The 210,517-nt window shown below is 41.8% G+C and overlaps 1 protein-coding gene and 1 long non-coding RNA gene across 4 annotated transcripts; one reads left to right on the forward strand and one right to left on the reverse strand.

Moving 5' to 3' along the window:
- The first annotated feature begins 24,250 nt into the window (after positions 1-24,250).
- Dock8 (dedicator of cytokinesis 8) lies at positions 24,251-205,455 on the forward strand. Of its 3 annotated transcripts, none has more exons than XM_048332994.1 (48): positions 24,251-24,612; positions 64,480-64,582; positions 74,790-74,965; positions 77,393-77,464; positions 87,571-87,694; positions 89,705-89,917; positions 96,716-96,801; positions 98,858-98,924; positions 101,478-101,627; positions 104,975-105,055; positions 106,313-106,472; positions 109,406-109,542; positions 110,549-110,642; positions 111,807-111,969; positions 121,897-122,014; positions 123,846-123,916; positions 124,870-125,008; positions 125,893-125,994; positions 128,550-128,645; positions 129,363-129,597; positions 132,019-132,183; positions 133,646-133,815; positions 136,409-136,504; positions 140,271-140,366; positions 151,811-151,960; positions 154,121-154,234; positions 155,512-155,667; positions 158,053-158,192; positions 162,022-162,191; positions 166,034-166,179; positions 168,271-168,453; positions 168,746-168,878; positions 169,591-169,678; positions 174,885-174,981; positions 176,261-176,395; positions 177,780-177,932; positions 179,631-179,789; positions 180,783-180,883; positions 181,881-182,073; positions 187,479-187,622; positions 188,998-189,129; positions 189,788-189,922; positions 191,617-191,706; positions 196,348-196,584; positions 199,582-199,725; positions 201,104-201,210; positions 203,594-203,764; positions 204,379-205,455. In XM_048332994.1, exons 1-48 carry the CDS (start codon positions 24,560-24,562, stop codon positions 204,437-204,439), a joined length of 6,306 nt encoding a protein of 2,101 aa, XP_048188951.1. In that variant the 5' UTR covers positions 24,251-24,559; the 3' UTR covers positions 204,440-205,455. The 3 variants fall into 3 exon arrangements, with proteins under 3 accessions (XP_048188951.1, XP_048188960.1, XP_048188969.1); XM_048333003.1 differs by having other exon boundaries at positions 133,646-133,791; XM_048333012.1 differs by lacking the exon at positions 24,251-24,612 and adding an exon at positions 65,576-65,664.
- LOC125341069 lies at positions 27,460-28,284 on the reverse strand. The gene is made up of 2 exons (XR_007208871.1): positions 27,904-28,284; positions 27,460-27,863 (listed from the first exon to the last, which is right to left on the reverse strand). It is a non-coding gene; the product is annotated as an uncharacterized LOC125341069 (long non-coding RNA).
- Positions 205,456-210,517: the final 5,062 nt, after the last annotated feature.

Raw genomic sequence — 210,517 nt, forward strand, 5'->3', positions numbered from 1 at the left:
GAGCGGAGCCTTGAGGAGAGCGGAGACCCACAGAGAGCCACGTGGAAAGTGGAGTTCCTCAGAGAGGGGAGAGGTCTATAAAGAACAGAGGCCTGTGGAGAACTGGAGGCCTGCAGAGAAGCCTGTGGAAAGGAAGAAAGGAAAGAAACTCTCCCCCTGGAGGCTGCAACTGCTCCTAGCTCTGGGGTAGCCCGGGCCAAGGCAGTTTGCAAACTAATAAAACTCATTTGTCACCTTTAACAGTGCTCCGTGGATTTTCTCGCTGCCCACCCTAGAATCCAACAATATTTGTTTATGATGAGCCCATTGACCTCATCCCTAACTCAAGAGCGTTATGTGCCTCTTATTTATTTCAGTATACAACTTTTGCCCTAAGTTACTAACTATAATCATGAATCGGTTTGATATTGCTGATCTTTCCCTGTCACACCTCTTTCTTCTCCTCCTCTTCCTTCTCCTCCTATCTTCCTCTTCCTCCTCTTCCTCTTTCTTTTCCATTGAGACAAGCTCTTGCTCTGTAGCCTAGGCTGACCTGGAACTGATGTTCCTCCTGCCTCAGCCTTCCTCATGCTTTCATTACATATATATCACTATACCTTACCAGGTCTTGCTTTTATAAACTGAGCAGCTATGATTTTTTTCTTGATCTATGTGTGCTTAAGTTCTCCTTTGAGGTCTATGTGAGAGTAGAATTGCTGGTGCTCAAGTAATGCAAATCTTACAGTTTTCAAGAAGAGTCACAATTATTTTTTCAAAATGTTTGTACAATTTCAAACATTTCCCCTCACAATATAAAATGTCCTATTGGTTTAGATGTTAATACTAGCAGATATCAACTTTTTTAACCAATAAACTAATTAGAAAATAATACTTCATTATGGTCTTCATTTGTATTCCCTCAATTATAAACAAGGTTGAGCACCTCTTTGTGTGTACTGGTGATATTTAATTCTTAGAACAGTCCTAAGAAGTATTATTATTATTCCCCCTTTCCACATAAAGCACAGAGAGGTTAAATTACTGGGTCAAGATAGGTCATACAACCTATCTGATGCAAATACTGTATTGTTTCCAACTACTAAATGATTAGTGATTGATATCTTCCTACCTTCTCTAAATTTCTACATGAAGTATACTATTCATTCCATCTTTCCTACTGGTGTGAATATATATCTTGAAACTAATCCTTAGCATAACACACCTATCATCAGACACAAAAAATAAGCTTACAAATAAATTTATTGTTAAACTCATATATGCATTTGGCCTGAAAAGTTACGATGGGAAGGCTTTACTAGCTGTGACAACATAATAATCTAGCTAAGTAAAAATAAGGCAAATACATTGTGCTTGATGATCAAGGTCACTTTACCATAGGAGAGAAGCTGGATGGAAACCCTGAAGTAGGCAGATTGAAGTCCTCGGAGATTCCATGGGAGGCAAGTAAATTTTTTTTTTTTTTTTTTTTTGGTATCAGTCCTGGGCCTTGGACTCCCAGCCTGAGCACTGTCCCTGGCTTCTTTTTGCTCAAGGATAGCACTCTGCCACTTGAGCCACAGCACCACTTCTGGCCATTTTCTATATATGTGGTGCTGGGGAATCGAACCCAGGGCTTCATGTATACAAGGCAAGCACTCTTACCACTAGGCCATATTCCCAGCCCCTCGGAGATTCCATGGAATACCGGACATTGTGGAGTGGCATTACACTCACTCACAATGCATTATTCACAAGTGACACTTCTACACTGTTACTGACTAAGAGAATTACAGACCTGACACCCTCCTTCACATTGTTTTCAAGTACATTCTTGTAGATTCCATCACCTAGCTCTGCCCCAAACAACCTTACATAATACTGAATTAAAAAAAATTCACAAAGATCATGTACTATATGATCCCATTTATATAAAATGTCTAGAATAAGAAGATCTGTAGACAAAATATAGGTTAATGGTTCTCAGTGGTTGAGGGTTCAGGAATGACTAATAACAGGTGCAAAGATGGCTTGGGGGAGGACAGCAATGAGAATATACTAAAATTGACTACATTAATGATAGAACAATTTAGTGACTACACTAAAAAATCATCAGTTGTAAGCATTAAATTTCCATGATGTGTTATAAGTGAATTTTATCTCAATGAAACTATTTTTAGGTTAAAGGCCCATCTGTGCATTCAAATGTTGAGATGCCAGTAAGCTTTGTACAGAATTGCTGAAGGAATCTACACTTAAAAAAGCCAGATAGTAAATATTTAATGTTTTACAGGCCCAAAAGGCAAATTTGAGGCCATTGTGTCCATCAATAATAAGAGAGAAAAGAAGTTCCTACAAAGTTTTCAATTTGAGGGATTTGGGATATAGCTCAGTGGCAGAGCACTTACCTACCATATGAAAGGTTCGAGATTCAATCCCAGAACTACAAATCAATAAATTGAAAACACAAGTTTGAATTTTAAAATTTAAATTTTATATGTCTTCATATATCAAGAAATGATTATCACCCAGGCACTGGTGGATCACACCCATAATTCTAACTACTCAAGAGGCTGAAGTTTTGAGGATCTGTTTGAAGCCAGTTGAGCACTCAAGCAGAAAACTCCATGAGACTCTTATCTCCAATTATGCACCAAAAATCTGAAGTGGCTCTGTGACTCCAGTATTAGAGTGCTAGTCTCGAGCACAAAAGCTCAGGGACAACCCCCAGGCCCCAGACCAGCACACACACACACACACACACACACACACACACACACACACACACACACACAGTCAAAATTTTTGTCTACTGGAAATGTAAAAATGATTCTTAGCTTGCGGGTTATTGGGGGAAAAAGATAGCAGACTATAGTTTCTATAGTTTACTGGTTCCTAATATAACCTAATGTGATATTTTCTTAAACTTGAACTAAAACAAATATTGTAAACATGGATTCTCACTATACCAGATTGTAAAGTATTTATCAGTGAAGCAATCTTTTGCTCATGAAGTTTTAGGCACTATAATTGCTGTAACATTAGTAATATTCAAAGGGGGGTTCTGATGCTCTAAAGCTTAAACTAGTCTTCTAAGTGCACTGATACCAAGCCTGGGTGAGACCTGTATTAACCCACACTTGGTATTTGCATTGTAGTGGGAGCCCAGCAGGGCAGTAAGCTCTCAAGTTGTCTAGATTCCTATAACTCAGTCCTGGGTCTTGGACCTGCTGTCCTTGGGTGTAATTCCCCACAGCTCCTTATTTCCTTCTTTTCTTCCTTGAATGTTAGATGTTTGAAGAAAAAGTAAGGACTGTAGCTATATTTAAATCAGTGAAAAACCAAAATGAATGTCAACTTGCTTTTGTTTTCTTCTCTCACTCTTGCAACTTCCTACAAAGTCAAGAAGCATCAGTGGGCAGCAATAGCTGCAGGCTTAGAGAAAAAGGAAACTGAGGGTTTTGAAATTAACCCAGTTCCTCTTGTCTAGCTGGAGCAAAGAAACAAAGTACTTTTTAAACACCAATGTTCATAAACTTGGTGATTTTCACTGCGTTTAAACACATTGGGAACATATCTGAAAGTTCTGAGATGAATGGCTTTAATTATTATGACTGCTTTAAGGTAGAATATCAATATTGTAGTCCTACATTAAGATACACAACCTCGGTAAGGATGTAAAATAATACTTCCTAGATTGAAGGTGTGGCTGAAATGGTAGAGTGCTTCCCTAACAAGCATGAGGCCCTGTGTACAGTCTCTTTTTTTCAACGGGAGGAGTGGCTCAAGTGGTAAAGCATTTGCCTACCAAGAGCAAATCTTTGAGTTTCAAACCCTAGAACCTCCAAAGAAGAAATGAAAAGAAATGAGAAGAAATTATTGAAAGCCATAAGCTGATGAAATCGTGTTACATTATTGTCTCTAAAATACAGTATGAGGCAAGGAATAGGGGTTGAGCAAACCAAAAAAATATGATGCAACCAATTATGTTGTAATTCTTTAAGAGACCAAATAGTATCTTCTGTTGTGAATAGAAAATTTAAACTGACATTTGTGCTTTAAGTTTTACTTCCTAATTTTCATAGTTTCAGAGAAAATCCACAAGCTCATGATTTCTTAAACTAAATAATATAAGAAACAAATGAAATATCTCTATTCTTTTTTCCTCTTACTATTTCCCAAAATTTCCTTAAAGGATGTTTATTGAGGGCTAGAGACAAGACATGGCTCAGAGGTATTGCACCAGCCTGGCAAGCAAGAGTCTCTGAGTCCAAACCACAATACCACAGGGAAAAAAAAAGTTGGTTGCATTTAACCAGAATATATACTGTAAGCAAAGCAAAGTCTTCCTGACTATAAAACCAGAGTTTTTGAGAACTATAGTTTGTCAGTCACTTTGTTGTTACTGTTTAGTCCTTCCGTGTAGCTGAGTGCAGATAACTTACAAAGATTAGAAATGAATCCCTCAGTTCTAGAGACCAAGGCATCCAATAATCAAGTCATTGGCAGGTTTAGTGTTTAGGGAGAGCTAATCTCTGCTTCCAAGATGTTACCTTCAAGGTTGTGTGCTCCAAGAGATGGTAAATATGCCATTACCCCACAGAAAGAAAAAGTGCAGCTCCATACACATCTTTTCAGAAGTCATTCCATCCACCAGAGCTCAATCTCAAAGACTTTATCTCTTATTGTGACCACATTGATGAGTACATGGCAACATAAAAATTTGGAAGACTCATTCAGACCTTAGCAGTCACCAAACTTTTACTGACAGAGAAAGTTTCATGGATCCTCTCCTGGCATTTCCTTTCTTCTTTTTTCCTTTTATTTATTTATGTATTTAATTTATTTATTTTGGCATTGGGGCTTCAATTCGGGAATTCAGGGCTTTGCATTCTCACTTGGCTTTTTTTGCTCAAGAAGAACACTCTACCATTTGAGCCATAGCTCAACTTCTGGCTTTTTCCTGTTTGATTGGAGTGAAGAGTCTCATGGACTTTTCTGCCTGGGCCAACTTTGAACCACAATACTCAGATCTTAATCTCTTGCACAGCTAACATTACAGGTGCAAGCCATCAGCAGCTGGCAATCTAACATATTTTAACAGAGACAGATATGATGTTTACAATTAACACATTATAGTAGCAACAAATTCACCTGGACCTTTGCCCAACTGGCTATTGTGTTTTGATGGTGGTGATTTTGAGGGCACAAACGTGTAGACACTCCACTGTACTTTGAATGTAAAATCTCTGGGGTTAATAAGATTCAACCTTTCCAAGGTTTGAATGAAGCATCATTATAACCCAGAATTTGCCTTTAAGTATTAAGACAAGCTGAATCAAAACACAAAACAGAGCTGGACATTTGTGGCTCATGCCTGTAATTCTAGCTTCTCAGGAGGCTGAGAGTTGGAGGATCTCAATTTGAATGAACCCAACTCAGGCAGAAAAGTCTCTGAGATTCCATCTCCAAAAGAACTAGTAAAAAGTCAGTCTGGTGGTGTGGCTCAAGTGGTAGAGTGCCAGCCAAGAGAGCAAGAGGCCCTGCTCTCTCTCTCTCTCTCCCTCTCTAATATTGTATGATATTAATATGCTAATACATTAATATATGATATATGATTTATTATACATGATATACATATTATATATGTAATATATTTACAGATATATAATAAATATAATTTTACTTTTCATTTTACAACTATTTCAATTTACAAAAGTTACAAAGATAATTGAAATTTCCACACTTCTTCAATGTTAATACCTCACAATTAACTGCACTATTATTAAAGGCACATGACACTGTTAATCTGTAGACTTTTTTTTAATTGCCAGTTGTCTCACTAAAGTCCTATTTCTCAATGAGGAACCAGCCATACTTTATTCAGGGACCATACTTTATTCAGTTATCACAGCTCTATCAGCTTTAATCAAGGACATTGCTCAGTCTTTTCCTTTTTTTTTTCTTTTTACTCATCCTGGAGCTTGAACTCAGGGCCTGGGTGTGGCCCCTGAGCCTCTTTGTGCTCAAGGCTAGTGCTCTACTACTTGAGCCACAAAGCCACTTCCAGTCTTTGCCTTTTATGACCTTAATTCTCATGACTCTTGAAGAGTAATTTGTTGACTCTCACCACCTGAGTCTGTCTTATTAAATTTCCTCATGATTAGATTTGGATTACACATTTTTTGAAAGGATATCATAAAATAATGCTGCCCCCCTCTCTTGTGTTACCTTTGCAGGGACCTGAAATCCATTTACTGACTCACATGATTAAAGTAGTGTTTGCCAATGTCTCCACCATAAAGTGTTTCTCCATTGTAGTTAATAAGTGTCTAAGAGGAGAGACACTTTGAACCTATGCAAATATCTTGCTTTCCCCATCCCCTGCTGTCAATTGAACCCAAGGCCTCTTGCATGCTAAGCCAGCCCTCTACCTCTGGGCAGCATCCAGAGCCCTTGGAGTTTTTTGTTTTAAAGAAAGAAAAATTGATTCAGATGTTACAATGACCATGGTACCCTTAGGCCTAATGGACCTTTTCCTTTCCTGAGTGGTATAACAGACACGACAAAACACTAGTTGCTTTTGACACTTTTACACTATTTCTTCCACTTAAGATAACCCAAAGGAGAAAAGAGATTCTTAAATGCCAAGAAAAAAAATGGAACAATAAAATCAATAAAGCCTTTTCCTCTGTTTACAGCCATTTTACATCTTAGTTTCTTTAGAATATCCATCTGAAACTTAACAGTCAAAACAATCACACGTTCTTGAAATCTTATAGTAAGGACTGAACATAATTGTGAACACATTCCCTTCTCCGAAACTTTTTTCTTATTATACTTTAGGCTACTAATTTGATCACTTATTATGCTTTTATTGGGGGGGGAGTGGGGAAGAGGTGAACTTGAGGCTTTGAAGTTGGTAGGCTGATGCTCTACCACTCAAGCCACTTATTCTCTTTTTAAAACTATGCCTTATAACGAGGCATCTGTTGTTCGTGCCTGTCATCCTAGCTATTCAGGAAGCTGAGATCTAAGGATCTACATTCTAAGATATCCCAGGTAGACAAGTTCATCTCCAATTCATCTGCAATTAACCAGCAAAATGCCAGAAGTAGCGGCATGGTTCAAATAATAGAACACCAGCCTTAAGCAAAAAAGCCAAGTGAAAGCCCAGACCCTAGGTTCAAGTCCCTATATTGGCACACACGCGCGTGCACACAGACACAGACAGAAAATACAGCTTTATTAAGGCAAAATTTACATACTGTAAATGTACAGCTCAATGAGTTTTAATACATATACACAGTTGTGCAACAATTCCCCCAGTCTAGTTTTAAAACACTTCCTTAATTTCTAAAAGTTGCTTGGTGTTCATATTGTTTTTTGTGCCAGTCGTGGGGCTTCAACTCAGGATGTGGGTACTATCCCTGAGCTTTTTTTTGCTCAAAGCTAGTGCTCTACCTCTTGAAGCACAGATTCCCTTCTGTTTGTTTGGGTTTAGTTTAGTTTAGTTTAGTTTTGGGTGGTAACTGGAGATAAGGGTCTCTTGGACTTTCCTGCCCAGGCTGGCTTTGAATTGTGATCTTCAGATCTCAGCCTCCTGAGTACATAGGATTGCAGGCATAAGCCATTGGCACCCACTGTTGTTATTTTCTTTTTCTTTTCTTTTTTTCATGTCTCCATTCTTCCTCAGGCTCCAGGGAACCATTCACCTGTCTTTTGTCTTTATTTACATGGCTACTCTTTTGTTTTTCATTATTTATTTGCTTGACTGTTTTGCCTTTATTTATCTGGACATAAACATATTGTCATTAATGAATGAATGGTTTTATTTCTAACTCATTGTTTGGGTTATGACATATGATCCTGACCATCCTGTAAGTCAAGAGAAATGAGTCATTCATTGGCCCCAGACTAAACATAAACTAGATATTAGCACTGAGTTCTCTACTTGCCGTAGATTTTCAGTTACTTCACAAAGATCATTCCAGTTCCATTCTTTCTTTCTTTCTTTTTTCATTTTATTTCTTTATTCTTTTATTATTATTATTAAATAAAATATGGGGCTTGATGTTTGGGCCTGGGCACTGTCCCTGAGCTCTTCAGCTCAAGGCAAGTTCTCTACCACCTTTGAGCCACACTGCCACTTCTGGTTTTCTGGTGTTTAATTGGAGATAAGAGTCTCATTGACTTTCCTGCCCTTCTGGCTTTGAACCACGATCCTCAGATCACAGCCTCCTGAGTAGCTAGGATTACAGGAGTGAGCCACCAGCACATGGTCAATTCCATTCTTTCTATGGATTGATACAGTCAAACATATAGCCTTTGAAATCTATTGGAGATAGGATCACTGAAGAGGTAATTAAAGTAAAGCAAGGTCATGTGATCAGCTCTTTTTTTTTTTTTGGCCAGTCCTGGGCCTTAGACTCAGGGCCTGAGCACTGTCCCTGGCTTCTTCCCGCTCAAGGCTAGCACTCTGCCACTTGAGCCACAGCGCCACTTCTGGCCGTTTTCTGTATATGTGGTGCTGGGGAATCGAACCTAGGGCCTCGTGTATCCAAGGCAGGCACTCTTGCCACTAGGCTATATCCCCAGCCCCTTGTGATCAGCTCTTAATCCAATATGATGAGTGTTCCTACTTTAAAAAAAAATTAGAACACAGACAGTTTTGTTCAAGGGAAGGCCAGGTGAGGATACTGTGAGAAGACACCCATTTGCAAGCTAAGGAGGGAGGCCTCAGAAGAAATCTAACTTGCTAACACCTTGATCTTAGACTTCTAGACTCCAGAACCATACAAATATTAAAGACCTTTGTCTAAGCCACCCAACCCATGACGTTTTCTTATGGTAGCCCTAGAATCCTAACTAACCAGTATTATGAAAATATCCAGTAATATTCCTTGAGACAAGTCTAATTCCATTCATTACCTGGACACAGGTAAGCTCATGCAGTCTGTAATACATGTTGGATTTCTTGAATTACTCTATTGATGGCCAGCTTCTTTTGTTTAAGGCTAGCCCCGTACCACAGGAGCCACAGCAGCACTTCTGCCTTTGTTCTGTTTATGTGGTACTGAGGAATCAAAGCTAAGGATTCATATATGCTAGGCAAGCACTCTACCACTAAGCCACCTTCCCAGCCCACTCTTTTATCTTTTTTAATAGAACTCTTGTTAGGCAGATGCTGAACATCTGAGTCTGGTCCTCTAATGCTCCTTTATCCCTTGTAACTCTTCAACTTTGTCTTTTTTGGTTTTTTGTGTGTTTTTTTTCTCTGCTCTTTGGAAGATTGACTCAAAAGTAGTATCCAAACTGTACTTTTTATCCTCTTGTATTAAAATCTTCCTTTGATCCCTTTTGATATTTTTAAAAGTTCCTTTTTAAAATAACTTAATACTGTTTCATGGGTGCAATATCACATTTTATCCCCTAAAGGTATTAGTTCTTTTCTCCTGCCCATCAGAGTCAAAACTTTCTTGGAAGTTCTGTCTCCATTGGTATGGATTTGTTGACTGCAGGCATCTGATGAGGTTATCTGACTGGGTCATTTTATTAGGGATCTTTGCTATCAGTATCTTTATGTTTTTTCCTCTGCACATGATCAGATATCAGAAAATAAAATTTTTAATTTCCAGGACCTGAGATTTAAACTGAGATAAAAGTTTTGTAAAATTACTGGGTAATGACTGTTACCATAGCTATTTCCTCACTCCTGCCCCTCTCACCCCACCACATTTATAGTACTGAACTCAAATATTCCCCACAAAAGGACTTTCTTTATTGAATCGTATCCAGCCTCAGCCAGGTTAGGAGAGGAGCTGTTATCTTGGCCATAAGGGGTTGAAGAGGGGACCTAGGGATTTGATCACCTCTTAAACACACTTATAAGTCTTTACTGTCTTTTCATTTTGGAATCACTTTCTTCAGATCTGTTGTTAGCTCTGTGTGTGTGTGTGTGTGTGTGTGTGTGTGTGTGTGTGTGTGTGTGTGTGTTTCAGTACTGGGACTAGAACACAGGGCCTTGTGCTCTCACTTGCTTTTTCACTCAAAGCGTGTGCTACCACTTAAGCCACTGCTCTACTTCTGACATTTTTCTGGTTAATTGGAAATAAAAATCTCTTGCATTTGTCTTGCTCCAGGCTACTAGGATTATAGGCTTGAGCTACCAGTACCCAGCATTATTTTAGAAAATTTAGAAGAAGGAAGGAAAGGGAGAAAGGGAAGGAAGGAAGGAAGGAAGGAAGGAAGGAAGGAAGGAAGGAAGGAACGAAGGAAGGAAGGAAGGAAGGAAGGAAGGAAGGAAGGAAGGAACGAAGGAACGAAGGAAGGAACGAAGGAAGGAACGGGAACGAAGGAAGGAAGGAAGGAGAGGGAGCAAGGTAGGGAGGAAGGAAGGAAGAGGAGTCTATCTGACTCCCAACCTCTTTCATACCACCATACATCTGAAAAACAACTTTCCTCCACTTTGAGAGTGTTTATTTTCATATCTCAGTTCAATTCAATATGATTCCTTGCTTTTCAATCTAGCTCCTTACACTATGTGCCTTGTATTAGTGAATGACATCCAGTTGCTTCCTTTACAAATGTCTGGTCTGTCTCCCCTTCTAACCTGTGCCCAGCTACATTCTTACCCATCACACACATTATTTTTTGGAAAAAGATTCCACAATCTCACATGGATCAACTTGGTGCAACTGGTTGCCTCCACACATAAAGTATCTTCTTTCCTCTCTCAAAGCAGCCATTACTGCATGTGGAAATACCTGTGGGTTGGTCTACCACCAAGTTATACTAGACTATAGACTCCTCAGGCCTGTCACCGTCTTCATGGGACAGAAGTTGTCTCTTGCTGAGTACAATGTCTGACATTTGTTGGTGCTCACTACATATTTTGTTGTATGAACAGAGGAGGTTATACATATTCCTCTAATGTTAGGACTTGGGGTATTTGTTAAAGAGGATTTCGTAATTGTTTTTTTTTTTTTTGTTTTTTGTTTTTTGCCAGTCCTGGGCCTTGGACTCAGGGCCTGAGCACTGTCCCTGGCTTCTTCCCGCTCAAGGCTAGCACTCTGCCACTTGAGCCACAGCGCCGCTTCTGGCGGTTTTCTGTATATGTGGTGCTGGGGAATCGAACCTAGGGCCTCGTGTATCCGAGGCAGGCACTCTTGCCACTAGGCTATATCCCCAGCCCTCGTAATTGTTTTTAAAGTCTTTCATTTGTTATTCAAACCTTCCATAGTATTTTAAATACTACTTTATTTTGGTAGTACTGAGGATCAAACTCAGCCTTCCACATGCTAAGCAAGATCTGTATCACTGACTGTATATCTCTGGCCCTTAATCTTTTGAGACAGGGTCTAATTGCATTGGCTAGGTTGGCCTCAAATTTACAATTTTAGCTGGGTGCTGGTGGCCATGTCTGTTATCCTAGCTACTCAGAGGACTGAGATCTAAGCATTGTGGTTCATAGCCAGCCCAGACAGGAAAGTCTGTGAAACTTGTATCTCCAATTAACCACCCAAAAAGCTGGAAGTGGAGCTGTGGCTCAAGTGGTAGAGTGCCAGTCTTAAGCAAAAAAAAAAAAAAAAAAAAAAAAAGCTAAAACAGTGACTTGAACCCGAGTTTAAGCCTCAGTACCAGAACAATATAAAACAAAACTTACAATCCTATTGCCTCAGCCTTCCAAGTGCTGGGATCTCAGAAATGAGCCACTACAAGCAGCTCCCACATTTTACATTATAATGAGGACATTAATCCATGAGGAAAAATATGACATGTTTTCAAAATGAAAAAGCCCCAACATCGTCTCTGTTCAAATCTTTTCTGTTAAATTTTAAAAGGCAAATTCTCATTTAAGTATAAACTAATAAGGTTGTCTTATTCACAGATGAATATGCTTTGAAGCCTCTTGGGTTAATTGAAAATAATTTCATTCATAGTTATACATTGCAATGCAAGAAATATTCAGAAGAGTATTTCAGATCTCCAGTTGTTACTGTAAAATAGATTTGGCTGCAATTTTTCTTGGGGCTTATCTTAATTCCCAAGGAAATGCAACAATTATCAGAAGTCATGCAGACTGTTTATCAGAAGATAGTTCCTCCAGCTCAGGCATTCTATGACTCTAAGTCAGCCAAATTAAAATAGAAGACTGATGGGATGAAATAGGAAGAATGTGGGAGAAATAAACTCCCAGAAGTAATGATAAAGAGTTCAACTGCTTTGTTCTCACAACCAATGCCTGTCCCTGGACTGCTCTAAGAGCCTCCAGCAGATACACTAGTCAGAGCTAGGCAGGAATCAGCCTTTGCATTATGCTTGAGAACAGATCACAGGCTGTAGAGGTGTAATGAGAAGAGATTGTACTCATTTAATCGATAAAGTAACTTTAAAAAAATCTAGTATGAACAGTCTATCACTTTCCAAAATCTGTTCCTCTCTCCAAGAGGCTCTGAATCTATAGAAATGAATATCCCAAACCATGCCTTTCCTAAATATGATTTGTTAGCTTGGTATACAAAACTATAAAGAGAGGATATTAAAGTATAAATTTCATTGGAATGTCTAAGTTTAAAAAATACAATATCCCTATATATTATATTATTGTATAATATTATATAATATATAATCCCAATAGAATATATATAGATATTCCCAAACATACATAACCGGATCACCATATGCAGAATTTTTACTAAAAAAATCTAAGAATTATTCCCAGGACCTTGAGACCTATACAGTTTTTTTTTGTCTTTTTTCCTTTGGTAGTGCTGGAGTTTGAATTCAGGGCCTCACACTTGCTTGGCAAGTACTCTACCACTTAAGCCATGCCTCCAGCCCTTTTTGCTTTTAATTATTTTTCAGGTAGGGTTTCATATTTATGCCTGGGCAGCTTTAGATTATGATCCTCCTCCCTACAGCCTCACACACAGATGTGATCTCAGGCATGCGCCACATAGCACCTGTACCCCTCCCCTTAGGATTTTGGAAGAAGATGCTACTAAGAAGAGTTCTACTCCTGATTTTGAGGGGCATCGATGAGGGACTAGCACAACTTCTTTGAGACTTCTAAGACATTATTCAGATAGCTTGAAATTACCATTTTGCTACAGCTGGAAAACCCAGCAGGGGCTGCCTCACTGTAGCCCAAAAAGTTTCATACAGCCTGGGGCACCAGGATAGGGGCTGTACTTTGTCAGCCAGGATGTTCAGGCCAAGGAATTTATGAGCATTTTCCATGTATCAGATTCAGAACACATCTGAGTGATCGAGTCAAAAATCACCTGGGGGGGCTGGGGATATAGCCTAGTGGCAAGAGTGCCTGCCTCAAATACACGAGGCCCTAGGTTCGATTCCCCAGCACCACATATACAGAAAACGGCCAGAAGTGGCGCTGTGGCTCAGGTGGCAGAGTGTTAGCCTTGAGCGGGAAGAAGCCAGGGACAGTGCTCAAGCCCTGAGTCCAAGGCCCAGGACTGGCCAATATATATATATATATATCACCTGGGGCTTTGTCCAGCCGGATTTGTTTACAGAGTAGAGCTAGTGTTTGGAGGGGATTCCAAAGAAGCCTCAGGAATAGAAGTGTGTGAACCAAGTCAAATGATCTATAGGACAGAAGTCTTCAGGAAAACCAACGTCCACAGAACCAAGAAAGCCCCAAGAAAAGCCAGCTTTGAATAGGCATGAGTCCCAGCATAGAGTATAAAGCTATCAACTTTCATTTCTATGACACTGTCTTATTTCTTGCCATTCCTGCAACCTCAAGGGCTCAGACAGCAGCTAGTGGGGAGAAAGAAAAAAAAAAGAAGTGGCATATATTGGAGAAAAGCCAGATATTCATTGCTTCTGCATTTCATGCCTGCTATAGACCAACAAACGGCCAGGAGCACAATCTGTGGTGGGTGGAGGGGTATTTGCCACTAAAGATACAGTGATGGCTCTTACCAGTAAGCCAACTACTCAAGAGATAGATTATCTAGAGCATAACAATTTGATGTCAGCACAGGCAAAGATTTACAGAGATCCTGTTTTGATCAGTAAGCCAGATATGGTGGTCCACAATTGTGGTCCCACATACATGGGGGTCACATGTAGGAGAATAACAATCTCAAGGTCTTCTGTTGGCCTAGGAGAGAGCAAAACAGAGGGAAGACAAAGAGGGGAAGGGGATGGAAAGAGAAGGAGGAGAAAGTGCAGGAGGGGAGATGAGGGGAGAAGAGAAGAGAGGTAGGGAGGGAGAAGAGAGGGAGAGGAAAAAGGGAGAGAGTCCTCACCCACCCTTAGTAGCACAAAAACAAATCTTATAATATCTCTTACAAGTTGGAGCAAACCAAAAAATGTCTAATTAGAAATTCAGTTGTTGGTAATATTTAATTTTCAACTTTCTATTTTGAAATAGTATGCAGTACAAACTTCTATTTACATTTTAATCCACATTCAGAAATTTAAATTACTTTATTATTTATAGACTTATATTTTAATATTATCAATATTAATATTACATCATCACTGATGACCATCTAAGAGTAATTTACTGAAATCATATCCTGCTTCTGCTTTTGCTCTAAATAATTCAAATAAAGATATTCTACTATTTAATATTCTACTATTCAATATTTCTACTATTCAATATTCTACTATTCTATAATTCAAATAAAGATATTCTACTATTACACTATTATGGTATAAGTGTCATGTCCAGGAAATATAATTTTCATGTAATATTATCAAATGCACAAATGTGACTATTGGTATGCAGATTTGACTGATTATTTCAACAATATTCTTAGCATTTTTACTGGGGAGGGGGTGGGTATGGGTATTGATCTGGGGCTTGAGCTCATGGCCTGGATGCTGTCCTTGAGATGTTTTTTTTTGCCCAAGACTAGCACTCTATCACTTGAGCCAAAGCTTCTCTTCTGGCTTTTAGGTGATTAATTGGAGATAAGAATCACAGACTTACAGATGCTGGGAATATGGCCTAGTGGGTAGAGTGCTTGTCTCGGATACAAGAATCACAGACTTATCTGTCTGGGCTGGTTTGAATTTCAGTCCTCAGATCTCAGTCTCCTGAGGAATCAGGATTATAGGCATGAGCCACCAGTACCTAGCCTTATTTTTAGCACTTTTATTCCTGATCCAAGATCTACTACAGAATCCTTGATTGCCTTTAGTCACCTGTCTCTTTGGTATCTATTAATCTGTACCAGTTCCTCAGCTTTCTTTGTCTCTCATGACAATGACATTAAAAACATAAATATAAGTGTTTGTTCAGTAGAGTGTTCCTTAATTTAAGTTTGTTTACTATTTCTTCATGATTAGATTAAGAGGCTTCTGGCAAGAACTTAAAACTTTTGGTCTAATTAAATTCTACTTCTGGGAATCTGTTATGAGGAAATAATAATAAGCATGTAAAAGGCCATTTCCATGGCTTTGAAACAAGACACATGTCAAATAATAATCAAAACCTTAGCCAACATGTTTGGAGAGCATACTCAATATTCCATAGTATATTATCTCACAGAATCTGAAGGAAGCGGATATGATGGCTCTGCTCAATGCCTTCACAACTGTTCTCCCTTCTGTCCTTTCCTTTGGTAGCTCAAGAGAGTAAAGCAGAGTGGCTCTGAACATCCATGGTTTCCACTCCTCTTAAGAACAAACAGTACAAGAAATGTATCCAACGCCCAACGTATGATACTGTAACCTCTCTGTACGTCAGTTTGAAAATAAAAATTTGAGAAAAAAAAAAATAAATAAAAGGAACAGCAAAAAAAAAAAAAAAAAAAAAGAGCAAAAAAAAAAAAAAAAAAAAAAAGAAGAAGATGCTTTTTCTCCCCAGTGTCCTCTTCAGCTAAGAAAAAGCGTCTGGCCTACTTGGGCCAGTGAGCACTCCACATAAAATTCCTAAAGGACTTCTGGGGAAACATAGAGCAGAGCTTTCTGTAGAGAAAGCCTTGGCCACCTACTCTCTTTCTTTCTGTGAAGCCTAGAGTCATGGCTGTTCTGAGTCATGGAAGCCATCTTGTAGCCATGACATTATAATGTTCATGAAAGGTCCACAGGCTAAGGATGATGGATTGAAAGGACAGGAAGAACCTCAGCTTGATGGCATTGTTGAGTTGCATATCCAGCTCTGGACCATGTTCTTCTGCTTCACTTGGATAATAAACTTGTATATTTAAGCCACTTGCACTGGAGGTGTGTATCTTACTGTTCTAGATAGTGCTAATAATACAAGTAATGGTAAGAAGAGAAATAATGATGTCACTTGCCACAGTGCTTCATATTTTATAATCAATTTTATGAAAAAAGTTATTATCACAGCATTTTACAGATGAAGAAGCAAAATTATTAAAAAACATGTAATGTACCAAAAGTCAGACAGCTGGTGGTAAGGTTAAGTCTTAAGTGATTCCAAAGGCTCATGTGTTAAAGCTTAGTGCCTGAGTACTATTGGGAGAGGATGGAGTGGTTATAAGGTGGAGCCTAGCAGAAGAAAGTGAAGCCACTAGAGAGCATGCCCTACATTTCTCACTTTCCATCTTCCCTTTTCTCTCTTTCTTTTTCCTCAACTTTCTCCATCCTCCTCCCTCAATCTTGTATGTCATAACCACTATGCAGCAAGCAGATTTGCTTCATGCTTTCTCCTTGCCATAATATCCTACCTTGCCACAGCCAAAAGCAATGGAGCCAGCTAACCATGAAGGAAAATTTCTGAAATTGTGAGCCACATAAACTTTCCTCCTTTTACATTGCTTTATTTTGCAGGTATGTTGTTACAGCAATGAAAATCTGACTAATAAGGCTAGTGATAAAAAAGTTAGGATATGAAGTTTAAGAGATTTGACTTCCGAATTCAGATTCTCTACAACTACATCATCTTGCCTTGTCCCAAACAAGAGTATCATTTAGATAATCATGGCATATGTCATCAATAGGAAATTATTCAATACATGATGAGAAAGAGTAAGTTGACACATTTTTTTAAAATTACTACAGTTATTTACTCTTCCTGCATTACACTTTATTAATTCATTATATCCAATTTAAATAAGGAACTTTCCCCCCACAACGACAACAACAACAACTAATCAGAGTAGTCTAATGTAGTTGTCATCTATAGAACAGCCTTTACAGGAAGATCTGTATTTTCATTTTGTTGCCTTTAATTACAAGCTATATAACCTCAAGCCAGCTGCTTAGTCTGTCCCTCAGCTTCCTCTTGTATAAAGGAGGTGATGATAGCATATATTTTTTAAGACCAGGATTGACTAAAATAATACAATACTGGGCATACAATATTACCCTTTATTATTGTCAAATGTGGCCAATAGAATTGATCATAGAAATCTCCCTCCCCTAGACTCTAGGCCTAATCTACATCTTCTCCTATGTCATTCTTGGTGGAATGAGAAAGATTATTCTACATGGTTCTAGCAAAAGCCCTGGACTTTCACCCTGACTTTCACTGATCCTAAACCTAATAAGGGGAACAGAGAGATTGTGCTCCAGGCTTGGACTGATACTCACCTTTGATGTCCAAATTGGAGGCAACTTCATCAAAACCACAGAGGAAACATGGTTCTCCATGGAAAATGAAGATGATTTTCCAGGAAATATGGAGATGAATGGAGGCCAGATTAACATGGATATATGTCGGCTTTCCCTACCACTTTATTGCTCAGGGCTGGTGGTGATATGCAAACTCATACAAAAGATATGGAATGGCATTAAGATAAAGACAAAGGGTACAAAGTAAAAACAGAAGACTAACAAAAGTAAAATGCAAAAAAGCACTTACAGCCTGCTTCCTAACAATGTGGGTGTAGCAGAAAGCAGCATATTTACTGTGTGTAGAAAAACACTAGAAGAAAATGTTTCAGCATATCCACCCCGGAAGTGAGAGATGGTGAAAAAATGTTTCTCTCCTCCCATAGAGAGGCCACTACTACTAACTGACAAGAAGTCAGGTCTTGATACATGAATGAGAAGAATGATTTCTTCTACTGGAGGTCTTCAGAAGGAAATACATTCTTTCCTTAGAAGAATATCACCTATGGGGTTGAAATGAAAGCTTATCCCTGAATCTGCTCCCTGCAGGGACACAGCAACTGGGAAAGAGGAGCGAGCGATCAGTCACATAGTTAGTTCATATAGTCTAGACATAAGGGCCAATCAAAAGGTGTCTACTGTTATGGAGAGAAGACTGCTATGGACTGATGGGAAGATAGAAGCTTGGAGTCAGGATCAAGCTGTGATCATGTGGCCACCCTAGTGAAGAGCAGAAGTAGATAGACTAGACTAGATTCATAGCTAGACTAGATAAACTGACTTCTTGACCTCCACAAATTCCCCCTTTCTCTGTGAGATAGGACTTTGGGAGCATTGCCTAAATGATTGTGTGCAAAGAAGGAGTTATGTCTTCATGAGCACCCAGTGGTGTGTGTGAGATGAAGATTGGGAATAGCAGTGCCTGTTCTGGAGGCGTACTACCCACCAGCCTCTGCTGATATTCTCAAGGGCATCTTCACATCCCCATTGCAGACTGACAGTGGGTGATAAGTCCCCAAACAATGGCCTAGTGGCCTATGGGATCAACTCCCAAATCCTTTGATGGGACCCTCACACTCAGGCTCTGCCCATGTGAAGGCTTCAGTTTTCACTGCTGCATTTCTCATTTGCTGGGTCATCCTTGCCTTGGCAGATAGTATTTCCTTCCATCTGGAATATCTGGGATACACAGTTCTCTGCATGGTAAAATTGTCTTTTAAGACCCAGCTCCAACCTCACTGTGTCAGCAAAGTCATTCTTGCTCAGTGTCAAGAATAAGTCATTTCCTCTCTGAGCTTCCTTACCCTCCCAGAGCTTTCTACAGCAAATAATTCCTGCACTCTGTCCCACAGAGCCCAGCATTCTCTTTCCTTTTTTATGTGCCTCATTCCCAGACCATGAGTTTTGGGAAGTCAGCGAACAAGTATTGTTAATTGTTTTCCCCCCACTGCCACCTAGAACTGTGCCTCTGCACTTGGTGAGTGATTGGAGAATGGATAGAAGGCATGTGAATGATAATGAGTGAACTCACCCTAGTGAGCTATTAGTTATAAAATGCTATCACATGAATAGACCTATGAAAAATGAAATGGCATGGTATATTAGAATGTAATATAAATCCAAACCAGCCTGCCCACCCCCCAAATAGTTGTGAGACTTCGTCTTCAATTAACCAGCAAAATTCCAGGTTCAAGGCTCTGAATTCATACCCTGGTACCAGTATTTTTTGAAATGTGTGGAGATGATATTTTTAATTTTTTGTTTTTATGATGTTGGAGAATGCTAAAACTTTTAAAGAAAAGTTTCTCAACATTTATTCTTTTCATATTTATAGATTTCTTGGACCAAACAAAAAATGAAACGGAGAGAGTTAGAATTCTGAATTATTTTTTTTCCTTTGGTGCCATACCTGGGGCTTGAACTCAGGGCCTGAGAACTATCACTGAGCTTTTTTGCTCAAGGCTAGCACTCTACCATTTGAGCCATAGCTCAAGTTCCTTTAGACAACTATTCATGGAACCTCTGCATTCACTACTCTATCAGTTATTCATCTATTTATTGAATAAGTATTTGTTGAATATTAACTTTGCATCAGGATTTGTTCTAGACATTAGATGTAGGATAGTGAACCAACAAAAATATCTATACTCATAGGGTATAGATGCTACAAGCATGCAAAATAATTAAGAAGTAAATAAATATAATGTATACTTTTTCTGGTCACAGTCAGAGCTAAGGAGAAAAGCAAAACTAAAAAGATGTTAGGTAGGAAATGCCAAATACCTGATCATGCAGGGCACTAGTGGCTCACACCTGAAATCCTAGCTACTCAGGAGGCTAAGATCTGAGGATCACAGCTCAAAGTCCACCTGGGCAGCAAAGTCCCTATGAGACTCTAATCTCCAATAACCACTCAAAAACCAGAAGTGGCACTGTAGCTCAAAGTAGTACAGCACTAGCCTTCAGCAAAAGAGCTCAGGGATAGTGCCTGGGCCCTGAATTCAAGCCCCAGAAATGACAAAACAAAACAAACAACCAAAAAAACCCAAAAACCTAATCATGGAACGTGACAGTTGAAATCTACAGAGGTCCTGAGTGGGGTTTGGAAGAAGGGCAACGATATGCAAATGCTTACACTGTTCTCAATAGTTTTGTGCTGGAGGACCTATCACACACTGTCTGTAGTCTGTCCTCACAGGTCTTGCATTCCACTTGGCTGTGATTAGTACTGATGACCTATACTTTTGAACCAATACTGATAAACTGGAAGAAGGTCTCCTTCAGGGAGTAGTGCAACCAGTCAACTTGTCTCAGTCCTGAAGAACAGAGGACAACTGGAGGTGATATAGGATGAGGACAATGTGAAGATTAGCCTGAGCAGAAGTGGCCCAAGGCAGAGAACATTTCCTATTCTAGGATCAGATTGGAGATCTGGCCTGCTCTATCTGACAGGTAAGGAGCAGGGCTGACTGCAGCATGTTGTGGACCTATAAGAAAATAAGAGAAGATTACACTGCCCACAGAGGCTGTGAAAACCACCAAAGCTAACTGAGTAGATGATCAAGTATTTTGGTAAACTTAACCCACTAGTAGAGGACTATTAAATCAGAATAAGTAGATCCTTCAACTAAAAGCAATTTCAATCTTACCTCAGTTATGCACACATTAATTAATGGGACAGAATGGAAGAGGGAAGGACTGATATTTACAAAGGGTTGACATTTATGAAGATTAAATGGCAGGCTTGGAAGGTGATGAGATCAGAAGGGCAAAGAAGAGGAAGAAGGTAGAGCTGACACTCATAAAGTTCACAGAGGGGAAAACACATGGTGTCATTCCAAGAATTAGGACTCTGATCCAAAGGGAGTGTGACTCACTCAGATTCACAAAGTTAGCCAAAAGCTGAAGCCATGCCCAGATTTCCTGCTCTCCCACCCAGTAGATGAATCCAAAATTTTAAACCTGGGAAACAGGAAAGTAGTGCCACCAACAGAATGAGTGATTATAGACAGGCATCTAAGTTCCCAGCTGGGCAAAGGAGATGGGGTGTTTTAGTTTTGTGCTGTGTGAACATGTTCAGAGGAAATATCCAGGTGATAGGTAGGACTAAAGAACTGGGAATGATTCTGCCCTTGTTACTTTGTGCCCTTGGAGAAGTCACAATCCCTCTGAGCCTCAGTTTCCCCAGATGCAAAGTGGAGATAATGTTATGACAGTGAAAGTTATGACTTAGTGATGAAGTAACAGATTAAAATTTACATGTTAAAGATTTAAACAGTGTCTAGCATGAAGTGTTAGTGGTTGTTCAATAAAATAGGGTAAGATGCAATATAGAGAAAGATTAGCTTTGAAAGGGGAGGAGAAGAGAAAATATGGGGAAACTTTAGAGGGGAATTTATGATTATTGAAGTCTCATAGAAGTAAAGAGAGGGACCTTATAATGGTGGAAAACAAAAGTGAATGATGTAAAAGTACAGAGAAAGAGGAAGGCCAGGAGAGGCCACCAAGTGAGGAGGGGAGGCCTGCCAAACAGCCTTCCAGAAAGGATGATGAGAAGAGAATCTCAACTATAGGGAACTAGTTGAAAAGGCAGAGAAAATGAGGAAGGGGGCCACTCAAATGACTTTTATGTGAATGTATCTAAGAGAAGAGAAAAATGGATCAAATAACTATTGGGCTAAATTAACACCTTCATGATGGTTTGTGGAAATGACTGTTGAGGACGTTTGGAGTGATATCTAAGTATTAAGGTATTGTCTGCATGGAAGTTCTGTACATGCTAGTCTAACCTCTAGTCTTAGGTACCGGATGTAAAGTTAAACATGGTGTAAAGTGAGATAAGATGGAAGATTTTATGGCTCTCTTTACCTATGGAAAATAAGCTACCTGAACTGCAAGTTCCAAAGGTTTCATGTTTTCATTCTATTATATGTGTTTCTGTGGAAACCAGCATATGTCTGATGGAAAGTGTATTTTATCAACATTCAAGGAAGTCATCTGAAATCTTAGTACACAGTGCATTGAAGACTCAAATGTAAGTTTTTAATGAGTTACTCATTTGTTTCCAGACCCAGGAAGTACTTACAGAATCACTACTTACAACATTTTTTTTATTGTTATTAAGTAGTTGTACAAAGTGTTTACAGTTCCATAAGTCAGGTTATAAGTACAATGGTTCTTAGTCAATGTCATTCCCTTACTTCATTCTCTGCTATTTCCCCCCCTCTTATCCCTCTCCATGAGTGACATAGCTCATTTTTACATACTGTACATTGAATACAATGATTTTTCTATCCACGTTTGCTCACAAAGTTCAGTCCAGTGAATATTCTGAGAATATTCTTGAGAATTTCAAATGGCAGAAACATTAAATTTCAACAAAAGAGCCTCCTAATTCTTTCATCTGCTCTTGTAGTCTATGTAATGTTACGTTTCAGAGCTCTGTCATATCTGCTTAAAGGCATTGGTAATAGGGGCTGGGAGTGGGGGAGAGTTATCTAGCCAGCTCTGAAGTTTTACTCAACTATCTGACTCAGCTAAACCAGAGAAACAGGCCTTTGAAAGGAGTCAACTTCCAGTCCACAGGCATTTGAGCAGTAGGTTACAAATCAGCTTGTATTGGACCAGCTCCTTCCAAAAATCCCATAATGTGGCCCACAAATGTAAACAACACATGTATTTTCTTTTTAGCTTTTCTTTAGTGCAAGCCACATTTTACAAAGGGAAAAACAAACAGGTTTTAGTTATTAGTTTTAATAATGTGTTTTATTGACTTAAATATATCCCAAACTATCATTTTAACCTGCCATGGACAGGAAAATCATTAACAAGGTATTTTTGCATTATTTTTTTCCATGCTATTTTGGAAATCTAACATGTATTTTCCAGCCCATCTCAGTTCAGATGAACCATAATTTCTAGTGGTCAATAGCCACATGTAGCTTGTGGCTACCATATCTGAATATTTCAGCTTGGAACCAAAAAATACATCCAGGTAGCATTTTTGAAGGACAAGTGACAAATGAGACATTCACTATATAGGAAGTATACTCATACAGACAAAACCGGAGCCGGCAGCAACTCAAAACAAACACAAGCTTCTCCACTGAAGTCAGTGTGGGCACTTTTGTGATTTTTTTCCTTGAATTGAGCTGGGCTTCTGAGAAGATAGGTCTGTCTGAAAGTGAAATAAACAGAGACTCAGTGTGGTATTATGGAATCATAATAATGCCACATGGAGTTGCCCACAGAGAAAAGCTTTTTATCACAGGCTATGAAAAGAATACACACACACACAATGTATATGTATTATATAATGTTAATATAATATATAATAGTAATATATCAGAGCAACATGTCAATATATTATATATTATGTATTAATATACCATATAGTTTTATAAACATCTATTAATAAATCATATAATTTATAAATACATAATATATGTTATATAATTGATGTGCAAATTATATGTATTATATAATGTACATAAGTGTTATAACTTATATAACACATATAATTATATATGATATTCACTCCTTGGATGGATCCATTATATTAGTTTAAAATGTTCCAGAAGGATAAGCATATGGCTTGCAAAAGTTTATTAGTATTCTAAGAGATCCCACCAACTGTGTGTGTGTGTGTTTGCACACTTGGGTGAATTCTTGGGCTAGAATTCAGGGCCTGGGTGCTGTCCCTAAGCTTTTTAGCTCAAGGCTAGCTACTCTACCCCTTGAGCCACAGCTCCACTTCCGGCTTTTTCGCTGGTTAATTGTAGGTAAGAGTTGGAGATAAGAGCATCCTGGTCTTTCCAGCCCGGGCTGGCTTCTAATCGGGATCCTCAGATCTCAGCCTCTCCTAAATCGCTAGGATTACAGGGTTGAGCCTCAGGTGCGCCCCATCTCCATTTAAAAAACCAAACCAAAACAAAACAAAACAAAACGTGTGCTCCTTTAAGCTTTAGGCTGCCTTCTCCCAGGATGGTGTCAGCCCTGAGCCAGTCCTGTCCTAAAGAATCCCCGGGGCTGGTTTCAGGACCTCGCCAACTCCGGGCGGCGAGCGGAAGGCGCGGCTCCCCCCGCATGCCCACATTCCCTGGCCGTTCCGTAGCTCCGGGCAGATGGAGTTTCCGGCCTGCGCTCCGTGGTCGCCGGGTCATCCGCCCGCGGTCCTCTCCGCCTGGGGTCAGCCCCCTCCCGGACCGAGCGCGCGCGGGCGATCGGCTGGCCGGAGGGTCGGCGCATTGGGCGGCGCGCAGTTCCGCGCGGGGTGTCCACACCCGGTCGCGCGCCGCTGCCTCAGTGCCAGGCCGAGGGGGTGGCTGCGCGGCGGGGCGGCGGAGCTGGGCCCTCCCCCCGGGGTGATTCCAACGCCGAAGGTGGAAATGCGGAAGTTTCCCTGCCCGGCTGACAGATGAGGCTCACGGCCGGCTCGGCATGCGCTCTGGCGGTGGGGAGCCGCGCTGGACCCCTTCTCTCGGCACCCGACCAACCCTAGAAGTCGCGGAACCGCTGGCGGGTCATGGCCACGCTGCCCAGCGCCGAGCGCCGCGCCTTTGCGCTCAAGATCAACAGGTAAGACGCGCCGGCGGCGGGGGGGGGAGGCGGGGGGAGATCGTCCGGCGCTTCCTTCTCACCATCCCGGACCTGGGTGCGTCCCTAAGACTTGGGGACTTGGGGGGACGTCGTGTCCTCAATGCTGCCGGGGAGTGGGAAGTAGCGTCTGGGCGCGCGCTGGGCTCAGCTGCGCCCTCCTGCAGAATCCTCACTCTTTACCCACCTGGAATCTTTCTTCTTGCTCCACTTGCCCACCCCCGCCTGCTGGTGCCGGGTTCTGACAGGTGCGGGGTGGGGCGTGGGGGTGCAGTGTGATGGGCACAGAGATCGCCTCCGTGGGCACCCCACTAATCCTTATACATTGCTCCTTTTCCCCAGTTCAGAGAAGGGGGAAGAAACCAAATGCTGGGGAGTAAGTTTTGTTTTCAAATAGCTACTTAAAGACTTCTGTGGTCCTGAGTAAGGCTTTTTCTCCTGTCGTTTTATGATACCAGGGAGGGAAAAAAAAAGTTTGGCTAGTGATGACATCTCTATTTTTATTCCCTAGTCCAAAGGAAGCCAGCCATGAAATGGGAAAAGGTGACTTAAAAAATCTTAATTTAAATAAAAAGGAATGGCCTGCAGCTGACAGTTTTAGGTTTATTACTCCTTGATGGACCCAGAGATCCCGACTCACTCACCAATTTATAATTAAAAACTGACTGCACCAAATGTAAACACATTTATGGTCCCAATTTCTTAGAGAGCTGCTTTGCAGGTAGTTTTTCCTCCACTGAAAATTGCTGACAAGTATTTGGGGGAGGGGGCGGGGGAAGCATTTTTGCCTTGACCTGAGAAATCTAGAGTATCTGGTTAAAAGATAATATGAAATTTGGCCTGAAGGGTCAACTTAACTCATTTGCCATTCTCCCAGCTCCAAGAGTTTTCATTTTTTATCTTGAGCCTGGGAATGGCTGTGTGCTGCTCATGTGTGCAGTTTGAGCACCAGGAATTAGAAAGCCCAAATAATGAGTCTGTCAGGACTTCCAGAGGGCATACTGAGCTTTATTGGAGATTTTATTTCCTCATGTTGTGTAGCTGTGAGCAAACAATTTCTCTTTACTGCTCTTCCTCTGTAAAAATGAATTTTACTGTTCTTCCCCTGTAAAAATGAATTTAATTATCAATATGGTCTCTGTTAAGGCGGAAGGCTAAAGGATATGGGTCTAAAGCCTTCAATTCTATCAGGGATCCTTTGGGAATTTTTCCCGCTCTGAAGTATCTTGGCTTGTACAGCAAGGGCTTTTCACTTAGGGGGAAAAGGAATCAAGCTGAAGTAATTGATGGATGCACTGTATACCTACTTCTCTGTGCCTTGTCTCAGCATATTTTATGTCAGGAAGTATGACTTGGGCAGAAGGAAGTTAGAGACTGTAAGGTTGTGTAAGGTTGACCAGAAATGAGTAAGTACGACTTAGATTAGTCCTCTAGGCAATCTTGGGAACAGCTGTGAAGTTGTTATAGCCCAAGTATTAGAATAAAGGTCTTGAGCCAGGTAAGGTAGTTCATGCTTGTAATCCCAGCACTCTGAAGGCTGAAGTAGGAGGAGGATCTAGAGTTTGAGGCTACATTGTGAGACTCCTGTTTAAAAAAAAAAAAAAAAAAAAAAAAAAAGAAAGCCAGGTGCCAGTGGCTCATGCCTGTCATCCTAGCTATTCAAGAAGCTGTGATCTGAGGATGGAGGTTCAAAACCAGGCCAGGCAAGAAAACCTATGAGACTCTTTTCTCTGACTAAAGCCAGAAGTGGTGCTGTGGTTCAAGTGTAAGAGTGCTCACTTTGAGCAAAAGAAACTCAAAGCCCAGAGATCTTGAACCCCAGGATCAGCCAAAAACAAAAACAAAAAAGCACAAAAAACAAACCAAAAGAATAAAAGGCTCTAGCTGGAATCTGATTTACTTATGAGTTGTCTGTCACTAACTGTGTTGTTTAGCCTCTCTAAACTTTGATTTGTTTCTATGTCAAATGGGAATAATGACAATACCTGCCTTGCTGTACCTGTTGGGAGGATTAAACATAACGATAGATATGAAGTGCCATCACCAGCAGCTTCATCTTAGTCACAGTCATCTTCAGCGTTTTCATCTGTGAGATTCTAAGTGGGAATGGCAGTGGGAAAGCTGAAGTTGGAAGTTTCCAGTGGAAACTAATTTGAGTTGCGTGTAGTAACACCTGTAGCCAACTGAAGCTTTCTTGGGGCTGTTCAGTCTCATGTGCCCTTGTCCCCAAACACACTCAGTTGGACAGAATGTATAATGGAATCTGACTGAAAAATGGCCACTCAAATAAAGCACAAAATGTTTCTAATCCTCAGGCAACAATATGGATTGCATATTTCTATTATTAGACTTTTCTTTTCCCTTCTAAAAGAATTAGACCAGTTATGTTAAAGAGTTTGGCAGGTATTACAGTTCAAAGAAATGGATTAATAAGGATATATCTGTTATCAATATGATATTAAAATTCACCCTTCTTGATCACTTACTATATCTTAGATATTATGTTGTTCATTTAATGGATTACACCACTAAATTCTCAACAGAAACCCTGCGAGACTTAGGGAAGGTCTCTGACAAAGTAGAAAATGATGCTTGGAGATGTAGCTACACATTGCCATGTTCAAGGCCCTGCAACCGATGATAGCACAGTTAGGCTTGCTGACTTCTAAAGAAGGCTTTTAGCTAGCTTATGCTACTTGGACACTATGTACTTTAAGAATTGCCTTATAAAGCATTGCCTTATAAATCATTTTAAATCACCATTTTTAAATCATTTCAGAAGCAGCATTGGCAAATTGTTCTATTGCTGAACATTGCTTCTAATGTTAAAAAAAAAACCAACCTAACAATGTGGAATGTTGGAAGTGGAACAGAAAAATGCTTTCCATTGCACGTGTGCCTCTTATTATTAAAAATAGTTCAAATTACAAGATCCTACTGAAATACAGGCACTAGTACATTTAGCATGTGTTCAGATTTTTTTCATCTTTTCACCTATCCTATTTATTTGGGTAAAGTTCACTTAATTTAATGAAATAATCAAGTCTGAGATATTAAAAGTTATCTTTGCAAATAACCAGTGCTATGTGCGCTAACCTCAACAAGGAGCAAGCAGACAGTGTGGCTCAGTCTCTAAAGAATGTCCCCTGCGGGTTTTAAGTCTGTGGCTTCCTGCAAGCAGTATTGCCCAGTCCCGGGGGCAGGGCCAAGAAGAACCTGAACACCACACCTGCCTGCAGCCATCCTTCTATCACAGACTGCATACCTGCCCACAGCCATCCTTCTATCACAGTCCTGGCTCGTTCCTAAACCCATGTGTTGGAAATCCTCATCCAGGACTTGTTTGGAACAACAAGTGCCACTGTTTAACTTGTTGTAGTTAAGCATTTCACTGGAACCCACAGCTCAGGGAAGGTATAAAAGAAAGGTCAACCACTGAAATTTTTCTGAATTGGAAGGGTGAAGTTCAATTTCCTGTCTTACATGTTTGCGTTCGTTCATTGTCACTGACTTCTTATGTGCAGAGGAAAGACTAGATGTGAATAGGCAGTGCCTGATAATGCTTGCATCAGGCACTCTAGTCCTTAAAGGATCCTCTGGTCTTATTATTTGCATTTTTTTTTCTTACTGGAATTAAGCACCTTTTTAGACCATAAAAATTTTTTAACTAGGTGTTGATAGCTCATGCCTGTAATCCTAGATACTCAGGAGTCTGAGATCTGAGGATCATGGTTTGAAGCTATCTGAGACAATAAAGTCCTTGAGACTCTTATTTCCAGTCAACCATCCAAAAAGCTAGAAGTGGATCTCTGGCTTAAGTGGTAGAGCACCATCCTTGAGCACAAAAGCTTAGGACAGCACTCAGTCCCTGACTTCAAGCCCCAGTACTAATGCCGTGGAAATTTTTTTTTAATCTTTGTCTCCTTTTCTTTTTGTGTGATGCTGGGGATTAAAATCGGGGCCTCATGTGTCCTAGACAAGAGCTTTTCCACTGAGCTACACTCCAGCCTACTTAGTTTCTTTCAAACACAGAATAGAAGTACAACTTGATCAAATGTTAGTGTAAAATAAGACCTTTTGGAGGCTGGGAATATGGCCTAGAGGTAGAGGGCTTGCCTCCCATATGTGAAGCCCTGGGTTAAATTCCTGAGTACCACATATATAGAAAAGCCAGAAGTGGCACTGTGGCTCAACTGGTAAAGTGCTAGCCTTGAGCAAAAAGAAGCCAGGGAAAGTGCTCAGGCCCTGGGTTAAAGGTCCAGGACTGGCAAAAAAAAAAAAAAGACCTTTAGATTAAGACAGTAAAAGTATAGAATATGGAAAAAACTAATGATAGGATATTCAAGATTGAAAAGGAAAATAATGGCTCCGACTTGTATATAATGCATACTGCGTGGCAGATATGAGGCTATGTCTTTATGTATCATATGTGACTCACCTCTATAAAACAGGAACAATTACTGCCTTTACTTTACAGATGGACTATCTGAGCACTGGGAAGTTATTCATGCAGGTTACCCAGAGTCACAGCCAATTAAGGGCAAAGCTAGGATTCAGATGCAGAAGTCTGGCTCCAGAATCCTGTATCCTAACCATGATATCCTAATTGAATTGTAAGATAAAACAAGTGACATTTACTGATTAATTTCTATCTACAAAGTATTGAGCTTTAGTACTTTTTTGAGGATATTATGTATCAATTAAAATATAATTGTATATGAAAAGAAAGAACAACTTCAATAATTTTGAGCATAAAAAGCTAAACTAGGTAAGTTAGAAGAATTTGGTCTTTTTTTTTTTTTTTTTTTTTTTTTGGCCTGAGCACTGTCCCTGGCTTCTTTTTTTTTTTTTTTTTTTTTTGCTCAAGGCTAGCACTCTGCCACTTGAGCCACAGGGCCACTTTTGGCCATTTTCTGTATATGTGGTGCTGAGGAATCGAACCCAGGGCCTCATGTATACGAGGCAAGCACTCTTGCCACTAGGCCATATTCCCAGCCCGAATTTGGTCATTTTTAAATTTTTTTATTTTTTGGCCAGTCCTGGGCCTTGGACTCAGGGCCTGAGCACTGTCCCTGGCCTTTTCTTGCTCAAGGCTAGCACTCTGCCACTTGAGCCACAGTGCCCCCTCTGGCCGTTTTCCATATATGTGGTGCTGGGGAATCGAACTGAGAGCTTCATGTGTAGGAGGCAAGCACTCTTGCCACTAGGCCATACTCCCAGCCCTCGAATTTGGTCATTTTTAAAAGCAAAAATAATCCAGCCATTAAAATGTATGTACTCACTCTCATGTCTAAATGTGTATCTGAGGAGAAAACAGCTGTTCTCCTGCTTGGCATTGTGCTGCTTTTATTCACCTGATATGTTCTAGGCTAAAAATTAATAGAGGATCTCACACTATGGACTCAGAATCTTTGGGCTTTCATGTTTCAAATCATTTCCTTCCAGATTCTTGGAAAAGAATTATAGCTAGGATTATAGGTGTGAGCCATTTTAATTTGGTCACCTAGTGCGTTCCCGAAGGTGCCTGATAAGATCTATTCTGCAAGAACCCTTTACCAGGGTGAGGTTTCTTCTGTAGGAGTTCTTGGAGCTGCAACAGTTCTCATGAAGCTGTTTACTTTTTCCTGGGCCTATGGAAACAAAATATAATAATACCGTGTGGCTCCCCAGAGAGAGAGAGAGAGCTCCAGGGACAAGGTCCCTATCTCCACTCCTCACACAGAGCTAGCAAGGGAATGGGATGATGTCAGAAACACCTAAAGTTTCCTTACTCTTCTGTAGTAGTGCACAGAGACCATGAGAGGCAAGGGGGTATGCATCCTAGGCTTCTTTGCTGCAGAGTTCTAAGGAACAACTTGGTTCTTTTCAGGGGGAGCAACAAGGTGCTTATTAATTTGATAAAAGGCTAAAGCAGTGGGGATGTGCTAATCTTGTTCCCACACATATAGTCTAATTTATGACCTGTCAGTTACCAGAAGGGTTCTGTAGGCTGTAAAGACATGATATTTATATGGTGTGGTTAAGTGTGGTTCCTGTGCTTCTGGAGTTAGCACATTATTGGTATGGTTTGCTCTACCCACTTACCAGGCCGCATCACATAAAAATAGGTGGACATCTCAGAATATGAGCACATTCATTGCTGGATTCTGGTGAAATCAAACCAATTGGCAACGTTGAACTAGAGCATAAGACATTATATTGTCTTCCCCTGCATGCATTCATTCTTCAGGGAATTAATGAAGTTATTATGGATTAGGATGTCCTAAGTAATGGGCTGGACCCTGGAAACACAAAGGCAAAGAAAAGGAGAAATGGCACCTGCCCACAAGTCTGGAGTTTCTTCGGCATCCCATACTTTTCTTCCACATCCATCATCACAAAATAGGAAAGTACAGTAAGCAAAACAGCAAAATATTACCCACATCTCTCCCATACATACATGAATAGCTGTTAACATTTGGATGAACATCCTTCTATTTTTATTTTACAAAAATGAAATCAGGTCATACATCTTTCATTATAATTTGAATGTTAATTTCAAATAACATGAAGAATAACTCTTCCATGGCGAGTTAAATAGATTTACATTATAAGTCTCCTGTGTCTATGATGATTTGTTGAATGAATTCTGCTATTAGGCATAAAGATGAGCTCCAGATTTTCACAATAATGTGCAGAGCTTGATGGATAGAACAGTTTGCTCACCTTCTGTGCTAGTGCAAATGCTTCCTTGGAAATGTCTAACAGTGGATTTGGTTTGGTGAAAAGAAAAAAGATGTTTCTAACTTTGGCTTGCCATGTTAACTTCTAGAAAAGTTATAGTTATTTACGCTCTGACCAGTTGTCCTAAAACCGCTTACGCCCCCCCCTACCATCACCCCCAATTCTATCATTCTTTCTAATCCTTTATTCACCAACCAATCATGAACTATTTCCTTAATGTTTCTGTCCTCTTCCTCTTTAGCTTCTCTCCTGGGTTCTGCATGGCCTGTGAAGTCATTCTTTAGTTATGAAAATAGTCACACATTCCTCCTTTATTCTTTGCTTTCCATGCAAGTAAATATGGTGATTGATAGCTTCTTTTCCAGTGTTCTTTCCCCTCATTCCTTGAATAGGTGGATTCATGATGTGTACTAGTCAAGAAGGTTTCTTCCCTGTGGAAATGCTGGTTACCAGGCCTTAAGCTGTGCTTTTTTTTTCTTTGTTTTCACATGTAATCTAATCCATGGCCCTTTTCTCTTTAGAATGTATAAACCCTAGCTTCTTTTACCTAAGCCAGTAGAAGGAAAATCACAAAGTAAGATTCTAGATTGCATTCTTTACATGGACAAGAGCATGGGGAATATAGACTCCTTTCAGACTCTTGTTTCTTTCCTTTTGATGTTGGCTTCCTAGTGATAACATAGCACATTAGTTGGTATCACTGCTTTGGAACTCATAAAGCTTCTCGCCTTTCTCTACCATTCCCATCATTCAGAGGAGAAAACCCACTGTTTTTCTGTCATAGAAGCCCGAACTGAAAGTAGCCTAAATGGAATTAGATGAAGAAATGAAGACCCATAAATCAACCCCATCCCCTTCCTCTACCTCCTGGTAAATTAGTAAAATTGTAAATCTTTGTTTGATATTTTATTTGTTCATTCACTCATTCTAGTTTGGGGGGGGTGTTATTCTAGTCAAACACTGTGGTAGCCATTGGAAATATGAAAACAAGCAAGCTCTTTGTGGTCAAGGAGCAGGAGGACTAACCCCAAATTATGATCTGGAAAGAGAGTCAGCTCTTCCTTGCCTCCAGCCCTCTGTGCCTACAGAGAAGTCATTTTTGGGGCCATGCCCCTGGGGATAATACAGGGCATTATTAAAAACATTTTTGGAAACTCAGAACTACTCTCAGAAGCAGAGTACATTTATTTTTATTTTTAAAAATATTCTTGGCAGAATGAAATCTTTTTTTTCTCCGTTGAAGGAGAAGCTTCCCTTTAAAATAAAGGCTTTTAAATTTTGGGGAAAAAATGCTTGGAACTTTTTCAAAGTATAGAAAATACAGAGGACAAGTGACAAGAATCTGAGGCTCCCCAGTCCAGACTGTACAAGTGCAAGCATCTTGTTACTTTTGCTCTAGATATATTTAACTAAAAACAGTACTACAGATGAGTATGAATCCCTTAGTTCTGCTTGTATTCATGTTCTCCCTTCTGCTTCCTCACGTGTATATGGTGGTCTTTGTGTTCTGTGTTCTGTGTGTCGGTGTGTATGCATACATGCAGATCTTTAAGCCTTACATTATGCAGTCTGGAAAGAGCCAAAGCTTCTAAATTCAGGCAAGCTTGTTACATTCAGTGATGTTTCACTTAAAGCAGAAAAATAACTGTAAAGTTTAAGAGCTAGGTTCTAGCTACCTCTTCAAATAGCTCTGACAGCAATTGCAGGAAAAGTTTCACAAGTGATTTCAGAATTCATCTTCTTTTATCCCTCTAGGACCAGGGCTGGAACTCAAGACCTTCTTGCTCAGCTGGCACTATACTACTTGAACCATGACTCTAGCCTTGATGTTTTTGCTGTGTTTTTTTTTGAAGATAAGAAACTTTTGGATCTTTCTGCCCAAGCTGGCTTTGAACCAGGATCCTGTAGGTTTCAGCTTCCTGAGTAACTAGGATTACAGACATCCATCAGAAAGACAGCTTGTCAGAATAAGTTGCATAGCACTACTCAAATGGGAATATGAAGAACGACAGTTGTTAAGATGTGTCCATGCTGATAACATTTCCTGATCACTCCTTAACATTCTGGTCGTGTTGCTCATTTCCTGGAATGGACAGACATTTTTTCAAGAAATTTTTTCCTCCTTCAGATGAATGTACCCATGATTTGTGTTTGACTCGAGATAAACAACTGAGTTTGTAATGTATTTGTTTTAAAATATACAGTTTTAAAGACACAGAGGCTGGGAATATGGCCTAGTGGTAAAGTGCTCGCCTCGTAAAGACACAGAATAGCCAGGTACCATGAGGCTCACCACTGTAATCCTAGCTATTCTGGGAGGCTGAGATTTAAAGATCACAGTTCAAGGTCACCCCAGGCAGGGAAGTTGGTGAGACTCTTAACTCCAGTTAGCCAGTAAAAAAAACTGGAAGGAGAGCTGTGGCTCAAGGAGTGATAGAGAAAAAATAGTCTTAGGCAAAAAGTTCAGCCCTGAGTTCAAGCCCCAAGACTGACATGCACACACACACACACACACACACACACACACACACACACACACACACACACACACCAGAAAAAAAGATTTTTGTCTCATCTTCTGGAGACTTAAGGAAAGCATGTGTATTAACAAAGGAGGGTGCCAGTATTTGTTCTTCCTGTGGGTAATTTAGCCTTGGTCCAATGGCTTGTGTGGCCCTCTTCTATGAGGGGCAGTTTCTGTGCTGCATCAGAGCTCATAAGACACAGTGGGAAGAGTGGCTACAGGTAGAAATGCTTTCCTGTAAGTTGCTTCCTTACTTTGGTGCCATACAGGGTTTATCACTCAGCACCCATCTTGTGTGGTGGAACCAACTTTTCTGTTCTTGGGTCCCTGCTGTGTAACATGCACACCCAAGAGAAGCAAGCCTTCATTAGAAATCAATCTGCTGGAGTCTGTGGTTCACAAAGGCAAACTGGAGTTTTCTGGAAGTGCTAGGATGATGGTCCACTTTCATTTCTGCCTGTGGAAAATCTCAGGTTCCAAGACTCCCAGCAATGCTGGAGTCCCTAATGCTGCCAGTTAATGTAAATGTTTCAAGTCTGGGCTGCCCATTTGTTCTGCTTGGAAACATGACTGTTGCCTCCCTGCTGACATTCTGGCTACTTTGCTTCTTCTAATATCTTCCTCTTTTCTTCTAACATCTTACTCTTCCATTCCAAAACCACTATCTGTTCTCATATGCTTTACCTTTAGAAAAGGGATCCAATTTACTTACTGTAACTTGTTCTTTAACAATTTGCTTCAAACCAGCAAGTTTCTTTTTCTTCGTTGCCTATGAATTTTCTCTAGGCAAACAGCATTTGCCCTGCAGGATTCTGCTGGAGTTCGGTAATGAAACAGCTGAAAGTTAGATAATGTAACCACCAGGGCTGGATTGAGTGACTGGGTACAGATTTTAGGCAGGAACGATAGAACTCAGAGAGGAAGAAGCCTGTGGCACTGGGGACTAGGAAAATACCTGTAAAGAGTTGAAACTTCAGCCAGGCCTTGAGGAACAGGGAGTGAGGTACTCAAGAAATTGATAGGATAGGAAAAATAGGGACTAGAGTGCAGAACAGACAGGGCTGAATGAGAAGCGTAAGGAGGAAGCTGGTGTGAGATGAAGGCCAGGATTAAGCTAGGGTAATGAGAATGGTAGAAAAGTATGCTTTTGCAAACATTGTAAAAGGGAACCAGCTAGTTGGGTGCTAGTGGCTTGCGCCTGTAATCTTAACTACTCAGGAGGCTGAAATCTGAAGATTGTGGTTCGAAGCCAGCCTGGGCAGGAAAATCCATGAGACTCTGACCCCCAATTAACCACCAGAAAACTAGAAGTGGCTCTCTGGTTCAAAGTGATAGAGTGCTAGCCTTGAGCAGAAAAAAACTCAGAGACAGTGCCTGGGCCCTGAGTTGAAGACCCATAACTGATTTTTTTTTTAAAGGTGGGGGTATACACCAGCTGGACTTGGTAAAGTGTGAAATAATTATTCACTCATTTCTACATGTGGATAAGAACTTGCTATATACCTGATGCAAGGCTGCTGAGTATAAGAATGGAGTTGTGGATAAGACAGGCAGCCATTTGTTCTAGAAGGAGAACTATTTTAATGCTGAGACAGTTAAAAATAAGCCAATAAATAAACAAGAACATATCAGATATGATAAAGGTTATTTGAAGAATGTAAGGGGTGTGGATATTTTAGATTGAATACTCCAGAAAAGCATCCTGAGAAAATCCAGGCAAAGAACTCACAGGAATCAGCCTGCTGTGTAGAAGTCAAACAGGAGCTAATGTGTTGGGTGGAGTTAATTACAGGAGGAGAACACAGATCAAAACACAGATTGGCCAGGTGATTTGGCCAAGCTCAAATTGTGTGAAGGCCTTAGAGGCAATAGAGAAAGCTCAAATATTTTGAGGTATAAGAGAAGGCTTTTGGAACATAGGTGTGTGATGAGTTGTGTTTAAAAGATCATTCTGGCTCTTGTGGGTGACAGTGGGAGTATGGAGACCAGGTGGGAGGCAGTACAGTGCCAGGGAAAGCTGGTGTGGCACAACTGGAAGCCAAGTGGATGGAGAACAGATGCAGCCCTGGGAGACAGTTTGGAGCTAGGTCTGAACTAGGTCTGATAGAGTTAATATAGGATAGCCAATGAGAGAAAGGGAGAAATCAAAATACTTATGTGGCTGCAGTTAAAGTTGGATATAAATGCTGTTAACAGAAGTGGAAAGGACTGAAGGAAAAGTAGATATTTAAGATGAATCAAAGAGTTGAAATGGGGACATATGAGGTTTAAGATTCGTATTGATGTTCAAAAAAGAATTACCTTGGGCTGGAAATGTGGCTTAGTGGTAGAGTGCTTGCCTTGTATACATGAAACCCTGGATTCGATTACTCAGCATCACATATACAGAAAACGGCCAGGAGCGGCGCTGTGGCTCAAGTGGCAGAGTGCTAGCCTTGAGCAAAAAGAAGCCAGGAGCAGTGCTCAGGCCCTGAGGTCAAGCCCTATGACTGGCAAAAAAAGAAAAAGAAACAAAAGAAAAAAGAATTACCTAGTATGTGGCCTTATTAGCAATCTGAAACTCAAAGGGGCAAGTGAAGGCTGGATATTTAAATTTGTAAGTCTATATATCATAGAGATTTAAACTAAGAAATGAAATAAAAATATTTTTTAAAGATCCTGTTAAGTTTGTTAATTGCTAGAAAATTGCATGCATAGCATGATGATTATTTTATTTAAAAGCATGTTTATCTCTTATAGATCAATAAATATGATAAAAATGAGAAGGACTTTTATCAATATGTCAAGATCATGAGAATTATTTCTGGGTGGGTGGTAGAATTATTAATGATATTAACTTTGTGGAATATTTGTGTTTGTGTGTGTTTCCAAATTACCTGGGAAGAGTTTTCTTATAAATTGGGAAAAGTAACATTTATAAAAGTAATAACACCAAGATTTCCATTTTGGACAAATAAAAATAAAGATAGTACCAGTGAAGAATTATAAAAATTGATCCTTAAAATGAGTTTTAAGACGATGGCTTTATATTTTTTTGGGGGGGGGTAGAGTTTTTAAGAGGATGTACTAGAATGATCAGTTACCTACACTCACTACCCCTCTTCAGAGAGCAATTTAATTTTACCTTGTTGAAGGTGCTGTGGTCCCTTGAGAAAAAGTGGTAAGATGTCCCTGGGCTTTGTGACATTGCCATTTCTCTGGTTTATACAGCTTGGCAACATTCCAGGTAGAGGCTGACCTTCATCCTGGAATCAATACAGTAGACCAGAGCCATGATTGCCTTCTGCAGATCTTGTTTTTTATAAACTACTGTGACTTGGGATTATTTATATCACAGCCTAATATAGTCTACCTTGGATATGTGTATAAAATGCACAACATTCCTACTGGGATTCTTGAGACCTAGGCTTGGGGCCTGAGAAATAGGAATTAGGAAGTCATCACTGAGGTAGGGATGAAGAATGAAGCAGGACAGATTTTCTAAGTGAGGAAGTACAGTAGGGGAAAAAAAGGAATAGGTCCAGGCCAAGAGTCACTAGGACAAAAGAGAAGAGTTACAGAGAAAGAAGAGGAAGAAGTGGATCAAGATGTGACAGGCGGGTGTAGCTTTAGAAAAGGGAGCTAGCAGGGCAATTAAAAGGATCAGATGCCAAATTATGGGGGTGAAGAAAGAGCCACTGGGTTTGCCTTGAAATAGCACTTTTCGTGGAACTGTGGGGAAGGAAGATTTCACTGGTCTATGGAGGGAGTCAGTGCAGAGGAAATAGAGGAAACTGGCAGAGGCCACTCATTTCAAACATCTGCAAGAGGAAGAGAAGTGGGGCAACAGTAACCAGAGGCTCCTGCATGCCTGTGGATTCATATGGACCAAACATGCCATGTTGAATGGAGAGAAGATGCTCAACTCTTAGAGACAAGAGTGGGTTGTATCCCCATGAAATAACTCAATCCCTGATGAGGTGTGATGCATAATCAATTTGACTTTGGTCCTAAAATCAAATCTTCTCTGACTAAGATTCTGTTCAGATACACAGAAGGTTTTGAATTTTTTTTTACTGGCATTGTCATGCAGAATATTCTCTTAAGGAATATGGTCATCCTTTTTTTTTTCTTTGAGTTTCTATATGTTCTATGTAGACATGTTGCAATCCTTTTGTATTGTGTTGCTTAGCAAAGCACTTGCTACAGGGTGAAGTGTGTAGTTGGCCCCCAAGGAATTCTAAGCCCTGACATCTGTGAGAGTGACTTTAGTTGGGGAAATGGCCTTTTGAGAAGTAAACAAATTAAGATGATGTCATTATTGGATTGGGATGGGCCCTACATCCAGTCACAGAGAAGGTACATCTCACTACAAGGCAATGAATATAAAAAAACAACCAAAACCTACCAGAAGCCAAAGAAAGTTAGAAAAGGCAAGAATAATTTTCGCCTAGCCCCCTTCTGGGGAAGTAGGCCTGTTGATACTTCATTTGCTGAATCAGGCCTCGGAGACCTCTCTGTGAGAGAATGAATTTCTATTATGTTAGATACCCAGAGGGAAACTAATAGGACAGGCCATGGAAGCCAATATACCACCCTAAATTTGGGGGACTGAAAACAGCTGTTGGCTCTCTGTCATAATTCTGTGTGTTGGGCTCAGCTGCGCGGTTCTCCTAGCAATCTTAGTGAAAGCATTTATGTGCCCAAAGTTACCTATGATGACTCAGATGAGGAAGGGAGATGGCCTCCTTCACAAACCCAAGAGCTTGATGGTGACTGTCAGCAGGGCCTGGCATTTTCACATGATTTCTCAGCTTCAGTAGCCAAGCCCAGTGAGACTATTCCTTGCTTGGTTGAAGGAATATTCTAACAGGATGATGATGGGAGCCATGAGGTTTCTTGTAGCCTAAATCTGGAACTTTCGGTCACTTCTACTACATTCTTTTGTCAACACGAGTCATCAAGCAACCCAGCTTTAAGTGGTAGGAAAGGTAGAAGGCATAGACTATCAGCACCCCACAGACAAAGTCAGCCTGGGCTTGTCAGATTGCAGAATATTTAAGCCTATTTTACTGGCAGAGAAATGGAGAACTGGTTCCATTAGCTCCGTTAAAGAGAGCAAATGAGTCATGCTTTGTGAGAGATATTTTGACCTGGGAAAGGCAAGTGTGTGTCTAGGAGACGTAAAGACAGTCATGTCTGGAGGCAGGTGAATAAGTTTAATGACTTGGTTTTCTCTTAACTCCCATAATTACATTTATGGAGCCCAGATTGCAAAGCTGTCTGAGTGAGAAATGAAGTGGTAGTTTGAGGGCATCGGAGAACTGAGGTGCCTGAGCATTGGGATGTGTCTCACCAGAGAAGGGTTCGATGCTAGACTAGATGACTTAGAGTTGGCAAGCTCTTTATCCACCAGTGAACAAATAAGTTTTGAAAGGTAATGTCTGCCACCTACCTGGTGAGTTACAGCATGGAAGGCATTAAAAATGAGTTGTAGATGGAAATGTAACAAAAAGACAAACATAGAGGAAGGTGTTATGGACAGTTTTAGAAGAACCACTCCCACATCCATTAAGATGATATCCAGCTGATACAGGTAACAGTCACACAGAGCCTTGAACACATGTGTGGTTGACTTTGTGTGTGTCCATTCTGGGGTTTGGACTGAGGGCCTGAGCATTGTGCCTGAGCTTTTGTGCTCAAGGCTAGTGCTCTACCACTTGAGCGACAGCTCCTGAAACTACAATGACTAGACGTTGGAGTAAGAAGCTGAGGGAAGGCAATTAAGGCATGCCAGCTAGCATTTCTTGTTTTTAAGAAACTTTCCCAGAAGCTCCCATAATGACATTTATATATCTCTTATTCAGAACTGTGTGACTTTTATGTACAAGTGAGGTTTGCAAATACAATTTTGTTATTAATTTTTTTGTGTCCATACTGGGGCCTGAATGCTCCTTTAGATTTTTTTCCCCTCAAGGCTTGTCCTTTACCACTTGAACAACAGTTCTAATTCTGGCTTTTTTGCTACTTAACTGACGATAAAAGTCTCACAGACTCCTGCCTGGACTGGCTTTAAACTGTGAGTCTTAGAGCTGAGCCTCTTCAGTAGCTAGGATATAGTAATGAGCCATACTGGGGCTTGAACTCAGGGCCTCGGTGCTATCTCTGAGTTTTTATTTTCCCCCACTCAAGGCTAAGCTCAATCACTTTGAGCCACAACTCTACTTCCAGTTTTCCAGTGGTTAATTGGAAATAAGAGTCTCACAGACCTTTCTGCCTAGGCTGGCTTTGAACCGTGATCCTCACATCTCAGCATCCTGAGTAGCTAGGATTACGGGCATGAGCCGGGCACAAATTCTTTTTTTTTTTTGCCAGTCTTGGGGCTTGGACTCAGGGCCTGAGCACTGTCCCTGGCTTCTTTTTTTGCTTAAGGCTAGCACTCTGCCACTTGAGCCACAGCGCCACCTCTGGCCATTTTCTATATATGTGGTGCTGGGGAATCGAACCTAGGGCTTCATATATACGAGGCAAGCACTCTTGCCACTAGGCCATATTCCCAGTCCCCACAAATTCTTTTTTTTTGGGGGGGGGCAATCCTGGGCCTTGGACTCTGGGCCTGAGCACTGTCCCTGGCTTCTTCCTGCTCAAATCTAACACTCTGCCACCTGAGCCACAGCACCCCTTCTGGCCGTTTTCCATACATGTGGTGCTGGGGAATCGAACCGAGAGCTTCATGTGTAGGAGGCAAGCACTCTTGCCACTAGGCCATATTCCCAGCCCCACAAATTCTTAATAATGGTAAAGATGTTAATAACAAACAGTGCTCCTTGAATTATCATAGTTACCTTTAACTATTTACTTTAAAGCTGTTCTTTTGAAAAGATTCCAAACTCACAGAAAAGATGCAAGAGCGATGCAAAGAACTCCTGTGTATTCCCTAACCAGGTCCATCAATGCTGGACATTTTGTTACATTTGCATCATTATCATTCAAACCCACTAAGGTGTGCCTGCTGTGGTTATTATCCCTGTTTTGGAAGTCATCATGGAATAGCAAAAGACACCATCCTGGTGATCAGACTTGGATTCTAGCTTCTTCTCTGCTACCAATCTGAATTTCAGATACAAAGAAGGAAAAGATTGTCCCTGGACAGTCCCATATTTGCCGATTTACCTGGGTTTGCTCTCCTCATTTTCAGGGAGCTCCAATTTGAGGTACTACTGGGTCCTCAGCTCCCAAGCTATATCTTTCCTTTTCCTTCTAGTTACAGTTCAAGGGCTCCTGGTGGGATGGGGTGTGTCTTATGGGCGCTAGAGGATCACTGCCAAATGAGCATGCCTTAACACTCACACTCTTCCTCACCATGCCCTCTAGAAGCAGGAGTCAGTGAAAGGGACTCATTGCCACAGGAGTCCTTTCTCTCCACAACTCCATCAGCCCAGTCCTGAGATAAAATCAGTCCCATGCTGAGACACAATCTTTGGTACCTCTAACACCAAACTTTTTAATAACTTAGTCTTTACTACTAGCTTTCCTGCCAGGTACTGGTGGCTCTTGTGTATACCCTGATTACTCAGGGGGCTGAACTCTGAAGATCATGATTCACAGCTGGCCTGGGCAGGAAAGTCTATGAGACTCTTTATCTCCAGTCAATCAGAAAACCAGAAGTGGAGCTATGTCTGAAAGTGGTAGAGTGCTAGCCTTGAGCACAAAAGCTAGGCCCTGAACATCTAAGCTCTGAGTTCAAGCTTCACCATCGACAAAAATAAAAGGAAAGAAGAGCTTTCCCAAGTTTTCAACACAGTAAACACCTTTTACCACCTATTACTTTTTTTCTCTCTCACTTGATTTTTTTTTTCACTCCCATCTAGTGCTCTACCACTTGAGCCATGCTTCTAGTTCCAGCTTTTGCTGGTTATATAGAGCTCAGAGTCACAGGATTTGTCTGCCCAGGTCTGACCTCATACCTCCAGCCTCAGATCTTAGCCTCCAGAGCAGCTACAATTCTAGGCATGAGTCACCAGCAACCCTGTGGGCAGTGCCTCATGAGGGCAGCCTACTGTCTCACCATGTCCTCAGGGTAGTTGCCTCTCTTCAGGGCAGCTCCTCCAAGGGCCAACTTCTAGAAAAACAAAACAAAACAAAACAGGACATCTGGGGTTGCTGACCACTGACCTTGTGTTGTCCCCACACCAGGTGAGTTAATTGCTCTGGCTCATCCACCTTCTGACCTTGCTTTGCTGGTTCCTGATGTCCAGTCGCAGGCCCAGAAGCCTCACACTTCCTCTCTGAGCTGTCGGTAGGGTTTTGTGCTCTCAGGCAGCCCCTGAGTTTTTTGTTGTTGTTTTACCTTTCCAGCTCTTTCCTTATTTGGTAGGTGGCCTTTAAGACATCAGCATACATGCGTCATGATGAAATCAGCATCTTGACAAACGCTGAAGAAAGAGAAAAGTCTCTCAATAGCACCTCAGTGAGGTGGGTCCTTACTGTGGCTCTCTACCCTAGGTTGTATTCATCTGCTGTATTGGCAAGAATATGGGGGGAAAGTAATCGCCAGAAGCATCTACTCGTTTTGGGGTACCAGGTACCTTTCTACCTCTTATCTTCATACAACTCCAGGTTGTGGGAAAAGTAGGGAAGCACACCAAGTTTCTGGGTAGCCCCAAGCTGGAGAGGCTGGAACATCACCCTGGCTATGCCAAGTGAACCCGGTTCCCAGGTAAGCATGCAGGCAACTCAGATCAGGAAGCCAAATGGCATGCAAAAGAGTTCCCTTTGACCTCCTGTGTATCTGAGGAAGGCAGGAGGGGTACAGAAATGGAAGGCCCTGGAAGGATTCAAAGGACAGGGGCGTGTGTGTGTGTGTGTGTGTGTGTGTGTGTGTGTGTGTGTGTGTGTGTGTGTGTATGTGTGTGTGTAGAGAGAGGGAGAGGGGGAGAGAGAGAGAGAGAAAGAGAGAACTTTCAAATTTACCTATAAATTCATTCCAGTGTTTATGTGATCTTTGTGTTAGAACCAGATATTGTGGGCAAGGAGTTCACAAGCCATATACAAATTGCAAGTAAAATCTTCAAGAAGCTAAGGAAAGCTAAAGGGAAAAAAATGAGATTTACATGATTTTTTTTCCTTTTGAAAATGAATATTGGAATTAAAATTCCTTAGTTAACACTGAAAATCACATGTAAATTACAGATATTGATTTTATTTGGGGAGAGGAGGGAGAGCAGTCCTGGGGCTTGAACTCTGGGTGTAGGCCCTGTCCCCGAGCTTTTTTGCTCAAAGCTAGCACTCTACCATTTTGAACCACATTACTAAGTATGGTTTTCTGGTGATTAATTGGAGATAAAAATCTCACATTCTTTTCTGCCTGGGTTGGCTCTTTGGACCTTACTCCTCAAATCTCAGCCTCCTGAGAAGCTAAGATTATAGGCGTGAGCCACAGGTGCCCAGCCATATATAAAATATTGAATATTTATTTATGTATGTATGTGTGTATGTATGTATGTGTCTATTTATAAAGTTTAGGGCATGGTCTCACTTGGTACCTCAGGCTGGCCTCAACCACTCAATCCTCCTGCTTAGCCCACTTGTTTAATGGGATTATAGGTATGTGCCCTCACTCCTGGCCTAAAAGTTTTTAAATGATCTGAATAGTTTCCTTTTGACACTTAGTACAATATATATTGTCACACAGCAGAAATAGAATGTCATTCTTTATATGTTGCTATTCACATCTGATTTATAGAAAGTAGTCATGTTGCTGTAGTCATGTTGCTATTAATTTGAGTTTGCCAGTTGTTTTTGACTTTGCTTTAAAATTAGCTGGAGAAGTAGGGAATGAATTGCTATTTTCTATCTTCATTGCGTCCACATTTTATAAGATAATCAAATATGACAAGGTAATGATCTGGTAGAATTTACTTGAATTTGTTCATCTTTTAACTGAAAAAAATGACAACAAATCTTTTGTGGTGCCTATTTCTAATCTTTAAAAATTTGAAACTAGTTTGATGGCAGAGAAAGCTCTGTTTCAAAGATGTGGCAGCCATTAAGCATAAAAGTATGTGTTTGTGATCCCAGCTACTTGCCCAGATACTCAGGAGGATGAGATCCAAAGTGTCATAGCTAGGAGGTCAGCCTGGGGTAGAAGGGAAGGTAGTAAGACCCCATCTCAACCAACAAGCTGGGCCTAGTGGTACACATCTGTGATCCTAGCTATACTGGAGGCACAAGTAGGAAGATCACAGTTGTAGCCTGGCCTGAGCAAAAATACAAGACCCTATCCAAATATAATGAAAGCAAAAAGGATGGTAGGTATGGCTTAAGTGGTACAGCAACTGAGTAGCAGCAAGGGTAAGGCTCTGAGTTCAAACCCCAGTTCTGGGGGAAGGAGGGAAACATACTAGTCTCTGGGGAAATAAATATTTCCAGTGCAAATTCTATTGATAGTATGGCTGTTTATAAATCCACCAACTCTAATTCTATTTCATTGCTTCTAGTGTGTTTTGTATTGCAAGGTTCTTTTCTCATCATTTACAAGTTAAACATAAGTTGCAAAATCTTTGTATTGAAACTTAAGTACTTCCAAGACAAAGAACGTGTCTCAAGCCTTGAGTACAGTCTAGGGGTTTGGATAATGTGGAGGGGAGCCCCACTGGAGATGACTCTTCCTGTGAACACTGGATTTGGATTTAGGGCAGAAGAGTTCTTCAAAGGCTGGGTAGCCAAGAGGGAAGCTGTGTGGATACAGTAGCGTTTCACAAATCAAACCCATAGACTTTGTTGACAGATGGATACAAAATGGGCATGGAGAAGACAAAAGTAGATTAATATCACCCTTCAACGTCCAACCCCGAACTTTGTCATAATGGCCTGAGTCATTACCAATTTTATTGGACCAATTTTATCTTTCCTCCTTTTGAAGAAATACCATTCAATTGTGTCATGTGCTGTTTTTTTTTCTTTTCTTCTATCTATTTGATTCAACTATCAGGACAAGAAGAAACTTGTGGTGTAAGAAACTTGTGGTTGCCTTTATTTAGATTCTCAACCTTCCTATTCACATCTACTCACTTCCAGAACATTCTGGCCTTGCCATCCATATGTGATCTGCAAAAGTTCACCTGTACCTTTTGTCTTTTCTTGCAAATACCTTTAAAACCAGCCTTCCACTGACTCAGCCTTGAATTAGTTCATGGCTGCTTTTCAAATTTAGTGACAAAGGGGTTACCGTTCAATGTGTCATTTTATGAGTACCAGGCATATTGATCAATGTGACCCCTTGAACCATTCTACTCCATCTTTGGGAGAAGAGCATTTGTGTCTAGGAGAGCCATTCATTCTAGGCAAGAGGAAAGACAAAAGTGAATGATGCAGATGGAATGTGGATTGGCTTTACCAAGGTCACTTTCTCCCTCTTGGGATCCACCATTCCTCCTGCCCATTCCTCTCTTGGCACCTGTTACCTTTGTACCTGATGTTGCCACAGCAAACACTTTCCTTACCTTGGAGGCCACAAGCCTACAGTTGGAGGTATTAGGCTGCTGGGGGAGTTTCTCAAGTTTTGGGGAATATCAAGGATTGGCAAATTTTTAGGTTCCAAGCTTCATGATATGACTCTGGGGAACAAAACTGCCTGCACCCCAGCATCCACCTTACCCCCAAGGAGTCCTCCCAGCCCAGCAATAAACTCTGTGAAGTAGTTTTAAAGCCAAGCCGCCACCCAAAGCTGAGCCTGCCTCTGGCCACAGGCTATTACTTCACAGAGGCTTATGAAGAGAGAGAAGGCAGTGATGGTTTATATGTTGTCAGCACCACTCCTGACAGCCTCAATAAATTTCCTTTCAAACATTTAATATATGGTATAGAGCCTTTCTTCTCTATTCCTACTTAACTTAGAGTGCATCCCAACTGCCAAACCAGATTTGGAACTTTCAGAGGTTGTATTATTGCTTTTAATGTTGGCTTCTGAACAATTCATAGCAGTCTGAAAGCTCTATAAAGCTGCACTTGGCCCCCAGGCCCTCCCTTACTTAAGAACACATGTTGGTAAGGAGGAAGCCTGTCCTGGAGCCATACTAACTCCTTGTCTGTATTCCATCTACCAAGGGTCTTTTAAAATCCTCATTCTGTCCTGGCCCAGGCACTCACCATATCTGTAGGAGTATGTGGGGCTCAAGATGCAAGGCCAAAAGAGGACTAGGCTCTCTATTAAGCTGACAGGAAATGGCCTAGGCCCATGAACTTTTTTTCTTTGGCAGAAGAGGATAGATGCATTGCTTTATAGAAATTCCTTCCTGCATTCTTTAGGGAACATTTTTCCATCTGAACTAAATGACCAAGAGATGGGTAGTTTGGGCTCAATAGCTTTGACATTGTCCCTTAGAGGAATGAAACAATTAAAGAAACTGATTTCCTCTGAGAGAAGACTTATTTATAGAAAACATTCCCAGTAGAGACCCTCTAATACCACATAATATTTGATTTTTTTCCTTGCTTGGATTCCCACCCACTTTAATTTTCTTTAATGCCTCCCCATGTTTTAGGAACCAGGCTTACTTAACCTTGTACCAGCACTTCCAAATTTGCACAAGTACCATCAATTGGGGAAAACACAACATTTAAGAGGTCTAAAGTGGGGGAGGGAAGGCAGCTTAAGAAACTGAGGACAGTCAAAAGGCATAGTTAATAGTATGTCTCTGTTCCCAGGAAGGAGTTTACAGGGGGCTGGGCCAGGTCAAAAGGACCTGATGTGAGAGATCAAATTAGAGCAAGACTGGCAAGGGGTCACCAGCTAGCCAGGGAAAGGTCATCTGTATCTATCAAGATCATCTTCTGTAGAATTGGGAGCGTGGAATCCTGGGGACTTGGACCAGGAGTGACAGAGAGTGTGAAGGTGATCAGGGAAAGGCTGAGACCCAAGGCTTGAGGCAGACTGCCATGAAGAGAAGTGAGAGCTTCACAGAAAGCAGGTAGGAGTCTGAGGTAGGAAGAGATTGTCCAGATGCTGTATGAAACTCTGGATAAAGAAAGATCTCATGTAAAGACAGATGAAATTTCTGTCCCAGGCACCTGTTCTACCTTCCTCATTCCACATTCTGGAAAAATATGTGTGCATTAATAGATTTCAGACATCCAAGGGCTTCTCTTAGTGCTTGAGATTTATTCTTCGTTGAAATATGAAGAGACAAAGATGTCTACAGAAAGAATATCTTAGCTGAGCTAAATCAAGCCTCCATCATTCTCTTTGAATCTGCTCACTCAGTGCTAATATAGGTACCTGGGCTGTGTTTGGAACACATTCCATGACTGCTTATCCATGAAAGGATTAATGATACTGGAGCTGGGTTCAAAGTCTTAGCACCAAGTTGAAACCTGTTGGTCTCAGGAGTCAGGGTGAAGTTAATATTCTTCCTTGGGAAAGCTCTCTCATGTGAGCTTTCCATCGCTAAAGGTCTGGAGAAGGAAAATCTCAGAAGTCTCACTCCTGTGCCAGCTTTTCTGAGAAGTTTTACCCAGTGGTAAAGTTTTCCAACATGACTATCTTCTCTTTCTTTTCTGGGCCTAACTATTATATCTCGGGCAAATCTTAGTTCTTAGTTTGTAAAATGGAGATAATGCTGGCTCCGGAGGGTTATTGTAAAGACTAAATCAGCTAATTAGAATAGTCCCAGTTAAACAGAGGACACTTATTAAATATGACTAGCAAATAGTAATGGCAGGGACACTAACAGGATTTTTCAGGTTGTCAGGATTAGAAGTACTTGAAGGTTAACTCAGGCAGCAGTGCATTACTATTACTTATTTTGTGCCAGTTCTTGGGCTTAAACTCAGGGCTTGAGTTCTGTCCTTGAGCATTTTTTGCTAGAGACTAGCACTCTACCACTTGAGCCACAGCTCTACCTCCAACTTTTTTTTGGTAGTTAATTGGAGACAAGACTCTTACCAGCTTTCCTGCCCAGACTGGTTTTGAACCAGAATCCTCATATCTCAGGCTCCTGAGTAGCTAGTATTACAGGTGTGAGTCACCAGTGCCTGACTAGCAGTGCATTATTTTTAAGAGTATATCAGAAACTAGGGAGCTTTGTAGCCAGCACACAGGGTCTGCAGTGACCAGGGCCAATGCAGTTTGGTAGGTTTGTAGTGCCGGCAGGGTTTGTCTGTCCTTCTTCCCTTACCTGTAGGCTCTTCTGTTGTTTTGCCACCTCAAGGCCCTGCTGGCTCTTCATTTATTCTGCTTTCTATTCTCTGCTTTCTGTGTCTCTAGGCCTCTGTCCCTCCTCCTCACCCTGTGGTGTGTTTAGTTGGGCCCACTCCCTTGCCCAAGATCACAGAATCAGTAGGTGAGGAAGCAGGATGCCATCCACAATCATCCTTCTTTAGAAAATGAATGTTAATGTGGCGAAGTTGAAGATAATTTCTTGTTAGATTTCCTATGTTAAAAATAAACAATCCCAGTCAGGCACTGAGACTCATACCTGTAATGCTAACTACTCAGGAGATCTAAGAGCTAAGGATGGTGTTTGGAGCTAGCTAGGGCAGGAAAGTCTGTGAGACTGTTATCTCCAATTAACCACCAAAAAGCTGGAAGCGGAGCTATGGTTCAAGTGATAGTGTGCTAGCTTTGAGCAACAAAAATCAAGAATATTGCCTAGGCCCTGAGTTCAAGCCCTAGGACCAGCACTCCCCACTCCACCCTGCATTACAAACAACCTTGTGTACTTCTATGCATAAATGGAAACAGGTTTTATTATTAACTTTATTAGGAGCCAATATTTCTGTGTGCATGTGCACACATGCATACATGTGAGCACGCTGCTACTGGGGCTTGAACTCAGGACCTGGGTACTCTCCTTATAGTTTTTGTATTTTGTTTTTTGTTTTTTGGTGTTTTTTTTTTGGCCAGTCCTAGGCCGTGAACTCAGGGCCTGAGCACTGTCCCTGGCTTCTTTTTTGCTCAAGGCTAGCAGTCTGCCACTTGAGCCACAGCGCCACTTCTGGCCATTTTCTGTATATGTGGTGTTAAGGACTCGAACCCAGGGCCTCATGTATATGAGGCAAGTACTCTTGCCACTAGGCCATATTCCCAGCCCCTTATAGTTGTTTTTTTTTGTTTGTTTCAGTAAAGGCTGGCAGTGAGTCACACCTCTACTTCTGGCTTTTCTGTCTGGGCTGACGTTTGAAATATTGGCAGATCTCAGCCTCCTATGAAGCTAGCATTAAGAGGAAATCCTGATTTTTGTCCTTTTGAATTCTTCACCCCTTTTCAAAGACTGGACCCTTGATGTTACCATAGGTTTCCTTGCGCCTATTTTCTTCTGCAGTTTCTGGGTCCCTCAGTACCGCCTGAGCTACTTTCCCTCTGGATCCTCGTGTATGGTTAGGTGGCTGTAGATGAATCTGGTATAGTGACTTGACACTGTAATAGGGTTTACTTTGTGTATTCTTTTTGTGTGACTAATCATTAACACTTCCCGTATGCTTTAGAGCAGTTATAAGTGCAGCAAATTAAAGCAGGTCAGAGAGTAAGTAATTAATCCATTTATTTATTGTGGTGCTAGGCCTTTTTCATGCTAGCCAAGCATTCTGTTATTGAGCTATATCCTCAGCCCTTGGTTTTTTGAAACAGAGACTCACTTTGTCTCTCAACGTTAGCTTGGAACATACAATCCCCATGCCTCCACCTCTGCCTCCTGTTCCTGATTGCAGGCTTGTGCTGCCATACCTGGTGCTAATTAGGCTTTTCTTAACTTTTCCAGATATAACTCATAGATTTCTGTCCATTCTTCCTACTTGAAGCATCTTTTTCAAGGACAAAGGCTACAGTTGGCTTTCTTGAGCACTGTTTTACCACCTACAGTGTTTAACCTGCTACAGGCCATCCTTATCTCTGTAGTATGTGCTGCTTTTTCTTGTAAACAGATAGCCAGTAAGGCTCTAGAATGAGAAGCTTAGTCTTAAGAGGATCTAAAACATTATGTTAATTAAAGAGACTGGCCAAACTGGGATCATTTCCAGCTTCCTTGGATATCACAGGAAGAACAGTGAAGATGTAAACTCTTACATACTTATAAATAATTTTTTTGAGATGTGGGGTAATTTTACTATGTGGCTCAGGGTGACCTTGAACTTGAGTTCCTTCTGCCTCAATCTACTGAGTACTGAGACAGGATGTACAATACGCCGCCCTAAAGTTGTAGATCCTTAGTGTGCCTTCTAATGATGAGAAATTGAGCAAAAAAGATCTCATCAAGAGATATAAGTATGTGCTACAGTTTGTTAGGAATTAAGATCTCTGAAAAATTCTGAGTGTTGGTGGCTCATACATGTGATCCTTGCTATTCAGGAGGCTGAGACCTGCAGGGTTGAAGTCCAACCCAGGTAGAAAAGTCTGAGATTTCATTTCTAATTGACTAGTAAAAAAGCTGGGTTGAAGGCATAGCCCAAGAGTAGAGTGCCATCTGCTAGCAAGAAAGCCAAGTAAGAGCATGAGGCACTGAGCTCTAGACCCAGTACCATCACAGACAACAAAAAACAAAATCAAGATTTCCTTAAAAAGACCATTCCTTCTAACTCTCGTGATTCTTCAGAGATTGCGAGGTCAGAAAAGAAATAATTCTCACTGTTAACAATTTGATTACTGGCCCATGTGTCTGGTTGAGCTGAGTATATGTTTTCTGAAGCAAAGCCTGTAATTAGCCACCATTTCTAGTCCAGTTCATCCCATTTGAGTGTATAATATTACCTGTCCTTTATTTTCCCTGCAAAAAGAAAACCCTTTTCTTCCTTATTCCCCTCTACATCTTTCCTCATTCTTAACTTTTCTAACCTTAAGTGCCTTGAATAACTTGTTTACATAGAAGCAAGGGAGAAAACATTTGCTTAGGCCATCCTGGGAACTTGACCTTGCTGCATAATATGGCAACCATTTCTCTGCTGAGAGAACTGGGAGGTTATAGACAGAACCATATTGACTCCAGTTGTCCTCCTCCTTCCTTCCCTGTTGATCATCAAGGTTCGTGTAATGGTTATAGAGAGGTTTGTCACTGGCTTTGAGTTCACAGGCAACTTGTGCTTATTCTCCCAGTGTGCTGGGCTACACCTGGACCTCCAGGGTGGTTTCAATTCATGTCTGGCTGTGCTCAGATCCTGAATCACAATGTCTGGATGTGAGGCCCAAAATCTTCATGGTTTAGCTGACTCTTACTGACGCTGAAGTTTCAGGATCATCGCAGGAAGGAAAATTCTTCCAAGACAGGCTTCAAGGCAGTGTTAGAAGTCTACTAAAGTTAGCTTTGTTGATAAACTTAGCTTGAGTATCAGAAGATTTTGCATTAAAACTTTTTTTAATGCAGCAACCTCAGTATATGAAAGATTGCATCTCCGTTCTCAATTATATGCATCTTGTTTCAGGACTCTATATAGAATATTTTCAGATCATCCTTATGATTCTGAAACTCTTTGGCCTGTTTTGGATTTAGTAGGGACTAAATCATTGCAGAAGGGAATAAATTTCTTTATATTCTATTCATAAAGTTCAGCTGGGCACCAGTAGCTCACATCTATCATCCTAGTTGCTCAGGAAGCTGAGACCTGGAGGATTGAGTTTCAAAGCCAGCCTGCACAGATAAGTCTTCAAAACTTTCTTTAATTAATCAGCAAAATTCCAGCTGGAGGCATAATTCAAGTGATAAAATGACAGCATAAGCTAAGAAATTGAGCAAAGTTCATGTAACTTTGGCATTCATGCCCTAAAATCACTTATTTTTCAGTACTAAGAATGATTTATAAACCAAATGCTGACTAGCTCATCGTGCCTATAATCTTAGCTACTGAGGAAGTTGAGATCTGAGGATCATGGTTCAAAGCCAGCCCAAGCAGGATATTCTTACCTCCAATAAACTACCAAAAAGCCAGAAGTGGAGCTGTGGTTCAGGTGGTAGAGCTCTAGTCTTGAACAAAAAATGCTCAGGGATAGTTCCCAGGTCCTGAATTCAAACCTTACGACAACACACATGTGTGCATACACATACACAATAATAATTTATATCCATTAGTATAAACTTCTCTATGATTTTATAAAATAAATGTTATTACTATAGTTTTGCACATAGAGAAAATATACTGCCTCTTTCTGAAAACATTTGGAGAGTTGGTGTTTGTACCAGGATTCTTGACTTAAAATAACTTCTTGGCCCATAAATCAGGCTTCACAACTTTACCAAAACAAATACCTTCGCAACTGGCATCTGGCATAGATGTCTAGTGCACAGAATGTATTCTCATTAAACAATCAAAGGGCTTTTACTTCTGTGTATTTTACACTAGCATGACCAACATGTAAATAAGGGACTAGTAAAAGAACTTGTTTTTCTACTGAGACACTTTGTTAAGGACACAGCATTAAAAGAGTTTTGTGGCAGGTGGTAGAAGACAAGAATGAGGCTTTTTTTTTTTGAGACCAGAAAGAATGAATATTTGCAGAAATGATAGACATGGAGGCTTCATGGAAACCATTGGCAAAGACTGGGCCTTGCTCTTGGAAAACGGGTGAGTATAAAATACATCTGTCCCGGGCTGGGGATATAGCCTAGTGGCAAGAGTGCCTGCCTCGGATACACGAGGCCCTAGGTTCGATTCCCCAGCACCACATATACAGAAAACGGCCAGAAGTAGCGCTGTGGCTCAAGTGGCAGAGTGCTAGCCTTGAGCGGGAAGAAGCCAGGGACAGTGCTCAGGCCCTGAGTCCAAGCCCCAGGACTGGCCAAAAAAAAAAAAAAAAAATACATCTGTCCCAGCCAAAAACCCAGGAGGAGAATATTTAGTTTCTTAAGCCAGACCAGGTTCTGTTTCAGAACCTGATCCAGCCAGTCTCCAGTGTGTTGCCACTGTAGCTCCTTCTTCTGTAAAATGGGGACATTAGTTGTCCCATGGGAGGGCTGTTCTAAGGATGAAAGTGGCTTCATGTTATATGCACACTTCCTAGAATCCATCAAGATGTCAAACTGAGCTTCTGGATGATGTCCTTGGGTCTGTGAATGACCTTGGTTAGTTGGAGTGGTGTCTGAGTACCTTTCATTTTTGAACAGTTTCCCTACATTTCAGCCATCCCTTTCTCCAGTATAAAGGGATCCAAGATTTCTCCTTCTCCAGAACCCACTGTCATGTAATACCATGAAATGTAAGGACAGCTGGGTGAGACAATGCTTAAGACAAAATAATGGCAGAAGTTTCAACACCAGTGCTCATTGGGATATGAGATTCATGAGGATAGTTCAGTGTTTCCAGGACCTTCAATAGATTCTCTCACCCTCTCCCTCTCTCTTCTCCTCCCCTTCCCATCCCTCTCCTCCTTTCTTTCCCCTCCTTCCCTTTCTGTGTAATAGTACTAGAGTTTGAATTTAGAGCCTTGTGCTATTCTGCAAGCATTCTACCACTTGAGGCATACTTCCTGCCTCTTTTGCTTTAATTGTTTTTAGATAGATTCTTGCTTTTCTTTGCCTGGACTGGATTGGACTCCAATCCTCCTACCTACACCTCCCCTGTATCTCTGGGAGGTGGGTACCGCCACACCCAGCTTTTTCATGGAGATGGTAAGTCTCATTCGTTTTGGCCTAGGCTGGCCTTGAATCACAGTCATCCTAATCTATACTTCCCAAGTACCCGAATATATGCTTTTTGAAATTAACACCAGGTGTGGGTTTCTTTCATATTTTTTCCTTTCTACTGTTGCCAACAAGGAATCTTCCTCATTCTGCAACTCCCCCTTCTTTTTCAAAATATTTACCTTCCTAGGCTCTGACTCTCCCTCACATCAGAGCTTGTTCTTAAAGCAAACAGTAGTTAACCATTAATCACTTAAAAATTTAGGGAGGGGTCAGCTTGTTTGTTTCCATCCTCCAAGATAAAATAAATTTTGAGAAGAGAGAGAGAGATAATTTGGGACTAGGGAAAGAGGAAATGGGAGGTTAGTTATTTTGGGGGAACCTTACCTTTTTTGCATACAGTAGTATGGTTTAGTGAAATAAAATACAATTTGCTTTTAAAGCAAATATGACTTATTTTGTTTATAAAATAAAATATGTAATTTCCTGGAGGAGGGAATATAGGCATTATTAGATGGCTGTCTTGAGAACCTAGATTGTTAGCCAGGCTGAGAAAAGATATTTGGATGCAAGGCCCAACTCACAGAGGGAGGATGGGGAAAGGACAAGTGGCTGAGTTAGAATTGTCTACTGGCAGTAAACCAGTGATTCTCCAACTGCAGCTCCATCATCTGGCAGATGTAGTAGAATAGATTCTGGACCCTTATCTCCAGAGTTTAGGAAGCAATAGATTTGGGGAGTAAGGCCCAATAGTTTGCATGTCTAACTGGAGTTAAATGTTGGGGCTAACCCTAGGTGCTGTTTTGAGAACTGTTACAAGTGAGAGTGTGTATGCAGATCCAACAAGTATTTTTGGCTCTTCAACTTAAAAGGTTGAAATATAATTGCCTACCTAGAGTTAGGTAGGCAGTTCATGGGTAAACCGAAACTTTCTCAATCACCTCGGTAAGTCCCACACTTTAACAAAGCAAACTGGTAAAAAAAAAAAAAAAAAAAAAGGAAGGATGTAAAACTGCCCCACTTCCTCTTAGAGGAAAAGGCATTTGTTCTTCACAACTGCCATCAGGTTGAGTAGTTGGGGCTAGGGCACTCTTTTGATCTTCACAGACCCTTCTTCACTAAGTCCGCTAAAGCCTGTCCCCAAATCCCTGCCCTGCCAACACCTCTGAAAACCACTAGCACTGTTGCTGTGTGTTGCAGACACATGGAGGGAAGCTGACCATGCTCAGACATGGAACTTGGTTAGGTAAGTCATATTGCAGTGAAGAACTGAGCAGTTCATAACCCCTGGCACCCCACCATGTCTGTCAGGTTTGAATGAATCCAGGTGGTCTGAGAAGTGGACAGAAGGCTTGAAGTATAAGGAAAGAACAACTTTATTCTCAAATTCTAAGAGACTGGGAATACAGTGATAATGACAAAAAGGAGCTCTCAAAGGGACTGTTAAAATGCTCTTGTGCTAAATTAACCATGTATAGGAATGTGGTGTGCAACTACTGCCCTATCATGGCAAGCTTTGCATCTTTTGGGCAAAAGAACAGAAAATCATTCTATCTTGCTAACTGCAAATACCATTATCTCCCATAGGCTTTTAAAGAGTAGGCTCAAATTTAAATAAATTTTAAAAGCTAGTGACTAGGAGAATGGGGTTTGGAGTTAGACTTGTGTTGAAGTCTTTTTTTTAAATTTTTTTGGCCTGTCCTGTCCTTGAACTCAGGGCCAGGCACTATCCCTGAGACTTTTCAGCTTAAAGCTGGTGCTCTACTACTTGAGCCACAGCTTTGCTTCCAGCTCTCTCTCTCTCTCTCTGTCTCTCTCTGTCTCTCTCTGTCTCTCTCTCTCTCTCTCTCTCTCTCTCTCTCTCTCTCTCTCTCTGTGTGTGTGTGTGTGTGTGTGATTAATTAGAGATAAGAGTTTCATGGACTTTCCTGCCTGGGCTGGCTTTGAATTGTGGTGCTTAACTCTGGACCTCCTGAGTAGTTAGGATTATAGGTGTGAGCCACTGGTACCCATCTTGTGTTAAATTCTTGCATGTAGACATCTCCAGTTTTGTATTTGTTGAATGGAGATGATATGGCTGATTTGTAGCACTGTTGTGAAGATTCAGTGATGTGCTTAGCTGTGGGACAGTGGTTCAGCAGAAAGTAAGTGCTCAGTAAAGAGTGACACAATTTTCTCTTGTCATGTGAAGATAATATTAACCTTCCATGGTCCTAATATCTGGGAAGTTCTTCTTAATGGTCAGAAGTAGGCTTTTTTTTTTTTTTAACCTTCCATGCCTCTGGCAAAATGTCATTCATGTATCTGGTAGAATTTCATCCCACAATGCTTTAGTAGTTCAGGAGCTGCTTTCCAGATCTGTAACAAGCTCATAGAAAGATTTTTGTTACCTGGGTTTTCCTCAGAGGTGAATCATTAAAAAAGGAGCTTTGGACTGGAGCAAGAGGCTAGTTGAGTTGTTTTCAGCCAGGCCATGTGGCTTTATTTCAGGACCTCACCACTGTCGCAACCCATAAAGCTCGTGAGTAAACTAGGTGGTGGGTTGCTGGGGAGACATGTGCAAAACAGATTCTCAATCAGCATAGTTACAGATGGATAACTCTAGGCAGGATAGCCAGTTACCTCAACAACTCTTTCAAATTGATAAGACCACTTTGTACATTCTCTTATATGGCTAGAGTGTTAATTCCTAAAAGCAAAAACCAAACAAAAACAACCCCATAAGGACAAATATAGGGAGCCGTTTGCCCCACCAGTTCTTTACAGGTTGTCATTTATAGATGTATAAATTATATAAATATGTACCCTTTTCTGAACATTATTTGTGTTGACAAAAATTTGGAAACAGAAAATAACATGTGAAGGAGACAAGTTTAATCCTCAGTACCACCAAAGAAAGGAATTATTTATGTTGTAAAGTTGCATGCAATTTTAAAAATCTTATTTGAGGATCTTTTGAAGAGTTTAACCTGTTTGTATTTAATGTAATCACTGATACATTTAGGTTTAGATGTAAAATGCTGCCATTTTCCTTATTGTTTTAGCCTGCGTCTTGTTTCCACAAAAATTACAATATATATTTGATCAACTAAGAATCTAATTTTTTAATTTATTTTTCATCATTGCATGGGTGACAGAAATATAATATTAATTAGTATTTTACCCATTACCAAACAAGTCAAGGATTTTACAACATGTGATATCCATTTACCTCTCCTATCTTTTGGTGATATTGTATATATTCTAAATTCATGTATAATAAACATATATATCAAACTATACATTATTATCATTATATTTATATTGTGCAGTCTTTATTATTTAGGCTTACTTCCTGGCGAATTTGTTTCTTTCGCCATTGCTGCCTTTCTATCTGGGATTGTTTGTCTTTAGTCCAAAAAGTCCTCTTTACTATTTATTTATTTATTTATTTATTTATTTTTGCCAATCCTGGGGCTTGAACTCTGGGCCTGGGTCTGCCTCTGAGCTCCTTTTGCTCAAGGTTAGCACTCTACTAGTTGATCCACAGTGCCGCTTCAAGCTTTTTCTATGATTAATTGGATAGAGTAGAGTCTCGTGAAGTTTTCTGCTGTGGCTGGCTTTGAACCTCAATCCTCAGATCTCAGCCTCCTGAGTAGCTAGGATTACAGGTGTGAGCTACCAGTGCCTAGCTTTACTATTTCTTTTTATTATGGCTCTGTTGATTATAAATTCTCTCCATATTTATTACATGGCAGCTTATATTTCTCTTTTATTTACAAAGGGTATTTTCACTAGGTAGAAAATTCTATGTGGGTGGCTGGATTTGTGTTTCCAGCACTTTGGAAATGTTCTTGCATTGGTTGTTGGATCTCACTTTTCAATTGAGAAGTCATCTGTTACATTTTGAAATTAATATATTTTCTCTAAATGTTTTTCAATGCTTTCTCCTTTGATTTTCAGTAATTTTATTATAATGTTTCTAGGTTTCACTGTAATTTATCTTTATTTCCCACATCGATTCTCTCTCTCTCTCTCTCTCTCTCTCTCTTTCTTTAGAACTTTATCAGTCATCATCTTTAGTGTTTTATCAACAACGTTTTTTTAAAAGTTATTTCTGTTCCAGTTTTGTCCCTCCTCTTTTGGGAGTTCAGTTCACATGTGTTAAATCTACATCTTTATATCCTAGCATACTTTTCAGCATACTTTTTTTATTAGCACAGTTCTGAACAAAGCACCAACATTTATGGGTATCCTTTCAGAAGACTCTGCTGCTTCATCAGGACATGATAATTATGCCAGAAGGGAATTGATATTTTATGAGGAGCCAAATACAGGAACATGGTAATCAGAGAGAAGAACTATCTTACGAAGACACTGATGGCATTGAGTTGCTCTTCTCTAGGCTTGCCGCTGGAACCCTCCGGCATTGAAGGCATATGATAAACACTGCTCTGTTTCCAGAGGAATTTTCTAAGTGAAAGGGATTTGTAACTCTTCTGTGAGGAGGAAACTGAATTTCCACAGCCTGGTAATAAGAAGGAGTCTGTAGTCCTATTTCTACCTGTTGAGTCAGCTTTACAGAAATGGTACATTTATGGGATGTGTGTATGAGAAAAAAATGGAAACTATGAGAAACATCAAACCTCAAATAATCCATTACGAAGCCCCAGAGTGAAGAACTGAAAAATGCATGCCAGACTTTCTTGCTGAGCTCCACCCCCCAAAATATGTGCATTGGTATATCCATTCGTTTGTTATAGAATTCATTTTGTAGCTTTTAAAATGTTTTAAGTATACCAGGAAGTCACCAGATGCCAGTGACTCATCTACAATCCTAGTTAATCTCAGGAGGCTGAGATCTGAGGATTACAGCTCAAAACCAGCCTCAGCAGAGAAGTTTGAATGGCTCCATCTCTAATTAACCAGCAGAAAGCTGAACTGGAGGTGTGACGCAAGTGGTAGGGTGGCAGACATGAGAAAGCAAAGAGTGCCAACTATGAGAAGCAAACCAAGTGAGCATAAATTTTGAGTTCCAGCCCTGAGTTTAAGCCCAGTACTGGCATGATGATGATGACGACAACGACGACATACTAGAAGTATTTGAAAAGGCAGCTCTGGAGATGCCTAAGCTCACTTTTATGTGCTTACTGCAGGAATTCTTGAGCAAGCTTTATGTTTGCAGACCTTATCTGTGCCATGCACTATGATCCAACCCTTTGATAACCACAGAACCAGCTTTTCTACCTATAAAAAATTTAAACCTTGATGGTTTTATGTTGCATTTCTCTGTACTTGTAATTCAGGATCTTTGGGTAACATTCTTTCACTGTTTGCTTGGAGAATATCAATACCTATTTGCGAGGTGTCATTGTACCCTATTTGTAGGTGGGCACAGCCATCAGTGTCTATAATTATTACTTATTACTAGTGTTGTAACTTACTCTCCCTGTCTTTGTTGAGTGTTTTACAGTTAGTTGCTTGTTACTTAAGAGTAAATTATGTTTGCTTTTTTAAAACCTCTCTCCCTTTTACTGTTGTTTAAAACATGTCAAGTTAAAGAGAAATTCAAATATTCAAGTGTCTTCCAAATTAATTTAAATACTTATGGCTGAGGTTGTTTTTAATCTGTTTTAAAATCCTTCCCACCATTTTGGCTGCTGCATGTGGCATCAAGGAGTGAAACAATTGTCTTTGAGGGATGGGGGACCAAAAAGAAGTCCTTCCCCCCCGCCCCGGCCAATTGTGCCATTTCCCAGCACCCCTGCTGGAGGAGGCTCTGGTCACCCCACTTGAAGATTCTTGCATGTCTTAGGCAGTTCATGCTGACTGGAAAGAAATCCAGGAGCTCCAGTCTGGCCCTTCTTGTTATTCGTAATCTAAGATCCAGCCTGGAACTCAAAGGGCTAACAATTGGCAAACCTCGGGACTGGGTCCCTGAGCTTTCCATTTGTTCTTCTAAACACACATGCAGTGCAAAGAAACAGGGAAGGATGACAGTTAAAATGTTCGAAATAGGAATAAGGAAACCAATCTAGATGTCATTGGTAGAGGAGGGGGGGTGGTTCAGAACTGTCAGACACCAGTGGCTCACACCTATAATCTTAGCTACTCAGGAGGCTGAAATCTAGAGGATCATGATTCAAAGCTAGCCTGGGCAGAAAAATCCCATGAGACTCCTATCTCCAAGTAACCAACAAAAAGCCAGAAGTGGAGCTGTAGTTCAAATGGTAGACTGCTAGCTATTAGCAAAAGAAGCTAAGAGACAACCCCCAGGCCCCAAGTTCAAGCAAGCGTGTGTGTGTGTGTGTGTGTGTGCGTGTGTGTGCGTGCACGCGCACGCATACACATACACATTATTTGACACAGTTTTCTTTTCCCTCAGGACTCTTCTCACTGTTGTTGTTTTTTTGTTTTTGTTTTTGTTTTCCCAAAAAATCAGGTTCAAGTTTCCTCATCCGGAAGCTTCCTAAGCAGTCTCAGGCAGACATAGTCACTCTCTCCAGTTACTTGCCCAGGACGGCATACTTACTTGTATTATTTAGCATATTATAATGAACCAGACATCCCTCCACCTCCCACCCTCCCGCTCATTGTCCTAAGCTTTCTAAAAGCAGAAACTTGTCACTTCCTTCCCTTTCAGTCCCTATGCTCAGCTGAGGGCTGGTGTTTTGTATCCTTCAGTGTTTGATGAATGAATGGTGAGCCAACCATTTTTTGGTGTGTGGGGAGAGAAAGGAGTCATAAAAATTGCCTGAAGTTGTTGACTTACACCCCAACTCAAGAGAGGTTAATCTAGAAGCAGCTAGGTGGTAGGTACTGGAGTCTGCATTTTTACTAAGTAGCTGATAATTTGCTGCAGCTATACTGAGTGTGCACTGAGCAAGTTCTATTCTATGTTAGTTCTGCTGGGTCTTAATCCTAAATAGCTGATAATTTGCTGCAGATATCCTGAGTGTGCACTGAGCAAGTTCTATTCTATGTTAGTTCTGCTGGGTCTTAATCCTAGTGCGCATTGCAATTACCCATTGAAAACCAAAGTTGTTCCCCTCACGGTTCCTCACCACACTGATTCCCCTTGTTAAACCCCATGACTTCCTTTGAGTCGATTTTGTGCCCCATTTGAGGCCAGCATGGGCTACAGAGGGAAACCCTGTTTCAAAAAGACAAAGCAAAACAGCAGTAAGAAGAACTAGGAAGTAAGAACATCCTGACCTCATGATATAAATGGAAGATACTAGGGTTTGGACAGGGAGCCACAGATTTTTTCTTGAAAATGGAAATGAGAACCAGCCCTCCTGCATCATCAGCCCTCACACAATGGCGCCCCCTTTCTTGGACAGTGTCTTCACCTTACACAGACCACTCTGGCCTAGGAGAGACAGGGTTCAGCCATGAAACTAAGACCTGTGATTTGGGAGGTCTAGGGGGAGGAGCTAGGGGCAGATGTGCATAAAGTCAGTCCTTTGGGAAAGGTCATCTTGAAGGTCAGATAGGGGCATTTTCTGGGTTATTTTGTCCTCCTTGACTTAGGTCATCTTGTTAGCAAGCAAATCTGTGAAGGCAGTGTTAGAATTCTTGCAGTGCTAAACAGGACCTACAATCTCAGTCTCTCAATCTCTCTCTCTCTCTCTCTCTCTCTCTCTCTCTCTCTCTCTCTCTCTCTTCTTGCTTTCTTTTTTGCTGGTACTGAGGCTTAAACTCAGGATGTAGGCACTGTTTCTTAGCTTTTTCACTCAAGGATGGTACTCTACCATTTGAGCCACATCTCCTCTACTAGCTGTTTAGAGGTTAATTGGAGATAAGTCTCACAGACTTTTGCCTGGGCTGGCTTTGAACTGCAATCCTCAAACCTCAGCCTGCAGAGTAGCTAAGATTACAGGCTTGAACCACTCTTGCCTGCCTAGGACCTACATTTTTATTTGCACACTAAAGGACTTCTGTTTTCTACAGTGGTCTTAGCTGACTTAACAACAACAACAAAACTGATGAATATCCAATGTGCGATTAAAAATCAGTCTATTAAGTGCCCAGAGACAAAAATCGGGTTTCCTCCATTCCTAAAAATTTGATAATTACTTGTATTCATCCTTGTCTCTGTAGGATTCTTAGACATACACACACACACACACACACACACACACACACAACTTATATCTACAGCTACTTAATACCATACAACAAAGTACCCATTTCTTGTTCACAGTTAGGTGTTTTTAATATGTTTTAAGAGTTGCTTATCTACTAACATAATCCAATTTAGAAGATTTTCATCACTTTGTAGAGAAACTCTGTGTCCATACTCACTCTATTTCTCTTCAATCTCCCCAACTCTTAGGAACCACTACTTTCCTTTCTGTCTCTTCTACAGTGGCTCACACCTGTAATCCTAGCTTCTCAGGAGGCTGAATTCTGAGGCTCACAGTTCAAAGCCATCCTGGGCAAAAAAGTTCATGAGACTCTTATCTCCCATTAACCAACAATCTTCCAGAAGTAAGAGTTGTGGTTCAAATGGTATAACACTAGCCTTGAGCACATTCTTGGGCAATATTTTCAGGTTCACCCAGGCTGTAGTATATTTCAGCACCTCCTTTTCATTATCGCCCATTGTACAATACACTCCTTTTTGTTTAAGCCTCCATCCATTGATGGAATTTTTTAGTTATTATGAATTATGCTGCTACTATGAATATCCATGTTAAAGTTTTTGTGTTTTATGGTTTTATTGCTCTTGAATATTCACCTAAGAGAGGAATTGGATATAAGGTAACTTTCTGAGGAACTGCCAGAATCTCTTTCTCAAATAACTGTACCACTTTATATTACCACCAACATGAATGAAAGTGTCCCCCTTTCTTTATATCTTTTTTTTTTTTTTTTTGCCAGTCCTGGACCTTGGACTCAGGGCCTGAGCACTGTCCCTGCTTCTTTTTTGCTCAAGGCTAGCACTCTGCCACTTGAGCCACAGTGCCACTTCTGGCCATTTTCTATATATGTGGTTCTGGGGAATCGAACCCAGGGCTTCATGTATGTGAGACAAGCGCTCTTGCCACTAGGCCATATTCCCAGCCCCTCTTTATATCTTTGCTAGCACTTGACAGTGCCCATAGCTTTGTTGTAGTCATCTTGGTGGTTGTGCAGAGGTGAGTCATTATGGTTTAATTTGCATTTCCCAAGTGGCTAATGGAATACTTCCCCCAGGCTTGTCAGGCACCGGTGGCTCTCGCCTGGAATCCTAGCAACTCCAGAGTATGAGATCTGAGGATTGTGTTTGCAAAGATCTGTAACACTCTTATCTCCAATTAACCTTAAAAAGCCAGAAGTGGAGATGTGGCTCCAGTGGTACAATACTAACCAAAAAAGCTTAAGGACAACTCACAGGCCTTGAGTTCAAACCCCATGATCAGTACAAAAGAAAGAAGGAAAGGGAAGGAAGGAAGAACAGATGGACAGAAGGAAGAAAGGAAGGAAGGGAAAAGAAGTGGAGGGGAGGAGAAGTGAGGTGAGGTAAGGGAAAGGAAAGGGAAGAAAAGGAATACTTCTTCCCAGTCCTACTATATTCTCTTATATTCCTTAAAAATTAAATGAAGACTATCCTATAGATCTGACTGCTTCTCACTTCATGTCCTAATGTGAGGGCCACCACTAGTACTTACTGCTCAAGTTGAGAGTCAAGTAGACCACATTGGAAGCCCTATCATTTATGTAGTTTATTTGTATGTTGTATGTGCTTGCATGACTGTTCTGAAGTTTGAACTCAGATCTATCTCTTAACTTTTTCATGCACAAGGGCCACAGCTCTACTTCCAGCTTTTTGGTGTTAATGACACTAAGACTCTCATAGACTTTTCTGCCCAGTTTGGCTTTGTACCTTGATCCTCACAACTCTGCCTCTTGAGTAGCTAGGATTACAGAGCTGAGCTATCCACACCAGTTTAAGTACTTAATATTTATACCCTACCCATTAACACAGAAAAATACACCAAGTTGCATATTTATATTTTAATATTATTATGTTATATTTAAGATTTGTGCATGTGCTTGTATTAAATCTAAATTGCATGATTTAAATCTGTGGCCTCATTTGATCCTCTGTCATCTGTTTCTAATTGTATTTATGGTGGTCTTGATACTGTTGCTTTGTCTCATGCCTCTGTGAACTCTGGTGAGCTAATCACTATAATGGTCAACTTAATATGATGAGAAAATATCATTCTGAATACCAAACAAATGGCCAACAGGTTAGTGTCTACAAGCCAGGTTATCACTAGCTAGTGTAGGATGTTGCGAGTATACAATAGAGAAAAGTTTCTCTCATCTCTGTGGTTCCTGGCTACCAGGGGGTGTTGGCTGAAGACAGCAATGTCGATATGAATGGTACAAGGGTAACTTACTAGGAGAAGTTTGAAAAAATATATGCTGGAGAATCTCCGGTGACCTCTAAAGGCCCTGCAGGGAGCTAGATAGAAAAAACCACCCTCCAGCTGGCCCAAAGCATGCAGCTTTTTGAAATGAGAACACTTGGATCAAAATGGCAACTCAGGCTGGGCATAGGGGTGCACTCCTGTAATCTTCAGTATGAGAGAGCCTGGGGCAGGAGAATGGAGCTCAAGGCCACCTGGATTACATGCTGAGACTGTCTCAAAATCCAACGAGAACAACTAAAGCAACTCACGGTTTAAAGGCTTCTAGGAGAGACCAGGCATTCTTATGAAGAACTCACTTCTCTTAATGGCTGGAGTCCAATGCCCTAGATCTTTTACTGGGCCTCAACTCTTTTTTTCTTTTTCCTGCCATCATCCTGCTTGTATTGGGCAGGAGCCATGATGGCAGCAACCTGGCTCCCACACACTCTTCAAAAGAAATGACTATTGGACAAAAAGGGCAACCGTTGTCAAGCCACTGAGGGCAATTTTTTTTTGCAAGTTCTGCTCTTTACCCAGACTAAAGTTTTCTAACATGATATCAAAGATTGCATCTACAATATTTTAAAAAAAAACAATGAGTAACTTCATTTAGAATTTTCTGTTTTAACTTCAGGTATTCATCGGCAGAAATCAGGAAACAGTCTACCCTACCGCCAAACTTTGGACAGTACCATCGACAGAGCATGAGTACTTCTGGCTTCCCCTCTCTTCAGCTAGTAAGTATGAGTTGCAGATTTGCTGTGGGAAGGTCAAGTGCAGAAATGCCCACCCCATGCACATGCCTTTATTTCCTGACTAGTCTCTGATCTTATAGCCACCTAGCATTCTCCACCCACCAGCTCATCGGTGCCTGCTTTTGACATCAAATAATACTGCTTCTGTCCCTCTGTGATCAGGGCATAGAGTGTAACTAGGACTTCTAGGACAGCAGGTCTGCACTAAGGCTTCCAGGCCACTCAGTCACTCCTAGATTATAGTTCATATTTAGGGAGAGAGCATTAGCCTGGAAAGATACTGCCATTTGTAGCCTGCCTTTTTTGAGAAATTCCATCCCCAAGTCTGAAAAACTCAAGTGTGAGAACATTGTTTTATAAAATCATTTCCTTGGGAATATAATTTACATTAAAAAGTTATATATTTCAGGGGTAATAATTTGATGAATTAGAGCAATTGATACCACTTTTAGGGGCATAATTTTTTAATTGGGGCAACTCAACCTTTACTCAATCATGATGTGGAATATTTTCCCCTTTCTAGTCCCTGTCCTCTCTTAATCCTGAATCCCTAAACTCTAACCCAGGAAGCAGTCATCAATCTACTTTTGTGCTTATAATTTGACCCTACTTGGAGCTTCACACAATTGGAATGGATACTATATGTTCAAGCTTTCCTTTTTTAAACCACTCTTGCTTTAAAGGTGCAGACCGCTTACATTCATACCAGCAGTTCAATGTGCCTCTATGTGTTGTCTGATTTGAAGACTAAAATCCTGTCTTGTGTCAGGTGAGGCAAATGGGACTTAAGTGACAGTTTGTCAGTGCAGGAGTGGGTGTGTCACTTCCTTTGTAAGAGTTCCAGCCCTCTCCACGTTCACTTCCTCAACCTCACAGAGCCCAGCAGCACTTTCTGGTTCAGTCTAGTGGTTATCTTGAAGAGGTTAGGTTCTTTTTTGTTTCTACTTATGACTTCAAAACCACTTCTGCTCTTAGAAATGTTGTAACCTTCCCCTCCATTTCCTGTGACCGCCATCTTGTCTCCGGTAAAGTTTGCATGCCAGTGTCACTGTGTATTCTTTAAGGTATGTTTTACTGGTATAATTTATCGTTATTTCAGAAGGGTAATTTATATGTTGTGGCATTCAATGAAATAGTAGTACTTAAAAGTATATGGCACCTTCTACTTGGAGAGAAACTCGGGATGACATTTCTCTGAAAAAAATCTACTTATGACTACAGTGGCTTGCTAGCTCACCCTTTGTACTTGAACTTACCCTGTGTGCTTTAAAACTTCAGGTTACAAATAACACACACACACACACACACACACACACACACACACACACTCTTCAAGTGCTTCGTGCTATTCTCAGATAGGTTAAGTAAACTTTAAACCATAGTAAATTATACTAAATGCTTATTGGTTTAAATTGATGATAATGTATATTTGTTTCAATAGTTTGATTCGATTTCTGACTCAGGGTGCAATCCAAAATATGCAAAATCTAGTTGAAAAGTGACTTCGGTATACTTTTAATTTTTTAAACAATGACAAGGAATTCTGGTGCTTTGCTGCTTTTATAAATTAAGTTGACATCTTTCTATAGTAGCTCTCTTGAGATATGATTTGGACATCTCTACTAAGTGACTTTAAGGAAGCTTAGCACATAAACATTAACCCCTTGTCTCCTCACCAGCTTTCACTTTCATGCTGTACCCTTAACTTTTTTTATGGGAGAAATCCCTTTTAAATATAAAGTCTCAAAAGAAAAATGTGCTTAATATTGTATTTTCTTTAGTAGTTGGTTGCCTCCTCAGGAAGTTTTGGGTGGGTTACTGTAGTAGCTGCAAAGCTGGATTAGCCAGTGGCTCTGCTTCCCATATTGTAAGAGAAGGTTTAAAGGAAGTAGCAAAAATGTTATCTTGCCGCAATCATTTGTTCTACCTGTGACCATTGAATCTTCATTCGACTTGCATATGTATACGCTTTAAAATACATTATTCCAGCCAAGCCCTGGTCACTCATGCCCAGCTATTAAGGAGACTGTGATCTGAGGATTGTGGTTCAAGGCTAGTCTAATGAGACTGCTAATCTCAAAAAAAAAAAAAAAAAAAAAGCCAAGTGGCACTGTGGCGCAAATGTTAGAGCACTAGCCTTGAGCAAAAAAAAAGCTCAGGGATAGAACCCAGGCTCTGAGTTCAAGCCCTAGTACACACAAAAATAAATAATGTATATCATTCCTGGCTTTTATGTAATTGCTACTTCTACCACCTCATATGTTTGTACAGATTTGTTTGATTTAAAAAAGAAATATTGGCTTGTGCCTGTAATATTAGCTACTCAGAAGGCTGCATTCTGATAATCCTGGTTTGAAGCCTGCTTGTGTAGGAAAGTCCATGTGATTCTTATCTCTGACCATCAGAAAACCAGAAGTAGCACTGAGGCTCAAAGTGGTAGAGCACTAGCCTTGAGCAATAAAGCTCAGAAACAATGACCAGGCCCTGAGTTCAAGCACACGACTAAAAACAACAACAAAAAAGTGTTCAGTTCAAGTTATTTAAAATTCAATCAATTACAACTTTATTGTTGTCATTTTTGTGTTGGAGTTGGAAAGGCCTGAGTGAAGGATAACTTCCACTTCCTAGCTGCAGAACATGGGATAAGTTATTTAATCTCTCTGAAGATTCCTGTGTTTTCTTGTGCAAAAATGGCAACCAATGACATCCTTGTTAGGGTCAAGGCAGAGTTATTTAATATATCACGTGCAAATAGTGGCTAATGTGATGCAGCCTCCCTGGGAAATTAAGTGAGGTTTTGAATTGGGTAGGTCTCTAAAGGCCTCTATCTGGAAAGGAATTCATCTGGAAAGTAGGAGATGACATGAATTTTGAAAGACTTTAGGATTTATTTGGGAGGTCACATAATACACATGACCTATCCTGGCTCCAAACCTGGTAAGTATTCAGAGAGAGAAAGATACACAGTGGTTGGAGTCAAAGGCTAGGTGGAAAAGACAGGGTAGGTTAAGAGAGGAAGGCTTCTCAGCACTGGTTGTACATTAGAACCACCCAGATGCTAATCACACAATAATTCCAGGGGATAAGGACCAAGCTGCAGTATTTTAATGATCCGGGAAGGCCAGTGTCCCAGATTGAGAAGCATCTCAAAATTCGCAAGTAGGAATAAACACACCAAATAGGGAAATGGATATGCATAACGGTAAAATGTGCTACTCTTGTTCTGTGTGCTCAGCGCTACATCCGGTGTGGGTCTAGTGGCTTTTGTCATGTATCTGATAAGTAAGAGGGAGAGAGTATGCATGACTTTGGCCTTCTCTTTTTCATTTTATTGGGGTCTTGTTTTGTTTTCCTTTTTTGTCCATCCTAGGCCTTTAACAGTGCTTGGGCACTGTCACTAAGCTTCTTTTGCTCAAGGTTAGTGCTCTACCACTTGAGCCACACCTCTACTTCAGGCTTTTTCTGAGTAGTTTATCGGAGATAAGAGTCTCTTGGACTTTCTTGCTTGGACTGGCTTTGAACCGGATCCTCAGATCTCAGCATCCTGAGTAGCTAGGATTACAGGCAGGAGTCACCAGAGCCTGGCTTCTTCCCTCCCCTCTCATTCCCTCCCCTCCTCTCTCCTTTTGTCAGTCCTGGGGCTTGAACTCAGAGCTTGGGCTCTGTCTCTGAGCCTCTCAGTGCTCAAGGCTCACTTTACCACTTGAACCACAGCCCCACTTCCAGCTTTTTCTGTTTATGTGGTACTGAGGAATCAAATCCAGGGCTTCATGCATGCTAGGCAAGCACTCTACCGCTAAGTCACATTCCCAGTCCTCTTTTTTTTTAAACTTGATTTACATGTATAACTTTAATTTTTACAATGATTGCATGTCATCCAAAAAATATAAAACATTTTCAACACTAATTGTACATGTAAGGCATGAGGATGGTGTGCACATATATTTTCAAGCTAGAAAAAATACTGTAAAATTACTTCAAATGTGAATCTGAAGAGAATCCGTCATTAACAATTTTCTAGATGTGATGATAGACCAGCCGGGGTCCTTTTCACACTTCTTTTCTGAGCCCTTTGTGACCAAGGCCAGAGGGGAAGGGTGCTCTGGCAAGTCAGTATTCTTGGGTGAAGACTCAATCACTGGCTCTGATCTGCTAGGTTACCACAGCCAGATGAACAAATTGACAGATGACCTTCCCAAACCAGCCATCTATGTATGCAGACAACTGAATGTTCCATATGTCTGTTAGAATGGAACTGTAAAATGCTACACATATTTTAGGGGTATGGAGATTAGAAAAGGCAGTGAGATATAAGACAAAAGAAAGCTTTGGAATCTATGGTCTGAGGCAATAAGTGTTAAGAACTTTAAGCTATATTTTTACAGAAGAAAGTATGGCGATTAAAAAAATAGAGAAGTTTTTAAATGAATGGAATGAATCAGTCAGGCTGTAATGGCTGAATGAAGGAAAGGATGTAAAAAGCCACATCCTGGAAATATACCAGAATGCCATGGTTACCTGACATGTTTGTATCTCAAACACTTATATTCAAAAGAAGCCTCATACCTTAGACGCATGCATTTTTGCTAGGTAAATAGGTATCTGTGAAATCCAGAACCCTTTTTTCTTTTACAGCTAGGGATAACTGGTGAATTGCTTGATAAATATGGCCCTCTCTTTTCATCCTCTGAGTCTATTGTTCATTTATAGTTCACCATCCAAGGAAGTGGAGTACACACTGGAGGAAAGTGGTGGAAGCAGAGATGTCTGTGGTTTTTCACACACATTCTCAATGGAAGATAAAAGGAACGAATGGCAGATTCTCTGCGTGAAGAGCAGGCATCTTGTTTTTAAGATTCTAAAACAGGGAGATCCACTCAGTTTTGGCAAATACAGACTGAGGTCCATGATGCCATGCTAGTGTCTTCAGAGACATGGATGGGAGCCTGCTATTGCTGGAAGCAAGAGAATATTGTTTCATTTAGATCAGATAACAAAGAGTCTGTCTTTATTTCAGCATACTGAAATAGGCATAGGCAGATAGGTGAGTGCAGACTGTGACAGGTAGAAGGGCCAGCGTTTTGCCTGGGCTGGCCTGCAGTTTGCCAGGCTCTGCCTCCTAAATAGCTGAATTGTGGGTGTGTACCACCACACCTGACCCCTATGGCTATCTTATGGCTAACCTAAAACAGATGCAGGAATGAGGAATCCTTTTTATTTTTTTCTGCCAAAGGTTATTGCTATTCATAGCATCATTCTTGGGCAGTATCAGTGTAGGCATTTGGGAAGCCCATGAGAAGCATATATGTCTGTTCTGTCACATAGCAAATGATTCCCGGGCCTTATACAGCCTGCAGGCTGGATACTCCCTATCCTAGATGAGAAACTTTAATGATCAAAGCAGCACTGGAGTTAGTGTTGCAGTGTACTTACATAAAAGGTATACATATGCCACAAAGTTGCTGTAGCCTCTCACTCTCTCTCCTCTAGCTCTTGCAAGAGAAAATTTCTGAAAACTCCACCCTGTCTGGTATTTAAGGTAATGCTGTTTGGCCCAACCAAGTTAACCCATCTCAAAACACATCATATAGGTAAAGCCTGATTGTGTTGTGTATGTGCATTTGTGTGTATGGGCACACACAAATATCAGAGTTTGAACTCAGGTCCTTATGTTCTTGGCCTTCTTGCTTATAACTAACATGGCACCATTTGAGCCTTCCTTTGGTCTGGCTTTTTGTTGGTTAATTGGAGATGGAGTTTGGTGGAATTTGTTGTTGTTGTTGTTGCATAGACTTGCTTCAACCCATAATTCTCCAGATTTTAGTCTAATGAGTCACTTAAATTACAGGCTCGAGTCCTGGCACTCAGCTTTTTGTCAATGTACTCCTCAAAGGAGGTGTTATTTATATGTGAAAAGGTCAAAATCTCATTTCATGGTTGACCAGCACATAGCTCCATTAGGACACCCTACTGGACCTCCCTTGTGTCCCAAAGCCCACTCAGTGATTGCAAATAGTAGATGCTCAGCAAATAATGGCTGACAGAAAGAGTGGGCCATTCTTTGCTTTTGGTCTTTGAGCAACTGGTTCTGTAGATAAGAAATGCTGTTAGAGCCTGGTTATTTTCACTATTTGTAGCCGTCAATTCCAGCAACATGGTAAGTATTATACTTTGGCTGAAACTGAACTTTTTTTCCTGATATTTGTACACAAATGTCATTTTTCTTTGAAATGTCTATTTACATGCAGCTCATACTCTCTTGCTATAAAACTAGGCTTCAGTGTAATTCGTAAGTGCATATTTCCAGTGCTTCTGCTTGAGAAATCGACATTCTTTATAACTCATATATGTTTATCATTTACTTATGTTTTTGAGCAGATAATCTCATGAAACATTCACAACAGAATTTGTGGGGAGTGTTGAATGCATTTTTGACATGTTTTTCAAACACAGTTGCCTTGTGTTTTCATTGCCTCAAGAAATACAGATTCCAGCAGGGAATGTGGCTTAGTGGTAGAGTGCTTGCCTAGCATGCATGAAGCCCTGGGTTCAATTCCTCAGTACCACATAAACAGAAAAAGCTGAAAGTGGCACTGTGGCTCAAGTGGTAGAACTCTAGCCTTGAGCAAGAGAGTCTCAGGGATAGAGTCCAGCCCCTGAGTTCAAGCCCCAGGACAGACAAAGAAAGAGAGAAAGAAAGAAAGAAAGAAGAGAAAGAAAGAAAGAAAGAAAGAAAGAAAGAAAGAAAGAAAGAAAGAAAGAAAGAAAGAAAGAAAGAGGGGCTGGGGATATAGCCTAGCGGCAAGAGTGCCTGCCTCGGATACGCGAGGCCCTAGGTTTGATTCCCCAGCACCACATATACAGAAAACGGCCAGAAGCGGCGCTGTGGCTCAAGTGGCAGAGTGCTAGCCTTGAGCGGGAAGAAGCCAGGGACAGTGCTCAGGCCCTGAGTCCAAGGCCCAGGACTGGCAAAAAAAAAAGAAAGAAAGAAAGAAAGAAAGAAAGAAAGAAAGAAAGAACGAACGAACGAAAGAAAGAAAGAAAGAAAGAAAGAAAGAAAGAAAGAAAGAAAAGAAAGAAAGAAAGAGAGAGAGAAAGAGAGAGAGAGGGAGAGAGAGGGAGGGAGGGAGGGAGAGAGGAAAGGAGGAAGGAAAAGAGAGAGGAAGGGAGGAAAGGAGGAAGGGAGGAAGGAAGGAAGGAAGGAAGGAAGGAAGGAAGGAAGGAAGGAAGGAAGGAAGGAATACAGAGCCCTGAGTCCAAGGCCCAGGACTGGCAAAAAAAAAAAGAAAGAAAGAAAGAAAGAAAGAAAGAAAGAAAGAAAGAAAGAAAGAAAGAAAGAAAGAAAGAAAGAAAGAGAGAGAGAGAAAGAGAGAGAGGGAGAGAGAGGGAGGGAGGGAGGGAGAGAGGAAAGGAGGAAGGAAAAGAAGAGAGGAAGGGAGGAAAGGAGGAAGGGAGGAAGGAAGGAAGGAAGGAAGGAAGGAAGGAAGGAAGGAAGGAAGGAAGGAATACAGATTCCTTGAAAGGCCTATAAGAGAAAATAATAGAAAGGAAAGAAAGTAATAAAAATGTTAAGTGTTTAGAACAAGATTATTAAATTTGAAATCTGAATGGGCTATTTCCTAGGCACGTAATCCTGGGCAAACTATGAAGTCCCTGGGCCTTTTGTGTGTAAAATGAGGTTAGTTAAGAATGCTTATATCTTAGAGTTCTAGAAAGGTTTTAGAAAGGGTGAATGATACAATGTCTATAGTGTCCATAGAACATGCAGTACATGCTCAATAGTTGTTACTTTTGTAACTAAGGACTTTATAGCAATAAGATTGAGGATAAAACTGCAGTTCTCACAGTTTCCTGGGCTGGGAATATGGCCTAGTGGCAATAGTGCTTGGCTGGTATACATGAAGCCCTAGGTTTGATTCCTCAGCACCACATATATAGAAAAGGCCAGAAGTGGTGCTGTGGCTCAAGTTGGCAGAGTGCTAGCCTTGAGCAAAAACAAAAACAAAAAACCTGGCTCACAGTTTCGTATAGAAATTATTTCAATGTCAACTTGCCTCCGAATGGTAGTTGAGCAGGGCTGGGACGTGTACCTGGGGGCATCTTGGTCTTCTATAGGTATCCATTGCAGGTTTAAACACTCTGTGAATAGAGAATGCCCATTGTTCTGTAGAGCAGGGCTCACCAGCATCCGTTTGCAAATTCAGTCTGTACCTGGTTCCGACTGAGACTCATCTGTGGTTCCTTTAGCCCTGCAGAGACCTGGTGCCTCATCCTGAGGTGCCTCTGTGAGCACGGCTGTTCTCTCCTCAGCTGACTTCCCATCCCCATCAGAACCAAGGGAAACTTCTCTGACCTTTCTCATACCACCTGGAACAAATGGGAGGTGCTTTGCTCTCTACTTCTGGAGCTCCCCTTTGTACTTCTCCTCTGTCCCCTTTATAATTGCCTGTGTTCATCACCTTCAAGAACCTAAACAGGAAGTAGGGTATAGATGGCCTATGCACAGCTTCTGCCACCCCCTCCCCCATTGTTCATCTTTCTGTCTCTACTAGGAACAGCAAAGATGGTCAGGGAACAGGCTAGCCTTATTCCCATTATCTAATCTCTGAGTGCTACTGCCACTTCAATTGCATTTTTGTTCGTTTTTTTCCTACTTGAAGCCCTTATAGATCTGTATGTGGGGCAATGGAAAAAACTATTTGTTAGCTCATCCTTCATTCATATCTGCCTTCTCTCAGAGCACAGCAATGCACTCAAGAGTTGGGGTTCTTGTTTTGTTGGTAATTTGGGCTGTGGTAGAGGCCATTAGTAATGGCCTACCATAAATGAACACCTCATAGAGCCCCTGTGTGTGTGTGTGTGTGTGTGTGTCCAAACTCTAATATATGGGGCTTGAACTCAGGGCCTTGTTCTCTCACTTGGCTTTTTTTTTTTTTTATCATGGCCAGCACTCATTACTTGAACCATACCTCCACGTCTTGCTTTTGCTGCCTTATTGGAAATAAGAGCTCTCAGATTCATCTGCCTGGGCTGTCTTCAATCTCAGCCTCCTAAGCCACCCATGCCTGGCTACTAGTATTATTATTATGCTGCTGCTGCTGCTACTGTAATATTGTTATTACTGTACAGATCTACTTGATCTACTTAACCTAAGGGATTATCTTATTCCTTAGGACAGTGGTTTCTAAATCTTTGGATTTCACAGATAAAAAAGGATGTGTGGGGCTGGGGAGATAGCCTAGTGGCAAGAGTGCCTGCCTCGGATACACGAGGCCCTAGGTTCGATTCCCCAGCACCACATATACAGAAAAATGGCCAGAAGTGGCGCTGTGGCTCAAGTGGCGGAGTGCTAGCCTTGAGCGGGAAGAAGCCAGGGACAGTGCTCAGGCCCTGAGTCCAAGGCCCAGGACTGGCCAAAAAAAAAAGGATGTGTGGTTTAATTGAGGACTAAGTGTTGCCCCATCTTTAAAAAACGATATTGTTTCAATTTTATATCCTTGCATCCTTTCTGTATTCCTTCCTTCTTGCTCCATGGAAGGAGAAAATAAACAAGGCAGTATGTTTGCAAGGTGAGTAAATTTAGCCATAAGAGCACTCAGCAGATGGTCCTGAATTCAATCCCTTAGCTGCAGTCCAGTGAAAATTTCTTCCAGCCCACCAGTAGCTTCTAAGTCACTGTGGATTCCAAGTATGTCTCGAGTGTTGGCTTTTCCAATGCAGAAGGAAACTCAGGCCAAAGGAAACACTGAAACTGCACCCGTGTGCCAAAGGAGCATTGAATTTGTCTGAATTTCTGGAAAATTGACTCCATCCTCTATTTTGCTGTGTTGGGGTAAACAAAACATGGCCTGAGAGAGTTTTTGCAGGAGAAATTACAAAAATGCCACAAAGCCTCGTGATCTCATCTTGGATCTCCTAAGGATTCCTCATCAAGCTGCAATTAAGCATAGAGGATTCTGCCTTGGGGTGTGATCTTAATTACTCATCATGTTATGACTTGACTTTCTGTTGCTGCATTTCTTGCTTTCCTTCCATCACCGTGTCTGAGTTTGACAGCTTCTCCAGAGTCACTTTGCTGTAGGCTAGGAGGGAGGCACTCAGTTGAAAGGGAGGGCAAGGCAAATACCTCTGGTTGCTCTGCATGCACCCCCACGAAGTGGCACAGACTGATCTCTCCCTAACCCTCCAGCCTCCGTTTTATGATCCTGTGGAGCCGGTGGACTTTGAAGGGCTTCTGATGACACACTTGAACAGCCTGGATGTGGAGCTGGTCCAGGAGCTGGGAGACTTCACCGATGATGACTTGGATGTTGCATTCACGCCCAAGGATTGTCGGACCCTGCAGCCCTCTCTGCCTGAGGAAGGGTAAATCATTTCCTTAAATTATCAATGCAGTTGTGATTACTGTGACTGTTATTGGGAAGGGGGTAGATGCCTTCATGCTAAACTTCTTTTAAAAAGAAACCCTAAAATGACTCCATACATTACAATAACACAAGACAATACATAGTACTGTGACCTGCATATGGACAGCATTTTGTTTGTTTTCGGTGACACTGGGGATCAAGATAAATGAGTTTTACCTAGTGCTTTGGAAAACCTTGTAAGGATTAAGCCAGTTCAGAAGATGTAGTAGGCAAAGAGGGAACCCACTATTTGTTTGTTTGCTTGTTTGTTTATGCCAGTCCTGGGGCTTGAACTCAGGACCTAGGCACTGTCTCTGAGCTTTCTTGTCAAGGCTATTGCTTACACTTGAACTATAGTTCTGCTTCTGGCTTCCTGGTAGTTAATTGGAGATTAACAGTCTCAGGGATTTCCCTGCCTAGGCTGGCTTCAAACCACATCCTCAGATCTCAGTCTCCTACATAGCTAGGATTACAGGCATGAGCTACCAGTGCCCAAAGGGAACACATTCTTTTAAAGCTGAAGAGACTAAACATGCTGCAGCCAGACTACCCAGGTGCCAATTCAGTGACTTTGGGTGAGTCACATGACCTTAGGAAGCCTCATTGTGAAAAATGTTCTTCTATTTGTAAAAAAAAAAAAAAAAAAAAAAAAAGCAAAACAAGAGTTTTCATAATAATCACTGAAGCATCTCCATTCAGAAGCACTTCCATTATTTCCACACAGGAGACAGGATCAAGTTAGAAACAAGCTCCTGAGCATTTTCTGAACACCTATTATATGCTGGATGCTGAGATAAAATGACAAGAAAGGAAGATCTCTGATCTTCCAGAAACTTTGGTCCAGGAGTAAAGCAGAGGGGAAACCCATAGATCATAAAAACAACACCTAAAGCAAAGACAGAGACAACCACAGCCTCTACCCTTGTTACTCAGAAGTGCCAGGCTCCATTTGGAATCTTATTTCCTCATGGTTTAAGGAGACAATGGTGATCATGGTCCCTTAGCTCCCTTGCTCAGTCAGTTCTCATCTTCAGGGGGGAGCTAGCCATTGGTACAAATCTCATGTTTCAGGAGTACTTGTTTCCTAGAAAACAAGTGATTGTTGCCCTTAAGAACTTTCCTTCCCTGTCATTGGTCCCTTATGTGACTGCACTGTAGGGAACACACAGAAATTTCACCTTTGGTAGAAAGCCATTTCATTTGATTTCTTTGTGTGCAATTTATCATCTTCAAATATGGCCAGAATTTTATGAGAGTGGGGGGAAATCTCTTCCAAATAGTTACCATGAAGAGGCAATTCCACACACCTCCAAGACTGGTTTGGGGGGAGTATGATTATGTCTTGGTGCTAAAATTTAGAGGTAGCTTATCAACTGTCTGATGGCTTTCATGCCAAAGCATTCTGTATGAGCAGAACAGGGAAGGGAGTGGAGGGAGCCTCATCACCATGACTACAAGTACTCAGGGGAACACCTAGGCCTCTTGCTTAGCTAGGGTAGTGTTTTAAACCTGGGCCCTATTGATGAGGCCCCATCCTTCCATGCACAGTGGGAATTGGAGCATAATTCCCACCATGCTGTTCTTCTGCAAAAAAAAACAAAAGTAGTGCCTGCCCTCCAGGGCTGATGAGGAATTAACTGAACAAACACATGGAAAGTGGCTATATTAGCACCTAGTATATAATAAACACACATATACTTCTTATTGCATGCCAGATGCTCATCCAGTCACAAAGTAATTTAATCTCCATCACGGGTCTCTAAATGAGATTTTTATGGGTCTAACAGACTTTCCTACCCTGGCTGGCTTTGAATTGAGATCCTCTCCTGAGTAACTGGGATTACAGGTATGAGCCACCAGCACCCGGCACCTATGGTAAATTTTTAAGTGAGTATTAACAGCACCCCTGAGAATTAATGACCAGTAACCAGACCCAAGTCTGCAGTCCTTCAGTCATTCAGTTAGCTCAAGACAGCACTGCTTTTTGGTTTTCTAAAAGGAGAACATACATGTCCTAACAAAGTTATAAATGCACAAGGCATTACCTCTGCTAGGCATGCGTATTTGTACTTTTTCTCTGGGGTTGGTATTGAATTACAGCTAGTTCTGCCCTGTCTTGGTGTCTTTCCTGCCTTCAGGGATTAGGTATCACTTAACAATTCTCTATAATAATGAAATCTCACAAAGCATAAAGTGCTAACATGTTTGTCTTGTCAAAGAAGAAATCTTTATCACCTCAGGAATTCTTCAGACTCTGGCTACAAAGAGCAAAGAGCATCTTTACATTCTCCTTGACACAGATTTGACACCATCATAACGCACGCCTGGTTGCCTTGGTCTGGTGCTAACATGTTGGTATTTTTTGTCTCCTTTCCCATCTAATTAGGGTTGAACTGGACCCTCACGTCAGGGACTGTATTCAGACATACATTCGGGAATGGCTGATTGTGAACCGGAAGTAAGTTGCTTTCCCCCTCTACCCCTTTCAATGCACATATAATTTGTAAATCATTAGACTTCTCCTGTTCCCCCCCCACACACACATTAATATAGTTTTTGGACAGTTTTAGGCTTTCAGGAAAATGGAGTAGGAAGTACTAAGCTATCTTATCTGTTCTCTCCCCACCCCACCCCCACCTTACAGCTACTTCCTATGTTAACATCTTACTGCCTTAATGGTGCATTTGTTGTGATGGATGGGCCAATGTTGATGTCATAGTATTATTTAAAGCCTGTCATTTATGTCAGTGTTCTGTTTGTTTGGGCAGTACCGGCGATGGAGGGCAGAGCCATCACATGCTAGGTATGCATTGAGCTGTCTCTGCAGATTTCTGTTCATTTCCTGAGCTTTGGGTTTTTTTTGTTGGTACTGGGGCTTGAACTCAGTCTGTTCAAGGCTAGTGTTTCTCCCAGTTGAGCCATACCTCCACTGCTGGCTTTTTGCTGATTAGTTGGAGATAACCATCTCTTAGACTTTTCTGCCTAGGCTGCCTTCAGATTTGATCCTCAGATCTCAAGCTCTCCTGGGTAGCTAGGATCATAGGCATGAGCTACTAGTGGCTGGCTGCCTTGTTTTATATGTAATATAATGGTGTGTTGTTTTTGTTTTGTTTTTTTAATAAAGAGCTTTCTTGTTTTATTCTGTTGAATTCCTAGTGAAAGGGATTAATGAATTGGACCTTGGTCTCTGATTCAAAGGTGTCATTAAGATTAGTGTCCCAGAAATAAATTATGGTTTAACTCTCCCTTTAAAAGAGACTTTCTAAGCCAGGTGCCAGTGGCTCATGCCTGTAATCCTAGCTGCTCAGGAAGCTGAGATCTGAGGATCACAGTTCAAAGCTGACCCCTGGCAGGAAACTACATGAGACTCTTATTTTCAATTATCTACCAAAAAAAGCCAGAAGTGGAGCTGTGGCTCAAGTGGAAGAACACTAGCCTTGAGTTTAAAAGCTCAGGAACAGTACCCAGGTCCCTGAGTTCAAGTCCCAGAACCTTTCTTTCCTGGGCTTGTGAGATTATTTTGTATGTACATAGTCTCCATACTGCTGACTTGTAACAGCACATCTGAACACTGAAATTCTCAACTAGTATGTGTATGCAGGCATGTGGATGGGTGTGTATGCACATGTGTGTGTATGTGTGAGCATGTGTGTTCATGTGCAGGTGTACTGAACAATAAGATGGGAGCTGTCTGCTAATTAGGACAGGATTCATACACTAGAGACACATCAGAGAATCTTTGACAAGACATCGCATCTGGAAGTCCGAAAGCCTCGTATCTCCTCTTTTCAGCAAAGTTACTGTTCTCTGGGATAAATAAATGATGAGACTTTGGAAATTGGGTTTTACTCAGCTCCTGAAAAGTGTGTCATTTGTGCTGATCTTTTTTTCAGACTGATGTCAGTATGAATAGTACTTTATTAGCTGGGAGGGGAGAGAAAGCATCACTTAGAAAAGTTAGTAAGAGGAAGTTAGGTGCCAATTTATCTTTTGTCCTAATACAAGACAAGCTTACCAGGCATCTATGTCAGATCATTCTTTACTGGTATTAGGTAAAAAATTTCAGAACAAACTGTTCTTAGGCTTTTAAATGTTATACTTAGAGGTCCTCTCTGTATATTAATGCTCCAAAAACATCTGAGAAGGAATGATAAATAGAAAGATCCATTTTGCTAAATTTGTTTTTCAGATTTATTTTCTATTTTGAGACTATTTTGCATTGCTCAAGGTAATGCATTATCCCTGGAATATTAAAGAAGAAAAAAGACTCCTTTTAGAATACCCGGCTGCAGAAATTCTAGAAATGATAGGGACATAAAATCAAAACAATTTAATTTCACAGTATTTACAGAACTACCTTGCACAGTTCCATTTACCTGACATTCTGGAAAAGGTAAAGTTATAGGAACAGAAAACGGGTCAGTGTTTTCCAGTGTTCTGGGTTTGGAGAAATTATTTTGCTCCAGAAGAACTTGAGAGAATTTTGAGGGCTTCTAGAACCATGCTATGCCTTGATTATAATGTTATAGTGACAGTTAGATAACCATATGCATTTGTCAAAATCACAGAACTGTATTTCAATAATGATACATTATAATTACACTTTAAAAGCAGAAGATAGAAATATAGGATTTCTATCTTGGCACAGAGAAATAACTCACGAAACTGTGTTTTATTATAATGTTATGACATATCATACAACATTAAAGAAGGGTACTTTCTGTGGAATAGAAATACAGGATTCCAGGGCTGGGAATATAGCCTAGTGGTAAAGTGCTCGCCTCATATACATGAAGCCCTGGGTTCTATTCCTCAGCACCATATATATAGAAAAAGCCAGAAGTGGTGCTGTGGCTCAAGTGGCAGAGTGCTAGCCTTGAGCAAAAAGAAGCCAGGGCCAGTACTCAGGCCCTGAGTTCAAGCCCCAGGACTGGCAAAAAAAACAAAACAAAACAAATGTGATGATTCATATAAAATACTATCATTAAATACAAATGATTTTTTTAAAGAAATATAGGATGCTAGCTCCACCACTCACTAGCTAAGAACTTGCTTACTTTTTTGTGCTCTAATTTCCTCATCAGGGCCATAGGAATTAAAAATATCTCCTTGATTATAGAGGCTAGATGTATATGTCAGCCCTACAAATAATAATAATGCCTATATTTTAAGTTTTGTTGTATACAATAAATAAGTTGATATATGTAAAGAAGATTTCTTGGCATAAGGTAATAATTCAACAACTACTAGCTGTTAATAACATTATTAAAAAGTGGTACATAATGTAGCACTTCTTGCTCATCTGATAAATAATTTTAATTAGGCAAATTAATAAAATATTATATGCAAAGAAAAGCATACAAGAGGACAACTCAATGTTATCCAATGATCTTTTTGCAATTTGATAAACTGGGGTAGATTTTCCTCTGTATATCTATGGAATAAAGATGAGATTTAGGACATCATAAGTTTTGTAGTTTAGGGTTTATGTAGTTAAAATCCAATTTAACCAAAGTATTCCTTGTAAGTGAAATAAATACATAGTGTCATATAGTAATAATTCAATAAATAAGTCAACATTAACTCTTCATCATATTTATTAAACATCAGAAAGGTCATTTATGTTTGCCTGTCAATTGAATAAAACAAGAGCTATGTCCCATACGCTTTCATACACATTAGTGGTAGGGGTGACTGTCTCCAGATGCCCATACTTTCTGTGCTTATTGAAGCAACTTTGCCTTCTATGTCTTGTCTCTTGTCATTCGAAACCACACACTCAGGCACTGATTTAGGTAGCTCTTTTAGCTCTCAATTATCTCCTTGCTGATATTACCTTTCTCCATACCATGTGGAGAGAGGCTTTTATGGCCTCCCTCTCCGTGGTAATGGCTTTGAATCCCACTTCAGGGCAGAGGAGTGGAGTAATGGCCATTTGGTCTCCCTCCCACTCCAATCATTCCGTAGGACATTTGCCACTCAAGTTCAGTCATTGAGATGTTTAAATCAGACAAATAGTGCCCAGGAAGGATAGGAGAAAGTTGTTGGATTTTTGTTTTTTAAGTTTATAGGAAAGGATTTAAATTGCATAGAAATGTAAAAGATGATTGCCTTTTGGGGAAAATGTATTTTCTTATTTGGAATGTTTGCATTACTTAGCCTAAAAGATTTTTTGAACAGATAACCATTCTATAGTCTAAAAGACCTTTTGAACAGATAACCATTCTATCAGGTCTCTGGCATCAAGTTTGGGGTCTTTCTTCTAAAAAGAGTAATTCTTGACGAGCCAGGCACTGGTGGCTTACTCCTACAATCCTAACAACTCAGGGGGCTGAGATCTGAGGATCATGGTTCTAAGCCAGCCTAGGCAGGAAAGTCCATGAGACTCTTACTTCCAAGTAACCACCAGAAAACTGGAAATGGCACTGTGGCTCAAGTGGTGGAGTGCTGGCCTTGAGCAAAAGAGTTCAGGGACAGCACCCAAGCCCCTGAGTCCAGGCCCCACAACTGACAAACATTTTTATTCTCCTTGTTTTAAGACATGACTAGCATGGCACCATCTTTACTCATTTATCTGCCCAATTTCTATGTATCTTAGTGGTTTTGTGTGGATTAATGTTTCCTAGCCTCCTTTGGGTGATATTAAGTATTTTAAACGTTATTTTCTCTAAATGGAATCAAGGGGTGATTAACTCTGGAATGTTGTTCATATCTTAGTGGTAAGTCAAATTCTTAAGTAATTAAACTTGTTTACATGCTATTTATTATTATGGCATTATTTGCAATGTCAGTGAAATATTTCATGAGTGTTATGGGCAGCATCATAAAAGCCTTCAGACTGTCTTTCACCCTGGGTGATAAAGGCGATTCTAAAGGAAGGTCGAGCTCAAGGAGAGCAGGGATATCAAGGAATGGGGTAGCATCTGTTTTATTACTCTATATTTTACTCCCAGTGAACTGGTAAACAATTAAAATTCAAACACATCAGTGCATATAATTCAGTTACTCCCAAAACACCATAAAAATGTCTCCCTGATCAATAATTGCTTAGTATGACATGCATTTGTTGTGCTGCCTATCAAAGTGCTTAGCTATTTGTTTTCTTAAAGTATGGAAAGCAAGCAGGCTCATCAGCATACATGGTAACAAAGAACAAGCCAACTGTAGACATCGCTGCCTTGCCCAACACCTGCTGTGTGGAGTTCTCATGGGCCTACATCCACCAAGGCTCAAGTCAAAGGCTAGGGCTTTCATAAAGCCATTCCTGACCTGGCCAGAAGTGTTCAAGTGCTTCTGTGCTTTCTAAAGCATGTTGTATGCATGTCTCTCAGACACTTTCCTCAAAGTGTCTGTTGAATTCTTTTTTCTTTTTCTTTTCCTGGTCCTGGGCTTGAACTCAAGGCCTGGGCATCATCCCTGAGCTTCTTTTTACTCAAGGCTAGTTAGTGCTCAACCACTTCAACCACAGCACAACTTCCAGCTTTTTTGGAGTAGTTTATTGGAGAAAACAGTCTTATGGACTTTCCTGCCTGGCCTGGTTTTGAACCATGATCCTCAGGTCTCAGCCTCCTAAGTAGCTAGGATTGCAGGCATGAGCCACCAGCATCCAGACTGTCTGTTGAATTCTAATGACATGAAAATTGTTATCTCTTCTGTTAAATACAAGATATTTCTCATCAGGCTATCATTTCACTTGAGGACAGAAACTTCTTCACAGCTACAATTTCAGTGGCATCCTCTTGGTGCCTTCTTCTCAGGAGATTATTTCATGAGCATTGGACAAATGGAAAAATGGATGAAACTTTACTACGGGAATACTCATATTGTGTCCCATGCCATGCATGTGGTAAAGGCTTGGAAATGGAACCTCACAAAGACTTCCTGGGTGTGGAATGGAGCAAGCATGTTTTAAGACATAGGGAGGAGGTGAGAGAATTATTGTGAGTAGAATCCTAAAATGAACACTCTCCCTCTGTTATTGGTAACAGAATACATTTCCGAAGTACATAAAAACAATGTACCTCAGCAAAAAAAAAAAAAGCATGCTTGGAAACATTAAATTTAACATATCTGTGAAATAAGATGATCTAAATGTACAGTGCCTCCATTGGTATAAGACTAATCATACTGCCACTGATGGGATAATATTTACTGACATTTATGGGCCTGGTGTACAAGAGTCTTCATTGAGAGTTCTTAGGTACCATGTGAGTTTTAAGGGCAGTCCCTTACAGAAATCCTGGAAAGGAATGTATTAAGGATAAAGTCTCAAATTATTTGTACACTTGGCCTGATCCACAGGGTGTTCTGGAAAGTAAACACCTGAAGTAAACACTGTCTCATTCATGAAGCAAGCAAGGAGGAATCGTGCATTCTCATACTGGCCAAGCATTGGTCCATACCTACTAGCCAAAGTAGGAGGATGGGGATCAGGGAAGTACAATGAATTACTCATGTATCTCTAGATCTGAAAGCAGCTGGAAAATGGATGTGCAGGTCAGTAAAGGGGGCCTCACTGGGATACCATGGTGCCCGATGCATATATATATATATATATATTTTTTTTTTTTTTCCTTTTTATTTTAAATGTAGGTCATGGGCTTGAAATAAGGACCTGGATGCTGTCCTTAAGCTTTTCTGTTTAAGGCTAGTGCTCTACCACTGTGAGCCACAGGTCCACTTCCAGTTTTCTGGTGGTTAACTGGGGATAAGGGTCTCATAGACTTTCCTTCCCCAGGCTGGCTTCGAACCACGATCCTCAGATCTCAATCTTTTAAGTAGGTAGGATTACGGGCATGAGCCACCAGCACCCAGCTATTTTCCTATTTAAGCTATCTCAGAGTTAGAGATTTGAGATTGTTTGTACAACCTTTGCTTGTACAAAAACTATCCTGCCCAGCCCCTACCATCTGAGACTAAGTTGCTGACCTTATATGCATCATTCTTGGAATTCCTACAAACTAGGGCATTCTCCATTACAATCATTATGTCAACCACCATGTTGTGTACATTAACATTAATATCTAATTACCATTTAGTCCTCAAACTACATTCTACTTTTACAAATTCCCTAAGAATGTCATTTATTTATTTATTTATATTTATATTTTGTGCTGGTCTAAAGTCTTAAACTCAGGGCTTGGGTGCTGTTCTTGAGATATTTTTCCCAAGGCTAGCACCTTGAGCTACTTGAGCCACAGAGCTACTCCTGGCTTTTTAGTGGTTAATTAAAGATCAGAGTCTCATGATCTTTCCTGCCTGGGTTGGGTTGGAACCATGATCCTCAGCTCTTAGTCTCTTGAGTAGCTAAGATTACAGGCATGAGCCACTGGCTCCCAGGTAAGAATGAGAACAAAAGGATTCACTTCAAAACCATCTATTGCATCTAGATGTCACATATCTTTAAGTCTTATTCATGCTAGAACAGTTGTTTGCCATATATTTTCTTTCATGACCTTGAGATTATAAACCAGTTATTTCAAAGGAGATCCTACTTTTGGGTTTAATTATTGCAAGTACCCCATTTCTCATTGAACTTTAACTTTCTTCAGAATCAGTGTGGAGTTACATATTAAATGCTTGTCTCCTTTATCCTATTTGACATCAGCTTCCCACCATGCATTTCTCAGCCTTTCCCCATCTAAAATGTTGGTGACTACCTTGTTCTCTTGCTTGCATCTTACAATTTAAAGCACCAGATTGTCCAGGAAGGAGAGGAAAGGAAAGGGGGAAAGGACATGGGGAAGAGAAAGGAAAAGAAAGATTAATGTACACAGCAGACCTTGAAAATAGACATCAGTTTCTCTTTTTTCTCTACCTGAGGAAACTAAGAGAGAATAGACTGTTGTCCAGGTCCCATCTTTGAGCTAGGCTGTACAGCATCTGAACACGGGTTCTTCTCACTCCACAACCCAGATTCTCTTTGCTTTACCACTGGACCTCTGAAGAGAATGTTCCCCAGATGTACTTTCTCATTGGATTATCCCTGCATGATTGAGAATTTTCTGGCTGCCGCGGAAAACTTTTTTTTTTTTTTTAGTTGGGGAAGGGGCAGTGTTGAGGTTTGAACTCAGAGTTTCATGTTTGTTAGGCAGGCACTTTAAAAAAAGTCCTTTATGGTCCTGAGTTCAAGCCCCAGGACTGACACCAAAAAATAAAAGTGTGAAAAAAAGTTCTTTAGTTCAGCCCTCCTTGAACATTATTCCTGTGTCCCAGGGAGGTTTGCTTGCAAAGAAGCCTATGATCAGAAGTGTTTCAAGTCTGTACCCTTTGGAGTGGACACATTCTAAAAATAAAGACACAGAAACAGTGGGGAATTCAAGTTTTAATGCCCTGTTTATTTTTAATCTTAGGACAAATTAATGATAGTTTTTTATTGGATCATTTTTCCACTTAAGATTAGATTTCTCAGAAAAAGTAACCAATGCGCTGGGCTCCAGTTGCTCATGCCTAGCTATTCAGGAGGCTGAGATCTGAGGATCATGGTTCAAAGCTAGCCACAATAGTAAAGTCTGTGAGACTCATCTCCAATTAACCACCAGTAAACCAGAAGTAGAGCTGTGGCTCAAGTGGTCAAGCACTAGCCATAAGGAAATAGCTCAGCGATAGCATTCAGGCCCTTACTTCAAGACCCAGAACTGGTACTAAATAAATAAATAAATAAATAATCACTGATCCTGTATGTTGTCACTTGGCATAACAGAATTCTAAGAATACAATTTCTTATTTGCCCATGTTTTCCATTTCTTTGAGCTGAGTCATTTCCTCACCACCCCCCTACCCCCAATTTCTTATTTGCCTATGTTTTCCATTTCTTTGAGCTGAATCATTTCCTCACTATCCCCATGCCCCCAAGATATATTAGAACACACATAGCCTTTTTCTTTTGAGCCCTCAGGGTCAGTCCAGAAACAGCAGCTTCTTCATTAACAAAGCAAACGTGTGCATGTGCATACATACAAACACATACACACGTGCATGCACACACGAACACTGCTACTACCTGAACTTACATGGATAAGATTAGCTTTCAGGAAGTTAGAAGATTTATGAAATCCCAGGTCAGGTTTTCTCTCAAAGAGCTCTATTTTATAAAATAAAATACTTCTCACACGTTCATCTACTTTTTTTTTTCCAGCAGAGCTCCCATTCACATAGTTAGAGCAATGGAACAACATAAATTACCTAATTTTAAATAGTTGTTACTTCCAGGAAACTGTTTGAAAGACTCTCCAAAGATGCTTTTTCCATCTATGTTTTTGAATGGTATTGAATTATATTTCAATCTGTTTCGTGTTGCCGGTGTTTAAAAATCCTGAACCAGAAGTTACTTGGGAAATTTTTCTAGATTTTTTTTCCTAGATATTCAGTCTTATGTCTTCATTCAGAGAATATAAAATTTGTTTACGTTTTGTTTTCACCTGCTAATTTTCTCAGCCTTATCAATACAGGATGAGCCAGTGTAAGTGGGAGGCGTAGGGGTGGGGACAGGGAAGATGGCTGCTTACAGGAATCCTGACTTGGCATATTCCCTCAAATTGATCTGGCCTCTTTTCTAGGCTGTTTCTTGCCTTCTCTGGTTCAGAACTATTTGCTTGCCTTCCGAGCACAGTCAAATCCAGAGAGAGAGTCCCCTCTCCCTGCTGAAGGACAGCAACTTCTTCCAGTAACTAGAACAGTGAATTAAACTTGTATTATGTACCTGCTGGTTAAGCCACTCCCCTCTGTCCCTCCTCACCCCCCATTTGGTCTGCTTAATTCATTTACTGCACATTCATTTACTGAGTGGCTCAGTGGTTGATCTAATAGTGCAGAAACCACACAAAATGGTGTGTTTGTGTACTTGGTAGCATGTTTCCAAAAATATATATATTTTTAAGTGGGTTTCTTTATCATTGACTTGACAACTTGTATGTGTTGTCTTTGTCAATGGTAGTCTCCCTTACCCTCGTCATAGTAGTGATCGTTCTATTTTAAATCCTTCACAGAGTTATACATTACTAAAAAATGCAGTTTTAATGAAGTTCATGAAGTGGAGGTTATGAGTGTTAACAAGGAATCTCAATACATAAATCATTTCTTTTTTTCTTAGCCACGTTTGTCTTTTTATTATTGTTGTCGTTCATTATAGAGAATGCTAATGTGGAAACGACATGGTTTTCTCTATTTTTATCTTCAAACGGTCTCTGTTTGCTGCGTGTACACATTGCTGGATTCATTCAAGCCTCTTACACTGGGGTCATAGTTTAGCTTTCAGTTCAGAGCCAAGTGCCAGCTGAAGTGACCGCACCTCTGGCAGTGGCTGTGGCATTTTCCCAGGCCATTCCTGCCTTTAATAATGAGCCAGCTAGAAGGCAAGTTTGTATTTCATTACAACGGAGCCTTGTATTAAGGCCCAGTGTGTAATTAGATGTGAGGAACTCCAATTGGTCCTCTCTTTGAAAGCTCTTTCTGCCCAAGGCAGTTAGGCCTCTACTTTTATTTTAAATCTAATGGTTTTGCCTCTTTCTCCCCCTTTTCTTTCTCTCTCTCTCCTAATGAAATGATATCTGTGATTAAAAAAAGAAACCAAGGAAATTCAGAGGTTGGTGGCTTTCAAAAGACTGGATCTCGAAAAGATTTTCATAAGACGCTTCAGAAACAGACGTTTGAGTCAGAAACCTTGGAGGGCAATGAACCGGCTGATCAGGTATTTCCTACCAACAGATGTGGTTGCCAGGTTACCAGCTGCTCTGCCTCAGGGCATGCTGTCAATTAAAAAAAATACTAGAATAAAAGTAAGACTAAGAATATCCAAGTATGAGGTACTCTGCCATCTGAATCAATGGTACACACACACACACACACACACACACACACACACACGTATATGTGCACACACATATATAGACAGAGAGACTTTTAAATTTGTTTGTAGCTATAGAAATGATATTCAAATGAAAACCCAGAAGCTCATTGGCTAAAATAGATCAAAGTAGAAGGGTTCTAGCTGGGGAATCCCTTCTAAAACACCTTGGAACATTCCCTATCACAATTCCTGTAGAGAGTTCTAGCACCCCTAAAGCAGACTACTGTCTGATTCAAAGCTTCACACTGAAGTCAGATTGCCTGGATTCCCTTATTTATTTCCCACATGCCCTGTATCCTCAGGCAGGATTATTGAACTATTCTCTGGGCTCTAGCTCATGAGGTTATTGGAGTATTGAGTTGACATGTAGAAAGATTGTGAACCGTGCATTATTCTATTATTTTGTAAAGCGATTATCATTGTCATTTTTCAAATCCATGTTCACAGCAGCATTATTTATAGTATTCAAAAAGTGGAAGAGAGACCCGGTTGGCTGTGATTGGCTGAAAAGATGAACAAGAAAGCCTGGTTAGCAGGGGCTCAAGGAGGAATGGGTTTATTGTGTAATGGATAAAGAGTTTCAGTTTTACAAGATGAAAAGAATTGTGGGAGATGGATAATTGTGATGGTCTCACTAAGCTTTGTTAGGCACATATTACCACAATTATTTTTTTTACATATTGGTGTTCTAGTCCATTTTATAGATAAAAGAAATCTATCCAAATTAGCTAAACTACTGTATTTTCAACTTTCTGATGTTCTCATAACACTGGCACCTCCCCCCACTGAATATGATTGGAGGTCTTAAAATAATACCTATTGTTCCAACAACACGGTCTCTAAAGCCAAGCTAACTACTTCACATGAACCCTACTGAGGAACCAGGCATCCATTCTGATACTAAATATGAGTGTAAGGTTCCCTGGGCGATGCAGTGCTCTGTAGGAGACTGGCTTTTTCAATAGCGATTTTTTTCCCACTAAATTCAATTTTCACCTTATGTGATGAACAAGTAAATTGTGCCTTGTGTTAGTCAAGCAGAAGCCATGATAGGCATTTCAGCAGAGGGATTGTAACATTGGAAATGGATGCAATAGGGTTTGGAGGAAAGAGAAAACTGAAATGAAGGCAGGGGGAGGTTTACAAAAGTCACCACTGCAAGAAACAGCAATCCCCGTGTGTGGCTGGGACCTGGAGCAGTGCTTCTCCCATCTGAGCTTCATCAGAATCCGATGGAAAGGCAGTTCAAACACAAGCTGCTCAACCCAGTTTCTGAATGGGAGATCTGGAGTGGCAATGACAATTTGCATGTCTCATGAGCATTTCCCACGTGACACTGATGCTGATGGGCTGAGATTCCATTTGAAGACTGTGCATATAGGGAAAAGCTGGAAGCTCCGAACAGGGGCCTACAGGGCAAGAACTTAAATCTCTGAGTAGGGAACATTGCCCGGCTAGTGGTATAGTCTCCTGAAGTCTGGACTCAGAGCTCCTGGGATAAGGGGATATCCTGCTTAGTGTTGCTGTCTCTAAGGAGGGAAGATGAGACCTACTGTGGAAGTGGAGCGAAGGCTAGAACCAGCTGTCACACCAAGATGAGATGAGCTATGAGCTTCAGGCCTTTACTCTCTACTCCAGCCAACCAGTTCACTCCACCAAGTAACTTCCTGCTTTCAGGTGGGAACGAGACTTTAGCAGATTTTTAGGACAGGCCAGCCAGGAAGTTAAGATGTCTCATCAAATTTCTGGTTTGTTCAGAAAGCTCCCAAAAGCCTGAGATTCTGAAAGCTTCCCAAGGTGAGACATCTTAGAATCTAGCATCCATGCTCTCTCTCCTGTCTTGTCCCACAGAGAGACCCCTGCTGTTTAAAAGCACTGTGCGATGTGTCTGGGAAAGGTCCCCTCACTGCCTATGGCTTCGACCTCCGCAGCCTACAGCCTGACTCGCGCCTAGAAAACCTGCTGCAGGTGGTGAGCGCCGAGGACTTTGAGAAGCAGAACGAGGAGGCCCGAAGGACCAATCGGCAGGCAGAGCTCTTTGCCCTGTACCCCCCAGTGGATGAGGTAGGTACAGGAGAAGGCACTGACTAAAGGCTCATTATGGCTGTAGGGCAGCAGCTAATGTCAGGTGCTTCATTATGTGATTTCTGGTTGTTTGGTTTTTTGTTTTTTTTTTTTTAATCTTTCCACCTGGTTTATGGCATAGGAGAGCCAGCTACTGGTAAACATACAGCTGAAATTCTCTAATGACAATTGTCTAGGATTTTCATGGTCGTTTACCAAACACAATCACTGAGATTAGCTCATTAATCCCCCAAACATTTCAGATATCTTGTTTACATAACATTTCAGATATCTTGTTGACAAGCAGTAAACCCATAAAAAAGAGTCAAGTTATTTGCTATATTTGGCAACTAATGCCTTGCTATTTGTAGTGTTTAAATTTCAGCCTTCTTTAGTTTTTTTTTGTTAAATTTATGTTTTGTTTACTTGTTTGTTTATTGTGCTGGTACTGGGACTTGAACTCAGAGCCTTACACTCTTGCTTCACTTTTTCACTCAAGGATGGCACTCTGCCACTTGAGCCATGTTTGTAGTGGTTCCATCATTTTGCTAATAAATTAGAGTTAAGAGTCTTGAGGATTTGTCTACTTAGGCTGGCTTTGAACCATAATCCTCAGATCTCAGCCTCCTGAGTGACTAGAGTTAAAGACTTGAGCTACCAGTACCTTGTTTAAGATTTGCTTTTTAATGATACCAATGAATAGATAAAGAGACTTATTTTGAAAATACTCCAAACCTAAACTGGGCACAGTGGCTCATGCCTGTAATCCTAGCACCTTGGGAGGCCAAGATTGGAAGAGTTGCAATTCCAGCCAGCCCAGGGGTAAAAACTTCACAAGACACCATTTCAGTGAAAGAAGATGAGTGTGGTAGTGTACACCTGTCATCCATACTGTGGCAAAAACCATAAAAATAGGATTGTGCTCCTGGGCACAAAGCGAGACTCTGTCTCAAAATTACTATGGCGAAAATGAGCTGGACACATGGCTCAGTGGTAGAGTCCCTGTCTAACAGTCACTCAACCTCAGTATTACAAAATAAAAACAAGGAAAATATTCCAGGCCTCTAAAAACAATCAGATAATCACAACTGTGCTCCCAAAGGGTATAATTTAGTGATCTTGTTTTCCAGTGTTTATTTTTTGAGGCCCACCCAGAATGTTTAATGACAGTGAACCACTTGCTGGAGTATTTTGAATGGGATGGGAGAGGGCTGACCATCATTCAAGAGTCATTCCTGTATGTTTCTTGGCTTATTCAATCATTCATTCATTCATTTGGTCCTGGTACTCTCCCTGAGCTTCTTTTGCTCAAGAGTAGTGCTCTTTCACGTGAGCCCACTGCTCCACTTCATGCTTATTTTTAGTAGTTTATTGGAGATAAGAGTCTCACAGACTTTTTCTGCCCAGCCTGGCTTTGAACCACAATCCTCAGATCTCAGCCTCCCGAGTAGCTAGGATTGCAAGCATTGGCTACTATTGCCTGACTTATTTTTACTTTCAAACCACTTTGTTTTTCTTCCATATTTATTCTATTTGAAATTTTATCAAAAGCCTCCAGTCCTCTTCTGGGAAATAGAGGTACGGCTACAGTGGTCAAGCGCTAGCCTTGAGTGAAAAAGCCAAGTAAGAACAGCAGGCCCTGAGTTCAAGCCTCAGTTCTAGCATACATACACAAAACCTTCTTCTGAATGAAACAGATTCCAACTAAAGGCCTCATTTATGTATGGAATCTAAAAAAGTAAAATAAAATACTTATAGAAACAGGGCATAAAGTTGATTGCTTGCTCAGAGGCAGTGGGGTTGGAGAGAGATGTTGACAAAAATAGTTTCAGTTAGACTGCAGGACTAAGATTTAGTGACAATGCCTCTGCTTGGTGACCACAGTTCATGTACTTTGTTTTTAAATTGTTAAGAGAATAGATGAAAGTTCAAGGCTGGAGAACAGGACTAGGAAGACCTTAGCTCATCGAAGTCTCCCTACTGCATTAAACAGGACCATGTCTAGTCTGAATTGATTGAAAGAGTAAATTATATGTTGCTTTGGAAGGAACTTAGTTTGATTGTCTTTGAGACAATGCAGGGATCTCTCAAGGCTGAAAGTTATAATTGAACGCAAGTCCATTAGTGGGCCTGCTTTGTGGGGTAGAGAGAAGTGCTTTGTAATTAGTGTAGGGCAACTTGTAAATTGGTATGTCTCAAATGCTGGGCCCTTTGATACATGGAAGCTGTTCTCACAGAAATTGCAATTATACTTGTAATTTGTGCTTTTTCCCAAAAGAAACTCCTATGGAAATAAGGTACAACTCTGTAAACTCTGAAAATTTTTCATTAATGACACGTTCATGAGTTTATTTTACATTACACTTATTTTATTTCCCTGTAAGGAAAGCTAGAAGAGTTAAAGTACTAAATTATGACTGAGTCTACAGGAGAGGCCAAAGTAGGAGTGAACCACTAGGCTTTTCCAGGTGAGTTCTTCCCCCTGATTCCTGCTGGCTCTGTAAAAGGCATGAGCTCCTCCCTAAGAAAGAGGCTGCTGTCCTCCACATGCCAGCAGAGTTTTCCAAGGACTATTTTAGTGACATGTGATGGAACCCAACTAAAAAGCAATTAAGAAGCCAGGCATGCCACTACAGATGAATGGATCCAAAAAATGTGGTACCTGTACACAATGGAATAATACACAGCGATTAGAAATGATAAAAAAATAATGGCATTCACAGGGAAATGGTCAGATCTTGAACAAATAATGTTGCATGAGACAAGCCTAGAACATGGAGAACAAAGGTGCATGGTCTCCCTGATGTGTGGTCATTAGGGGTGGGTGGGGGGAGAACAGTAAAGGTCTGTAAAATAACAAACTTCTTTTCAAATGGTATTTCCATATGTTTTGGTCAGCGACTTTCCATTATGTCTCTAAAATCAAACAATTACTAAATAAACATGAAAAGGTCTAAGATAGACCTATCAGGGGATCACAATAGCTCAACAGCTACATACAAATGATTATATAAGATGGGACTAAGCAAAATGAACTCTAAGAGAAGGAAATAGGAGGATTTTTATTGTTGTCATTATGTTTAATGTTCTAGGTGAGTTTCCTTTGGTGTACCCTACATGGTTACTGTATATGATTTTGGTACACTGGGTATTGTATATATATGCTTATCTGAACTAGGGAAGGGAAAGAAAAATGAGGGAGGGTGTAACAAATATGACAAGAAATGTACTCACTACCTTATTATGTAACTGTACCCCCTCTCTGTACATCACCTTGTCAATAAAATTTAATTTTAAAAAATCATGGAAAATTAAAAAAAAAGAAGCCAGGCATGACAGCATGCCTGTGACCCCAATATTCAGGAAGTAGAGGCAGGAGGATCACAAGTTCAAAGCTAGCCTAAGCAGATAAATCTGAGACATTCTTATCTCTAACCATCCAATAGAAGTGGAGGTGCAGCTCCAGTGGTAGAGCACTAGTTCTGAGCAAAAACACTGAGCAAGAACACAAGAGTTCAAAACCCTAATACCAGCACCAAAATAATAATAGTAATAATAATATAGTAATCCCCTCACTAAGCCAGCAATCATCCTCTGGTCTTTGCCATTGTACTTTCTGATTGTTTCAACTCAGCAGAAGCTGATGACACAGGAGCCTGTGTAAGAACTATGAGGTAGACTGTGAGGACACACTCCTGCCCAATCTTCTGAGAGGCAGGGAAGCCTGGCTTACATAGCCAGGACGGTCAGTGACCTGATCAGCGAATGACTAAATGAATAAATGAAGCGATTTTTTAAAAAATCAAGAGCCAAGTATGAAAGCACATGTCTATAATCCCAGAACACAGGAGATAGAGGCAGGAGGATCACAAGTTCAAGGCCAGCTTGAGCTACATAAAGAAACCAAGGGCAGAGAGTACTTACTGGCTCATATAACAGAATCAGAGCTGGAGAAATCTAGAGTTGGCTTCAAGATCTATTGTGTCAGTAGATGAAGGAATATCATCTTTCTCCTTCCTCTCTCACTTCATTCCTCCCATTTTCATGTATATATACTCATATTTATGTATGTATACATGTATATATGCACATAATATGCATATATATGAATGTACATTTCCTTTCCTCTCTCTCTCTCTCTCTCCTTCCTTCCTTCCTTCCTTCCTTCCTTCCTTCCTTCCTTCCTTCCTTCCTTCCTTCCTGAGCTGGTGAAAACATAGTCAGCCACAATCCACAACATCTTTTCAGGTCCTCCTCTGCTTCTTTGGGGATTAGTTCTTTTTCACATGAGTGTGACACACCAAAAAAGACAAACACAAAAGACTTAAGAAATACATTATTTAGCTGGATACAAGTGGCTTATGCTACTATATACAATTATAATTCCAGCTATTTAGGAAGCTGACCTCTAGCAAATGGTGTTTTATCTCCAAAATAATCAGCAAAAAGCTGAACTGGAGTTATGGCTCTAGTGGTAGAGTGCCAGACAAACATGTAGAGAGGCCTCAATACTGGCCAAGAAAAAAAGGGAGGGGGAAATACATAATTCACATGTGATATGTGAACCTTGTTTAGCCCCTAGCATAGCAAAATGAGATGACCTGTTTAGTGCCAATAAGAAGCTATGGTTCAATTTTAGGAGTGATTATGGCATCATTTTTTTATAGTGCTTCTCTTTTAGAGAGATGTAATGAAATAGTTAACAGTAAGGGTCTATGATGTCTGGTAACTTGACTAAACAAGGGTCTAGGCAGCAAATAAGAAAATCAATAAAACCAGGTATCCAGGAGTTAAAAGTTGTTGCAGGTGAGAATAAATGGTGACTCATTGTGTTAATTTCTACTTGTGCATCATGTTAGAAATTTTCTAAATAAAAAGCCTTTTCCAAAGTTGTTTAAGACCAAAAGTCTTAATAAATTTAAGATCACAGATCATCTTGTTCTGATGATCCTAAGCATTCTGGCTCATGCTGAGAGTCCTTCTTAGAAGTGTATGATAGCATATGTCTATAATCCCAGCAGAGCCTCCTCTGAAACAAACACAGCTCTTCCACCCAACAATACAGGCCCTGTGGCCACAAGGAATGGGAGTGAGGGGAGGGAAGGTTGGGTTACTGATAAATTTTTCACTTTTATAATCTACAAGGAAGGTGATTTTACGGCTGTTTATAAAAATGCTTAGCTTCTTTTGAGAGAAAGAAGGAAGATTCAAGATTAGGTATCAGCTTGTGTGGGGATAAAAAAAGCTTCCTATGACTCCATCTCAACAAATGACTGGGCATTGTGACACACTCATGTCCTCCCCAGGAACACGGTGTAGCAGAAGTAGGAAGATTGCAGCGCAGGCTGGATTGGGCATAAAGTGAGACCCTGCCTCCAAAAGAGCCAATGAAAAAGGGGCTGGAGACATGGTTCAAGCAATAGCACATCTGCTGAGCAAACATAGGACTCTGAGTTCAATCCCTGGAATGACTAAAAAAAATAACAATTAATAATAAGCTGCTGCAGAGTATTTCATTGTAAGCTCTTGGCAGTTATTACTCAGAAAAAAGCATCTATGACCAAGTTCTTTGGACTCAGCTTCCTAAGTAGCTGGATTGGCAGGCCATGTTCGAAGGTGTGGGTGGCCTGTTACAAGGGAGTGGATTGAAGATTTTCAAGGAGTTTTCCTGCTTGTCTCTGCATACATGGTTATAATTAAAATAGAATGTTAGTACAGATTTAAGTGTAAAGTTGAAGTAGGGACTTCCCTAGCTCTCTTTGTGTCTCTGTGGTAAAGGCAGGTATCACATTTAATACATCATTCCTAAGCTTCTAAACATAGCACTTGAGTATATTTCTAGCTGGATGTGCCTGTGAATAACCTCTAAATTCAACTCCCAGGCTATGTCATCTGTTTAAGGCAGAAGAGACTGTGTAATAGGACTGTTGGTAACTTAACAGCCTTAAGACAACTATCCGGATTCAGATCTGAAACCCATATATTTACCAGTTAAAACCCCTAGCGGCAGAAATATTTGAATGTGTATTTAGATCAAGCAGAGGAGATGGGGGAGGAAGCCAACAATAGGCCCAGAACATTGCAATGCCATCTGTGGATCTCACATCCCTGTTTGTATTTCCTTCCTTCCTCTCTCAGTCTCTTTGTCTCAAAAGCTTGGGCTTCTGAAAGGACAAAACATTTGTGGTGAATGAAAGCTTTGAAGGTTAGCGGGCTGGATGACAAACTTGCTTGTAAAAATGAAATATAATTTCTGCCATTAGACATAAAGCAAAGCCAGGAGCCAGTGGCTCATGCCTTAATCCTAGCTACTCAGGAAGCTGAGATCTGAGGATCATGAATTCAAAGCCAAAGAGGGCAAGAAAGTCCATGAAACTCTGATCTCTAACCACCAGAAAGTGGAGCTGTGGCTCAAGTAGTAGAGTGCTATCCTTGAGCAAAAAAGCTAAGGGACAGTGCCCAGGCCCTGAGTTCAAGACTCAGGACCAGCACAAAGAGAGAGAGAAACTAAGATGGGGGTAAGGGGGAAGAGAGGCAAGCAAGCAAAAACATGTTGACATAAGCTGAGAAGGGCTTGCTCCCTATAGAAAATTTTTTAAAATTTAATTTTATTGTCAAGGTGATGTACAGGGAGGTTACAGTTACATACTTAAGGTAGTGAGTACATTTCTTGTCAAATTTGTTACTCTTTCCCTCGTTTTTCTCCCACCTTCCCTCCCCCAACACACACCCCCTCCCTGTAGAAATTTAGGCATGGAAATCTGCTAAATGGATTCTTTGCATTGTGATTAATGACAGGAGGATGCTGTGGAAATCCGTCCAGTACCAGAATGTCCAAAAGAACATCTGGGCAACAGAATACTGGTGAAGTTGCTGACTCTGAAGTAAGTATCAGCCAATGCACCAATGCTTGTCTCATCCTTTAAATACAAATTGTGCCCAGCTCATCCATCATCAAAGTTGGAGTGTTGGGGCCCACCTGCCCTGTATGCTTGCAACAGAGGGGAGCTATGAGTGAGAGGAAAAGACAGCATTTAGCCAGACCAGGATTCTAGTCCTACCAAGCCTTTGATAGTTATTCCTGGGCACATAAGTGCCTACCAAGGTCAAGCAGATATGTAAGGTAACTGAGTAAAATGGCCTGCATTAAGTAAATAAAATCAGGTGTGGGAGCTCACATTTATAATCATCCTAGCTACTCAGGAGGCAGAAATTAGGAGGATCGTGGTTGGAAGTCAGGTGGGGTTAAATAAAAGTTTGTGGGGCTGGGTATTAGTGGTTCACATTTGTAATCCTAGCTACTCAGGAGGCTAAAATCTGAGGATGGCTGTTCAGAGCCAGCCTGGGCAGGAAGGTCCGTGAGACTCATATCTCCAGTTAACCACCAGAAAACTGGAAGTGGCACTGTGGCTCAAAGAAGTAGAGCACTGGCCTTGAGCCAAAAGAGCTCAGGGACAGCGCCCAGGCCCTGAGCTCAAGCCCCATAACTGGCCAAAAAAAAAGTTTGTGAGACCCAATCTCAACCAATAAGAAGCTGGGCATGGTGGTGCATACCTGTCCCAGCTACATGGTAAGCCTGAATAGGAGGATCGTAGTCTAGCCTAGTACTTCTGAAGAAAAGGAAAAATAACAGTGAAATAACAGTGAACTGGAATGTGGCTCAGTGCCTCACATATACAAGGACCTGGCTTCAATCTCTAGCAGGAGGAATGACTGAATGAATGAGTGAACAAGAAAACAGTGAAACTGGTGGTGGAATTTCCTCCAGGTGACTCACAAGAGCTGACCATGTGCATTGTTTCCAATTCTGTTTTCAGTCAAGTCACGTTGGTGGCTTGAAACCAGCCCTGGTGAAAGTATTTACAACATAGAAATCAGCAGATGCTAAGCATTAGACCCTTGCCCCCTCCTTCCTCTTTCTTCTCAGAACAATGTCAGTAGCTTTCATTGTTTCACACAAGCACAATAAAGAGCTTCCACTCTACTCGACCTATCATCCTCTGTTGGCCCTCTCCCTACCCGGTGGTTCCCACTCCTCCTAAGCCTGTGTTACTTTCCTGTCATTCATTTTTGTATATGCCTATCAATTGCACAATGTATTTTTTCCATTTTCCCAAAGCAGCACACAATCCAAACAAAGTGTGTCTGTAGCAGTCTGTTTTTCACTTAAAGAAAAATTATTTCTCACACTTGTTCATGGTTTTGTTTTTGTTTTTTGCCACTCCTGGGGCTTGAACTCAAGGCCTGAACACTGTCCCTGGCTTCTTTTTGCTCAAGGCTAGCATTCTACCACTTGAGCCACAGCGCCACTTCCGGCCTTTTCTATATATGTGGTGCTGAGGTATTGAATCCAGGGCTTCATGTATACCAGATGACTTTACCACTAGGCTGTATTCCCAGCGCCCCAACCTATTTTTGAAAAGCCATCTCTAAGCTTTTCAATGCCAACTGGAATGCAAAAGGGCACAGGTCCTATATGTATTGTATATCCATTTATGTTTGTGTATTAAATATTATGCATATTATTATTAGACATAGATAAATTTAAAATGTTAAGGCTGAAAAAGCCAGAAGTGGGGCTGGGAATGTGGCCTAGTGATAAAGTGCTCGCCTCGTATACATGAAGCCCTGGGTTTGATTTGTCAGCACCACATAATAGAAAAAGCCGTAAGTGATGCTGTGGCTAAGAGGTAGAGTGCTAGCCTTGAGCAAAAAGAAGCCAGGGACAGTGCTCAGGCCCTGAGTTCAAGCCCTAGAACTGGCAACAAACAAAACAAACAATAAGAAAAAGCCAGAAGTGGTGCTGTGGCTCAAGTGGTAGAGCGCTAGCCTTGAGTAAAAGAAGCTCAGGGTCAGAGCCCAGGCCTTGAGTTCAAGCTCCAGGATTGGCAAAAAAAGAAAACATTGATCTCTCTCTTTCTCTTGCTTGCTCTCTGACAGATTTGAGATTGAAATTGAGCCTCTGTTTGCCAGCCTTGCCTTGTACGATGTTAAAGAAAGGAAGAAGGTAAGGAAACATGTAACACACTCTGGAGGCACACACAGTGTTCATGACTGCCTGGGTTCACATTGTAAGTCTGATTTCTATACAGCAGAAAAATACATCCTGTTTGAAAACAAATAATCTTTGATAGTTTTAATGGCTCCAGGTATATTGCCTTTAAAATGATGATTTTGAAGGATTGATGTAGGATCGTTAGTCATTTATGGTCTTTGAAGAATCTTTAAGGGAAAGGCCCCTTGGAGGTGGTGGGCTGGCTGGAATAGAGAGAGGAAAAGAACCAGCATTTGGAGTTATGTATAAAATAAAATAATATAAATCAGCTTCTCACAAGCTTGAATACACACAGAATGTTTCCCCAAAGTACTGGACACTGCCATAGGTCCATTGCAAATGGCAGGCATTGTGCAGGAAATCCTACATCTTCTATTGAGGGAAGACCTCACCAACTTACAAAGTGATTTCCACAGAAACTAATTCAGCAGCACAGCTCTTCTCTGTGAGGGTTTTTATGTTCAGTCACTTTAAAATTCTGAGAGAGTGATGGCAAAACTAGGGGAGAATGCTCTTGAACAAGTACTAATATTGGGCAAATATTAATAGTCTATGAGATTTGTACTAGCGCAGATGAACTGTTGAAATAAATAGGCACCCAAATCTATTGGATTAAAGCAGTACTTTTCACATTTGCATGTGTAGTAGAATCACCTAGAACACTTGATCCAATATAGATTGCAAGGCTCTACTTCCAGAATCTCTAACTTGGTAATTCTGGGTGGAGCTTGAAAAGTTGAATTTCTAACAAGTTTCTTTTCTTTCTTTTTTTTTTTTTTTGCCAGTCCTGGGGCTTGAACTCAGGGCCTGAGCACTGTCCCTGGCTTCTTTCTGCTCAAGGCTAGCACTCTACCACTTGAGCTACAGTGCCACTTCTGGCTTTTTCTATATATGGGGTGCTGAGAAATTGAACCCAGGGCTTCATGTATACGAGGCAAGTACTCTACCACTAGGCCATATTCTCAGTCCCTCTAACAAGTTTATAATGATGCTAAAACTGCTGGCTTAAGGAACAGGAAGTATCTTTACAATGTAGATGTGTAAGGGGTGAGTGCCAGGTTAGCGGGGCCTCCACTCCACTCAGTCATTTAGGAACCCAGCCTAGAAGTGGCTCCTCCAGCTTCAACGTGTGCTCTCCCCAAATCACTGTAGGAATTACCATTGCTGTCCCCAATAAGGGAAAAGATGAGTGGAGGAGACCTAGAAATGAATGCTGACACTGCTTGCAGAGAATTTAGTCAAATGATTACTCCTAACTTCAAAGGAGGCTGGTAAATGTAGTCTCTGCCTGGGCGGCCACTTCTCATTAAAACTCTCTTAGAAAAGAACATCCCGGGACACCACTTACATTTGTAATCCTAGCTAGTGAGAGCAGAGGATCATGGTTTGAAGTCAGCTCAAGCAGGAAACTCCATGAGACGCTTATCTCTAATCACCAAAAAAGCTTTACTACTTGGCTGATTGGTAGATCACATCCTTGAACCAAAAAGCTAAGAGATAATGCCCAGATCCTGACCCCAGTATTGTCACAGAATGAAGAAAGGGGATGGAAGGGAAGGGAAGAGAAGGAAAAGAGAAAGAGAAAGAAAAGAAACAGGGAGATAGAGGGAAGAAGATAGGAAGGGAAGATTAGGGGGAGGGAAGGAAGAAGAAAGGAAGAAGAGAGAGGAAAGAAGGAAGATAAAGGAGAAAATGAGATGAAAGGAGAAAAGAAAGGAAAAGGATTAAAGCCAATAATGGCTCTTAAGACACATTAAATTAGAAATCCAGGGATCATAGCACGCCTTAGCTCAGAATGCTCCGTGGGTCCTCACTACCCATAACTCCCTGAATCACTGCTACTGACAGTTAAGCACAAACTACTGAGCATCTATGCAAGGCTTACCCATGGCCACTTCCTCTCCCTGATAGCCCAGGCAGAGTGAAACTGGTCTGTTTACTCACTGTTACCTCAGCTCCCTCTGGGTCTTCCAGCCTCTATGTTACATACCTGTGCAGTGGAACCCTGGGTACTCTGTCCCTGGCACATGTCAGCCTCTGCCCTGCCTTTGACAGTCAGAATCACCTGACTCCAGTGGCTCTTCTGTGAAAATCCAATGATCTCTCACCTTCTAGAATTTCCATAGTGCTTCTTTCTGTGAACAGGGTGACTTCTATTTTGCTTTGACTATAGTTAGTGATATGTTGGCCTTAGTCTCTCATTCTTGATTTTAACCTAATTGAGAGAAGAGAAAGTATCCTGTTCTTAAGTGTGGTACTTAGATCATCACTGACACTCAGAAAATACTAGAGGCTTCTTACAATCTTAAATGTTTTAAGGATCCAAAATATGTAGACATGGTGGCAAAATATCTGACTTTCTAGCAGCTACAACTAACACACCATGTCCATGGTTATAATTATTTCTTCAGTGAAATATTGGTGTGGCTTTTGCACTGTTTGAATATGTTTAGCCCAAGACTACAGCAAGCTTAACTGATTTTTCTCTTTACTGCTCATTTACAGATCTCAGAAAACTTTCACTGTGACCTGAACTCTGACCAGCTGAAAGGATTTCTGCGAGCTCATACACCTTCGGTTGACCCATCAAGTCAGGCAAGATCGGCAGTCTTCTCCGTCACCTACCCTTCCCCAGACATCTACCTGGTAGTCAAGGTAGTTAAGCCCAATCTTGATGTGTACATCCTCATGTTGCCATTGTCATGTTACCCTCATATAATCTGTGGGATGAAAGAAAGGTCAAAATGTGTCTCCATGTCTTCTGAGAGAAGAGATTGTTCCCTTCTCCACATGGCTCTTTTCTCTCATGCCCAAATCTGTTTTGAGATACTGGAAATGGGAGGCATTTTGGAACCTGCAGTTTCAGGTTTGAATCCGGTCTTTGAACAAAGTAGTTCTCAGATTGGTTAATACCTAAACTTCCTAAGACTTAGTTTCCTCCTCTGTAGAGTGGAGATCAATACTCACACAGCCATGATTACACATGTATCCTGGGCCCTTCTCTCTAAGGAAAGGAGAACAGAACCAACTCTTTCTGGTTGTTTTAGAACAATGTTCATGCTTTTCCAAAGCATGTTCCATGTTGCAGCTCTTGAAATTTTTATTTGTGGGCTGGGTTTCCAAGTTTTTGCTCTATCCTTTTACCCCTGCATCACAGACTGTTCCCAGTGAGAGGGATGATTTATAACCTTCTCTTTTAGAATATACTTTGCTGATACAAGTAAACAAAAGGCTTTCTTTCTATACCAAAGTGATTGGTTAGAATTTCACAACAAATATTGAGTATCTAACAAGTTTTAAGTCAAATAACTGGCCTTCTTGACTCATGATACCAAAATTGTAATACAGAATAAAACAGCAGATCCAAGTGTGTGATTTTACATATACTTAGTTTTGTATATGCCAAACATTTTTTGTTTGCTCGGTTTGTAATTCTATCAGTTCCCTCTTTTATTTTGTAAGTAGTAGCATATAATTTTTTTTTTTTAATCCAGAAAGGGGCTGGGAATGTGGCTTAGTGGTAGAGTGCTTGCCTAGCATGCATGAAGCCCTGGGTTCAATTCCTCAGTAGCACATAGATAGAAAAGGCTGGAAGTGGTGCTGTGGCTCAAGTGGTAGCGTGCTAGCCTTGAGCAAAAGAAGCTTAGGGACAGTGCCCAGGCCCTGAGTTCAAGCCCGAGGACTGGCAATAATAATAATAATAATAATAATAATAATAATAATAATAATAATAATGAAGAAAGAAAGAAAGAAAGAAAGAAAAAAATCCAGGTAACTGGGAAGTTATTTTCTTTATACTATTTTAAAAAGATTATGAAAGATTTCTACAGCTTGAATGAGATGTTTAAGGATGTTTATGGAAAAACACAGTTAGAATTCTACTGCTGGGGCCAAGGGTATAGTTCAGTGATAAACCACTTTGCCGTGAATATGAGACCCTGGTTTTATTCCCCAGACATTGCAATAAAAATAATTCTTGTCCTTTTTGTTGTGGTATTACTTAGACATGCTAGAAATTTAGCATAAATCCCAATATTGTCCTGTATTTAAATCTACAACTCTCTTTGCCTTGGAAACCAATAAAACCAACACTAGTTTATAAAACTAAATTTTATTTTATACTCTACCTCTCAACAAATGATTACTTATTTTGACTACTTAACAGTAGTCTGCCAAATTATAGTTGTTTCCTAATGATTACTATTACTTACTTAAATATATCTTTAATTTTCTGAATCTACTAATGGACTCATTTGACATTAACATACGTACTTTAAATTATCCAGCTATAACTTAAAATGCTTAATCTATATAGCAGGGCAATCCTGACTTGCTTCCTATTTGTCTCTGTTGTTGCTTGGTGGTGTTGGGGCTCAAACCTAGGACCCTACACATGCAAGGCAGGTGCTCTACCACTGAGCTACATCTTCTTCCCTGCTTATTATCATTATAAGGCCTTCTTTGTTGTTTTCCTCCTAAATAGGTAGTAAGTCATGTTGTAATATTTACCACATCCACACTAAGGATTGATTCGTTTGGTTTGTAGTTTTATTGCCAAGCCAAAGACCCAGGATCTTAACTGTATTTTAGGTAGAATTACCTAGTTCAGATATTGCATATAGGGATTATTTTAGGCTTAAAGGTTTAGTGTAGGATTTTGTGAGATACTTGAAAAGATTTGTTGACAAGTGTGGAATAGAAAGTGAGCGTAGGAGTGAATCTCAAGCTTTTAAAACCTGTTTCAAAATAAACACGCTCAGCATTGGGTAAAACAGACAGCAGCTTCTCTCCCTTAGAAGTCCCAGGTGAGTCTAATGTGTTCCTTTGCAACATCTCCTGTGCTGAAGTGGACTCATGCATTCCATTACACACTTTCACACAAGAGCCATAGAGAAGGGCTATGTGGTGGGTGCTCCTAGCAGCCTGTAGTTCTTTCCACAAAGGGACCCGTACAGTGAAGTGCCATGTAGCTCCAGGTTTTATCTCATCTAGACATTCTTGCTTTCAGATCATTGAGCAGAGAATTAGGAACTTCTCATTTCTCTGATTCTGTCTCCTAAATACAATTCTCATTTCACATCACCTAGCCACCAATTCCTTACCTGAGGCAAATTGGAGCAGATGTTGACAGCAATAACCTTCACTCATCATGTGGCCAGTGAGCAAATGGGAAGTTGCACCTCTCATTGCTTTTGGAAATCCAGAAAAGCAACCTTAATAGGAAGTGGGAGGGGGGGGAAGCACAATTATAAATAATTTATTTCATTTATTAATTTTGTACAAGGTTTTAGTTCCCAGCCTGACTTTTACAGAGATCATATCTCCTTTCTACTTTGTAAGCAATAATAAAGAAAATGAGCTTTTCAATTCCTACATCTGTCCCAAGTTTTAGTTTATAAAATAACTTTTATTGCATTTTTATTATGGATATAATACATGTTTACTGTTTAAAAGTACAAACTACATGATGACAACAGTAAGAATTTTTTATTTTTTTAAATTTTATTAATTATTAAAGTGCTATACAGAGGGGTTGCAGTTTCATACATAGGGCAGTGTGTACATTTCTTATCCCACTATGCAGAGATAACTACCATTTATGTTTTGCTATGTACTATTATCCTTTAAATATACCTTTATGATTTTTTTTCTTACAAAAGAACTCTATGGTAGGGGCTGGGAATATGGCTTAGCGGTAGAGTGCTTGCCTTGCATGCATGAAGACCTGGGTTTGATTCCTCAGCACCACATAAACAGAAAAAGCCAGAAGTGGCGCTGTGGTAGAGTGCTAGCCTTGAGTAAAAAGAAAGCAAAGGACAGTACTCAGACCCTGAGTCCAAGCCCCAGGACTGGAAAAAAAAAAAAAAACTCTATGGTATTCTTTATACTGTTTTTAAATCAGAAAATGTTATGGTTATCCTATCTCATCAAATTTTGTAGTAGGTTCTATTTTATGTGGCTATAATTCACTTGTTCTATTTTAATATTATTTTTGTTGCTAGATTGAAAAAGTTCTGCAACAGGGGGAGATTGCAGACTGTGCCGAGCCCTATATGGTGATCAAAGAAAGTGAAGGTGGAAAGGTAGGAACTCTGAGTATTATGAAATGGTGATATATTAGGATAAGTAGACATTTTCAGAGGTGCTGTTGGGGTTTATGCATATGTCCTATATGAAACACTACTAACTTGTATTTAAACAAAAAGGGAAAGATGAACCAATTATCAGTGATGGTCTTTTCAGAAAAAATAAATTATTGAACTCAGTAATGATTATAGCTATCAATGAGTGACTATCCAATTTGGTTGCAACAAAGGCATGCCTTGTTGGCTGAAAGGACTTCCAAGACCCCATACCACTAAATAGGGCTAAAGCCTTCCTCAGCAGTGTGGATGTGGTCCTGTGGGGAACTGGCAGGGACAACCCCATCCTAAATTAATTAGGTCTGTGATAGAGCCTAAGCCCTGAAGAAAACATCTTTGTGCAGCACTCATTTGCACAAGCTCCCCAATGACTTTTAGATCATAACCTTTGGGGAATAAGATATCCTTTATCAGACTCATACACTTCCCATAAAATTGATTGAACTCAACACACTTGTGCTTTAAATTCCATCACTTAGTCTGAACTTAAAAGAATGCCTTGCAATTCTTGTTAGTAAAGATGTACAATAAATTGTTTCAGTTTAATCTATAGACCTTTCTGGAGTTTTCAAAACAGACTTTTGTAAAATATATTCTCTTGGAATTCTGGCAGATCGTGTCCTAAATGCTTTCCTCCAGTTTCTCTAAAGAGAATGAAAATCATGCATGTAAACCTGATAGAATCCTTTAGAAATTCACTGGTATACAGGCACCGTTGGCTCATGCCTGTAATCCTATCTACCCAGGAGGCTGGGATCTGAGGATTGTGGTTTGAAGCCAGCCCTGGCAGGAAAGTCTGTGAGACTCTTATCTCCAATTAACCACCAGAATACTGGAAGTGACATTGTGGCTCACAGTGGTAGAGTGCGAGCCATGAGCTTAAGAGCTTGGGTACAGCACCCAAGCCCAGAGTTGAAGCCCCATGACCAACAACAACAAGGAAATTCACCAGTATGATAAGCTTTGTACATTTCTCCTTTTAACAGAAGATACAGTTTTCTAATTGACTGTAGTGACTCTTAATCTCTCCCTTGAACAATCTCTTTTTCCTTACTAAGAGACTCCTGGCCTGAGCCAATCATTGTTCTGCTAGTTCATTTTCCTTGGTGGTTTGGTCTTTGGGAATGGCTGTCAGGTAAGTCTTGGTGCTGATGCTGTATTGGTTATTTCAGCTCATCTCTCTCCATCTTCCTCTAGAGTAAAGAAAAGATTGAAAAACTGAAACTTCAAGCTGAGGCTTTCTGCCAGCGTTTGGGGAAATACCGGATGCCCTTTGCCTGGGCTCCCATTAGCTTAGCAAGCTTCTTCAACCTCTCCACTCTTGACAGGGAGGGAACGGAAGTGGAACCTGTGGCTGGTAAGATTTTCATCTACATCCGGAAGCAGAGGGCTCCCCAGTATACCCACTCTCGGGTCACACAGGAACTTGGGTGCATAGGAGGACATAGGGGAAGGAGGAATAAGCAAAGTAGAACCTTATCAAGGTTGAATTACTTATATTTGATTGGGCAGAGATTCCCACAGTTATCAAGAATATTCATGGAATTAAAATATGTTCTTATAGTCAGAACATTAGATAAAATTTTAACATTTTGAAAGTCAGTTTTCAAAGCCTGAAGCTGGTGGCACATGTCTGTAATCCCAGCTACTCATGGTACCATGATCCAAGCATTGAAGGTCAAAGCCAGCCCTGGTAGGAAAGAGACTTTTATCTCCAGTTAAACACACACACACACACACACACACACACACAAAGCTGGAAGTAGAGCTATGACTCATGTGAGTAGAACATGTCTAGGCCCTGAGTTCAAGCCCTAATACCAACATACACACAAAATAAAGTTAAGTTTTTTAGCAGTCAACACCCACAGTCAAAAAATAAAATTATTGCTGGGTGCCGGTAACTCACACCTATAAACCTAACTACTTAGGAGACTGAGATCTGAGGATGAAGGTTCAAATCCAACTTGGGGAAGCAACCTTATCTCCAATTAACCACCAGAAAACCAGAAGTAGCACTGTGTCTGTCTCAAAGTGGTAGAGCACTAGCCTTGAGTGAAAAAGCTTAGGAAAAGTACCCAAGCCCTGAGTTCAAGCCCCATGACTGACAAAAACAATAAATAAAATAAAATTCTCAAAAATAACAAGAAAATGTAGTAAACATCTATAACATAACAGCTGGGATGGAAAGGTTTTGAAAAGCAAGACTCAGGTCTCAGGAAAATATCTGTTCTCTTAAAAGTTTATTTTGCCAAGTGCAATAAAAATAAGAATGGATGACAAAAGGATATATAATTATTGTCTCAAATTATTTCCCATATTTCTTTTTTATTATTGTTATTCACCACCTCTCCCTTGAAATGACCAATTAGTTTCCTGCATGGTTAAGATGTGAAACTGCCTAAATGTTCTAAAGATTTCAAGTAGATAGATCCAACTCTACTACTAGGGGCAAGGTTTCTGTTTTCTTAAATGCCTCCCTCTCAGGAGAGTGGAGGAGAAAGAGTTTGCTATCGCTGTGGTTGTTTGCTTTTAATGTTGTGTATCTGCTAGTGGGTCATAAATGCCACTTTTTTTTTCATTTGACTGGCTCATCACAATTGTTATAGTGCCAACTTCTGGGCATAGCTTTATTGGAAGTCTTTAAGTGGGAGAGTTGGGCAGGCCCCATAAGCGAGACAGTTTGGGCACAGTATTTTGCTGCAACCTCAGTAATCTCTCAGGCTAAAGTACCCTGACCACAGAGGCTGATTTTAAAAAGCAACCAGAGATGCAGTGTATTTGTGTTACATTTAGATGGACACAAGGAAGTTCCAACTTGGCTTTGAGATAAGAATCAGGGAGAAGATAACCCTCCAACGCAGGTTGTAACTTTAAGAGTGGTAGACAAATGGACTCTTCCCAAAAGACCCCTGGTTTCTCTGTATTAAAGCCACAAGAGTTCTACCTAGGTCCCTAAAAGGGACTAGAAACAACTAAGCAGAGTTTCAGAATCCTGGTCCTGCCTAGACCCCAGTAAAAATGTCAGTCCTATTGCTCGGGCTACCCTCACAGAGCAGAGGCAAGCTAGACCCTGAATGTACACAGGCTGACCCCTGTGCACTCAGGGTGAGATCCTAGATGCCTTCAGGATTGTTTGAATACATACCACTCCCAGCAGAATGCAAATGTAGAAATAAAACCAAAGCAAACACTGGGCTGACGAAATAAAGCTTATCAGCAGACCCTGATCTGACTTTAGCCCTGAACTCATACTTGCCGGGCTAAATCTATCCTCTTCTTTGTGGAGATGCCAAGCTTTTTATCCCCTTATGTGTTCCCCGTGCACTCTCTCCCTTGGCCACCTGACCTGCGGGCAATCCAAGGTGGAATGTGGGACACAGGTAGCCTCAGTTGCGTGTCGCTGCGAGAATGCCCTCCCCCTCCCTATACTCGCCAAGGAAGACAGGTACGCATGGTCTCTCGGAGTAAGCTTCAGGAGCTTTCTATTTATTCAAGGGAGGGGCAATCAAACTTATAGCAGTAATGACGAGGGAAGGAGAGGGACTGACCAGGTGCTAACAATAGGCTAGTGAGCATGTCCGTCCAAGAGCAGCGCCCTAGGACCTCCCCCATAGACTAACATCATACCCCAATAGAACCACCCCTGGGCCTTGGTGGCACCATCTTGGAGGCAGACACGTGGACCCAAGACCGAGAAGGGAGGCTTGGCTGGTCCAGAACTACTCCTTCAGGTTCTGGACCCAGAAGGAGGTAGGAGTGACTAATAGCCACACAGTCCCAGGTCTTAAAGGTATAGCCATCCCCTACACATACTGGTAGCATCTGGCCTGCCTGGGTCTCCAGAGCAGTGACCCACTGCTGATCACAACCTTTCCACTCTGCAGGACTCCTTAGCAAAGGCAGGGGCCCATGGAGGAGAAACAGCTCTCAGTTCAAAGTTGGCCCCATTCAGCAACTTTCAACATAGCTTACGTACGGTTAAATTAATAACTTCTGTGAGAAAGTCAGGCCCTAGTGGCTCACACCTGTAATCCAAACTACTCAAGGGGCTGAGATCTGAGAATTATGGTTGGAAGCCAACCTGGGCAAGAAAGTCCATGAATCACCAGAAAACAAGAAGTGGTAAAGCTGTGGCTTTAAGCGGTAGAGCTCTAGCTTTGTGCAAAAGAGCTCAGGGACAGTGCCTGGGCCTTGAGTTCAAACCCAAGGCCTGGAAAAAGCAAACAAATAACTGCTATGTATTCAAAGAGAAAGTGCAGTCTAGAAAGGTAATTGTTTGTCTTAAAGGAAGAAGCTCTGGGGGTGAGAGGAGGACTTTGTCCCAATCTAGAAGACTGTCTGAACGGGCCCTCTCTTTGGAGGAAAATGGAGCTGGATCTAACTTCAAAGCCACCACCATGACCATTAACAGCTTTTTCAAACAGGTATCTGTAACAGTGAGTCTAAATTTGTGCCTGGATGGTGGAGTCCCTGTGGGGATTGTATTGCATTGGAGGGAGAGAAAGCTCATTCACCTCACCAAACTTCAGTGTCATCGTTGAGGACAGAGGAATGCTGGTACTGCTTTGTGTGGCTGTTGGCATGTTGGATGACCTGAGACATGTAAAGCTTTTCTCAGAGTGCCAGGGACACAGGTGTTCACTGAGTGCTAGGCACAGTAGGAGATGTGTTTGTCACATTATTACAAAGTATCTGAGTTGATTTTAGTAGTTGATCCCTTTAATAAGGCTGTGTAGTAAATCTGACCAAGATGTCCTTTCTCTACTGAGAAAAGTCCTTTCCCCACCAGCTGCTATCCTGTGCTAGCTTGCCAGGATTGTTACACATAGGGACAGGATGGCCATTCTAGATGGCATTCTTTGTCTGCTCAATAAATATTAAGACTATTTAAATAACTTCTTTTCCTTAAATGAGCAGTAGTGGCTCATGCCTATAATCCTTCCTGCTGTGAAGGATCGTGATTTAAAGACAGCCCAGGCAGGAAAGTCTGTGTGATTCTGTCTACAATTAACCAGAAAAATGCCAGACTGGGTGACTGTATACATCTGTATACATTAGTATAGATACACATACAAAAAAAAACCCAAAACAACAACAAAAAACCAACTAGAAAACCTGGCTGGGAATGTGGCCTAGTGGTAGAATGCTTGCCTCACATTCATGAGGCCCTGGGTTCAATTCCTCCATACTACACAGTAAAAAAAAAAATAATAAATAACAGAAAATCTTCCTGGAGTTCTCAAATATACAAACACAGAATGTACAGGCTTCCTTGGGCTGCACTATAAGTTCTGTCCATCCTTATTTTGGTGAAAGTTTTGTTAGAACTTGAAGGTAAAAAGTCTTAGAAATCCTAGACCCCGAATTCAACAGCATGTTTATACATGTTTGTATGTCTCCCTACACTAACCCAACTTGTTCTTCTGGCAGGAGGGAGATCGTCTTAGTGATGAAGACTTATTCAAGTTCTTAGCTGACTACAAGAGATCTTCATCCTTGCAGAGAAAAGTCAAGTCAATCCCAGGTATGGATGTTGTTTGTATTCTCTTGAGCTGTGCCCCAACCATTTGCAATTAGGAATTCTTGGTCTAAGGCTGCAGTTAAAAAAAAAATCCCTTGCCAAGTGTGTTGTGGGGGTTTTCCATCAAAGTTAACAATCTAAACCCATTAATACTTTAAGGGCCAATGTACGAATGTACTTTAAGTCTAGTTTCTCAGATAATCATATACTTCTGTGGATAGAGAAGCCCTCTTCTGTCAAATAAAATATTATATGGAATCTTAGTATAAAAAGAGGATGAATGAGGCTGGGCCTGGTGGTGCTCACATGTAATCCCAGCTCCTTGGAAGGAAAAGGTTAGAGAATCATGGCCAAAGCCAGCCTGGAGAAAAAGCATGAGACACTATCTGAAAAAAAAAAAAAGGACTGGGGGGGCATGACTTAAGTGATAGAGCACTTGTTTATCCCTCAGTTAAATCCCCAAAGAGACAGAAAGAGCCAAAGAGAGACAGGAGACAGAGAGAACATGAGATATGTTGGTAGGAGATAAAGACACTTTCCATACCCTTAGCGCTCATATACTCATATAGCATTATATACTCATATAGCATTTCTCCAGTATCCTAGAACAACAGGGTTTCAGTACCATCCATTTTTACTCCAACGATACAGGAAAACTTCTTGACTACATTTCTTGTTATTGTTGAATTTTGTTTGTTTATGGTGTTGGTATTGAGGCTTAAACTCAGGGGCCTTGCATACTTGCTTGGTTTGCTTGCTAACAGCTGGTTTTCTAGCACTTGAGCCAGACCTCCAGGCCTGCTTTTCTCTGGTTCATTGGAAATGAAGTCTCAAAAGTTTTTCAGCCCAGGCTGGCTTCAAACCATGATCTTTCAGGTCTCAGCATCCTGAGTAGCTAGGATTACCAGAGCTACCAGCAATAAGGCACTCTGTTTTATAAAATTGTCTTGTTCTGGAACTTTAAAGATCTTTCCACTAAATTAGCAGTGATAACTTCTTGCTACTTATTTTATAGAAACCAAACCTCAAAAGATTATTGTGACAGAAGACTTTCTCATTAGCTGGAAACGCTAATAGCACTCTTGCACTTGTATATTTTATGCTTCTTAGCATGTCCCTAATGGCAGGACCCTTTCTCTCCTGACCCTATCTTGTGGTGGCCTTTAGGCTCACTCAAGCTGGAAATATCTCCTGCTCCAGAGGTGATCAGCTGCTGCCTGACTCCTGAAATGTTGCCTGTGAAACCCTTCCCTGAAAACCGGACTCGCCCGCACAAAGAGATTTTGGAATTTCCCATCCGAGAAGTGTATGTTCCTCATACTGTGTACAGGTAAGAAATGCAGGCTGTTCAAGGGTCCAGGGTCTGTGTTTTGTCTGGATAATGCATCTATTATCCTGCAGCCTCTCTTGGTTTCTCTGAAGCTTTAGGGGGAATGAAATGTGGCATTGTATAGCTATCAATATAAGATCTTTCTAAAGAGATCTTCTAAAGATAGTTTGTCTGATCCCCTCTCCTTTTCCCTCTCATCTATCTCTATCTTTTCTCCCCCACCCCCTTTTTTGGTGCCAGTACTGGGGCTTGAATTCAGGCCATACACACTATCCCATTTGGCTTTTCTGGTGGTTAATTGGAGATAAGAGTTTCATGGACTTTTCTCCTGGTCTGGCTTTGAGCTGCAAGCCCCAGATCTCAGCTAGGATCCTGAGTAGCTAGGATTACAGACATGAGCCACCAGTGCCCAGAAAACTCTGGTTTTGCTCTGTGCAAAGGGACATAGAAGGGAAAGACTCCCATGGCTGCAGTATTCTAACTTGTCTAAAATACAGGTTTTCATCTCAAAACCAGCTCTATCCACAGCAAAGCTGCACAGTAATAACAGGAACATTCTACATGTTTGCTGTCTGATCAGTAGCTGCTAACCTAATAAGTCTTTCTCTGTCAGACATTTGGTACATGGCTCATGTAATACTCCCTTTTCATTCATTAAGCTGAAGTAGCAGCATGTGGCAGCTAGCATACTGGAGAGTGAGGAGGTGGGCTTAGAGGCCTGAAAGGCTGGGGTCACTTCGATTTCTGAGAGTGGTTGATAGATGGGGGACTGGGAAGGGTCACTTGTCAGCACACATCCCCCAAAAGCATGGCTACTCATGGGTGCTATATCAAGCATTTTTTTCTCTATAACCTAGAAACTATGTCTTCTTATTTCTGTGTTTTTACATAAAACACAAAATCAAATGATGAGATGGAGTCTTCTTTAGTTCTAATGTCTAGCCATAGCCCTCTGCCTTGCTGCCCAGTCATCAAAGTTACCACAAAAGGAAAAAGACAGGCTTCTTTCCATTTTCCATGCTTTTAAACACACACACACACACACACACACACACACACACACACACATGCACATGTGTGCACACAGATTTTCTGCAGTTATTTAATTGTATTTTTATCTTCACTTAAATTTTGCATATGAAGCCAGACATCAATAGTTCACACCTGTTATCCTACCTATTTAGGAGGCTGAGATCTGAGGATCACAGTTGGAAGTCAGCCTGGGTAGAAAAATCTACCAAACTCTCTTTTTTCTTTTTTCTTTTTTTTTTTGGCAGTCCTGGGCCTTGGACTCTGGGCCTGAGCACTGTCCCTGGCTTCTTCCAGCTCAAGGCTAGCACTCTGCCACCTGAGCCACAGCGCTCCTTCTGGCCGTTTTCCATATATGTGGTGCTGGGGAATTGAACCGAGAGCTTCATGTGTAGGAGGCAAGCACTCTTGCCACTAGGCCATATTCCCAGCCCCCTCTACCAAACTCTTATCTCCAAGTGACTACCAAAATGCCAGAAATGGAGGTGTGGCTCCAGCAGTAGAGTACCTGCTTTGGGTGAAAAAGCAAAGGGAGAGTACTAAGGACCTGGATTCAAGCCCTAGTACTGGCATGCGTGCTCACAACACACACACACACACACACACACACACACACACACACACACGACAAAGAGCCTTAGAGCTCACTTAACTCACATCCCCTAACCCACATTCCAGATGGCAGACATTCAGTTCCCCCATTTCCCCAGAGGAAGATGAGAGTGTGAACATGTTTGCTTTGAAAGGCTGTTTGTATCCTTTTAGAAACCTTATCCTATAATTGGGAGGGAAAAAATGCCTTGTAGCCTAGAATAAACTTATACCAAATGAATTCTCTAGTTATTCATCTTCCCTTTGGCATTTAATCACCCATGGGAGTTATTTATATCTCTTTCTAATCCTTGATGCAACCATTATCCCTTAATTACAGCACAATGGGCTTTGGAACACATTAGTAACTGGGAGATGGGAAGGGCGAGTCTAGGCCAGTTTCTATGACCCAACTTGGTCTTGAAAAATAGACACCCCCCACCCACCCCCCAATGCAGAAGGTACCCTGCACAAAAAGGTCAAGGTTAGTGATTGGAAGCAGCCAGGTCTTTACTCATGGAAATGGTAGGTAGCACCCTTTTCTTGGCTCCTTGGCTGCTATATTTTGTAGCTTGTTTAAGAGAACAGAGCGAGTGAATAAACTTGGTTCAGAATCTCACCACATGAAAACTTCAAAGAAAAAAAAAGAAAACTTCAAGGAATTTGTTGAGCATGTTTTCTAAACCTCTTATGCTGTGGTTGAGTGTATAGTGTGCCTTTTCCAGCTCTCAGTGCTGTAGAGTGGTTAGTTTGGGAGTCTTTTTTTTTCCAGTCCTGGGGCTTGAACTCAGGGCCTGAGCACTGTCCCTGGTGTCTTTTTGCTGAAGGCTAGCACTCTGCCACTTGAGCCACAGCGCCACTTCTGGTCATTTTCTATATATGTGGTACTGGGGAATTGAACCCAGGGCTTCAAGTATAAGAGGCAAGCACTCTTGCCACTAGGCCATATCCCCAGCCCAGGTTTGGTGAGTCTTGAGCCAAGACTAGATGAACTCTCCGGCCTCCTATGTAGTATCCTATTTACATACTGGAAATGGACTTTTTCATTTAGATCTGAATGAAGCCAGTATGGGCATTTGACTGAGTGTGCCTCAGGAGACCTCGTCTCCTCATTTCTTTCAGTTCTCTCTTCCTTTTAGTCCTTTCATCTCAAAAACCTGCAACCCCATGGCTTTCCCATATAAATAAAGGTCCCTTTCAAATAAAGATCTTTAGATTCACTCAACAACAAATATGATTAGTCTTAATCATTCCCAGGAGTGTTATCATGTTGGTAAGGACAAAGGTTGCTTATTCTTTTCTTCTTTTGTTTTTGTTTTGGTGCCAGTCCTGGGGCTTGAACTCAGGGCCTGGGCATTGTCCCTGAGCTTTCTTGGCTCAAGGCTAGCACTCTACCACTTGAGCCACAGCCCCACTTCCAGATTTTTTGGTGCTTAATTGGGGCTAACAGCCTCACAAACTTTCTTGTCCTGGCTGGCTTTGAACTGCAATCCTCAGGTCTCAACCTCCTGTGAATAGCTAGGATTAAAGTTGTATGCCTCCAATGTCTGGCTCTTGTTACTTTTAGAAAAGATTTCTTTTGACTTTCCTGAGGAACTCTGGCCATGCCAATGGTACAAGTTTAGAATGTAGGTCACAGTAGTGCTGTGATTCTAGTGGCAGCTGCTGTCTGTGTGTGTCTCCTATGAGGAGTAGCCAGTTACATGTGCAGGAATGAATGTTGATAAGGCTTTCTGTTTATCACTGTAAGAGTAGAACTTAAGTTACCTTTGCCTTTCTTTGATGAGCATCTGCCCTCCATTCCTCAAGGACAGTGGCTTCTGATTAGCTGATCAGAGCCTTTTGTCCATCAGCCTTACTTCCTCTACCTTTTTAGATGCTTCCTTTCTTTACCTTGTCTTTTAGTGGGTAAAGAAAGATTTGTGCTAGGAAGAACACTATTCAAGTTACATCCCATAAGAGCACTGGCCCTAGGTGCCTCTACTTTGTTAAGCTGCTGTTGAAAATGTTTTTAAAAAGCTCTAGATCAGTTTTCTTTTTATTATAATATCAGAACATTACAAAACCAGACCCTCTGTTAACAATAAAGCTGCTCAGGCTACTCAAGGACTAGGCATATATGAGATACTTGCTCTGAGATCCATGTGTTGATCAACATTGCTAGTCCCAGCAATGACTGAGCCTCCCAAGTCAGGGGCTTGGATCTTCCACTGGGTCACCTCCAGCCTCCATACTTGGAAGCATAGCAGTAGACTCCTGTAATTAGAGAAAGACTCCAGGCCAGGGGCTTTCAGCCATCACCAGCACCAATACGGCAGTTCTGAAATGGGAGACAGCTGGAGAAATGTGGTTGCTACAAAGGATTACCCAAATCTGAGCCTGGCATTCCTGTGTCCATGTTTCTTTTTTTTGTTTTGTTTTGTTTTAAATACTGGCTGTTTGCTTAGGAACACGTTTGAACTAACTCCTAGATTATTTTTCATGTGATCCAACAGCTGGTGGTTGTACTGCCAGCTGCCTTCTGGTGGGAGCAGGAAGAATACAGCATGAGTTGGGGCCAGCAAGGCCGTCAAGGGCATCTTATCCTGGGACTGCCATGGGGGGGTGTGCAGAGATCACAGGCACAGAGATTGTAATGAGCTTGTTAAGCTCTGTGCCATCCCTTTAACAAGTGATTCCATTCAAGAAAGAAACAGAAAGTACATTTTCATCTCTCATCCTAGCCCTTGAGAGCCTCCAAGGTCTTGTTTATCCAATTATCAGACTCTCTGTGGAGGACTGTGCTTACTGAGCAGCATATCAGTCGGAACATGATTTCTTTGATGGATAATTAGCAGTTCTCAAGCCTCCTCCTATTCAGAATGTCTCCAGAGGAAAAGCCTGAGTTGGCCTAACAGGAGGGGCCTCCTGCATGGCAGTGAAATTTAAGGAAGACCAGGCTGTGACAGAGGATGGATGCAGAGTTGATACTGAGTGAACATTAAATGCTATGATTTAGTGAATAATATTATTATTTTTTGGTCATACTAGAGTGTGAACTCAAAGCCTCAAACTTACTAAGTAAGTTGAAGCATACTTGAGTCAGCCACACTCCTGGTCCTTTTTGCTTGGGCCATCCTGGAATACAATCGTCCTATTTATTCTTCTTGAGTAGTTGGGTTGTCTAGCTTTTTATTGGTTGAGATGGAGGAGGTTGCCCCAAACATTTGTGCCTGGGCATGTCTCAAACTTTTTTTAAATTAAATTTTACTGTCAAGGTGTTGTGCAAAGGGGGTGCAGTTACATAATAAGGCAGTGAATACATTTCTTGTGATATCTTACACCCTCATTTTTCTTTCCCTTCCCTAGATCAGGTAAGCATATATACAATATCCAGTGTACCATAGAAAACAAAGGGGCATGATCTCCTTGATACATGACTGTTAAGGTGGGGGGAGGGGAGACAGTAGAGACCAGGTCTGTGAAACCAAAAACTTCTTGTCAAATGGTATTTCCCACAGGTTTGGGTCAGCGACCCTACATTTTATAACTAAAACCAAACAACTACTCAACATATAAAGGGCAAAAATAGATCTCTCAGTGGATCACAATAGCCCAAAAGCTATGTATGTATGTTCATATAAGACAAGGATAAGCAAACTCTATTGTTGACGTTACATTTAAAGTCCTAGGTGAATTTCCTTTGGCGTAGGCCACGTGGCTACTGTATATGTTTTTGGTACACTGTGTAATGTATATATGTCTACCTGATCTAGAGAAGGGAAAGAAAAACAGGGTGTAAGACATCACAAGAAATGTACACACTACCCTATTATGTAACTGTACCCCTTTTGTACAACACCTTGTCAAAAAATTTTAATTAATAAATAAATTAAAAATAAACAATATCAAGTGTACCAAAATCATATATAGTAACCACATAGGGTACACCACAGGAAATTCACCTAGAACTTTAAAGATAACATCAACAGTAGAATCCTCATGTCTCAAACTTTAATCCTCCCACTCTAAGATTTTTCAAGTAACTGGATTACAGGTGGAGCCACCATGTCTGGTTGAGTGAATGAAATTCCTGAAGAAAAAAATGAACCTTAAATGGCCCTGATGAAATGGTTAGGTCTGGAATTGGGATGTGGGGAATGCCCTCTAATGGGGCTTAGTTTTGTTTTTAATGGATTCTCAGTGTGAGCCCACTTAGCTCTGTGTTCGGAATGGATCTTCTCCATGCTCAGAGAAGAGTAGGTATGGCCAGCCTCTGGTGTCCAGTCGTAACTGGCGATCTCCATTCATAAGGCCTGGGGTGGCATTCTAATCAACTGCTATTCTTTAATAATCAAAGCTTCCCCTTCCATCATTTAGTCACTAGAGGGCACAATTCCCTCACTTTCTGGAATCAGACAATTCACTACCTTTTTCATTAGACTTATTGCAATAATTTTGTATTGACTTATTAGAATATGACACACATTTTTAATCTTTCCCAAAACCAAAAAAAAGTCAAAAGGGACCCTAGTATCCCAAAAGGTAGCTGTTATCATTTTCTGCAGCAGACTTTATTCTCACCTATACCTGTCAGCTTCTGCCTTCTTTCATTGTAAGTATGAATCTGGATGTCTTTTATTTTGGAAGATGTAGTGGGAAGGGGACAAGGAAATGTATCCCATGCTCAGAGCATGAAATATCTAGGAGGGTGAAGTTGTTCACTATGCCATCCATCATCCTGCCTAGCCTACCAAAAATTTCAAAAACATGGGAAGAATTTACTTGGATCCCACAGGTGAGGAAGTGATGTGAAGGGTGTAAGAAGGTCCTATATATTCTGCACCACAAATTCACTTCTGGTCATGCTCCTTAGAGAATGAACCATGCTGTAGGGTTGTCCCCCCAAATAATACTCCAAACCAAGAATGTGCTGCTAGGTGAAGGGTGGTGAATGCCATTTATTTTTCACGTAGTTGTTTGTATGGTGCTAGGCAGGGCAGGTGGAGGGGTGTCCTGTGTTCCCAGGGGTTGGAAGCTGAGGTAGATGAGGGAGAAACAAAGGAGAAATGTTGAAATCCAGGCAGATCTAGGCTTGTGCTTTATTAAAATGATGAATCGTTTGTCTAGACTGGAAGGAGTGCCCAAACATTCATCTTTTTTTCCTTTTTTTTTCTATTTGTATTCTTTTGTTAGTTTTTGCCATTGCTGAGATGGGATCTTGCCGTTTTACTGAGGCTGATCCTGAATTCCTAGACTCAAGCAATCTTCTTGCCTCAGCCTCCAGAAAGCTGAGGCTACAGACATGTGCTACTGCATTCCTGTTTATTATCTTAAAATCAATTATTTGATGTTGCTTATTCTCTGGGATAAAAAAAAGTAGTGAATCAGGCACTGGTGGCTTATGCCTATAATTCTAGCTACTTGGGAGGCTGAGATCTGAGAATGGAGGTTCAAAGCTAGCCCAGGTAGAAAAGTCTATTAGACTCATTATCTCTAATTAACCACCAAAAAGCTGGAAATGGAGCTATGAGTCAAGGGTTAGAGTGCTAGCCTTGAACAAAAAAAAAGCTCAGGGACCAAGCCCAGGCTCTGAGTTCCAGCCCCAGGATTGGCAAAAAGGGGAAGGGGATAGTCAGGCATCGGCAGCTCATGCCTGAAACCCTAACTTCTCAGGAAACTGAGATTGAAGGATGAAGGTTCAAAACCAGCCCAAGGGTCTGGGGATATGGCCTAGTGGCAGAGTGCTTGCCTTGTATAAATGAAGCCCTGGGTTTGATTCCTCAGCACCACATATATGGAAAAAGCCAAAAGTGGTGCTATGGCTCAAGTGGTAGAGTGCTAGCGTCGAGCAAAAAGAAGCCAGGGACAGTGCTCAGGTCCTGAGTTCAAGCTCCATGACTAGCAAAAAACAAAAACAAACAAACAAAAAACAGCCCAAGCAGACATACCTGAGAAACTTTTACATCTAATTAACCAGAAAAAAGCCAGATGTACAGGTGAGGCTCAAGTGGTAGAGTGCTATCCTTGAGCAAAAAAGCCAAGCAAGAAGACAAGACCTTGATTCAAGCCCCAGTATACACACACACACACACACACACACACACACACACACACACACACACACACACACGCAAATTAATAATAGGAAAGTGGGAGAGGAGGAGAAGGAAGAAAAGGAGGAAGAGGAGGAGGAAGTGGCAAAGTACTTGCCTAGCATGTGTAGTACAAGTGCTGGTTTCATCCCAGCTTGGATTAATAAATGCAAATGAAGAAATGAAGAAATGAATGTTCAGGACATACTGTTGAATTAATTTTGAATCTGAAGTTTCCTAAGCACTTTGAAAGCAAAAGACACCCCCTGAAGACTCTGGCAAGAACATTGTGTATTATTTCTAATTGTCCCATTTCTTATGCTGTGATGTATATGACAAAATAAATCCTTTTCTTGACCACATTTGGGCAAATATAGGTTGATACTAAATGCCTAGATCTCTTGTCACTAAAGAGTCTTTACAAATACCTTTGTCCTAACAGAAGTTTCCTATTTCAAGTATAGACTACCTTCTCACAAGTCCTTGGAGACTGTCATTCTTAGGATCTCTCTCCAGCACTTTATCTTCTGCATGTATAATGCATGGGCCGCTGTATCCCTCTGTTAATAATAAACCTCCAGCTGGTTTAGGCTCAGTGGATTACTGACCATGCAGGCAGATCTGCCCTCCTAGGAGAAAACATCATTATTTCTCTCATCTATTGAAGAGCCTGGCAAAGTTTCCAAAACATATCACGTAGCTTTCTTGTCAATAAGAAGTCTGATGATCCTCAGGGCCACACCACCTCTCTTTCCTGAGTGGTAGTTTGTTAACCTACTGAACAGGATGCTGGGCTCAATCTCCTCCTGGGCTCCCTCAGCTGTTTGCTATGTGGCCATTCCAGTGGCACACGCAGAACTGAGCACTTGTGGATGGATGGGTGGGTGCAGGCTGAACCACCCATCTACAGGCAGAACAGTGCCGTGTGAGGCCCAGGACTGGCCCTTCTCCAAGCTGGGGCCACAGACAATGGTGAAGTCAGCCGAGCTGACCAACCAGTCCATGGGCTACTGCTGTCTTCCCCATGATTTATTCCACCCCTTTCATCCTACTTCAAAGGCTCTGTCTGCACTCTGGCTCATTATTTCTTGAAGCAAGACAATAAAGAAAGGCTGCCTGGTATCTTTCAATGAATGCGGAGATGAGGAACATGAGCAATCCAGAATTTAGAAAACAATCTTCCAGCAGGAAATCACATCATGGAGGTCAACACATGGTGTTCATCACAATCTCATATTTGAAACAGATAAATACCCAAAGTGCTTGTTTGGGGACACCAGTGCAAGTTAGGGTACATTATATAGAGTATGATGCAGCCCTAAAAATCATGCTCCTGGAGACTGTTTAATAGGTACCATGTAAACCTCAAGTGATGGAGCATAGGGCCAAGGAGCAGCAGGTTGAAAGGCCCAAGGTGGGTGGGTGGGGGACAAGTTTGAAATGTCCTAGGTCTTGAAGAAAAGCCAGTGTAGGAAAATGACAGACATAAGGTTGGCGAGATTACCAAGAGTCAGATCGTATGGGAGCCACAAGAACAATTGTACTTGTTTTCTTTTCTAGTACTGGGGCTTGAACTCAGGTCCTCAAGCTTTCACAGGACTTGTTCCACTCATGGCTGGAGCTCTACCACTGGAGCTATGCCTCTAGTTCCAGCGTTTTGATTTTGATGACTAAGAAGTGCTGTTTGAAGAATGGGGGAAGGGAATAAAGGGGACAAATTTGCTGGGGTACATTGTGTACATAGATGGAAGTACCACAATGAAACCTTTCTGTCTGGCTAATATGTGCCAACAAAAGTGTTTTCGAAAAGGTCTTTCTCAGTGGTAGCAGACATTTCTTTCCATGTAGCAAAACAGAGAAAATTGCTTGGTTTTTTTTTTTTATCAGATAACTGTGACTGATGAGAAAGAATGAATAGTATCTCATACTTCTCTAACAATAACTCATTTTTTCAGGGAAAACCTTCTCTAGAGTAATCTACCTATGAGCATAAGCCTGGGTATTCAATAATTCACTAGAGAACTTGGTTAAAATAAACTCTCGACCGTTTTCTGTCTTGTCTTGTTTTGGGGTTTGTTTCTGAGATAGGATTCTTCTTATGTCACCCAGACTGGCCTAGAACTTCATATCCTCCTTGCTTCAGGCTTTCAAGTGCTGAGATTATAGGCATGAACTACTGTGCCCAACCTAAACTCTAGATCTTGATCACTGGTCTTTATCTTTCTTTTTTCAGAAATCTTCTCTACGTCTACCCACAGAGGCTAAACTTCACTAACAAGCTAGCATCAGCCCGGAACATTACAATCAAAATCCAGTTCATGTGTGGAGAAGACCCAAGCCATGCTATGCCGGTAAAGAGGGAATTAACATTTGCCTCCAACCAGAGGGGCCTGTGTGTACATTATCAGTTCATATAGGCAAAATCCAGAGCTCGCTAGTGAGCAGAATATCCTTCCCCACCTCCTCCTCTGGTCCTGGGAATCATACCCAGAGCCTTGTGCAGGCCTGGAAAGCACTCTACCAACCAAGGGACACCCCGGCCCAAAGAATCAAGTATTCTATCCCAGGATGACGCTAATCCACACATTCAGAAGCCGGCCTCCTGGTCCAGTGTCTTTCCTGAGATAATGATGGAGACACAATGGCAATGTAAATTGAAAGCCTCACTCTTTCAACTTATTCTATAGTAAACTATGAAACTTGGAAATAAATATAGGACACTTTAGTGACCAAAAAATGTCCTAAATTCTCACCACACTGACCCTGGGTCATAGACTAAAGAGATGGTTTCACTGTATCCACTATGTTGGCTAAATTTCTCCCTTACATATGTGTGTTGCACACCTGCCCAAGCCTCACACCATATCTACTGATAAAGGATGAAGTTCTGCTAATAAAGCAGCACACACCTACTCAACACATGGTAAGAATGGAGCTTCATCCTGAGGCAAAATACAGATGAAAACCTAGTGTCCAGTCTTCACTAGGGAAGTCAGAACGCCAGAATCTGTTCTCGTTAACAAACTGTTTCTACCAGCTGCGTGCTTAGCTATTACTATTTTCCATAAGTCATAGAACTGAGTTAACTTCCCTTTTCTACTGGGCTAGGTGTGTAGGTCAGTGGCAAAACTCTTGCCTAGCGTGTACAAGGCCCTAGGTTCCATCCCTAGCACTAGAAAAAGAAAATAAATAAATGGTCTTTCTACTAATAGGATTTTTCCCCAGGTGTTTCCATCCCTCAATTAGCCACTGTTGTAGGGGGGCGGGGGTTATTTTGTTTTTATGGTGCCAGTACTGGGGCTTGAACTCAGGGCCAGGGCACTGTCCCTGAGCTTTTCTGCTCTACCACTTGAGCCACAGCTCCACTCCCAGCTTTTTGTGGTTAATTAGAGATAAGTGTCTCATAGACTTTTCTTGACTGGGCTGGCTTCGAACTGCGATTCCCAGATCTCAGCCTCCTGAATAGCTAGGATTACAGTGTGAGCCACCAGAGCCCAGCAACTTTTTTTAAACTTCCTCCTCATGCTCACTCATGTATTTGTCTAATTCAAGTGTCCTTTTGTGGCCATGGGGAAGGGTGCAGGAAGGAAGGGTGCTTGGAAAGGAATATGAGGGGTCCAGGACTCCTCCAGTCCTTGCTGCCCTGGCTTCCAGCAAGATACCACAAGGACAGTCAGGGGCAGGTGTGCAGATCCTTTGGATAGCCAAGGTACTCACCGGAGTGCAGGAATTCCAGCCAGTTCTCCCCCATCATGCCCTAGGGCAGGCATTATTGCAGCTGGAAGAAAGAATGGAGTCCACTCATGCCTTTAGGGTCTGCCTCATGCTTCAGATGGAAGGAAAGGTGTGCCTACATGGGGACAGGGCAGGGGAGCTCTGATTCACCCACATGGAAGAGGCCATGCCTTTGCAGGGGAGAGGCCCTGCACCAGAGATCTCTCACTGAGGCCAAAGGCTGTGACTGTCTATTGTGGACCCAATGGACAGAGAGGTAGAGGGAGGCCAGCACTGGTTTTCCACAGTCACCTGTGGTCATACTTCATAGCCAGTATGGCAGGGACCATTGTATGACCTCTGACTCTTGATTAGTAGACTGGAGCCCATTGGATGCATCTGTTGTCACTCAAGTGATTTGAGATGACCAGGTATCCTGAATTTGATGTTTTCTGTGATGGTAAACAGGTCATCTTTGGGAAGTCAATGGGGCCTGAATTTCTGCGGGAAGTGTACACAGCCGTCACCTACCACAACAAGTATGTATAGTTACCCATTCTCACCATAGGCCCAGGTGGCTCAGTGTCTTCTGGTTCTCCTAAACTTCCTGGATGACTTTTCTCAACATGGTTTATAATTCAGGAATGAAGGGCAAGGGGAAATGTATGCCCATCCCATAATTCTATCTTATTAATTCTATCTTATTTTTGCCTTACCTAAGCCCATGAGAAGCAAATACCTTCAAGCATCTGATATAATTTTAACTTTCTAGAACTTTTGACTGCACAGTGATAACAGAGAGATTTTCAGTGCTAAATAAGAGGCCTAATATTCTAACTTGCGTTGAGATAACAGAGGAGCCAGAAGTCAGCCCGACTTTCCTTGGCTGTGTCCTCATTTCTGTAGCCCACTGCGCTCCTGCTTCGATTGACCTACTCTAAGTTGACCAAAGAAGACCTTGAGTCATAGGGTGTTTAAGCCATTATTCACATTTCACAATAGAGGAGAAATATCTATATAATGTTAGAGAATAGAATTTGATCCTGGCCTGGCAACTGGATTCATTCAGGTCCTTCATTTCAACACTGGCCAGATGAGGCCTGGTTAATGCAGCAATGTACATAGAGCTTTATTAGCAAACCACCTGGACTTGGTAATACACCCAAACCAGGCTCTTATGCTGCCTACACCAGCCTTTTTCCTCTAGTCCTTCCCTGAGTATAGCTGCACACCAGGACCCTGTTCTTGGGAGATGGAAAAGGGGGTCATTGTTTGGATTGTTGGATATTTTTTCCCCTTGTGAGGAGGAATTCATTCTCTCTGGCAGAGCCAGCAACCAGTCAAGTGTAGCCATCTACTGGGTTAGCTCTCAGCAGAAAAATGTGAAATGAAAATCCCCATGCAGGCAAACAAGAGCAGAGGGTCTGAGGCAATACCACTCAGAGTCACACGTCATCCAGCTAACACTGTGTATACTGTGCTTTTGAAACAGGTCTCCAGACTTTTATGAGGAAGTGAAAATTAAGCTCCCTGCTAAGCTCACAGGAAGTCACCACCTCCTGTTCACCTTCTATCACATCAGCTGTCAGCAGAAACAGGGACCCTCCGTGGAAAGCCTCCTGGGGTATTCAGTGAGTAGCTGTCAACCTGCCTGTTCACACCGCAGCCAGGGGCCCTGCAAGACAAACAAGGCCATCCTGTTCACTGGCTATTAGCCTGTCAGAAGTAGCAACATGTGCAGAGGCCAAATAATAGCCCAAAGCAGAAATGACACCACTTACCAAATTTTTTTTAAAAATCACAAACACAAAGAAATGGGATGGTAGATGGTGCAAGAATCCTTTTACATTTCAATTGTTTCCAAGTTTAATATATCTGATCTGCAAAAGGAACTAGTTCTTTTCCCTCCATAGTGGGGGGAGTTGTTTCTTTCTTTAAAACATCCAGTTTTTTTTAAGTCCTTACTGGGGCTTGAAGTCAGGGTCTCGAGCTCTTGCTTGATATTTTAGCTGAGGGTTGGCACTCTACCATTTGAGCTACACCTCCACTTCAAGCTTTTTGCTGGCTAACTGGACATAGAGTCTCACACACTTTTTTCCCAGAAAAGTCTGGGCAGGATCACAGCTTTGAGCCATGATTCCCCAAGATCTCAGCTTCTTGAGTAGCTGGGATTTCAGGTGTAATCCACCAGCAGCACCCAGGGGAAAAAAAAAGTTATTTGTCAAAAACTTAAAAGGTAAACTAGACACTGATGTTCTAACATACACAAACATTGGCTATAAAGGAAACCAATACTATTATTTTGGGCTCTGAAAAGCAGTACATTGTTGGTATTACCATTTTAGGAACTCAAAGGGAATTTAAGATGCAAAGAACTGGATAGATATGACTGCCAAAAACAGACTGGCTCAATAGCTAATTACAGTTTAGTTGTCTCTGACTGTTGTGGACTAGAGAAATTGCCAGCCTTATATGTTGCAATGAATACTGTTTTTCTTCACAACATCTGTTTCAGTGGTTGCCAATCCTCTTGAATGAACGTCTTCAAACCGGATCCTACTGTCTCCCAGTTGCCCTGGAAAAGCTGCCTCCCAACTACTCCATGCACTGTGCCGAGGTGAGCAGCAGGCTGGCCGGCACCACTTTCTTCCCAGCCTGGGTCCTGGCTCACCTTTCCATTCCTTTCATGGGACCAAGGGTGCTCACTGCATCACCTTCTGTGGTTACCTACCAGCATCTGGTGTTCTGATAGGAGGGGAGACAAACTTGACTGAGAAAGAATCCTCATCCCAATCAGAATGTACATGAACCTTGCATCCCATGGCTTATAGGAGAGAAAAGTGGAGCACTGGTAGCTCATGCTTGTAGTCCTAGCCACTCAGAAGGCTGAGATCTGAGGATCTCAATTCAAAGCCAGCAGGAGCAGGAAAGACCATGAGATTCTTATCTCTAACTAAACACACCAGAAAATCAGAAGTAGAGCTGTGGCTCCAAGTGGTAGAGTACTACTAGCCTTGAGCACAAAAGGTCTGGGACAGTGCCCAGGCTCTGAGTTCAAGACTCATGACCAACAAAATAGAAAGAAGAGGAGACAAGCAAAGGGTCCTAAAATATCTTCAGGCCAGCAGCATCCAGTGATTTCTTCTGTGGCTCAAGGGTCACAGCCTAGGTGGAAACTGGAGCTTTTATTCCTCAAAGATGCAGATGACAAAGCCCTTCCTATTTCCAGTGGGCCCTCTTTTACCTGTGCATCCACAGCAGTGCCCATCTGGACAGCCCTGGGGATCCCCTCCTTTGGCCCTCAGACTGGCTTTTCCATGCTTTTCAGTCCCTGTGGTTCATCCATGAAGTACTTCTTCTAAGCAAATAGTATCATGTCACTCCTAAATATTTTAGTATATGCCTTGAAAATGGAGACTATCTTTAACCATCACAATACCATTGCCATTTCAAGTTCTCATAGGCACCTGCAACCCTCTGTTGTGGACACACAGGCCTTGAAGTCGGGGCTGGTCCACACGCAGAAGTGAGTCTGTAGAAAATATGTCCTGGGGGCTGGGGCAAAGACGAAGTGGTAAAGCACTTGCCTAGCAAACACCAAGCCCTGAGTGGAAACTCAGTACTGTAAAATGCATCTGTAAAATAAAAATATGCACTGGATCTTAAAGGGTCAGCATTGGAAAACAATGTGAAATATCTCAATAATTTTGACATTGATGACATGTTGATAAAAAAAACAGTTGAATATATTGGGTTACATGAAATATATCATCAAAATTACTTTCACATGCTCCTCTTTATTATCGTGTGTATGTGTGTGTGTGTTGCTATTTAGAGGTATGAGATTCATGGACTTTCCTGCCTGGGCTGACTTCAAACCATGATCCTCAGATCTCAGCCTTCTGAATGGCTAGGATTACAGGCATGAGCCACTGGTGCCCAGCTCCTCTTTAGTTTGTTGAATGTGCCTACTACACAGGTGAAGGTTTATAAGGAAGGTTCCCATTCCAGCATCCTTGGAAGGCTGGTAAACACTGCAGGTAAAGCTGACCCTGGAGGAATTCCTTCACTCTGGAGATTCTGCATTCTTCCCAACGTCATGGCTGTTACTCTGCTCTGCAGATGGGCACCAGCCTGGGATCCAGGGCTGATGTTATAGAATCTTCTATTTCTCAAAAGAAATTAGGAAAGTATGAACGTTTCGGACTTTTGAATGCTGGCAACTCATTTAAAACTTTTCCAACATGCTATGGACCAAACAGAAGTTGTCTAGGGGCTGGAGCCTACCCTGGATCTGGTTTGGTTCACCATGGATAGTTCTGCAGGCCCATGCACACATCTGCTTTTGCAAGCACAGCCTGCTTTCCTCCATTCAAATGAGAGACGAACTGAATGCTCATGGCTCACACCTGTAATCCTAGCTACTCGGGAGGCTTTGAGATCTGAGAATGGAGGTACATATGCTAGACTCCATCTGCAAAATAACCAGAAAAGGTAGGGTTGGTGGCATGACTCAATAGTAAAAGCACCAATCTAGCAAGCTTGAGGCCCTGAGTTCAACAAACTCTAGTACCATCCTCAAACAAAAGAAAAAGAAAGAATGTAAGAGACACAAAACCCAGGCTAGGCCTTCCGTGCTCAACACTTCAGGGTATGTCAAGAGGAATCATTCCCAAGGGGAATTTAAGGCCCATAAGTTGCCTCTGTGACCTCCGAAGGTACATGGCATAAAAGAGGCATATATTATTCATTTACTAAATAAGCAAAAGCCAAACAGAACAGCTACTTGGAAATACTGTTAAAAGGGGAAGCAATAATCACTATTCAAATGCATTGGCATTTCATGCATTTTACACATGGCCCCAACAATTTTGATTCATGGGGAAATGTCTTTATTTCGGTTCCTGAGAGCTCAGAGACAGATGAATTATTTCAGCCCTCTCCTTGGAACAGTAGAACATGAGAACACTAAAGCCCCACAAGGAAGACTGACTTATCAAAGTGAAATAACTAGTTCACTGCAGAGAACGAACTTGAACCCAAGGCTCTTGATGCCATCTAGTTATAGTTGGGGGTGGGGAAGTGTTTTATCTGTGGGCCCCTGATGTTACTCAAATTCAGAAGAGGGGATGGGATGGCTAACCTCTGTATTTATTTTCCTCTTTACCACAGAAAGTCCCTTTGCAGAATCCCCCTATTAAGTGGGCTGAAGGCCATAAGGGGGTATTTAATATTGAAGTGCAAGCTGTCTCTTCTGTTCACACCCAGGTAAGGAATATGATAGCAAATTCTGAATCAGACCCAGCAAGCTAATAATGAGAAGGAGTGCAATTAAGAATCTGCCCAGGGCAATTAATAAAGATCAGTGAAGCCGGGTGCCCGCAGCTCATGCCTATAAACCTAGCTACTAAGGAGGCTGAGCTCTAAGGATTGTAGTTTAAAGCCAACCTGGACAAGAAGTCTGTGAGACTCTTATCTCTCATAAACTACTCAGAAAAAGCTGGAAGTGGTGCTGTGGCTCCAGTGGTAGAGCTCTAGCCTTAAACACAAAGGGGCAAAAGGACAGCATCCAAGCCCTGAGTTCAATCGCCAGGACCAGCAAAACACAAACAAAAAAGATCAATCAACATCTTTGTCTGTGAATTAAAAAAAAACAACACTAACCTTTGTGAAGTCTTATAAGCTTATTCCAGTTCCACAAATAATGTGTGTATTCAGACCCCTTTCTGAGTACATGTCAGTAGCTACATCAGGATTTTTTTCAGGTAGTAATTATTGAGGGGTGCTGTTTTGTGTGCAGCATTCTATTACAAAGCAGCTTGTTGCCTTGGAAGGAAGCAGCTACTCATATGATTTAGAACCTGTGATCTGAAATATGAGCTGAGAGGCTGCAGGTGTACCCAGCTTTGGCATGATGTTTATGAGTCCCTGGGTAAACACTGGCAGGATCAGCCTATGATGCTCTTTGGCCTTCTCCCTTCTCAGGACAACCACCTGGAGAAGTTCTTCACCCTCTGCCACTCCCTAGAGAGCCAGATGACCTTCCCCATCCGAGTGTTGGACCAGAAAATCAGCGAGAGCACGCTGGAGCATGAGCTCAAGCTCAGCATCATCTGCCTGAACTCCTCCCGCCTGGAGCCACTGGTGCTCTTCCTGCACTTGGTGCTGGACAAGCTCTTCCAGCTGTCCGTGCAGCCCATGGTCATCGCAGGCCAGACAGGTAGGGGATGCGGGGCTGGGAGGAGATGGAAGAAGTACCCTGCTTAGTGACATCCAAGATATGGCCATCTTGCTTTGTATAGATGTATTTTTCCTTTATGGTGCCAATCCTGGGGCTTGAACTCAAGGCCTGGGCTCTATCCCTGAGTTTTTCTGTCCAAGGCCAGCATTCTACCACTTGAGCCACAGCTCCACTTCCAGTTAATTGGAAGATAAAAGTCTCGTGGACTCTCCTGTCCCAGCTGGCTTCAAACTGTGATCTTCAGATCTCAGCCTCCTGAGTAGGATTAAAGGGATGAGCCACCAGCACCCAGCTATAAGATTCTATTTCACCTAACAAGCCAGGTGTGGTGGTGTGTACCTGTAATCTCAGCTATACAAAATGCATAGGTAAGAGAATCACAGTCCAAGGCTCGTCCAGGGCTGAAATACTAGACCTTATCTGAAAAATAACTAAAGCAAAAAGGGACTGGAGACATGACTCAAGTGGAAAAGTGGTAGAGTGCCTGCCTAGCAAGTACATGGTCCTGAGTTTAAGCTAAAGTATATATATTCCCAGCATATATACATATATATACGTATATATATATATATGTATATATATATATATATATACACTCTCCATATCTATGGAGAGAGAGAGTCACTTTTACCTGGGTTTGCCTCAAACTACAGTCCTCTTGATCTCTGCCTCCTGAGTAGCTGAGATTACAGTCTAAGCCACCTGTCTCTAAAGTGTTTTCTTGGCCATTGAGGTGGAGGCACCACTCTCCAAGCATTTATTTGGAACCTACTCTGGAAGACAAGATTTCTTGTCATAAATTAAGAGCAGGCCCCTGGGAAAGGTTTCCAGCTTGGGTTTAGCACAGGAGATTACAGCTGGGGAGCTGTGTAACTGAGACTCTCTAAAGCCTTGCGCAGCGTGGTGTCAGAAGCCTCATGGAGGGGGCTGGGGCTTGTGCTGAGCACGGGAGGTTGGTATGATTTTTGTGCTCAGTGTGATTTTGTGCACTGAAGTAAGGAAGGCATCCCAGAGGAGGATGACTGGATGAGTAATGTCACAGAGGGAGGAAAAGGTAGATTTGCAGGAAGTTGAAATTGAGCAGAAACAGACACAAGGTTGGAAAAGTAGGTTGAAGGCAAACTATGGAGGGCTTGGAGTAGCAGAACAAGAGAGCAAGTCAGTCACATGGGCCCACTGCGGGCAGTAACATACTGTGCATGTATCATTAGTACTGGGGTTTGAATTCAGGGCCTTGCACTTGCCTGGCTGACTTGAGCCACACCTCCATACCTATTTTTTGGTGGTTGTTTTGGAGATAAAGTCTTCAAGGCCTTTCTGCACTGGCTGGCATCAAATTTTTATTCTCCTAATCTCAGCATCCCAAATACCCCAAACTACAGGCATGAGCTAGCACCCAGCATTTACATATACATTGTTAACATTTATCTATATGAGTCTGTATAGTAGCAGAGGGTGCTGTGGCTCACACTTGTAATCCTGGCTACTCAGGAGACTGAAATCTGAGGGTTATTATTCAAAGCCAGCCAGGGTAGAAAAGTCTGTGAGACTCTTATCTCCAATAAACTACACAGAAAAAGCCAGAAGTGGCACTTTGGCTTAAATGGTAGACCACTATCTTTGAGCAAAAGAATCTCAGGGACAGCATCTAGGCCCTGAGTTCCAGTGCCAGGACCAGCACCAAAAAAACAAAAACAAAAAATCTGTATAGCACAATAGCTTACCAGCTCATCTCTAATCATCATATGCTGTCAAAACTGTTTATCTTTTGTTTCATTTTGGTTTTGTTCTGGTACTGAAGCTTGAACTCGGGGCCTCACATTCTCACTTGGCTTCTTTGTTCAAGGCTGGTGCTCTACCACTTGAGCCACACCTCCACTTCCAGCTTTCTGCTAGTTAATCGGAGATATGTCTCTTGGACTTTTCTGCCCAGGCTGGCTTCAAACTTCAATTATCAGATCTCAGCCATCAGGGTAGCTAGGATTACAGGCGTGAGCCACCAGACCTAGCTTGTGAGTATCTTCTTAAGGTTGCAGATTGGGGTGCTGAGGGTCCAAAACTACATTTCAGACAGATTCCTGTGGATGCTGATAACATCAGCCTGCAGACCCCAATCTATAACTCCAGACTTCAGCACGGTTTAAAGAGGAGAGATGTTGAGACGAGTCTTGATCATGAAAAACACTCCTGCCCACAGGGAGGAGGTGGCTAAAAGGAGAAAATATGGATGTCTATAGTCAACGGAGCCAAGATGGCTGGAGCAAATTCACACTCACATGTTCAGGGGCCATGGGTCCTCAGCTGAGCTTGCCTAGTTCAGGGGACGGTCAGTGGTCAGGATTCATGATCGCCGGCCTGGAGAGTACCCGCTTCAGGTTCATGTTTCTCTGCGTTCCTCAGCCAACTTCTCCCAGTTTGCCTTCGAGTCCGTGGTGGCCATCGCCAACAGCCTGCACAACAGCAAGGACCTGAGCAAGGACCAGCATGGGAGGAACTGCCTGCTGGCCTCCTATGTGTACTATGTCTTTCGTCTGCCCGAGCTGCAGAGGGATGTCCCCAAGTCAGGTAGGGCTGCTCAAGGGGAGAAGGGGCAAGAGCACCCCCATCCCACCCCATTGCCGGGTAATTAAAAATTCAAAAAGTTCACTTTTGCTTCTCAGAATATAAAACTGAAATGCCAAAATGAAGTTTCTTTCTAGGTCTTTCTTCTCCCTGTTTCCCTCTTTCTCTCTCTTTTTAACTTTAAGCATATATTGTGTCTGCTTACTCAATTTGATTCTTCTTTAAATAGTAAGTGTTGACTAGTGTCTAGAATTCTAGGGCAATAATGATGGAGGAAAAATCATAGCTGTGCTGTGGCAGTGATAGCAATGGTCCTTAAACTTTCCTTTTTGTAAAAAAAATGATTTATTGTTACTATAAAGGGGGTGTTGGATGGGGTTACAGTTACATAAGTCAGGTAAAGAGTATATTCCTTTTTGTTGTTGTTGGTCATGGGGCTTGGACTCGGGGCCTGGGCACTGTCCTGCAGCTCTTTTGCTCAAGGGTAGTGTTCTACCACCTTGAGCCATAGTGCCACTTCTGGTTTTCTGGTGGTTAATTGGAGATAAGAGTTTTATGGACTTTCCTGCCTGGCTGGCTTCAGACCACAATCCTGAAATCTCAGCCTTCTGAGTAGCTAGGATTACAGGTGTGAGCCACTAGCGCCTGGCTGCATTTCTTTTTGGACAATGTCACTCCTTCTCTTGCGCTTTCCCAGTTTTTCCCTCCCATCCCCACTCTACAAGATGTGTAGTTCTTTTGCTACATAGTGTCTAGTAAGTACCATTGCTGCATTTGCATAAACTCTTCATTAAAAATGATCTCTTTTCCCATTTCCCCCAAAGTAAACTTTTGAAGTAATCATCTATGAATGATTCTTCTTAACTACATACATATATAGTCATCAACTCACACCTCTGGGCAGCATGACATAAAAACCGGCATCAATGGAGCTCATAGAACTGCACCCCTAATAATAGGACTTTACTAGTATGCAATCCATTTCACATCCAGCTGTCATTTCAATGGACTTTTATGAATCTGTGATACTCGTAGACAGACACAGTTTATGTTTATCCTAAGATTCAGATGTCTCTGGAGTTTTCCGTGACCTTCTTTTGTGACCGACAAGGTTCTGACTTATTTGACTATTGAGCAATGAAAAATAGGTTCCATATTTCTAGCTTTTGTGGAGAACCCAGCTGCTGTGGCCATCCTGGAGTCTGTGTCTCCAGAGACAGGGACAGGCTGGTGTCCAGGCTGAGTCTCCAGTTTCCACAGCTCCTTTACTGCCTGGCACCATTTACCTCCCCTCTAAAACATTAACGGCATCTCCAGCAGGCTGTAGTAATGACCTCCTCATTGCAAGGCCTGGTCTAGTAGGGTCTCAGTCCACAACCAGCTCTCCCTCTTCAGGTCCTTCTCACTATCACTAAGTGACTCGGATCCTCTGTCTGTTGACATGGCTCTATCTGATGACATGCAGGTGGTTCTGCCTCTCTCCCTGACCCTCGCTACCACACGTACGGACGTACATCTGCTGCAGCCGTGAACTCGAAGCTACTGCAGGCCAGGGTGATGAGCAGTAGTAACCCAGACCTGGCTGGGACACACTCTGCCGTGGATGAGGAGGTCAAAAACATCATGTCTTCAAAGGTAGGGCATGAAATACTTGTTTTGTATTCCATTGACACATACATAATAATTGGGCACATTTCTGGGGTTACCATGTGATGTTTTAGTGCAGATGTCCAAGGTATGGTAATCACACCAGGATGTTTAGGATATCTAAACATCAATGCTCAAAAATCTTTTTCTCTTAAATCTACCTGTTTTGGAATATTTGATACAATAGGGTTACCCCAGTGTGAGGTACTCCTAGCTAACTGAAGCATTGCAAAGGCCTTCGCATTTTACAGTAAGAACTTGAAGAAACCACACAGAGCAACTACTGCTGTTGTCCATTGTGTTGGCCAGAGGCTTAATGTTGAGCACGAGTGACCAGCCTTCTTTTCTCTGGAGACCATTCTGAAGGTATAAGGCTCGTACTTCAGGATCTGCTCAGAATTAGTGAATGCTCTCGGGAGAGTTTGAGAACAAAGCTGGTTTTACCCACTTGCAGTCACTGAATATCATTAGTTTTGTTTGCAAAGGGGGTAAAAATCATTTTAAATTTTCTTGCTGCCCACAATTTGTCATAGCTAGAATCTGGAACCAACCCAGATGCCCCTCTGTAAGAAGAATGGATCAGGAAAATGTGGTACATATACACAATGGAATTTTATGCCTCTATCAGAAATAATGACATTGCCCCATTTGTAAGGAAATGCAAGGACCTGGAAAAGGTTATACTAAGTGAAGTGAGCCAGATCCAAAGAAACATGGACTCTATGGTCTCCCTTATAGGGAATAATTAGCACAGGTTTAGGCAAGTCACAGCAGAGGATCACAGGAGCCCAATAGCTATACCCTTACGAACACATAGATAATACTAAGTGAAATGAACTCCATGTTATGGAAATGATTGTTGTAACTACTTTCAACGTGCCATATGTAATTGTAGCCTCCATTATTGATGATTTTCTTGTATTATCTTCCTGTGGTTGTACCTACACTTTCTCTGTATCTTATCTGAGTATATTGGAAACTGGGTATACTGGTATTAGAACTAGGAAATTGGAAGGGAATACCAAAATCGAGAGACACAGGGTAAGAAAAAAATACAAACAACTACAAAAGCAATACTTGCAAAACTGTTTGGTGTAAATGAACTGAACAACTCATGGCGGGGGGGAAGGGAAGCGGGGGAAATGAGGGACAAGGTAACAAACAGTACAAGAAATGTATCCAATGCCTAATGTATGAAACTGTAACCTCTCTGTAATTCAGTTTGATAATAAAAAAATATATGTATATATATAAAATTTTCTTGCTGCCAAGAAAAGGTTTTTTTCCGAAATCTTTTTTGCTTATAATGCCTACCATATTCAGTCTTATCTTAGCACCAAAAAAATTATTCCAAAATTAAAGGTTTATTTTTAAAAGATACCATCTACACCCTCATCCCTTTCTAATTGTTTTACCTCTTTTTTTAAGTGCCAGTATTGGGGCTTGAACTCAAGGCCTGAGTGCTGTCCCTTAGGTTGTTTGCTCAAGGTTACCACTCTGACACAAGAGCCACAGCTATACTTCTAGATTTTTGGTGGTTAATTGGAAATAAGAGTCTTATGGACTTTCTTGCCTGGGCTGGCTTTGAACCATGATCCTCAGATCTCAGACTCCTGAGTAGCTAGGATTTTAGACATGAGCCACCAGTGCCTGTCTTTTACTTAAGAAAATCTATGTTCTTAAAGCTAGTATGTCAATTGTATGTGTATGGAAATACTGTGTAATAGTCAGCTCCTCCACAGCTCTGCTTTTCCAAGACATCACAGTGACAGGTTGAAGCCATCCATGATGGATATTCATAGCACAGAATATGACAGAGCTCTGAGCTCCCCCCATCCAGAGCTGGAGCTGGCTTTAAATGGCTCCCATGCTTCCTACTCCTATTTAAGGCTCGTTGGAGTGATACTACTTTCTGATTGTACAGGAAAGTGACCTATGGGGAGGACGGACAACCTTGATCTTTATAGTTTGCTTTAATAAATGAGACTATTAATGATTCTTAATTACACACATCGGTAATCAGCCAGAAGCTCCCAGAAGCATGACATGAAAATCAAGGGAATTGTGCACACTGAAATACCACTTTTCTAATTGTTTTGTAGTAAGGGTGGATAATTTTGTCCAGCCAAAACAATAGGGCAGGATCTATCGTCCTTTATGAAGGAATTTGTGACAATTTGTTAGGAATTTGTTAGGAAATTGGGTACAGTACCACAATAAGCCTCCAAGTGGCACTGTTCTCACAATTTTTTTTTTCTTCTTAATTTTTTCCCAATAAAGTCAGAGACAGATTGTTGAAGGGACTTTTTGGTACCCAGTTTGTAACTAGTTTTGTAGGCTGACACACACCAAACTATTAATGATGATTCTCTTAGGAGCAAGCAGAAATAAGTGTGAATTTGCTCTGTTTTGTTCTATATTTATATGTGACTATTTGTTTACCTCTGTAACCAGAAGAAAAAAAAAAAGGTAAGAAATCCATGAGCAGTGTATTCTGGGGTTGTCATTTCCAGGCAGTTGGCTGATTTTTCCAGTGTGCCTCTCTCATACATACTGTTGGGTTGTGGTTTATGTGTTTCAGATGTCGGATCGCAACTGTAGCCGGATGTCTTACTATGGTTCTGGCAATAATGATGTTCCAAGTTCAATGGCAGCTCCACGGCCAAGTAGCAAAAAGGTATGGAGCAGGACAGTGTGAGGATAATCCCACAAGGATTTTCCTGAGCCTATGATTGATGCTATCAAAATATCTATTGTTCCTGCCTAGATAGCCTGGGGTATGCACAAGGCATACATACAAACTCTTTCATAATTTTCTCATTTAGGGGGCATTTAAGTTCTCATTTGACCAATTTAACTATATATTAGAATTACCTAGAAGACTTCTGACATCTGATGGCTGGATCCTAGTCCCAAAGTTTCTGGCTCAATACATCTGAGCTGGGGCCCAAGAATGTGTTTTCCTAACAAGTTTCCAGCGAGTACTGTTCCAAGAACCACACTGAGAAGTTGGAGCCATTCTTTCTTCACAAGTGTGAATGACAATAATTAGGTGTAAGTTATTTCAATACTGTGAAAATACTTTTTCGTGAGTCTTTATGATTGGCCCCACTTATGAGTTCAGAAACTATACTAAGTGTAGCATTCCTTAAGCCAGTGAAATTACTCATAGTTCCAGGTGATATGCTCGAACAGACAGAAGGGATAAAAAGTCAGCTGTCTACCCAGTTTTCCCTTCTGCTACACAACCCTGGAGTCTCACTATTATAGTAGCTACTTACGTTGAGGTCTTGAATCTCTGTCAAAATCTGTGTGTGTGTGTGTGTGTGTGTGTGTGTGTGTGTGTGTGCACGTGTGCGTATGCATGTGTGCACATGTGAGTATAATTGAGGATAAGAATCTGTCAGACTTTCCTGCCCATGTTGACTTTGAGCCATGATCCTCAGAACTTAGCCTCTTCAGTAGCTAGTAATGTAGGTGTGAGCCAGCAGCACCCAGCAAGAATGTAATCCTAGTTTCTTGGGTGGCAGAGATTAGAGGATTATGGTTCAAGACCAACCTGGGCATAAAGGAGATTCTATTTTTCAACTACTAACTTAGGTATAGTGGCACATGCTTGCTCTGCCATCTATGGAAGGAATGATAATGGATAGACAAAGAGGGTTGCACTTGTCATCCCTAGCAACTTGAGAAAGCACTGGCAGGAAGATTGCAGCCCAGACCAGCCCAGGCATAAAGTGAGACCCTTCCTTGAAAGTAACTCATGCAGAAAAGGGCTGGAGGTATGCTTAAGTGGTGTTGCTCAAGTGGTAGAGCACCTGCTTTGCAAGTGTGAGGCCCTGAGTTCAATCCCCAGTACTACTACTGAAAAATCAAATTTGCTGATTGCATACAGTAAGTCCCCCACCATTTGCAATAGCCAGCAAGACAGGAAATGTTAACCAGATGAGGGCCACAAACGTTTGGCCTGGAGGAGGGAAAGATGGAAGCCCCTCTGGGCCTTGCCTTGTACTTTGCAGTAATGCAGGTCCATTATGTCAGCTGGGAGGTACCAGGAGTAAAAGGGAAGGATGCTGTCAGGTTAAGCATTAATTTTTCACCAACCCTAAACTTTGCAGTCACAGCCCCTTTGCAGGGACTGGTTACAAGCACCACTTTCCTTCTGAAAAAACAAACACTCTTTGAAGGAAGTGCTGGTGTCTCACGCCTGTAATCCTAGCTACTCAGGAGGCTGAGAGCTGAGGATCAAAATTCAAAGCCAGCCCAGCACGAGAAACTTTGTGAGACTCTTACCACTAGAAAACTGGAAATAGAGCTGTGGCTCAAAGTGGTAAATCACTAGCCTTGAGCACAAAAAGGCTCAGGGACAGTGCCCAGGCCCTGGCAAAATACAAACAAAATAAAAAAATAAAAAAACACTCTGCCTCCAGCCTAACTTCCTTAAGTTGGGTCCTATTTGATTTTACGATTGCCTTATTTTGACTTTAAATAACCAAAAGAAAAACATTTCATTTCAGGGGGAAGTTTAAGTGCTTCCTTGATAGCTCATCAAACAGAGTTTTGCTGCTTGGCTGTTTTATATAACCTCTGGAGCAAGGTGTTCTGGTAATAATGTTGCCCAGTAAGCAGCACAAATTACTTTAAGAAGCCGCTTATCCCTGTCTAATCTCTCCCTGCCATAAGACCCTGATAGTCAGGCTGACCTATTTCCAGAGGCTAACTTTGAGTGAGTCTGTCTTTCCTATATGGGAAGATGGAGAGATAGCAAGTTATGTCACATGCTGGCCACCTGCTAGATTAAAAGTCAACCCCATGCCCATCCCAGATGGCACAGCCTCACCTAAGCTCAACAGCAAGCGAATGTGCTCACAAATATGAAAATTACTGATATTTAACCTACCTCAAAAAAAAATGCAACCAGTTGATAAACTGACCTGACCAAGAATAGAAGTAATTTGAGGACACTGCACCAAGATATTCCATTTGTCTTCTTCTGATTTAGCTAAATAGATCTCTAATTTTAATATTCATAACTCTAATTTTTATATCCTTAGGAATTCATGAATTGGGCAGTATGCTTATTGTATTCTTTGGGTAATTTAAAGGATTGACAAAATCAATCAGTTAGAATCCATTTTTGTTTCAGGTTGACTTTAAACTTTAACTTCCACAATAAAAATGTCTTATTTAAAGCCAGGTGCTAGAGGCTCATGTCAATAATCCTAGCTACTCAGGAAGCTGAGAACTGAGGATCATAGTTCCAAGCCAGCCTGGGGAGGAAAGGCTGTGATACTCTTATCTCCAATTAACCAGCAAAAGCCAGAAGGAGGGCTGTGGCTCAAAGTGGTAGAGTACTGGCCTTGTGCACAAAAGCTCAAGGACAGTGCACAGGCCAAGCTCAAGACCCAGGATTGGCACAAAATAAGTGATATTTGGGTGTTCAAGTAGTTTTAATGTAACTATTGCCTATGCATTTTTTAAAAATCAGGTCATCTGTATGTATTGTATATTTTATAAGATGAATGAAAGCCACAGAAATTTCCCAGACACTGTTTTTAGTTAGCATGACCAATTATCTTGCTTTGCCAGAAATAAGAAGGTCCCTAAGATATATTTTGGCTTTATGATAAAGCATATATTTTATATCAAAATCCAAAAGCTAAGCCATTAATATCATAGCTAATATTTGACTTATGAATGGATGGTACTACAGCATGAATCATCTAGGAACACAGGAATTTAGAAGTCATGCATCAAGCCATTATTGTCTAGTAATGTAGAGGCTCCATTCCTAAACCCTTCTGATCACATTTGTTACATGAATCCATAGCGGATTATGCAAAGAAAAATTGTCCCGTCTAGAGGAGAATTTAGATGCTCTCTGATGAGCAGTCTTCAAAGAGTGGCTACAGCATGAGCATCTCCAGAAACTTGGTAGAAATACAAGTTCTCAAGCTCTATCCCAGATCCACTGGCGTAGTGTCTGCGCTTTGATACCTAGCCATCTATGCCTTATGAAGCTCACCAGGGGATCCTGATACACATTCAATTTTATGAGTGAAAAAAATAAAAAAGATCCAGAGGACAAAAGGCAGGATGCACTGTGTGTGGCCTATGTGGCCACATACCATGCATCCCCTCTGTGTACCACCAGCCCTGACCACTGGCCTGGAGTGCTGCGCAGAAAATTCAGTGTCACACGCGGGCCAAGTCTGTACCATCCAACCTAGCTCTCCTGCAAAGTGCCACCCCGGCCTTCTCCTGCCCACCAGAATGTTCCCCAGCCTCAGGTTATTTGGGCACCAGTTCTGCCACTCATCATGTCTGTGGCCATGCACAGTAGCATAGTAAACTGGCGGGGGGTTGGGGGGGAAACAGAAAGAAAAGTGGTTTGGGGGATCACAGACTTGCGTCACAGGCTGGTTTCTGTGCTTGTCCTTTAGCACTTCCATGAGGAGCTTGCCCTGCAGATGGTGGTGAGCACTGGGATGGTGAGAGAAACAGTCTTCAAGTACTCCTGGTTCTTCTTTGAGCTTCTGGTGAGTTCCTTGTGTGTATGTATGTATGTGTGCTCCACAGGGCAAGGAAAGTACCTGGGAGATAAGTGGCTGGGCTTCTTCATATTAGGGACACAGAACTTGACTGTTCCTCAACAACTGACAACCAACACATGTGTCACTCTCTCGGGTTCCTCACCTAGCCAAGCCACCATCCTCTCTCTAGTGCCCTTGCAATATTTTCCCTTTCCTTTTCCTGAATCCATTTTTGCCTTTGGCCCATCCATCCTGCACAGGGAAACCTGCACATTAAACAAATACATCACTCCTCTCTTTGAAACTCTCCAATGATTTTCAACAGATTGAGAATAAAGCACACGTCTTTCAATGGCTAAAAGCCCTTGCAATAGCTGGGCCTGTAATCCTAGCTACTCAGAAGGCTGAGATCTGAGGATTGCGGTTCAAAGCCAGCCCCGGCAGAAAGTCTATGAGACTCTTTTGTTTTTGTTTTAAATTAACTTTTTTTTTTTTTTTGGCCAGTCCTGGGCCTTGGACTTAGGGCCTGAGCACTGTCCCTGGCTTCTTTTTGCTCAAGGATAGCATTCTGCCATTTGAGCCACAGCACCACTTCTGGCAGTTTTCTAAATATGTGGTGCTGAGGAATTGAACCCAGGGTTTCATGTATACGAGACAAGCACTCTTGCCACTAGGCCATATTCCCAGTCCCAAGTCTATGGGACTCTTTATCTCCACTTAACCAGAAGTGGAGCTGTGGCTCAAGTGGTAGAGCACTAACCTTGAGCAAAGGAGCTCAGGGACAGTGCATAGGCCCTGAGTTCAAGCCCCACAACTAACAACAACCAAAAAAGCCCTGTCTAATTCTATTATTCCCTCTATATTTAATGGACCTCAGTGTCCTGGGTAGCTAGGATCGCACAGATTTTCTTTTAGTTCTCTCTAGAACTGCAGAATAAAATTAGGAAAGAGGAAGCAATGTGGATTTCCCCTACCTTGCCAGGTGACCTCAAAGCTCACCTCCAATGCACAAGTCCATGCCACCTCTGCTCTGTGTACTACACAGAGTAAAGGTCTTGAGAATTTTGTCTCATTCAGCACCAGAGTTATGCATCCTAAAATCCCAGGTGGTTAAAACAAGTGATGGCAGCTTACCAGTTTTGGGGTAAGAGCATCAGCCCTAAGAAACATAAGCTGTATGTTCAGGCAAGGCTGGTCACAAAATGCACTCCCCTGTTTTTCTTGAGGAGGGAGAAGCCAGATCTTCCCCATTCCAAAGTCAACTTCAGTGTAGTGCTGTCATTTTTCTTTCATTCCCAGCCATCATGAACACACCATTGCTGACCTAGGCAGTTCTCCATGAGCTCAGTTTCACAGTTTGCATGCTTTGCAGGTACATTTTCTGAGCTTCACATAATCCCAGTAACAGCTGGCATCTGGGAAGAAGGAAAGAGAATAACATCCCAAAGTACACTGAGCATCTTACTCTATCTCTGCCAGGTCCATTTTAAAGCATTATCTTAGATAATCCCTGTACCACCCTGAGGCAGGGTTCGTGTGACTGAGGCCTAGAGAAAGTTGGAGTCAGAGAAGAGGTCCATATGGCAGGGGCGTGAGCCCTACACAAACACTGGCACTGGCACACTCACACTGTGGCAAGGATTAAGCCAATAGAGGTGACTAGATGCCAAACCTCTCTATTCTCCCCATTGACACCCACCCCCCCAGCCTCTCATTGGTCAATTCAGTGGAAACCAAAGGGAGGGTAAGGGGCCATTGATGCCTGCACAGACACCTCTGCAGCATTCAGTGATAAAGAAGGACAAGAAACCATGAGAAGGCTGTGATCGAAGCAAATGGAAACCACCAGACCCCCACCCTATACTGTACAAAGAAATTGATCTCAGACTCAGTCCTCCATGAATTTTATAGACTTACCTAATTGAGGTCCGGAAAGTTACTTAAAAGCAAAATAGCATCCCCTCCCCTACACTTAAAGAGAAAGAAATAACAGCCCACACCCTGGGCAGCTTAATACCCAACTGATGATGATTGATCGGTATGAGGATAGCCAGGTACTAATAAACAACTACTTTGTCTTGAGAACTGGGCAGCACAAACCTGGGATGAATTTCACATTTGCTAATCAATAAGCCCCCTCCCCCAGCTTCTAGAAACTGCTGAGCCAAATCTTGGAGACCAGAGGTAAATGGGCGACCTAGGTTATTCCTTTAGGCCAATAAGTACTGCACTGAGGGATTCTTGAGAGATACCTCTACTTTGAAGGCCAGTATAGGAAAAACAAAAACAAAAACCAACATTTTTCCTATTCTCACCCAACCTACAAATAATGGGCCAAACATTCATTTGTATTTCTGCTGAGTAGTATTCTCAGCAGACTTGGGGACACAGTGGCTGGCAGATTGCTGAAGTTCTGAAAAGAGGCCATTAGTTGAAAGTACAATATTGTGAGAATTATTTATTTGCTTGTGTTATGTCAAGTCGTGAAACGACCACCAAGAAGGCCACCGAGACTCAGATGTTCTGAAATGCAAAAGCAAGGCTTTATTCAGGCAAGCTGCAACTCGGGCCTCGTCCTACCTGCTGACACAGCGGAGGTTAGGAGGAAGCCCCGAGCTGTGATTGCACAGGGCTTATAAAGTCAAAAAAACAAAGTTACAGCAATCAGGTGTTCAAGCAAGCAAGATTAGGACACAGGTACAAATCTGATTGGCTCAGGGCTCAAGGAACAGGGTTGGAGGCATTCTGGGGGCAGTTAGAGTTAAGCATTCCCAGAGGTTAGAGTTCTTGACCGGCTGGGCCCTAATAAGCTTGTCCTGGGTTTGCTCACAGGGCCTACTTATCTCAGGTTCGGGTGGTAAAATGGGGTTTGCATGGTAAAGTGGGGCCTGACTTCAAAGTCTGGCTCTTTATTTCCCCCTTTTCTCTTTGGTACCTTGGGAGCCAATCATGGCCCCATTCTGTCCATTTCAATGGCTTGCATGTCTAGGGGATGATATAGAGATAAGGCATGGGCCAATAGGGCCCAAAGTAGTAACCAAAAACAACTCTGGTCCTTTGGTTTTAAAGGGGGGCTGATGGGTGAAGATCATCCATCTTCTGTAGCTTCTTCAGGCTGACTGAGGGACATTGACCTTATCTAGCCAGGAACCTATAACTTTAGTCTACTTTACCAAGGGACTGCAGGATTACTTCAAACTGGAAATTAACTTTCAGCTATACAAACTTGTCATTAGCTGTATAGTGTTTAAGATCCAAAAGTCAGCAACAAAATAATACATAAACTTCTCAGCTGTGCTCTAAGGGTCGGGTGGCTATACCCATATTCCTGAGCAAGCCCCAAACTACCAATGCCTTCTTGCATGGGACTTTACAGGACTCCTGCTAGTTACTAAAATAAGGGGGTCACCCTACTTTGGAGTGAGCTGCCAAAATAGCATCAACATTAGACTGGGTAGCAAGGAAAGAAGGCAAAAAGAAAATTATAACAGTATTCAGTCTAACTTTCTTTTCTTGAGGCCAAGGCGAAGCGGCTGAGTCAAGTGCTTGGAGACCTCCAATGTTCCACCACGGTAGTCTTTGTCCAGGGCAAAGGGGTCAGCTGGCCTGGCGTGGGAGCAATGGACCCAAGTGGTGATGCCGTCTACCTTGAGGGCAGTGGGAGTAGTCAGTAGCACCATGTAGGGTCCCTTCCACCGTGGTTCTAAGGATTTGGGGTTATGCCTCCAGACGAACACCCAGTCTCCTGGTCTGAATAAACGTGGGGTAGGGACAGAAGCAGAATCATATAATGCTTTAAGTTGGGGCCACATATTCTTGTGCATGAGCTGCAAATAAGTTTACACAAAAATTCAGTATCATCCAAATCAGCAAGCAATTCAGTCTGAAGGCTAGGGATAATGGGCGGGGGGTACCTGTACATTATTTCAAAAGGAGTAAAGCCAAGCTGATAGGGAGAATTTCTTACTCTAAGCAGAGCAAAAGGAAGGAGTGACACCCAGTCTGCACCAGTCTCTAAGGCCAATTTAGTTAAGGTCTCTTTTAGAGTCCGATTCATTCTCTCTACCTGTCCTGAACTCTGGGGTCTATAAGCACAATGCAATCTCCAATCCATCCCCAGTGCAGCGGCTATTCCCTGACTTACTTTTGAGACGAAGGCTGGTCTGTTGTCCGACCCAATGGTGGATGGGAAGCCATACCTGGGTAGGATTTCTTCCAGGATTTTCTTAGCCACTCCATTCACGGTCTCATGCTTTGTTGGATAGGCTTCAACCCATCCTGAAAAGGTGTCTACAAAAACTAGCAAATATTTGTATCCAAATTTTCCAGGTTTAATTTCTGTGAAATATACTTCCCAATACATGCCTGGCCTATCCTATCCCCATGGAGGCAAGCTCCTTTAATAACTTGTTGATTGGGGGCATTGGTGAGCTGTCAGGCCTTGCAATTTTTAACAATATCTTCAATAAGTTGATCTTCTTGTCTAATTTTCACTTTGGAGTGTCGGAGCAAGTCCTGCATTCTTCGGGTTCCCATGTGAGAAGCTTGGTGGATTCTCTTAAGGATCCCCTTACCCAGCCCTTGTGGCAGGATAAGTTTCCCTTCACAAGTTTTCCACCAGTCATCGTTTCCTTCTCTGTCCAGGGTTTTGTGGGCCATGGGAATTTTCTTTATCCACTCCAAGTCTTCTTGGGAATACTGGGGCACAGGAGGCAAAGCTCGTGGCCCTGGGTCTACTAGAGTCAATACTTCTGCTCTGGGCTGGAGGGCTGCTTTCTTGGCTGCCTGATCGGCCAGATTATTCCCTCTAGTCACCGAATCAACTCCCTTTTGATGACCCGGACAGTGCATAATGGCAATGTTTGCTGGTTCCCATAGGACCCGGATGAGGCTTAAAATCTCCTGCTTGACAGGGGCTTCCAGAAGGCTTTTCTTGATTGCCTCAAAGGCTTTTTGCATCTGCTCAGTCCAATGAAATTCTGGGAGGTGTTTGGTGGCTTCATATAGAGGCTTGGCCATCTCAGCGAACCCAGGTATCCACAGCCAGCAAAAGCCTGCTGTTCCCAGGAACTCTGACTTGTCTGGCTGACTTAGGCACAGGGATTTTTAGCACAGTCTCTTTATGTGCATCCAACAGCCAGTGCTTGCCCTCTTAATATGAAGCCCAGATAGGTGACTTCAGGTTTACAAATTTGTGCCTTTTAACAATCTAGTTTGTAAAAGCTTTTTTCCTGACTGGCTGGGGAACTGATTTCTGATGACCTAAAAAAATGCCTACATTACCTTTGCAGGCCTTTAACAGATCTCAATAAGGACACAATCTGGGCTGGGGATATGGCCTCGTCGCAAGAGTGCTTGCCTCATATACATGAGGCCCTGGGTTCAATTCCCCAGCACCATATATACAGAAAATGGCTCAAGTGGCAGAGTGCTAGCCTTGAGCAAAAAGAAGCCAGGGACAGTGCTCAGGCCCTGAGTCCAAGGCCCAGGACTGGCCAAAAAAAAAAAGAATAAGGACACAATCTCAGGTCTACAAGCTTTCTTTCCTGAACAGGTGTACCAGCTTAAAATTCTCACTGCCATTCAGGGCTTTGAGTAGATGCGGGGGGTTGGGGTTTTAAACTATCCTCTCATTTGACAAACCTAGCTTTACTACCCACTATCACAGATGACTGGCAAGTTCCTGCCCAGTAGACAGTCATGGGCATTAGAAAGGCATGCTTACGAACTATTCTTCTAGGACTTCCGGCTTTGATTAACTTTTGAAATGCCAAACAGGAGTGAGTGACTCTAGGGTCTGACACCATCTCTGCCATCCAAGCAGTGGCTTACTGCCTCTGGATGCTCCATCACTTTTGTCCCAGGAGTGACTTTTCACTGGACTTGGACTCCGGGCCTGAGTGCTGTCCCTCAGCTCTCCAGCTCAAGACTAGCTCCCTACCACTTTGAGCCTCAAAGCAACTCACGACTCTGTTCCCAGCACTCTGCTGGCTGATTAGAGATGAAGACTCTCACAGGGACCTTTCTTTGCCAGGGCTGGCTTTGAACTGCAGATTTCAGATCAATGAGTCTTACAAGAGGCCACTTTACTCCAATTAAAAGCAACAAGGTGGTCCACACAGAAATAGTTTTTAAGCATGCTCTTACCTGAAACTTATTAAGGGCTGATGTTGCATCTTGACAAACTTGTAGGAATCACCTGACCTTCTCTGTGGGCCTGCTGGAAACTGTTACAAAAAACCCACAAAGGTAGCCATAATTCTCCTTTTCTCACTTTGCAATAATCATTTAGGACAATTTTACTTCCACATTTCTTATCTAGAGATGTATTCTTGATTTCCAAAGCCTTTTTACTAACCTCTGCTTTAACACTAACACTTTCGCTTTTATCTGCATTGGGAAAACTCTGAAGCTTACAGGTATTCTGAAACCAGGTGCCGCCCTTTGCCTCCGGGCTGCTTGTTTCAAAAGAGCCTCTTTTTTTTTTCTTCAGTCCCAGTTACCGCATGGCATGAAGACCTTTGAACTCAAATGACAATTTTTCCTTAATGCAAGAATTAAAATTACAGAATTAGAAATACTTATCCATCCAGCTTTTCAATAAATTAGTGAGACACATTAGCCCATTTTGCCATTTCTTCCTACATACATAGAGTTAATGAGAGTTTACTTCTATCCCCATTAGTTTAATATATATCCTTTAAAATCCAAATTACAAAAATAGCATAGGAATCAAATCACATCAGATAAATAAACTTTTTAAACAATTAAAAAACTTTTCCAATTCTTAGTACCTCTCAAGGGGCAGTTTTAGAAATTCCAGTCAAATCATTCATTTTTACCACAAGGTTTCCAATGTTCACCTGAAAACAAGAGACAAAAGAAAGGCCTCCATTGGCCTGTCCTACCGAACGGCCTATCTACTCCTCAGAGCTTGATGAACTGTCTTGGTGCCAGCTTGTCCTCTTCCACCATGAATGAACACCCCCTTATGGCTGTCCCACCATGTGGATTCCCTCCAGGGCCTGTGCCACCATGTGGGCTGGCTAAGCTGCACCTTTTCCAGATCACCCCTCACTCCTGTGGATAGGCACACAGGCCCATCCCAGGTTTTTCCTGTCCTTTCCTATTGGTCTTTGAACTGAGAAACCCAAGAAGTTTTTTTTTAACAGTGATAAACCTTTACATCCAAATTTCTGATACTTAGCTCTGATTCTTTTAATTAAACAAATTTTTTAACTATAGTTCCTCTTTAAAACAATGCAATAATCCTTTGAAGCATTTGGTAATGCCCAAACTAGATGACCATTTGAATTTAAACTTAAACTCACTCAATTTTACATCATACTAACAGTCTTGAACATGTTCACACTCACACATGCACACACACACATACATATTCAAAATATCTTAAAGCGTGCAAAATAAGCATCGGCCGTACATTTTCCAGTGGCAAGAGGTATTTTTGTCAATCTTACTCCTGCAACACCCAAATTTTAAGACAAAACCTTTAACAAATGATTTTAGTATTCTCCAGCCTCATTTTCTAGGGCTTGATAGTCTTAGTAAAACATTTTTAAAACATTTTAGCACACCAAATAATTTTCTGCTTAAGTAGGCTGGGTGGGGGTCCCCCCAGAGTTCTTTCTGTGGACACTCACACTCTGATTGTGAACCATCGCCTGTACATCTTTCCAATGAGCTATGCAGGTTTGACACAAAAGAGACTGTCAGACTTACAAATAACACAGAGACGACAGCGCTGCGCGGTGGGGTCACTCCCTGCCACCTGCGGATGGCTTGGGCTGGCCCCGCGTCTGCCCCTGTCGGCGGCTGTGGGTCAGGACTCGGGGCTGATGCGTCTGTGTCCTGGGCTGTCGGTGCCTGTGAGTTGACTGGGCAGGACCGTCTGGAGCAGAGGGCACAGCTGAAACATTTTCCTCAGAGTCCTTCTCTTGTAGAGTTAACTGAGTTGGGAAGTATGGAGGGGGAAACATTTCCTCCTCCATGCTTCCTCCCTGGAGGACAGGTGGGTACAATTTCTTCTCTTCCTTCTTGGTTTCTCTCTTGTCTGGATGGCCCAAACGAGGTGTGTAGATTAGGCATTGCAAAGTCCTGATCTTACCTATGTCAAAGCTCCCCTCGGGTGGCCAATTAGTTCCCTGAAAGGTGGGCCATTCTGGCTTGCACAGGGTGATCCACTTTTCCTTCTTAAGGGCCACATTCTGGTTCTGAGCTATCTCCTTAACCTCCCTCCAGTGAGCTAGGATCAAGTCTAGGGGGCTAGATGGAGGTCCCCAAGATAGAATGTTACCCATAGCTCTGATCAGATGTTCAGTCCAAAAGGCTACAAAAAACAAAACAATTAATACAATACAAAAGGAGGAAAACACACAGGCCTGAGAACAAGAAAAGCTTCAAGTTGGAGATGGAGATCTCCCAAGTTGGCCCACAACCTCCTGCAAGGGTGCAGAAGGAGTGGACCCAAGTTGGCCCATAACCTCCTGCAAGGGTGCAGAAGGCGTGGACCCAAGTTCAAGGCGGGATTCGGTCCCCCTTCAAGGGTGGAGAGTCTGGGGCGTCCTCCAGTCTCCCCAGGATTGCCGAGTAAGCGTGTCCGCTTCGACAACCCCTTCAAGAAATAAGCAAAAGCAAAACAGACAAACAGACAAATTACAAGACAAGACAAATGAACAGCGCTGTTTTCTTGCCTTTGGAGTCTGGGGTCTTGGGGGGGGGGGGTCTCTGGGGCTATCCCGGACGAGCCCCCAAATGTTATGCCAAGTCACGAAACGACCACCAAGAAGGCCATCGAGACTCAGACGTTCCAAAATGCAAAAGCAAGGCAAGACTTTATTTAGGCGAGCTGCAACTCCGGCCTCGTCCTACCCACCGACACAGCGGAGATTAGGAGAAAGCCCCAAGCTGCGATTGCACAGGGCTTATAAAGGCAAAAAACAAAGTTACAGCCATCAGGTGTTCAAGTAAGACAAAAAACAAAGTTACAGCAATCAGGTGTTTAAGCAAGCAAGATTAGGACACGGGTACAAATCTGATTGGCTGAGGGCTCGAGGCACAGGGTTGGAGGCATTCTGGGGGCAGTTAGAGTTAAGCATTCCCAGAGGTTAGAGTTCTTGACCGGCTGGGCCCTAATAAGCTTGTCCTGGGTTTGCTCACAGGGCCTGCTTATCTCAGGTTCAGGTGGTAAAGTGGGCTTCGTGTGGTAAAGTGGGGCCTGACTTCAAAGTCTGGCTCTTCAGATTGTAAGATGGCCAAACTTAACACCCTGAACACCACAGTGAGCTCTAAAAGCAGAGGGGAGAGGGGGAGGAGGAGCAGCCAGAAGAGAGTCAGGACTGGAGTTGCCCAAACAAAAAGAACTGGTCTGCCTTGGCCCCTGGTGAGGAGTGCAGCAAGAAAAAAAATGCTTTTATTAAACAGAAATGATGTGGTGGCCCCATCCCCCTTCACGTCCTCTCACTACATTTGTGGGGTGTGACCATACCAGTGAATAAGCTGGGGAAACTGGAGTTCCTTATACCAAAGATCTTACACAATCTTAGCCTCTTAGGTCTTCCCCAAGCTGGCCATGGCCTTATCTGCAACATGAAATACATAAGGACTACCTCTCTCTTTTTCTTCTTTAGCCTTCTGTTTTAACTTTGCTTGCATGACAACAAAAAAATGTCCATCCTGATTCTCTGAGAAACAAAAAATCTTCTATTGGTGCAGAACCCTGCAGTTTGGTTCTCCCAAATAGTGTTTGGAATGAAAGTCAATTTCCATGCAATGATCCAACCTTGAGCTTGGAGACAGATGCAGGTGCTTCAACATCCAGGGCCATTACTTTTTTGCAGTAACTCTGACTTAGACTAGACAAATTTGTGGGAATGACCCTGGAGCATAGGTGCCCAACCATGAGACCTCCCAGATTTTCCCCAGTGTCTCTCAGTAATTTCTTTTTCTTTTATTTATTTATTTATTTATTTATTTATTTTGCCAGTCCTGCGGCTTGGACTCAGGGCCTGAGCACTGTCCCTGGCTTCTTTTTGCTCAAGGCCAGCACTCTGCCACTTGAGCCACAGCGCCACTTCTGGCCGTTTTTTGTATAAGTGGTCATGGGGAATTAAACTCAGGGCCTCATGTATACAAGGCAAGCACTCTTGCCACTAGGCCATATCCCCAGCCCCTCTCTCAGCAATTTCTGATAAAGCTGAAGAGGTTTGTGTTTACTCATGAATCTCCTAGCTCCACAAAGAAATCTAAAACATAAATACAACCCTATTTTAAATTATAGTAGGTATTTTTCTCAAAAAGGGCAGAAGGACTAGGAGTTAATTCCAGGCCAGCCTGGGCTAAATAGCCCCTCTCTGTCTCAAAGCCAGGGAATGGGCTCATAGCTTAGTGGTAGAGTGCTTGCTTGCCTAGCATGCACAAGGTTCTAAGTTCAGTTCCCAGTACAGTAAACAACAATTTGGTAGGCATTGAGTTGGTATTATACTAGTTGCCAATTGGTAGATAGATAGGTAAGATAAATAAGATAGATAAGATAGACATAGTTTAAATTTACAGAAGTGGAAAACATCCCATTCATAGACTATAGATTTTTTTCTGGAAAATCTCCACTTTCTCTTTCATCTTGGAACTCAAAATCGGAGAGCCATTTCTTCCCTATTTGCATGCTCTCTTGCTCTCTTTCTCTCTCTCCCCCCCCCCCCCTCTCTCTCTCTCTCTCTCTCTCTCTCTCTCTCTCTCTCTCTCTCCCTCTCATGGGGCTTGAACTTGGCTCCTGGGCACTGTCCCTGAGTTTTTTTGCTCAAGGCTAGCACTCTACCACTTTGAGCTACAGCTCTACTTCTGGTTTTCTGGTGGTTAAGTGGAGATAAGAGTCTCATGGACTTCCCTGCCTGAGCTGGCTTTGAACCACAATCTTCATATCTCAGTCTCTTGAGTAGCTAGGATTACAGGTATGAGCCACTAGCACCCAGTATCTCCCCTATTTTCTTTACTAAACATTCAGGAGTAGAAAAGTTAATAGGAAACAGTGTCTTTACAGTCCTGTGTCATGTTCTATGACACCTGACACTTTCGTGGTTGTTGGAGCCAAGCCAAGCTCTGCCTTCATGGATGGAGAATGAGGAGGAGGAAGGGGGGGGGGAGGTCTTTTGACACTGGAACTGAAGAATTAAAGCTCCTGGCTTTGTCAGCAGCAAGAAGGAAGCCCCCTGACTCGGGGTCAAGAAGAGGACATACTCCCCACCTCCTGCTTCTATGGCAACCATTTGTGTATCAGAAGCATTTTGTAATCCTGAGCCAGCCTGGACACCACCAGCACCAATAAAGTGTGGGAGTCCATTGTGAGAAAGCCTTTCTTTAATCTGTCCCTGTTTGGCACATTGTACAAACAACTCACCAGTCTCCATGTTGACACCTCCCCTGTTCCTCCGTAGGTGAAAAGCATGGCAGAGTATGTACATAACCTGGACAAACGTGACAGTTTTCGGAGAACTCGTTTCTCTGACCGCTTCCAAGATGACATAACTACCATTGTCAATGTGGTCACCTCGGAAATTGCAGCTCTTTTAGTGAAGCCTCAGAAGGTAAATTGTGTAAATCCTTTAGTGAGTGTGCCGGTCCTGGGGTTTGAACTCAGGGTCTGGGTGCTCTCCCGGAGTTTTTGTGCTCAAGGCCTGCATGCTACCTCATATGCCGTGGCTCTACTGGCTTTTTTGGTGTTTACATGGAGATAAGAGTTTCACAGACTTTCCTGCCTGAGCTAGCTTCAAACTGTGATCCTCAGATCTCAGCTTCCTGAGTAGCAACAGTTACAGATGTAAGCCATAGTGCCCAGCCAAAATAAGCATCATTTTAAACAGTAGGTAAATGCAATCACGCATGATATACAGTATGTTCCACTAGAACTGGACTAGGGATTTGTATAAATTGCTAGGTGGACTATCATGTAAATAATCATATCAGTATAGGTATGAAAGAAATTGTTCCTGCTCCTAAGGAGCTCCTGCTCCTTGAGGTTTTATAAAATAAATTGGAATGATATTTACAGCCTATTCACAGATGGTTCAGAAAAAAATTTTAGGTAGGGTGAGTGAATGATAATATTGCAACTTCACACACTGATGAATGTGGTTACAAGATATGCAGTTCTTTGTACTGCTCTTACATATTTTCTGTGAGTTTGGAATCGTTTCAAAATAAAAGTTTAAGGTATAATTAGAAAGTTAAAGATAACACTGGCACTTTAGGGAGCACTATTCATTATTAACATAGTTATCATAGAATTTGTAGAGTAGCCAGGTGCTGATGTCTCAGGCCTATATCCTAGCTACTGAAGAGGCTGAGAGCTGAGGATCACAGTTCAAAACCAATCCATGAGACTCTTATTTCCAGCTAACCAGTAAAAAGCCAGAAGTGGAGGTGTGGCTGGCTCAACTGGTAGAGCACCAGCCTTATGTGGAAAAAGCTAAAGGACAGTGTCCAGATCCTGAGTTCAAGCCTCTTTGCTGGCACCAATTTTTTAAATAAGAATTTATATAATACCAAGAGCTCAGGAGATTCCTTACTTAGTGATTTCTCTGGGCCCTCCTGGTTAGACCAGCAATAGTATCTCCCTACTGACAGTCATGAAAACAAGCACAAGCCAGGGTGACACATGTTCCAGACTGAAGCGTTCCCACCCAGGGATTCAGTCAGTGAACTCCCAGGGGAGTTGGGCAGGGAGTGGCTGCATGTAAGCAGGGAAACCTGCTCCAGGGTCTCTCAGCCATGCTGTTTGTCAGACCTCCACCCAGTCTCATGGCAGTTTCAAAACTTAAAATAGTTTCACATTGTATTTCCAATAGTGACAAAGGAAATGGATGTATCTGTCTCAGAAGAAGCATGGAAAGATGATTCCCTGCAACTTTGAAGTATTGTAAAGTCCCTCATAAATATGAGCCTGAATCTATGGTGGATAAATGTCTCACAGACCTTCCTTCCTGAGCTGTGATCCTCAGATCTCAGCCTCCTGAGTAGCTAGGGTTACAGGCGTGAGCCACTGGCAACCCAGAGAGAAGTAATTTTTTTTTTAAAGAAAACTAACCCCAATTCATGCAGGAATGCATCTTACAGAACACACTGACCTCTTTTAGTCTGGGAATGCTGCCTAATTGGGGAGGAAATACTTAGCTAAAATTTCTGTCTTTTATCTTGATTGGATTTTCTTCAATAATCCTTATAAACTAAGAGTCTATTTCACTGAAGACAGTGAATATATTTTTAGTTTTTCAAAGGGGGAAAATTAGCTGGGCATAATGGTTTATACCTGTAAATGCAGTCCTCAGGAAGCTGAGGCAGAAGGAGCACCTGCTCAGTGCTAGCCTGGACTACATAGAGAAATAAAAAGAAGTAATAAATTCAGAGCACAGATTTCTATAGAGAGAATAAGGTCAAATGTATATATACATATATGTGTGTGTGTGTGTGTGTGTGTGTATATACAGGCACACACACAATATGCAAGTAGGAAAAAGACAGCTAGAAGGGAAGTCTAAATATTAACAGTACATAGGACCTGACAGTTATGGCATCCAAAAGGGCAATTATATTTTCCCAACTTAAATCTGTTCCATCCAATGTCACAGAGAAGGACAGTGGTTGAAATATTAGGATCTACCTCTTCTAGCATTCCCACCACCAGGGATCCTGGAAGTCACATGCAGGGCTTATACAAAAATCATCTGTATGTTTGTTTGTTTTTCAAGGAAAATGAACAGGCAGAAAAGATCAACATCAGCCTGGCTTTCTTTTTGTACGACCTTCTCTCCCTCATGGACCGTGGCTTTGTGTTTAACCTAATCAGACATTATAGCAACCAGGTGAGAGCCTGTGGAGTTGGGGTTCTGCTTGGTCCCTGGTGTGATGGAATGTTGTCACACTGTCATGTTAGGCAGTCCTTTGTGGACCGTTCTTCATGTCGCTGCCGAGGGCACCCTCATGTACATGCTCTTCACCTAGATTCTGTTTACTGGCCCAGTAACAAGTCCATCCATCCATGGGAACCAAAATTTGGTAGCAATAGGATCCAATTTAACACTCAACAGAAATTAAATGCCTATGCAGCCAGCCATTCATTGATCTATAGTCCAAAATGTGAGATCTCTTTTCCCCTCTTAGAGTAATTCATTAAATTGCTGTTGTGAGGTTCTGACTCCAAAGAACCCTGAAAGAATCAGAAAGTGAACTTCACTGACTACAAAGCAAATATTTTATAATTTACACACAGCTTATCAGTTTTAATTGCCCAGTTTTTAAAATACAATTGTTGTTCATTCACCGGCCCCCTTAAAAGGCCCTCACCATAGTTAGACCTTTAAAACAACTTGAAAACACCCCAGCAGACCCAAGCACTGGTGGCTCACACCTAGAATCTTAGCTACTCTAGAGGCTGAGATCTGAGGATCACAGTTTAAAGCCTTCCCAGGCAAGAAATCCATGAGACTCCAATTCAACATCAGAAAACTAGAAGTGGCTCTGTGGCTCAAAGTGGTAGAGCACTAGCCTTGAGTGAAAAAGATCAGGGACAGTGCCCAGGCCCCAAGTTCAAGCCCCACAACTGGCACCAAAGAAATAAAAGGGAAAAAATAACAAGGAAAGAATGCATCTCAGCACTGAAGTCATCTAATCTTATTCCATTAGTTGTACACAATCCTGAGTGAGGCCAGCTCCTTTCCTTTAGCTTCTCATACACAAGTGGGGTTGTACAAAATAATGTTACACTAAAGACATACTTCAAGTTTATTTTCTACAAGCCTTGTTATAGTATTATAGATTTGAAAAAGTGAGCATCAGGGCAGGAATCATCCTGGGAATAGCTATTAGGTTAAAATATTAAGAGAAATAAATGAAAAACAACTTATTGGAGCGGGGGGGGGGGGGGGGGTGTGGTTCATGCCTGTGATCCCAGCATGTGGGAAAGCTGCTACAAGGGTTGAGAGCCTGAAGCCAACCTGTGCTACATTGTGAGCTGCTGTCCAAGGAAAAGAGGAGAGAAAGCAGAAAGGAGGGTGGGAGGGAGAAAGGGTATTTTTGTGTTTGTCAGCCTCAATTCCAGTTACCATACATACTTTGTTGCTCTTTTCACTTCTCTTCCCAGCTGTCAGCCAAGCTCAATAACCTCTCCACACTCATCTCCATGCGGCTGGAGTTCCTGAGAATCCTCTGTAGCCATGAACATTACCTCAACCTCAACCTGTTCTTCATGAATCCTGATCCTGCACCTGCCTCCCCTTGCCCCTCCATATCGTCCCAGGTAACCAGCAATGAAGGAATCTACAAGCAAAGTACTTTGGTTTCTTACTAGACTCAAGCATTAGATTATTGCCCTGTCAAGGGCCAACTAGCAAAGAATCTCTAAGTGCTAGGAAAATTAAGGCACATACAGAAAACTTACAAATCTTCCTTTCTCTGAGATTAACCAAGTAAGATATTAGGTAAATTCAGGATTCCAAAGTCAGATGAGGTTGGGAAACACTTTGTTAACCAGGTTTCTTGCATAGGCTATCTAGAGCTTTTTAACAAATTTTTGCAAATTTAAAGTGCTTGTGGGATGGGAAGGAGAGGGGAGGAGGTTTGTGTGACAGGCAGTGATTTGACTCTAGAAACCTTTTTCCCCTTCTTTGATTTCTCAAGGGACTAATGTCATGTAGAAAATCCTTAAAGAAATGCTATTTGATAGTCTCATTCCATTTGTGGGAACCAAATCAGCTGCTCAGCACAGCAAGCAATAATAGTTCTTGGTATTAATATTAGGTTCTATTTCTGTTGACTGTTTCTTGATGCTAGCACAAATGTAAAGGCTTCTCTAATTGCTTTTTTGTGAAAAAAAAGACAGGGGGAAGGGGAAAAGAAGGGAGAGAGGGAGGGAAAGAGAGGGAAAGGAAAGGACGAAAGAAGAGAGAAAGGAAGGAGGGAAGAAAGAGGAAGGAGAAGGGGAAAGGGAAAGGAAAGAGAGGGAGGAGAGAAATGAAGAAAGAGGAAACAAGGAAGGAAAAGAAAGAGGAAGAGAAAGGAAATAGGAAGAGTGAGAAAAAGAATAAGAAATGATGCTGGGCACCGGCCTATAATCCTAGCTACTCAGGAGGCTGAGATCTGAGGATCACAGTTCAAAGCCAGGAAAGTCCATGAGACTATCTCCTGTTAACCACCAAAAACCCAGAAGTGGCACAGTGGCTCAAGTGATAGAGCAACAGCCTTGAGCTGAATCGGAGGAAGAGAAGGAGGAGGAAGAGGAGGAGGGGGAGGAGAGAGAGAGAGAAGCAGCTGCAGAGGCTTGTGTGCACAGTCTTAGGACTCAGGAGGCTGAGGTAGGAGGATGATTTGAGCCCAGAAATTCCACACCAGCCTGGGCAACAAAGCGAGATCCTATCTCAGAATAGAAAAAGAAGTCTTAGCCATTGAGACCACATGGCCTGATCCAGATGTTAGCTGCTGGAACATCTGTGTAAACTAGCATACGTTGGACCTGCAAGCAACATCCCAAATGTGGACATGTTTGCTGCAGCCTGCCCTGCTGGTGAAGTCATCAGGCTATGCTCTTAGTCCTCTTCCCATATTCTGCTGGTGGCTGCCCCAGGCAGCCCCAGGGGCCTGAGCTCATCAAAGCATAGGGATTTAGAGACACTTTTTTTTTAATTAAAAAAAAATTACAGTAGATGTACAAAGGGATTTTAATTCAACAAGTTAGACTATGAGTACAATATCTTGATTAATGTCACCCCTTTCATCATTTAGTTTTTTCTCTTTCCTTTTGTCAGTCCTGGGCCTTAAACTCAAAGCCTGGGAGCTATCCCTGAGTTTTTTTTTTTTTCTTTTGCTCAAAGCTATTGCTCTACCACTTGAACCACAGATCCACTTCTGGTATTTTGGGTAGTTAATTGGAGATAAGGGTCTTATGGACTCTACCTGGGCTTTGAACCAAGATCCTCAGAGCTCAGCTTCCTGAGTAGCTAGAATTATAGGCATGAGCTCCATCATTCCCTTTCGGTACTTTCAGTGAAGCATAGCAAGTGCTCCTGATGAGAACATGGGGCAGGAACTGCCTTCTGGTAGACCTGACATCTCCTTGCCTGATTCTGCTCCCAGGCGAGCCAAATTCAGACACGGAATGCAAGCTGTCTGCACAAGTGTGGTGTAAAGAGGCCACAGCCACAGAATTAGATGCTTTTCTCATTTTCCTAGCCACATTTTATCCTAACATTTTACTTATTTATTTTACATTTTATTAGCATATGCTAGTTGAAGGGGTTTCACTGTGATATGTCTATTTTCTTAGGATTTGAATCCTTAACCAACTATTGATGTAGAAGGGCATACTGATCATTTTTCTTTTACTTTCTTTTAAATGGTGGGAAGAATTGAACCCAGGTATCCTAAAGGACTCTACCACTGAACTCCAGCCCCAGTCTGATTTTTTCAGTAGAGCTTTATTGTCATCATTTCTGATCAGCGGCAGGAGATCTGTAGAATGGGAAAATGAAATGTCCATTCTACGTCTCTGTTTTCTCATCTGTTACATGGGATCCTAGCAGGACCACTGGCTGGGTAGCTCTTACAAGGCCTGGCTTGAGCAAGGCTTGTTTCAGGTATTGTAATTCCAGTTCTTCATACTCACAAAGTGCTGCAATGTTCTCTGTAGAACTCCAGCTCCTGTTCCAGCTTCCAGGACCAAAAGATTGCCAGCATGTTCGACCTGACTCCCGAGTACCGCCAGCAGCACTTTCTTACTGGGCTCCTCTTGACAGAACTAGCTGCTGCACTGGATGCTGAAGGGGAAGGGTATGTCCCTGACATTTCAATAACACTTGGGGCAAAAGGAAAACATGAAACACTCTCCTGTTGATGGGACACAAGGAGTAGAAACATGTCTTGAGAAATTGGCACCCACCAAAATGTAGAATGGCATGGGGAAGGGTGAGTGATGTTTTTCTTTCATTTTTGTAAGGCTCAGGCTTGAATGCAGGCCCTTGTGCATCCTGAGCAGCCACTTTACCTCTGAGCTCTACTTACAGGCCCAAAGTGACATCTTTCAGTCACTTATTTATTGAGCAGAGTTTTACCAAGGATGCTTTGATTATTGAACTCCTTAGGAACAAAGCTGTGATGTGAGGTACTAGACACTACACCGAGGGCCTTGAATATGCTAAACACATGCTCTTCTACTTACTCATAACCCCATTTTAACAAAGGTGAGCACACACAGAAGCAACCGCACAATGCCACTGGCTCCACGTCAATGGAGGAAGTAACCACTGATTACACATTAGGCTTCATACAAACAGGCTTTCCCAGGTTGAAGAGTGCTCAGGAAACCTTCTATCTCAGATCTAGCTGAACACCCAGAGACATGTCAGCCACTAGCTTTCATGTGTTTCACTTCAACTCCCATCTTCTATCCACTCTAGCTCAGCTTCTCCCAATTTTCTCAGTACAACTTTCTTCCCTCTTAATGAAAATAGATTTTCTTAGCAACAAAAACTACCCCCTACTGAACATATAACAGAATAAGATGCAAAGAAGAAATTTGGAACACCAAAGAAATTGCCTACCTATTTATAAATTTACTTTCTTAATTGGCAGCTCCCAGTGATTTCTGAAAGCAATTTTGTATTTACTTTAGCCAGAGTTTTTATTTTTTTTCCATTTGCCTTCCATTTAGAAACAACTCTGACAATCTGTTTTTTAATTCCCTGTAACATTGTTGCTGAGCTATTACTTGCAATAAGGCACAGTCCAGTTCAGAGATCATCCTGATGTTATTATGTTTTAATCAGGTAGCTACATCTTTCAAACACACAGAGGACCTTTGCCACCACCACCACCCCCACCCAGAGAGCAACTAATTAACACTATGACTCTCTTTCAGCTACATAGTAATAGCTGATTGCTGAGTTTACTTTTTCTCACCCTCCTGGAAAGTCATTAAAAACTGTCAAAACTTTACCATGTGGCTAAAACCTCAGGAAATAAATTTCCTCCTTTAACAGAACTGCCTCTTGGTCAGCACTTCCTTTGGCTGCCAAGACAATTAATAGGTTCACCAACATCTGTTCTCATTCTCTACCCCACCCCCTCCCCAACACACACCCCTATGGGGCTCATGTAACTCTCATCTCTGTTCATGTACCCCTACAAGGAGTCCCAGCCATAGTTCTAGGGAGAATCACTGAAAGCTGGGGCTCCCTAGATCCCCACAATGTGCATATATCATTAAATTGCTGTTTCTTGGACATGTGAAAATGTGGAAATTTCCTAGCATCCCTGTGGAAGGCTGGTAAACTGCAATGCCTCGCTGAAAACATAAGCACTTCCAAGACCCATAGGATAAGAAGACAGGAGGAAGCACACCTTTGAAATGTAGCCTGCATGGGCTAGGAATGTGGCTTAGTGGTAGAGTGCTTGCCTAGCATGCATGTAGCTCTGGGTTCAATTCTTCAGTCCCACATAAACAGAAAAAGCAGGAAGTGGTGTTGTGGCTCAAATGGTGGTGTGCCAGCCTTGAGCAAAAGAAGCTCAGGGACAGTGCTCAAGCCCGGAGTTCAAGCCCCAGGACTAGGGAAGGAGGGAGGCAGGCAGGCAGGCAGCCTGGCAGCCTGCAGTTATCTAATCTTACAGCATTGTTTAAAAAAAATCTGGATCATTTGAAAATTTGGTTACTATTGTTCATCTAACACTAGATTCTCATGTATCATTACCTTGTTTGAAGGAAAAAAAAAGTGGGAGAGGGAGCAATTTTAGAATTTAACTTGTAGGTTAAAACTGGAGTTTTACTGTATATATTTTTATTGAGATTGATGCCAAAGCCTGGTGGGTTCTCACTTTTCAACAGAATAAAAATGAAAGTCAGGGACAGAGAAGGCAATTATAAGGTAACAAAGAGTTCATTTAACAAAGGGAAAGTAAAGGCCACACAGAGAATGGGCACCTAGACTCAGATACTGATTATCCACGTGGACTAGAGGTGTTTATATTGCTCCTCCTCCCTCTTCCTCCTCCCTTTAGGCACTTTGTCAGATGGTGATTAGTTTATTTGAAGCAGGCAGGTAGCCTCTGGATGGAAGGGTAGCCTAGGCTGTTTATTTGAAACCCCTAACCTCCTGGGAGGTGGTTTGCAGAGGGGCTCTCCTGAGTCATGGAGACCCAAGACTCAAGGGGGTGGGGGCCGGTGGGCAAGCTGGCCTGGATCAGTCAGCTGATGTTTTCTTCCAAGATGCCCTGATCAGAAATGTAATTTTTGCCTATAAATATTCTTGGGTAACCATTAACCAGATTATTTCTAGCAACCCCTAATATTCCCTATTGCCCCTCTCAGCCATAGCACCCCACCCTACAGGTAAAACTGTTGTTCCGACTTTATCACCAGAGATTGGTATTGCCTATTTTGAACTTCATATGCTTTTGCTGAACCTTGGGCCTGTGGGAGCCTTCAGTGTAGCTGCATGTGTTGGTGGTTCATTTTTTTAAAAATGCAACTCTCTGTAGTATGCATTTGTGTGAAGTATACTGCCACTTATGTATGGTAAATAAACTGTGATAGAGGAACTTTCAGTTTGGGACTATTGTCAAGAAGTTGTTGTCAGTATTCTTCTATATAGGGCTGAGAATGTGGCTTAGCAGTAGAGTGCTTGATTCCTCAACACCACATAAACAGAAAAAGCCAGAAGTGGCGCTGTGGCTTAAGTGGTAGAGTGCTAGCCTTGAGCAGAAAGGAGCCATGAACAGTGCTCAGGCCCTGAGTCCCAATATATATAGTTCATAAATATATATATATGTATATATATATATTCATTTATTTATATATAAAATTTCTTAATAGACATCAGAACTCATTTCTAGGAGTTTGAGTGGGAATGAAAGGGGGAAGGGGAAGGAAATCACAGAAAAGATGGAACATTCAAATAGGACTGGTGAGGAGGTAAAATGATGCAGCCACTGTTAGCAAAACAACATGCAATTTCCTTTAAAATTGAATGTAAGCCAAGTGCTGGTGGCTCATGCCTATAATCCTAGCTACTCCAGAAGCAGAGATCTGAGGATGGCAGTTCAAAGCTAGCTCCAGCAGGAAGGTACATGAGATTCTTATCTTCAGTAAACAACTCAGGAAAAAACAGAAGTGGTGCTTTTGAGTAAAAAGAAGTTCAGGGACAGCATGTGGGCCCTGAGTTCAAGCCCCAGCACTGGCAGAATAAATAAATAAAAGTTGAATGTAGAGTTACCATACAATCCTGCATAAAAACTTGTATTTGAATATTTATAAGCATCCATAATTCATAACAGCTCCAAATTGGAAACAATCCAAATATCTATCAATTGATGAAGGGATAAGTAAACTAAAATGAAGTTATCTATAGGATGAAATATTGTTCAGTAAAAGAAAGGAATGAAGTACTCATGCTACATGATAAACTTGAAAATATGCCATAAACAATAGATTGATGATTGTATTTTAACACAGGTGGTTTCTGGATTCCAGAACTTCCATTCTACTTCATTAAGTTTTCATATTGCCAACTGCTTGTCCAAGAGCATTTGATCACTTTTTTCTTTAAGAGCATGTTGCTCCATCTCACTTCACCATAACCTCAAGCTCTCTGTGTTGCACCCTTAGAATCAGCAGAGTGCAGAGGAAAGCTGTGAGTGCTATCCACAGCCTGCTAAGTTCTCATGACCTGGACCCACGGTGTGCCAAACCAGAGATGAAGGTCAAAATTGCCACCCTCTACCTACCTTTGGTTGGCATCATTTTAGATGCTTTGCCACAGCTCTATGACTTTACAGGTAAGACTCTCTCTGTTTCTTTCCTCAGACTGATGACAATGCCCAATGCACCCCAGAATGAGGTCTCCCCATTAACTCCATGCTGATAGAATCCATGCTGTATGCACTAGCTTTCAAAGCTTTATAACACAGCCCCCAACCCTTTTTGTAAGCATATAACAGTATGTGTTCACATCTTTCTTCCTTCTCTCCTTCCTTCTTTCTTTTCTTGTTTCTTTTTCTTTCTCTATTTCTTTTTTCTTTCATTCTTTCTCCCCCTCCCCACCTTTCCCCAATTGGGCTCAATAAACTTTATGAACCATGCATGCCAAAGGATGAAATGTGATGACAGACTGCTTTCTTCAGAGATCACTGCCCTAATGCCCTTAAAATACAGATGATTCTTTGCTTGGCTTTTATAACTGTTTAAGCAATGAAGCAATGCCATATAAAACTAAACAATTCTTTTGTTTCATGCCAAAAATCATTATGGTATCTTGTAGTATTAGGACATTTCTACCACAACAGAAATGTTGCCTTTGCCACACAGACTGATTCTGATGTCAGTATCTCTTTTTTAATAGCAATGTAGAAAGGATACATTTTCTTAAAATGGTTTGTGTACTTCTTGAATCTATGTGTTACAGTAGATTAGAAATTATAGGTAGAAACTCAACACACATGTGTGTGCATACACACACACAAACTTTCTGATCACGTCAGAGTAATTCTTGCTCTTCTCCAAGCTCACCAGAAATTCTTAAGAAATTGACAATCAATGTGTGTAGAAGAGGACAAGACAGGGTAATAGAGGAGTGAATATAGTCAATGCATATTATATACATGTATTAAAATGGTTTTAATACATGTATTAAACTTTTTTGTGTGCTCGTCCTGGGGCTTGAACTCAGGGCCTGGGCACTGCCCCGAACTTTTTTGCTCAAGATTAGTGCTCACAACTCAATTTCTGGCTTTTAAAAAATTATTATTAATTGGAAATACAAGTCTCATGGACTTCCCTGCCAGGGCTGGCTTCATTCTGCCAGGACTGGCTTCAAACTGTGCTACTCAGATCTCATCCTCCTGAGTTGCTGGAATTATAGGTATGAGCCACGGGCACCTGGCCCAAACCATTGTTTTATACTGGGTTCTGGAGTTGCTTTTCTGAGCCTGTCCTTAACGAGACGTCATCCTCAAACTCTTAGAACCATTCTGATATTCTGACTTCCTCCAAACACAAAGTATCATGTATGGTTAAACTTCTAAAATCATTATGATACCAATTAGTTAGTTTATTAAAAGATGGAAACTCATGCTCTTTAATTAATGCAAAGTCCATTTTCTTGCTTTGAACAAAAGAACTCCCACAAACTGCCAAAGGCAAGTTCTGGCAAAAAAGAAGCTCTGAAGAGGGAGAGACAGGGCCTAAGGTTTATGGAGCTTTGTCTAGTCATGAGGCAAAGGGATTCCAGAAACAAGCTGGGCACACAGGAGTGAGCTGGCCACATGAGGAGATGAATAGCTTTCCCAGGAGCACCAGTCTATAGGACAATTGAAATCAGAGTTGTCTTTAAAATGGAAGGGCACAGCATGGCATTGACTTGAAGTCCATTTGGAGATTCTTTGCTGGAATATAAATATATGAATAATATGAATAGCTGTTACTTTTTCATGAAGCAGAGAAACACAGCATATATTCTTTAAAGCTTCCTTCCAGGGGTGTGTGCATGTACACACACATGTGCACACATGTACACACACACTCACATGCATGTGCTTTGGTTAAACTCAGGGCCTTATAGTCTCTTCCTTAGCTTTTTTACTCAAGGCTAGTGCTCTACCACTTGATCAACACCTCACTTCTGGCTTTTTGCTGGTCAATTGGAGATAAGACTTTCACAGACTTTTCTGCCCAAGTGGGCTTTGAACCTTGATCCTTATATCTCAGCCTCCTGAGTAGCTAGGATTACAGATATGAGCCACTAGCATCAAATCTAAAGCTTTCTTTTCTGTTAGAACTTTCCAAGCAAGGCTTTTAGCATCATCGAAGCTTTTCAGCACTTGGACTTTAGGAGTTTTCGATTGCAAAGGCTTCTTTACCAAAGCATTGAAATGCATATATGTTCCTCATAGCAAAGGCATTTTGTCATGATAAAAAGAAGGGAAATATTAAAATGAATCCCATAATTAAGAATAATGGCACATCTATTAACTATATAGCTTTCATATGGATAATCTCATAAGAATGTAGTCTTTTGAAAAAGGGGTACATCTGAATTCAAATCTCAGCCCTATTTATCATTATACGTGGCCTTTTACAACCTCTGCTTTCTATGCCTTGTCTTCCTCAGTAAACTGCAAAAGTATGGTAACAATGCCTTTTTCTTAGAGTTTTAAGATAAAGATGAAACTAGAAAACTCGTGTGTTGCATAGCAAATATTTATAGACTTTACTCTTTCCTTGTAACCATGTCCTTACAAAAATTAAGGAGAAATAAGAACATATACTCACATTAGCATTAATCACCTTATCAAGCCTTCCATGATTTGCCTGTGCTGTTTATTTCACTATTTGTTTAAAAACCCAATTGCCTGAAAGCACAAAAGTGAGTTATTATCTCTAAAAGTTGAGTCTGTTTTTCAGAACTTTAGCAGATGAAATGCTGTCTGCACTTCAGTTTTTTTTTTTCTGAAAAATTGAAGGTCTGGATTGCTATAGTGTTGACAGGTCTAATAAAATATGATTTTTTTAGTGAGTCAATCAATACCAAGAGTTTTAACACATTTTCCCAAGAAGCGCTTGAATAGTTTCTATATACATGATTGGTAGTATTTTTTAAAAGCCAGACTTTTAGATGGTTGATTCTTTTTCATGTTGCATACACTTAGTCCCACATATAAGTTATGTCTATATTATATAGACACAAAAATTAACATTCGCTTCAGCCATTTAATATTTAACAAATTATTGCTAAACTTGCTATAATAGCATACTGTAGTGTACTTGCTTAATTCTATAATTATAGGTTCCTTTTTATTTTATCATTTTATAAAATAAATGAATAAAGTAAAAACCATGGTATCATGGGAAAGTATTATAACAGCTTTTAGTTTCACAATTTAAGCATTAATTTCAACCAGATGTAATGGCTCATGCCTATGATCCTAGCTACTTGGAAAGTAGAATCCTAAGGATTTGGGTTTGAAGCTAGCCTAGGTAAAATGTTTGGGAGATCCACCCATCTCAACCAATAAAAAACTGGGTGTGGTAGCATGCACCTATCATCCCAGCTGCTTAAGAAATCTAAGCAGGAAATCTACATAAACAAGAAACACTATTTTACAAAAAAAAAAAAAAAAACACAACTAAAAGCAAAACAGGCTAGGGATGTTCTGCATTTAGCTCTCAGAAAATTAATTTCTAACATAATTTCTTGCTCATTGATATTTTGTCTCTGTTCTTAGTCGATCTCCCTTTTCCTATAGGTAATAACAAAATAAAAAATGTTAAATATCAGATTTAAAATTATTGTGTTAACCAGGTGCTAGTGAATCCTAGCTACTCAGGAGGCTGAGTCTGAGGATCACAGTTCAAGGCCAGCTAGTGCAGAAAAGTCCATGAGACTCTTATCACTGATTAACCAGCAAAAAGCCAGAAGTAAAGCTGTGACTCAAGTGGTAGCCTTAACACACACACACACACACACACACACACACACACACACACACACACACACACACACACACACCCTGCTGTGCTGACTTTAATGACTAAGAAGCTTCAGTCTGTCGCTGGGTGCTGGCTAGAGGGTGTAGAGCGATGCTATCTTTGGCTTGAGTCACCTGTCCTATTTTCATTGCAGCTGCAGATGTGCGTGGTGGGAAGAGCCGCACCAGTGGCTTAGATGATGACCAAGATGGGGCCAGTTCAATCAACCAAAACGTGGCCTTGGCTATAGCAGGAAATCATTTTAATTTGAAGACAAGTGGAACAATGTTCTCTTCCTTGGTATGTTTTCACACCATTCTCTAGCTTGTTTTTTGTTTATGTCTTTCCCCTCTTCTGGTGGGAGAATCCAGGATAGAACAAGCCTGGATGACTTCTGCCTCATTGGTGTGCTAAAAGAACTCCGTGGGACTGGGGGCTGAGAATACACCGATCAGACAGAGATCTGGCCACAGCAAGCGATCCATGAGTCAGATGTCACCAGTCCCAATGTGCTAAGTTCAAGGAAAGGGGTGAACTTGGGAAGCCAAGGCTTTTTTTTTTTTTTTTTTTTTTTTTTTTGGCCAGTCCTGGGCCTTGGACTCAGGGCCTGAGCACTCTCCCTGGCTTCTTCCCGCTCAAGACTAGCACTCTGCCACTTGAGCCACAGCGCCGCTTCTGGCCGTTTTCTGTATATGTGGTGCTGGGGAATCGAACCTAGGGCCTCGTGTATCCGAGGCAGGCACTCTTGCCACTAGGCTATATCCCCAGCCCCCTTTTTTTTTTTTTTAATGTTGGGGTCTTGGTCTGGGCTTATTCCATGTTTTTACATGTCTTTCTATGTCTCAAGAAGAAGAAGAAGAAGAAGAAGAAATTACTGAAATGTTTTGCTTAAGAAGTACTTGCTTCAGAAGCTTTGAGCAAGTACTTCTAAAGCAAAACACACCTCAGCTTTTCTTTATCCACAGGAATACTGAAGGGAGTTGTTTGTTTAGCTCTGCTCTGTTGCAGGAGCTCTATGGGGCTTAAAAGAGGGGCTTCAGCCCTACTTTTGGAAGTAACTATTTCTGTTTATCTATAAGATCTGGCTATCCCTTGCCAAAACAGGAAGTCTTCCAGCTGTTTTTATTTATTTGTTTTGTGGGGGTGGGGGGGAGACAGCTGGAGAGGTGAAGGGAATGGAAGTTGAACCCAGGATTATTGGTAGCTAATCAATTTGATTTTACATATCAATGTAAGCTGTAGATCTGCAAGGAACTTGGCTTTCTTCTAGACAGGGTCTCACCTCAACCTTTGCTGGATGACTTTCTCCAGCACTTAGCAGCCTCCCATCCCCAAAAGGGGTAGAAGGCAGGGAGTGAAACAGAAAGGATACTTGAGATTTGACATCATTGACCTGGCACTTCCACTGATCTGGTAGTAGGATAACTATTGTGTTTTAGGACCTCCTCCTCTTCTCAGATACCCACCTTACTGAAGTTCCCTACTTGAAGCAGTACTGATTTTTTTTATTTACCTGTGAGGGAGGGACTGAGAAGCCCAAAGTTCACCTCTTAGAACATATTTCCTGTGAACTTATCCCTGAAGATTTCATTCCTTTTTGTCCTCATACTCAGAATAACTCCAGTTAAAGTAACTCCGTCATCCCATGGTCTCCACCCAACACTAACATTCCTTCATTCAGCCAGCTCACCGCCACTTTACCTCACTGCAGTATCACACTCCATTCCACTAGATATTAGCTCTGCCATGTGACCCACTAGCACAGCCTTGTCTTCTGAGTGGATGTAATGACTTAAAAAAGTACACTGGGCATACTAAAACCAACCGTCATCATTAGACTATTAAAGTATAAACTATTATAGTAAATGGTTTGAGCGCCTGTACCCCTGTCCTCAAGCAAACATAAATTGTGCTTGACGTCCCATTGTAGAGAGCTCCACTACTGATATATGGATTTGATTAACTGAACAGCTTATGGCCCTTATACTTTGGACTATGTGACAAACTAGCTGAATCATGAACATGTATGTTATTCGTGGCACCCAGCCAGACTGGTTCTCTTCTGTAAGTCTAACTCTCCACTGACTGTCTAGCTTGAAGAAGTACTTGGAAATCTTAGCAGCAAGAAAGTCCCTTTGTATTCTTGAACTGAGGAGAGTGATCAAGGTCCGAAATCAACCATTAGACTACCCTGCTCTTAGATGGAGGCTGCTCAGTTCTGTAGCTGCAAGTCCAGCTGAAATGCCGTCCTGAAGTCAAGACTACTGAAAGCTTTATGGCCTAGCCAATGAGGAAGCAGGAACTGTGTTCTAAGAAATTAGCATCCCTAAAATCTCAGGTTTACCATTTGACTTCTTCCCCTGGCTTCATCCCCCATGCTACTTCTCCCAGGCCTACAAGCAGTACAACATGCTGAATGCAGATACCACCCGGAACCTCATGATCTGCTTCCTGTGGATCATGAAAAATGCAGATCAGAGTCTCATTCAGAGATGGATTGCCGACCTGCCATCCATGCAACTGAATAGGATTTTAGACCTGCTTTTCATCTGTGTCTCCTGTTTTGAGTATAAGGTAAGTGTGGGTATTCCCATTGAGTGCCAGCCTAAGGGCCCTGTTACTTGTATGGACAAATGGGCAGCATGGTTCATTCTTCATATTTCTGTATTCAAAGCCATACCCTCTGTGCATTATGGATATGATTGTTCCACAGGGACTATGCCTTGTGCAGAGTTGCCCATTCCTGTGTAATATCTGTCACTCATAACTGCCTGATCCCACCATGGAGTCTCACTCTACTTTGATATTCTCCCCATCAGTGTAGATCACAACCAATAGAATGTCCTCCCACTTCTGTCCTGTCCAGGGAAAACAGAGTTCCGACAAAGTTAGCACTCAAGTCCTGCAGAAGTCAAGGGATGTCAAGGCCAGGCTAGAAGAGGCTTTGCTCCGGGGGGAAGGGGCCAGAGGAGAGATGATGCGTCGCTGCCGAACCCCAGGTATGTTGGATGAGCCTGTCCCTGCCTTCTGTCACACAGTCCTGCATGCTTTTGGTGGGAAAGGAAGATCTCTTTGGGACATTTATGGTAACATCAGAGATGTCAGGAAACTTCTGGACACCACCGTAGCAGGGATGACCTCATCATTCTAGAATAGCGGGAAAATGGGGAAATGCCAGCTACCCTGCATCTTTTTTGTTTGTTTTCTGCCAGTCCTGGGGCTTGAGACTCAGGGCCTGAGCACTCTCTCCCTGGCTTCTTTGCTCAAGGCTAGCACTCTACCACTTGAGCCACAGCACCATATCTGGCTTTTCTACATATGTGGTGCTGAGAAATAGAACCCAGGACTTCAGGTATGCGAGGCAAGTGCTCTACCACTAGGTCAGATTCCAGCCCCGCTACCCTGCATCTTATCCAGTGTGCCTCACCAAGAAATAGCCTGTTCTAGTCAGTGGAATCCCATGACAGGCACCTTGAAGGGAGCTTGGCATGATCAGTGGTGGTCAGGCAGCTTCATCAGACAAATCTACGCTCCTTCTCAGTACCTGATGAGGAGTTTACAGCATTTTACTGGAGAGTGTGCTCCCTGACACCCTGGAAAATCCAGAGAAATGTGCTGAGTTTTCTCCTCCTCTCCGCGGAATGGCACTTCTGGTTCTCTTGGCAGGTTTCATGCTAATGAAATTCCTCTTGTGCATTTCTTAACTCCTAGGGAATGACCGATTTCCAGGCCTCAGTGAGAATTTGAGATGGAGGAAAGAGCAGACACACTGGCGGCAAGCTAATGAGAAGCTAGATAAGTGAGTGACTCCACAACTTGGTGCTACTTTTTATTTAAAATCCAAACTATTTTTCCCCAGGCTACTTATATTACTGAGACAGCTCTATTTCTTAGAGGGGAAGAAAAATGAACATCACTGTGTAAATATGCTTGTTCAGGGACCAAGGATACCCAAAGGCATAAGGAATTGTGGGTTCTAGCTAGTAAAATATATCATGTTCATCAGCATTTAAAGAATCTTCGGCCGGCTGGGAATATGGCCTAGTGGCAAGAGAGCTTGCCTTGTATACATGAAGCCCTGGGTTCGATTCCCCAGCACCACATATATAGAAAATGGCCAGAAGTGGTGCTGTGGCTCAAGTGGCAGAGTGCTAGCCTTGAGCAAAAAGAAGCCAGGCCCTGAGTCCAAGCCCCAGGACTGGCAAAAAAAAAAAAAAAAAATGCCAGGGACAGTGCTCAGGCCCTGAGTTCAAGCCCCAGAACCAGAAAAAAAAAAAAAAGAATCTTCATATTCAACAACCCCAGAAAGCTTAATGACAGAAGCAATGGGGAGCAGGAAAATAAAGGATGCGGCATTCCAAATCCATATTTCCATTACAGAAATGGCTACAAAGATGTATTTGAAAGGATATTTATGTTGGCATTACTTGAAATTCTCTAAAACATTGGAAATATTATAAATGCTCAAGAACAGGGAAGTAAAATCCTAGGTTGTTGACGTGGTCATAAATGATTTTAATGACATAGGAAAGATGCTTTTGAAATAGTTATGTGAACAAAAACAGAGTACACATGTGATTTGGGAATATAATCTCAAATCTCTAATTTATAGAGTAAATGCATTTTTGAAAGGCTATACGAAAATTTGCAAAAATAGTAATTTAGGTATTGATAATATAAATGATTAGTATTTTCCTTTTTATACTTTGCCTTATTTCCTGCAATGGTTTGTACTTGGAAATATAGTCCAAAAAACTCCATAAATTGAAAAAGAAAACCCCACTTGAATTGCAAAAGAGTGTGTGTATGTGTAAAACACAGAGAGAGACAGAGACACAGTTATATATGCAACAATTCAGACATCTGAGGGCTAAAACTAAACATATTTGAGAAGATAGTGCACACTTTCTCTGCCTTGTAGCAACAGGTAGCCTAACGAGTCTTGAGCTTCACTGGCAGAACACTGGTTAAAACCTCACACAAAAGTTGAATGCGGGGCTGGGGGAGGGAGGGAGAGAATGAGGGAGGAGGTAACAAGTTGGATAAGTTGGATAAGAAATGTACTTACTGCCTTATATATGAAACTGTAACCCCTCTGTACATCACTTTAACAATAAAGAAACGAATAAAAAGGAGTTCAATGCATAGGTAGTATCTTCATGATGCATTAAGCATCTATCATAGGGGGAAAGAGAAATAGAAGATTGGAATAGCTTGGTAAATAAATATTAGCTTACATTATATTATTATAATATTATTATAATATATTATATATTATATGTACTATATATAATATATAGTATATTATAATATTATAATATAATATTATTATATTAGCTTATATTGCTTTTTCAGTTATGGGACTTTTTTTTCAAATTTTTATTATCAAACTGATGTACAGAGAGGTTAGAGTTTCATACGTTAGGCATTGTATACATTTCTTGTACTGTTTGTTACCTTGTCCCTCATTCCCCCCTCCCTCTGGGACTTTTTTTTGTCTGATGTGAGGCTTGAACTCGGGACCTAGGTGCTCTCCCCAAGCTTTTTTGCTCAAGGTTAGAGCTCCACTACTTTGAGCCACTTCTGGTTTTCTGCTGGTTAATCGGAGATAAGAGCCCATGAACTTTCCTGGCTGGGCTAGCTTTGAACCACAATTCTCAGATCTCAGTCTCCTGAATAACTAGTTTACAGGTGTGAGTCACTAGCACCCAGCTATTTATGGGACTTTTGATAGCTGAAGAGCTTTATAATTTTTTATTATGACATATGTTACTTGGAAAAGCTAGTGGCTGGTCTTAATCATGCTTCTCTATGTTGTATACTGTATTCTTGCTGGAAGTTCCTTAAACTGATTTGTAATATGCTTAGTCTTGAAAGTCTGCACATTCTAGTTCAGACAGTGTACAGTGAGGGCAACAAGAACAAAAAATGTGCATGTGGTCAGTATGGAGCTGCTTACATGGCTAGGCTATCTATTCTTTGAGATTAAAAGAAGAGCCTTACAAGGCAGGTTTGGGCTGGGATGAGTAAATTGATGTTTGGGGAAACCTCGCCCTTCTGCTGGCTGCTACAACACAATATTGAATCTTACCAGGCAGAGTCCACCCGTTCTCTCCAGGTTAGTCCTCAGCTCTAAACTACTTGTGGGCTGCCCAGTCTCAGAATACATGACACACATCTGTAGCCCAGCAGGGGCTAGGTGCTGTTTCAAAGCACCCAGACCAGTTAATTCAGATTTCCACTAAGGGGGCACTGGACTTAGTGTATGCTAGAAAACTCTACCTGATTCCATTGTGCAGGGGCGCCTGAGGTTCAGTGGTGGAGGGAGAATAATAGGCAGGCCTTGCCAATAAGAGCTTAGTGATGGTAGTCTCATAACAGTATAAATATACTTGATACCCCTGAATTAGGCCATGAAAATTGCTAAGATGACAAATTTTGAGATCTATTTTAGCACTATAAAAAAAAATGAAGGGGAATAGAAAAACAGATTAGGATACTTTAGAGCTGCACTCCCCACTAGAGTAGCCACCAGCCACATGGGTACCATTCCCAAAATATAGCTGGTTCAAATTGAGATGGAAAACAAACAAAAAGTACACCCCAGATTTTAGGGGTGTGTGTGTGTGTGTGTATGTGTGTGTGTGTGTGTGTGTGTATGTGTGTGTGTTCGTTTGTGTGTATTCCAGTACTAGGGCTTGAACTCGGCCTTGGTGTGATCCCTAAGCTTTTCTGCTCAAAGTTAGTGCTCTGCCACTTGACTCCCAGCTCCGTTTCCAGCTTTTTGGTGGTTCATTGGAGATAAGAATCTTCATGGGCTTTCCTGCCTACTCTGGTTTTAAACCTCAATTCTCATATCTCATCTTCCTGAGTAGTTAGGATTACAGGTGTGTGAGCCACTGGTGTCCAACTCACTTCTGTCTTATTGGTTAATTGGAGTTAAGAGTCTCACACACTTTCTTGCTCAGGCTAGCGTTGAACCACAATCCCCAGATCTCAGTCTCCTGAGTAACTAAGGATTGCAGGCATGAGCCATTGGTATCTAATACACTTCAACTTTTTTAATGCTGGTTCTGGGGTTTGAATCCTGGATGGGGTGCTGTTCCTGAGCTTCTTTGGCTCAAAGCTAGAGCTCTATCTACCACTTGAGTCACAGTGCCACTCCAGGCTTTGTATGCATAGTTTGTTGGATATAAGAATCTCATAGAAAATTGATCCTCAGATCTCAGCCTCCTGAGTAGCTAGGATTACAGGTGTGAGTCATCAGCACCTGGCTGACTTCTATTTTTTATTGGTTACTTGGAGATAAGTTTCATGGACTTTCCTGCCAAGGCTGGCTTTAAACCAGTCTTCAGACTTCAGCCTCCTGCATAGCTAGGATTACAGGCATGAAGCAGTAAAGCCCATCCAGCTTTTATGTCTTATTGGTAATTTTTGCATTGAATACATACTGACACCATATTGATAGATGAATTAAAATATATTTAAATCAGTATCCATTTCTTTTTCACATGTATAATACCTATCATATTTAAATATTTCACATGTGTGACACCTATTGTTTATTATACATTATTACATAACCTATATATTTCACATTGTGACACCTATTATATTAGACAGCATACATAAATAAATGCATAGTTTCTACGTTTCAATTAATTTGTAGTCATATTGTCACGGAGTATGAGGGAGAAAATGCATGTGAATAGCTCAGGACCCATGAGCTTATCTTCAGTGTGCAAACAGTAGAATCAACAGAAATACTCCTTTGAAAGCAATAGCAGTGCCCTCATTGTTGGGATAGAGGAGGAAGGAGAATAGCTAAATGGTCTCAGCTGTTCAAACTGATAGCATGATGCCCTTGTTTCTGTGGTACCATCTTCACCACTGGGGCCTCTTGGTGATATCATTTCTTCATACCTCCCTTTCCGCCAAACCTAAATTTGGATGGCTATATAAACTAGAGTAGCAATTCTTCATCTATCCATGGGATTGCATTCCAAGACCCAACAGATGTTGGAAACTGCAGATGGAACCGAATCCTACATACAGGCACTATGATGCTGCCACAGTCAATTGAATAACCAGAACAAGCATCAGGCAGGTAGTATATATAGCCTGAATATGCCGGATAAAATGGTAATTTACTGGTCAGGCTAAAAGCACAGTAGAATGCTACTCAACACATCATATTATTTAAACTGAGTGCATCTTTTATTTCTGGCATGTATTCTGGAATTTTCCATTGAATATTTTCATATTGCAATTGACCACAGGTGGCTGGCCTATTAACAGTAAAGCTGTAGGAAAGAGGGGATTGCTTGTATTCCTTTCTTGCTTCACTTAAGTTTTGTGGCAATGGCTGAATGAGTATATGAAGTACACTGATTCTCTCTTTCCTGAAAATCTCAGTGAATAGAGATACCCATTTCTCCATGCAATCGCCAGTGATGTCCCACACAGTGTTAGATGACTTCCCAATAGGAAAGTAACCTTACCAGTGAAAAAGGACCAAAGGGCTCACATTGGACAGAGATCTGCAGGTGATCTTTGGAAAGTTAAGAGATTGAATCTCCCCCAACAGCATCCCTGTTTGCAAATTCACATCACACTCAGTCTCTCCAACCTGGGCTGGGGCCTTCCCTTATGCAATGCAGAGATAGTTCTCATACAGGAATTACAGGCATGGCCCTGAGGCTTTGGGCAACAATCTGATGGACTTGACTCATAGCCAGTACCAACCAATAATCGCTTTTCTAACATATTTTGTTTCTTATTAAAATTGTCATTGTTATGAGTAATGGTAGAGAGATGAGGATGACCTAGAGACCTTACCTAAACAATCTTTCTGATGAAATACAAATCTTATAAAATATTGGCCTCCTTAGTTACTGCTTTGTTTTATTTTTCTGAAGAATTCTTTATGTTAGTACATAGATCACTGTCATTGGACCAAGGACAGCTTTGACTGTGCTTTAATTTGACTCATTTTTGTTTCTTAGAACAAAGGCAGAATTAGATCAAGAAGCCTTGATAAGTGGCAATCTGGCTACAGAAGCAAATTTAATCATTCTAGATATGCAGGAAAACATTATCCAGGTAAGAACAACCAACACCTGATCTCATCAGCTCTGTTTCCTGGAACTTAAGAAGAAAATCTTTGTTCAGAATTGTGAAAGACATAAACATGATTCCAAAATGCCTTTTTTAAATCGAAATTTGGAAGTTTACTATTTATAAAAACATCTAGAGACACCAAACATTCTTCAGTCTTCCTTGGCCGGCTACTCACTAGGAATTAGTTTGGTGAGTGTGAGCCTTCAGGTTAAATTGGCCCAAGTGTGTGCCCAGTTGATAATGTGGATGGTTTTGTTTAATTTCTGGAACAGAGATGGTAGAGAGGTTTCTTCTGATGACCACCATCGGAGCCATTATCACTGGACTAAGTATAGACCAGTGTTAAACAGAACAAGTGATGTTTGGTTGGGATTCAGACTGCTGAATGAAAATCCTGATTTGCCCAATGATATTGCCATCCTTGCAGTGGGAAAGGCCAGCCAGTCCTCCATAACGATGGTGTCTTCTACATCCTCAAGCACAACTAATCACAGAACAAAAGTATTCAGAAAGAAATTGCTTCCTAAACAACATAGTATAACAATCATCTGCATAACATTGACATTATATTATGTATGACATGTAATCTAGAGATGATTTGAAATATATGGATGTATGTAAGGTGATATGTAACTATGAGGCTACTTTCTACAGGGGCTCTTAGCAATCCCCTGGATGATTCAAGTAGGTTTGATGACTTTCACATCATTGATAACTTTAGTGATCAATATCACATTGGATATCTTTCTACCACATGTCAGAGTGTTATTACTTATACCATCAAGCCTAGCAAGGTATCTGCAGTTTTCTAAGAAAACATTAAATTTATATGTTCCCTAGACTTCTGTAGTAATAAATGAACTTCTGTTTAGAAACATTCCTGCCACCAAGCAACCCCCTATTGTTCAGGGAAGCTTGCAGTTGTAGTTTTGAAGCTCACAAGGAAATCCAGAGTGTGAATACAAAGAACCTTCCAGAATTTTGTAGCCCAAGATGGAGGGAGTATACCTTTAAATGTGATTTAGAAGACCAGGATTGAGCACGCATCCCAAAACAGTTGGAAGTTATGAAATGAAATCATTGAGAGAGACATAGATGTCATGGTTGTTCATGGATGGTATATAGTGGCTCATCAAACACTTAAGACTGTCCCCGGAGAGCAAAGGAACATTCATTCCTAAACTAATCTCCACATTCCCACTGTCTTCAGCTCACTAGCACAGGGCAGGTGTTTTCTGATGCTGTTCTTACATCTCCATAGGCAAGTTCAGCTCTGGATTGTAAAGACAGCTTGCTGGGAGGTGTCCTGAGGGTCCTGGTGAATTCTCTAAGCTGTGATCAGAGTTCCACCTACTTGACTCACTGCTTTGCAACACTCCGAGCCCTCATTGCCAAGGTAAACATGAGACACTTGTTTTCTTACCCTTAATTAAGATTCTCATCTAGCTTCACTTCTTTCTTCAGGTAGATTAACACAGAGGAAGTGTGTTAAGTGGCGTGGAACAAAGGTCTTCATTCTTTCTGGGAAGAGAGTAGATGCCCCAAGTGCTGTAGCCAGCAAAAGTATTAGAGTCTTCTTCTAGACTTCATCTTCAGCAAAATGCTAGACTGGAGGTGTGACACAAGTGGTACAGATCTAGCTGTGAACAAGAAAGTGAGTTAGGGCTGGGGATATGGCCTAGTGGCAAAAGCGCTTGCCTCTTATACATGAAGCCCTGGGTTCAATTCCCCAGCACCACATATACAGAAAATGGCCAGAAGTGGCGCTGTGACTCAAGTGGCAGAGTGCTAGTGCTCAGGCCCTGAGTTCAAGGCCCAGGACTGGCAAAAAAAAAAAAAAAAGAAAGAAAGTGAGTTAAAGTGAGTGTGAGGCTCTAATTTCAAGCCCCAGTACTAGTATAAAAAAGTAACAAAATAGAGCTGGGAATGTGGCTTGGTGATAGAGCACATGCCTAGCATGCATGAGGCCATGGGTTCAATTCCTTGGTACCACACAAACAAAAAGTAAATAAAATAAATTAAAATAATAATAATAAATGAAAGAATGTCATGGTGGAAAAGAAAAACAGTGGTGCTCATATTGGAAATATGGCCCTAATTGTAGGAATTTCAAATGGCCATTCACATGAGAGCAGAGATCAACTGAATGACTTTGTAATTGAATGGTTACAGTTTTGCTCTTTTGCTTTAATTCCTTATCAGAGTGAAATTAAATCCTATGTATGACTCCATATAAATCTTTCAAAATGTCTGGTCATAAAATGCCAGAGGGTTAGGAATTTATTTCTGATTGTGTGAGACTACAGATTACACTTGGCTAGTTCATATCAATTATTTTTCATCTTTTCTGGGAAATGTCAGTGAGTGCCTCTACATGGGAATCTTTTAAGTTTTAGAAAGTGGAATTCCTCTGCTGTCTTGTAGTCCAATAATTTCCTCTTTCTTAGTCAACAATGATTTCCATAAGGAGCCCTCAAAACTCACAAGTAATTCCTTCAAAGCTGTGACATCACCCGTGAACACAGCCTGGCTAACAGTGAAGTTCCTAACCACGCTGACCTTAGTTGTGTGGTTCGTAATTAAATTTTAAGTTGACTTCATTGCCGAAATCCATCTTCTGACTCACAGAGCTCATTATCTCTCCAGAGCAATGTATGAGCTCTTCTGGGCTTTTTGCTTGTCCAAGCAGACATTTGCATATTTCCACCCACACCCAGTCCAGAGAGATGTGAAGTGTGTGTGTCAAGCCATTCCTAACGGCGTCTTGGATCTTTTCATAGTTTGGAGACTTGCTGTTCGAGGAGGAGGTGGAGCAGTGTGCAGACCTGTGCCAGCGCGTGCTACACCACTGCAGCAGCAGCATGGACGTCACCCGGAGCCAAGCCTGTGCCACCCTCTACCTCCTCATGCGCTTCAGTTTTGGGGCCACCAGTGTAAGAGTTTACCCCAGCGGGATGACCCAGCTTCAGAAGGGGATGGATGTCAATTACAAAGCATGTGGAGGGAGAAAAATAGAAGGAAAACTTGGCAGTGTTGCCATTTCCTTCTGTTCTAGAAATAATTGAGTCATGGGCTCATGCCTGTCCTCCTAACCTCAGGAGGCTGAGATCTGAGGACTGTGGTTCAAAGCCAGCCTGAGTAGAGAAATACCTGAGACTTTTATCTCCAATTAAGCATAAAAAAAAAGCCAGCAGTGGAGATGTGTCTTAAATGGTCAAGTGCTACCCTGGAGTGCAAAAGCCAAGCAAGAGCATGAGGCCTTGAGGTCAAGCAACCAGTACCAGTACCAGCACACAGAATAGAAGAATGAAAGAAAAGAATTGAGTATGAAGCTGGATAGCAGCAGTCATCTGAATTGGCATATGACTCAAAGTGCTGTGGTTTCCATCAGTATGCTTCCTTAAGACCCATAAGATATATAGATTTTGTTTAAAGTATCATCAAAGCTGGGTGCCAGTGGCTCATACCTGTAATCCTAGCTACTCAGGAGGCTAAGATCTCAGAATTGTGGTTCAAAGCCAGCCCAAGTAGGAAAGTCTGAGACCCTTATCTTCAATTATCCACCAGAAAACTGGAAGTGGAGTTGTGGCTCTAAGTGGTACAGTGCTAGCCTTGAGCAGAACTCAGAGATGGCACCTAGGCCCTGAGTTCAAGCCCCATGACTAACAAAAGGAAAAAAAAAAAGTATCATCTATAGGAAGAAATTGGCCACCAAAAGGGTGAGGGTTGAGGAAAGAATTTCCTGTTCCTGAATTCTGAATTGGTACCAATTCTAGCTGGCTTTAGGATGACCCTGGAAGATAATTTTAAATGACTGATGCTATTTAGACCTGAATTTTAAGTGAAACTTAGAACCCTTTGGAGTTTACTTTAATTATAGAATAGTAAATATTGACTTTAGTATGTTTTTATTTTTTTGCAAATGTAGCTATATTTTTTAGACTTGCTATTTCTGGTCATGTTTTGTTCCCATGCTCACATGCTATTAAAAAGATAAATGGACTCATGGAAGAAATTCCAGCATTAAGACCTTTGGCAGGGGGCATTATATGGGGGTAGGATTGAATCAGGACTCCACATGCTAGGAATGTGCTTTACCACTGAACGACACTCCTAGCCTTGGTCCTAGAATATGTTGGAGATAACTTACAAGCCTTTAGGACATTCTGCACAAGCCGTTAGGATAGCCATATTTGTCTATGATTTTGGTAAACAAGGAGAGCCAGAACTTTGTTCCTAACTGGAAATCCAAAATCTCAGAAATGCTAACCTTGGAAGTTGTATTCCTCTTTGCAGCTTAAAAAGTTACAAGTAGAGAATCTTGGCACAAAAGAATATATCCTATGACTCAACATATAAGAATCCTTCAGCCTTGTGTGTGGAGGCAGCCCAGTTGTTCATGAAAATTTAAAGGGATCTTGACAGATTTATGGGAGCACAATGTCCAACCAAACCATTGAAACAATAATGTAAAATCTGAAGTGTAAGCTCACAGTTTATTGAGAGAGAAGGAAATGATTTAAGACTGGAATAAAGGAAACATTTGATTGTGTCTGGTCCACTGCCTTCAATTTCCTAGTTGAACTAGCAGAGTAGCATTTGTTCATCACTTGTTTTCTTCCTGGATACAGAACTTTGCAAGAGTAAAGATGCAAGTAACCATGTCCCTGGCCTCTCTGGTGGGCAAATCCCCAGACTTTAATGAGGAACACCTAAGAAGATCCTTGAGGACGATTTTAGCCTATTCAGAAGAGGACACCGCCATGCAGAAAACTCCTTTTCCCATCCAGGTAGACCAATCAGCATGCAGTGTCATGTGCCTGAGGTTGGGATCAGTCAATTACAAATACACATATACACATATTTTTGTGCACCATGTAGTTTGCATGTGATATATGCAAATATTTATTGCCTTTGCAATATGTACATGCTCTAAGTGCTTTGAGTAGTGCAAGTATACATCTACAAGATGAGACAATTGATGCTTAAGTGTGGTAAGAAACCAAATGCTATGTAACCTTAGAGAAAGGGAAGGAATGAGTTGGGGAGTAGCTCAGTGGTAGAGCACTTGCCTGGCATCTGCAGAGCCCTAGGCTTGATCCCCAGCATGGCAGTAAAAGGGAGGGACATCATTAGTTTATAGTCAGGCGGTTCCAAAAGACATGTGGTGGGGGTGAGTCAGATTAAACAGCTGAGATAGGATTCATCTAGGGAGGGAAATAATGAATAGGAATGGTTTGTAAGGATTGTATGACTCGCTTGACTAGTGAATATTGGAAATCAAGTTAGACAGTTATAAACAAGATGAGTCCTTAAGGAACTTGTGAGGACAGTTGTTGCTTCCTGTCTGTTGCAATGCCTATGGAATCGATTCAAAGATAAAACATGTCTCCTTTATCTTTTAGCTCCAACTCCTAGCCTGTTCTTTGACAGATTCTCACTTACACTCTGACATCACATAGTGAAATTCTGAACTTTTCAGGAGGCCAATAGCTAGAACTAGTTCAAACATATGTTAAAAAGTGTTGGAGATGTAGAGAGTGTAAAACTGCAGGGCTACATGGCAGACCCCAAAGTCAACAGATCTCTGGCTTCAGAATCACTTGGACTTGCAAAGACAGAAGCCATAGATGATCCGGTCTGGAGGCCTCCATTTCTGCTCTCTGTCCCTCTGAGCAAAGCCTTTCCATGGCTTCCCTTACACTTTTCATGCATTCTTAACTGCTTGCCATGAACTACAAAGTTAAGATTATTTGGGGCGGGGGGCCTACACTCTCTTGCAGGTAGAGGAACTTCTTTGCAATCTGAACAGTATTTTATATGACACGGTGAAAATGAGGGAATTTCAAGAAGACCCTGAGATGCTTATGGATCTTATGTACAGGTAACTGATAACATCAAAAGGGCATTGCTTGGGGCTCAGGGATTGTCATGGCACAGTTCTTACCAGCATAATAATCATAGGTAACATGGGCAGAATTGTTTAGATGGACACAGAAAAGGATCAGGTTGGGTGCATCAGGTGTGTGGCAGTAGTTCTGATGCAATGTGATAAGAAAGGAAGTACTTTTTTCTTCTGTTATTATTTTGAGAGAATGAAAACGAAGAAGATTGCTCTGCTCAAGATCTGTGGGGAGAAAGGATATCTTTTATGAGGCTTTTTCTTCTTATACAGCTTAGTATTGACTAAGGGATGTTTTTTGAGGGTTCAACACACCTGGACATGGAATTAAAATGGTTGGGTGAAAATGTTTGCCTTTGCTCTAATTTTCTGCAGCTACAGAAAATCCTATGTGGGGCTGGGGATATGGCCTAGTGGCAAGAGAGCTTGCCTTGTATACATGAGGCCCTGGGTTCGATTCCCCAGCACCACATATACAGAAAACGGCCAGAAGTGGCGCTGTGGCTCAAGTGGCAGAGTGCTAGCCTTGAGCAAAAGGAAGCCAGGGACAGTGCTCAGGCCCTGAGTCCAAGGCCCAGGACTGGCCAAAAAACAAAAACAAAAACAAAAACAGAAAATCCTATGTGGTTCATACCTGTAACCCTAGGGACTCAGGAGGCTGAGCTCTAAAGATCATGGTTCAAAGCCAGCCCAGGCAGGAAAGTCCATGAGAGTCTTACCTTCAATTAACCACAAAAAAGCCAGAAGTAGAGCTGTGGCTCCACTGTGGTAGAACATCAGCTTTGAGCAAAAAAGCTCAGGGAGGGTGCCCAGGCCCTGAGTTCAAACCCCAGAACTGGCATGCATACACACACACACACACACACACACACACACACACACACACACACACACACACAGTAAGAGAACTCTGTACTAATATAGAATAGCAGTATCATAAATCATTTGTCCTTGAGCCTGTTTATCCATCTGTCCTCAGAATTGCCAAGAGTTACCAGACATCTCCTGATCTACGGCTCACCTGGCTCCAGAACATGGCAGAGAAACACACCAAGAAGAAGTGCTTTACGGAGGCCGCCATGTGCCTGGTACACGCAGCTGCCCTAGTGGCAGAGTATCTGAGCATGCTGGAGGACCACAGCTACCTGCCTGTGGGCAGTGTCAGCTTCCAGGTATGGCACGTTCAGCTTTTCCCTGGGAGCAGTGTCTTTGCCAGAAGCAGTTTGCTCTGACCCCAGGAGCCTTTGAGAGTGACCACAATTCTGGTGCTTATACCTGAAGTAGGAGTGAAGATGCTGCTGTTCTCTAATGGGGAGAGACCAAGGGTGTCCCTAAGCATTCTTCAGGGAAAAGGCAAATTTCCTCACAACAGAACATCTCACCCCACTTGTTAATACTGATCAAGGTAGAAAACCCCTGTCTTAATGAATTTTGTTTGCCTCTTCTAATTGCTTTGCCATCTTAAAAAGAAAACTATATTGCTGTTAAGCTAGGCCCTGGTGGCTTACACCTGTCATCTTAGCTAGTCAGGAGGCTGAGATCTGAGGATCACAGTTCAAAGCCAGTCACCGCAGGAAAGTCTATGAGACTCTTATCTCCAATTAACTACCGAAAAACTGTAGGTGGAGATATGGCTCAAAATGGTAGGGTACTAGCTTTGAGCAGAAAAGCCCCAGGACTGACCAAAAAAAAAAAAGGAAGAAGGAAGAAAGACACTATTATTAAGCCAAGCTCTAGTGGCTCATGCTTATAATCCTAGTTTCTCAGAAAACTGAGATCTAGGATCGTAGTTCACAGCTACCCCAGGTAGGAAAATCTATGATGACCCTTATCTCTACTTAGTACCCCCCCAAATACAGAAATGGAGATGTGGCTCAAGTGGTAGAGTGCCAGCTTTGAGCAAAAAAGCCAAGTGAGAACGTTACACTGAGTTCAGACCTGAGTATCAGTATCTATCTGTCTTGTCTATTGATTACAATTAGGATGTCTACAATCAATGGGCACTTTGGTAGAGATCCTAACACTTTGACATGCATTGAATCTTATAAATCTATGAAGCAGGTGGTAGGAAAAGTACTATTGCTCTCACCCCACAGATGTAGGAACTGAGAGAATTATCTGTATGTGTGTGTGTGTGTGCGTGTGTGCTCATGCATGTGTGTGCTAGTCCTGGGGCTTGAACTCAGGGCCCAGGCTCTGTCCTTGAGCTAGCTCTCTGCTCAAGGCTAGCACTTTGCCACTTGAGCCATAGCTCTACTTCTGGCTTTTCTTTTCTTTTCTTTTCTTTTTTTTTTTTTTGTAGTTTAATGGAAATAAAAGTCTCACCAACTCTCCTGCTTGGGCCTGCTTCAAACCATGATCCTCAAATCTCAGCCTCCTAAGTGGCTAGGATGACAGGTGTGAGCCACCAATTCCCAAATTAGAATTATTTTTTAAGATCATTGAAATTCTTTCACAAAGACTTGTAGTTGGCACTTCAGACTGACAAGCAGGAAAGGATTTGTGAACATTGGAGAAATGATTTTCCTTGTGCCTGATTCTTTGATTTCATGCTCCAAGTCTACAGGGTCCTCTCCCCAATCCAAAATTAAGAAAGTCACATTGATCTGAGAAGGGAAACAGAAAGTTTAGTTAATACTTTCTTTTTTCTTCTTTTGTTGTTTTTTTTTGGCAGGCCTCGGGCTTAAACTCAGGGCTTAGGCTCTGTCCCTGAGCTTTTGCTCAAGGCTAGCACTCTACCACTTGAGCCACAGCACCACTTCCAGCTTTTTCTGTTTATGTGGTACTGAGGAATCGAACCCAGGGCTTCATGCATGCTAGGAAAGTGTTCTACCACTAAGCCACATCCCCATCCCAGTTAATATTTTCTGCAGCTAACCTGGAAATTACCAATACTTGGCAAGAGGAAGTTTTCTGCCAGACCTAAAACTTAGCTCAGACTACAACAGCAATATGGTATTTAGGCAGGAGGGGAGGGGGACTAGGGATTTTTTTTTTTTTAAAGAAATATGATCTCTCAGGATGAGCCTAGCAGACTTACAAAGTCCTTTACAAGTGTTAGTGTTGTTCTTGCTTGAATCTCCATGACTGATTTTATGAAAGGCTTTTTTCTCATGATTGTTCTTCAACACTATTTTGTGCCCTTTGAAAGAAAGGGCAATTCAAAGTTGCTTTCCCAGGATTAAAGACTAAGTCACTGAAGACATGTTGGCAGAGCCAGGAGCTTCTCCTTTCTAGAACATTACTTAGCAGCAAAGCTGGGGTGCACTTCCTGTTCTAATGCTTCCTTTCTTACAGTGCTCAATAGCCATGTATATGCGTGTGTGTGTGTGTGTGTGTGTGTGTGTGTGTGTGTGTTTGTGTTATCACTTCATTCTCAGCAAGACAATTTTATTCTCAATTCTGAGGTGAGCCTACATGAGTACTTGCCAGACTAGACCTAGGGACTCAAACAAAATCATCCAACCCCAGTGTTGTCACTACCTCCTGCTCTGGTCTTTTGTTATATGATTTTATTCTTCACAGGCTTCCAATGCTGACTGGGTTAGATTTAGGTATTCATCTCCAGATTCAAATCCGATTCAAATCCAGGAGAAAAGAGAGGTACCTCATGTACCTCATGGCAGAGAAAAGTCTCTGGGCAGCTTAGTGGTTCCCATTTGGTAATGAACTCTTCCCTGAACCAATCACAATGGCTAAAAAAAATGAAATGCTCTGATTGGTTGAGCCAGTGTCACAGGCCTACACCTAACTTATGAGTGGGTCTCCGAAAGAAAATCAGGGTACTTTATGTTACAAAAGGATGAAGGCATTCCGGGTAGTGTTTAGCACAGAGATTGCTGCTGCATTGTTAAATGCTTTTCACTTGAGCTTTCAACCTTGTTCTTGGGCTGGGGATATAGCCTAGTGGCAAGAGTGCTCACCTTTTATACATGAAGCCCTGGGTTCAATTCACCAGCACCACATATACAGAAAATGGCCAGAAGAGGCCTTGTGGCTCAAGTGGCAGAGTGCTAGCCTTGAACAAAAAGAAGCCAGGGACAGTGCTCAGGCCCTGAGTCCAAGGCCCAGGACTGGCAAAAAAAAAAAAAAAAAAAAAAAATTCCCAAGTCAACCTTGTTCTGCTCCAATAACATGAAGAAGACTGGAAAGAACATAAAAACTGGAGATAAATCTGTGCAAGGAAAAATAACCTTGAGGGCACTTAATTCCAAGAAACTGAGATCATTGAAATTCTTTACCCTAGTGTGTAATATTTATTTCACAAATGTAGATATGGACACATTCTTAGATACTACTGTTATTTTACCTCCCTGAATCCAAAGCCAGGGAATGTCTGCCCAGAATCTTGTCCTCTGATGATAACTAATAACTATATAGCTTCATATCTGTTCCCGAACACATGGAAAATCTCAGAGAATTCTACTAGTACTAGTTTCTTTAGTTATTATATTCTTTCCACTGAATCTCTTAGACCTTCCATTGTCTCCAATTTAGAAGTACCATAATAGGTAGCCTATGTTTGAAAGAATGACTAGTCATAAGAGACTTTGAGAAGTTCCACCTATATTCATAAATCTACATTATAATATCAGGTATCAAAGGATAGGCTATAACAACTATTTCCTCATTAATTGCTAAAGTTGATTCTCTTGATCTTATTAGCCAGAACAGAATGTAGACAGCTTTTATTTCGGAATTCTCCTCTGATCAATTAGTAATGGCTGACTGGAACATTATGCTGAGAGAATGTTGAGACTATATCCATACTCTAGGAGAAAGAGTGCTATAATTGGTTAGTTATGCCTGTACAACAATAGAAAGAAGTGGTTTATATGCTATTGTTTGGAGTCCTTAAGAATCATGGTCAGGCAGAGCATGAGAGAGGCAAGTGATGTATACATGCACAAAAACATAAGGAGATTCTCACTGTCAGGGTCAAGCAATGACAAGTTTAGCATTTCCATGATTCTAGAAGTGAATGCTTCCAGAAATTTTATGCCCTGGGTCATTCCTTTCTCTGCTTGAGTCTCTAAAAACTGTAGTTTACATAAAAGAAAAATGTATAGAAACAAAATATTCAGGGGCAAGGGAAATAGTAACTGCTATATCAACATAAAAACTTCTGTAAAGAAGACATCCTTATTCTCTGTTGTACATTTTGGCTATATAAAGTCAAGACAATACTAACAGTGTACTTCAAAAAAATTATCCCATAGCCAGGAGAAAGTAGGTTACATCTGTAGTCCTAGCTACTTGGGAGATTGAGAACAGGAAAATTACAGTTTGAGCCAGTCCAGGCAGCAAAGCCTTTGAGACTTCATTTCAACCCATAGCTGGACATAGTGTTATACACCTGCCATTCAAGCTGTGTGGGAAGCCAAGATCTTTAAAACTAAAGTTCCGGGCCAGCTGGGCAGAAAAGTCTGTGAGACTCCACTTGAAGAGAAGAAGCTAGGTGTGGTGGTGCACACATGAAATAGGCAGTCCAGGGACATAGGGGTGGGGGGGGGAGGGAGTGAGATCCCATCTCAAAAATAATACCAAAAAAGCTAGAATTAAGCTGGGATGTAGAATGTCTGCCTAGCAAGTGCAGGATCCTGAGCTCAAACCCAGTACCATAAAGAAACAATCATGCCTGAAATTATTAATTAATTAAGTTCCCTGTGATACAAAAACTTATCCATTGGCCTTAGCCTTTTCAAAATGAAAATGAATGCTGGGAATTGGTGGCACATGCCTATAATCCTAGCTACTCAGGAGGCTGAGATCTAAGGAACTCAGCTTGAAGCCAGGAAAGTCCATGAGACTCTTCTCTCCAATTAACCATCTAAAAACTGGAAGTGGCACTGTGGCTCAAAGTGGTAGAGCACTAAAAAAAAAAAGCTCAGGGACAGTGCCCAGGTCCTGAACTCAAGCCCCACTACCAGCAAAAAGGAAGGAAGGAAGGAAGGAAGGAAGGAAGGAAGGAAGGAAGGAAGGAAGGAAGGAAGGAAGGAAGGGAGGGAGGGAGGGAGGGAGGGAGGAAGAAAGAGATAGAAAATCAGTGAGCAAATGCAGTCATTATATTCAATGTACTTTATGTAAATACTGAACTGTGTAACTTGAGGGTAGGGATGGTAGGAGGAAAAATGGGGGAGAAGGATGGAAGGAGTGACATCAAAATGCACTAAACTTTAGTAAAACATGCTCAGGGACAGTATCTAGGTCCTGAGTTCAAGCTCCAGGACACACACACACACACACACACACACACACACACACACACACACACAAACACACACACACACAATCCTTGCTGTCTCTTCAGGTTAATTCATTAAAGTGAAGTTGTTTCTACCCGTTGTTGTTTCTTTGAGGCAAATATCTTTTATAAAAAGTTTTCTGATGGCTTAAAAGGATTGGGAAATCGTAGACTTTGAAGATGCATTGCTCAGTGTGGAATTATGGGCTGTGGTAACCTCAGACTTGGTGGGGATTTTGAAGTGTTGGCTTCCTCATTCCTACATTGGGGCTTCCCTCCGGTTAGCTCTGCCCACCTAGTTATTCTCCGAGCTCATACTGTGGTCTCTTGCAGAACATTTCTTCCAACGTGCTGGAGGAGTCTGCAGTCTCCGATGACACCTTGTCACCAGATGAAGATGGGGTGTGCTCAGGCCGGTACTTCACTGAGAGTGGCCTCGTGGGGCTCCTGGAGCAGGCTGCGGAGCTCTTCAGCACGGTCAGTGCCCAAAGGGCATCCCAGGGCTGAGCATGCAGAGCAGGGCCTGGTGGGGTGCCCCTGGCCAGGCCCAGGGAGGACTTTGATGTCCACAAATTACATCAGTTCTGCCAGGGAGGTGAGAAAGCCTTTCATCAAGGGAACATTCTGGTTAGCACTGCCTGCTCATTGGCTGGGCAGCAGTTTCACGGTATTATTTCCCTTTAATAGGGCTGGAAACTAAGCCTCAGAGAGGTGAAATGGCTTGCCCAGGGTTACACAAGAAATGATGAGACATGTTCTCACTCCCTCGTAGAAAAAAAACAGTACTGGGGTGGAGCCACCCTGAGAAGAAGGACAGGGACCCACTGTTCCTCTCTCTCAACAACTGAGCCAGCTCCAGTAACATTACAGGCAGGGGCAACTCATAAAAATGAGACACAGCAGGTGCTGGTGACTCACAACTGCCATCTCCTAGCTACTCAGGAGGCTGGGATCTGAGGACAAGGATTGTAACCTGCCCAAGCAGGAAAGTCTGTGAGACTCTTATCTCCAATTAATCACCAAAAAAAAAAAAATCCTGAAGTGGAGCTGTGGCTCAAGTGGTAGAGCACCAGCCTGGAGTGAAAAAGGTAAGGGATGGTACTCAGGCCCTGAATTTAAGCCCCAGTACCAGCACAAAAGAGCAAGAGAGCAAGAAAGCAAACAAGCAAGCAGTAAGAAGAGAGTAAGCAGAGGGAGGGGAGGGAGGAGGGAGGCAGGAAGGGAAGAAGGGAGAGAGGCAGGGAAAAAGGAAAAGAAAAGAAATTGTTGAGCAGACAACCCTGAGATTCCTCCCATGAACCTAATCTAGGCCTAAACATTTCTAATTAAAGAAGACAAGTTAGACAAGTCACTGAGTATCATTTTTTATTTTAATCATCTCCTTCTTTCCCCATATGCCAAGCCAAGTCCATTCTTAATACTTCCCTCTATTTAGCTAACCCAGTTCTGTTTTCATCTCTGGATTATGTCTTATTTTCTACTTTTCATCTCCCAACTTTTCTCCCAATAACAACACCTCTCTATTTTATTGTTTTAACTATCTTTTCCCTCCTCCTCCTCACAAATTCTATTTTTAGATGCAGAAAATGTCCAGTGTTTCCAATTAACTACCAAAAAGCTGGAAGTAGAGCTGTGGCTTAAGTGGTAGCACTCTAGACTTGGAAAAAAAAAAAAGCTTAGGGACAGTGCTCAGGCCCTGAGTTCAAGCCCCAGGATCTACATGGGGAAAAAAAAACCAAGTCAATCACTATATGAAGTCATTTGTCTAGCATACTGTTTGCGTACTAAACACTGATTGTCCTTGCATTCCCAGTGCATTCAATTCTCTTGGCTTCTCCTTTCCTGTTCCCAGGGAGGCCTGTATGAGACGGTGAATGAGGTCTACAAACTGGTCATCCCCATTCTGGAAGCTCACCGGGACTTCCGGAAGCTGACCTCCACGCATGACAAGCTGCAGAAAGCCTTTGATAACATCATTACCAAGGTAGCCAGGGATCCTGGTCAATGGTGCTGTTGCCTGGTGGCAGGTACTCCTGTGTCAGAGTTGTTCAGCCTTGCTTCATCTCTAGGTTTTCCTTGGGCTCATCATTGCTGTAGCTCTTGCCCATTAAAGAAAAGGCTGCAAGTAGACAGAGATCCAGAATGCTGAGGATGAAAGAAGCAGATTGAATCACTTTATGGGCAGAAAAGATGAAGAGTTTTCAAATGAACTTAGATGAAGTCCCAGAAACCTTTCATGGGATTTCTTCTGTTATTATCCAAAGCTAATTAAAATATTAAATTTGCTTGACAGAGGAATTTCTGTTTACATCAACTGTAAGAATAAAATGTCCAGGGGCTGGGAATGTGGCTTAGTGGTAGATTGCTTGCCTAGCATGCATGAGGCCCTGGGTTTGATTCCTCAGTACCACATAAACAGAAAAGGCCAGAAGTGGCACTGTGACTCAAGTGGTAGAGAGCTAGCCTAGCACAAAAGAAGCTCAGGAACAGCACCCAGGCCCTGAGTTCAAACCCTAGGACCTAACCAGGGGGTGGGGGGTGGGGGGGAGAAGAACATGTCTGTAACACAGCAAGAGACCCTTTTAATCCAATGCATCTTCAGGCATTGTGTAACTGAAGAAAGGTGTTCCTTTGTTGAACAGGATCATAAGAGAATGTTTGGAACTTATTTCCGTGTTGGTTTCTATGGATCCAAATTCGGGGATTTGGATGAACAGGAATTTATTTACAAAGAGCCTGCTATAACGAAACTTCCCGAGATCTCACATAGACTGGAGGTGAGCAACGTGCTTTTTGGGTCTGGACTTGTACACTTTACAAAAACAAGTTAGAATGAGTCATTGCAAAAAGAAAAATCAGCCAGGAATCAGTGGCTCACACCTGTAACCCTTGCTACTCAAGAGGCTGCTTTCTGAGGATTGCGGTTCAAAGCCAGCCTGGGCAGGAAAGTCAGTGATACTGTTATCCCCAATTAACCACCAGGAAACCAGAAGGGGTGCTGTCAGAGTGGTATAGTGTTAGCCTTGAGCACAAAAGCTCAGCAGCAATGCCTAGGCCCTGATTAAAAGCCTCACAACCAACTAAAAAGAAAAATCATGTATTCAGCATTAACTACATATAAATTTTTCCACGTGGTATTTATAATATCAAGGTGTGAGGTACAGTAGGATTTAGATGGTTTCCTCTGAAGATCTTGTGTTTTCCAGTTTTTCAGTTGATTCCATAAATGTTTATTTTCAAATCTATATAACAATCATTGTCACACACTTTCTTATAAGCCAGCTCAGGCAGGAAAGTCTGTGAGACTCTTTATGTCCAATTAATCTCAAATAGCCCAAAGTGAAGCTGTGTGGCTCAAATTTGAGTGAAAAAGCTAAGGGACAATGCCCAGGCCCTGAGTTCAAGCCTGAGTACTAGTACCTGCTGCACGCGCGCGCGCGCGCGCGCACACACACACACACACACACACACACACACACATTGAGAGGGCCCAACACTAAAAACTTAAGAAAATCAACGGGTACCCCCTAAAACCTTCTCATGTTGAAGGTCCCTGACCTGGTGACTAAGAACCAAAACTACATTTCTTAACTTCTTTGCTATTTCTTTGAATGTAGCCTCTTGGGACTGTAAAACGATAAGTTCTTATGTTGCTGGATGGTTCCTGGCACTGCTCATCCCTGCCAAATAAGACATGAAGATTTCATCCAAAGGCCATGACCAGAGCAGCCAGTCCCTCAGCTCATGAGAAAGGAAGTTAGTTGGCCATTGACCCAGCCCACTTGTTTCTCTAATACTGTGTCCCCCTAGTAAGAATTTTGAGGTGTGGGTTTTATCTTCTTGTACTTTATGGCTTGCTACATTTGTGAATAAAATGGTGATTTCCAAGCTCCCTAGTACCAAAAGCAAGAAGTAAGTAGTGCCATTGCATCTTCAGGAATGTCTTAGGAAAAGTGATGATGGAGGTGGAAATCAAGACTGAGCATATATATTGTGGAGAAGCATTAAGTAATGAATGGTGCTAGACTTCTTTCAATTTTTATTTATGTCCCAGGAAATGCTATACTTTGCTTCTTAGCTCAGAAGGGCTCTCAGGAATCAATGCACAGATTCTCTCTTGTGCAAATTCAAAGATTTTCCCTGTGTTAAAAATAACCTTTATAGCGTGGTGCTGATGACTCACCCCTGTAATCCCAACTACTCAGAAGGCTGAGATATCAGAATTGTGGTTCAAAGCCAGACCCAGGAGGAAAGTCTGTGAGACTCTTAACCTCCAATTCACCACCCCCCTGCCAAAAAAAAAGGCCAAAAATGGAGCTATGACTCAAGTGACACTAGTCTTGAGCAAAAAGCAGCTCAGGGACAGTGCTCATATCCTGAGTTCAAGACCCAGGTACAACACACACACACACACACACACACACACACACACACACACGGCTTTTATAACCTGATGGTTCCTCTTATATAGGGATTTTATGGTCAGTGTTTTGGTGCCGAATTTGTGGAAGTGATAAAAGACTCTACTCCTGTGGACAAAACCAAATTGGATCCTAACAAGGTATGGAGATTTTCCTAAAACGTTTTTCTAAAAGAAACTTAACCACCTCTTATTTGCTTCCTTCTGCCTATCGTTGACATAAAACCAAACACTTTCTAGGTCCCCCTGCTGGGTGGTAGACGCTATCACTTATTAAGCACCAACTTCGTGCCTCCACTGCATTCCACTTTTTACGTTCCCCCTTCATTTCAACTTCCAGTAGCCCTTACGAGCGAGTTTGGTTGTTCCAATATAAAACTGGGTGAGGGCCGGAATGTGGGTTAGCGGTAGAGTGCTTGCCTAGCATGCATGAAGCCCTGGTTTCAACTCCTCAGCACCAGATAAACAGAAAAAGCCGGAAGTGGGGCTGTGGCTCAAGTGGTAGGTAGAGTGCTAGCTTTGAGCAAAAGGAAGCCAGGGACAGTGCTCAGGCCCTGAGTTCAAGCCCCAGGACTGGCAAAAAAAACAAAAAACAAAACTGGGTGAGAGGCTCGGGCTGGGAATATGGCCTAGTCGTAAAGTGCTCACCTCGTATACATGAAGCCCTGGGTTCAATTCCTCAGCACCACATATATAGAAAAAAAAAAACTGGGTGAGAGAATGGAGGCATAGAAAAGTTGCCTAGCATTTCAAGATCATGCAAGAAGCAGAACCAGGACTCCAATGTGGAATCCGATCCCCAAGCACGCTTGCAAATAAATCACTGCTCTTTTCTGCCTATGAAACCTGTAAACTATTTCAAACATGTTAAAAAAAAATACCAATTCTGAGGCTGGAAATGTGGCTTAATGATAGATAGGGTGCTTGCCTAGCATGCATGAAAGTACCATGTAAATAGAAAAGGCCAGAAACAGTATTCTGGCTCAAGTGGTAGATTACTAGCCTTGAACAAAATAAGCTCAGGGACAGTGCCCCAGAACTGGCCAAAAAAAATCTTGGCCAGACTCAGTGGATCATTCCTGTTGTAATGGCGTCTGAGGTGTGGCAGGGTCCCCCATTCCTCCAAGAGTCCACCACTCAGAAACAGTCTCAAGTAAAAAGATGAATTTATTGGGGAAGTTCTGGATGGACCAGTCCCAGGTTTCAGAAAAACATGTAACACAGAACAGGACAGTGGCACAGAGACTTACTTCTGGAGAATTCCAACAAACCAATTCAACTCCGATAGAGAGCTGAATTGGGATGCCATGAGGATGAGAGACACCAGACTCGAACATGTGGCATGATGTAATGGTGCCTGAGCTGGCCTGCCCCTAAATAGGGTCAGGTGAGGGGGCTGGGTCACAAGGAGCTCCCAGTTCCAAGCACTTGATAGACAGGTTCAGTAACCTATAGGCTATGTGCCGCCCCTGTCTCTTGGGATTTAGGAACTCCCATTACCTGGGGATGGGGCTTCCCTTCCTGTAGGAATTCAGGCAAGCCCACCAACAATTGGTGGCATGGGGCACTGTTGTTTACAGGGAGAAGGAATCTTCTAGGGCCTCTGAGCAGAGGGGGCTGGGGAGATAGTGGAGATGGAGTCAGCTTCTGCCCTTTTTCCCTGTCCAGATCTGACCTCTATATTACAGTGTAATCTTAGCTACTTGGGAAATTGTAGAATTATATTTCCAAGCCAGGCTGGGAATAAAAATTTATGAGACTCCATCTCAAGGAATGGCTAGGTATCATAGGGTATGCCTGCCATCCCCACTGACACAGTAAAGCACAAATAGGAGGACTGTAGCCCAGACCAGCCTGGGCATAAAACAAGACCCTTTCTCAAAAATAACCAATACTGGGCACCAGTGGCTCATGCCTATAATCCTAAAGTGTAAAGCTAAAATGTGAGGATTGTGGTTTGAAGCTACCCTGGGCAGGAAGGTCCATGAGACTGGTATCTTCAATTAATCACCAAAAGGCCAAAAAATGGAGCTATGGCTCAAGTATTAGAGTGCCAGCCTTGAACAAAAAAAAAAAAGCTAATATAGAACACCCAGGCCCTGAGTTCAAGCCTCAATATTACAGCAATGTAGCCAGTAGAGACCAAGACCACTTTTTAGGGAGGTTAAAGGCATTCATTGCCAGGAACCGTGAACCAGACTAGTGTCACAAATGGTTTAGGTCATGAGGGAGGGGAGACCCTGGATTTTGTACAAGCTGGTTACACACACACACACACACACACGCACACGCACGCATGCACGCACGCGCGCGCGTGTTAATAAGAAAATCAAAGGTGGAGGGGGTAGGGGAAGGGTGTGACATCCACTGCAGGCCAGGTGTGCACTTTCTACCTTGTGAGCCTTCTGTAATCAATCCAGAAAGCCCCACCTGGACCAGCAGAAACCCACATTCCAAGGAACAGCCTCACCTAGCCGCATTCTGCTGCTGAAAAGTCCTTTGCCAGGAACATAGTTACTAGGGAGGGGTACTTCACCAGAACTGGCACATACACACAGGGAGGAAAAAAAAAAAAAATATATATATATATATATATATATATATATATATATATATACACACACACACATAATGTAGTTATAGTCATGCCATGGGAAAGGGGGCAACGTTTCTGTGCTCTCAGTGTGGAGTCCAGGGCCTTTGGTACACCAGTGCCCTCACCTGCCAGGAGATTTCACTGACTTGAGATGTGCAGAGTTTTTCTTTAGTTGTTACACAGGCATGATAGATTCAATCAATGAACACATGATTAAACATGACCACTACAGCTCTTCTCTCTTAGTTGGTCAGGGTGGCTCATGGTACCACCCCTCTAAGCACTTGGGACCTACAGAAGCACTGCAGAACTTCTCCATTAGCATGATAAATCCCTCAGGAAATCCCAAGGCTTTCTGAAGCTCTAGACCAGGAGCCAGGGACAAAGCCTAGAACTACTTTTTATTCTACACAGACAGGCAGAGGACAGGTTCTAAAATGTGGGAAATAGTCCAAGTGCAAGGTGTACCTAGAAACTGGGATTTGATGGCTATTCAGCATCTGGTAGACCTGCAAAATAAAAGATTCAAACATCTCTCTTACTTCTGCAAAGATGATCCAAATAGGAGAAAATGGCCAAATTGAAGGGGTTTTATGTCAGAAGATTTGCTCATTAACACACATTCCCTAGCCTGGGATTGAAAGCACTTACTGTAATGAGTTGAACTGAGCTTCAGATAGAAATTACATTTGGATTCCTTTGTAGGAAAGATCTGGCTGGGTGCCCATGGTGACCTCTCTAATACTAGAATGAAAACATATTTTCTCCCCCTTAAGATCCCCAAGGTAGGTCACGAGAGCGGGGAATGAGAACCTGACCCCAGAATTACAGCCAGATTTCATTATACTAAGTAGTGATTTATGGTCTGAGGTCAGTGGTTCCACCCAGTCACTACTCTTTGCCATTCTTTAGCTTGTTTTGAAGAAGCCTTCTTCAGCCAGTTGCTTGTGTCTCATGCCTGCAATCCTAGCGATTCAGGAGGCTGAGAGTGGAGGAGTGAGGTTTGAAGCCAGCCTGGGAAGGAAAGTCTGTGAGACTATTATATCCAAGTAACTACCAGAAAAGCCAGAAGTGGAGCTATGGCTCAAGTGGTAGAACATTAAACTTGAGCAAGAAAGCTCAGGAACAGCACCCAGGCCCTGAGTTCAAGCATCGGGACCCCCCCCAAAAAAAAGAAAGAATCTTTATTAATAAGAATCATGTTTAAATGATATATGTAATAAAAATTCAGTGTTTATTTCTAAAGTTCTGACACACAGATATATATGTATATATGTGTAATATATGTATATATAACACACACACATATATACTACAGTCAGATGTAGAACATTGTGTTCCATCACTCCAAAAAATCTCCCCATGCCGCCTTTGTAGTCTCCACTTGTATACCCTGATAGTCATACCTGTATTCTGTCTTTTCAACTTTGCCCTTTCTAGAACATAGAAACGAGTTATTTATGCATGGTGAATGAATAAATGCAAGCAAGCAGTTTTTGTAGATACATATCTGAGATTCATCCATGTTGTAGTACTTCTTCCCTTTTCAGTGCTGAGTAGTCTTCATTTCTGTGAATGAAGGGAAGGCACAAGGGGTATTTTTTTTTTTCTGTTGTCACCTATAGGGCTGTAGACAGTCATGTTCAGGTTTTTGTGTGGATTTTGTTTTCACTTCTCATCGGCATTCCTGGGTTGGGGGAGTCTGTGTCACTTAACTAAGAAAATTGTTAACTTGTCTTCTAAAGCAGTTGTTAGAGTTTTTTGTTTGTTTGATTGTTTGTTTGTTTTGTTTTCCATTCCCAAATCCCTACCGGGAACTTCTGACTGCTCTTCCTCCTTGCTACCACTTGATATTATTAGCCTTCTTAGTCCCTGTGAGTGTCTCTTTGTCATGGTAACTCTGGACAGGAAACAGTCATTGTGGAGCTTGGTGGTTTGCAAACTCAGGCTAAGACTTGCTGCTCAGAAGGGGTAGCTGGTGGGGCTGCCTCCCACAAGTGCTTTTCTTCCCTTCCACTTTGACTTGCACCTCCTGGGATGGAGAGAAGAATGGCAGGTTTTGAATTCCCACCTGGGACAGTCAACCCTGGTACCTTTTGGGATGGGCTGGGGTCATGGATCTTGTTTGCAGAATGGCTCACCAGTTCCTCCCTCCCCTTCCCTCCTCACCTCTCTCTCCCACTCAGGCCTATATACAGATCACATTTGTGGAGCCCTATTTTGATGAGTATGAGATGAAAGACAGGGTAACGTACTTTGAGAAGAATTTCAACCTGCGCAGGTTCATGTACACCACACCCTTCACCCTGGAGGGGCGGCCTCGGGGAGAGCTGCATGAGCAGTACCGGCGGAACACCATCCTCACCACCATGCACGCCTTTCCCTACATCAAGACCAGGATCAGCGTCATCCAGAAGGAGGAGGTAATGGCAGGGCAGGCGAGGCCACCTGGGGACGTGGGCCGGGTGACCCTCCCACAGAACACAAGCCCGAGTGTTCCCTCACTCAAACTGCAGTGGGATAGAAAGAGATTGCATTTGACATGCCAGTAGAGTTAGCCTCATGGTGCTAAGGAACCCTATTTAGGCAGCTGTGTTTAATTTTGTGCCAGTTCTAGGACTTCAACACAGCCTGGACATTGCCCCTGCGTTTTTTTCACTCAAGGCTGTCATACTACCACTTGGGCAACATCTCCACTATCAGCTCTTTGGAATTGGAAATAAAGAGTCTCATTGACTTTCCTGCCCTGGCTGGCTTTGAACTGTGATCTTTAGGTCTCAGCTGCCTGAGTAGGATTACAGGCGTGAGCCCCTGGTGCCCAGTTTAGGCAACTTTGTTTTAGAGCACTATTTTCATTCAGTGTGTAGCACTGCAAAGTCATAGCTGTACTGCAAATATGTTTACATACTTAATTATAATCTGTGATGTTTAAATCATTTAATTATGAATATATAAAATATATATGATTGGCTCTTTATAGCCTTGGGCCTCACATTTGTGAAGTCAGCCAACCATTCACTGAAATAGTTTTAACAAATTATTTCTGAATTGAACACATGCAGTTGTTTTTCTTGTGATTCTCTAAACAATACAGTATAACAGCTATTCATATAGTATTTGTACTGCATTAGTACTGTAAATAATCTAGAAATGATTTCAAATCATTACAGTAAAGATGTCTAAATACCATACTGTACCATTTTATTGAAAATCTTGAGCATCATCAGATTTTGCTGCTTAAACTAGTCAGGAACACATGCTCTTTTGTTTTTTCTGCTCAAGGCTGGTTCTCTACCACCTGAGCCACACCTTTATTTTTTGCTTTTTGATAGTTAATTGAAAATAGGAGTCTCTCAGATTTATCTTCCCAGTCTGGCTTTGAACCTTGATCCTCAGCTCAATCTCCTGAGCAGCTAGGATAACAGGCATGAGATACTGGCACCCAGCAAATAGAAGACTTTTAATTCATTTTAATAGGAACCATCAAGAAAGCCTCTCCAACTATAGAATCTTCAAAATTATACAAACCATCAACATTGTACTTTTCTTTAAAACACCTCCAATGTACATTCATATGTCTTCTCTTTTAAATGGGGCCACAGCCTTGTTTGCAATTATGAACTTAGGATCACAATTCTGCATTGTCTTTCTTACATCAACCACATCCATCATGCATTGTCCATGATGTTCAGTTTTGCTTTCTGCAAAACAGACTGAGGCCTTAAAAAGCCTTGTTAAACAATAGGAGAACAGAAGACTTCTGGATTTTTATGGTTTTTTTTTTTTTTACCCTAGCCTTTTATAGTTGTCTCATGCACACCTAATAGGAGGGGAATTTTTATAGCAACTCACTTTCATTACATCTTGCCCAAGCATTTAACCTGTCTTTGTAGAAACAACTCTTCTTCTTTCCACACCCATAATTCACCAGTCTGTGCATTCTTTAATTAGACTAGGTCATTAAAATAACACGGGATCACGGGCATAATCAAGTCAGTGAGCACAGAGATGATTTGGGACTATGCCATCAGGCCAGCGTAGCAGGCGTCTAGGGCTGTGGAAAGCAATCCCCCAACTCATACTGAGCCAGTGAATCCCACCAGAAAGAAGCCAGAGAGAGAGAGACCCTGGCCTGGGAATTTATTTAGAAGGCATTTCTTAATGTTTTGGACTTTTGGGCACTAAGATATTCTCAGCACAGAACAGGAATAAACTCATCATTTTAAAATAGTTTCACATCTTTTCTTGACTATTCATTAAGGAAATATATCCAAATACTATATACTGGAGTGCAGAAATGTATGGTCTCGTGGTTGGGGAGGTTGCAAAGGCCCAGTTTCAGGTGTTGGTAGGGTTGGTTCTTTTTGAGGAGTGCAAGGGAGAATTTGGTCATGCCTGTTTCCTTGGCTTCTTCTTGAGATTATTCATGTCACTTTCCTTCTATACATACTGTGTCCTGAATTCCTCTTATAAAGACCAGTTAAGTTGAACTAGGACTCACCCTAATAAATTCTGTTCTGCTCAATTATCTAATTAAAAACCCTATCTCTACATAAGGCCCTATTCTGAGCTATGAGAGTCAGGAGTTGAACATAGGAATCTGGCTATCAGAGCCATGGGCAGAAGTAGTCAGTATGTCACATTCAGGAAGGACATTAAGTCAGCAGAACTTAGCAAGTAGAGATTGACCTTGATGCAGAATCACCTTCAGGGGAAGTTGGAGACAACCCAGGTAAAGCCAAAAGTCATGAGGAGGGACTTGTTGAGTGCCACCCTTCCACATTGTAACTCGAGTCATTTGTTCAGTAATAGGAAAAGCAACTTGACAGAGTAGGAAGAATGTAGACACAATTATGATCAAAAGAGGACTTCCCACTTACTCTGTGGGTCACTGTGTGCAGCATAGCATTTAAATTTTCCTTTGATTGCAAAATGGAGAGAACAGGAAGACGGTTTAAAGGAGCACATCATAAATATATGTACAGCCAAGCTGGTAGCTCACACTGTCATCCTAGCTGCTCAGGAGGCTGAGATCTGAGAATCACAGTTCAAAGTCAGCCTGGGCATGAAAGTCCATGATACTTTTGTCTCCAAGTAACTACCAAAAAACTGGAAGTAGAGCTATGGCTTAAAGTGGTAGAGTACTAGCCTTGAGTGAAAGAGCTCAGGGATAACACTCAGGCCCTGAGTTCAAGCCCTTTGACGGATAAATACATATACAGACATAAATGTTCCAGACATAAAATCACTCAAGACATAGGAGGCCCTTTCTTCTTAACCAGTTCACATCATCTCAGATGACCCTGAACGTCTTCCCTCAGCTGTTCCTTCAAACCCAGCTTCCCTCTCTGCCTTAGGCCAAGTTTTTCCATGCATGTGAGAGCAGACAATGACGTCCTACAATTATGTTTTATGTTCAGCTTGTTTTGACTCCAATTGAAGTTGCTATTGAAGACATGAAGAAGAAGACCTTGCAGTTGGCCGTGGCCATTCATCAGGAGCCCCCTGATGCAAAGATGCTTCAGATGGTGCTACAGGGCTCTGTGGGGGCCACTGTAAATCAGGTAAGCAGAGCCAGCCGGTGCCGTCAGGCATAGTGCTTGGGATTTTGGCTACTGGGTCTCTACCCTTCTTTCTGCAGTTCTTCAAGAATTGAATGTACATAGGAATACTGTTCCTAAACTTATCCTCAACACTTGAACAATGGAAAATACTTTCAGGAGGCCTTCTTGTCCACTTCACGACACCAGGTAGCAAAGAAATCCCTACAGATGAGAGGACCAAGTTGAAGGGGTACTATTTTTCTTCAACAAGTACTTTGGGCCCAGAACTGCCCGATCTGTGATCCTGTTGAAAAGTGCTGAGGGCTACACAGTGTCGTAGGCACAATTATTCCACGCTTGGGACTAATCTAAAAGATGCTTATGAGCAAAGGAGGAAAGGGCCTGGACCATCCAGCTCTCAGATCAGTCATCGGAGAGATGAACTCTACATGCCAAGGGCCTGGCCAGTAGTGACCTGGGACCAGGTTCCCGGGGCCACTTCAACCAGACTACATCTTCTCAGATGTATTAGAATGCTATTTCATGAGCTCAGTGTGGAGCTAAGGCACGCTCATATAGAGGGAGGTACAAGACTAGAACTCTCTATGCATTGCGATTTTTAATAAACTCTATATGCAGCGACCCCTCATATTGCTTCTATATCTACTTATGCCTACACATTTACCTTCAAAACCTCCACAAGCATCATATCTCTTTCCTCATCCAGCCCATCCTCCATTTGAAAGTGCCCTGTTATTCCACGTAGAAGCAGAATATGTGAAGTAGGAGGCTTGGGGGTGTGGCTCCAGAGGTCTAGCATGTGTAGTCCTGGGTTCAATTCCCTGTACCAAGGAGAAAGAGACAGACAACAGACAGACAGAGAGATCAGAAAAAAAATCAGAAGAGAAATAATTTACATTTCAAAGATAGGAACATTGAGAAGATTTTGCTATTTTAAATCCCAATTATATGAAAATGGAACTTTTATAAGTCCTCAACCACAGTTTATATAAGTACTCTATAGCTCTGTGACTCAGTCAGCACTGGGCAACTAGGTAAGTGAATATGAATAATATATCAAGGCAATCCCCAATTTGAACACTCTTTCTTCAGTGTAGTTGTATTATTTTATGTTTGAAGGAAAACCATGGGTAGTAGTATTAGATTGAGAAAAATACATTTTTGCCAATGTATTCTCCAAGAAATTCCAGGCTCCTCCTAAGAAATCATTTTTTCTGAGCAGCTCAAGACTTTCTTGAGTGTTTTGGGATTTTTGGTTTGCTTTAGTCAAACTACAAAATGAAATGTTTAAACTAAGAACTCACTCCAATATTTCCTCCCAAGTTATTTAACTTTCTTTCCAATATCAGCATTGTTTTCTTACTTTCTCCTCCTCCAGGGACCACTGGAAGTAGCCCAAGTGTTCTTGGCTGAAATTCCAGCTGACCCAAAGCTCTATCGACATCACAACAAGCTGAGACTGTGCTTTAAAGAGTTCATAATGCGGTAAGGGGGAACATGGAGGTGGTTTCAGTTCCTCAGTAGTTCTCTAAATGTGGATCGTAGGCCAGGGGTCTAGTGCCACCTGAAAACTTGCAGAAAAGACAAAAGAGTGGCTGGGGTGTTGCTCAGTGATAGAGTGCTTGCATAAGGCCCTGGGCCCCACCACTAGATCTTCTTAGATCTACTAGATCAGGTAGATTAGAAGTGGGGCTTGCCAATTGGTGATCTCACAAGCTTCCTGGTGATTCTGATACACACAGAAAATTGAAAACTACAACAGTAGAACAATATTCCTTGTGCTTCCAATAAGCAACTAATGCCTCCACTGTCATATGCTCCATGTATGTTGTGGCTTATGTGCCTCAAAAATCCCATTGTAAAGCAGATTGCATCATTTTCCTCATTTTGCAAACAAGAAATGGAATAGCAGCTGATTTTACTTAGGGTCACAGAGGGAGTTGAGTTCAAACCAGGTGTTCTAAATCCAAGTAGCCCACCTTCCCATCCATGTACTGGTACTCTGTGGATATGTTAGAATTCCACAAATTCTGACATTGGCAAGCTTAGTAATTTCCCAAATCATATAAGCCACTTATTTTAGAAACCCATGTGATGTGGCCTCAAATGGAGAGACAAAGACAAGGCTCTGAAGCTGGACTGTTTCCAAGGTATCACCCAGGGACATAACCGTTGGTCAGAACAGCTTCATCTCTGCTCCTGGATTCTGCCGCCAGTTGAGCCTGGATAGGAAGGAAGCAGGTCTTTGGCCAAACCCTTGCAATGCTTTTCAGCACAAACAAATATATCCAGTCTCCTGAAGCCAGGCATGGTAGTTCATGCCTGTAATCCAGCCACTGAAAAGTGGATGCTGAAGGATGGTGAATTCAAGGCCAGCCTAGACAATAATCAGTGTGCTTGTATCTTCAAAACAACATACGAGAGGACTGGGGGTATGGCTCAAGTGGCAGAGTGCTCACTTAATGTGTGTTTGGCCCTGAGTCCAATCATTAAAACCAAAAATAAGCTAGTAGTGAAAGATATGACGATATTTCATATATGAAAGAGAATATCAGAAAGATGCATATCAATATGTCTTTTCATTCCAAGCCTTAGAGCAGCATGCCAAGTACAGGAATAGTCTTACCTGGTAGATGGGGAAGAAGGAAATTAAAAGTCAGTAGTGCTGGGCCACTATTAGGAAAATAGTTTATATCATAAAGATTACCAGAGTCTTACTCATTAATAACAGAATTATCAATGATTGCCTGTCAGCTAAATTACAATCATTACTTTATCCCTTAAAGGTTTGTTGATTTGTAGAAAACAAAAAGCAAGACATTCATGATGTATAAATAACATGGCTTTCTTTTTTGATATGTAGTATATTATGCAAAGTCAAGTAATCACAATGAGTTTTAGAGACTTTTTTTCTTTTAGGGGGAGTTGGGGCCAGTCACGGGGCTTGAACTCAGGGCCTGGGCACTGTCCCTGAGCTTTTTCCCTCAACACTAGTGCTCTACTACTTTGAGCCACAGCACCATTTCTGGTTTTCTGATGGTTAATTGGAGATAAGAGTCTCATGGACTTTCCTGCCCAGGCTGGCTTTGAACCCCAATCCTCAGATCTCAGCCTCCTAGAGAGCTAGAATTATAGGTGTAAGCCACCAGCATCCAGCTTTTGAAGATATTTTTGTTGTATTTAATGCTCTGTGGTTTCATCATGATGGGGCTAGGTATACGGAAGCCAGGCACCAGTGACTCCTGACTATAACCCTAGCTACTTAGGAGGCTGAGATCTGAGGATCATGGGTCCAAGCAAGCCTGGGCAAGAAAGTCTGTGAGACTCTTATCTCCAATGAACTACTCCAAAAAAGCCAGAAGTGGCACTGTGGGAAGCTCAGGAACAGTGCCCAGGCTCTGAGTTCAAGTCATCATCAAAAACACCACCACCCCCCCACCAAAAAAAAAAAAAAACCCTGAGAAAACCAGCTTACAGAAGGAAAGACTTATTTGGGGCTCACAATCTTGGATTGTTTAGCTGGCAAGGCAGAATGTCTTGATGGCTGAAGTGTGTAGTTGAGGAGGCGATTATTCACTAATGGTGGTTGTGGTAAGGAGAGACAAACATTCACTCCTTTCAACTAGGTCCTACCTCTTAAATTTCTGTCACCTCTTAATCAACCATCATATCATAGATTTATTGATGGGATTTATAATCCAATCACTTGCCTCAGAGCTCATCAGTTGACCAGAAGTCTTTAGCACAGGGCCCTTGAGGATATTTTAGATCCAAACAGAGGTGGTCCAGAAGTGTTAACGTCCTATCACCCTCAAATCTGACTAAATGAAACCTCACATTTTCCCTCCCTTAATGGCTTTCATCTCAGGTGTGGCGAGGCTGTTGAGAAAAACAAGCGTCTCATTACAGCAGACCAGAGGGAGTATCAGCAAGAACTCAAAAAGAACTATAACAAGCTGAAAGAGAACCTCAGGCCTATGATAGAGCGGAAAATTCCAGAACTCTACAAGCCCATATTCAGAGTTGAGAGTCAAAAGAGGTAAGAAGAGGGCTGGGAATGTGGCCAGTGGTAGAGTGCTTGCCTCACATACGTGAAGCCTTGGGTTCAATTCCTCAGCACAACATATATAGAAAAAGCCAGAAGTGGCACTATGACTCAAGTGGTAGAGTACTAGCCTTAGCAAAAAGAAGCCAGGGACAGTGTTTAGGCCCTGAGTTCAAGCCCCAGTCCTGGCAAAAAACAAACAAAAAAAAGGTAAGAAGGGAACCCAGTCAGACCTCTTCCTGGGGAGAAGACAGTGTTGGGGTACAGTCCATTAAGGCCAACTCTGCTGCTCTTGGAGGGCTGTGAGAACTCACAGGTTGAGAGAAGGGCCTAGAATTGAAGAGGCCGCCCAGCCCCATTCAGTCTGTGTAACTCCCACCTTCCCTGAGCCTTCCCCTTGACCTCTTGCAGACAGCCTCTGGCCTTCCTGTTGGTCTTGTGCTCCAGCTGTAGCCTGTCTTGGGCATTTTGTTTGTTTCTTTGGACACAGTGTGATGAGCTCATAGACCTTCTCCTTGTTTTCTTATTTATTGAGAAGCTGTCCCTTGGTGGATGATTTCTTCTCCCTCTCCCTTTTTCAAGGCTAATTTACTACCCTTCTCTTTCAGGGACTCCTTCCACAGGTCTAGTTTGAGGAAATGTGAAAGCCAGCTGTCCCAAAGCAGCTAAGGAAAGTCATCTTCACCCACAGAGTTGAAGGCCTGTGACCTGCAAGGGACTCCCTGGTACTGAAAACACAGGACACCAGCAGCTGTGAGGACTGGCACACACTCCCTGCCCAGCAAGCACTCCAGAAACTTAGAGAGCCAAGGAACCATGAATGATGCCCAAATGTACTCTGACCAAATTTTACCATGCTGGGATAGAGGGCGTTTGGATGAGGGAGGGGAGGGGGGGATGAGATAGGTCATCAGGGGTGACTGTATATTTATTAAAGTATTTTTTCACAATTTTGTACAAAAAAAATCTAAGTAGTTTCTACTGAGTGGTCAGTAACTTGGCTACCCAAGAAATGACTTCCTCTCTGGTCTGAATTTGAGGGTACCCTCAAATTGTGCAAGGGAAAAGTAGAGAAGTTATCCACCCACTTACTTCAAGTCAACTTTCCTGGTCTCACCTTTTCATAGGAAGGGAAAGTAAACTCTGGGACCCTGAAATATTTTCAGTAAGTCTGCAAAGGGAAGCCTTATTCAAAATTTGATCATCGTGCTGGTTGGAGCTCTGAGACTATTGAATAGGCTTCGGGAGCATGTTAGGGTTATGGTGGACTACTTGTATTGTTGCTTTTGCTTTATTATTATCAGTATGTTGAGGTCATTTGCATTTGTAGAGGAACACACTCGAAGCACTGGTTTAGGAATTACATGGTACTCAGCACTCCGTCAAGCATGGCTGGAACTTTACTTGCTTAAGCGGAGGCAATTCTGTCACATGTTGCTATTTTTCCTTACCTCTGTCTCCACCCTCTTTTTCTCCTCTCTGGGACCAAGTGTATTTTGATAAAAAGATAATACTTCTGCTTTTGTGTCAGAACATTATCCAGTCTTCTGCTATGAAGTATCTTCTTCTGACAATGTACTTTAGGAGAAAGATGAACAAAGTTATTATTTGAGAATTAAATTATATATTTTTAATATGACTGATGACCTTGACTGATAACTAAAGATGGAATGAGAATTGCAAACAAAATGTGTGTCCTTCCTTCTGTTATTCAGACAACTCCAAGTGTTGTAAAGCTTCAGAGAATAAGGGTCTTAAGCAATGATATCTGGGGTGACACCTTTAATCTTGATGTTCATGAGAAGCTTTTATTTGAAATTCCAGAACTTTACACTTATATTATCATGTATGCAATAATTCACATTTGGAAAGAGAACATTTTTAACTAACTAAAGCTTACTGCTTTAAAGCCTGTACTTTTCATTTTCTAGGCATTTATAAAGCAGGTTATGCTCCTTATTGCTTTCTCAAATGAGTCCACATGATTATGATTATGATTATTATTTTGGTATTGGTGCTGGGGCTTAAACTCGTGACCTTACACTCTTGACTAGCTTTTTTGCTCAGGGCTGGTGCTCTACCTCTTGAGCCACACACCTCCACTTACAACTTTTTTTCTGATTAATTGGAGATGAGAGTTTATTGAATGTGTATGCCTGGGATGGCTTCGAACTGTGATCCTCAGATCTCAGCCTCTTGAGTAGCAAACATTATAGTATGAGCCACAGGTACCTGGTGACATTTTAATTCCATGAGTATTTAGCACCACCTATGTGGGAGACACCGGATGAGACCAAGGTCAAGAAATATCATCACTGACTTTCTGACACTTGCAATTCAATGAGGAAGATAATACACATGTGTGGATAGCCACAGATCAAACCAGATTAGAACAGAGCCCACTACATATCACCTTTTCTGAGTCAGGATGGCTACTATTACCAACACTTCTGTTCTAAAACCACAGGACCAAGCTGGGCTTGGTCATGCTTGTAATCCTAGATACTCCAGAGGCTGAGATCTGAGAATCCCAGTTCAAAGCCGGTCCAGAAGGAAAGTGTCGGGAACCCTTTCACCCTCGTGCGTGTTCTGCCCTGTCCCGCCAGGCAGAAAGCTGGAGTGCGGCCCAATGTGCAAACCTTGGCGGTGTGTAGATGCGAGAACGCCCCCCCCTCCTGCCCCTGAAATGAAAGACACAGGACATGCAGGCATCTCCGGGTAAGCTTCTGGAACTTCCACCGGTTTACTCAGGGGAGGGGTTTATATGACAGTAATGGAGGCAGGAAGAGGAGGGATCTGGAGTCACTAGTGATAGGCTGATCTAGGCTGTCCATCACAGTGATGTCATGGGACTTCCCCCAGAGGCGGAGATCACAGCCCACAGGACCGCCTCCTTAAGCTCCACTCGGGGCCATTATGATATCCATGTGCTCCGAGACAGGGGGCGGGGCTTGTTTGGGACCGGGGGAAAAGGTAGCAGTGGCTAACAGCCTCGCAGCCCCAGGGCGGGAGAAGAGGCAGACCTCTTGGGACTGCCCCTTAAAGGTATAGCCAGAGCCCAACAGAAAGTCCATGAAACTCTTATTTCTAATTAATCATCAAAAAAGCGGGAAGTGGAGCTGTGGCTCAAGTGCTAGAGCACTAGTCTTGAGAAAAAAAGAAAAATCTCAGGGACAATGCCAGGCCTTAAGTTCAAGCCCCAGGCCTGGCACAAAAAAGAAAGAAAAGAAAAGGGGGGGTTGCCCATTATCAGGAAAACTAACAATAACAAATGCTGGAGGGGATGTGGCCAAAAGGGAATCCTACTACATTGTTGGTGGGAATATAAACTTTTTCAACCACTCTGGAAAGCGGTATGGAGATTCCTCAGAAGGCTAAACATAGAGCTCTCCCCTACGATGCAGCAGCCCCACTTTTGGGCACCTACCCAAAAGATTACAAGCAAGACTACACTAAAACCACCAGCATAACAATGTTCATCACAGCACAATTTGTCATTGCTAAAATATGGAACCAACCCAGATGCCCCTCAGTAGACAAGTGAGCAGGAAAATGTGGTACATATACACAATGGAATTTTATGCCTCTATCAGAAAGAATGACATTGCCCCATTCATAAGGAAATGGAAGAACTTGGAAAAATTTGTACTAAGTGAAGTGAGCCAGACCCAAAGAAACATGGACTCTATGGTTTCCCTCATAGGGAATGTTTAGGCTAGTCATAGCAGAAGATCACAATAGCCCAATAGCTATGCCCTTATGAACACATAAGATGATGCTAAGTGAAATGAACTCCACATATGGAAACAAGTGTTATATCATTGTTGTAATTATTTTCAACATACCATGTGAAACCATCCTTTTTTTTTGTTTCTCTCATATTCCCTTGCTGTGGTTGTACCCCCACTATCACTGCATCTCACCTGAGTGCCCTAGATACTGTATATATGGGTATTAGAACTAGGGAAGAGAAAGGGAATATCAAAATCGAGAGGCAAAAAATAAAAAGACAAATGATTCCAAAAGCAATACTTATAAAACCATTTGGTATAAACCAACTGTACAACTCATGGGGAGAAGAGAAAAAGGGGGAGAGGGGAGGCGGGGGAAAAACAAGGGAGGAGATAACAAGTTGGATAAGAAATGTACTCACTGCCTTACATATGAAACTGTAACCTCTCTGTACTTCACTTTGACAATAAATGGGGGAAAAATTGCTAAGTTATATAAAGCTGACTTTTCACTCTAAAATCCCTAATCCATTAGGACATTCCTGATTAAGAATGTTTTCAGATATCTAGAACTAGTCTGGGAAATCGTTTTCATCCCCTCTTGTACCATGGTAGATATGTGTGGTGGCTAACAGCAGGATTGTGCGTTACTGTGTTTCTCTCCCTTCACCCACACTCAATACACAGAAGACATTAAGTATTGTTGACTGAATTAATGAATGAACAAGAAAAAGATTCCTGCCCAACAGAAATGGGGTGCAAGCCATGTATTTTTAAATTCTCTAGTAGCCACACAGAAACAAAATCAGTAACACAAAAACAAAAGCAATCAGTAACTTTTATCAGGATGTTCTGTGGAACCCAATCTCTATAAAATACCAGTTGGACATTTCCTCTGATCTTAGAAGTGATGTAAGTCTGTTTGTTGTGTGTCTAATATTTACAGCATATCTTCATTAGGATTCACTAGGCCCATCTCAAGAGCCACATGCAAACCCTGGCTACCATAATATACAGTGCTGTTCTAGAGGCTTCCAACTTTTCTCACTGAATGCCCATGATCTGAGGGCCCAAATTCTAAATAACCAAAGCAGTAAGAATAGTAAACAAAGTAATGCTGTCTCCTAGAGAGTTGGGGCTCATCCAGGAATGGAGATGGCAAGCTGAAGAGTGCATGCTCTGTGAGGTGGCCGCTGGCTAAATAAAATTATTAGGTGGGGTGGGGTTACAACTTATTTGAATAATAGCATAAACAAAGAACTTAGACTGGTCTCCCAATTATATATTCTAAATATGGGGTTAGGAAGGAAGCAGTTTACACATTTTAATTTTTTTTAATTTTTAATTTTGTTTTGTGCCAGTCCTAGGCTTGAACTTGGGGCATTGGCAGCTGTTCCTTAGCTTTTTCTGAGAAGGCTGATGCTCTACCACTTGAGCCACAGCTCTACTTTTGGCTTTTGGGTGGCTACGGAGACAAATGTTCCATGGACTTTTCCCCACCCAGGCTGGCTTTGAACCTTTATCCTCAGATCTCAGCCTCCTGAGTAGCTACAATTATACAAGCAGGAACCACTGGTGTCCAGCTTTTCTTTTTAACTTTGGGGAGACTTGAACTCAGGATCTTATATGCTCACTCTGCTTTTTTATCACAGCTGGCTCTCTGCCACTTGAGCCATGCCTCCAATTCCTAAATTAAGATTTTTGTTTTCTGAAAAATATAGAAATGTAATGATGCCACATGAGTTCTCTTGATTCTTCATGTTCAAGGATGCAGCTGCCACTAACCATATAAAAATCTCAGGAAAATGAACATGAATACTGCATAGACCTTATTGGCATAGCTTCAACTCTCACTTCTATTCTGTAATGCATGCTTTCTGTGACAATAGATTATAAAGAAAGCAAATTTGTAAGGTTGTCACTGGAAACTATGGATACAAGTATGTCTTCCAAGACAAGGAACTTTTCTTTAAATGTATTTTTAAGTGTTATCTTATTTGTTGTAAGCTGCTATTGATTGTGTATCATTTTATAAACCAAAACAAAGAAGTCCTGAAAGTTTCCACAAATCTTCCCAGAATGCTGGTAATGTTCGGAGTATAATCATACTGTCTGGCAGTCTCTTTTCACATCATGGATATAAGTGTCACTTAAAACAACAATAAACAGGAACTAGCTAATCACTGGTGGCTCATGCCTGTAAACCTAGCTACTCAGGAAGCTGAGATCTGAGGATCATAGTTCAAAGCCAGCCTGGGCAGGAGAGTCTGTGAGACTCTTATTACCAATTAACCACCCAAAATGCCAGGTGTGGAGCTGTTGCTCAAGGGGTAGAGTGCTAGCCTTGAATGAAAAAGCTCAAGGACAGCTCCCAGGCCCTGAGTTCAAGCTCCAGGACCAGACCCACCCACCCCACCGCCCTTAAAAAGAAAAAAGCAATAACTATGCCACACTTTTCCTACAGGTTTAGAATTGGTCAGTGGCTTAGCTGGAAAGTGTGACCTTGGTTATTGCATGTGTTAGAAAAGATCCTCCCATCATTAACCAGCTACACTTATGCCATTGCGATTTATTTCCCCTGCATCATATAATCAAGAAAAACGAGGTGAAAGTAGCCCTATTACTTTGGACCTAACCTGAAACATCATACTCCCTCATGTCTGTCATAGACTACTTTTTAAAAGCAAGTCACTCAGTTGAGCCCACATTCAAGGGGAATGCAATTAGATTCTTTGTTTTGAATGAAGAGTATGATAGAAATTTTGGCACATATTTTTAAGTCACCACAATAGGGTACATTAAAATTTTGTTTTTGTTGTGTCACTGGTGGGACTGGATATGGCTTGCTGATGAAGATAAGCATCCCTGAAAACCTGGCTGCCACAGTACCTCCCAGAGGGCTAAGGAGGAATATCTACAACCCAGTGCAAGGGTGAACCACAGCATACCATTTGGAAGGGTCTAACCAAAAGTAGATCTTCACTGAAACTCCTTTGTGAAGCACAGCCAATCTCAA

Source organism: Perognathus longimembris, chromosome 1 (assembly GCF_023159225.1).
Source record: "Perognathus longimembris pacificus isolate PPM17 chromosome 1, ASM2315922v1, whole genome shotgun sequence".
NCBI lineage: Eukaryota > Metazoa > Chordata > Mammalia > Rodentia > Heteromyidae > Perognathus > Perognathus longimembris.

Coding starts and splice junctions, on each gene's coding strand:
- Dock8 (XM_048332994.1), top strand. CDS start 24,560: ATGGCCACGCTGCCCAGCGCCGAGCGCCGCGCCTTTGCGCTCAAGATC. Junction 110,643..111,806: donor AAAAGTCAAGTCAATCCCAG/GTATGGATGTTG, acceptor GGTGGCCTTTAG/GCTCACTCAAGCTGGAAATA. Junction 166,180..168,270: donor GAACAATGTTCTCTTCCTTG/GTATGTTTTCAC, acceptor TACTTCTCCCAG/GCCTACAAGCAGTACAACAT.